Source organism: Amblyraja radiata, chromosome 7 (genome assembly GCF_010909765.2).
Source record: "Amblyraja radiata isolate CabotCenter1 chromosome 7, sAmbRad1.1.pri, whole genome shotgun sequence".
Classification (NCBI taxonomy): Eukaryota; Metazoa; Chordata; class Chondrichthyes; order Rajiformes; family Rajidae; genus Amblyraja; species Amblyraja radiata.
In genome coordinates, this window is record NC_045962.1 from 16,590,800 (window position 1) to 16,811,299 (window position 220,500).

Below are 220,500 nucleotides of genomic sequence, written 5' to 3' on the forward strand. Positions count from 1 at the left end.
ATTCATGCATTATTTCTCGAGTAATTCATCAAAATGTTCAAAAATCTCAAATAACTTGGAAATTTCGGCTGGCTTTGGCTGATGACGTGATTACGTCACAATTGCTGCACATTGTGTTCACGCGCTGCGAGTGACGTCGCCCGCTAGTTCGCAGCAGCCCGGCCACCCGCCCGGTTCCCCTCCTCCTCTCCCCTCTCCTCCTCTCCTCCTCTCCCCCCTCCTCCTCTCCCCCCTCCTCCACTCCACCCCTCATCTCCCCCTCCCTTCTCCTCCCCCTCTCCCCCTCCCCTCTCCTCCCTCCCCCTCTCTCCCTCCCCTCCCTCCTCCCCCCCTCTACCCCCCTTCTACCGCCCTCTCTCCCACTCCTCTCTCTCCCTTCCTGTCTCTCCCCATCCCCCTCCTCTCTCCCCCCTCCTCTCTCTCCCCCCTCCCCCCTCCCTCCTCTCTCCCCCTCCTGTCTTTCCCGCTCTCTCCCCCATCCTCTCTCCCCTCCTTTCTCCCCCCTCCTCTCTTTCCCCCTCTCGCCCCCTCCCCCCTTCTGCCCCCCCTCACCCCCTCCACACCCCTCCCCCTCTCCCACTCCCCCTTCCCCCTCCATGCCCTCCCTCCCCCCCCTCTCCCATCCCCATCTCACCCCCCTCCCACCCCCCTCCCCCCCTGTGTGTGGGGGGGTGGCTAGTGAGTGTATGATGCCACAGGCTGCCCCGCCCCCCCCCCACAACCGTGCGTTGAGGGGGTGGGACCCAACGGGTCCCACTCGGTATAGTAACTATTAAAACTCTGATCTTGGATGTGTGTGTGGGTGTATAATCATATCTGCTCGAAAAAATGACGCTCTAACAGTAACATTTTTACATATCCCTGTAGACATTTATCCCGTGGTCAAAAATCGCCTTATCTTAAAAATTCATGCATTATTTCTTGAGTTATTAATCAAAATGCTCAAAAATCTAAATTTGGCTGGCTTCGGCTGATGAAGTGATGACGTCACAATGTCTGCATGTTGTGTTCACGCGCTGCGAGTGACGTCGCCTGCCCGCTCGCAGCCCACTCACCCGCTTGGCTCCCCTCCTCCTCTCCCCCCCCCCCCTCTCCCCCCCTACTCCTCTCCCCTGCTCCTACTCTCCCCCCCTCTCCCCCTCCCCCTCTCTCCCCCTCATCTCTTCCCCCCTCCTCTCTCCCCCCTACTCTCTCCCCCCTCCTCTCTCCCCCTCCTCTCCCTCCTTCCTCTCCCCTCCCATCCTCTCCCCTCTTCTCCCCTTGCCTCCTCTTCCCCCCTCCTCTCCCCCCTCCTCTTCCCCCCTTCCTCTCTCCTCCCCCTCCTCTCCCCTCTTCTCCTCTCCCCCCTCCTTTCCCCTCCCCTCCCCTCCTCTTACCTCTCCTCATCTCCCCCACCTCCCCTCCCCTCCCGGCCTCTCCCCTCTCCCCCTCCTCTCCCCCCCTCCTCTCCCCCCCTCCCCCCAGTCACCATGCCAGCAGCATCCCAGGGAGCACGAGTAACCATGCCAGCAGCGCCACGAGAAGCAGCAGCAGGTCGCCCCAAGGAGCCACTCATGCGGCGTCTTAGTGAAGGCAGATTGCAGCGCTCGCACTCCGACCTCAGCTGCTGCTTCTACCGAGCCTGCTCGGGCTTGGACAGTTTCTTCGAGCACTGCGGACTCGAGTCCGCATCGAGAACCTGGCCAGGGAGAAGTTTGCCGCCGACGCCGCCTTCGAAAGCCTTGCCCTCAGGTTTTGCAGCGTGAGCTGCCCAGACTCGGAAAACGAGCCGTCCCGGCACAGCGTCAACGAGCCGCTCCAGGGAAGAACAAGCCTCTGCCCTCTCGATCATCGAGTGCAACGCCAGGGTCATTTAGTGGCTGTACGGCTGCAAGAGGGCCAAATATTCCGCCCACATTTTTGTTTTTTCACTCTGAATTTTTTTTGACTCTGGCGAAAAAAGGGTGGTGCGACCGCACCCATTGCACCCCCCCCCCCCCCTTCGGACGACCATGATGTGGGTTACCTGAAGTTGGAAAACTCAAATACTCAATAAGAAATGCTGTTCTCCTAATTTGGGTCAGCAGCAAAAGAAGGCTGATGACTGACAGGTTAGTGTGGAAGTGGGAAGGAGAGATAAAATGGCATGCAACCAGAAGCTCGACATGGCCATTGTGAAAAGTGTGCTGGTGTTCTGCAAAATGATCATGTAGTTTCACCATCTTAGAGAATGAGACCAAAACATGAGTGCTGAAAGTCGTAGGCCAGGTTGGAAGAGTTACAGGTGAACTTCTGCCTTACCTGGAAGGGCTTTTTAGGTCCCTAGTTGGTGGTGAGAGGGGAGATGAAAGGTCAGGTCTCATCTCCTTTGACTTCTGGGGAAAATGCCAAGGGGCAGGGATGTGTCGGCAGGGAGAGAGCTGTGGACCAGAAGAGAGTGGTCCTGGTTAAAAACAAAAAGTTGGGGAGGGGTGGTAGAGGGTAAGAAGTGACTAGTGATGCGGTCACTTTAAAACCAATTTCAATGACGGAGGATATATTGGATGTGGAAACTGGTTGGGTGAAAGATGAGGACAAAAGGAACTCAATTGTTCTTCTGTTGCTGGCAAGAGTGAGGAGGGTGTGAAGGAAGTAGATGTTTGGGAAATAGAGAAAATAAATTGTGAAGTTTCATTAACTATTACAGAGTAGAAGGCACATTTCTGGATGGAGGATATTTCCGAAGCAAAGACAAAGACACCAAGACAACGTGGGAACAAGAATGATTAGTTGGTGGCTTATATGTATTAAGCTTGGGGTGTAAACGTACGGGTTGAAATGATGATTTGGGTTAGTTTTAATCATCACATTTGAGGTAGTAAATTCTGAGATTATGCGTAACAGATGTTACAGATGTGCAGTAAACCCTGAGATGATTTGTAACAGATGGTAGATGTAACAGAGGTAAATGGGGAATTTGGTGGAATGAGGAATAGTTGCTGTAAGATACACAGCGGATATTTAACCACTAGTCAAGTCCATTACATAATGTAATAGACTGTGAAATTATACATCGCACAAGGACACACGAAATAGAAGCAAGAAAATGTGATCTGCCGCCTCATGCTTGCTCCCCTATTCAGTAAAATCATGTTTTATTGTTTACCTCAGCACAGCTTTCCTTCACTAACCATATTCCGTAAGTCCTTTGGTATGTGAAATCTTACTAAATTCTGTCAAGGATCTGTTAAATGATTGAGATTCCTCAGTCTACTTGTGGTGGGAATTCTCTCAGGGAAGAATTTTCTTATCATCTCAGTCCTGAATAACCAACCTCTAATTTTCGAGACCATGAACCCTAGTTTTAAACATGCCAGCCAAGTGAAGCATCAGCTCTGTTCCCAGCCCCTCAAGCTGAGTAATCATTTTGTCTATTTAATGAGATTTAGTGAGACCACACCTGGAGTATTGCGTACAGTTTTGGTCTCCTAATCTGAGGAAATACATTCTTGCCATAGAGGGAGTACAGAGAAGGTTCACCAGACTGATTCCTGGGATGGCAGGACTTTCATATGAAGAAAGACTGCATAGACTCGGCTTGTACACGCTAGAATTTAGAAGATTGAGGGGGGATCTTATAGAAACTTACAAAATTCTTAAGGGGTTGGACAGGCTAGATGCAGGAACATTATTCCCGATGTTGGGGAAGTCCAGAACAAGGGGACACAGTTTAAGGATAAGAGGGAAGTCTTTTAGGACCGAGATGAGGAAATCATTTTTCACACAGAGAGTGGTGAATCTGTGGAATTTTCTGCCACAGAAGGTAGTTGAGGCCAGTTCATTGGCTAGATTTAAGAGGGAGTTAGATTTGGCCCTCGTGGCTAAGGGGATCAGGGGGTATGGAGAGAAGGCAGGTATGGGATATTGATTTGGGTGATCAGCCATGATCATATTGAATGGCGGTGCAGGCTCGAAGGGCCGAATGGCCTACTCCTGCACCTATTTTCTATGTTTCTATGTTTCTATCACTTCTCATTCTTCTCAACTCATTCAAAAACATGTAAACACAGAATGTTAAATCTCTCTTTGTATGAGAAATTCGCTCTTTCAGGAATTGTTGATGAATCTTAACTGAACTACCTCTATTGCAAGTTAATCTTTCTTTAGGCAAGATCACCAGATCAATATAATATTCTCAGTGCACTCACCGGGGCCTCTCAAATTAAAGCAAGTCATCGCTATTTCACACTCAAATTCTCTTTCAATGAAGATTAATATATCGGTTGTCTTTCTAATTGTTTGTTAACATTCAGTAATGTTGCATTGAAGTTCACCTAGATATCTCTGAACACCACCATTTTTCAATCTCTCTCATTTAAAAAATGCTTTGTTTATATGTTTTGTCTTTCGTATTTTTCCACATTATATCCTGTGTACCATGTCCTTGTCCATTCATTTAGTCCATTCACTTAGCCCATTCATATCCCCATGAAATCTTTTATCATCCTCTTCATAGTCGACACTGCAACCTATCTTTGTATCATTAGCAACTTGGATAAATGCTACGATTCACTCATCCAAATCACTGAGCACTGTGGCATTACGGAGAATACAGATACCTTGTGCTCCAGCATTCAGGTTCAATCCTGATCTCCAGTGTTTGTGTGGAGTTTGCATGTTCTCATTGTGATTGTGTAGTTTCTTCCAAGTTCTCTGGTTATATATATATATATATATATATATATGTGTGTGTGTGTGTGTGTGTGTGTGTGTGTGTGTGTGTGTGTGTGTGTGTGTGTGTGTGTGTGTGTGTGTGTGTGTGTGTTTATTATATATATATATATATTGGGACAGAAAGAGAGAGAGATTGAATATATATTGCTATAGTGAGATTCCTATATATAACCAGATATATACACAAATATATTTATCAAATATTTAAATATATATAAATAAATACACACACATATAAATATATAAACACACACACACACACACACACACACACACACACACACACACACACACACACACACACACACACACACACACACACACACACACACACACACACACACACACACACACACATATATATATATAACCAGAGAACTTGGAAGAAACTACACAATCACAATGAGAACATGTGTGTGTATGTGTGTATATATATCTATCTATATTACTAAAAGTAAGACCTTGACCACTCCTGTTTTTCTGTTTCATGATTTATTTTTTAAACACTGCCACTTATGGCTGTGATTTTTGGCCAACTTACTCAGAGTCCCCTGTCGCTGCGCAGGACAAGAGGATATTTCCCATCGATGAAAAATAAAAGAGTTATTAATGTTTTAAAAATGTTGACATTCTCTCTGCTGCCCCTGCTGGTGGGAGGGACTATAAAACCCAGAAGTGTTGTGCCTCACTCAGTCTCTGCAAGATGGAGGAAGCGAGAGGACCATGTCTCTCTGTTCTGTGAATAACACAGAACACATGTCTACTGAATTGTGAGTGCCCTTAATGTGGTTTGAAAATGAAAATGTGGTGACTGCTTTGAAATGCTGCACTGCAAATAGCTGTTGGTGGTGGTAACTGCTTTGAAATGCTGCACTACAAATGGTTGTTGGTGGTGGTAACTGCTTTGAAATGCTGCATTGCAAATGGCTGTTGGTGGTGGTAACTTGACAACTTCCTGTTTGCACTGTTTATTGATTTTAGATAAAATGCTACCACTTACGGCTGTGATTTTTTGCCATCTTACTCAGCCCCCCCCCCCTCCGCTCATCAGGTTCAGAGGGTTCTTCCCATCCATGAAAAGTGAAACTGTTATTAGTGTTTAAAAAAATGTTGAGAATCTCTCTCCTGTCAATCACGCCATGAAGGCCACACCCATCCTCGTGGGAGGGGGAGGGATTATAAAACCCAGAAGTGTGGGCGTGGCTCAGTCTCTGCAAGATGGGGGAGGGAGAGGTCACGACTCTGAGCTGTGAATCAACTGAACACACGGAATGTCTACTGAACTGTGAGTGTGGTGTTTATGCTGTGTTTTGTGTGGGTTTTATGGTGGTTTCACCCTGCTTGAAATGGTATGAAACTACATTTGAATGTGGTGGCCTTGCACCACGCATGAAATGGTATGAAACTGCATTTGAATTTGGTGGCCTTGCACCCTGCATGAAATGGTATGAAACTGCACTTGAATTTGGTGGCCTTGCACCCTGCATGAAATGTGCTTGAAATGACATGAAACGGCACTTGAGTTTGGTGGCCTTGCACCTTGCTTGAAGTGGTAGGAAACTGCACTTGAGTTTGGTGGCCCTGCACCCTGATTGAAGTGGTATAAAACTGCACTTGAGTTTGGAGGCCTTGCACCCTGCTTGAAGAGGTAGGAAACTGCATTTGAATTTGGTGGCCTTGCACCCTGTGAGCAGCCAGCACATCAGGCTTGATTGATGGAGCTGTCACCCCAAGAATCCACATGGCCCATAATGTCCATACTAGCGCTCTGGAAACCAGTCCCTTCAGCCCACAATACCCATACTAGCGCTCCAGAAAGCCACCCCCCCCCCCCCCCCACCCCACTGGCCACCAATATTCGAATTGGCGGAGAGGTGGAATATTGCGTTGGCGGACTGGCCCTCCCGTGTGAACATGGGACCCAACGGGTCCTACTTAGTCTAGTGTATATATATATATATATGTATATATATATATGTATATATGTATATGTATATATGTATATATGTATATATATATATATATATATATATATATATATATATATATATACATATATATATATATATATACATATATATATATACATATATATATATATATACATATATATATATACATATATATATATATATACACTAGACTAAGTAGGACCCGTTGGGTCCCATGTTCACACGGGAGGGCCAGTCCGCCAACGCAATATTCCACCTCTCCGCCAATTCGAATATTGGTGTATATACATATACATATACATATGTATATATATTTACATATACACACACACACATATATATATATATATGTATATATATATATATATGTATATATATATATGTATATGTATATAAGTATATGTGTATATATATATATATATATATATATATATGTGTGTGTGTGTATATGTATATATATATATGTATATATGTCTATATGTGTGTGTTTGTGTGTGTGTATATTTATTTATTTATTTATACATATATTTGTGTATATATTTGTATATATATATGGTTATATATAGGAACTTCAATATATATTCAATCTCTCTCTCTCTTTCTGTCTCTATATAGCATAACTATAAAACTCTAATCTTGGATGTGTGTGTGTGTGTGTGTGTGTGTTTGTATGTAACCACGCGCTAACGGTAAAATGGTTATATATTCCGATAGATTTATCCCGTGGAGCCCAAAATCGCCTTATCTCAAAATTTCATGCATTATTTCTCGAGTTATTAATGTTCGAAAAACTTAATTGTTTATTCCCTGTGCTTACATAGAAACATAGAAACATAGAAAATAGGTGCAGGAGTAGGCCATTCGGCCCTTTGAGCCTGCACCGCCATTCAATATGATCATGGCTGATCATCCAACTCATTATCCTGTACCTGCCTTCTCTCCATACCCCATGATCCCTTTAGCCACAAGGGCCACATCTAACTCCCTCTTAAATATAGCCAATGAACTGGCCTTAACTACCTTCTGTGGCTGAGAATTCCAGAGATTCACCACTCTCTGTGTAAAAAATGTTTTTCGCATCTCGGTCCTAAAAGACTTCCCCCTTATCCTTAAACTGTGACCCCTTGTTCTGGACTTCCCCAACATCGAGAATAATCTTCCTGCATCTAGCCTGTTGAACCCCTTAAGAATTTTATACGTTTCTATAAGATCCCCCCCTCAATCTTCTAAATTCTAGCGAGTACACGCCGAGTATCCAGTCTTTCTTCATATGAAAGTCCTGCCATACCAGGAATCAGTCTGGTGAACCTTCTATGTACTCCCTCTATGGCAAGAAAGTCTTTCCTCAGATTAGGAGACCAAAACTGTACGCAATACTCCAGGTGTGGTCTCACCAAGACCCTGTACAACTGCAGTAGAACCTCACTGCTCTTATACTCAAATCTTTTTGCTATGAATGCTCACATACCATTCGCTTTCTTCACTGCCTGCTGCATCTGCATGCCTACTTTCAATGACTGGTGTACCATGACACCCAGGTCTCGTTGCATCTCCCCTTTTCCTAATCTGCCACCATTCACATAATAGTCTACTTTACTGTTTTTGCCACCAAAGTGGATAACTTCACATTTATCCACATTATACTGCATCTGTCATGCCTTTGCCCACACACCCAACCTATCCAAGTCACCTTGCAGCCTCCTAGCATCCTCCTCACAGCTAACACTGCCCCCCAGCTTCGTGTCATCCGCAAACTTGGAGATGTTGCATTCAATTCCCTCATCCAGATCATTAATATAAATTGTAAATAGCTGGGGTCCCAGCACTGAGCCTTGCGGTACCCCACCTTCTCTATCCACATCAATACTGAACCCCCAATACCGTGTGCTTTAAGTTTGCATACTAATCTCTTATGTGGGTCCTTGTTGAAAGCCTTCTGAAAGTCCAGTTATAACACATCCACTGGTTCTCCCTCATCCACTCTACTAGTTACAGCCTCGAAAAATTCTATAAGATTCGTCAGACATGATTTACCTTTCATAAATCCATGCTGACTTTGTCCAATGAATTCACCACTTTCCAAATGTACTGCTATCCCATCTTTAATAACTGACTCTAGCATTTTCCCCACTACCGATGTTAGACTAACTGGTCTGTAATTCCCCGTTTTCTCTCTCCCTCCCTTTTTAAAAAGTGGGGTTACATTAGCTACCCTCCAATCGTCAGGAACAACTCCAGAATCTAAAGAATTTTGAAAAATTATCACTAATGCATCCACTATTTCTGGGGCTAATTCCTTAAGTACTCTGGGATGCAACTTATCTGGCCCTGGGGATTTATCGGCCTTTAATCCATTCAATTTACCCAACACCACTTCCCGGCTAACCTGGATTTCACTCTGTTCCTCCATCTCATTTGACCCCTGGTCCCCTGATATTTCCTGCAGATTATTTATGTCTTCCTTAATGAAGACATAACCAAAGTAGTTATTCAATTGGTCTGCCATGTCCTTGTTCCCTATGATCAATTCGCCTGTTTCTGACTGCAAGGGACCTACATTTGTTTTAACTAATCTTTTTCTCTTCACATATCTATAAAAACTTTTACAGTCAGTTTTTATGTTCCCTGCCAGTTTTCTTTCATAATCTATTTTCCCTTTCCTAATTAAACCCTTTGTCCTCCTCTGCTGGACTCTGAATTTCTCCCAGTCCCCTGGTAGGCTGCATTTTCTGGCTAATTTGTATGCTTCATCTTTTGTTTTGATCCCTGATTTCCCTTGTTATCCACGGATGCACCACCATCCCTGATTTATTCTTTTGCCAAACTGGGATGAACAATTGTTGTAGTTCATCCACGCAGTCTTTAAATGCCTTTCATTGCATATCCACCGCCAACCCTTTAAGAATCAATTGCCAGTCTATCTTGGCCAATTCACGTCTCATACCCTCAAAGTTTCATACCCTTTAAGTTCAGGACCCTTGTTTCTGAATTAACAATGTCACTCTCCATCCTAATGAAGAACTCAACTATATTATGGTCACTCTTGCCCAAGGGGCCACTCACAACAAGACTGCTAACTAACCCTTCCTCATTACTCAATACCCAGTCTAGAATAGCCTGCTCTCTCGTTGGTTCCTCTACATGTTGGTTTAGAAAACTATCCCGCATACATTCCAAGAAATCCTCTTCCTCAGCACCCCTGCCAATTTGATTCACCCAATCTATATGTAGATTGAAGTCACCCATTATAACTGTTTTACCTTTGTTGCACGCATTTCTAATTTCCTGTTTGATGCCATCCCCAACTCCACTACTACTGTTAGGTGGCCTGTACACAACTCCCACTAGCGTTTTCTGCCCCTTAGTGTTTCGCAGCTCTACCCATATCGATTCCACATCCTCCAAGCTAATGTCCTTCCTTTCTATTGCATTAATCTCCTCTCTAACCAGCAACGCTACCCCCCTCCTTTTCCTTTCTGTCTATCCCTCCTGAATATTTAATATCCCAGGATGTTCAGCTCCCAGCCTTAGTCACCCTGGAGCCATGTCTCCGTGATCCCAACTATATCATAGTCATTAAAAGCTATCTGCACATTCAACTCATCCACCTTATTACGAATGCTCCTTGCATTGAGACACAAAGCCTTCAGGCTTGGTTTTACAACACTCTTACCCCTTATACGATTATGTTGAAAAGTGGCCCTTCTTGATTTTTGCCCTGGATTTGTCTGCCTGCCACTTTTACTTTTCACCTTGCCACCTATTGCTTCTACCCTCATTTTACACCCATCTGTCTCTCTGCTCATGCACCCATCCCCCTGCCACATTAGTTTAAATCCTCCCCGACAGCACTAGCAAACACTCCCCCAAGGACATTGGTTCCATTCCAGCCCAGGTGCAGACCGTCCTGTTTGTACTGGTCCCACCTCCCCAGAACTGGTTCCAATGACCTAGAAATTTGAATCCCTCCCCCTTGCACCATTTTTCAAGCCACGTATTCATCTGCAATATCCTCCTATTTCTACTCTGACTAGCCCATGGCACTGGTAGTAATCCAGAGATTATTACCTTTGAGGTCCTACTTTTAAGTTTATCTCCTAGCTCCCTAAATTCACCTTGTAGGACCTCATCCCGTTTTTACCTATATCGTTGGTGCCAATGTGCACCATGACAACTGGCTGTTCACCCTCCCCCTCCAGAATGTTCTGCAGCCGTTCAGTGACATCCCTGACCCTTGCACCAGGGAGGCAACATACCATCCTGGAGTCTTGTTTGCGGCCGCAGAAACGCCTATCTATTCCCCTTACAATTGAATTTCCTATTACTATAGCCCTTCCACTCTTTTTCCCCCCCTCATGTGCCGCAGAGCCACCCATGGTGCCATGAACTTGGGTGCTGCTGCCATCCCCTGATGAGCCATCTCCCCCAACAGTATCCAAAATGGTATATCTGTTTAGGAGGGAGATGACCGCAGGGGACTCCTGCACTACCTGCCTACGTGCTATTCACGACTTTCTCAGCATCGTGGATGCTCCAGTATGAATCCAACCGCAGCTTCAATTGTTCAATGTGGTCTGCCAGGAGCTGCAGCTGGACATACTTCCTGCAAACGTAGTCACCAGGGACACCGACCATATCCCTGATCTCCCACATGTTGCAGGATGAGCAAACCATGGGGCCGATCTCAACTGACATGGCTTACCACCAAATGAAATCACTCACACGCTATAAAAATCTTAATCCTTTAAACTGTACCTTTACTAAAAAGTACTGTACCCTTAATTCACTGTACCCTTAACTCACTGAACCCTTAACCAAAAAGCAGAAATGCAAACCTGGGGTTGCTCCCAATCAGCTGCTTCCTCTGGTCCACTTCCACCAATCAGCGGCTTCCACCAGACCGTTTCCTTGGAAGTGTGATGGAACATTGCAGATTGGGTACTCCTCCTCTTGCTCCAATGGCTCCCGGGCCTCTGTGGTCTGTGGATGAGGAAGTCGAGGATCCAATTACAGAGGGATGCGCAGAGACCCAGATCTGAGAGCTTGGTAACCAGCTTGGAGTGGATGATGGTATAAATGCCGAGCTGTAGTCAATGAATAACAGCCTGACAGGTAGGAGTTGATATGCGCCATAATCAACCTCTCAAAGCACTTCATCATCACAGACGTTAGTGCCACTGGTCGATAGTCATTGAGGCACGTCACCTTGCTCTTCTTGGGCACCGGTGTTATTGATGCCCTTTTAAAGCAGGTGGGAACCTCAAACCTCAGAAGTGAGAGGTTGAAAATGTCCGTAAAACTCCAGCCAGTTGGTCCGCACAGGTTTTTAGAACACGACTGGTTATTCCATCAGGTTCAGGAGCTTTCCAAGGATTCACCTCCCTGAAGGATCTTCTGACGTCGGCCTCTGTGACTGTGACTGAAATACCATAACGGCGAATGGGGGCTCGGAAAGGCACATCAGTATTCTCCCTATCAAAGCGTGCATAGAACGCATTGAGCTCGTCAGGGAGTGATGCTTCGCTGATATTTGAGCTGCCTCCTGATTTCGTCTTGTAGGAGGTTATGGCATTCAAGCCCTGCCACAGTTGCCGAACATCGGTCATTTATGGTCATTTATACTTCCCACTGCAATTGCTCTGGTGGCAGAAGTCTGAAATAATGCTAAGTCTTCTCCTGTTGTGAAAAATTATGTTGCATCCAGATGTCTGCAGAAGATTGGGGAGAAAACAAGTGTAGATAATCCAATATGTGTAATCAGTACATATTATCCATTTTATTTTTAACTGAACAAAACTGGGAGATTTTTTTGGTGCAAGACACGCTTAAACGAAAAATGGAATTTATGATTAGTGGAAAAAATGATTAAATCTTCCTCTCCTCTTTTCCAATGTTTTACCAATGAAAAATACTGAAAATGTGATATTTGCTCACACCTAAAGACTTCTTACCCTGCCCATTATCTTTAACTTACTTCCTAATCACTCTCTCAGGCTGAACCAGACTAATGAAAAAATGGCAGAAGCAGACTAAGCAGAAAAGCAACTTCATGATACTTGCTTCTGACATAAGATTGAGGCCCTTCTCTTTTCATCATATATGCCACCTATTCTACCTCTTCAATATTGGCCATTTCACTCGTCGCTACTCTGCTATTAACATCCAATCCAGACTTCTGTTATTTCCAACCTCATTTAGATCGGTGTCACTCATTATCTAAACTTCTCTAAGACTGAATTCATTCAACTACAAACACCAATGCACATGTTTAGACTTTTATCATGATCCCAACCATGGTGAAGAGGTCTGAAGAAGGGTCTCAACCCGAAACGTCACCCATTCCCTCTCTCCAGAGATGCTGCCTGTCCCGCTGAGTTACTCCAGCATTTTGTGTCTACCTATGATGATGTTCTGACCTCCATCAAGTCCCTTTCACCTTATATCATTGTCATAGTCATACAGCATGGAAACAGGCCCTGCAGCCCTATTAATTCATGTCAACTAAGATGCCCCAAGCTGATCCGTTTCTCTACATTTGGTCTAATTCAATTTAATCCTTTCCTATCCATTTGCCTGCCCAAGAGTTTTTTTAAATGCTGTTATAGTACCAGACTCAACTACTATCTTTGGCTGCTCATTCCACATACCCACCAACCTCTGAGTGCAAAAGTTGTCCCTCAGGCTCCTATCAAATATTTCACCTCTCTCCAGGTCCTCTGGTTCTTGATTCCCTTTCCCTTTAACTTCCCAAATTGCAATACCTCTCATTTACCTCAGCCCATATCTCAGCCCTCAGCCCATCTAATTCCTCAGCCCATTTTCCCAACTGATCAAGATCTCATTGTAAATTTTGATAACTATATTCAGTCCACTTTAGTCTCATCCGGTAGGCGGCGCGACTCTCGTCTGCAGCGGCCTCTGCAGTCCGTCTGCGTTTTTATTATTTTATGTCTATGTTTTTATGTAGTTTTTGTTATTTTTGTTGGGGTATGTGTGTGGGGGGGGGTGGGGGTGGTGTGGGGGGGTTGGGGGTAACTTTTAAATCTCTCCCTGCACGGGAGACCCGACCTTTTCTTTGTCGGGTCTCCGTTGTCGTTGGGGCTGCAACGAGGAGCGGCCTCCAACAGGAAGACCGGGGGCTCTGGTGCTGACTACTCACCTCACCGTCGCGGAGCTGGCCGAGTCCAGAGCGGGTGGAGCGGTGGTGGACGCTGCTGCGACCCGACCCCCGGAGATTCGGTGGCTGCAACTGCGGGTTTGGCGGACGGCACCGGGAGCCCGCGGGTACCTGGAGGGAGACCGCTTTTCAGGGCTCCCGCAACGGCGACTTCTCCCGCCCGAGTTGCGGGGTTGAAGAGCTCCTGGAGCGGGGCCTTACAGCACCGCCCCGCGCGGCTTGGAATGGCGGCGGGTCTCTGCGAGCGCACGCCGGGGGCTCTAACACCAAGACCCGGTGTGCGACCTTGCATCACCCGACGTGGCTTTAATGGCCACGGGACAATTCGCCATCGCCCGCCGGGGGCTTTGACTTTGACTCTGACATCGGGGGGGGGGGGGGGGTGCAGTGGAGAGAGAAGTTTTTTTGGCCTTCCATCGCAGCAATGTGATGGATGTTTATGTAAAATATGTTGTGTCTTGGGTCTATTTGTTTGTAATGTATGGCTGCAGAAACGGCATTTCGTTTGGACCTCAAGGGGTCCAAATGACAATAAATTGAATTGAATTGAATTGAAAAATCTACAAACTTACTAATCATGCCTTCTACATTCTCATCCAAATCATTGATGTAAACCACAAACAGCAATGGGCTCAACACCCACCCATGGGCACGTGCCTCCAGTATGATAAGATATCTGCCACTATCACCCTCTGCTTCCTTCCATGAAGCCAATTCTGTATCCAGTAAGTTACTTCTCCCCGGATTCCATGCGATCTAACATTCCTGAACAGCATGCCGTGTGGAATCTTAACAAAGACCTTGCTAAAGTCAATATAGACAACATCGATGGCATTGCCCTCATTAACCTTATTGGTTAAGGCATTAACATTATTGGTTAAGTTTCTTCAAAAATTTCAGTAAAATTGGTAAGACACGATCTCCCATGTACTAAACAATGCTGACTATCCCTAATCAGCCCGTCTATCTAAATGCATATAAATCTTATCCTTCAGAATCCTCCTCAGTAATTTACTACAAATGTTAGGCTTACTGGTTTATAGTTCCCAGGCTGTTCCTTACAGCCCTTCTTAAATAGAGGCACAGCATTAGCTGCCCTCCTGTCATCCTGCACTTCACCCATGTCTAATGATGATTCATATATCTCAGCCGGGGCTTCTGCTATTTCTTCTCTAGTTTCCCAGAGTGTCCTTGGATATATCTGATTAGGCATGGGAGATTTACCTACCTTAATATGCCCTAGGACGTCCAAAATCTCCTCGGCCATAATACAAACTGTCCTCAAGACATCTCCATTAACTGTCTCAAACTCCCTTTATGTGTTCTTTAACTTCCAGAGAATGTCTAGGGCCAAGCTTATAGCTGACTCCACTGTATGCAATAAAGAAAAAACCTTTCCGTTACATTTAACATTTATTTTAGGCCTCATTACTTTGAGCATTTGTTCATGCAATAAACTCCATGGTAATATGCAAACAATGTGGTCAACTTAAAATAACATTATTCCAAGCCAATGAAAAGGTCAAATCCACTGGGAAACGTCCAGGGACAGTTAGATTGCGTATCGCAGCGTGTACAGGAAGGGATGAGCCAGAGTACACATTGTTTCGCAAGCTGCAAAATTATTTTAAAAAAGCTTGCACAGTTGCTGGATTTTGAAAAATTAACTTTAAAATGTTCCTCATCAAAAATGTTCCACTTCAAACATTTTATTAAAATCATGCAACCACATTTTGTAAAACAAAAATTAGAGGACTTTCAACTAATTGAATATACATCTGCTCATTGAATTACAAAGGCCATGAAGATTTTAATTTAACATCTATCAAAAATCAACAGGCTATATAGATTTTATTACCATACTGGGTTACAAATCATTAATTACATGTATTATTACAATTACATATCAAATATTTGAAAGAGCGTCTTTTGCATTCCATTCATATTTAAAAGTGAAGATGTTTTACAGGGAATGTAAAATTCTGAGAAGGCATGACTGGGAGTTGGTGAGAAGCTGTTCCCCATGGCTGAGAATTTGTAGAGAGTGCACGTCAACTAAAAATAGGGAATAGCTGTCGAGGACTGATTTCCCCCACAAATATTTGGAACTCTATTTGTGCTTAAGGTGATGAGTTGTTGAGAATATTGAAATCTGAGGTCAGTGGATTTTTGGATTGCTAAAGGAATTAAAAGATCTGGTGGGAAAATGGACTTGAGGTCAAAGATCAGGGAGAGCAGGCTTAAGGGATCTGTTCCTATTTCTTATATTCCATGAAACATCATCCTTGAACATGTGTGTTAACGGGTCTGATTGGTATGTTGAAATTCTAGCATCCTGCATGCTGGTTCAGGGTAAGATGCTAAAATTGTACCAGTGTAGTCAACCATGTAATAGTAGTTTTATATAATTAGTAAGAAATGAATCACTTTGTTTTGAACTTCTTAATGTGCTTTCAATGAAGCAAATGAAGTAATTCACTGGAATAGAGGGAACTGGGATAAACTTGGCAATACACATTAAGATTAATGTAGAGGCCATATTCCTAAATCATATAATCGGATCAGTCACTTGAAGAAGATGAAGATGCCCATTAACTGGATACAAGAAATAATGAGAAAAGAGATATTTATGGCTACGTAGAATCTATTTCAAATGCAAAAATAAAACTTGCAGATGCAGGAATTCTGAAATAAAGGAAAACGCTGAAAATACCGAGCAGGTCAGGAAGCATCTGTGGAGAGAGAAATGATTAACAATTCAGGTCACTGGTATTTTGTCAGATTAAGAAAAGTTAGATTTGAAGCATCTCTCTGCCTGCCTCAACACTGTAGGTTCAATAGCATGAATCTTGCATGAATCAATAGCATTTGCTCTTTTGTCTGCAATCAACATGCACTATTAACCAAAAATATTTTTCCAATTCGACCTATATATCCTTTATTATCCAAACACCTATGTGATGTGAAAATGAGCCATTATAATAGGATCCTATTCCATCAGGGAGAGATATTGGAAAATAGTCAAAGTAATTTAAAAAAACTTATCCTTTGTCATTTTTCCTCAAGACCTGGTTTCTCTTTTCATCTTTGTTTTCCTCTCTTTACTTAGTTTGATATGAATTCACTCGCTCTTGTTCATGTTATGTTCCAAATCCTAACATTTATATTGCCCATTGAACAGCTCACAATTCCAGCAACTCGCCCTGTAAATGCAAAATAAATTTTCCATCTGTTATTGTTTAGAAGTACCGATATAGAAAATATGTTTTATATTGTTTTAGGCTTTAAACCACGTGCTGTATATTTTAATTTTATTCCGTGTTCCCATTGCTGTCACTGCTCATAATATTATTCTTCCACTGTTCACTTATCTTTGCTACTAGCAATTATGAAGCATCAGAATGATTTAACTAGCTTCACATACGGTACAAGTGAATGGCTGTTCTTGGGTAGGCATGACTGATTTTGAGAAATCAACAAATGTTCCTTAAAAATTGTTTTTCTTTGGTGAAGAAGATGTGTATTTGTATTTATAGAGTGGGCTACGGATGGGTTGTTTGGAAGAAGCTCCTGATGGATCCAATAGTACACGCTGTCCCAATATACTCTGATTTTTAGTTTAACTATTGGAAGGCAACTTTTTGAGCAAGACAGAGCAGGTTTATGTATGACCCTTGTCAGAACTAAATTAGGTAATATTAATTTTTTTTTAAAGACTCAAAGTGCTGCAGTAACTCAGTGGATCAGGCAGCATTTCTGGAGAACACAGATAAGTGACGTTTCAGGTTGAGACCGTAGGACTTGGTGTCAATTGTTTTGTAAACCAGCACCTGCAGTTCCTTGTTCCAATAAACTAATTTCCCCATCCAATCATCTCATTTTACAAAGGCATTAACCCCTCTCCAGACCTAATTCAAAGGACCATTCTTCCCAGTCCATTTTGCAATTTATACCTTCTATCTATCCAGTCTGCACTGGTATTCTAATCCTCTCAATTGCAGCCTGGTATTCTTCTGCCTCTGTAACCTACTTCATCTGTCACTTTATTGCCACTCACCCTATTCAAGTCAATTGTCCTCTCTCTTGCACCCCAAAAGCACTCTCTTTTTACCATGTCCCAATGCCCAACTCTGCTTTAGGTAGGTGGATGTAGGTGGCAATATAAATATCATGAAAGAGCATAGGAAAGGAGCCATTTTTTTGCTACTCACGTGCAATCCCTGAAATAACTTGCTGTCAATTAACCTTTGTGAACATCAAAACATTTTACATTATTTTTTTATAAAGAAATATTTTTTGATTGCTAATTGGTTTCTCAAATTACAGTTCTTTCCCATCTTTTACTGCTCTTTTACTGCCTGCACTCTTTCACTGTCATCCACTGATACTTTCCTGTTGGACTTTATGAACAGTTCTACAAAAGACCATTGGCATTTTTGTATGTAAATGCCTCTAAATTTGGAGTTTGAAGGCAAACATGACTTGCTGGCTGCATTTTTCCAGCTGTGTCCAGTGTTGGCCTTCTTGTAGAGTCCAGTGACAGAGCACAAGTTCAGGGCAATACCCAGCAATTATTATGCTGGGGGACCTGTCTCCGAAACAGTGACTCGATTTGTTTCAATGGCAGGTAATGATGTTGAGGTAATGGTGGCAAGGTAATGGTGGCAAGGTAAATACTTTTTCTGTTACTTGGATGTAGTTACATGTTTTCGATTTTGTTTGTAGTGGACTTATTTTTGCACTTTTCAGATTCTGTTTAATTCGCAATCATTTTTAAAATATTTGTTTGAATGTCATAACTGTTAAAAAGTATTAAACCACTATTAGAAATATTTTGATCAGATTGACAACTGGCTGAGGCAAGCTGTGTGAACTAGCAGGCCGTTAATTTAAAAAAATCTGATTTGAGGACAGGGCTTGTTCTGCCACCAGCCCCCACCCTTGTTTGACGGTATTTACATCTGGAAAGCCCTCCCCAATCGTACATTGCCTTCACAATGGGGATTGGGCAAGAACTTGGCAGCAAATTAACATTAGGGGATTTGCAAAAGTTTCCCTTAATATTACATATTATTGTCTTGGAGATGTAATCACCATTTCCTTTCCATCATTCAGTCAGCTTTCTAGAATTTCCTGGGCCACCTATTCTATCAATATTTTAAAAGAAAATGGTTTAACAATTTCTCAATGAATCTTCGAGTTGGTTTGCTTGATGGCTCTTCCTTTCTCTGCTTTATTTCGCACAATTGTGCTCTGCATTGTTTTCGTATCTAACCTTAACTCACACCCATATACTATGAGAAACAGCTCAATTCCTTATGCACACTGATCAATTGATAGGACGTCCAAACTTAGAGGATGTTATCTTTAGCTCTGTTAAATGGAATGGTTTATGACAAATTAACAGAAATAATGTTTTGCTTCATCCTTGAAAATCAGATAGATTCCTTTTAATAAAATGGGAATTAAGTGAAAAACAATTAAATTACTTTATTGGGAAAACTGTAATTTTTTGTCAATCACTGTATTGCTATTGACCATTATGGACAAAGCTGCAGTGAACATAATTAAACTTCTGAATACATTTTTTTAAAGACTGCGAAGGTTGTTCCTGACTGTGCTTTCTTATTAGAATATTCCAGAAGAGCTTTAATCCAACTGAATTAAGTTTTAAGCAGAAGCAGCAAAGTTATATTAGTACACTGATGTCCTTTGGTGATTTATGATACAGGAACATGTTTGAGTGCTTCTGCAGATGGACATTATAAAACATTTTCATTACTCACCATATGTCCTTGCAGGCATTCAAGATGGAATATTTTATTTCCAAGAGCATCTGGTTTTCATTTACATCTGGTAATTGGGAGATCTTTAGTGCGATTCTTGCTAATAAGGCACTTGATTTCATTCTTATTTACTTTATGGATTTGAACCATGAATTGGTGGCGAAAGCTGCAGGTGGTGATTTTTTTTCTGAAATAGCCCAAAATTTATGTGGGTCAGTGATTACTGTTGAGAGGTCACCATCTTTATATTTGATCTAGAAAGCAATGAAGTGCAGCCTTGAAGTTATAAAAACAGCTAATCAGAGCTCATCAGAATGTTCTGAACATTGAAGAAAAATATATGTAGATGTATGTTCAAAGTTCCCCTTTTGTTTTTTACCTATAGCATAGGAAACAAAAACATTATAGTTACCTCAATGAATACTTTACAAAAATAATGCAGGTGAATTAATTTTCAACTTCAATGAATCCTCATTCTTTTCTCACTAGGTTTAAATCTTTTTAAATCTCACGACTTTTAATTAAACATGGTGATCATTGATAGTCTTACATGATACTTTATTCAATTAGAAAATTGTTTCCAAACATTTAAATTGTCACCAACAAACCAAAAATGATGCCAACAGCACTGTTTGACTCGAGCTGGATGCCTTGATTTTTGAGATATAATTTAAAGTATTTTGTTTCTCACACAACAAAATTAGACGGTCCCTCTATGATCATATTTGGTTAATGAAATGTAGTCAGTACTTCAGTTTTGGCAAGTGATGGTCTTCTCTCCAATAATTTGATGTTCTTTTTCCATCTGGATTCTCAGAAAAATGAATTGGAATCATTTTTGAACGATCAGGGAATTTAATGCTATGTGGATCTGGCAGAATTGAAACCTGGAAGAGATCGGCCATGATCCTGTTGAGAAGTAGAGCAGGCTCAAGGGCTTAGGTAGCCGATTCATGCTCCCATTTGCTTGTGTTTTTGTGTGATGTTTATACTCTAAACCATAAATGTTTCAACAGGAAGAAATGTTGTTACTAATCTGCGCTGATTGAGGTTGGCTGATGAGGAAGTCAAAGACCCAGTTGTCTTGGAGCTTTGTGGTGAATTTGGAAGGGACGATAGTGTTGAATGCCGAGCTGAAGTTGATGAACAGCAGCCTGACATAAGTGTAGAAAGGAACTGCAGATTTTTAGTATAGAGATACAGCGTGGAAACAGGCCCTTCGGCCCACCAGATTCACACTGACCAGCAATCCCCACAGATTAACACAAGCCTACACACACTGAGGACAATTTAGGACTGAGATGAGGAAAAACTTTTTCACCCAGAGAGTTGTGAATCTGTGGAATTCTCTGCCACAGAAGGCAGTGGAGGCCAATTCACTGGATGTATTCAAGAGAGAGTTATTCATGAGAAGAAAGCAGGAACGAGGTACTGATTTTGGATGATCAGCCGTGATCATATTGAATGGCTCGAAGGGCCCAATGGCCTATTTTCTATGTTTCTATAAATAATATAATATGGTTGCCCATATTATATCATTTACAGAAATAGAAAACAGGTGCAGGAGTAGGCCATTGGGCCCTTCGAGCCAGCACCGCCATTCAATATGATCACCTGTGCCAAGAACCAAGCTACATTGAATTTGATAATAATTCATCCACTCATCCCTTGACTTGCCTAGACTCCCAAAAATAATAACATGTTGATAGGCAATGAGACATTCAGGCTGATTGAGTGCCTGCTATTTACAAAATTGTTTTAATCAACTATTGAATAGGGCATGCTTCTTGAAAGAGGAGAATAATTTTAAATGTGAAAAGTGTTTCCAATTCAGATGAGTTTATTGTCACATATCATGATCTTGGCTAAAATTCTTTCTTGGTATTTCTCAAAAGAATCAAGGGACAAGAATGTTGAACTACATTATGTACCAGCAATGGAACAATCAAATTCTTACTTGCAGGAGCAATACAGGATGTTAAATGCCATGCACATGAATAATACAACAAATAAATAAATAAACAGATTAATTAATTAATTGATTAATCACTCGACCAATCAATCAATCAATTAATTAATTAATTAATAACCACAATACTTGTGCAAAACCCCAAAGTTCTTAGTGCAACCTAAGATGGTCCATAGAAGTTCATAGTTGAGGTTACTTTTGTGTAATGTTCAAGAGCCTGATGATAGTGGGGAAGAGCTGTTCTTGAACCTGGACGTCATGGTTTTCAGGCTCTTGCCTTCCCAATGGTAGGAATTAAATGAGAGCATAGCCAAGATGACGTGGGTTCCCGATGACACTAACCTGCCTTTTTGAGGCAGAACCTCCTCCAGATCTCTTCAATAGTGGAAAGGTCAGTACTATCACTCTCTGTAATCAACTAAATTCCTGGGCATTTGTGTTACCAAACCAGGCTATGATACAACCAGTCACTATGTTCTCAACGTGTACAATATCAACAGAATATTCATTGACATGTCAAATCTCTTCAATCACCTGTGGAAGTAGAAGCAATGATTCTTTGTTCCCTTTGGTATTTAGGATAAGGAAATATAACTCTTTTTAATGAATGTTGCTTCTAATAATAGTACAGTGTACATTCAAAATTAACTACTCCCTGTGTGAAAAGGCACTACTTGGAATGTACTACTTGGAAGTACAGCTCTACCTTGACGTTTCAACACTGCAAAGTACCGCACCAGATACAATATATATGTGTATAAAATTTCTTGAATGTTTTTTTGTGTGGAATTAGCGTGTGTAACGATACTGGAAGAGGGCCATGAAGCTCTACAACATCAAAAGACTTTGCGCATTCAACAAAGACGATTCTCATTCAGTTTCCTTGTTTCACCAGAAACTATGGGAGAGGGGTCCTTGAAGCTATCCCTTTTTCATCCAATTTGCCCCAGCACTTATTTGCTTCAGGTTCCAGTTTCAGTCAAATCCTTTGATAAGCCACTTGTTTGGTTTGAGGGATTAAACAAACTCCTTTGAGAATGCTATTGTTCGAGTTTGAATTTAGTTTATTGTCACGTGTACCGAGGAGCAGTGAAAAGCTTTTCTACTGGTTCTCGTACTGCAATGTTATCCTGACCAAGATTCTCTGCATTTGTGCTGGCTGGCTTATTATTGATGGGAAAGTTTGCACTGTGAATGCATAGTTATCCAAACAAGGAAAGTGAATGCAAGTGTGTGGAGGTGAGTGTATAGAAGATGGAAAGAGAATAGAATCCCCCCCCCCCCAAAAAAATAAATTCTACATCTTTTAAAACTCATTGCCTTGGGGATATTCTGCAAATTAATGACTCAATCCCAGGTGCTGGCCCATTGCCATCATGGCATCAAAGACTTGTGTGAAGCACTCCACAACACAACTGACTGGCTGCTACAACACCAGAACAGGCATCTCGTAAGTTTGACAAAGAGGAAGTAGAAGACATTGTGGATAGAAGGGAAAAGACAAATCATGGGAGCAGGGAGGTTTTGTGGCAAATGCTTGTTTAAATGCAGCGCTGTGTTCAGCATGGAGCACACTCACAGCCATCTGCAGCAAAGTCCCCAAAGTGATCAAGGGTTAAATGTAGCACAGCATTCTCCCCACAACAGCTGTGACTGCCGTCATCAAGATCTTTGACATGTACTTATACCAATTTGTCTCTGTCAGATTGAAAATAATTATGGATGTTTTGGAAAGTACAAAGGCAATGGATTTTACCCACCTTACTGACCCAATGGTCAATTCTCACCTACACCACCACGCCCCAGCTGCAATGTCCAAAGCCAGTCATGGAGATCCAATAAGGTGGCTTCTTCTCAAAGTGGCTACACATTCACACTTGCCACTCAGGTCCAATCAAGGTTTGAATGAGTGCTGAGAATGGGCATGTGCTGGCAGCATTCCACACATGGCTTCAGCTGTTGCAGTAACATATGGAGTCCCTGCTCCCAGAGGATCATCATGACATGAGATTCCCAGGGGCCTCACAACACTTAATGCTATCACAGTTGCTCCTTCCACTCAGAAAGTACTTCCTCAACTTGAGACTATGAAGTAAACCTACCGTATTTCCCAGTGACCAAGGGGAAGAATAGATGCAATTAAATCTTAATGTTTAATTTCCCCTTTTTGTGCTGTAATGCCATAGGAGAATAGTGTGGGGGGTTTGTTTGGTGGAATAATCAGAAGTTATAACAGTGAATAGTAGACGACCCACCACATCAACGTGAGAAAAGGAAAAGTTTGATTTTTGAAATATTTTCAACACGATAACTGGCATTTAGAGGAAAGAGGGCAGGCTGGTTTAAGTGGCTTCCTATTATTTCAAGCCAATCACCTTGCCCGGATGTTGTTCATTTCCTCCTCTCTATCTTCCAATTCCCTGGTAATTTTGCTTTGTAGATGTTGTGACACTGAGATAGTGATAAGTTTGGAGACTGCGGATTGGCACCCAACAATTGCAGAATATTACTTCTTCATGCTGTATGCCTCTCAGTCTCCTGGGTAGCAATGGCATGGACAAATCTTGTTTTGCTCTTCTTGGAAAACCAGGTGTGCAGTGAATTAGCAATTTTACAACTTCCATTAGCTGCAGGGGAATTTATATGACCTAAGAAGCTTTTGAAGAATCAGGAGCCTATCAGAAGTTTGCTAATACACGGTGAACCAAATTTCATGGAAAATATTGACATTTTCCCACACAATTGCTGTCATTTTATCTCGGATGATTTCAGTGCAAGAGCAAAGTCCTAAAGTTGTTGTGAGCAGTTTGTCATTATGTTTCTCACTGCGAGTGGAGTACAGCAAGTGAGCCTGAATTTTTTGTAATTCCCTAACACTTATGGTGAGGAATCCACACAAGTATCCAAGCCAGGTTGGAACTAGTCCAGGGAGTGGTTGACCATTAATTTCATTGGTGGGAACAGCTGTGAAAGTCTGAAGTTAAATGTTAGTTAATTTAAGAGTTTTTTTTGAAGTGTTTGGATATTTCTAAGCGTTTTTGATTATTGTTTTCAAAAGCTTCATAGTCTTTAATTGGTTTTGATAGGTTTGACTTTTTTAATTGTCTGTGACATTCAGACAGTTCACTGCTTTGATTATTCCTGCTATGCCTGTGCAGTGATTAGTGGTAGCTATTTCTCTTTTCACCAATTTTTCAGGGTGGCAATGTGGGGACGTGCAATTTTGTTTCTCATGACCCACACTCATCACCAACATGTATCCCATTAATGCAAAATAATGTTCACTGATGGAAACTTTTAAGGAATGCCACATGAATGTTGTCATACTGTCTGTTACCAAAGATACATAACTCAACAAATGAAACAAAATGCAAAATGTAAATCAAATAAATCATTCATATATTAGAAACACATGCAAGTTAAGGATTTCCTTTTACATTTTTAACTTCTTTTGGTTTAGAGAATAGATAACTTTTAACAATTTGCAGCCTTGCAACTGTTTATTTACATTGATTATTTGTTACCTAACTGACTCTTTTTCATGCAAGTACATTAAAATGTGCAACCTAAGGTAGCTTAGTTGGTTTACGAAGAATTTAACGACTCCAGATCTAGCTGTGCCACCAGCCAAACTGTTCCAATAAATTTACGACACCCTATCTGCAGTAAATTCTGGCCTAGCTGGTGAAACCATATCTCAAATATTGAAGAACTAATTGGATTAAATGTTTAAGAAGGAACTGCAGATGCTGGAAAATCAAAGGTAGACAAAAATGTTGGAGAAAATGGCCATTAAATGGTTATTTTGAAAGGTTAGTAATAGGCCACTGTTTCACTCATTTGAAAATGAGACCTGAATGATATAGCTAATCGCTTAATTGAAATTGGAATTTCAAAGCATGATCTATTCCCTTTTCTACAAGTATACCATGAAGAACATACGGAGTGGTTCAGAAATTTGAATGCTCAAGAAAGCAAAAGGGTACAGAAAGTGGTGGACGTTGCCTGGTCCATCATGTGTACTGAGTGACCATGGGTACATCGAAAAGATCTAATGGATGCAAGAAGGCAGATAAAGCCATCAAAGATCCACGCAACTGTGTCCATGCTGTCTTCTCACTTCTACCATCAGGAGGAAGGTACAGGAGCATGAGAAACTTTACCTCCAGGATCAAGAAAAGGTTTTTTTCACATCATTTATCAGGTTTTTGAACCACCTTGCACAATGGTAACCACAAACCTACCTCAGTATTAAATCACTATGGTCTTTGCTCTACTATGGTTGATCCACAGCTGGACATTGAGGGACAAGAATCAAAGATAGACACAGAATGCTGGAGTAACTCAGCGGGACAGGCAGCATCCCTGGAGAGAAAGAATGGGTCGAGATCCTTCTTCAGACTGGAATCATTTGCTTTTCAGTATAAGGCAGAGTTGACCTGCGACATAAATGTTCAGCATGGGGAAACGTGCAGTTTTTGCAAAACCCCGTAAACTCTTCCTACTGTAGCAAGAGGTGCTGGATATGGAGCATCAGTTACTTTCATTACACAACAGAGAACAACAATATGCAAGTTGCTGCAGATACCTCCAACTCGAACTTGGATGGTTCTTGACACATAGCCAGTGATTGCTATTGTCATCTTCACAGCCACTAGTGATGTAGTTCTTGTCCCATTGTGTACCTGGGAGCAGATTTCACTGAGGATATCCTTTGAAGTGCATGTCTTTCATGTTATTTCCTGCTGAGGCTCGGGTAGGAAAATTACTTCCTGCCTGAGGGAATGATTTTGTCCCTACTGAAAGCCTCTTCACTTCCCTCTTTCAGCAGTTGTCAATACTCCACGTGTCTTCTGCGTGCATAGTCGAGGCATTTTGTATTTCAATAAAAAAATTACAACATGCACAAAATTTTCAATATAAGAAGAAATCATGCAGAACTTATGATTTCACTGCCTGGAGACATCAGCAGTATGAAGCAAGTATAGTAACACTTGCATTATTACTGGAACAGCTATAAAAGAAGAATTCAGAAACAAACAGGCAGAGGTGGGTAGCATTACGGAATGTCCTTCCCACTGAAGATACAAGCTCAGTTGCACAAGAATAAGCTGCAAAATGGTAGTGCTGGCATCAAATCAGCATTACATGGTGATGGAAATCATGATCTGTCTGCCGTGCATAGTTCAGGTGGTGTTCACTGACATGTAGGCATGCAAAGAAAAGTAGCAGGATATCCAACGCATATGTACATAAGACCCATGGATGCCATTGTTGAGTTCCATAGGCACTGATAAAACACCCAAAAGACAATGGACTTCATGAACAGTTCAATAAATTCCAATTATCACCAGTGATTTAAATTCCATCACTTATGAAGCAAAACCACTTCACAAAAAGCAGGGCTTTGACACAATCTTATCGCTTTAATAACAGTACTTCTTGTACTAATGATTAACCCAATTTCTTTGGCACAATATTATTTTTCATAATAGAGAAAATACATTCTGTATAGCTCACCACTGTTTCCATTAAGTGTTCTCCCAAATATTGCTGAATTTTGGAACATTTGGTGGCTTTAAGAAATACTATAATGAGAAATACACATATCTCATGCAGAGCTAGGTTCCTAAATATCCTCCATGATACTAAAGCCATAGTTCACACTGTACATAGTTCAAATTTGCTGCAAGTTGTTTCATGACATTAGGTAGGGTTTCCAATTTGAAACAGTAACACAATACTTATGCAGCTGTTATGAAGACTATTAAACAATTTGTTTTTGTTTAAACTGGATATCCGGTTACAGAAAAATACAGAAAGCATCTGGAAAAAAGAATACAAGGCTAGGTTTTCCTGAAAAAATATTCTAATATAATAGAATAGTGTATGCTGATACAAAATATTTAGCCAATACATGTCAGGATTTCATAGTTTTCTGCATGGAATCTTCTCAATGTGGAAAGTGCTTGCTATTAATATAACATGTAATAATAATTTTGATTTTGAAGTTACAAATATTAGGACATTATTGTGGCATTTTCCAACAGATGGTTTTATTACAAGGTTATTAAATATGTATGCCTAATCCCCTCAGCGTTCTTAATGAACTGTTAAAATGCATTGGGTATAATATTTTCCCACATGTTTATTTGAGCAGTGGATTGTTTTGGGAAGGGAGTTATGGTGTTGCATGCTATTGAAAGTGCTTAAAGCTAAGGTTTGCAGAAATTAAGGAAATACTATATATATAAGATGTAATAACATGTAGTGTTGTTAATAATTGACACTAGTTTTAGAATCAATGTTAAATGTTCCAAGCGTGAAATTTCAGTTCAAGGCCTGCAGCAACTCATTTGTTCTTTTTTATTTTATATTTGCAAGGTTGAACTATAATTATTTTGTCCAAAGGAGAGTTGTATGTATGTAAATAGTTCAGTTTAGTTTAGAGATACAGCAAGGAAGCAGGCCCTTTGACCCATTAAGTTCACATCGGCCATCAATCCAAGATTAACACTAGTTCTATATTATCCCACTTTCTCATCCTTTCCCTACACACTAGGAATGTGAGAGGAAACCGGAGCACCCGCAGGAAACCCACATGGTCACAGGGAGAATGCGCAAACTCCATACAGACAGCACCCAAGGTCAGGATTGAACCTGGGTAAGTGGCACTGTAAGGCAGTAGCTCTTAACAGCTGTGCTGCTGCTGCTGCTGTCCTAGTTAAACTAGTTAGAATGCACTCCTCCCACTAGTTAGAGTTTTAAATGATTAAAAGATTGGGAAGAGAGCATTTGTACTGCTTAACTATTTGAACTGAGGTTGAATCAGATTACAACGGACCCAGCAGGGTCAAATGGACCATCTGAACAGCTCGTAAGATTGGTATGATTGTGCACTGAATGTACAGCACACAAAAAAAAGAACACAATTTGAGAGTCGTTACTTTGGATTTACTCTGTGGGATTTCTAACTGGAAAATCAGTGTGAATAACGTTGAAATTGCACTGCGAAGAGCAAAGCCAACAAAAGTGTGGCACGTTTTACATTTTGCTTGATCTACAATCAATAAGCCTGCAGTTACATTGTACTACTGTTCATAGGCCAATAAGTGTAGAATATATTTCATAACTGGTGAGATTCATGTTATATTTGGGACTGGGCTTGGCAGCAAATTCTCATCCTGTTGCCAAAGGCACTCCATGCATGTGTGATTATATGCAGTAGAGAGGTCTGCTCTGAGTGGTAAATCCTGAACATTGATAATGCAGATTGAAGCAGAAGCAAAGTTACTCCAACTTTTTATGTCATATATCAGTTTAAACCAGCATCTGCAGTTCCTTCCAACACAGGGTCACATATAAGGTTTATGAAGCTTTGCTTCAGTTTATGAACTGCCACCGTTTGTAAAATGTTTTTTGAGTCTAAAATCTCCAGAGTACTTATAAAAACTACCTTAACATTTCACTGACTTTAAACGTTAATGTTAATGCCAAGCAGTCTCTCTGAAATAGCTTAAACATATAAGAATGTCCTTACAATGTTTTATGTTCAATGTGAAATTGATTTCTGTGAAATAAGATTTGAAGCAGCATTTTATGAAATCTGCAGTCAGAAAATTACATCTTCTTGTTTATTTTTTCTAATGTTTTCTAAATTTTCATACTATAAAGTTTAATTGCATGATTAAAAGAAAATTTAAAAATCAGGTTAAAAACCATTATAAGATTCAAACCTGCTAATTAATTCTACGTAACTTTCGATTATTTAAATGAAACTGCACTGTATCTCCAAGATGTAGAAAAAAGGAACAGCAGATGCTGGTTAACAAAGGAGGACATAAAGTGCTGTAGTAGCTCAGCAGGTCACGCAGCATCTCAGGAGAACCTGGATCTGAGTCTGAAGAAGGATCCTAACCAAAAACATCGTCTATCCATGTTCTCCTGAGATAGACAATAGGTGCAGGAGTAGGCCATTCGACCCTTCGAGCCAGCACCGCCATTCAATGTGATCATGGCTGATCATCCACAATCAGTACCCTGTTCTGGCTTTCCCCCCATATCCCCTGACTCTGCTATCCTTAAGAGCCCTATCTAGCTCTCTCTTGAAAGTATCCAGAGAACCGGCCTCCACTGCCCTCTAAGGCAGAGAATTCCACAGACACATTTCTCTGTGTGAAAAAGTGTTTCCTCATCTCCATTCTAAATGGCTTATCCCATATTCTTAAACTGTGGCCCCTGGTTCTGGAACATCAGGAACATGTTTCCCGTCTCTTGCGTGTCCAAACCCTTAATAATCTTATATGTTTCAATAAGATATCCTCTCATCCTTCTAAATTCCAGAGTATACAAGCCCAGCCGCTCCATTCTCTCAGCATATGACAGTCCCGCCATCCCGGGAATTAACGCTGCACTCCCTCAAGAGCAAGTATGACCTTCCTCAAACTCGGAGACCAAAACTGCACACAATATTCCAGGCGTTGTCTCACTAGGGCTCTGTACAACTGCAGAAGGACCCCTTTGCTCCTATACTCCTCTTGTTATGCAGTTCAACATGCCATTCGCTTTCTTCACTGCCTGCTGTACCTGCATCCTTACTTTAATTGACTGATGAACAAGGACCCCCAGATCCCATTGTACTTCCCCTTTTCCTAACTGGACACCACTTAGATAATAATCTGCCTTCCTGTTTTTGCTACCCAAGTGGATAACCTCACATTTATCCACATTAAACTGCATCTGCCATGCATCTGCCCACTCCCCCAACCTGTCCAAGTCACCCTGCATTCTCATAGCATCCTCCTCACAGTTGGAGTGGGGGGCTGTTTGTGGGCGGAGCGGTTGTGGGGGAGGGGGGTGAAGTGGGAGGGGAGGGGGGGGAGAATGGTGTGTGTGGGTGGGAGGTGGTTTTGGGGGGAGGGGGTGTGTGGGCGGGGTAGGTGGGGTGTGTGTGGCCGGGGTGATGGGGAGGGGAGGGGGGTGTGTTTGGGAGGGAAGGGGGTGTGTGTATGGGTGGGGGCGTGTGGGCAGGCGGAGAGGGATGTGGCGGCGGGGGGTGTATGGGTGGCAGGGGGTGTACGGGCGGGTGTGCGGGCGGGGGGCGGGGGTGTGGGGGGAGCCGCTCCCGGCTCCGGCCTCACTCAGCGGTTCCTGGCCTCACTCAGCTGCTCCCGGCCCCGCTCAGCTGCTCCCGGCCTCACTCAGTGGCTCTCGGCGAATGACAGGAGAGAAGACCAATCTGCTGACAAGAGGAGGCCAATCTGCGCATGTGCGTTTTTTTACGATTTTTAAACATTAATAACTTTTGTAATATTCTACCGATCTGAACAATCTTGTTGCACTTGCAGCACAGGGGAATTGCGAGTAAGGTGGCGAAAAATCGTAGTGCTATCGGGTACCATTTTTGCGCAAATGTAAAAACAACGCAAACCGGAAGAGCACAAGATGAGAGTTTTAGTTATGTATAGATAGATAGATTAATAATGTATATTATTATGTACGCAGTATATTTTTCATTTATCTTTAATGGATGCAACAGACATTACATTTGTCAGAGCAAGGCCAAATGCAAATTGGAGGAACAGCACCTCATATTTTGCTTGGGCATCTTACACCCCAGCGGTATCAATATTAATTTCTCTAACCAAGTAAACCTTGCATCTCCTCTCTCTCTGTCCCTCCTCCCACCCTAGTCATTGTACTATTTTCACTGACGACCTGGTGAGTTTCATTGTCTGTATAACTTATTAGCACCTAGCCCACAGCTAACAACGGACGGTTTCCTTGATCATCTTTACGTTTTTGCATATCTTTCATTCATTTGTTCTATATCTCTCTATATCACCCTCTCTATCTCTTGTTTCCCTTTCCCCTGACTCTCAGTTTGAAGAAGGGTCTTGACCCAAAATGTCACCTATTCCTTTTCCCCAGAGAATGCTGCCTGACCCGCAGAGTTACTCCAGCTTTTTGTGTCTTAGTTGAGTTATGCATAGCCTTAATCTTTAACTGTTAACATTTCTGATGTATTTTCTGATGAAAGAACTTACAAGTTGCATCTTCCATTTTCTAGAAACATTAGTTATTAACTAATCTCAGTGTTGACTTCCAGCAGTACATTGCTTGGGTAAAATTAGAAGCTTGGATCCTATCCATGGGATATTGTGAGATACCAGTGGAGAATATAGTAGTAGTTAGCAAGCTGATTTTTATTACAAAACTTTACTCTATTTCCCTGAATTAAAATACATAGCATATAGTCATATAGCATGGAAACAGGCCCTTTGGCCGAACTTGCCCACATTGCCCAACATGCGCCAATAGTTCCATCTGCCTGCATTTTGCCCATATCCCTCTGAGCTTGTCCTATCCATGTACTCATCCAAATATTTCTTAAATGTTGTGATAGTACCTGCCTCAACTACCGCCTCTAACAGCTCATCCCATATACCTACCACCCTTTGTGTAAAAAAAGTTGCCCTCAGGTTCCTATTAAATCTTTCCCCCCCTCACCTTAACCTGAGTCCTCTGGTTAATGATTCCTCGTCTCTGGGAAAAGACTGCATTCATCCATTCTATTCCTCTCACGATCTTATACTATACATCTCTATAAGAATACCCCTCATGCTCCTGCGTTCCAAGGAATAAAGTCGTATCCTGCAGAACAGTACAGCTCAACAACAGGCCCTTTGGCCCACAATGTCTTTGCCAAACATGATGCCAAGATAAACTAGTATTCAAACAAATAAACTAATTTTGAACAAACAAATTTGATACATATTGAGCCAACATATTTGACAAATATTTGAACGATCAATTAAAATTCTCTTTTCTATATTCAATAAAGTTAAGCTTATGACAGTTGACTTTTTTTAATAAGTACAAAATCACAACAAAGTTCTTGTTGTCATTCAGCAATGGTATTAATCTGATCATTTTGACAAAAGAAGTACTCCTATATTAATTATGTATGCCTTAACTTGAAAAATCACGGCTTGGCAGCTGTGCATATCATTTCTGCTACATTCTGAATAATATGCTAGTCATGATTTGCACATCTGCACAGAGCCTGATGGTTTAAATATTTTAGACACTAAACTCACTGAGCTGTTCTTGTCAATTTGAAACATTAGTTCTTACAGATGTTCAAATTGCTGCATTCTTCACTTATGACATTATCACAACAGAATCTGACCCTTCAAATGCATTTCTACAAATATTTCAGCCATGCAGCTTAGTAAAGTTTTGAACTGACCGTTGGTACAAATCACTTTGCTGGCCTCAGAATCCATTTTTATGTATCTTTCCAATACCTTTATACATGTACATAATTATGCATGAATAAATGTAATTAAATAAATATTATGCCCTCCTACAGTTTTGGAAAATGCTGGATCAGGCCAGCTGCCGGTAGGCACTGATAGACCTTGAGATTTGACTGCCACAGCCATTCAGTGCAGCAGAATGGGCTGGATCACATCCAGACCCCAGGCATTGGATCCTGAGGATTGCCCCAATGCCTTGCTCAAATGTTCTTCATGTTCAGGTGCATTCAAATTGATCTAAGTAACTAAAGACAATTCTTTCAAAATAGTTAAACTACCAGCAATTCATTAAAAGTATAAGGATAAAGGAAAATGAAGAAAACCAGAAAGCAACACCTTCCTTCACTTAATCTTTTAATCAAGATTGGCCAACCTGGTGGGATTGTTCTTCTTACACCAACCATTCCAATCCATTTGTGCTTCACCCCTGGACTTGGTGCAGACTTGAACAGTGGAACAATAGGTCAGGTGTGCTGGCAGTGCTATGGGTAGGTGTGGGATTTACACCTACTCATGTCCAAAATGTAGCTGGCTTTTCTCAACGGAATCCACCCACAAACTAGGAGGCATGATGTGGACCAGGGGTATCATTAGTATCAATTTGTATCAGAACATTTTATGGTGCTTCCTGGTTGGGTGACACGGTGATATATATTTACACTATTGGGGTTGCTATTGTTTAAAAACCTTTTCTCGGCCACCTGCTAGTCTCCCATCAAAAAATCTAACGCAATTTGAACTCAGCTTCGATCAATTAATGGAGACACAAGACACTGTAGATGCTGGAATCTTAAGCAAAATACAAAGTGCTGGACGAAATCAGATTGAAGAAGAGTCCTGACCTGTAACGTTATCTGTCTATTCTCTACACATATGCTGCCTGACCTGCTATGTTCTCCATCACTTTGTTTTGTTCTGTCTGAATTTTTGTTGTTGGATTATATATGGGTGATTAAATGTAACACTAAGAGGCAATATACAGAAGCCAATTTACATGAAGGCACTCCATCTTTGGATATGGACCTGAATTCATTCAAATACATAAAGTGTTTTGGAATCTGGTCAAAGACCAGAAGTTACAGCCAACTCGAGCCAGCTTGAGATTTAAAGATCTCAACTTTAATGTGGTCCATGTAAAAGTGCTTCATTGGATTTTAATGAGTCTGTTCGTAATCATTTTCATAGTTGCAAAGAATGAAACCATATAAATGGAATCTATTCAGTTTTCAGTGTCATGTTTACACTGACTATTACTGGTGGGGAAGGTACCTATACAATAAACCCTCATATAATGGACCGAGGGGGAGGGGATAGTGTCCGTTCTTGCCGAATGTCCGCTATAAATGAGCATGAGTAATATAGTGTCATTATGTAAGTAGTAGAAACAAAGAACTGCAGATGCTGATTAATACACAAAAGGACACAAAGTGGTCAGCAGGTCAGGCAGTATCTCTGGAGAAGAGGTGACGTTTCGTGTCGAGACCCTTCTTCAAACTCTCAGTCTAGAACTCGGTCTTGGGGGAGAGATGAGGATTGGCGGAGTCATTGGTCGCAGGCAGCTGCAGTGCAGGTTAGGGTTGGCGGTGGTGGCAGCAGGCGTGGCCTGGAAGCAGTGGGGAAGTGGTGAGGGCCAGCATGGCAGTCCAGCCTGGCAATAAAGGTCGGTAAGTCCATCCTGGAAATGGCCAGAGAGATGATGTGGGCTGGGGGCGGCTTCAGCAACCTGGCCTGGAAGCCATCGAGAAGGAAGTGTGGACCAGGGGTAGCATGGCACCCTAGCCTGGCGGTGAAGGTCGGTAGGTCTGTCCACTATAACCAAAATCTGTGATAAAGAGGTCCATAATAATGAGGGTTTACTATGACTGGCACACAGCGTCACATTGGAGCAGTGGTAGAGTTGCTGCCTTACAGCGCTGACATCACCAGACCCAAGTTCGATCCAGATTACGGGTGTTGTCTGTACAGAGATGGTACATTCTCCCTATGACATGCGCGGGTTTTCTCCGGGTGTTCCAGTTTCCTCCCACACTCCAAAAACGTACAGGCTTGTAGGTTAAATGACTAGGTAAAATTGTAAATTGTCCCTAGTGTGCGTTGGATAGTGTTAGTGCAGGGGATCGCTAGTCGATGTGGACTCCTTGGGCTGAATGGCCTGCTTCCGCGCTGTACCTCTAAACTAAACTTAACTAATAACATAAATGTGATAACATTTGAGTATTTTCAACTCATAGAAAAAAAATATTGATTTCACCACTGGTCTCAGCCCTATAACCACCACCTTGGGAAAAGGCAAAGACAAATTGAAAAAAAAATGGAGGAAATTAATCACATTACCAGCAGACTACTAGGCGGCACAGCGGTTCAGCGGCACAGCTGTTGCCTCATTACAGCAGAGACCCAGGTTTGATTTTTACTATGTTTCCTGTTTGTGAGGAGTTTGCACGTTCTCCCTGTGACTGCATGGGGTTTCTCTGGGTGCTCCAGTTTCCTCCCACATTTCTAAGACGTGCAGGTGTGTAGGTTAGTTGGCTTCTGTAAATTGCCTCTTGTGTGTAGGATGCGAAAGTGGGATAACATAGAACTAGTGTACAGGTGATGGATGGTTGGCGTGGACTTGGTGGGCCGAAGGGCCTTTTATCTACACCGTATTTCTAAAACGAACTACACTACATGGGGAAAATCATGTAAAATAATTGAAACCAGCTGTATGAAAATATTTTTATACTAATAAATGATCACCCTGTTTAACAGTAAAGTAGGTACCCATATGCACAGTGGTGGAAACTGAGGCGTTTCCGGTTATTCATCTCTAAGGCAATACTAATTGGAGGAACAGTACGATATATTTCGCTTGGGCATCTTACAACTTAGTGGTATGAATATTGTTTTCTCTAACTTCAAGTAACACTTGCCTTCCCTCTCTCTACGTCCCTCCCCATCCTAGTTCTCCGACTAGTCCTCCTGATTAAATGTTATTGATTGTATGTCTTGTTGTCATCTGACCCCTAGCTAACAATGAACCATTCTACATTTCCTTGATCGTAGTCCCCTTTGATCGGTATTTTCACCCCTTACCCTTCCATATCTCTATGTCTCCCTCACCCCTGAATCACAGTCTGAAGAAGGGTCTCAACCTGAAACGTCACCCATTCCTTCTCTCCAGAGATGCTATCTGTCCCGCTGAGTTACTCCAGTATTTTGTGACTAATTTGACACATAATATTTAGATTGTTTATAGTTTAGGAAAACTCCCTACCTTTACAGCAATATCACATATATTGTACTTGTGACACAGTGCTTACGTTTTTGCAGTATCACTAATATGCAAAACAGTTTAAGTAAGTTAATTCAATTTCTGATACACAAGACAAGCGGGACAATGTGAATTACCAGACTAATTTGTTACGGTGCATGTCCGTCGGCAAAAAATGAAAAATGAAATAGTTTTGTTATGGATGGTGATTAATAATGGAATCTAATCAAAATGGGAACGTAATCTAAAGACTTTGATTTTGATGGCTTTTGTCCGCAGTTCCACATAGAACTGATGGTATTGCTCAACATTAATACCTACCTGTACGTCCTGATCTTAGTAGCTGAGCTCTGCTAGTCTGTACTAGGTCTCCTCCATTGTCAGAGTGAGGCTAATCGTAAATTGGAGGAACAGCATCTCATATTTCGCTTGGGCAGCTTACACCCCAGTGGTATGAATATTGATTTCTCAAACTTCAAGTAACCCCAACACTCCTCTCTCTCGATCCCCCCCTCACCCAAGTCACACCAGATTCTTGTTCTCACCCAGCAAACAGCTGTTTCCTTTATCATCGTTACTTTTTTGCATGTATTTTATTCATTTGTACTATATCTCTACATCTCTTCTACTTCTTGTGTATGGCGTGCACAGCCTAAAGTTGGAGGTCAACTTGTTCTATTTGATCTTGTTTGTGTCACTGTATATCTCTTGTATCCCTTTCCCCTGACTAGTCTGAAGAAGTGTCTTGATCCAAAACGTCACCCATTCCTTCTCTCCAGAGATGCTGCCTGTCCCGCTGAGTTACTCCAGCATTTTGTGTCTATCTTTGGTTTCAACCAGCATCTGCAGCTCCTTCCTACACATTCCAGCTTCTATACTCAATATCCTGACTGATGAAAGCCAGTGTACCAAAAGCCATCATGACCATCTTATCCACCTGTAATACCACTTTCAAGGAACTATGTATCTGCACTCCTAGATCACTCTGCTCTATAAAACTCCTCAGAGCATTGCCATTTACCGTGAAGGTCCTGCCCAGTTTATACTTCCAAAAATGTAACACCTCACATTTATCTGCACATTTATCTGTAAGGGTTAGAATAAGAGTATGTAGTGGCATCTCTGAGAATGGGGTGTGAAAAAGATGATTAGTTCAAGAATGGGATAGCAGTGGGGAGAAACTGTTCATAATGGTGTCTGGATGTCTGAGCTTTTAAGCTCCTGTATCTTCTCCTTGAAGATCAGAAGGTCATGTGATAGGCCATTCGGTTCATCAAGTCTACTCTGCCATGGCTGATCCATCTCTCCCGCCTAATCCAATTCTCCTGCCTTCTCTCCATAACCTCTGACACCTGTCAGATATGAGAGAATGGCCAGGATGGCAAGCATCCTTGATGATACTTCCAGCCTTCCTGATTCAGATTCAGATTCAATCTTTATTGTCATTGTGCAGTGTACAGTACAGAGACAACGGAATGCAGTTAGCATCTCCCCAGAAGAGCGAACATAGAATATGAGCAATAAATATATTTAGGTACATACAGTCGTAGTAGTGCAATTTTTTCTGGTGGAAGGAGTGTCCCGGGGGGGGGGGGGGGGGGGGGGGGGGGGGTGACTGGCAATCACCGAGGTACAGAGTTAAGTAATGTGACAGCCGCAGGGAAGAAGCTGTTCCTGGACCTGCTGGTCCGGAAACGGAGAGACATGTAGCGCCTCCCGGATGGTAGGAGGGTAAACAGTCCATGGCTGGGGTGAGAGCAGTCCTTGACGATGCTGAGCGCCCTTCACAGACAATGCTTGCTTTGGACAGACTCAATGGAGGGGAGCGAGGAACCGGTGATGCGTTGGGCAATTTTCACCACCCTCTGCAGTGCTTTCCGGTCGGAGACAGAGCAGTTGCCATACTCTACTGTGATACAGTTGGTAAGGATGCTCTCGATGGTGCAGCGGTAGAAGTTCACCGGAATCTGAGGAGACAGATGGACCTTCTTTAGTCTCCTCAGGAAGAAGAGACGCTGGTGAGCCTTCTTGACCAGAGTTGAGGTATTGTGGGTCCAAGAGAGGTCATCGGAGATGTTGACCCCCAGAAACCTGAAGCTGGAAACACGTTCCACCTCCGTCCCGTTGATGTGGATGGGGGTGGGCGTGCCGCCCCTAGACCTTCTGAAGTCTACAATGAGCTCCTTAGTCTTCTTGGAGTTAAGGGCCAGGTTGTTGTCAGCGCACCATGCTGCTAGGAGCTGGACCTCCTCCCTATAGGCCGACTCATCGTTGTTGCTGATGAGGCCAATCACCGTTGTATCATCTGCATACTTGATGATGGTGTTAGTTCCGTGTACAGGTATGCAGTCGTAGGTGAAGAGGGAGTAGAGGAGGGGGTTCAGCACACAGCCCTGTGGAACGCCGGTGTTCAGGGTGAGGGTTGAAGAGGTGTGCTTGTCTAATCTAACAGACTGGTTAGAAAGTCCAATATCCAGTTGCAGAGGGAGGGGTCGATGCCCAGGTCACCGAGTTTGGTGATCAGTTAGAGGGTATAATGGTGTTGAATGCTGAGCTATAATCGATGAACAGCATTCTTACGTAGGTGTCTCTGTTGTCGAAGTGGGAGAGGGCGGATTGAGATGGCATCCTCCGTACTCCTGTTCTTGCGGTAGGCGAACTGATAGGGATCCAGTGTGGGAGGTAGGTAGCCTTTGAGGTGTGCCAGGACCAGCCTCTCGAAGCATTTGGTGATGATGGGAGTAAGTGCAACTGGGTGGAAGTCGTTGAGGCTCGCCGCAGTGGAATGTTTTGGCACCGGCACGATGGAGGTGGTTTTAAGGCACGTGGGGACAACTGCTTGGGCAAGTGACAGGTTGAAGATGTCAGTCCAGACATCTGTCAGCTGTGTAGCACAGGCCCTGAGGACGCGCCCGAGGATGCCGTCAGAGCCAGCAGCCTTACGTGCATTAATCCTGCTCAGTGCCAGGTACACGTCGTAGGGGGTGAGTGTGAGAGGCTGGTGATCAGCAGGGAGCACAGCCTTGATGTAATGCATTGCGAAGATGGACTGGATGGAAGGAAGTGACGAGCCTGCAATGGACTGATCTGAGTTCACCACTCTCTGCAGATTCAGGCGGTCAGGGGCAGTGCAGTTGCCATATTATGCTGAGATGCATCCCGTCAGAATACTTCCATTGCGCATTTGTAGAAGTTCGAGGCAATTGTCATGGACATGCCAAATCTTCATTGATGCCTAAGAAAGTAAATACGTCAAAGTACTTTCTATGTTCTAGATGCCACATTTTGATTCATAATCCTGTTGACCACTAATGCAATTGAATTAGCTAAAACTCTTCCAGATGTACACTGATACACTGCACCTGGTAATCTCATTTTCAACAGGCATGTGTATTCCTCAAGCACAGAATTTTCTCTCGTCGCTTGTGTTTGATTATCGCCTCTTTTTCTTTTCTTTTCCATTTTATGGTTCTGATTATTTTCATCTTTGCAAAGTGCTTTGACTTCGTGAAAAGGTTGTTAAGAGGGCTTACGAATTATTTCCTGCTGCTATGACTTACTTCATCCATTATAGCCAGAGCTTTTTCTCCTTCCCATTATGTATTCAACGAAGACTGCAAATGAAAAGTGCCAAAAATGACTATTTTTTCTTATCTGCCTGCTGCAATGATTACAAGCTAAGATGTAAAAGTTTAGACCCAAAATAATCTAGAAAATCAGTTCTTATATATCTGTGCTGGTTTTCTCTAGGTGTACTGGCTTCTTCCCACATTCCAAAGACGTGCAGGTTGTAGGTTATTTGACTTCTGCAAATTATCCACAGAACTATTGTATGAGTGATGGCTGGTCAGCGCGGACCTGGTGGGCCTGTTTCCGTGCTGTATCTCTAAACTAACATAAAAAAAAAACTAAAATTTGCAAATATGTTAACATTCAATGGCATTACCATCATCAACATGCTGGGGTCATCATGGACCAAACCTCAGCTGGACCATTCGTATCAATACCGAAGTTACAATAGCAGATTGAAGGTTGGGAATCCCATTCCTATTTCATATTGTTAGAAGGGAGACACTTGACCCAATGCATTTATGCTGGCGCTCAGTGCAATTATATCAATTCCATGCCCACACTTATTTCCCTATATTTTATTCTTTCTCACATGCCCATCAACTCACCGTAATTCTCTTTATTAACCACCTACGCAATGGGTAATATAGAGCAACTAATTTTGTTACCAGCCAGCAAGCTGGTAGGAAACCTGAATAAGGGTCCCAACCCGAAACATCACCTACCGTTTTCTCCAGGGATGCTGCCTGAGCCATTGAGTTACTCCGGGTCTTTGTCTTTTTTCATAAACCAGCATCTGAAGTCTCTTGTTTCTACCAAGCAGCAGTTCTTGGGTTGTGGGAGGAAATTGGAGCATTCAGAATGTGCAAATTCTATAATGTCAGATTTGAACCCAAGACAGCAGTACCAATCATTGCATCTCCGTGTCACCCTATGGTAAATACTTGCCTCGTGGTTAGATAGGAGGAGAGATGTCAGGTGGGTTAATCCCTCATGTTGATTGTCTAACCACCTAATGTAGAGCTAACTTGGTAAACACATATTTCAGTACTCAACCAGCTCCATCAGTACTTATAAGTTCATATGTCATAGGTGGAGAATTAGTCCATTCAGCCCATCGAGTCTAAATAGCCATTCACTAATGGTTGATCTATCTTCCCCCCCCTCCGCCCCATTCTCCTGTCTTCTCCCCATAACCTTTGACATCCTTATCAATCAAGGACTTGTGCTGTGATGGTACTCCTGATACTGGTGATGGGTATCAAAGCCTTCCTGTCCACATTATTTTCATTATGGTCCATCTGATGTTGCTGCCTATTGTTCCTGCACACCAACATTCACCTGGTCCAGGTCTTGTCGGCCTATAAGACCCACACATTGCACTCGGTGGTGACTTAGTCACAATAAGTTGTGTCTCAATGCCCATGGCTGGCTTTGAAGGAACTTCCTCAAGTCATAGTAGTGTGAATGTAACAGCTTTTAAATATCCCTGACATTTATAGACATTTTAAAAAAATGTTTAAATTGAAATAGACCATAAAAATAAGAACTACTTATGTCATTAAGCATTGTGAAGTGCTAGGTGATATTAGCACAATGTTAAATCTTTCTCTTTCTGTTCATAAAATTAATTAATTTTTTCAGCATAAATGGCAAACTACAGCATACCACACGTCTTGAACTATTTGACAGTGTTTTAGAGAAACTCAATTTCAAATCGCTACTCAGAATATGTAAGAAGTACTAGACTAAGTGGGACCTGTTGGGTCCCTGTCACACGGGAGGCCTGGTTCCCCAACGCAACCCGTTCCCCCAACACAATATTCCACCACTCACCCATTCCCCCAACGCAACCCGTTCCCCCAACGCAATATTCCACCACTCACCCGTTCCCCCAACGCAATATTCCACCACTCACCCGTTCCCCCAACGCAATATTCCACCACTTATGCCTATCCCCCTCCCATCAAATACACCCCTCCCTGTTCCCCTCTTCCTCTATTCCGCCCTCTATCCTACCTTGCCCACCACCCCGGACGCCTTCTAACCCCCTCCCTTCTAGCCCCCTGCACTCCACTACCCCTCTACCCCACTCCCTCCCTCTTTCCCCCCTCCCTCCTGCATTCCTCTCCACTACACCTCTACCCCACTCCCTTCTCTCCCCTCCCCCCCCCCCCCATCCTCCGGTGCTGTGGGCCGGGCTGCAGCACTCCCTCTCTCCATATAACACTGCGGTACGTAAGGGCCCCTCTGCGCCCACTGAGGAGCCGCTGAGGCGCTGCCCGTCCCGGGACACGCGGTGTCCCTCTCCAACGGGTAGACGGCAGGGCTCGGCGCTGCACTCTTCCCCCCTCCCCCCCCCCCTCCCCTCCTCTACCACCCCATCCTCCCCCCTTCACTCCCATTCCCTGCCCCAGCACCTACCCAGGTCGTAGAACAGCACCAGGACCTGGAACTCGGCTTGGTTCTTGTACTCGGCCTGGCCCTGGTTGTAGGCGGCTGAAGCACTTGTGGCCCTGGGCCTCGACGGAGCCGGGCTCGCAGTTCCTGGGGCAGGGTGAGGGTGGCGGGTGGCCGAGCCAGAGTTGCCCGCAGAGTAGGAAAAGGAGACTGTGCTGCAGGATGACGGCGCCCTCCGAAGTGCTGGTACACCTTGACCCAGGCCCCAGGATTGGACACGACCAGCCCTAAGCTCAGTCACAACCTGGGCTCCCGTCCAGGCCCCGACATCATCTCCAGGCTCGTCCCTGAACCCAGGCTCGTCCTTGGCTCCAGTCCAGCCCAGTCCCGTGGACCCAGTCCCTGGGCTCGGCCCGCGACACCACCCTCCCCGCCAGGTACTGCGCGGTGCCGCTGCTCCTCGGGCGTCGCTGTTGCTCCTTCACCATGGTGACCTCAAGCCAATTGACAGCGGACGCGATGGTGCCAGGAAGTGACAGGAGCGGAGACCAATCTTCGTGGCGGCGACTGACAGCAATCTGCGCATGCGCGGTTTTTACGATTTTTAAACCTCGATAACTTTTACAATATACCATCGATTGGAACGAAACTTGTTGCACTCGTAGCACAGGAGAATGGTGAGTAAGGGGGTGAAAAATCGCAGCCCTATCGCGTACTGTTTTTTGCGCAAATAGAAAACCCCGCAAACCGAAAGTGCACAAGATCAGAGTTTTAGTTATGTACTAGACTAAGTGGGACTTGTTGGATCCCATGTTCACACGGGAGGGCTGGTCCCCCAACGCAATATTCCACCTCTCCACCAATTCCAATATTGGTGGCCAGTGGGGGGGGGGCTTTCTGGAGTGCTAGTATGGGTGTTGTGGGCTGAAGGGACTGGTTTCCAGAGGGCTAGTATGGACATTGTGGGCCAAATGGATTCTTGGGGTGGCAGCTCAATCACTCAAGCCTGATGTGCTGGTAGCTCACTCACGGCTGGTGGGCTGGCAGTTGACTCACGGCTATTCCTTGAAATTCCATTTCAAGCAGGGTGCAAGGCCACCAAATTCAAGTGCAGTTTCATACCATTTCAAGCAGGGTGCAAGGCCACCAAATTCAAATGTAGTTTCATACCATTTCATGCAGGGTGCAAAGCCACCAAATTCAAATGTAGTTTCATACCATTTCATGCAGGGTGCAAGGCCACCACATTCAAATGCAGTTTCATACCATTTCAAGCTGGGTGAAACCACCATAAAACCACACCAAACACCACATAAACACCACACTCAGTAGACATTCAGTGTATTCAGTTGATTCACAGCTCAGAGTCATGACCTCTCCCTCCCCCATCTTGCAGAGACTGAGCCACACCCACACTTCTGGGTTTTTATAATCCCTCCCCCTTCCCACCGGAAGGGGGGTGGCCTTCATGGCGTGATTGACCGATTCTCAACATTTTTAAAACACTAATAACACTTTTATTTTTCATTGATGGGAAGAATCTTCTGTACCTGATGAGCGGAGGGGGACTGAGTAAGATGGCCAAAAATCACAGCCGTAAGTCGTAGCGTTTTATCTAAAATCAATATACAGTGCAAACAGGAAGTTGTCAAGTTTAGACTTTTAATCATTTGCCATTTCAAACCAACCACCATCAACCATTTGTTGTGCTTTTATTTCAAACCAACCACCACCAATCATTTGCTGTGCTTTTATTTCAAACCAACCACAACCAACCATTTGCTGTGCTTTATTTCAAACCAACCACCACCAGCCATTTGCTGTGCTTTTATTTCAAACCAACCCCCACCAACCATTTGTTGTGCTTTTTCAAACCAACCACATTTTCATTTTCAAACCACATTAAGGGCACTCAAGGTCAGTAAAAATACACTCACAGTTCAGTAGACATGTGTTCAGTGTTATTCACAGCTCAGGCTGAGAGACGTGACCTTCTCGTTTCCGCCATCTTGCAGAGACTGACAAGGACACTCAACACTTCCGGGTTTTATAGTCCCTCCGGAAGGGGAGTGGCCTTCAGGAGAGAGAATCTCAACATTTTTAAAACACTAATAAATCTTTTATTTTTCATCGATGGGAAAAATCCTCTTGTCCTGCGCAGCGGAGAGGGGCTCTGAGTAAGATGGCCAAAAATCACAGCCGTATGTGGCAGCGTTTTTTCTAAAATCAATATACAGAACAACAGGACGTGGGCAAGATCAGACTTTTAGTAATATAGATATGGAAATACAGCGTAGATATAATATATAGATAGAATAGAATAGACAGAGATAGATATATATAGAAGATAGATATAGATAGATAGGTAGATATAGAAGATAGATAGAATAGATAGAATAGACGGACAGACAGACATAAAAGACAGATAGATAGAATATAGAATAGATAAGAAAGAATACTTCCAGGGATTCCTTGTGCAAAAAATGCACAGTTGAAGCTGATTTACTGTAAAGGGTTATATTTAATCTATTCCAACCACTGCAATTCCAAATCAATAGTATTACTAGCATCACCGTTTAAAATTGCAGAGAAGGATATTATTTTTTACACCAAAAACTCTGCTGAATGTCTGACCAAGAACTGATGTTTCTAAAATGCCACCTAAACCTTCAGATTAAGATGCTGTTTCATGTTTCCTATGGATACCAAATCATTAATTGTCTGTCATATAGTCCAGAGGGCCAGATTCTGGCTTTTTTTTTGAGCAATGGATAGATAAGCAAATTTTTCATTAGGTGAGCAGGCAACTAACCAACTGATTCAAAATGCAAATTTTAATTTAGTAATTTGCTTTCTATCCCATAATCTAATTTTCAAACTCTCTGCTTTCATGGATACCTGATTTATGATCGGCTTTATGCCCCTTCCACAAAACCCCACCATTCCTTTAAATTCATTGGGATTTGCCGTGTTTATTTCCCAGACCTGAAATCTCTTTGGTTGTGTGGATAGCTTGCTGATTGTCCTGTTTCCATTGATGTGTTATAATTGATGCCCAGTTAATGTTGTGGATAAGTTTATTTTGAGCGATGGAGGGCAAGGCGTTTGCCCAGAGTAAGTACCTTACTACAGCAAATACTGGCTGAATATCATCTGTGTCAGTCAAAGTTCCACAAAGACTGAAAACTGAACGTGTGTGGAAATCCCACAGACCATTACTTAAGGGTGATGGCAGACATAAGAGTGTAGTGTTTGAGGTCAGAAAGGAAGTGTCTGGCTAAATAGGACTACCCTTTCACACACACCAAGATACATCTGTGTGTCCCTGTCACTGACATCCCTTAGAAATGTGGCAACAGCTTCAGACATGTAGCCTGCTCAGGCTGATTACTGCTGGAAATTTGTCTTCAGAACCATGCTCTAGAGTTGCTGGAAAATTCAGTTAAATCTAAATTAACTGCTAGGGTGCAGTAGCCACAAAATCAGCTGCAGTCAATAAAGGAAGCCTTGATGGGGTGAGTGAAATCTCTTCAATTGTGCTGCTGATGAAAGCAACTGCAGCAACAATTAATTGCAGAGACACCTACATAAAAGACTCTGGGAGAAAGACAAGAGTGCTTTAGTGTAGAATTGATGGCAGCAAATACTGGAGACTCTAAGCACAAAGACAGTGAAAATGTCAGGGGTAACATTCACAATTAGCATTTGTAGATAGCTATGGCTGTGACCATAATTTAAATGGGTATTTTCATAGAAGACACAGCAGGGAAACTGTGAAATTGAGGTAGGTGAATTTTCTTTTTGTACACAAGGAGACAAAATGAATGGATACCACCTGTGAACCCCAATTAGGAGATACTTGGTTTGCATTTGGTTTCTCTGTTTAGCATAACATTGGTTTCTCTGGTTTGCCTTAAATAAGAGAGATATTTTGGTTTGCCCTGGCTTAGCCAGGGAGAATTAAAAAAAAAAAAAAAGCTTTCCACCTGTTAACGAGTGCATCTAATGTTATATTCACCACTATCCTAAGTAGAAAGTAGTAGAAATGTTAACCATGCTTTGTATGTTATTCTGGACATCTTTCCTTTAGTTAGCTTAAGCCATGTATTCTTGACTTAATATGGGTCTTGATTTATCCCCTCTATGCCACTTTTCTTTAATCCAGTGAACGTATGACCTGGAATATACGATCCACGAGGTTAGGGGAAGCTGTTTCATCTGTGTCACATGAAAGAAAATACTTAAACTTACAGAGGTAAGCCTTAGAAAGGATTGCATTGGATTGATATTTGGAAGAACCAACGGAGGGGCAAGAGCTCAAATGGTTTCCTTCTGAAGAGCTTGATTCCAAACCACTGACGAGACTGATACAAAGTATTCTATGGCATCCATTCTTGAGGAATCTTCAGTAATGACCGCCTATACTATTATGATAAGAATGTTACATTTCTTTATATTTCTCAGCCTTCCTGTCAGCATTAACATGGGTGCCTAATCATCCCCTTGTGCCTTTCCACCATTGTTCAGCATGCATCTGATTGTGTTTTTACTATTCTTATCACTGCCAGAGTTTCACCACCAATGACTTCTCTTTCAGTGTCCTTGCATTTACACTTCTTTTCCTCAAGGATCCATCTTTGATTCCCTTATTTCTCATCTGCATGTTCCTCTCAGCAACTCGTACAAGAACACAGCAGCCATTGTCTCTAATTCATCAGGTTGTTTGTCTGACATCCATTACTGAAGAGCAGAATTTTTTTTCAAACAAAATATCAAAGCTTCATTGCCTAGCCACTGACTCCATCCCTTTCCCTGTCTACCAATGAATCAGACAGTTCACAAACTTATCTCCGTGCTTAATTCTGAAATGAGCTCCAGATCACCACATATCATTGAAAACATCTCTTTCCATCTCCGTTGCTTTGTGTATCTCTCCTCTTTCTATACTTATTGTGTCTCTAAATCTTTTGATAGACTATTCCAATGCCCACGTGGCTCACTTCCTTGAACTGTTTGAAAGACCTTTGACGGAGGTGCCGTTTATATAATTTGTGCTTTGGATTTCAAAAACTATAAAAGTTTGTTAAAAGTGAACAAAATATAGAGTTCTTTAAGAAAGAACTGCAGATGCTGGTAAATTCGAAGGTAGACAAAAATGCTGGCGAAACTCAGCTGGTGAGGCAGCATCTATGGAGCAAAGGAATAGGCGATGTTTTGGTCAAGACCCACCAGCTGAGTTTCTCCAAAATATCATGGAGGATATTTTTTGTTCAAACTAATTATTAACTACTGTATTCACCTAATATATACTAACAGGAACAACAGTATCCCAGAGCTACTCCAATACAATAAGCAAGAGCTCCATAACCTTCCCACCCGACACCTTCATGGATCAATGCAGTCCATGCAATCAAGGCCCTTGTATAATGTTGTTGGGGCAGGATTGTGGAATTGTGGCTCAGTGACAGTAAAGGAATTGCAACATTTTTTTAAAGTCAGGATATTGTGCAACTTGTAGAAACAAGGAACTGCAGATGCTGGTTTACAGAAAAGGACACAAAGTGCCGGAGTAACTCAACGGGTCAGGCAGTATCTCTGGAGAACATGACGATTTTAGTCGAGTCCCTTCCTCAGACAATGCATGTTCTCTAGAAATGGTGCCTGACCTGCTGAGTTACTCCAGCACTTTGTCCTTTTGTAGGGAAACTTGCTGAGTACATTTTGCAGTTGGTACATATTGCAACCACAGTGCCTCTGTAGCAATGAAAGCGAACACCTCAAGTGGTGGATCTCAATATTGAGATTCCCAACTGTCATTGAAGTGCATTCATCCTGGAAACTGGGTAGCTTCATACTCGAGGAGGGACACTTAGCTGTTTAAAAGGTACCAGGAAGTCAGAAGGTGAGTCGGCCATTGCAGAATATCCAACCTCTATCCTGCACTTGTAACAACAGTATTTACATGCCTGGAATAGTTGTGTCTATTCGATGGTAACCTTCCTGAATATTGATGAAGAATTTGCTGATGATAATGGCCCTGAACAACACGACAAAGAGTTTAGCCTTTCACTGGTTGGAAATGATTACTGCTTGGCATATTTGCTATGCAAACTACATGCCATTTATTACCTGAACATGGCCCAATTCATGCTGGAGGCTGATATGGACTGTTTTCTTACAGAAAGGGTTGTGAATTGAAATGAATGAGCAAACATTCCCTCTTCTGTCTGTAATCACAGTGAAAGCCATGATGTTACAGGAACCTTTTCACCTCCTTATTTGCTAGACAATTCACCTCAAAGATTTGTCGAGCAAATAAAACTGAAACTTCAACGTCCTTGGATTATTGAGAGTGTTGAACTCTCTATGTGACATGTCAGACCTACTTCTTTTCTCCATCTATGTTGCAGTTGGCATAGTGTACACTCTTGGAGTTGTTCATTATTCTTCCATGATCTGACCTTACCAATTCTGAGCTGAACTTTTAAAATCATGGTCCCATGTTAACAAGTGTGGCTTTTCAAAATGAGACAATCACCTGCAGATGTATCATTATCTGCTCCTTCCCCACCTCAACATGTCTGAAGTAATTACTTTTCTTTTTGTGATTGCTTCTCTGCCTGTTTTTAATTTTCTTGAGATTTACAAATCCCACCACCTATATACCCTATAAATAATCTCTCTGCTCCCTAAACTCTGACATTTCCCCATCCCTTCACATCACCGATCACAGCCGAGCCTTCAGCTGCCTGGCCCTCACTCTCTGGTTTTCTTCTCTAAAGCCCACTGCTTCATTCACTTTTTTGCTATATTTAAAATCCAATTCTTAGCACACGTCCTGTCTTCCTTCATAGCTTCTCTTTTTTAGACCTAGTACTTGGGATAATTCATTGTGATATTGTGCAGTTAGTTTCTAAAGTGCACTTGTAAAAATGATTATTGTCTGCCATAAAAAGTTAATTTGTCCTGATGTTGGCGATTCACTACTGCAAGCTGCATTTTAGTAGAATAATTACTCTTCCTCATTTGTCAAAATTATGCTTCCTCATGGATACCCAATTAAATACAATTGTGTGTGTGTGTTTTCATGATAATAAGAAGAGAAAATTAGAGATCGCTCATTTTTTTGGCAGTTCCTTCTTTTGATTTTGTCAGTTTAACACAGCAATTGTCGGATCTGTCCTTAGAGTGACACACACACACAGGGGATTAGTTATTGCTTGATTCCACTCTTGTATGTTGCAACCTACACTCAAGAGTGGGTTTGAATATATACTCCAAGCATTTTCTACAGGATATATAATCTAAATATACATTATGATTTAGCATATCAACTCTCACCACTGCACCACCCCATCCATGACGTCCTCGTAATGTTAACTAATTCATGCAAGCGACCTATTAAAGGTGGAATAACACAATCACAACTAAAATATTGGTTAGGTACACAAAATTGCTGGAGGAACTCAGCGGGTGCAGCAGCATCTATGGAGCGAAGGAAATAGGCGACGTTTCGGGCCGAAACCCTTCTTCAGACTGTAAATGATAAGAAATTACTGCTTATACACAATGTAACCTGTTCAGTATTTGTTCACACATTGAAAATGTTTATTTCCCTAATGATTTGATGTATAAAATGAAACTGCATCATTATGAAGCAGCAACTGCATCTCAGATGTGGCTTTGCCATAACCTTTCCCACAATCGGTAACAAAGCCCATTCTATATTTTAAAATCACTTTACAAAACTCTTTGTTTTCAACGATTTGTGAATACGAGGAATTTCCTTTTGAAGCATTCACAACACCTGCTCGTGTTTTCTATTAGCAGGAATGAAATACACCACCTGTTCTCTCCATCAAGAAGCTCACACGTGCCAGTGAAACAATGTTGATTTAGTATCTGCTATTCCACTGATGTAAACATGCCACAGAGGAATGAACAACAATCTGAATGGATTATAGGCCTGTCAGCACTTTATACAGGAATCACTTAGCATTTCATCACATAGTCCAGCTATCCAAATTAGATCTTCTATTTTAACGCTATTGATAAACACCACATTTTGTAATACCTGGCTGATCTTGCGTTAAAACCTCAACAGCATATAATCATCCTTGAAATGTCACCCAATATGAGTGGCTACCACTGATTAGGGTAATGTGCTACTATAAAAGAAAAAAAATATGCATCAGTCATTTCTGGAGGTTAATTTGCCAGAGTATGTTTGATATTGAATAAACTACATTGCAGTAACATTATAGGTTGCATTAATTTTCAATATTAAATCTACTGCAGTACTATTAGGTAAAATTACTCTGCGTAGTTAGTGACTTGTATGATACTTAAAACACTTCAATGATTTTTTTTCAGCTTTAACATTCAGTATAACTAGAGAAAGTGACTAAGCTATTTTGAAACTAACAGCACATGTCCTTTCACTTTCATTTTGGTTGCCATTGGACAGAACATTCATTCCCATCCTTATCCCTACTGAAGAAACGTGTCTGTATTAGTAAATCCGGATGAAGACTGAAATTCCAAATGTGTTACTTACACATTTGTACTGCTGGCAGTTGTACAGCAAATCTCAGCAATTCCATCATTTTACAGATTCCTTTTCACCCCATTGATTTTCTAGATTCTACTGATCTGTTTTTATCTACTCTCAGTATTGAGATTTATTAAAACAAGGTGCCATAAAACAAGCTTTAATTCAACAGTGAATTTGGAAGAAGTTTTTATACCTTTTAAATGTTATAAACTTGTACCTTATAAACTTTTAGAAGTTTTTGGAGTACGAAATTCACTCCAAAACGAGAAGTTGAGGTTTGGTAACTAATGGTAAGTTTAGATGCAGTTGAGGTCAAGAGGAAGTTCATGGACTAATTTTGGACAAATGTCCCATTCTTGTCCCACACTTTCTTTATGTGACATATAACTTGCATGTTAACCACATTTTATTTCCTCTACTCTTTGTTTTCCGATAGCAGCCCTAATCCGGTTGAGAATCAAGTGGTTGTAGACCTTGGCCAAGACACATGTCAGGCTGATGCCACGATAGTTGTCAGTCTTGTTCAGGCTCCCAGATTTGGGGATGGTGTTGGATTGTGACCACTGTGTTGGCTTGTCATTCGTCATTAGTGTTGTGTTGCTTTGAGAACTTGAGCATGATGTCGTCGAGCTCACAGTTTTCCAACACCTCTAGAGGGATGTTATCAGGACTTGGACACATCCCTTGCTTCAGCGAGGTCTTCACTTTTCGCAGCTCCTCGATGGTGAAGGGGCCGTCGTGAATGTGTACATCTATAAGGACAGTCTCGATCTCCTCATCTTCCTTAGTGACAATTGGAGGTGACCCAAGCAGGTTCTTGAAGAGGGTGAACCACATGCTGATTCGGTCCCCTGGAGAGTTCCCGTTGACGTGACCACCTTCCTGCCACTGATCTTGTTTACAACCCTCCATGCATCGCTATATCTCTTGCCATTGTTGGCTGCCTCTACTCCCTCTATCATTCTCGCAACCTCCTCCTCCTCCTTCAGTTCAAAGATTTGTGATTTGGTTGCCTTCAGGTCCTCCTTGAGCAGCTCCATCCTGGTCCGAGTGTAGGCCTCTTGGCATTCAACAACTACTTTCCATTCTGCAACAACTTCCGTGTGCTCAGTTGCGACTTCTCTTCGTACGCTTCACTTTGGGTAGACACTTCATTGCTTCAGAATTGGCCTCTGTGAACCGTTCGTAGCGAGCTGCAGCATTTTCCCTCGCCTCAGCTCCTCCCCTTTCCTCTTCCTCCTCCAGATCTGGAAGCAGTTCACCACCTCTACTGTGTATTGGGCCTGTAGATCTGGTCGGGAGGAAAAGCCACGTTACAATCAGTCATTGAGGTGAAAAATAACAACCTGCCAGCCGTCCTAACCTTCAACTCGATTCATCAATGCAAAATGATGAGGATTTTGAAGGCTTACAGTATCCCTCCTCCTGAGAGCCATTGAGAATATGCACTTGGGCCCCACGACCAAAGTTGTCACCCTGGATGGCAAGAGCAAAGTGTTCGAGATCCTCGTGGGGGTCTTACATGCTGGCACCCTTTCTTTTCATCATTGTCCTTGATTATGCTATGAGGCAGGTGCTCAAGGAACATGAGGACGGCTTCACAATCACCCCAAGGTGCTCAAGAAGAATCTGGCCAGTCAACTTGTCAGACCTCAACTTTGCTGATGACATCGTCCTGCTGTCAATAGTCTATTGTCTATTAGGGAAACACAGGAGCTGCTCGGCAGGGTTGAGATGGAGTGCGAGAAAGTGGGCCTCCACCTCAATGCCAAGAAGACGGAGTACATGACGTTCAACGTTGGTGACCATGAGCCTCTCAAGACCAGCGGCGGTGCATCTCTCAAGAAAGTGGAGGACTTCAAGTACCTGGCAGCGAGGATGCAGAGCTCAGAGAATTACATCAAGGTCCGGAAAGCACTCGCGTGGAAAGCACTCAATAACATGGAGGAAAATCTGGACGTCTCCGATGTCTAAGGGTCTCAAACTGAGATTCATCCATGCAACCAATATAGAGACCATATTATTGTATGGGCGTGTGGCATGGACTCTCACTCAAGCACTATCCAAGTCTCTCGATGGTACCTACGCCCGAATGCTCAGAAAAGTTCAAAATATCAGTTGGAGGGACCACATCACCAACGCCCAGCTGTATGGGGAGATTCTACCTCTGACCGAGAAGATCAGGTGGAGAAGGATGAGGCTCGCTGGTCACTGTCACCGCCACCCAGATATGTCAGCAAACAAGGTTGTGCTGTAGGAACCCACCCATGGAAGATGTGACCCTGGACGGCCAATCAGCTGAAGACGTTGATGGAAGACCCATTTGTAGAGATAAAAGAGGAGCTTGCCAGCTGCATGGAGGACAGAGATGTGCGGTGAGTCTGTCACAGTGCCCATCGGAAACCAGCACCGAGTCGCTAATGTTTTCAACAATTATTATGATTTTGTTTTCCACATTTATAACAATTTATGGATCAAGGATAGTTTTTGAGGAGTGACACATTTTATAATCTTAAAAAGTATATATAATAAATCAAAAAGTACTTTATCTCTGAGGGGACTGTTCTCCTCTAAATGATATTAATGTGAGAACTCTTTGCATTAAATGTAACAAAGGTTTTGAACTACAAAAAATATTAAACTTTAGAATACCTGCAGGATACATAGATGGCCAAAGGGAATGTACAATACAAAAATATTGGTTATACAAAAACATTTGGCTATCGCACATCCTTATGATTAATTAAGACAACTCAAATTTTGCAACAGGACAAAGCAAATGTCAGAACGTGTGGCGGATTCTATGTTGAATAAACCACCACATCAATACTTGGATTAATGAAATGTTTATTAGTAAAGATAACCCCGGGTGTAAGTGTCACATGGAGGATGGACATAATGCTGGAGTAACTCAGCAGGACATCCTACACACAGGGGAAATTTGCAGAATCCAATCAACCTCAAACTAGTGTCATGCACTTCTCTTGCTGGGATACATACTGTATGTGTGAGGCCCACCAAATATGTATTTTGTTCCATTGCTGAGACATTCTGGTACCCAGGCCCAAAGTACAGAGACCGGTCCTGTTGCTCAGAAGGGTAAGGAAAAGAAGAGGAGGGCATTAGTAATAGGGGACTCTATAGTTAGGGGGTCAGACAGACGATTCTGTGGACGCAGTCGGGAGACCCGGATGGTAGTTTCCCTCCCTGGTGCCAGGGTCTGGGATGTGTCTGAACGTGTCCAAGATATCCTGAAATGGGAGGGAGAGTAGCCTGAGGTCGTGGTACATATAGATACCAATGACATAGGTAGAAAAAGAGAAGAGGTCCTGAAAGGAGAATTTAGGGAGTTAGGAGGAGAGTTAAAGAGAAGGACCACAAAGGTAACAATCTCGGGAGTACTGCCTGTGCCACGCGACAGTGAGAGTAGGAACGGAGCGAGGTGGAGGATAAATGCGTGGCTGAAGGACTGGTACAGAGGGCAGGGATTCAAGTTTCTGGATCATTGGGACCTCTTTTGTGGAAGGTGCGACCTGTACAAAAAGGATGGGTTGCACTTGAACCCGAGGGGGACCAATATCTTGACACCTGGAAGTATGATGTTGTGGTGATCAGTGAAACATGGTTGCAGGAGGGCTGTGATTGGAAACTAAATATTCCAGGATTTCGTTGCTTCAGGTGTGATAGAATTGGAGGGGCAAGAGGTGGAGGTGTTGCATTGCTTGTCAGGGAAGATATTACAGCAGTGCTTTGGCAGGATAGATTAGAGGGCTCGTCTAGGGAGGCTATTTGGGTGGAACTGAGAAATGGGAAAGGTGTAGCAACACTTATAGGGATCTATTATAGACCGCCTAATGGGGAGCGAGAATTGGAAGAGCAAATATGTAAGGAGATCACAGATATTAGTAGTAAGCACAAGGTAGTGATTGTGGGAGATTTCAATTTTCCACACATAGACTGGGAAACACATTCTGTAAATGGACTGGATGGTTTGGAGTTTGTAAAATGTGTGCAGGATAGTTTTTTGCAGCAATACATAGAGGTACCTACTGGAGAAGGAGCAGTGCTGGACCTCCAGTGAGGAAATGAGACGGGACAGGTTGCGGAGGTATGTGTTGGGGAACACTTTGGGTCCAGTGATCACAATACTATTAGTTTCAATATAATTATGGAGAGGGTCAGAACTGGACCTAGGGTTGAGATTTTTGATTGGAGAAAGGCTAACTTTGAGGAGATGCGAAAGGATTTAAAAGCAGTGAATTGGGACATTTTGTTTGATGGGAAGGATGTGGAGGAGAAATGGAAGACATTTAAAGATGACATTTTAAGAGTACAGAATCTTTGTCCCTGTTCGGTTGAAAGGAAATAGTAAAAATTAGAAAGAGCCTTGGTTTTCAAGGGAAATTGGACACTTGGTTTGGAAAAAGAGAGAGATCTACAATAATTATAGGCAGCATGGAGTAAATTAGGTGCTTGAGGAGTATAAAGAATGTAAAAAGAATCTTAAGAAATAAATTAGAAAAGCTAAGAGAAGATATGAGGTTGCTTTGGCAAGTAAGGTGAAAGTAAATCCAAAGGGTTTCTACAGCTATATTAATAGCAAAAGGATAACGAAGGATAAAATTGGTCCATTAGAGAGTCAGAGTGGACAGCTATCTGCAGAGCCAAAAGAGATGGGGGAGATATTGAACAATTTCTTTTCTTCGGTATTCACCAAGGAGAAGGATATTAAATTATGTAAGGTAAGGGAAACGAGTAGAGTAGCTATGGAAACTATGAGATTCAAAGAAGAGGAAGTACTGACACGTTTGAAAAATATAAAAGTGGATAAGTCTCCAGGTCCTGACAGGATATTCCCTAGGACATTGAGGGAAGTTAGTGTAGAAATAGCAGGGGCTATGACAGAAATATTTCAATTGTCATTAGAAACGGGAATAGTGCCGGAGGATTGGCGTACTGCGCATGTTGTTCCATTGTTTAAAAAGGGTTCTAAGAGTAAACCTAGCAATTATAGACCTGTTAGTTTGACGTCGGTGGTAGGCAAATTAATGGAAAGGATACTTAGAGATAATATATATAAGCATCTGGATAAACAGGGTCTGATTAGGAACAGTCAACATGGATCATGTTTGTCTAATCTTCTTGAATTTTTTGAAGAGGTTACTCGGGAAATTGATGAGGGTAAAGCAGTGGATGTTGTCTATATGGACCAGTAAGGCCTTTGACAAGGTTCCTCATGGAAGGTTGGTTAAGAAGGTTCAATTGTTGGGTATTAATGGTGGAGTAGCAAGATGGATTCAACAGTGGCTGAATGGGAGATGCCAGAGAGTAATGGTGGATGGCTGTTTGTCAGGTTGGAGGCCGGTGACTAGTGGGGTGCCACAGGGATCTGTGTTGGATCCACTGTTGTTTGTCATGTACATCAATGATCTGGATGATGGTGTGGTAAATTGGATTAGTAAATATGCAGATGATACTAAGATAGGTGGTGTTGTGGATAATGAAGTAGATTTTCAAAGTCTACAGAGAGATTTAGGCCATTTGGAAGAGTGGGCTGAAAGATGGCAGATGGAGTTTAATGCTGATAAGTGTGAGGTGCTACATCTTGGCAGGACAGATAAAAATAGGACGTACATGGTAAATGGTAGTGAATTGAGGAATGCAGTTGAACAGAGGGATCTAGGAATAACTGTGCACAGTTCCCTGAAGGTGGAATCTCATGTAGATAGGGTGGTAAAGAAAGCTTTTGGTGTGCTGGCCTTTATAAATCAGAGCATTGAGTATAGAAGTTGGGATGTAATGTTAAAATTGTACAAGGCATTGGCGAGGCCAATTCTGGAGTATGGTGTACAATTTTGGTCGCCTAATTATAGGAAGGATGTCAACAAAATAGAGAGAGTACAGAGGAGATTTACTAGAATGTTGCCTGGGTTTCAGCAACTAAGTTACAGAGAAAGGTTGAACAAGTTAGGTCTTTATTCTTTGGAGCGCAGAAGGTTAAGGGGGGACTTGATAGAGGTCTTTAAAATGATGAGAGGGATAGACAGAGTTGATGTGGATAAGCTTTTCCCATTGAGAGTAGGGAAGATTCAAACGAGGACATGACTTGAGAATTAAGGGACAGAAGTTTAGGGGTAACATGAGGGGGAACTTCTTTACTCAGAGTGGTAGCTGTGTGGAATGAGCTTCCAGTGGAAGTGGTGGCGGCAGGTTCGATTTTATCATTTAAAAATAAATTGGATAGGTATATGGAACGGAATGGAGGGTTATGGTCTGAGTGCAGGCAGATGGGACTAGGGGAGAATAAGTGTTCGGCACGGACTAGAAGGGCCGAGTTGGCCTGTTTCCGTGCTGTAATTGTTATATGGTTATATGTTTATATGGGCTTGCCTTTGGGATTTCCATTTACTGTTTGCTATTAAAGTTTGCTCTTTACAATTATTTTTTTGAAAGGGCGCTGATGAAATATCTAAGCTTATCCCCAAATCTTTGGTAAACCTCTGGAGATTTAAGAATGATCTCTAGATTCAATGTGTAGGGAAGAACTGCAGATGCTGGTTTAAATCAAAGATAGACACACAATGCTGGAGTAACCTGCTGAGTTACTCCAACTGAGGGCCTCGACCCGAAATGCCACCCACTCCTTCTTTCCAGAGATGTTGCCTGGCCCGCTGAGTTACTCCAGCATTTTGTGTTTATCTTCAATCTCTAGATTAATGCAGGCTGAAATCTCTGGAGCTGAAATTACACATACTTCTGTTACAGCCTGTAATGTGAAAGGGTCAGGTTACAGACATAGTCCCATTCTTCCCTTGTTGTAACATTAAAATCATAGACATTCCCAACAACCAGATCTCTTGATCAAAATCATCAATGGTATCCTGCATGTCAATGAAACTTAGTTCCCCATTGTCAATACGCAGACCTCCATTTCCATCATTTCCATCATTTCTTCTCGGTTTCCCATTTCCAGATAGAAACATAGAAAATAGGTGCAGGATAAAGCCATTCGACCCTTCGAGCCAGCACCACCATTCAATATGATCATGGCTGATCCTCCAAAATCAGTATCCCGTTCCTGCTTTTTCCCCCCATATTCCTTGATTCCGTTAGCTCTAAGAGCTAAATCTAAGTCTTGAAAACATCTAGTGAATTGGCCTCCACTGCCTTCTGTGGCAGAGAATTCCACAGATTCACAACTCTCTGGGTGGAAAGTTTTTCCTCATCTCAGTCCTACCCCTTATTCTTATATTGTGACCCATTGGTTCTTGACTCCCCCAACATGAGGAACATTTTTCCTGCATCTAGCCTGTCCAATCCTTTGAGAATTTTATATGTTTCTATAAGATTCCCTCTCATCCTAAATTCCAGGGAATACAAGCCCAGTCGACCCATTCTTTCATCATATGTCAGTCCTGGCTTCCCGGGAATTAACCTGGTGAACCTCTTTTGGTGAATGTATTTTTATCTTTTCATGCCGTAGTATTGTGGCCAACCTCTCGTTTAATGTCTTTTTATGCCGTTCATCTCTAGCCTCGCTTGAGATTTCATCTCTGCCATCCATTCAACCCCTCCTTAATTTATCCCTTTAAAAAATGCCGCTTTGCATGGCACCTTCTGCATTTACTGGATCAATATGCTGACAATCTACATTGCATTCAGAAACTATTCAGACCCCTTCTTTTTCCACATTTTGTTAGATTAGATTAAATTGGATAGTTATATGGATGGGAAAGGAATGGAGGGTTATGGTCTGAGCACAGGTATATGGGACTAGGGGAGATGATGTGTTCGGCACGGACTAGAATGGTCGAGATGGCCTGTTTCCGTGCTGTAATTGTTGTATGGTTGTTGTATGGTTATTACAGCCTTATTTTAAAATAGATTAAATTCATTTTTTTAATCATCAATCTACACACAATACCCCAGAATGAAGAAGCAAAAACAGGTGTTTAGAATATTGTGGCGTCACATTGTGGTTAGGCCACTTACTGTGCGAACCCGCGGCATTCGGGGGCAGGGTCACGTGACTGGGTTTGGTGGGAAGGAGTCGTCACGGGGTTTAGGGGTGTGCCCTGGTTTATATAATAATGAACCCGGGGGTAACCTTTACCCCATTCGCGTGTGTGCTGTTCTCTTTACTTTGTCAATAAATATCTCTTTGTTTCACTACACACGGCTTGCTAATTCGCCCGCCATATTGGTGACCCCGACAATCCAAAACTGTCATTTTGGATTTGCATTATGGATGCAGCCAACGATCAACTATAACAGCCCGAAGTTGCCATTGATCCGGCCCAGCAGAACGCTGTCTCCCTTAAGCTGCCCGTGTTCTGGACATCGCAGCTCCAAGTGTGGTTCCAGCAGGCAGAGGCCCAGTTCCACATTCGATGCATCATGGCTAATGACACTTGGTACTATTATGTAGTTGGCACCTGGTCCGTTACCTATGCGTGCCGCCGGATTAGGACAAATACGAGGGCCTCAAAGCGCTACTCCTGCATACATTTGGGTTCAGCTGCCTTGGCTTCAGCTGGGCGGACTCGGCGATCGCAAGCCGTCGGTGCTCATGAGTGAGATGCTCGCCCTTATGGATGGTCATCAGACCTGCTTCATCTTCGAACATGCCTTCTTGGAACAGTTGCCAGACGATATCCTCCGGCCTCTTGCCGGTGAGGAATCAGACAGACCCCCTGCAGCTAGCGGAGCGTGCGGACGAGCTGTGGCAGTCCAAGCAGCAGGGCGGCGGTTCACTCGATCGAACGGGTGTTGGCGGTGCTTTGGAGAGCCCAGCAACCAGGCCTTGCGTCCACCGGGAGTTACTACCATCAGCGCTGGGGTTTCGAGGCCCGTCAGTGCTGCCCGCCCTGCTCATATCCGGGAAATGCTGGGGCCAGCCACCAGTAGTCGCTGCGGCTGTCGGCCAGAAATACACTGCCTCTATGCTTGGGATTGACATTAGGGACGATGGTTCCTCGTTGATACGAGTGCAGAGGTTAGCATTTTGCCCCCATCGAGGGTCGATACTCGTTCCGGCAAGCGGGGGCCTTCTCTGACTGCAGTAAATGGCAGCACCATACGGATGTATGGGGTTCATACAATCCTGCTCATCTTTGGCTCCTGCCCTTTTACCTGGACTTTTACAGTGGCTGCTGTCTCCCAGCCGTTGCTGGGCACAGATTTCCTCCGAGCTCAATCCCTGTCGGTGTATTAAAAAAATGGTTAACCATGAGTGGCTTTCTTTATTCTCATACCATAATATCACATTTAAGTTAGTATTCGGACCCTATGCTATGACACTCAAAATTGAGCTTGGGTTCATCCTGTTTGCACTGATTATCCTTGAGATGTTTCTACAACTTGATTCGAGTCCACCAGTGTTAAATTAAATTGATTGGACATAATTTTGAAAGGCACACACCTGTCTATATAAGGTCCCACAGTGCATATCAGAACAAAATCAAGCCATGAAGATGAAGGAATTGTCCGTAGACCTCCGAGACAGGATTGTGTCGAGACACAGATCTGGGGATGGATATAAAACAATTTCTGCAGCATTGCAGGTCCCGAAGAGCATAGTGGCCTCTGTCATTCTTAAATTGAAGAACTTTGAAACCACCAGGACTCTTCATAGAGCTGGCTGCCTGGCCAAACTGAGCAATCGGGGGAGAAAGGCCTTGGTCAGGGAGGTGACCAAGAATCCAGTGGTCACTGACAGAACTCCAGAGTTCCTCTGTGGAGATGGGAGAACCTTCTAGAAGGACAACTATATCTGCAGCACTCCACCAATCAGACATTTATGGTAGAGTGACCAGACGGGAGCCACTCCTCAGTAAAACATAGTTTGTCAGTTTTTCTACCTGCTTCCACTACCTGCAACCTCCAGCAACCACCTGCAACCTCCGGGAACCGAACGTAAACCTTGGGTGGGGCGCAAAGTCTCCAGAGGTTTCCGTTCAGGTTTCCTAAGTGGGACAGGGGCATAACCTGTTTTGTGTCAGTCTAACCCATCATCCACAATCTTAAATATCTCATGGGCTGTCTATTCTCCACAGCACTGATTGCAATTTTTCCATTCTCACCTCATTGGGTCATAAGGCATGGAAATGGGAGCCTCAGTCCCCCAAGTTCATGTTCACCATCAAGTGTCCAGTTATACAAACTCCATCTTATTCTCCCCTTCCATTTCTCAGCTTCCCACAGGTTCCATACCTAATCTGTACATCACAGGCAGCTAGGTACCTGTAACTTACCAACTCATACATTTTTGCAGTCAGAAGAACATGCAAATGCCACAAAAACAGCACCAAGGTGAGGATTGAACCTGTCTCCCTGGAGGCGGGAGGCAAGTGGTCCTCCAGCCGTCCTACTGTACCACCACGTTGCGTGCTCTCCTGAATGAAGAAATACGTGCAATCGCCAAGCACCTCTTATCTACATTCAGTCATCACAGTCCTAATCATTTGAAACTCTCCTCCTAAGTATACTATCTTATTTCAAGATCCCCAGTTTGCGACCTTCCTTAACCTTTCCTCTATTTCATTCTCAGTGCCAATCTTTAGTCATTTTTTGAATACTTCAAAGGAGAGTTTCAAATGATTAGGACTGTGATGACTGAATGTAGATAAGAGGTGCTTGGAGATTGCACGTATTTCTTCATTCAGGAGAGCTCGCAACGTGGTGGTACAGTAGGACAGCTGGAGGACCACTTGCCTCCCGCCTCCAGGGAAACGGGTTCAATCCTCACCTTGGTGCTGTTTTTGTGACATTTGTATGTTCTTCCGACTGCAAAAATGTATGAGTTGGTGAGTGGAAGTGAAATGAAAATGCAATGAGCAGTTTGGCCTGCCCTGTGCTTGAAATTGAAATGGAAATGATATGAAATGTTGTTTGGCCTGCCTAAAACCACTAATTTCGGCCCACAAGACCCCTATTAGCCGAGAAACCAGTCCTTTTTACCCAAAATGCCCGTATTATCCCAGGAGGAGCATTTTGGCCCAAAAGGCCCGTGCCAGGACAGAAAAAGTCCAGAAAAAGTGCCTTTCACTGAGATTCCACTCTATTTATATTTAAAGAGCCCCTTCGGCCCATCAGGCCTGTACTAGCCCAGGAGTCCCTTCGGCCCATCAGTAATTATTCACCCTACAAGTATTAAACCTCACCCCAATAACTTTCCTCCTTCATTGCTGTGAACTGCAGAAAAAGATGAAAAATGTCTAATTGATTCTCCTTCTCTCTCTCTCACAGTCTCTCACCTGTTTTGGGCAGAATTTCAGGCAGTTTCTGAGCTACCAGCCCACCAGGCCTAAGTGACTGAGCTGCCAGCCCACCAGGCCTGAGTGACTGAGCTGCCAGCCCAAGAATCTCCATTTGGCCCACAATGTCCATACTAGCCCTCTGGAAACCTGTCCCTTCGGCCCACAACTCCCATACTAGTGCTACAGAAAGCCCACCCCCACCCCACTGGCCACCAATATTGGAATTGGTGGAGAGGTGGAATATTGCGTTGGGGGTCCAGCCCTCTCGTGTGAACATGGGACCCAACGGGTCCCACTTACTCTAGTAATATATAAAGTTACAATTCAAGCCTTGCAGCTGAATCGTTCAACAATTTAACATTACATTTTCATGGCTAACTAGTTATTCAGGTTATTCCTATGTTTCAGTAATGTTCCAGACTCCTCCTTCACCATACCTGGGTATGTCCTGTCCCACCAGCACAACTTACCCAGTAAAATAATGAATGATCTGAGATATAGCAGGGCTGAGGTGGTCCAACAGGAGCAAGGAAACATGTAGGAAGGAACTGCAGATGCTGGTTTAAACCAAAGATGGACACACAATACTGGAGTAACTCAGCAGGACAGGCAGCAGCTCTGGAGAGAAACGTCATCCATTCCTTCTCTCCAGAGATACTGCCTGTTCCGCTGAGTTACTCCAGCATTTTGTGTCTATCCTCGGACCAAGGAAACATCTCCCTCAGCTGATGAATTAGTACTGTGTATTGAAAATTTTGAAGTACAGTGGAAAGAAGGAGATGGATTGTACTTCCTTAAGGGTTCAGTGTTTCTAACTGAGTGACTTGGTTAAGGTTAAGGACTGAATTGTCTGAATCCTGTGGAACTTGGGTGCCAGAGTGAGCTTATCGCAGATGATGAGAGAATTGATGAGTATACCTGGATTTTAGTTCATGTGTGATAGGAGAAGAATTAGGCCATTTGGCCCATCAGGTCTACTCTCCCATTCAATCATGGCTGATCTATCTTCCCCTTTTAACCTCATCCACCTGCCTTATCCCCCATAACCCCTGACACCCTTACTAATCAAGAATCTATCTACCTCTGCTGTAAAAATATCCATTGACTTGACCTCCACAGGCTTCTGTGACAGTGAATTCCACAGATTCACCACCCTCTGACTAAAGAAATTCCTCCTCATCTTCTTTCTAAGGGAATGTCCTATTATTTTGAGGTTATGACCTCTTATCCTAGACTCTTCCACTAGTGGAAACATCCTGTCCACATCCACTCTATCCAGGCCTTTCTCTATTTTATACCGCTGACATTTATAAATTGCTGATTATTTTGGATGAAGTGTTGCTTGGCACAAGGATGTGGCGGTGGAGATAAAAATTAGCAGCTGGTTATCATTCTATGAACCAAAGACTCAACCCGTCATGGTTGCATCTGCCAAAGCAATATTGTTGGGAATGAATACCCCATGTCTTATGGAAGCAAAATTCCGACGTCAGAATGGAGATGCCCTGCGTCATGTGTGGAACTAACATTATGGTGATTTAGTAATTAAAAAAATGAGCCTCCAGGAATTATTGTGGAACACCTCTGACTGGACTGAAAATCCATCATCGTTCTTATCACAAAGGATACTATCTTTGATTTCCATTAGATAATTTCTAGTAATTCACACCTCACTGAATTATACAAGTTATAGACAATAGGTGCAGGAGTAGGCCATTCGGCCCTTTGAACCAGCACCGCCATTCAATGAGATCATGGCTGATCATCCCCAATCAGTACCCCGTTCCTGCCTTCTCCCCATATCCCCTATTTTTAAGAGCCCTATCTAGCTCTCTCTTGAAAGCATCCAGAGAACCTGCCTCCACCGCCCTCTGAGGCAGATAATTCCACAGACTCACCACTCTCTGTGAGAAAAAGTGTTTCCTCGTCTCCATTCTTAATGGCTTACTCCTTATTCTTAAACTGTTGGGAAGAATCCATAACTGTACAGAACTAGGTGGCAGAAGCAGATTTAAAAAAACAAAATGCTTTTTCTTATTTTCTTTCTTCTTACTTTGAATAGCAATTTGGAAAGGCTTTTCAATGGCTATATTCCATTAAAGATGATATTTTTGCAATGATGATCTGTGACATATTGTAAATTATCATTACTAAATAAAAAATATTCTGAAGTACTACAGAATAAAAAATATTCTGATGTAAATTGATACTTTAGATTCTCAATTCTCAGTAATCTTCGCATATTTACTTCCATGATTAATCTCTGCCACATTAGAAGGATTAAAAGGTTGACTCGATGTATCTTAACATGTGTCATCGGGTTATGTTTTTTTTAAATCAAAATCTTTTTTATTTAGTTTGCAGGACATAACAAAGTGCAAAGTTGTCTATTTGTTACAGACAGAGTGTACGAAAAGAATAAATAAAAAGCAACTTATGCTAACATATAACAAGACAACACCAATAAAAGAAAAATGAGATACCAAAAATAATCCTTCCCCAGTTACTGCCAGTGAGCATATGCAAATATCAACCTGTCACACCAATAATCCACGATAAATGAATGGGTAGACTGTTAAGCTGTTAAACAGTACTTGATGATCAAGCATTTATAAAGTCAGGAATGCATTTTTAAAAAAAGGTACCTTTTTTAAATGCATCGGGTTATATTTTAACACTAACATTTATCACGGTTGATATTTCGTGGAAACATGGTATTTAAATTGTTATTTATATTTGCAGAAGGGCGTAACGGTAGAGCGACTGCTTTACAGCACTAGAGACCCGGGTTCGATCCCGACTACGGGTGCTGTTTGTACGGAGTTTATACATTCTCCCTGTGATCTGTGGGTTTTCTCCGAGATCTTTGGTTTCCTCATATATTCTAAAGACGAACAGCTTTGGAGGTTAAATGGCTTGCTATAAATGTAAAGTTGTCCCGAGTGTGTGTAGGGTAGTGTTAATGTGCGGGGATCGCTGGTCGGTGCGGACTCGGTGGGCCATTTACACTTATATCAAGCCAGTTGATAATGGCTATTGATTACGCGCTGTATTTCTCAACTAAACTAAATAATTTATTTATTTTGGAGTGAAATTCCCCTTATATAAATTTATTGGATACATCTGAAGAACATAGATAAAATGTATGAAATAAAGCATCCAGAATGAAACTAAACATCTAGATAAGTGCATCTTGTATAAGATTACTATTTCTGAATAATTTCTTCAGTTGTGAATTGCCATCAACACTTGCTGATATAGAACTATAAGTACAATAAAAACGCACCATACAAAATATACTGAATTATATTCTCGTGAAGGTTGTGACCCATGCACAGGCTGAAATAAGATATTCTATAAATCCTGATGACTTGTAAACTATCACTATGAAACTAATGGAATTAAATAAGTTCAGCATTGATGTTGATTTGTTTCCATAAGTGGTACAAGTGTTAAAATTCACAAACTGGCAAGGCTATTGATGTGTTTGCAGAAGAGTACTCAATCTTTGGATAATTCTCCAAGTCAAGAAAGGCATCTAAGTCAACAAGATGTGTAATCTGAACAAGCGTACATATATTTCAAGAGCTTGGCTATTTGTGCTGCAAGAAAGCTTTGCCAGTTACTGCACTTCTCATAATGCTCACTCTCCTAGAATGCGTTGCTATCTTACCCATTGTCGCTTTTGTGCGGAGGCTCCCATCCACTGTCAAATGTTATTATAAGGTCTGAGGACAAGTAAAGTGAGCACTGGATGCTATAGAGGTTAGATGTTCCAGTTTTACGCTTCTTAAGTGCACAGAAAAGAATGTTTAATGCTCAAGCCCCCAGCTCAGGATCCTAGCTTATTATAAGCAAACGTACTGAATTATATTGACAGATAGGCTTTGTGCATAAGAAAATCACCAAGTCAAGGATTCAGTTATAGTAAATAGTCAATGGAATCTTGTGTGTTTCTTTCTCCATAATTATTCAACTCTTCAATTCAAACAAAGTGGTGCATTTTCTACCTTTTCAGGTTGCCTGCCTGAAAACTCAATAAATGCTATTCAAAATGATTGTAATTCAGACCCAATTCAAGTTCAGCTATAAGAAACGAACGTATTTGAAAGTAAAATTAAGAAAATCATTGTACAAAACTTAATTCCATTATGGACGGAGGCACCAGTTTCTATTGATCTGTGACATGCCTTTCATTGCGCTGTGTGGACTGAACAATGGGAGATTTGGACCCTAGTTTTCATGGCAACAACAGCTTCATTCATTTTGGTTGTATAAGCAAATTGGGACAGAAAAGAAGTTCCATTATAATATTTTAAACGTTGAATTACTTTACTATTGTTACATCTTATTTCTGGGAATACTGTTAAATAGTAGCTGTGCCAGCTATATAATAATCTGTTTTTGCTAAATTGGTATAATATATTTTCACAATGAATATGGTGGCATCTTTGCTTTGGATTTTTCATTTAATATTGTGGAGCAATTCTTCAAGACAAAGAATGCCAAATGTGCATATGAATTTGTTATAACAGTATAAAGTCTGTTTAAAAACTTAGGTCAATTCAAAACTTATAATTGCATTCTGAACTTGTGGTCCTTATCCCCGGAGTATAAATACCATGATTTTAAAAAAAACACAAAATTGCTAAATACTAATTCCTTGCTTTTGAATTAGCTTGACCAATTTTTAGTACAAATTACTTGTCTAAGTTCTCGGTTAAAGAATCTCAGCCAATTACAGAGACAGTAAGACTTGAACAGGCCTGCCATTACCTGCTGTGATTATTGTTACAAGCAAATTGTAATTTAAAATCACTCAAGGATTTTCCAGTAAAGATATGCTGCAGGCCGTACATAGATTATCTTGCCGATCAGATCTCTTTAAGTTCCAATTGTAGGAATAATTGTAATCTGTTTTATTTGATTAAATATAAATGCCATGTAACTCTTTAATTCATAGTGGGACTCAGAAATATATTCCTGTGAAAAGGAATGTTGATGCTTTGTAACATCCCAAGTGATTCTACATCAGAATAGGTCAAAAGAAGGAAAAACCTAGGATGAATTTATGATCCATGGTGCTCTCCAAGATCATGTCAGCAGGATAGTGTTACAGCTGTATGTTTAATCACTAAATGTCAAAGAAAGTTTGTGGAATAAATGGTATAACATTTCCACTCCAGCCCACACCTCACAGCTGGGCCAGATGTCCTCCTGTTACTTTTCACTTGTGCTATCCTTTCTTTCTTCAGCTGTTTGGCAAACCACAGCTAATGGAATATTTAAGCATTTCTAATACAAACAACGTCAGTGCAGTAGCAAGCAGATACCTTTTACAGATACAAAATCCTAGCCAGGTGCTAAAGATGGGAGTGTATGAAAATGATGAATGAATAGGAAAAAAAATAACATAAGGAAACCTTGATTGAAACCATGGGGATTTGCAAAAATAAAAATTAATTACAGCTGAAGGGTTCAAAAGGAAGATGGATTTTCTTATTTATTGGGAATCAGTCAAATAATAGTCCCATCCAGGAAATAAGATTTTCTGCAACTTATTTTCATTAAAATTTCCAACAACAATAATAGGAAACTTCTTTTGGAATACTGGTTTGCAATACCTCATTAAAGTAACCCAGTGTGGATAGAAATATTTGTACAAAAATAGGATACAAAAAAGTTAATAGACCTAGCCAACTAAGTGATTCTGAAATAACGAGGAACATTTTGGGTCTTGGGTACCTGGGTTGACGGTTTCTCAAATAATAACATGCACACAGATAAGGTGTCGCACTGTATAAGGCAGAGGGAAATATTTAGGCATGAGCTATCAGATTAAAGGAAAATATTTAATGATTACTATTTTAATAGGTCAAACTCAAAGGAATTCAGGGTGGAAGAAAGGAAATCTGGTAAGTGCCTCTCTGATACATTAGAAACTGGGTAAGGGTCAACAATGTGCTAAAAAACACGTGAAGATAGTATGTGGCCATGAAAGAGACAATGCCTGCAGGAAGAATGAGGCAGATACGATGGCTTACTTGTAAAAAGATGTCCCAAGAGAAGTGTCATCAGCCAAAAAGGTTCCAAGCCATAGAAGGGAGTAATTAGCAGTGGTCACCAACAGGTTGTTCAAATAGATGGGCCGAAAGAAGTGCCATAATAGAAATAAAAAGGTAAAGAAGTTAAGGAGAATTCTTGAACTGTGAATAAAGGTGAATTGTCTCCTTAAAGTCCCTGGGCCAGGGCTTGGCAGTAAGGGAAGCTGCACAAGAGTTTCTATTTCCAACCTTCACTCGGGTGTATTGGAATACCTGATCTATTGAGCCTCACTGCAGCTGATGGTGGAGAATTAGCTGTATATGTATTTGGGCATGTACTGGCCTCGATGGCTGGTGGCCAATGCAGATAAGACAAATCCCACTGTCTCAATCGCATTATCCAAAATCTGACTTTACTGGAATGTATCTTGCACTAAATGTTATTCTCTGTATCCTGTGTCGGTACACTGTGGATTGCTTGATTGTAATCATGTATACTCTTTCTACTGACTGGCCAACATGCAACAAAAAGCTTTTCACTGTACCTTGGTACACGAGCCAATAAACTAAATTATTCACTAAAGAACTGCTTCTGTGGGGTTGGTGACAGCAAAGCCAACATTAATCACCTGGAAGCTGTCCCCTGAGAACTGGAAGAAACAAAGCAGCTCAAATTGCAGAGGAAGAGATACATAGACACATAGAAAATAGGTGCATGAGTAGGCCATTCAGCACTTAGCCAGCAGCACCACCATTCAATATGATCATGGCTGATCATCCGCAATCAGTACCCCGTTCCTGCCTTCTCCCCATATCCCTCGATTCCGCTAGCCCTTAGAGCTCTATCTAATGCTCTTTTGAATGCATCTGTAAATAACTAAGTTCCCCTTGTCTAGTTTCAGTCAATAAAATACTGAATCAAGCAGGAGCAAGTAAACTTTATTTTGGATAACACAACACAAATTCCCTATACAATACCTAACCACTGTGGTTTGATACTTGTATCTGCTTGGCCAAGCCTTTCTAGCCTCGTGCAAGCAGAGACACTCCAAAAGGTCACGCAGTCCCAAGCGTTCTTCCAGAAGATCGACATCGGACCTCGTGGGAGCTACCTTTTATAGGTCCCCGAACCTTGAGGGGCTGAACCACATGGGGGTGGTCTTTTTGTAAAACAAATAAACATATTGATAACAGTATATAATTGACAGTTCCCTAACCCAATAATACAATCTTGAATACATTGTATTTCAAAGAAGCTTCTAGAAGGAAGCAAACAAGAATAGACAGTGATGTGCCCTGGGATTCAAACGACCCAGACAAAGCTCAACATTTCAACCAATCAACAACTATCCAAATAAGGTTTTGCAACATTATTTACACTATGTATATCTGCTTTGCATTGATCCAATCAGTTCCATGCAATTTACACCTTATTGTAAGACTCTGCAGATGTCCCATTCTTTCCCTGCAACTCTTATCTAGGCCACAGACAAACTAGCACCATTCAGCAGCTTGTCCCAGTTCTGAACAAGCACATTTAACTTGACCAAAATGGCCTAGCAGCACACAAGCCTTTACTCAATTTTAATATCATGGCTGCTCCAATTTAGCCAGGATTAACATTCCTTCCTTTTATCATATATGATAAACCATCATTTATGATAAGTTAATAATCAGATATACAAATGTGCGACCATTACATTCTCAATCTATTAACAACAAGATGATTATGTTTCTTCCCAGAATCTTATCAAGCTTCCCGAGTTTTCGTGGGCTTAGCTTCACAATTTCTGTCTGATGAGTCTTCACCTCTCAAGTTTTCATGGACGCGAATCCCCTCCATCCATGTTGTTGATCCTTCTATCGCTTTCCATAGTTGAACCTATAACCTATAATTCCTGAAAAACTTGGGACAAAGCAAGTTACCATTCATGCACAAATGCTTTCCCATACATTCATTGTAATCCTATTCGGTCAGTCACAAGCCCTTTTCTATTTCACTATCACTGTTCTGTTCTATAATATACTCTTTACTATCCTAGGATTAACACTAATCGGCCCTCTCTGTATTCACACGATATTCTTCAATGTATATCTGATTATGGTTTCTCATATAAATGTCAGCTGGGTTCAGTCCAGATTTCCCTACAGGCATGACTCTTATTTAAAGCAAACCATGATGAATGTTTCAATTCAACCAAATTCAGTCTCAGCCTTCAATTTAATATTTTGAGTTTCAGGGTCCATCTCACCCTTCTCATACCACAGATTGTGGTCAATAACACAGTTCCATCCAATTCCTGTGGAATTCCCAGCTGTTCAAATTTAATCAATCAAGTTCCATATGTTGTCAATTTTATTATAAAGCCAAATAAGAATGCCGAATCTAGGGACAATTTCTTTCCACCTTGATAATAGAAGCCACTTTACTATCAAGGGTTAAACAAATTTAGATCCATCGGTCAAATACATCAACTCTGACACGTACCCATTCCCTTTTTCCTCCATCTAATGCAATAAGACCTCCTTCAGTACCTCTTCCTCAGTATGTTGAATAGGCTCTCAGACAATAGGGGTTCTTCCTTATAACTAGTTTCCTCTTACTACTGAGGAACTCTTTCTTAGGCATTTAATTTTGGTTTCTCGAAGGGGAGTTCTGCTATTCACATTTCCTGTTTCTTACTATTTCAATACCAACTCTCATGTTCCCTGAATATTCCTCCATGTTACTAGATCTCCCCAAGTTCCATCCTTCCCTGATGTTCTTTGAATAATCCTTCCCATCTTTGGCTGCCTGTCTGGGGATGGCAATAAAAAATACCAAGTTAATACTCAGATTTTAAATACCCCAAAGCCAGATCTCATAAGTCAGTTCCAAATCTCAAGCTTTAAAGTCCTTCCAATTCATCACCATACAATTTAGAGATCGAATTCAGAATTTTGTCAATTTATTTCCAATAACTATAATTTCGGCGCAAAGTAGGTGTCTTGCCCCCGAACCACAGAGGAGTATTCATTTTCAAATCTAAATTCAATTCTTCAAATCGGAGCTCGCCCCAATAGTCTTCAGAGGCTGTTTGTCTTTCTTTAGAAAATGTTGGATGTTGTTCTTTTCTTTTCCCTTCACTGGTGTCAAATGTATGATATGTTACATTTGGGCACTAGAGTAGGTATCTTCTTCTTCTTCCTCAATGTTAGTTTCAAAGGAGTAGGTATACTGAGGAGCAGCCTCCTCTGTTTGTTGGCCTCTCCCAGATGGTATATTAAAGAGACAGGACAGTATCATTTCTTCTTTGTTGTTGGTCTCTGTCTCTGGGGAGCTACCTGGGTGGAGATAATAACTACACATTCTACCTGAGCTGTGTCTTCAGCCTGTTCTTAAGGGTCCACATACGCTCTACCTCACTCCCCAGATAGTAGCATGTTGTAAGTAACACTGTCCTGGAGGCACAACAACTTAGTAACAAGTTAGTACAATAACTCCTTTCCCTACTCCCGTATCTCCTGCGCAATAAATGTATTTCTTCTTCCCCTAGTGCCAGTTTAGTTCCCTTCAGTTCTTGACACCAGCTACTTTGTCTCTATTCTCGTATTCCTTCCTTTTAGTAAAGTTTCTCAATCCCAATCAGCTTCTTTATAACTCTCTTCCTAGGATTTGGAAGGGGCGGTGTTGTTTCTTGTTCTGATAATTTATTATTATTTTCTTTGGGCCGTCTTAATGTCACGAGGATACCCCCAGATTTCATTTTTTTACTTTCTCCACACTATGGACTAGCTGGCAGATCATGGCTACCGGAATGGATTTGGCTGCCAAAATGCTTGGTTCCCTGCCCCCTGATCCTCTGGCCAATGTTCTCTTCCTCTATCTTCAGGGTCCCAAGTGTTCCTATAACCTCTATGAATCCACTGATTTCTCAGTCTCCGTAGCCCTCTTCTTTGACCCCTTCCTCCTCTATGTTCCCTCATAGGGCAAGCTCTGCTCCAGTGTCCCATCTCCCCGCAGATGTAGCATTGATCGGGCCTCACAGTTCTACATCCTCTCCAATTAAATTGAGGGAAAGTAGGCTCTCGAATTGGCATGTCCCTAAGGTAATCCATGCTTTAAATTCTTCCTCTTCCTTTGATGCCACTTCCATTTTCTGAATTCTTAGTACTGGTCTCTGGAGGGGTTTAGTTGGTATCGAACCAGGTTGCACTGGAGCGGGTCGTCTGTAGCCCGCGGATAGTCTGCACCTACTGCAGTATCTAATTCTAAAGGCGGAGTAGGCAGCTTCCTACTAGGGAATTGCCTGCAGGGAATTCGCTCCATTTCCATAATATCAGGGATTTGCTCTGATCTTATAATTTTAGCGATATCGGGATCAGCTATTTCATATCTCCCTACTGTCTCACCCTCAGAGTAACTGCTCTTTCTGCTAACGGAATCTCTATACTTTAGGAAGGATTCCTTTACTTCTCCAGTTGGTCTTCTAATTAATTTTGGCCCCACTTCTGAGGAACCTTCTTTCTAGCTCCCTGATCCCGCACACTATCCTCTGCTGGCGAAGCAATCATCAGAGCTAGAGAGCCCTCTCCCGATTTCCCTGCTTTGGATTTAAATTTAGTGGCTGGAGTCGAAGATACCGCTGACTCCACCTGAGCGCTCCTGTCGCAAACTGCGCAAGGTGTTTTAGAACTAAGAACATGAGAGGGCTGAGAGGAATGCTGTGACTGTTCAAAAAAAGTCTACCCATCCTTTTATATATTGGGCTTCTCTCCCTTCGAGATCCACGCTAACCGCTGCGCTTTTACTAAATTTGATGAGTTTAATTTAGTCGGCACCTCCCCTTTAAGAGCCATCGTAGTCATTTCCCCTTTAAAAGTCGGTGCTCTCTCCTGCTCCGGCTGCTGACTTTCAATGTTTCTCTCTCCCTGTTCAGGAAAGTCTAGAGAAGGACCAGTTCTCTCTTCTTCCATCCTCATCCCTAACTTTGATGCTGCCATTCTTAAAGCAGAAAGTAGAACGACTTGTGCACAAAAATGCTGGAGAAACTCAGCGGGTGCAGCAGCATCTATGGAGCGAAGGAAATAGGTAACATTTCGGGCCGAAACCCTTCTTCAGACTGACTTCTTTAGTTACCATCCTTACAGAAAAAAACATCTTCCATAATTCATCGTTCCCTTCTTCACTATCCCCATATCGCCTAATAATTGTCTCTATGTAGTTTATTGCTATTACAGACTTTAACCCCCCCCCCCCCCCCCCATCGGCCAAAGTTCGTTCCCTAAAACTTTATTTAATTTCCCCGAAAATTCCCTTAATCTTTCTGCCTTCTGTGGAATCTTTTCACAGATTATTCTCAATGGACTTCCTGAAATATTTGTTGAGTCCTTCTCTAGACTATTTCCCATCCTCCTACACAATGGACACAATACAGATAACTTTCAAGGCACTCACACCTCCTCTACACTCGCTCCTCTCTTTCAGTCTCCAAGGCCACAGAGATCGCTTTCACACAATAGCCAACGTCTAACAGATTCATACCTCTCTCACACAATCGCACATTCAATCTTATTCAACCGCTAGTCAATCGTTTTATTCAATCGCTCAGTTCGACCACTACTCAATCGCTCTTCAATCGCTTCTCTTATCAACTCGATCTCATTCCCAATCACCCATTCAATTTTCAGCCTGTAAACAAAGAATTTCAGTCACCCAAACTAAGGCTCTTAATATTTAAATCTTCTAGCAGCAATCTCTCCCACTCAGGACACTTTAAGTTCACAAAGACAAATAAACCTGAACCACGCAAGCAAAACTATAATCAAAAAGAAACTATTCCCCCAATTACAAGTAGACCAAGACACACCCCAATATAAACGACAAGCATCCACATTATGACGATGAATCACACACTCTAATAAATCCTCCTCGTGGCGTACTCGGTCAACGGAATGAACCCTTCCCCGCTGCAGCAATCGAAAGAATACGAACCCCGATCGAATCACCACGAATCGGAATCCAACAACACTAACAATCCCGATTTAAACAAATCCCATATATTCAATTCAAATGCACTTTTACCTCAATTATCTAACACCCAAAATCCTTAAGCACCCACATAGTCAATACAAGTAGCCGTTCGCAATCTTAACACACTAAATATATTTTACACGTTACAAAGTATTTATACAGTTCAGATCGGATAAAGACACTAAAAAAAGTCTATACTGGAAATTTACAATATAATTTAACACCCTAGCGCACAATTCACAAACACTTGATTTCAATTCCGCGTCGCGTTGTTGTCAACCAGTGAACCTCTTCCTTTGATACCGAAGATTTTCCCCTTCCTAGGGTACTCTTTGCTGAGGGGTACTACTACTTAAGTGACTTTTCCTCCTTCAGATACTTTCCTCCTGCTAAGACTGGACTTCTATTGGGGGACCTCTATCCCTCCACTCTAAGTTCTCAGAATTAGGGCTACCTTTCCCGTCCGGGTACTTTTCACCAAATAAACCAGGTTCCCTTCTCTCAGTTACTCTTCGCTATCAGGTGCTAATCAACAATCGATCAGAGGGTTACTATTCTCTGTTGATCAGCCACGATTCGGAATCGATCTCAAACACGCTATACAAACTTCGAAGTTCTATATACACATAATTCAAATTCTACCGTACGGGCAGAACCTCAATGTGAAATCCTTTATTTAGGTCTTTGATTCTGCAAATTTAAGTACTCTCGGTTCGGACCAATCAGTTTTGGTGCGTACCACTCAACGTACGCGGGTTCAAATTCAATTTGCTCGAACAATGAAATCTCAAATGGACTAGAGTATTCCCAGTTGGCTATACTATAGTCTAGCCACTGAGCCCGATGCCTTTACGAGAGTCCTCCTCCGTCACTTCAGGGAGGGATTCAGATATCTTCACACAGGCGTGGCCTCTAACCAACCTAGGTTTTACCTATTCAAAAGGATTTCCTTCTCACCTGCTTGGCACCAGGTATCAGCGCCTAGCCTCTTCACGCTGGCAGTCGATGGCGCGTTTCGGAATCCACCTTTCCAATCAGCGCTCCCAGCAACGACAGGTCAAATGCTTCACCACTTAGCACGATAACCAGACTTGTTTTCAATATCCCGCCAATCGGATACCAAATCTGGGTAGGGCTTTTAACCCAAATCTGAATTTATAGCTTTTGCCAACAGCTGCAGCTACCAACTACGACCAAGTTTTGGGCCTCTAATCCAGGAATGGGCCTTTAACCCAACCCCAGCAGGGCCTCTAACCCCACTCTGGGTTTATGGGCCCCTAACCCAAAGGAGTACTATCACCCCCCCTCCCCCCCCACCACCCACCCCCCGTGCTTGCTAGACTCTGTTCTACGATTTCGTTGGGACCATTTCCCAAGCCCACGAATGATCGATCTGCTCTGACTAGTGAACTGCCGAAATCAATGCGAAAACTGCACTGTGGCGCAGATTTCTGCACTCCGATCGGGAACAGCTCAACACCCTTAATCGCAAACTTGTGTTTGGGGGTCTGTTGAGATCCCGGACGAGCCCCCAATGTAAATAGCTCGATCCAGAAGATCGACTTCGGACCTCGTGGGAGCGGCCTTTTATAGGTCCCAGAACCTTGACGGGCCGAACCACATGGAGGTGGTCTCTTTATAAATCAAGTAAACATATTGATAATAACAGTATATAATTGACAGTTCCCTAACTCAATAATACAATCTTGAATACATTGTATTTGAAAGAAGCTTCTAGAAGGAAGCAAACAAGAATAAACAGTGCACCATGTGCCCTGGGATTCAAAAACCCAGACAATGCTTAACATTTCAACCAATCAACAACTATTCAAATACGGCTTTGCAACATTATTTACACTATGTATATCTGATTTGCATTGCCCCAATCAGTTCCATGCAATTTACACATTGTAAGAATCTGCAGATGTCCCATTCTTTCCCTGCAGTTCTTATCTCGGCCACAGACAAACTGGTACCATTCAGCAGCTTGTCCCAGTTCTGCAAAAACACATTTAATTTGAACTAAATGGCCTAGCAGCACACAAGCCTTTACTCAATTTTAATATCATGGCTGTGCCAATTTAGCCAGGATTAACACATTCAGTGCCTTCTGAGGCAGAGAATTCCACAAATTCACAACTATGGGTGAAAACGTTTTTCTTCATCTCAGTTCTAAATGGCCTACCCCTTATTCTTAAACTGTAGCCCCTGGTTCTAGACTCTCCCAACATCTGGAACATGTTTCCTGCCCCTAGTGTGTCCAATCCCTTAATAATTTTATGTTTCTATAAGATCTCCTCTCACCCTTCTTAATTCCAGTGAATACAAGCCCAGTAGTTCCATTCTACCATCGTATGACAGTCCCGCCATCCCAGGAATTAACCTCGTGAACCTACGCTGCACTGCTTCAATAGCAAGGATGTTCTTCCTCAAATTAGAAGACCAAAACTGCACACAATACATCAGGTTCGGTCTTACCAGGCCCTGTACAATTGCAGAATGACCTCTTTGCTCCTATACTCAAATCCTCTCGTTATAAAGGCCAACATGCCATCAGCTTTTTTCACTGCCTGCTCAACCTGCATGTTTACTTTCAGTGACTGATGTACAAGGACACCCAGGTCTCGTTGCATTTTCCATTTTCCTAATCTGGCACCATTCAGATAATAATCTGCCTTCCTGTTCTTGCCACCAAAGTGGATAACCTCACATTTATCCACATTATACTGCATCTGCCATGCATCTGCCCACTCACCCAACCTGTCCAAATCACCCTGCAACCTCATCGCATCCTCTTCACAGTTCACACTGCCACCCAGAGAGTGATGGAGGATGAGGTAGCAACATACACAGTGGATAGGCAGAGAGCAACAACAAATTGATGGAGGAAGATGAAGTCTCTTAAGGTCTCTTAAATGCCACTATCGTATCTGCCTCCACCACCACCACTGGCAGTGCGTTCCAGCTACTCACCATCTTCTGTATCAAATACTTGCCCTGTTCATTGCCTGTAAAGTTTGCCTCTCTCACCTTACAGCTATGTCCTTTAGTATTTGATTTTTCCAACCTGGGAAAAAGATTCTGACTGTCTGCCCTCCCCTGTCTACACCTCTCATAATTGTATATACTTTTATTAAGTCTCCCCTCAACCTCTGGCATTCCAGAATAAACAATCCAAATCTGTCCAACCCCTCCCTATAGTAATAGCCCCTAATCCAGTTGGGCATTCTGGTAAATCTCCTCTGTGCTCTTTTCAAAGTCTCCACATCCTTCCTATAAAGGGACGACCAAAATTGCATGCAATACTCTTTTAAGGTCCTCCTTCATAGCTGTACCATGACTTCCTGACTCTTATACTCAATGCTCTGGCCACTGAAGGCAAACATACAATACGCTTTCTTTCCCACTCGATCTTTTGTATTGCCACTTTCAGGGAGTTATGGACTTGGACTCTAATATCCCTCTGTACATGAATGTTCTTAGGGGTCATGCCATTAATTGTATATTTACCCCTTAGATTTGACCTCCCAAAGTACAACACCTCACACTTGCTCAAATAAAACTCCATCTGCCGTTTCTCTGCCCGTTTGTGCAGCTGGTCTTTATCCCGCTGTATGTTCTGATAGTATTCCTCACAATCTGCGATCCCAACAATTGTGGAGGGAACCTCATTGAAACTTACAGAATAATGAAAGGCATAGAGAGGATGTAGAAAGGATGTTTTCATTGGTGGGAGAATTAAATGGAGCTCTTTTAGAAAAGAGGTGAGGAGGAACTTCTTTAGTCAGAGGGTAGTTAATCTGTGGAACTCATTGCCACTGAGGGCAGAGATGGACAAATTCTTGTAGAACGAGGGTCAAGGGTTATGGGGAAAAGGCAGGAAAATGGGATTCGGAGGCTGAGATCAGCCATGATTGAATGGCGGAATGGACTCGTTGGGCCGAATGGCCTAATTCTACTCCTATAACTTGTGAACTTGTCGTATATAAATTTATTAACCAACCCGCTGAGTTTTATGTCTGAGGCACAAATAGCACAGGTTCCAGCACAGAATTCCACTGGTCACTGACCTCCAGCCTGAATATTGCTCTTCCTCCACAACCCTCTGTCTTCTATCAGTAAGCCAGTTCTGAATCCATATGACCAAGTCACCGTTAATCCCATACATCTTAATCTTCTGGATCAGCCTACCATTGGGGGACTTTATCAAATGCCTTAAGGGCCTGTCCCTCCAGCATGCAATAGCATGCGTCTAGCGCAACCAAACGTGGTCGCTTGAGGCGTTCGGCCTCGTGGGGCCGGTCCCAATTCGAACCACGGAGGCGTGTGGAGTTGTGCGGGGCTGGTCCCGACATCAAACTCACCAATCAGCTGGGCAGGAGGCGGGCCGACTGAATTTGGATGTCGCAAGGCGTCGGGCGGGGACGTCATCACGCAACGGCATGCCGGGTGGTGACGTCATCGCGCAATGCCACGCGCTAAGCGTACGCCGTCAAGATGCTGCGTACGATGTCAAGACGCTGCATACGGCCTTGATGCGGCTGCGTACGGCCTCAATGTGGCTGCGGGCCGACAGGCCGTTGTCGCGTGGGGTTTTCGGACAGTGCAGGATTTTCGGAGCCCCGCGCGATGTCAGGACCGGTCCCGCACAACTCTATACGCCTCCGCCGATCGAAGTGGGACCGGCCCTGCGAGGCCGTACGCCTCAAGCAACCACATTTGGTCGCGCTAGACGCATGCTATCGCATGCTGGTGGGACAGGCCCTTTACTAAAATCCATGCAGATAACATCCACCACCCTACCTTCATCGATCACCTTTGTCACCTCCTCAAAAAACGGACCTGAGACTCGCAGGCCTATAATTCTCTGGATTCTCTCTACTTAAACACAGGAACAGCTGCAGTTACTCTCTAATCCTCTGGGATCTTGCCTGTGGTTCGAGAAAATACAGCCATCTTTGTCAAGGCTCCTGCAATTTTTTCTCTTACCTCTCTCAGTAACCTCAGATAAATCCCATCAGGCCCTGGGGATTGAACCACCTGAATGCTCTTCAAGAACCCCAACACCTTCTTAATCTCAAACTTCCCTTCCATATCAGTATTACCCACACTCATCTCACTGTCCTCCATGTCTTTCGCTTTGGTGAAAACAGATGGCAAGTACGGATTTAGTATCTCAAACGCATCCCATGACTCCAAGCACAAATTAACTCCTGCACTGTTTGTTTGTTCTTTTTTTCTGAGTTTTTGTTATATTATTTATTAGGATTACTTATTCTGTTGTGCTGCAGCAAGTAAGGATTTCATTGTTCTATCTGGGACATGACAATAAAACATTCTTGACTCTTGACCATTGAGCAGACCTACCTTCTCCCTCATTACCCTCTTGTGTTTAATGTCGGTGTAAAATTTTAATCCAACACCTAAACCATTTTGAGGCCACTTTTGGCCCTTCTAAAACCTCGCTAGAGTTCTGCCCTCCTTTCTTTATATTCCTCAAAGGCCCTGTCCGATTCCATCCTCTTAAAGCTTGCATGTGCTTCCTTTTATCAATTGTAATCAATTTGCTGTGAGATACGTTAATATGGTTAGATACTGAGTTGCATTTTGCAGCATATAATATTTTTACCCCATCCAGTTATTTCCCTTATATGCTTAAAAAGCTTCTCACACATCACCAAGTAGGGTAAGGTTGCCTTTTGATGAGGGAGGACATATCAACACTGTATGAAAGGATACTTTTCAGTAGTCATCCAGTGAGGCTATGTGGGTAGAACTTAGAAACAAGAAGAGGGTGATCACTTTGATGGGAAAAATAAATAGTGCTGGAATAATTCAACGGGTCAGGCAACATCTCTGGAGGACATGGATAGGTGATGTTTCAGGTCCAGACCCTTCTTCAGACAAGTAGGGCTAGTGACTGAAGTATCAGTGGGGAAGCACTTTCAGTCCAGTAATCAGAATTCTATTAGCTTTTAAATAGTTATAGAGAAGAACAGTATTGACCCACAAACTGAGGTCCTAAATTGGGACAAAACCAATTAAGGAGGCACGGTAGGTTGGGTGAGATTGTTTGCAGATAGAAGAATATCTGGCATGTGGGCGGCTTTAAAAGTAGCATTGCCGGATTGGATGGAGGGTAAGGCTGTCAGCTTTAGCGAGCCCTGATTGATGATATATACGGAGACTGTCCAGGAAAAAGATCGGGTTTAGGCAGTCAAGATCAAGAAAATTGCTCGATGAGTACACTCAAGAGAGAAATCAGAGGACAAACTCTTGTGAGATGGATCCGACAGGCAAGGTAAAGGAAAGGTCGAGACTCTACTGGTATACTAACAGTAAAAGTGTGGCTGGTGGAGAACCAGTCCCCTTAAAGATCTGGATGACTGTGATCTGGATAGACACATGTGGAGCCACAGGAGACAGGAAGATTTTAACAGATTTTAATTAAAATTAATAATTACAATTTTTAGTTAATTTATTAATTTAATCAATAATTAATTGAAAATATTTTAATTTCTCAACTGTTTTTACTGTGGAGAAGATCGGGGAGCTCTTCTCCATCCGCTCAAGCCTTTAAATATTTTGTAAAATGGAATCCCAGAATTGTATAGACCACTTCTGGCTGGACCATTGTTTTAAAGATTCAAACTGCCTTCCATATCCTCACTCACTGCCTCTTATTTGTAAAGCCCTGGATCTTGTATACACTTTCTCAACTTGCCATGCCTGTTTCAAAGAATGATCCACATGGACACCTTGATCTCTGACATACCACTCTAAGGATTATCTCTACTTGTTCTTCCCACCATAACTCTAATTTCACTGTACCTTAATTGGTACATGTGACAATTAAATTGAATGTTGTATCTAATGGTATATAAACACTATATAATACATGTGATTAAGTTTACATTGTGGAACATTGGAATCGAGGTAGAAGACCACTTCAGTGGCCAAGATTTTGAAGGAGTTAAGAAATGGCTGAGCTAATGTGATAAAGGAGAGGATAATGGGCTGTTTCTATAAAGAAAGCACAAGGACAGGCCCTTTGGCCCACTATGTCTGCGCTGAAGGTGATGCCAAATTAAACTAGTGCTCTGTGCTCACACATGGTCTGTATCCCTCTATTCCCTATTTTGTTCACGTCTGTCTAAATGCCTCTTAAACATTGCTATCATATTTACTTTTACCACCTCCTCTGGCAGAGCATTCGTCACCTAACCTCTGTGTGTGGGGAAAAAAAAAACTTGCCATGCAAATCTCCTTTAAACTTTTCCTCTTTCACCTTAAAAATGTACACCCTTACACAATTGACATTTCCACCCTAGGGAAAAAGGCTCTTGTTTATTCTAGCTATGCCTCTTATAATTTCATTCCATTAGGTCATCCCCTCAGCCTCCAACTCTCCAGAGATAATAAACTTAGTGTTTCGATAGGATGTTGAGCATACAAAAAGCCTGCTTCAAATTGTAGATAGAAATTAAATCCAAGTGCTGTGTGTGGTTTTGAAGAAAGATTGGATGCTACTTCATAATTGTTTCGATTTAGAAATGTCAATGTGGTAATATTTGGACTTTGGTAGATTGGACCAAACCGACATACATCACTATTAGGGTGAGTCTTAAACCTGATCCATACAAAAAGTCATGAATTTGTGCTTTAGATATTTAAATGCAATGCATGGAGAACAAAAAGGTAGCAGTTTGTCGAAAGTTATTCAGAATTATAGGTTGATCCAGAAGCTTGGCATGTAGGCATGCTTGCCTTCATTGGGAAGGGTGGTGAGTACAAAAGTTGGGACATCATAATGCAACTGTACAAATTGTGAATAACATGGAAGCATTTTTTTTTTTGCTAAATTAAGTTTATTTACAGGTACAAATCATAATTAAAACATTATTCTAAGGAGATGTCAATCTAAAATGAATATACACATAAGTACCAAACCAAAACATTGTTACTTACATCTAAGGTACGCTCAAGCCTCTATGATGTTCAAGTGTCCTGGTAAGTGGACATCACGTACTCCTTCTCCAGGGACACCCGGGCACAGACAAACCTCAAAGAGGGGCAGGCAGTTGGCTGGAGTGGAGCCGTGAGCTGCTGCTGCCAAGCTCATTAATTGGCCAGCTTGGCCAGACCCTGGAGCACTGTATACAGTTTTGGTTGCGCAGTATAGGAAGAATACATTTAGAAAGGGTGCAAAAGAGATTCACCAGGATGTTAGGATGTTACCTGGGCTTGCAGGCTTGAGTTGTAGGATGAATTTGGATAGGTTTGGGCTTTTTTTCTGAATTGTAGGAAGCCGAGGGTCATGAGGAGCATGGATAAAGTGAGACTTTTTTCCAGCTTAGAGGATTCTAAAATTAAAGGGCAGAGGCCTATGGCAAAAGGAGGGAAATTTAAAAGGGTCTTCACGAGCGTTTTCTTTAACTTCAAACGACCTCCAGAGAAAGCTATAAAAATGAATTCAATTATGATTTTTAAAAGACATTTGGACAGCTATATAGATGAGTTTAGAGGGCTACTAGACCAAGTGGGCCCCGTTCCCCCAACTCAATATTGCACCACTCACCCATAGCCCCCAACTACGCAGGCGCAGCTGACAGGTTGCCGTTGTGATGCCAGAGATCCCCATTGTGACGCGAGTCACGGCAACCCTCCCCCCAACTGTGCCGCGCCATCCCTATTCCGACCCCTATCCTCCTCCATTCCCCCCCATCCACCATTAATTCCTCCCCCCATCCCTCCATCCATCCCTCTCCTTTCCCCTACCTTTCTCACTCCCTCCCTCCATAACCCCGCTCCCCTCCCTACACCCCTCCTCTCCCTCTATCTCCCTGCTCCCCCACTCCTCACCTCTCCCCCTATCCCACCACCCAACAATGAAAATCGCGACTTAAAAAAACCCCCAAAATCTCCCCCTATCCCACCCCGCCCGCCCCACAATGAAAATGGCAGGTTTTTTTTAAACTGTGTTTTTTTAATGAAACCTTGCCCCTATCCCACCCCACAATGAAAATGGCGATTTAAAAAAAAAAGAAATCTCCCACCCACACAATGAAAAATCGCAATGTATTTTTTTAAACGTTTTTTTAATGTAAATAAAATTCGGGTCCCATTGTGACGTCATTGTGAGGTGGAACAATTTTTTTTTAATTGAAGTTTTTTTTTAATGTAAATGAGATCCCATTGTGATGTAATTGTGGGGTGGAACACTGCTGACGGTCAGGGCATGTGCAAAAGAGCTTTTTTAAAGTGGTTTTTGTAAAGTTTAAAATGTCAATAACTTGTAAAATATACCATCAATCTGAACAAAATTTGTTTAATTGACATCACAGGACAATGGTGTGGTGGTGCAAAATTGTAGCGCTATCGTGTACCGTTTTTGCGCAAATATAGGTACGCACAAACCGGGCAAACAAATATAGAAACAAGATGAGAGTTTTATTAACATATATATATATAAACCAAGTGGGACCCGTTGGGCCCCTGTCACACGGGACGGCTGGTCCCCGAACACAATATTCCACCACTCACCCATAGCCCCCAACTGCGCAGGCGCGGCTGACGGATTCCCGTTGTGACGCAAGAGATTCCCATTGTGACGCGAGTCATGGCAACCCTCCCCAAGTGCGCCTCGCCATCCCTCTTCATACCCCTACCCTCCATTCCCCCTCTTCTTTCCTCTCTCCCCCTCCCCTCCCCCACTGTCTCCCTCACCTCTCCCTCCCTCTCCTTTCCCCTACCCTCAGTTACTTCCTCCATAAGCCCTCCCCTAAACTTGAAAGTCATAGCTGATTTGCCAAATAAATATTCTAGCCACAAAAGAAGTTTTATTAAAGTGAAATACTTAGGGAAGAGAAAACTACATTCAAATTATGTTCAGGATACCACTCAGAAGTATCCTGATTGGATATAGATTTTATATATTTACGCATATGATGAGCGTTTGACGGCACTGAGCCTGTACTGTTAGGAGGATGATGGGGGACATAAGGAATAGAATTAGGCCATTTGGCCCATCAAGTCTATTCCGCCATTCAATCATGGCTGATCTATCTCTCCCTCCTAACTCCATTCTCCTGCCTTCTACCCATAATCCCTGACACCTGTACTAATCAAGAATCTATCTATCTCTGCCTTAAAAATATTCACTGACTTGGCCTCCATAGCCTTCTGTGGCAAAGAATTCCACAGATTCACCACCCTCTGACTAAATAAATTTCTCCTCATCTCCTTCCTAAAAGAAAGTCCTTTAACTCTGAGGGTATGACCTTTAGTCCTAGTCTCACCCACTAGTGGAAACATCCTCTCCACATCCACTCTATCCAAGCCTTTCACTATTCTGGGTTTCAATTAGGTCCCCCCTCATTTTTCTAAACTCCAGCGAGTACGGGACCTCATTGAAACTTACAGAATAGTGAAAGGCCTGGATGGAGTGAATGTAGAGAGGATGTTTCCACTAGTGCAAGGGTCTAGAACCAGAGGCCATAGCCTCAGAATAAAAGGATGTTCCTTTGGAAAGGAAATGATTAGGAATTTTAGTCAGAGGGTGGTGAATCTGTGGAATTCTTTGCCTCAGATGACTGTGGAGGTCAAGCCAATAGATATTTTTAAGGTGGAAATTGACAGTATCTTGATTAGTAAGGGCGTCGGGGGCTGTGGGGAGAAGGCGGGAGAGTGGGATTGAGAGGGAAAAATAGATCAGCCATGTTGAATGTCGAAGTAGACTTGATGGACTGAATGGCCTCATTCTGCTCCGATAACTTATGAACACGAATATAGGGGGCACAGAAAACAAAATAGAGGTGAAACATAACCCTGATCATAGTGATAATGTTCCATTTATAATGAATAAAAGGCCTGTCTTTTCTTAATCAGTTACTGCTACTGCTGTGGTATGTCAAGAACCACAAACACTAGGTGTTGTTGAAGTAAAATGTGAGTCAAATCTTAACACAACTATCATTGCTTGCAATGAAATATTACAGATGGATCAACAATGCATTTGTAGCTGTTGTGTGAGTTCACAATTTATGTCCGGGCATGTTCCATAATGTAAGTCTAGTATCAAACAGGTGCTGGAAGTAATTAATTCAGGAATAAGAGCAAAATACAAAGTACCTTGAATCCTACGCATTAAATATCGAAATAAAAATTGCTGGAAAAGATCCATCTGTCTCTGTGGAAAGACAAACGGAGTTGATGTTTGAACTGAATGAGCATTCATCAAACATATAACAAAACCTTATTTCTCTCTGCACAGATATTGCCTGACCTACTGAGCATTTTTTCTGGTTTGGTTTCAACTGCAAAAATAAAACCATTGTAGTAGTCTAACATTAAGTGTCCAAACAAAGAAAAAAAAGAGAAAAATAAACTTAAATATAATGAGGCTATGGGCACCCCAAGCCAGTGCCGGTCTCAAGCTCGGACAAAGGAGGAGGGTTGGGCGTAGGGCTAGCACCCCTACCCCGTAAAACACCAAACCCACTACAGAAACAACAATCTTAAACTATACTGCTAACCGGCATGAGAGATGGAGCTCAACCCCTGCAAGGATGACGTGCTCGGCCCAAAGCCTCCGGGACGTTTGCGCCCCGAAAAAGAGTAACATCTTCTCTGCCAAAACTGCTAACTGCTACACAATGAGGCAACAAACCCTTTTCAATTCCATATTCATGGAAATAATCAAGGAATTGTTACAATTACATTGTATTATGCTGAGTGCAGAATATAACTCTTAGCACTGATCAAGACGATCATGTTTCTATGCAAAAAAACAATGGGACCAATGTGCCTCATCAATGTGGGGGATAAAAAGAGTCTAGCATCAGAAACACAGATGTGTGAGGAAGCTCCTAATTTAAAAAAAATCTCAAAATTTGATTGTGGAATTCCAGTATTTTTTTGTGAAACGAGAGCAATCTCAGGGGCGGAGGAGACAGTGGTGAGCTAAAATAACGTGGAATTATTTTGTTTGAGAATGTAAACAAAGTTCTCAATTATTGGTAACAATATTCAGAATTTTAATAGAAATATCTTATTTCCATGTACGTAAAACACTATACCTTCTGTCACCCTTAAGAACCCATGGTTAACTAATCTCCATTGTGGAATTTCTGCCCGTCTTGTTTACTAGATCCACCCACTTGAGAAACTAACTGGTCCATGGCACACTCATCCGTATTGCAGCTGCTGATTTTGAGAAATAGGCTACTGGAGTGTATGGGATGCTCAATTTCCCCATTAAGCAAAATAAAATGATGAGAAGAGAGAGAGGAGAATTTCTTCAACTTTTATTTTCCACCTGCAGTGAGAAAATATAAGAAACGTGTGCATCTGCTGATACTATTCACCTAATTATCTTTATGCTCTGGTTCAGACAATATTCTAGACAAAATGCTAAGGATCCAAGAGAAGGATATTCCATCAGAACTGTGTGTTGTATTTTACCAAAGACTACTGAGTGCAAAATAGAAGGCATTTTCTGAAGGAATTTACCTTTTAATAAAGTAAGTTTTATTTAGAAAACAGAATATTTAAAATTTCACACAATTGACTGAAATCAAAAACTATGAACGAAGACTACCGTACCTTACTTGCGTCCATATTAAATGGTTTTTGCTTGCATTAAACAATTGTTATTGCTGCTCCTCCATATGACATTTTCAGTTGTAACAATGAGCATTCTTTGGCCCTGCTGTACATAATGTCCAGTCATTCTGTTTCTGGAATGTTTGCTAAATGATGCAAAAATGGACGGCCATGAATACAGCTGTCAGAGTCTTTTTCCAGTTGTTGCTGCATCCTTAACAATATATCTTCTGTGTCTTCCCTTGAAAAGTGGGAAGGTAACTTTCGAGCCAGACGAACAGCTTCTCCCTTCAGGAGAAAATTAAATATATTTGAATAAGCATTGAAGCAAAATTGTAATTAATGTGCTGTGAGATTCGTTATTACGATAAATACAGAGTTGTATTTTGCAGCATATAACATTTTTACCCCATCCAGTTATTTCCCTTGTACATCTAGAAACTGTACACTCTCACATCACCCAGCAGAGTAAGAAGTGTATAAAGAGGTTTATGAATTCTACCATTCTAATAAAACCCATTAAGATAAATAGTGAGATTAATAGTTTGAGTCATGTTGCTTTAAAAGCTATGATGCTCCACAGTTGTTAAAAACATGTCTTTGTCCTTCTTTGGTCTGATGGTGCACTCAGGACAGTTATTTCTTTGCTTTATGAAAATATGTAGAACAAACGGGTTGTGTATAAATGTCACTGGACTCTGCTCTTTGCCCTTAGGTTCTGGCCCTGTAACTGGCAGGAACGAAGGGGCAAAGGACAAAGGTCAAGAGCACAAGTAGACAAACCAGGCATTCCTGAAACTGACCTCAGTTTTGAAAGCTTGAGTACCTTCATAATAGATGAGATGCACAAGAGCAGAGACAGAGAAAAAATGAAAATCTATAGATCCTCTGAAAGTTTAGAATTGTTTTCTATATGGCAAATTAATAGTAAAAATCGTAATCCATGATTTTTGTTCATGTCTACGAAAATCAAATGAATTTGTGGATTCATGGACAGTGGATTGAGGTTTTCATTAATGCAGGGAAATGTTTTAAATTAATGAACCATAATTCTGCGTTAGTATCTTAACATGCACACAGCTAAAGAGATGCTGCTATTTGCCAGGAGAGTGCACTTATTCCATAGTCAGGGTAGACACAAAATGCTGGAGTAACTCAGTGGGACAGGCAGCATCTCTGGAGAGAAGAGTCTCAACCTGAAACATCACCCATTCCTTCTCTCCAGAGATGCTGCCTGTCCCGCTGAGTTACTCCAGCATTTTGTGTCTACCTTTGATTTAAACCAGCATTTGCAGTTCTTTCCTACTTATTCCATAGTCAGTACACATTTTCTATTATGTTTGTTAACTGTGGTTGACCTTGCCTGCAATTGCCTATTTCTTTCCTTTGCTCAAATTTTTACTCCTGTCCCCATGCCTCGAATAGCATTCTGCTACATCAGCGAAGAGAACCTGGATTATGAATAACTGCATCCAAGGAACCTTACCCGCAACCTGATCCAGTTGCAACTCGACATCCTTCAACACTGCTTCCCATTTCAGCAAATGCTAACGAGGGAAAAAAGGCAGGAACTTTTCCCTTTCAGTATATTGGCTGACGGCCAACGTGCTGGTTGAGATTAACTGACTTGGCAAAGGCCAAGGATCCGATCTTCAGTTACCTTTCACACAAAGGCAAGGCTTAAACTAAATAACAGGGTGTACTAATTGCAGCTTTAGCTCTTTATCCATCCATAAATTAAAACATCTTGTGGTAAAGCTGGTTTAGGGATGAGAAAAGAGATCCAAAAGCAAAGCTGTATAGATGCTGGACGTTTCAAATTAAACTAAAGACGCTCGAAATCCTCAGCTAGTCAGTCAACGTCTTTGGCGACAAATACAGATACAGAATTATTGTTATATTGCCATTCCTCTTTTAAAGTCAGGATCGCGCCAGAGTCTCTAGCCTGCAAGGCAGAAACACTATTACGGCGCCATTGTGCTGCCTATGGCGCAGCGGTAGAGTTGCTGCCTTACAGCACAGAGACCCGGTTTCGATCTTGACTACAGGTACTGTCTGTATGCAGTTTGTACATCTATATTACTAAAACTAAGATCTTGACCACTTTCTGACTTTCTGTTTCATGATTTCTGAAAGAACGGCGCCACTTACGGCCGTCATTTTTGGCCACCTCGCTCAGAGTCCCTCTCTGCTGAGCTGGACCATAGGATTTTTCCCATCGATGAAACATAAAAGAGTTATTAATGTTTAAAAATGTTTACATTCTCTCTCCTGCCCCTGCTGGTGGGAGGGGGGAGGGACTAGAAAACCCAGAAGTGTTGTGCCTCAGTCAGTCTCTGTAAGATGGGGGATAGTGAGAGGGTCACGTCTCTCAGTCTGAGCTGTGAATAACACTGAACACATGTCCACGAAACTGTGAGTGTGGTTTTACTGACCTTGAGTGCCCTTAATGTGCTTTGAAAATGAATATATGGTTGGTTTGAAGTAAAAAGCACTGCAAATGGTTTTTTGGGGGTTTTGGGTTGAAGTAAAAAGCACTGCAAATGGTTGTTTGAGGGTTTGGGGTTGAAGTAAAGAGCACTGCAAATGGTTGTTTGGGGGTTTTGGGTTGAAGTAAAAGGCACTGCAAATGGTTGTTTGGGGGTTTGGGTTGAAGTAAAAAGCACTGCAAATGGCTGTTGGTCTAAACTTGACAACTTCCTGTTTGCACTGTATATTGATTTTAGATAAAACACGACCACTTACGGCTGTGATTTTTGGCCATCTTACTCAGTCCCCCTCCGCTCATCAGGTGCAGAGGATTCTTCCCATCAATGAAAAATAAATGTTATTAGTGTTTAAAAAATGTTGAGAATCTTTCTCCTGTCAATCACTCCATGAAGGCCACACCTTTTCCGGTGGGAGGGGGAGTGATTATAAAACCATGAAGTGTGGTTGTGGCTCAGTCTCTGCATAATGGGGGAGGGAGAGGTCACGACTCTGTCTGAGCTGTGAATCAACTGAACACACTGAATGTCTACTGAACTGTGAGTGTGGTGTCTTGTGTGGTTTTATGGTGGTTTCACCCTGCTTGAAATGGTATGAAACTGCACTTAAATTTGGTGGCCTTGGATTCAGCTTGAAGTAGTATGAAACTGCACTTGAATTTGGTGGCCTTGCACCCTGCTTGAAGTGGTATGAAACTGCACTTAAATTTGGTGGCCTTGCAAACCCTGCTTGAAGTGGTATGAAACTGCACTTGAATTCGGTGGCCTTGCACCCTGCTTGAAGTGGTAGGAAACTGAACCTGAATTTGGTGGCCTTGCACCCTGCTCAAAGTGGTAATAAACTGCACTTGAATTTGGTGGCCTTGCACCCTGCTTGAAATGGTAGGAAAATGGATTTGAATTTGGTGGCCTTGCACCCTGCTTGAAATGGAATTTCAAGGAATAGCCGTGAGACAACTGGCAGCCCACCAGCCATGAGTGAGCTGCCAGCACATCAGGCTTGAGGGACTGAGCTGCCACCCCAATAATCCATTTGGCCCACAATGTCCACACTAGCCCACTGGAGACCAGTCCCTTCAGCCCACAACGCCCATACCAGCGCTCCAGAATGCCCCCACCCACTGGCCACCAATATTGGAATTGGTGGAGAGGTGGAATATTGCCTCGAGGGACCAGCCCTCCCGTGTGAACATGGGACCCAACGGGTCCCACTTAGTCTAGTTCTCCCTGTGACTGAAGGGTTTCCTCTGGGTGCTCCGGTTTCCTCCCACATTCTAAAGACATGCATGTTTATAGGTTAATTGGCTTCTGTAAATTGTCCCTAGTGTAGGATAGAACTAGTGTTGGTCAGCATGAACTCTGTGGGCCGAAGGGCCTGTATCCACACTAAACTAAATTAAAGCTGATGATGTAGAAACAAAGAACTGCAGATGCTGGTTTATACCAAAGATGGGCAAAGTGCTAGAGCAACTCAGCGGGCCAGGCGGCATCTTTGAAGAAAAAGGATGGGCGACGTTTCTGGTCGGGACCCTTCTTCTGGCGGTCTGACGAGGTCTTCAGAACCTGAAGAAGCGTTCCAATCAAAATGTCCCCCTTCCTTTTCTTCCAGAGATGCTGCATGATCTGCTGAGTTAAATCCGATGATCACCCTATAGCACTCTTCAAAGATGCCACCTGACCTATTGAGGATTTCCAGTATCTTCTATTTATTTTAGAAAAAAAAGATGGTGAAGAAATAACAGTAAAATAGAAGAAGAAGTATTCGATCTGGAAAATGAGGCAGCTCGCACTTGTGATAATCTGGTGACTCAGTGTTTCATTTGAATTAGGCCACTTGGTCTTGTATCAGCCCTCAGGATTTGTGGAGGGGGGGGGGGGGGGGGAGGGGGGTGGTGGAGATGGGACCAGGAAAGATGTAACAGTCGGAGGAGTGAAAGGGGCCACTCTGGAGTTGGATGGTGTGATCAGAAATTATTACTTGTTGGTCCCTATAAAGTCTGCACCTGAGGCTGCGTGGAAGCTTGGTGATGGTGACTGCCACTGGCCTGGCAGCAGCTGCCTGCAACTCAGCTCAACATTAAGGTGGATGCCTCAAGCAGGTAATATAGGTCGCCAGTCTGCAGATGAAGAAAGTACGGCAACTTTTTTTTGGATGCAGCCCATGGAATGCTGTGACAGAATGGATGTAGCATAAAAATACTTTCTAAGGCCAACGCATTTATTTTTTTGTCGTGCCCAGGTTTAGAAAGGAAGCAGTATTATACTACACACACACACACACATTGGGATTTCTCTGCCAGGTATGGGGGAGTCCAGAACCAGGGGTCACAGTTTAAGAATAAGGGTTAGGCCATTTAGGACTGAGATGAGGAAAAACTTTTTCACCCAGAGAGTTGTGAATATGTGGAATTCTCTGCCACAGAAAGCAGTCGAGATCAATTCACTGGATGTTTTCAAGAGAGTTAGATATAGCTCATAGGGCTAATGGAATCAAGGGATATGGGGGGAAAAGCAGGATACTGATTCTGGATGACCAGCCATGATCATATTGAATGGCGGTGCTGGCTTGATGGGACACAAGGCCTACTCCTGCACCTATTTTCTATGTCTCTGTGAATATTCATTACAACACTGATAAAAGTAATTTTCAACAAACCAGTTCCATCACGTCCATCCTCTCTCCCCCCCTCCCCCCCCCCCCCCCCAATCACACAACATTACTTTACTTCATTTGATCTCACAAGTTCACAGTACAGAATAGAGGCCATTCTGTCCATCTGGCCAAAGATGTACCATTTAGGCTGCATGCAGTTCCCCTTTCTTTGTAGGTCTCAGTGCTGAATGCTCATTTGTCTGCCTTCTAAATGTTACAAGGGTGTTTGCCACTACTATTCTTCCATACAGCGAGTTCCAGACCCTCACCATTCATTGATGGTGAAATAAAACAATCCCTCATCTTCCCTCCTCATATATTTGTGAATCTGCATCGTATTACCTCATTGGTGACCCTCAAGACTATCTTTGATCAGACGTTACTGGCTTTTCCGTGCACTAAACATTATTCCCTTATCATGTATCTGTCTAGTGTAAATGGCTCGATTGTAATCATGTATTGCCTTTCTGCTGACTGGTTAGCACGCAACAAAAGCTTTTTGCTGTACCTCGGTACGCGTGACAATAAACTAAACTGAAACTCAGATCTTCATTTCAAACCAGTTCAGATGCGATTGCTTGAAAGCAAATATTGGCAAACATTAGAAGGGGGAAAGACACATTGTTTACGGTGGTATATCAGCGTGTTGGAGACTGTGCCAATATGCTGTACCATCATACTGTAGTCAGGCATGTGCTTGCAATTCCCACATTGCTCAATTTCACTTAGAGCTACCAACAGCACAGTAGAGGGAATGAGTTTCCTCTGAGGAAGGAGGCAAAAATAGAGCGAGGAAGACATTCCGTAGCTTATGAGCATTCCCAAGCTGTCAAGTTACATAACACCATAGCACAGAGCATATCAATGCCCCTTCCCACGATCTTGGATAAAGAGTAGCAAACATAGAATACTTAATACGAAGATGATAAATATAATTTTCACAAATATCGTACAATCCCAATTATCTACATTTTACCATCCGAAGAACAGTATAATAAAATTAATTAAAACTGCCTCCACAGCACTAGGTTTTCATTATAAGAATCTTTCCACCAGAATCACCTGCTACCTTGATGTATTACTTTTTGGGGGTATTTACCACAAGTGTCTTACCTCCAAATAATTTATAACCTTCAAAGGTCTGCATTGGTGCACATGCTGAGCATTTTTATTTAAAATTGTGTTCAGAATCTCTCGTAAATCTGATATATCATAGAAAGGTAAACACCTAGCTATTTCTCGAATTTCCAAATGATGCTCTCCAGTTGAACCACCTAATCATGAAAAATAAAGAACAGTTTTAGGTTTGGAAAGACTATGATTGTAGGCAGCATAATTAATTTTTGTATAAAGTTAAAAAAGATAGCGATTTAAAATAAAAAGTTAAATACAGTTACTAACTTCAGAAGTTTTCTTTCGGTATGGCAACAAAGTGACAAGTATAAATTATTTCTGTTTCGAAACTGAAGTGCTATAGCTATTTCAGCTTAAGTTAACTACAGCTGCAAACCTTTGGAAGGTTTATCAAAAGTTGCCTCGGGCTCTGACTTGCTCCTTGTGTTAACAATTCCCACATGGCCCGAGTGACATTTGGCAACCTCTTGGGGATGGACATACTAAGCAGATTTAAACAAGGCAGTGTGTCTTTCCCCAAGAAAGGGAATCAGTTGTCAAATATGTTTAATAACAAATTTCATCCAGGGTCAATGCCTGCATCACCCTGCACAAGGAGCAAGCCCCAGTGGAATGTGTGAGTGACGTATTGCTGAATTGCACATATATGTTAGCAGATCTTCCTGGCAGGGACACTGAAAAACCATCGTCTCAGCAAGAGGAAAATAAATCTTCACTTGGTGACCTTTCTTGGAAATAACCATTCTGTTTTAAAGAGTCTCGAGTGGAAATGTTCTCTTGTTCCATCCACTGAGAATCTACTTTCATTAGTAAGATTTATAATTCAGTCAGCAGCTCTCCTTTCAATGTTTTCTAATTTTCCTATTAGAGTCTTCTGTTTGTATTCAGAGTTTCAATTTAAAGCAAACCATTTGTTCAAAAAGTTCTAGTTTTCAATGTCAAAGATTACAATTTACTCATGGACATAAGAAAAATATAAGGGGAAACATTTTCATTAACGATTTTAATAAGAACAGTCATATTGATAATTCAGTAATAATTTAGTTCTATTATTTCCCTCACTCTTCTCTTCACTGACATAGAAACATAGAAAATAGATGCAGGACTAGGCCACTCGGCCCATTGAGCCAGCACCACCATTCAATATGGTCACGGCTGATCATCAAAAATCAGTACCCCGTTCCTGCTTTCTTCCTATATCCCTTGATTCCATTAGCCCAAAGAGCTAAATCTAACCCTCTCTTGAAAACATCCAGTGAATTGGCCTTGACTGCTTTCTGTGGCAGAGAATTCCACAGATTCACAACTCTCTGCTTGAAAAAGTTTTTCCTCATCTCAGTCCTAAATGGCCTACCCCTTATTCTTAAACTGTGGTCCCTGGTTCTGGACTCCCCCAACATCAGGAAAATGTTTCCTGCATCTAGCCTGTCCAATACCTTAAGAATTTTATATGTTTCTGTAAGATCGCCTCTCATCCTTCTAAATTCCAATGAATACAAGCCCAGTCGATCCATTCTTTCATCATATGTCAGTCCCGCCATCCCAGGAATTAACCTGGTGAACCTATGCTGCACTCCCTCAATAGCAAGACTGCCCTTCCTCAAATTAGGAGACCAAAACTGCACACAACATACTGACAACCTCCTTAAATAAAGAGAGTTGACACAGTCCACTCTGTAGACACTGCCAATGGATAGAGTTAGCAACATTCCTTGTCAATACAACAGGAGGCACAATGAAGTGTTATTTTCCATCCTCGCCTTGGGAACCATTAACTTCACAATTCAGAGTATTTCCATAGCTATGCGGCAATTTAAAAAAATCGAAATTGTTTTAAATGCCCCACTGAGATTCAACTGGTTAAACTGAATTGACAAAAAGAAGGATAAGGAAACTATAACAATAATGATCATAATTTCTGCAGAGGATGGGGATATTGTCATCATTATAGAGACTGTAATTGATACAACTCCAATAGAATCCATGGCATTATCTTTAGGTGAATTGTACCCATCACATCAGGTATCCAATGATACACTTTTTTTTTACAATATCAGTTTCAGTAACTAAAAATCACTGAGCATTTTTGCAAAAATCTTAAACAGGGTGTGTGGATTATAAATTTCTAAATTGGGGGAAAACTGCCAATCTTTCACGTTCCACGTTGGTTAATGGGAGATTAATGCAATGCAGTTCTGTCAATGGAAATGTTTGCGCTTGTGCCAAAGGCCAAAACTCAACGTTTTTCCCCCCAGGTGCACAGAATTGGTTTGATGTGCTGTCACTGGAAATCTGCTGCAAAGGTTAGACCCCTAAAATGTTTTCCATGTGAGGAAGGTGTGCCTGCAAAAAACCCTCATGCTCTTTCTTGCACTGACCAGTTACTGACACAGCAATTCTGTCAGAATAATTTATTGCTATTATTGGGCGGAACGCCTTATCTCTGACACATTTTGTATGTTTTATGGATGATTATGTAAAGTATAGATTGCTGGTGACCCCAAAACTGCATTTAGCAGCAAGGAGGTCATGACAGCGGGTGCCTTTACACCTCAAAGCTCATTTTAGACCATATGGTTTAAATATAGTTTAATAGGCTCAAGTAACCTTCCAGTTTCACCAGCTGGTGAAAAATACACAAAGGACTGGGGGTTATAGTGAAAAATAGACCGATAAAGAATCTCACCTTTGCCATCATTCAGAGGAATTGCTCATGGAATACTTAATGCATCTAAAAAGTGTAAATATAATTTACAAGTAACTCCAGAGATACCTAGGCCATTTGAGCTAGTTAACTAAACTAATGCAAAAAAAACAAGACAAGTCCTGGCATTCATCTAAACAAAACAAAGGTGTTGCTACAAAGTGCCTCTGCAAGAAGATAGTAAAGCACCTTCTAAAAGATCTTACAAAATAACCCATTTCTATTCTTTGACGCTAGGCTTTGAATCAAACACGATTGAAATTAACTGGAAGTCTGGAAATCGATTTATAGTTAGAAATCGATGTGCTATATTTAAAATTCCCAGCACATAATGAAACTGTTCATTGTAACACAATGAAGTTCTTTGGGAAAATAAAAATGGAACTTTTCTTACTTTCATGTTACTATAATAATTTGCTTGCTTTATTTGTATGAAGATATATTTTATGGAATATAACAAAGTTCATTTACAACATACCTTTGATTAGTTGTATCTTAAACCCATTAGAGACAAGTCTGGGATCTGTAAAGTGAGTTATCCCATTCATTGTAGTGTTTCCTTTTTGCAAATTATAGAGGCAATCTATATATTGGGGCCCTCCAAGTTGACTGAAACAAATCAGATAACCGGTTAGTCATGGCAATGATGAACAGTAGACTACAGCAGATAGCTCGTGTTATGATAATTCATGTGTCTTCAAACTTTCCAAATGTTTAAACATTTAAAACAATCATCACTAGCTAAGTAATTGTTAATAGATTTGACACAGGGATAAAATAGAATTCTGGAAAAGAATCAGGGATAAAATAGCATTCTTGAAAATTTAGAGCTATTATGTTTGGAACTACAATTAGGATTTGGTGCTAATTATTTATCGGTCTAATTATTTGTACCTGACACAAAAGGTACATGTTACTAGTTTTATATCAAACAGGGAAGATGTTTATACTGGATTGATTAATATATTCACACTTGTTCATAAGTTCATAGGAGCAGAATTAGGCCATTCAGTCCATCAAGTCTACTCCGCCATTCATTCGTGGCTGATCTATTTCCCCCCCCCCACACCATCCTTCTAAACTCCAGTGAGTACAGGTTCAGTGCCGTCAAACACTCATCATATGTTAACCCAATCATTCCTGGGATCATTCTCATTTTGGAAAATAATTGGCGAGAAATCATATTAAAAATATTGTTCAATGCCTTAATTTTGCCATTCATTTGAACTGAAAAAATGAATGGGAGTACACTAAATTGATAATGTTATATACATTAAATTTTCAGAGAGATGTAATATCAAAATTATTTTAGTTCAGTTTAGAGATACATCATGAAAACCATCCACGCTGATCATTGATCACAAGTTCACACTAATTCTACATTATTCCGCTTTCTCATCCATTCTCTGCACATCAGGGATTATTTTACAAAGGTCAGTTGACCTCTGGAGGGAGTTAGATGTGGCCCTTGTGGGAGGGAGTTAGATGTGGCCCTTGTGGCTAAAGGGATCAGGGGGTCAGGGGGTATGGAGAGAAGGCAGGTACAGGATACCGAGTTGGATGATCAGCCATGATCATATTGCATGGCGGTGGAGGCTCGAAGGGCCGAATGGCCTACACCTGCACCTATTTTCTATGTTTATATGTTTCTATGACCTACAACCCGGAGTACCCAGAGAAATTCCTTGGGTTACTGGGAGAACACGCAAACTCCACACAGAGAGCATCTAAGGTCAGGATTACACCAGTGTCTCTGACTCTGTGAAGTAGCTCTCTACCAGCTGCACCACTATGCCGCCTATTATACTGATGCCAATCTTTAAAAATGGTCTAACCGCCACATTTAAAGGTGTTAATACATGTTGATTATATTTCTTTTACCTGTTAGTTAGAGGCATTGGTGTCTCAAGGATTTCTGTTTGAAAAATATGATTCTCCATCAGTCTTCGAAACAGGAGAGCTTCCTCCACGCGAAAAGGGTTTAGTAACATCAATCTCCTCTTGGAGGCCACAACCCATCCATTGTGGGAAGTCAAGCAATTAATGAGATGAAGTCTTTCACCACCTGTCTCATGGTTTTTGGAAAGTTGCTCAAGTTGTTTTTTTAAAACACTCAACGAAAATGGAACATCTATTGTCTTACAAGGAAGTTCCGTACTGGTTTTGTTATGGATTTGTGACTGGAAAAGTCTATCCAATATTTGTTGGTTTGAAAGCGGTGCATTTTGTTTGTGCTTCTTAGCAACCTTAAAAGCTTGGGCCAGTTTTGGCTGTTGTTCTTTGCTTTGTGGATTTTCTTCCATGGCTTTTTTCAGCTGTACATTGTATCTGTCTAGGTCTTTAGCTGCTTTGTCCTCGTACCTAAAGAAATATTATACTATTTGAACTTGCAGATTGAAAAACATACAAAGCAAAATCAGGTTTTGTATGGCACACATTTTTGTATACTCAAAAAACAACATCAAACTCTGTTTAAGAGCAAACAAGTCTAGGTCACTGCAGCGAGTTACATCTTCCCAGTGTATTAACCAGGCAAAACTGTGCAACCCAGAAACAGGCCCTTCCGCACATAATGTCTGTGCTAACCATGATGCTAAATACCATCTGTTTGTACATTAACTGTATCCCTCCTCTCCCAGTCCACTCATGTGTCTCACTAATGCCTCTGAAACAATGCTAACATATCTGCTACTATCACCTCCCTTGGCAGCATGTTCCAGGCATTTACCACTCCCTATGTAAAAAACTGTTGCCTCTCAAATCTCTTTAAAATTTCCCCCCTCTCATCTTAAACCTAGAATTAGACATTTCCACCCTGGGAAGAACACTCTGACTATCTATCCTATCTATATCCACTACTTCCAGCACCCCTTAGCCTCTGATGCGCCAGAGAAAACAATCCAAGTGTGTCAAAATTCTCCTTGAAGTTAATACTCTCCAATCCAGGCAACCTCTCCTGCACCCTCTCCAAAATATCCACATCCTTCATATAATGTATTGACATGGTACATCAAATATGACCTGACCAATGTTTGATACAGCAGCAACATAATTTCCCAACATTTCCCTGACAGACAAAGGCAAGTTTACCATATGCCCACTTTATATAGTGAAAGGCTTGGATAGAGTGGATGTGGAGAGGATGTTTCCACTAGTGGGATAGTCTAGGACTAAACGTCAAAGCCTCAGAATTAAAGTAAGTTATTTTAAGAAGGAGATGAGAAGCAAATATGTGATGAATATATGGAATTCTTTGCTACAAAAGGATATGGAGGCCAAGTCAATGGATATTTTTAAAGCGGAGATAGATTCTTGATTAGTACAGGTGTCAGGAGTAATGGAGAGGCAGGAGAATTGGGTTTAGGAGGGCAAGATGGATCAGCCATGATTGAATGACAGAGTAGACTTGATCGGCCGAATGGCCTAATTCTGCTCCTACTACATGTGACCTTATGACCTTTACCAGACAGTGACATTCACATGAAATTGCCCTATGGAGCACTATTGTGGTCATGAACACCAATGCATGCAGATAGCCGAGGATGCAGTCCCAGCAATTTCACTGGAGGCTCAAAACCCTAAACTAAACTAAACAACTCATAGGAACCAAGTTCAGCTACCTACAAAATGCTATTTCCCATTCTTGATATTTGGATTGAATGCTTTACCCTTTTTCTTTCAAATCGATTAACACCTTGCACACTAAGATGATCATAATCAGCATAAGTTTCCATATTTATTGGTAGAACACTGTGGCTACAGAATTACTGTTTATTTGCAAAAAAATATTGTGACAATGCAACTGAAAACGGTCAGTGAGAAAGATAATTATAGTGTCATACTGCAAAGAAACAGGCCATTCTGCCCAACTCATCCATGCTGACCAAGATGCCCCATCTAAGCTCGTCCCATTTGCCTGTCTTTTGGTCCATATCCCTCGAAACCTTTCCCATTATTCAGTATATTTGTAAAAATAGATCGGAAACTATAACATACATCACCACATATCTGCATTATTTGCAGAAATTTAAAAAGTGCTAACTTTTCAGCATGCTAACACAAATCTGTTTTTTTTTAAAAGAAATTTGATTGTGTGTCTAATTTGCGTTATTAGAAAAATCTGAAATTGCCTAAAATAGGACTCTCCATTTTAAATGTGTAGAATTTAAGAACAATTTCAAAATGTGTTCTCATCCCCAGCACATATGAAAGGAACTTGCATTCATGCAATTCCTTAAAAATAACTTTTAAAAGTCCCAATGTGCATTAAAGAAGTATAATCAAAAGAATGCCTCTCCCAGTGAGCCAAGGTTCAATGCAAAATACAGCTGTCATTCATTTAACAGAAACATTTTAATACCATTTTCACAAAGCCAAGATAACAGAGTAAAATGATTCTCAACTTTATTGCAGCTATGAGATGTCTAGTGTACTATTCATATCTTCAATGATTTGCGGATGGAAGGGGAAAGAGATATTTTTCAATTTTCTATTGAAAGTACAAAATATTCATGTGATTTGAACAACTATCTACCCCATTAAACACTGTATTTTCCCTGTATGTTAAAAATGATATTTTGCTGCAATGATAGTCTTAGATTTAAATAGATTCTGCTTTCCTTCTTTCACTGGCTATTGACATTCTCCAATACCCTGAACCTGGAGCACTTGTCAGAAAATCCACAAGAACTGGCTAATGATGCCGACAGCTGGAATTCATTAACCTGACATAATTTGGCATTTATATCGTAACTTAAAAAAACATTACAACACCATTACATGGCAAATTTAATTGTAAATAATTCTCTCCTCTTAAGGAAATATATTTTATTGTGAAGTACATTTTACTGTTTCCTGTTAAGCATCAAGAGATAATCACTTTTTATTTGAACATTCAGAGTCAATTAGTTGCAGATATATAGTTAAAGATTTAAAAATATGGACTTTTTATTCAACAGTTGTAACTAATTATGATTTACCCCATTCACATATGGTACCTTTATTCTGTTCAACCTATTGAATCCAAGTGGGTTCCTAGGACAAGCAATAAATCATATTCAAGAAGTAGAGGAGAGACTGCCTCAACAATAACTATCGAGATAAAAACCATCTGCTACCTGTACAGCTGGAGGGGAAAAATCTCTTCAACAGAAACATAATCCTTTAACAGAGTTACAGCTTTGACCTGAACATTGAGTTATGTGCTGTTACCAATTAAAAACTCTGCTTCTTTCTGGATTATGCAAGTCTTTGGTGTGGTCACCTCTAGGCCTTTTACTAATTATCCTCAACCCCCATTCATTTTCCTCCACCAGAGGTGCAGCTCAAGGTACTGCAGACTCCATCTACAAACACCGTGATATGGTAACATTCGTCACAGTTCAATTGAATAATTAAGATCACACTATGCGCCTTAATCAAGGAATTATTCCATTTAAGCACCAGGTTATCCACCTTCTTCCTCAACTGAGACAAAATATGACAGAGAATTAATCTTTAATAGAGAAGAATGATATTTAAATAAATAAGGGGGGAGGATTGAAGAAAACATTTTAAGCAATGCCACTGATGGCTCAAAAGGTAATTAATAAAGCAGAAAGCTAGATAAATCAGAATGTTTCCGGTTTGATTCCCAATCCATACTGAGATTTTATGACTGTTGGTAGATCAATTTCCTTCCTGGGATAAAAGGACAAAGGACATTCATTGTCACATACACCAATTGGTGCAATGAAATTTGAGTTACCATGCAGCACACAAATAAGATAAACACAACACTATAGAATTTAACATGAAACATAAAACATCCCCCACAGCGGAATCAATGTTTCCCACTGTGAGGGAAGGCAATAAAAGTTCAGTTCTCTTCCTCTTGTTCACCCGTGGTCGGGGCCTATTTGAGGCCTTTGCAGTCGCCGCTACGGACGGCCCGATGTTTCAGGCCCTCTCGCCGGATGATGGTACTCCGGCGTCGGAAGAACACTCTCAGCGGCATGTAGTGTCCGAATCAGCCGCTTCCTACCAGTATATAAAGTTCTAAGTATCGCATCAGACTGAAGAAGGGTCTCGACCTGAAACGTCGCCTATTCCTTCGCTCCATAGATGCTGCCTCACCGCTGAATTTCTCCAGCTTTTTTTATCTCGCATCGTGTCGTATCGTCGATTCAGTTTCAACAGGTATATGTCAGCTAGTCACAGTCTCCAAGGAAAATCTATTGATGCGGCCAAATGACCTCACACCCTAAACTGGACAACAGCTAACCTTTTCTGCAATGTGTGCCAACTCACCATAAAACAAGAGTGTGTGAGGAATATATCCAGTTTACATAACAATGTGCCAAAATGCAAGATAGACTTATCTTCGGCTGACTTGACCGTTCTGCAAAATAGCTAACTGTGTACGATATTGACACAAGGTTTCTTCAGATATGCACTTTACTCCAAGGAAGTTAGAAAGCACTAAATTGCATATGCGATCCCCAGCAAGATAAATTTTAATTGAGGCAATATTTTTTAAATTGAGAAAATATTATGCCATTCACTTCAACATTGATTGACTGAATTCCCTACAATTTTATTCATTCCACTTATCTGGCCCTTAACATCTGCACCCAATTCTTGATCAAAATAATGAGTGAGAGGCAGGTGAAATACCTGTGGGCTAAATTGCTTTGCCAACATTGAGTGTGGTAAAGAGAAATTCTTGCATAAGTAGGACTTTACCTGGCAGCGATGGGACTTGCATGACCATGATAATGGAATAACAGAAGCACCAATTCAAAAACCCACAAGCACAGAAGCATCTGAAGCAAATGTAAGCCATTCAGCCCATTTCGACTCCACCACCCACTATGATCATGGCTCATCTACTCACTCAATAATGCATTCCTGTACTGACATCATATCCTTTGATTCCTTAGTAATGAAAAATCCATTGATAGAACATAGAAAATAGGTGCAGGAGTAGGCCATTCGGCCCTTCGGGCCTGCACCTCCATTCAATATGATCATGGCTGATCATCCAACTCAGTATCCTGTACCTGCCTTCTCTCCATACCCCCTGATCCCTTTAGCCACAAGGGCCACATTTAACTCCCTCTTAAATATAGCCAATGAACTGGCCTCAACTACCTTCTGTGGCAGGGAATTCCAGAGATTCACCATTCTCTGTGTGAAAAATGTTTTTCTCATCTCGGTCCTAAAATATTTCCCCTTTATCCTTAAACTGTGACCCCTTGTCCTGGACTTCCCCAACATCGGGAACAATCTTCCTGCATCTAGCCTGTCCAACCCCTTAAGAATTTTGTAAGTTTCTATAAGATCCCTGTAGATGGTTTATGCATGCAACCTATAATGTAGCTACTTCAATACCACTAACCACGCCCTGCCATATCAGTATAACTGTGATATCCTCCCCTTTTTCCTCCCCTTTGGTTCCAGTACGCCTGAAGACTAGATGCAGTCAGTGCTGGGACGTGTTTGACATGTGCTTAATTAAAGACTCAGTAAAGGTTACAGTGTGTCAGACTTGAGTCCTTTACATGGTGTCAGCAAGTTAAACGCGCGCCTCCTGTTTATCGGGTTTTATTTGTCCCTAGTCCAACTAGTGTTTAATTCCCCATTCACCATGGCGTTCTCATGTCGTAAGCCCTCTCCCCTGGTCTTTGACGCTGACATTGCGGAACGCTGGGCTACTTTCGTGATGGACTACAACCATTTCATCAACATCGTGCACCGAAATGACCCTGATGCGGTCAAAGCCTCACTCCTGCTGAACCTTGCCGGTCCCGATGCTATGAAGCGGGCTCAGGCTTTCAACTATAATCCAGCGGTCCTGGATGACAACGACCAGGCCGTCGAGCCGGCGGAATCTGCCAATGACCCGGTATGTCTCTTACGCAAGTTTGCGGAGATTTGTGACTTGCCCTCCAACCGCATATTGGAGCGGGCTAGGTTCTTTACACGGAAACAGCAGCCTGATGAGCCTGTTGAATGTTTTATCGCTGACCTGCGCTACCTTGCTCAGCGGTGCCGTTTTGAGACCATGCGTGATCAGCTCACCAGAGATATTCTAGTCACCGGCATGCTAGATCAGAAGCTACGTGCAGATCTGCTCCAAAGACCAGACCTCACCCTGACTGAGGCAATGCATGCATGCCGTATAGCTGAAGTAGTTGCCCCGCCACATGGGCAGAGGGGATCTGACAATCGAGCTATTAATCTGACTGGTGTTGCTATGCCCCGTCGCAAGCTAGTCAATGTTCGCCCTGCACCGCGGCAGACTTATGCCGCTCGGGTCCCGCTTGTCCAGAAGTGCCCCAACTGCAATTATATCCACTCCATGCAGTCGCATGCCCAGCATTTGGTAAAGCTTGTAACTTCTGCAAGAAGATGAACCATTTTTCAGCTGCCTGTCGCTCCCATGGGAACGTTCCCCCAGCTCCCAGACAAGTTTTAAACAACCTTCAGCAAGTTGATAACAAATTTGATTCCCAATCTTCTGTCGACACTGCCCTCGATTCTGAGCCCAGTATTTCCATGGGAGATGCCAGTGTTTACACTCTCCTTCATAGTCGATCTCGCCTCCCCGATCCTTCTGTGCTCATTACTGTCAACAACAAGTCCTTCACTGCTAAGCTCGACACGGGGGCGAAGGTGAATGTTATGTCAACATCCCTGTTCAAAAAGATAAGAAATAATGAGCTGTTGACTGCTGATCGCTCCATATTGCGTGCTTATGGGGGAGAGGAGCTAACACCTGTGGGGAGGGCCACCTTCCACTGTGTGCTGAAGAAAGCATCCCGTGACCTGTCGTTTTTAATTCTTGACTGTGACTGTGTGACCCTGTTGAGCAATCAGGCCTGTCAGGATCTCGGTCTGGTGTCTTTCGACCGTACGGTCCACGAAGTGCGGGTGATGCTGAATCCACTCTCCGAGTACCCAGACCTCTTCGATGATAAGCTGGGTAAGCTGCCACTTGTATACAAGATCGCTACTGACCCGTCGGTTGTGCCCGTTGTCCGTGCTCCACACAGGGTGTCGTTTGTCATGAAGGGCAAGGTCGAAGCCATGCTGAAGAACATGGTTGACATGGGAGTGCTTGCAGCCGTCAGCGATCCCACCGAGTGGGTCTCCACCATGGTTGCCACCTTGAAGAAGGGTAAGAACGAGATACGGGTGTGCATCAACCCCAAAGACCTGAATCTGGCTATAAAACGTCCCCACTACCCTATGAGGACTGTAGAAGATGTTGCTGCCCAGGCCGGTCAGGCCACGGTGTTCTCTGTCCTCGATGCCAGGAGCTCGTGCTGGCAAATACCTCTAGACAAACGCTCCTCAGACTTAACCACTTTTGGCACCCCCTTCGGAAGATTCAAGTTTTTACGAATGCCGTTCGGCATCAACTCCGCTAGCGAAGTGTTTCAGCGCTCCATGGAGCAACTGTTTGCTGGTCTGCCGTGTGCCATTATTGTGGATGACATTCTTGTTTATGGGAAAGATGCTGCTGAGCATGATCGCAACCTCCGACGGATTCTAGACCGCGCACGCCAGATCAACTTAAAACTTAACCCGTCCAAGTGCAAGTTCCGTGTAGCTGAAGTACCCTATGTTGGCCACATCTTCACGGCCCACGGGCTGAAACATGATCCGCAGAAGACCACCGCTATCTCCGAGCTTCCTGCCCCGACAGATGTTACCAGCCTGCAGCGTTTCCTGGGCATGGTCAACTATTTGGGGAAGTTTATCCCCGACCTCAGCGAGTTGAGCGCACCGCTGAGGCAGCTGACGAAAAAAAACATTGCCTGGTCCTGGTTCCCCAACACCAGCTGGCTTTCGACCTCCTCAAAACAAAGCTGATCAGCACACCGACTCTCAAGTTTTTCGATCTACAGCGTCCGATTGTGGTTACGTGTGATGCTTCCCGTTTCGGACTCGGTGCTGCCTGCCTGCAACTCTATGATGACGGCTCGCTGCAGCCCATTTCCTACGCCTCGCGTACCATGACAGACACTGAGCAGCGCTATGCACAAATCGAGAAGGAGCTTCTTGCGGTTGTATTCGCCTGCTCCAAGTTCAAGGACTTCCTTTTTGGTACCAGGTTCACCGTCGAGGCGGATCACCAACCCTTGGTGACCATCCTCAACAAGCCTATCCACATCGCTCCAGCCAGACTCCAGCGAATGATGTTACAGCTCCAGCGGTTCGACTTTCTGATCGTGTACAAGAGGGGCACCGAGATGCATGTGGCCGACGCGCTGTCCCGGGCCCCCTGGTCCTCCTGCGACAGACACCCCTACGAGCGGGTGGATCTGCAGGTACTTAATGTCAACTTTGTTCCCTCTAAGCAGCTGCAGTGCCTGGTTGAGCACACTGCCAACGACCCCGACCTGCAACAGCTCGCAGCTGTCTTCCAGCGGGGGTGGCCAAACAAACGAACCTCGCTGCCTGCGGGTGTACACCCTTTCTTTCTGGTTCGCGATGAACTGGTGCTCCGGGACGGAATCGTCATCAAGGGTCACAAGGTGGTCGTCCCTGCCTCCCTGTACGACTTGTACTACAACGCAGCCCACATGGGGCATCCAGGAGCCGATGCCACTGTCTCACATGCCCAAGAACAATACTACTGGCCCGGCATGGCCAAGTACATTAAGGCCCGAGTAGCCGCCTGTCCTGATTGTAACACTCTTGTCCCTCATCAGCAGCGCCAGCCACCTCTGCAGCAGCCAGCGCCTGCCATGCCCTGGACCTCGCTGGCTGCTGACATATTCGAATGGCGTGGCAAGCAATACCTAGTGTTGGTCGACTCCTACTCAAACTGGTTCGAAGTGGACCTTCTCCCTGCCATCACCTCTGAAATGGTCATCAGTAAGCTGCGCCGACACTTCGCCACTTTTGGGTCCCCGGTCCGCTTGCAGACTGACAACGGCCGTCAATTCACCAGTGCAGAATTCAAAGCTTTCGCTGTGAAGTGGAACTTCACTCACTATACCAGCAGCCCTGAATACCCGCAGAGCAACGGCCTGGCCGAACGTGCTGTCCGCAGTGCCAAGAATCTGCTCGACCAGTCTCGTCTCTCTAATGGTGACTTCTACCAGGGTCTACTAAACCTTCGCAACATTTCCTGGGACGCTACCATGCGATCCCCTGCCCAACGTCTGATGTCCCGCGTGCTTCGCCCACCGATGCCGATCGCCCAGCAATCCCTGGTGCCCAAGGTCCTCCAGCCTGCCGCCGTCCAGCAACGGATTGCTCACAAGCATGAGGTACAGCGCTGCTCTCACGACAAGTCCTGCCGCCCGCTCTCACCACTACTGCCTGGCCAGGTCGTCCGCATGCAGACTGCCACCGGATTCTCCCGACTCGCTACCGTGGTTGGGGTGGATGACTCCCCGAGATCTTACCTGGTGGACTTTGATGGAACTGTCTACCGCCGTAGCCGCCAGCACCTGTTGGCCATTAACGAGCCTCAGCCTCCTCCTGCGGCCCCCTATGTTCCTCCGTTGCGTTTCGAGCCTCCCACTACTAACTACCCCTCAGCTCCCTGCATGCCCCGGTCAGTCTGCTTGCCGCGTTTTCCTCCCTCTGCTCTTCCTGGGTTCTCCTTCCCTGCCCGCTCTCCGTCTCCTTCCCCTGGCTCACCCGTGCCGGTTGGGTCGCCTTCCGCACTCCCGGTTGGGTCTCCGCCGACTTTCTCCTTCCCGGCTGTTACTGCTCCTCCTCCTCTTCTATCGGGTGGGGAGGGTGAGGGTGCCATGCGCACTCGCTCGGGTTGTCAAACCTCCTGTCCGCTACGGTGATTTTGTTTAGATTTGCAAGTGTTGTATAATCACACTGCCACTGTAATAACTTCAATTTTAAATTTCTAAGGGAAAGGATGTAGATGGTTTATGCATGCAACCTATAATGTAGCTACCTCAATACCACTAACCACGCCCAGCCATATCAGTATAACTGTGATATCCTCCCCTTGTTCCTCCCCTTTGGTTCCAGTACGCCTGAAGACTAAATGCAGTCAGTGCTGGGACGTGTGTGTGACATGTGCTTAATTAAAGACTCAGTAAAGGTTACAGTGTGTCAGACTTGACTCCTTTACAATCCCCCCTCAATCTTCTAAATTCTAGCGAGTACAAGCCGAGTCTATCCAGTCTTTCTTCATATGAAAGTCCTGACATCCCAGGAATCAGTCTGGTGAACCTTATCTGTACTCCCTCTATGGCAAGAATGTCTTTCCTCAGATTTGGAGACCAAAACTGTATGCAATACTCCAGGTGTGGTCTCGCCAAGACCCTGTACAACTGCACTAGAACCTCCCTGCTCCTATACTCAAATCCTGATGAGATATTAAGAGGGATAATGTTTGCTTGTTTTCTCAGAAAACAGACTCCACTTGTATTAATCCTCGTGAATATTGGGAATTAAATTGGAACCTTCTTTGTCATAGAACATAAAACGGTACAGCAAAGCAACAGGTTCTTCAGCCCACAATGTTTGTGCCAACGACCTTATCTACCTGAACATAATCCTTATCCCTCCATTCCCTGCTTATCCATGTGCCTATTCAAAAGTATCTTAAATCCACTATCGTATCTGCCTCCACACTATCCTGATAGGGTGTTGCAGACACCCAGGACCTTCTGTTCAAATCCTGGGAAAAAGGTTCTGAATGTTACCCTATCTATGCCTCTTATAATTTTATATATTTCTATCAAGTCTCCCCTCAACCTCTGGCATTCCAAAGAAAACAATCCAAGCCCAAGCATGATTCTGGTAAAATGGAGAAACAAGTCCGAAGAAGGGACCAACCTGAAACTTCACCCAACCATGTTCTCTGTAAATGTTGTAGAGGCCATTTGGCTTTATTTTGTGTGTCATTAATTATGGCATTTGCCTTTAAATTTTAGTCTGCCCGTAATTATGTGGGTGGGATTTATTACGTAGTCGGGGGCGTGTTGGCTGCTGGGTTCTCTTGCACAGAAGCTTAGTTTCTTAGTTTAGTTTTAGAGCTCGACATGGCTAGAAGGAAAACCCTTCGACCATGTGGAGTTTTGCCAAGACATGAGGAGTTTTCTAACGTTTAAAAGCGATATGCTGGAGTTTGACAAAGATTAAAGTGTACGAGTCAGATAAGAAGGTTGGATGAATATCTTACAGTTTTTTTTCAACAATAAAGAAACTATTAATCAAATGACTGTGTTATGAAGATTTATCTTTAGAGAAGCTCTGAAGGTCTCACGGAGAGCTCACATGCGCAATACGACATTCTCCTAAACCAATGTTGTCTCTTAAGTGGCTAGAGGGAGTAATCTCTTGAACGATATAATAATCTGCCGCTATATCAAGTCAAAGTCCCATAGCAGAGGGACAGAAAGTCCCATAGCAGAGGGACAGAAAATAAGGCCAGGATCTCGGGAGAAATTTGGCCAGAAGACTGGTTACAGAAGAGGAATTGAAGACAATAGATCTCGGCCAGATACTGGCCTAGAGGTTTGTCGATAGAGGCACGACTTATTTGAAGATTGAAGACATTATCATGATATCGTGAGTAGAAATCGACTATTATACTTTGAATTTTAAAGCTATGGAAACAGGTTACCAAATTAATTGAGAAACAGAAGAAACTAATGGAATCAGAAAAGAACGCAATCAAAGTGGAACCTAATCTGAGCCAACTACTTAACCTCTGCCAGGAGATTCAAGAGAAACAAAATGCACTGATGGACTCAGAGTCATCTCTCGAAGAACGCGAAAGACACACCCAGTGGTATGCAGTAAAGGTGAAGTTATTCAATGATTCCATGGAAGATGCCAGGAGATAGTTAGCTGAAGTTTATCAGAGAGCATGTATCAAAGAAGGAGATGCGATGCAACAAGGTGCTGGAATGGAAGGAGAGATTACACCACGGGATAGTATCTCGAATGTATCTACATGAAGATCAGGACATAAATCTGGTTCTATAGCTAGTTCAGTATCAAGGCTTTCTGCTCAATTGGGAGTTGATGCTGATCTAGCCACTCTCTCAATAGAAGTGGATCCCTTGAAGAAGAAACATGAGATTGAGCAAGACGAAGAAGAGATGAGGCGACAAGAAGAACAGATGATAGAACAGATAACGCGATAAAAGGAGCAGATGAAGCGACAAAAGGAACAGCTGGAATTAGACACAAAGACGGCGGTGATCAAATTAAAGAAGGAGATATTGGAAAGTGAGGGTTCAAGATGCAGCTCTAAAGCATCGAAGACGATGAACTCTGGTTTGAGAGGAAAAACTGCTCCACGCGAGTCAGCAGTTAGATCAATTCCACAATCGAGGACCACCAGATTGCACGGCTATGAACACCCATTGGAACAGGGGAAGATGGGTATAACTTAATTTCAGCAAATGGGTGCTAGACCGAAACAAACAACACCGGAGAGGCTCGGGACAAACCAACAGCGGACTACGCTTTTCCGATATACAGGCTCGAGCAAGCCAGCTTGAGCCACAGAGGCCTGTCTATCGTCCGTTGGCGCCAAGCCAAGGTTATCAGGATGGATTATTGGCATTCGCGAATATGCAAGCTGAATTCAACCAGATCATAGCTCGATAAAATACCTCTTTCATTCTACCACCAGTAGAAATTCCTACATATGATGGAGATCCTTTGCAGCATGAGGCTTTCATAAGGGCATTAGAAGAAGTATTAGAAACAAAGGTTACGGATGAAAAGGAGCGCTTACGGTTTCTGGTGAAGTACACAAGCAGAAGTGTTAAGGTACTTGTAGAAAGTTGTCAAAATGAGCCTGACAGCTAAGGCTATAAAGTGGCAAGAAGGTTACTTAAAGAACGTTTTGGTAATGAACAGAGGATTGCTAATGCATACATGGAGAAGGCCCCTGCTTGGAAAGATATCAAGCCGAAAGATATCAAGCCAGAAGATGGGGAGGCATTGAGTGATTATGCAATATTTCTGAGAGGTTGTTGCAGCTCTATGAAGATTCTCGGCCACATGGAGGAAATGAATCCTACAAGTAATACCAGAGTCATCATTAGCAAGTTGCCCAGAAGACTGAGAGAAAAGTGGAGAGATAAAGCAGGCCGAATATTGGATAAGAAGAAGCGACTAGCCAAGATACCAGACCTGGTAGATTTCTTGGAAAGGCAAGTACGGTACATGTTAGAGCCACACCACGGGACTATTGCAGATCATAAACCAATTGCAACTAACAAAGGTTCTACCTTTACCAAAACTGAAGAAAGATCAGTACCTAAGAGAAGCAGTTTTGCTACCACTATAACACCTGTGGAAACGACAGGTGGAATGAAAGGAGATGTAACTACTATCAAGCAAATAGGATTTTGTTTGTTATGTGATGAAGTTGGTCACACTATAAGATGGTGTCGAAGACTCAAGATGAGAGAATATAAAGAAAAGGTGGATTTCGTGAAAGAGAAGGGAATCTGTTTTGGATGTTTGAAAAAAGGACACATGGTGAGAGACTGTAAGAGTCCTACAATTTGTTATAAGTGCAAGCAATATCATTCTGAAGCACTTCATACTGTAAAGAAGCCACCAGAGCAAATAGAAGAGGAGAAACCGGAACAAATAGAAGAAGAGCTACCAGAGCAAATAGAGAAGAAGGAGCCAGAGGAGAAGCCAACTACTAGTGATGCTGTCACCTTGACTCAAGTAACTGCTCATATTGGGGCCGGGGTTGAAGCCTGTATCTTCTCTATATTGCCAGTACAGAATAGCTAGATGAATGCAGTGTTGCAAACATATGCATTTTAGGATCACAGTAGTTCGACTATCTTTTGCACAGAAAACCTGACGAGAAGGCTGAACATCACAGGAGAAGAGACTAAGATTCGATTGCGTACCATGAATGAAGATAAAATGTGCATGAGTCATTACGTTGCAAATATAGAGATATCTAGTCTGGATGAAGATAATTTTATACCAATATCTGAAGTGTTTACACATGAAACCATGCCTGTTGGTCGTCAAAATATACCCAGACATGAAGACTTGAAACAATGGCCTTACCTGAAGGATGTCAAAATATCTAAAATAAATTCTGATATTGACCTACTTATCGGAACAAATGTTTTGAAGGCATTGGAACCTATACAGATTGTGAGAAGCCAAGGTGATGGACCGTATGCTATGAAAACCTGACTTGGATGGATTATCTACGGCTCCTTGAGAAGGAATAACGAAAATGGGAATCGGAAGAACTATCCTGCCATTACTGTTAATCAAATATCTACTGGTAAATTGGAAAAGCTGGTGATGAAGCATTACAATCATGACTTCAATGAAAGTACCAATAAGGAATCTGAAGAAATGTCCAGAGAAGAGTTAAAGTTCGTGGATATTATGAACTACTGAGTAAAGATTGATGGACACTATGGTGCATCGGCCGTACCTTTCAAACAAGAAAGTGTAAGTCTGCCGAATAATCGTCGCAAGGCAGAGCAACGCATCCAGAATTTGAAACGCAAGTTTGGCGAGAATACTAAATTTCATGGAGTAATAATCACTTTGAAAAATAATTTCTACATGGATGATTGCTTAAAATCCATGTCTACTGAGCAGGAAGCAATTCAAATGGTAAAACATCTGATTTCCCTCTGCAATAAGGGAGGATTCACACTTTCCAAGAGGATCAGCAACAATTGTGATGTATTGGAAAGCATTCCACCAGATGATCGAGCCAAAGAAACAAGACAGTTGGATTTGGATAAACACAATTTGCCATTGGAAAGAGCATTGGGAGTTACTAATGCTGCACAATTGAAATATGTTAATACAAAAGAAAATCCTGCGGATGAAGTTTCTGGAGAACTGACCGCGAACTGCTTCTTAAGCGATAAGAGATGGATCAATGAACTAGAGTCTCTCTGTAAGCCAGATAGAGAATGGCCAAAGCTTCAGCAGGGATTTGAAATCTCTGCTAATGATCTGGAAATTAAACCAACCCTAACGGTGAACGTTATTGCTAAAAATCCTGTTATTCTCTCAAAGGATTTTCACACTTCAATATTATTGTGTTTTCAACAAACATTTTCACACTTCAACATTCATGAGTTGATCGGACATGGAGGAAGAAGTTTCATGCTATCAAAATTTGGACTTTTATGTTTTGGACTATATACTGGGTATCATGCCTGATGTTAAGGGTTTGGTGCGCATGGTACGACTTTAAATTAAACACAATGTTTCAATAAGACCAATAATCAAGTTATGCTTGCTTCTAGAAGGGGAAGGGGAAGGTGAAGCCAGGCAGAGTCGCTGAAAAATTCTGAATGCGGATATATAGTGCATGCTATTTTTTTGCTTTTGATATACTTCATGGCTACTTTTTTGATGTTTATTAGTAATTGCCTCGTTATATACTCGAAACAATTAGGGGCCGGTGTGTAGCTGCCATTTGGCTTTATTTTGTGTGTCATTAATTATGGCATTTGCCTTTTAATTTTAGTCCGCCCGTAATTATGTGGGTGGGATTTATTACGTAGTCGGGGGCGTGTTTGCTGCTGGGTTCTCTTGCACAGAAGCTTAGTTTGTTAGTTTAGTTTTAGAGCTCAACATGGCTAGAAGGAAAACCCTTCGACCATGAGGAGTTTTGCCGAGACATGCGGCCTTTTCTAATGTTTAAAAGCGATATGCTGGAGTTTGACGAAGATTAAAGTATACGAGTCAGATAAGAAGGTTGGATGAATATCTTACTGTTTTTCTTCAACAATAAAGAAACTATTAATCAAAAGACTGTGTTATGAAGATTTATCCTTAGAGAAGCTCTGAAAGTCTCATGGAAAGCTCACATGCGTAATACGACATTCTCCTAAACCCAACACTCTGGTAAGCCTCCACATCCTTCCTGTATTGGAGCAATCAGAACTACATGCAATACTTGAAATGTGGCTTTACCAAAGTCCTATCAAGCTGCATCATAACTTCCTGATTCTTATACTCAATGCCTCGACTTATGAAGGCAAGCACACTATATGCCTTCTTTACTTCTCTATCTACTTATGTTGCCACTTTCAGGGAGTTATGGGCCTAAGATCCCATTGTACATGAATGCTGTTAAGAGTCTTGCCATTAACTGTATATCTTCCCCTAACATACCTTATGGTTTAGCAACACAGTTACCCATGGAGCCACAAGGGGGGCTAGATTTTGGAGGTTTACTGCCTAGTGCTGCATTTTAGCATTCTTAAATCTTATGTGACTTTCTGCTTCCATTTCAATCGACTAGAAAGCAGTACATCACCACCTATTATTAGTGGTGGACAATAAATGCAAGCCTTGCCCGAGAAAACTTTGTGAAAGATATCAGAGCTACACAAAAATGCTGGAGAAACTCGGTGGGTGCAGCAGCATCTATGGAGCGAAGGAGATAGGCCACAAAAATGCTGGAGAAACTCAGCGGGTGCAGCAGCAGCTATGAAGCTGTGAAAGATGTGAACTTGTGAAAGATATCAATGCTTTGAAAATAATTACTTGGCTTCATAAATTACCCTGCAACAAAATTTGGTATTATGAAAGGAATAACATCTCCTGTTAAAGGTGCTGTGTCTCAAATGAATAACATTTTATAAATTTAAATTCAGAATTTGCTCAATAGTACTGTGACGTTTATAATCACTTCATTATAAAGAAACATGGTTGCAGGGGAAAAGTAAATGCAAGACTGAAAGAATGTGTTGCAAATGTAAGACTAAAACAATTTGTTGCTATATAATAGGTATTTGAAGCAGAAGTTTGATAAAAGAATATTTTGGAATTTCTCCAGTCCCTGTACAATGGACACGATAGAACAGATAGAAGCATGGTAGACAGTGTAACACTGGAATAAATGAGGCACCCATTGCATTGTAAGTAAACAATGGATTGAGTATCAAACCAACAATCTCCAAATCGGACTTATTCCTGGAAAGTAACTAATATTGGCAAAGTTGCATTTTTCTGCAGGGACCCCAAATATAATTGTATCTGAAATACTTCTTCCAATGTTACTGCAAAATGGGCTAAATACATGTCCCTCTTCCTGAGCAAATTGAACAGCAAACACTTCCTGAAAATACTGGAGAACATTTTCTACTGATTCTATAAATGATTTTATACTGATTCTATGAACAAATATTTAAAGTTTTTAGTGCTCGAAAAAACTCCCATTTTATTGCGAATCTATTTTCAGAACATCTATGTAATCATAAAATCAATTGACATATATGCAGTGGATTAAACACTGTGATTGCAATTAGGATTAATAAAATGAGCCAGGATTCTACCAGATTGCAGAGCAGGGATGAGAGACTGAATGGCATGCTCCTGCTTCTATTTGAATGATGTGTTTGATGGCACTGGGCCTCAACTCGCTGGAGTTTAGAAGGATGAGGGGTCACCTCATTGAAACTTACCGAATAGTGAAAGGCCTGGATAGAGCAGTTGTGGAGAGGATGTTTCCACTATTGGGAGAGTCTAGGACCTGAGGTCATAGACTCAGAATTAAAGGATGTTCCTTTAGGAAGGAGATGAGAAGTTCTTTAGTCAGAAGGTGGTGAATTTTGTGGAATTCATTGCCACAAAATGGATGTTAATGGATATTTTTAAGGTAGAGATAGGTAGATTCTTGATTTGTACAGGTGTCAGGGGTTATGGAAAGGCAGGAGAATGGGGTTAAGAGGGAAACATTGATCAGTTATGCTTGAATGACAGTGGATTTGATGGGCCAAATGGCCTAATCCTGCTCCAGTCACTTATTAACTTATTTCTTATGTTCCTCATTTTCTGACTCCAGATAGTTCAGTCAGACTAACATTTAGACTCGTGTCATCATTCTGATCTTCCTTTTATCAGTAAGGAATAGCCTCATTTATATTTTGTCATGCTAACATGTGCAATGCTTAGCAAGAATGAAAGTGATGGAAGGGTTCACCATTCCGGTACGTGGACATTCAAGTTTCCTAGCTCCCTCCCTAATGAGTTGTTACAGCCTACTCATCAAACTCCTGGTACAGCTGTCTTTAACCTGTTGGGACTGAGTCCCAGTGATGTCTTCCGTTTTGCAGAGGAGGACAGCATAAGGCTGGCAGATACAGAAGAGCGAGACATGGGAAAAGATAAAAAGGCAAAATAAATTAGCAAGAATAGAAAACGATTGAATGGGGAAGGTGAATACAAGTGACAGAGAAATGAAGAGGATGAAAATGTCATGGATTAAATATGCAACAGAGGAGCTAAACAAATTGAGTGCTGAATACAGTATTTGCTTTGATTTAAAAGCAAATTAATCAAGCAGAACCTTGTCGCTGATTGTATCACATAAATCCTGCCCTCCACGCCAAACACGCAGTATTTACAGCAGACAATTGGGATAATCAGCCCAATAAGTCGTTGCTACTTTTTGTGCACCACAAGAGCCTGCTCCTCTTATAACAATAGAATCATCTTGATGGTACACCCAACTAAAAACTATGATAGATGTAACCGATAAAGGGCCTCCTTTAAAGCATTGTTTATTTTATATTACAGCAGATAGCTTTTAGCCAAATTCCAGGAAATAAATTTTGATTGTCAGTTGTTCAGTAAATTGTAAACGAGATTACTTCTCACACTTCCCTTCCCCCAATTTCTGTTTTGTGAAAAGCACCAAGTAATGTGTCATGGTAAAATAACTTCACGGGTCAGAAGCCCACTGAGGATGAAGAACAATCAGTGCATGACATCAGGAATAGCAGCATAATGGATATCTAACCGAAGGGTACCAGAAATTTATTTGCATGATCTAATGTGACAGGGATTATAAATTTTGGAAAATACATGGTGAGAAAATAACATGTCATAAACTAATAACCAAAAACATCTGTAACGTATGCACGTTTGCAAAATTAGTCACATTTAGGTGCTTTAAATAAAATGTAATTCTACATCGTTACAAAGTGCGTCCACAAAACAAATAGCCGAAGCCATCTTGTGGGAAGCTGCGGTATCGCAGACTTTTTGGAGTTCACAATTCACGCAGATAGGCTTTCTTTGAGCTAGAAAAAGCAGTAATGGTCATAAACGTGTAAATGGTTGCAATGCTGGCAGAGTTCACCAGTGTTCAAAAGGGAACTGCAGATGCTGGAATATCGAAGGTACACAAAATTGCTGGGGAAACTCAGCGGGTGCAGCAGCATCTATGGAGCGAAGGAAATAGGCGACGTTTCGGGCCGAAACCCTTCTTCAGACTGAGTTCACCAGTGGCGGGTCCAAATTTGTCACAACACTTTGGAGGGCATAACTCAGCCAAAGAGGGAAGATTTTTTTCCTGTGCATGGATCACTTTCCTTTGCATTGGAATTCCCCGCGGTCCTTACGAATACCATCAATCAGCAAAATTGGAAACTATTTTGTACTGTACCATGCAGAGATGAAACGTAGCCCAATACATCCTAAAGGTTAGCGCCAGACATCCCAGACATGCCCTCATTTTGAGTTTAGAAGGTTGAGGGGGGACCTCATTGAAACTTACAGAATCATGAAAGGCATAGAGTGGATGTGGAAAGGATATTTCCACTGGTGGGAAAGTCATAGCATCACAATTAAAGGGTGCTCTTTTAGAAAGGAGGTGAGGATGAACTTCTTTAGTCAGAAGGTAGTTAATCTGTGGAACTCATTGCCATAGTGGGCTGTGGGGGCCAAGTCAGCGGATATTTTTAAGGCAGAAATAGCAAATTCTTGATTAGAACAGGTGTGAAGAATTATGGGGAGAAGGCAGGAAAATTAGATTAGGAGGCAGAGATCAGCCATGATTGAATAGTGGAGTAGACTCGATGGGCTGAATGTGCTAATTCTACTCCTATAATGTGAATGTGACATGTAGAACATTAATTGTATATCTCTAAACCTCTCCCTTGCAGCATTCGAGTTGCCCTGGCATCCGGGGTTTAAATCCAGGTGACGTTTTGGGCATCAAGTGCTACAGATGATAAACTGGATGAACATGAGAAATGCAGCCTCTCCTCTTCAAGTAGACGTATGCTTCGACTGGTTGATATTGACGGACTCAGATTCCTCACTGAGATATAGACCCATGTTCCAGGCCTGTACAGAGTGGAAGTGGAAAGGATGTTTCCACGAGTGGGAGAGTCTATGAACAGAGGCCATAGAAAGGACTTGAGAAAGAATACCTTTAGTCAAAGTATAAGAAATTGTGGAATTTATTGCCACAGATGGTTGTGGAGACCAAGTCAACAGATATTTTTAAGGCGGAGATCGACAGACTCTTGGTTAATACAGGTGTCTGTGGTTATGGGGAGAAGACATGAGAATGGAGTTAAGAGGGAAAGGTAGATCATCCACGATTGAATGGCGGGGTAGACTTGATGGGCCGAATGCCCTAATTCCATTCCTATCACTTATGAACTCATGATTGTGGGGGTGAATTCACAGGCACTGTGCCTCATGCCTTAACTGGGCATTCTCTCGTTTTGGAAACACAAGTGGCAGAGTTGTTTGCTGTGCAAATGTTTCTTTTCAGTCCAGACTGGGACTCAGCGATCTGCTACTTCCCAAATCTAAGCGCAGTTTCCCTGGACGCCTGGTTTGATTCCCTCCATTCCACTTTCTGCTCTGCCACAGATCACATCTTTTGTCACTCTGACCAAGGTAGTTCCCCTCATGTGGAAACAAGGAAATGTTGATACTGGTTTGCAAAACAAGAAACAAAGTGCTGAAGTAACTAAGCGGGTTAGGCAGCATCCCTGGAGAACATGGACAGGTGACTTTCGGGTCGGGACCCTTCTTCAGACTGATTGTAGGGCAGAGGGGGTAACTTACTGAGTTACTCCAGCATTTTGTGTCCTTTTTAAAAAAAAGTTTCCTTCATATTGTCCTTGACCTTTCTGTAGTCTTGGACATACTTGACCGCCTCACCTTCTCCACCAGTTCCCTCCCCACTGTCCTCCATCTATGTGAGAATGAACTTGCTCAGAAATTATCATTAGCCTTTTCCCCTGGTGTCCCGCCAAGGCTATGTCAGGAATATGGCAATGCAACATGTGAGGACTATGATGTTACTTCCATCACAGAGCAAGTTGAATGTAGGCAGTTCAGACAACTGAACATTTGGGGTATAGAACTTTAAAGGCATGACGGAAGTGGCATGGGAATGTGGATAGATGCAGAAGAAGCAGCAGCATTGCAATACTGATTAAGAAATCCATTATAGGTTACACTCGCTTGACCTATGGACGCCCGTACGTACAAATGAGCGGCGACAACTGGGGGCCGAGCAGAGCTGGGAGTGCTGAGCAGACTCACTGGCTCACTTGCTCAAATTCCTCCTCATCTCCTTTCTAAAGGCTGGAGAGATTGTCTGATTAAAGAAAATCCCAAAGCAGTTTTATGTATAGTCAGGACAAGTGGCCAACCAGGGAAAGAGTAGGATCAAAACAACAATGAGTGTATGGAACCAATCGACATAGGTGATGTTTTAAATTAACAAATCTCATCTATATTCTCTCGGGAGAAGGACTTTGTTGTTGGAGAATTCAGAAAGAGGGACTGAAATTCTAGAACATGTCATCCTTAAAAGGGGGCTGCTATTGGAGGTTTTAGTGGGTTTAAAGGCAGATATACCTTTAGGGCCTGATGGGATGTAACCCAGGTTGCTATGGAATACAAAGGAAGAAATTGTTGGAGTCCTGATGTGTCTTGGTAATTCAGGTGCTTGACTAGATGTTTGTTACATGTTGAAAGAGTACACGTCCCCACCGCCTTCTCAGGCAGTACCTTCCAGATTCCAAATACTTCTGGGTGAAAAATGTATTTTGTATTTCTATGCACATCTCAATCCTCTGATGGCCTGGTCCAATTAGTGTAGATATAGCCGAGCAGGAGAGCAGAACACCCAGGTTTTGAAGAAGTGTCCCGATCTGAAGCATCACCTACCTATATTCTCCAGGGGTTTTCCTGACCTGCTGAGTGAAGGGCCTGTCCCACTTAGGCGACTTTTCAGGCGAGTGCAGGAGACTCTGCGCTCACCACATGGTCACCACATGTTCGTTGATGGTCTCAGGTGAGTCTCCTTCATGGTCGCGAGGAGTTCCCGCATTCTGGGAACTAGTCGCGGCCTCAAATTTTCTGCAACCAAAAATTGGTCACCATGGAGAAAATCCTGTAGTCATAGGTGCAGTTGTAGTGGGGTCGCCATGTAGTTATGGGTAGTCGAGATAGTTGTAGGTAGTTAATCGCCTTTGCTGACTGGTCATTTTCGTTGGCTCATTGGGGAAATAAAACGCAAGCAGGAGTTTTCAGAACCAAGGATAACTGACCGGTAATGTTAAATGTCCGCCGAACTTCACAGCTGTGTATCTCTGGCTTATTTAAAGTTGTCTCCACTCCTTCTCCCCCCTTTTAAAGGACTTACCGCACACTGTGCTAGCCGTCTTAATTACACCACCAACCTTCCTGTTCATCGCGGTGTGTGTCTGTATCACCTTAGCTTTGTACTGTGTGAATTTCAGACAGCGCTCCCCCGCTTGCCCTGGCCCTTGCCTTTGCGATGTGTGTGCGCGTGTGTGTTCCACTCTGACAGTCGCCGTTCCAGTTCCCGGTTTTTCAAGCGACTGTCCGCTGAAAAATCTCCTAAGTGGGACAGGCCCATGACGCCAGCACTTAGTGTTTTTTATAAACCAGCATCTGCAGTAACTTGCATCTACAGTGCAGATCGACACATTATGCAAGGACTGAGAATTAAATTTGGAACCCCTCCTAGTCCTTATAGTTCAGTCACACATTTGTACATTGAATGACAATAGACAATAGGTGCAGGAGCAGGCCATTTGGCCCATCGAGCCAGCACCGCCATTCAATGTGATCATGGCTGATCATCCCCAATCAGTACCCCGTTCCTGCCTTCTCCCCATATCCCTTGACTCCGCTATTTTTAAGAGCCCTATCTAGCTCTCTCTTGAAAGCATCCAGAGAACCTGCCTCCACCGCCCTCTGAGGCAGAGAATTCCACAGACTCACCATTCTCTGTGAGAAAAAGTGTTTCCTCGTCTCCGTTCTAAATGGCTTACTCCTTATTCTTAAACTGTGGCCCCTGGTTCTGGACTCCCGCAACATCGGGAACATGTTTCTGGCCTCTAGTGTGTCCAAGCCCTTAACAATCTATGTTATCTGAATTATTATCTTAATATCTGAATGACAAGGGTGGTTAGATTTCGGAGTTAAAACTCAAGAAAATAGAATCTGGAGTAGGCCACAAGGTGACTCGAAACTGCGACATTTAATACCACCATGTCGGATCTGTGCATTTTTAGTTCCTCCTCTGAAGATCACCATAATCTGCAATCCCCCTAATCTTTCTCATGTTTATCTACGTCCACTTCAGATGTTTCCATTGGGTCGCCACAATGTTCTGAGGCAGAGACTGCAAAATCTTGGCATTTTATATACAATTTACAGCTTCCATTTCATTCACTATATTTTATCTGATAGAGCTATCCACCCTAATCCCACGTTCCAGCTGTGCTGCTGCAGGTAAGAATTTCATTGTTCTGTTTAGGGACATATGACAATAAAACACTCTTGACAGTCTTGGCTCACAGCTTTGTGGCTTGCACTATTTCAAATTAATGCTCAAATATTACGCTTCTCAACGATCATTCCATAAACTAGGGCATTGTCCAATTCACCTCTACCCCATTGCAGACATTGGACTTTATCTATGGAACTGGTGCACTACAATGTTGTGAACTATATTGTGCACTATATCTTTGCCATTGCTCTACCTATTGTGCTCGAGTTTGGTTTCAGTTTTATAGATACAGCATGGAAACAGGCCCTTTGGCCCACACAGTCGGTGCTGACCTTCGATCACCTGTACATTAGTTCTATGTCCTACATACTGGGAGCAATTTACAAAAGCCAATTAACCTGCAAACCTGTTAGTCTTTGGGATGTGGGAGGAAACCGGAGCACTTGGAGAAAACCCACGCGGTCACAGGGAGAAGATACAAACTGAACACAGACAGCACCTGAGGTCAGGATTGAACTCGTGTCTCTGACGCTGTGAGGCAGCAGCTCTACCGCTGCACCACTGTGCTGCTCGTAGAGTTAGAGTATTAGCTGATTTGATTGGATAACAAAGCTATTCACTGTACCTCAGTGCACATGGCAATAATAAATCTAAACTCCTTATTAAATGTAAATTGCTGCCGCCCTTTTATGTACTGGATCCCAAACCGTCACTAGACATGGGGGGAAAAATGTACTTGGGTCTTTTCCTTATGTCGCTAATAGCAAATATATTGGAAATGCAGTTCATTTTAGTTTGATATAAAATTAAAAAGGCGATCCTGTCGAAAAAATAGTTTGCCACCACTTACTAATGTACAATCATGGACAGAGAGCAAATGTGAGCTTTGTCAGGGACATCCGTGTCCCATGAACAAATAAATAAAAAAGCTTTAAAATTAATCTGTTTCGTGAATCACATTCAACAAAATCTGGTTTCATAAAAAGCATACGGAATAAAACTCCTGACTCCCAAAAGGACAACAGGTCATTCATTTAGAATTAAATTTTGCTCAAATGTCCTGGAAAACCTATAATCACTTCATTATATAGAAATAAGCTTGACGGGAAAAAGTAAATGGAAAATGTAAGACGTACACTAAAACAATTAATTGCAGAAGTCTGGAGAAGATGTGCGTAATATATTAAACAATACAGCCTGCATGGCATCTCTAACATGCCAAATTAATTTTCCGCTTTATCTTTCAAATATTAATGGGATTTACTCTCTGCGCCCAATGAGTCACAGAGAATGGAAACAATTGGGTTATGAGGTCAAAAGGTTTAATCCGGAAACTTACTTTTTTTTCTCATCCTCATTCAGATTTTTCCACATCTCTTCAAGTTTCATGCTAACATCTTGCAGATTAGCTCTTGGATTCTCTGCTAATAGTTTGGGTCGAGTTTCTTGCGTGAATAGGGCAGAAGCTGACAGAGACTTTTTGACAGTGCGATTGCTGATCAAGTCGTACAATGTGATCTGCCCAATTTTATGCTGCACCACATTAGAAGGATTTGTACTCTGACTGCTGCTTGGGTTATTATCGGTGGGATTGTGCTGGTTTGTTTCATTACAAGTTATCTGCTCTTGATCATCTTTGTCTTGGGGTACTAAAAGCTTCACGGGTGCAAATGTCTGCTCAGTAGAATCTTTCATCACACCCTTACTCCAGTCATCAGCAGTTAGTTCATTGGGATCCTTTGCAGCCAAGATCTGTTCATTTAATGGCGCAGGTACTAAGGATGAATAACTAGCAATTTCACTTTTGCCATTTGGTTGGCCCTTTGAAAGAATGTAGTCGTCAACTAATGCAAATGTCACGTCAACATCCGGCACAAAAGTTGATTGCATGTTCTCAGAAGACAGAGGTTTCTCTCTGGACGTGGTCTCAACTATATTTCCATCAACACTCACCATTTTATCAACTGTGGCATTTGAAATATTGTTTGCAAAAGTGATGTTTTCAGGGCAAGTATTCACGGCGTCAGCAACCAGAGAACTTTCTGTTGTTGTTAAGGTACCATAGTTCTTTGTTTTGTTACTGCCAGCGAGTCCAGTTTGTGATAAACATTCAGGGGATGGGTCCTCAGGTTTAGGAAGTTGTCCATAAACTGAAATCAACACCTTCTCAATCATAGACAAGATGGTTTCCTGGTAGGTGAACAAACATAATGAGACTTTGTAGAGAGCAGCATTGAGGATAAATATAGATCTCATGAATATAGATTAGATTTTCAGTAGTCCCAAAAATTAGAACAAAAGCAACAACAGGTTCAAAAGTGCGGCACGGTGGCGTAGTGGTAGAGCCACTGCTTTACAGCGCCAGTGACTTGGGTTTGATCTCAATTATGGGTGCTGGTTGTACGGAGTTTGTATGTTCTCCCCGTGACCTGCGTGGGTTTTCCCGAGATCTTTGGTTTCCTCTCACACTCCAAAAACGTACAGGTGTGTAGATTAATTGGCTTGGTATGAATGTGAATTGTCCCTAGTGTGTGTAGGAAGGTGTTAGTGTGCAGGAATCGCTAGTTGGTGCGGACTCGGCGGGCCGAAGAGCCTGTTTCAGTGCTGTATCTCTAAACTACTCTAAACTAAAATGCAGAGAGATCTAGTTGGCCTGGATCGTAATTCACAAAATCCTTTGCAAGTAGGAAAGGTTACTAAATGCATTCATACAAAAGTAGGGTGGTTTTGCTTCAGCTGTATAGGCTATTGGTGTGATCATAACTAGAGTAGTGTGTGCATTATTAGGCTTCACATTTAAGGCAGAATGTTTATGCTTTGGAAGCGGTTCAATGAAATGTTACTGAACCAATGTCTGGGAAGCGTGGGCTGCCTTAGGAGGAGAGATTGGACAGGTCTGCATCTACTGGAGTTTAGAAGATTAAAAGTCGACTAGATTGAAACATATTGCATCCTGAATGGATGCTTCCTCTTGTGGCAGAACCTGGAACTATGGGCTCATTAGACATTTAAGAAAGAGATGAGGTGGAATTTTATTTTGGGAATTATTGATCTTTGGAAGTAACTACCACAATATGTGGTTAATGCAAAGTCACTGAATATTTTTAAGACAGGGGTGAATAGATCCCTGATAAGCAATAGTGTGAAAGGTGGATGGGAAGAAGGTATTGAGGACCAAATGGATCAGCCATCTTCTTGCAAGTTGAGGGCTTGAGGGGTCGGAAAGCTTACTCTTGCTCATAACTTTAAATGTTGGAAGATGGTTATATCCTTTCCAAATGTGAGTGGTTTCAGTTCAAAACTTATTCTCTGCAGCAAGTAAACCCGTCGGTCTTCCCACCAGTCACTTCCCAACCAAATTGTCTGGGCCAATGGGAAACCACACACTGCTTGGATATGGTTTCCATGGCCAGCCAGAGGTCTGTTGAGGGAGTGTTCTTGCTATTGAGGGAGTGCAGCGTAGTTTCACAAGGTTAATTCCCGGGATGGCGGGACTGTCACATGCTGAGAGAATGGAACGGCTGGGCTTGTATACTCTGGAATTTAGAAGGCTGAGAGGGGATCTTATTGAAACATATAAGATTATTAAGGGTTTGGACACTCTGGAGGCAGGAACCATGTTCCTGATGTTGGGGGAGTCCGGAACCAGGGGCTACAGTTTAAGAATAAGGGGGTAAGCCATTTAGAACAGAGACGAGGAAACACTTTTTCATACAAAGAGTTGTGAGTGTAGAATTCTCTGCCTCAGAGGGCGGTTCTCTGGATACTTTCAAGATAGGGCTCTAAAAAGTTGGTGGAGTAAGGGGATGTGGGGGAAGGCAGGAACGGGGTACTGATGGTGGATGATCAGCTATAATCACATTGAATGGCGGTGCTGGCTCGAAGGGCTGAATGGCCTACTCCCGCACCTATTGTCTATTGACTACATTGCTGAATTAGAGGTTGCATCACCCTCCGTCCTACAAGGCAATGGAAGAACCTAATTATTTCAGAAGGAAAGAAACCTCTGTTGCTCAGCAACATCAAGTTGTTTGACAGACTTGTTCTTCCTCAGATTTGAGATGGACGTAGAGAGAGTGACCTCCAGGTGTAATCATTTGTGAGTCCTGGATACAGTCCAAAAAGTCCCTCAAATCCTTCACAGGTGAATCAAAGCTAAGTTTAGCTCTTCCATTATCTCTTTTCTTCTCTCTCTAGAACACATGCAAATTTCTCATCAGCAGCCACACTCATGCTCAATAACTCTAAGTGGTGTATAATAACCATAGTTTAAGGCTAGGCACAAGGTTTTTGAGGAGTGATGGTGGTGGAAATGAGAAGCTAAACTTGTGGTTCAAACTGAGCTGCAGCAAATGTGTGGTCCTTCTACTGGGTCTCTGGCACTATCTTATTAATAATCAGAAAACACATAGCCTACTTTATTGGGTTGTTACACATAGGTACATACCTTCTGTACAATTTCCTTACAGGATCCCAATGTCCCATTTCTGCAAGTTGCAGAAAGGTCAGCATAGGATAATGAACAGAGCACAGGTCCACAGAGATAGCAAGGGATGTTGGTGACCACCTGAAAGTTGTGATTATTCTCAAATGCACGCACAATGCATGAAGAGCAGGCCAACCAGTAGGCCAATAACATGGGGTTTGGCAGTGACACAGCAGCTAGTGGAGGTGGATGGTGTCAGATGCACTCTTCCCCATTTCTCAGTATCATGCCGACTAGACAAGGTCAGTGAGTTGTAATAGTGATGTGGGCAATAGGGTCATGTTCTTGGGAAGAGCATAGTTCTAAAGAGCAATAAGTCAACTGGCAAAATGACTCTGACCCTTGACTGACACTCGGTGTTAATCAGTAATGTACAAATATCCTTCCCATTCCTACACAGACCTTTCTGTCCTCGGTCTCCTCCATTGTCAGAGTGAGGCTAAACGCAAATTGGAGGAACAGCATCTCATATTTCGCTTGGGCAGCTTACAGCCCAGTGGTATGAATATTGATTTCTCTCACTTCAGGTAGCCCTGGTATCCCTCTCTCTCCATCCCTCCCCCACCCATCACACTCGCTTCTCGTTTTCACCCCACAAACAGCTAACAATGGCCAGTTTCCTTTATCATCGCTACTTTTTTGCATATCTTTCATTCATTGTTCTTTATCTTTCTACATCATCGTTTATATCTCTCGTTTCCCTTACATCTAACCAGTCTGAAGAAGGGTCTCAACCCGAAACGTCACCCATTCCTTCTCTCCAGAGATGCTGCCTGTCCCGCTGAGTTACTTCAGCTTTTTGTGTCTATCTTATAATTAGAATTGCATGCCTGATTCATGTGCTCCCTGCATCTACAAGACAAATTTGAATCAGATCCAGTCTGTAGCAGTCAGGTGAAACCATATGATGTCAACAAATTTTACTATTGTCAACATTGTACTCACCTAGAATTGTAATGCTGTGCAAATTACTACATTGTGTATTCTATTATTATAGGTTATGGATTGACATTGTTGAAAACTTGAACATGCCAATTGTGTTGCACTTCAATCATTATTTCAGCTATTTGTAACAGTCCAATGAGACATTTTTAAGTTGTCTTACCTTGTTACGAAACATTATTTGAGTTTTATCAGGCGTTAAATTGACATCTACCACAGAGGCTGGAACCAAGATATTTAAGGAGAAAATTGGATAACGTGCATGCGATGAATCCTTCAGGCATTTGGCGCTGTAATACTGTCGGACTAACTGCAAAATTAAAGCAAACAGATAGTTTAAAATAAATCTTTGCTGGACAACCTGTGCAATAATAAAGTTGGACCAGAGTGCTAAAAACTTTATCTTTATTTTTTCAACATTTAATATTTAGCAAAACAAGTTTACAAAACCTTGGCCTTTCACTAAAATGCTCCAACAAGTGGAACAAAGACCAGATGTTAAAATTAGTCTAATGTTGTCATCCTTGTGCAAATGATGTTGGGTCAAGTCCTTTCCATGCAAAATTACTTAATCCCTCAATGTAATGTAATGGCAGTGGCAAAAGGTGGCAACACTTGTGTACTGCCGAGGTGAGCTCGGCTACACGATTTTACCAGGTTGTCTCAAAACAAAGCATTTCACTGCACTTAGGCACATGTGACAATAAAGTATCATGGAATTATGTGAATTTCAGAATGTTGGATTCTCAGTTTTAAGATCCAGTCTGCATCTCAAACAAACACTAAATAAACATCATATAATCTGTTTATTGAACCGTTACTGCACCTAAAAGATGAAGACAAATTAATTCACTGTAAAAGTAAAGGAGGTGAATGATGAAACGTTTAGGAATTGGTTTGGCATTTGTGCCCGGAATGTCACCCTGCAGCTTTAAATAATTAGACATATCTTTTGAAATAAAAAGGATCAAATAATAGATATGTGATTTACATACAACTAAATATTGACCAACCTATCACTGTCTAGGTAGAAAATGAAAGATTACATTAAAATATCAGTGCAACTCTGATAAACCCCCCCTATCTAATCAATTTACCCTCACATCTGTGTTTGATTATAGCATTTCATGGGTATTTTAATCTTTTACAGCAATAAGATACCAAAAAAACTGATTAGATTTTACTGGAACTACATAATATCTACAATATCTGTTGCAAAAATAATAAGCAACTTCAACTTTACTGAGTTAATGTTTTCTAAATCACAAACATTTGGGATTAGTCTTCAGGATAAATACAGAAACTGCAGCCGATTAATTTCAAACTTGGGACAGTTCAACTTCCAACAAAATCTAAAACACCATCTGTAACATGTCCCGTCTTGATGTATTTTTATGCATAATTAAATCATAAAGTTTTGGTTTAAGATTCTGAAAAAAAAAATGCTGGTAACATCCACATGGTTACTGCTGAAGTGAAGTTTGCATGTGAAATACAATTCCACTAAGAATAGCAAGAAGATTCAATCTACACTTTAGCTCCATAAGTCGACATGCAAATAATAAAAATGACCATGATCTGATGCCAAGATTTGCTTTATACATTGCTGATAATGCTGTAGCACAAACTATACAATATTATTGAACTGCATTATATTAAGATAATAAATATTCTTCAAGTGCATTTATTACATACTAAAACAATGAGGTAAAGCAAAGTTGTTCATCTACCTTTAAGATTTCCTTGTGCTGGACAGGTCTGGAGTTTACAGAGATAAAACTTCTCTCAGGGCTGGTGAGGCTCGTTGAAGAGGGATTAGAACCCGGCTTGGGAAGAAAACCACTGAGGAACATCTATGAGTAGAAGAAACCGCACACATATTTAATAAATGCACTGTTATCACAACATAATGCTTTAAAGCAGAAACTCATTTTATAATAACTGTCCACCAAGAGCTATCTGAATCCCATGTCCTACAATAGAGACTTCCCCTTCATTTGGGGAAAGCAAACAAAAACACATCCAAGAGGGACCAATTATCTAAGGTAGACAATGGAGAGAAGGAATGGGTGACATTGAGCCTTCTTCAGTCTGATGTCAGGGGAGTGGGTGGTACATAGATAAGGAAGTGTATAGATAAGGAAGTGCAAGTTGCAAAAACAGGACCAAGTTAATGGAGGTCAAGGAAAATGTAGAATAGATCATTGGAAGGTAACAACAAAGCAAACAGAGATAAAATGTAGACGGAGACAGTAGGACGAGTTGGAGAACTGGGAAGGGGGAGAGGATGGAGAGAGAAGGAAAGCAAGGGCTACTTGAAGTTAGAGAAGTCAATGTTCATACCGCTGGGGTGCACCAATTGTCTAATTCCCTCTGAGGAATATAGCCTGCCTAGCAAGTTCAGAATGGCAAGGTGGAAAAGCTGCATCTTCTATATATGTAAAAAATGTGCATAATGCCAAAAAAGGAACAAAGTCAAAATATTGCATTAACCTAATATCCTGACACGCATGTGCCTTATGTATTTGCAAACAGTTACGTGTCATTTTACAGAATTATGAGCTAGATAATGACTGCGTTTTTATATGTATCAGCAGTACAATTTTAAATTCCCATAAAGATACCACTGATCAATATCGACCACAACATTTTCTCTTATATTGTTTTGCTCACGATAGCATTATTTGAGAATTTTCCAAATTGAGCAAATCAGTATCTGTCTACATTGGTCGTAATTGCCACATTTTTCTACCATATGCTTGAATGCTGGAATGTATGCAAGGCAAAGGGTAAAGGCAAAAAAAATATTTACTGAGTAAACACGAAGGTCAGAATGAAAACATCTGTCAGAAGTGATAAATTAGATTTTATGAACCAATGGCTTACATTGTGGCCGATACATTCATCGTGAAGGATTTTTTTTAAATAACAGCTGGACTGTCATTTTTTTTGGCCTGCACAAAAGATTTTGTTCAAATTGACCTTCCCCTCTGCTCTTCATCTTCCCCTCTGAGAACTACCCTGCCTTTACACATTGTTTTTACAACTGAAAGGTAAACAATGTGTCACTTAAATTTTGTTTAACAGGTTGCTGTAACCATGACATTCCCATTAAATTTAAATACAGCAAATTAGATTGTTATTAAAGTTGCTCTATATTTAATTTAATAAATTACAAGCTAAAGCTAGTGGCTAACATTAATGTCCAACTCTGGGCAAAAATAAATTGGCGAGCCTAAATAACCGCTGCACACGGTACAAACTAGCTTGGACACCTGGGTAAGTGAATCCTTTTTCGAGGCCAGAGAGAGCAAGTGGCAATTTATAGAATTGGTTTGAGTTGCTGGACTGGCCAAGTACAGATCAAGCATAAACAAATCACAAAGCAATACTAGCTAATAGGTATTAACATTGAAATCTGTTTCCCAACAAATTCAATTGAATATATAAAATCACACATAAAACAATTGTCAAGATAGTCTTTAAAAAGTTTGAAACATATGATTTTTTTATTTAGTTATAAGAAGCAAGAGTATGAGAATATTAGCAAAACAACCAGGTTGATGGTGAATGCAAAGTGTTTTAGGTGGCTACCCTGCTGACAGCTGTGAATATTAACACCTATATCTACTTCTCTCCAATCATCTCTCATGCCCACTACAAGCTCATCTTGCCAATGAGGATAGACACAAAATGCTGGGGTAACTCAGTGGGTCACGCAGCATCTCTGGACAAAAGGAACAGGTGACGTTTCAGGTCGAGACCCTTCTTCAGACTGAGTCAGCGGGGACAGGCCATCTATTACCACTGAGGTGCTGACTATTGAGTTTTCTTTCCTAGCACCCAGACAAGTTGCTAGTGCAAATGGTTCTGCCCCTCTCTTTTCAAATCTGCTGTCATCAACCAACAAGTGGTTACTTACCTACCACACCCCCTCTCCCCATCAAATGGTCTTGCTGCAGCAAGACCATCAACCTTCATCCCTCACTTGATATATTGTAGTATTTGTGTTCCACTGATCATGACTGTGTGGCAGCAGATACCCAGCAATATCTGAGCCGCTGCATAGCGACATCCTGGATTTCAATTCTACTTTATTGTCACGTGTACCTAGTACAATGAAATGCTATGTTTTGCATACAACCCAGTAAAATCATACAGCAGACCTCGCCTAGCGGTATACAAGAGTCACCACATGTCTGGTGCCGACAAAGTAACAAAAATTCTGCGACCATTCCTGTCTTCTGCCTGCCTGCCTGAATGGATGGATGTTGCTTGATGAGATTTAAATGAGGACACACGAGACTGCAGATGCTGGAATCTTGAGCTAAAACCAAAATGCTGGAGGAACTCAGCGGGTCGTGCTGCCCAACCCGTCAAATTCCTCCAGCATTTTGAGATTTGCACAAGTCCAATTGTTAACATCAGCCTCTCATCTTGCTACAGCAGGTAGGAAAGAGAGAGAGAGTGTGTGTGTGTGTGTGTGTGTGTGTGTGTGTGTGTGTGTGTGTGTGTGTGTGTGTGTGTGTGTGTGTGTGTGTGTGTGTGTGTGTGTGTGTGTGTGTGTGTGTGTGTGTGTGTGTGTGTGTGTGTGTGTGTTTTAATGACTGTTGGCAGATCAATTTCCCTCCTGGGATAAATAAAGTTCTATCGTATCGTATGTCTTCAGCACAGAAACCTACTGCCAGACAATTGCAGGCCTTTAATTATTATTTTAATATATTTTTGAAAAGTCACACAATATTACCCCAAAAAAGCTGTTTTTGGTATGCATCTAATTGCCGATGGATGGGTATTTATTTGTCATGCGCACATTTTGTAGCAATTTCAGTGCAGTTGGCATAACCATTTTTCCTATTACCCTATATTAATTGTGCAATCCTTGTTATTTTGTTTACCTTATTCTTTTACAGGATCTGGATATCAACATCATTGCCAACATTTATTCCCCATCCATAACTGCCCCTGAATGGAGCCGAGTCTAGTCATGCATAGGCTATCAGGTAAAAGAGGCAGATTTCTCTCTCACTCTCTCTCTCTCTGAAAATTTGTGAATAGAATGGATTTTTTTTTTAAACCACAGTCTGGTAGTTTCATGGTTACTGTTACTGAGCTTTAACTTGAGATTTATGTCATTATTATCGTAGGACTTAAACATCTCTGGACCAATGGCATAGAATTCTGTGCACAACTACTGGACTACTGTACCATATGTTAGACGAGTATTCTGCTACCATGTAACACTCCATGTTTTCAAATCGCCTTTAAAGAACCACACAAATTCTTGATTTAAAAAAAAAACAACTGCTAGAAAGAAATTTACTGAGAATGTTCTCTCCACTTTTAAAGCAAAGAAAAATGCCAGCAGTGTTGAGTTTTGCTGAAAGAATCCTAGGGGACAAATTGTATAAATTGACAGTACTGCAGGTTAGAGAGCAGTGTCAAAGGTTTCCCAGTAGGGGTAGGACTTCTTTTAAAAAACAAAATTCCAACTTAAAACTATTGGAGGCCAAGTTTTCATATTTATGCTGACTCAATCAATGAAGAGAATCCGAAACAACGTCTGAATCAATTGTTGAAGATTGACCAAATCAGCATTATAACGATGACAATGATTGTATTGATTTAAATTATATTTATACCAAGAAAATGCTTCTAACAATATCAATTGGAATGAAATCGGGCTTTATACTCAACGGATAATTGCATATTTAAGTGGAATGTAGTGCAAATAAATTCATGGATTACCTAACCACTTAGAAATAGGAAATAGAAATGATTTTTCCACAATTCATTATCTTACAAAACCCTTATTAAAAAAAAACATGCCATTAGTAATTGAAAATTAATTAGCTTACACTTGTCACTGTTAATTATTTTTGGAAATAATTGCCAAATTATAAAATAAATGACAGGCTTCAGTGTTTCCATAGTTATTTTTGCAATTAGTGAAGGTCCCATGTTATAGTCAGAACACATTTGTCAGTTCCTAATAACTTATTTTCTAAGCTGCTAAGGAACAGTTGGACTGCTGTGTAGGGATATGCACTTTGGCAGCTTAAGAGCAGAATTTCTGGTGGGTGAGGGGGTTGAAGTTGAAGGCTTGTGAACAATGTTGTTCTTTGAGAAAAGCCATCATGAACAGCCACCACACAACCTCACCAAATAGAAGCAGGTTCCAGCTTTGACCAGCAGCGATCAACCACTGATTGCTCCTGGCACATAAGCCTGCTAGCAGATCTTTAATTCTGGGCAACTTAGTCATTGGGAGTTCAAGCATCATAGCATCTGGGACATATGTGAACAGCCCAAGCAACAGCACATATTTCCAATCAGTCTGACTGAAGAAAGCTTACTGAAGCACACAGTCTCAAGCACAATATCTGTGGAATTCTCTGTCACAGAAGGCAGCAGATGCCAATTCATTGAATGTTTTCAAGAGAGAGTTAGATTTAGCTCTTAGGGCTAAAGAAATCAAGGGGTATGGTGAAAAAGCAGAAACGGGGTACTTATTTTAGATGATCAGCCATGATCATATTAAATCACGGTGCTGGCTCGAAGAGCCAAATGGCCTACTCCTGCACCTATTTTTCTCTGTTCCCATAAGTTAGAATATTTATTTCAATGTCAAAATTGTGTGCAGAAAGTGAAATACAGGTCCACCAAAGATCTTCTGGCAACTGGTCTGCCTCCCCTCTCTGTGATCTGGACAAAATGTCCCCCACCCCCGACCCCGACCCCGGAAGTCCCCCCCGAAAATGTAGCGCCTATGTCGGGTGAGGTGTCTGATCTCTACCTCATCGGAGCTTCTACGCCGATAGTCGGGTCAAATTTGCCCCCTGCGACCGGGCTCTGGAACTCCGGTCTGGCCAAAGCTGGCAGATCTGTTCCCATAACCAACTACCGCGGCCGATCGAATTTGCCGCCCGCGGTCAGAGCCCTGGAACTCCGGCCCAGCCAGCAGACCCATCCCCATAGCCGACTTCAACGGTTGACTTGGTAGGCCGTTACCTCGACCCCTTCAAGGCAAAACAGATCATTCTGAAAGGTTCTGGAACCAATGGTGTGGGAAAAATGGTGGTGGACCTGCAGGGGGAAGGAAATCTGGGACCAATATGTCTGGCTAGAGAATTGGTTAAAGGAAAAGTAACTAAAATTAACAGGTTATTTTCAAGATGGCTGCCTGTTCTCCAAGAACTGCCATTGCAATAGGTCTTGGGCATAATTTACAGAAATAATTTAAAAAAAATGTAATGCATCCCAGCTTGCTGATGGTACCAAGTTAGGATGAGAAGTGAGCCGTTAAGTGGGCATGACAGTAGCAGATGGAGTGCAATGTGGCAAAAATGTGAGGATGTGCATTTCTGTCAGAAGAATTAGAAGAGTGGGATTTTTAAACAGTGGGAATTTTGGAGCTCTGAGGAACACCAAGATCGCACATGCAGTTACAGCAAACAATCAGGAAGACAAATATGGATAGATGGTGGGAATACAAAAGTAAGCCAGTGTTGGGTTTTGATGAACTTAAACTGAGAAAATGATAAAAGAAGAATGAGAAGCATTGAGGAAGTAGGTGCTGAGAAACGGTTCCCTCTGGACAGAAAACCCAAATAAATGGGTATAGTGTCAGGATCAGGGATGGACTATGTAGGAAAGTGAGAAGAAATATCTTTATGCAGAGAGCTGTGAATCTTTGAGACTTTATCTCAGAAGACTGCGGATGTTCAATTATTAAGTGCATTTTTGTAAAGGATTGACAAATTTATGGACAACAATGGAATCAAGAGATGTGTAGACAAGGCAAGGATGCCCACTTGAGACACATGATCAGCTATGATCCTATTGAATAACAGAGCACCCCAGAGCCTCCAGTTCTCATGCTAGAATGATGAGATAAAAGACAACACAAGCTATTTTATTTCATGTTTACAAAATTTATAATCTGAAGGAATAAGACTCCATAGGATGTAAAATTGAAATTTCAGTGCCAAAGAAGCCCAATTTTCCAGCATATTTAATGTATATCTTGTTGTCTCATGGGTGGGTACTGGTACTCTCTGCATACACCACTGTATTTGAATGGTAGATCATTTTGGGCAAATATCCTACCTAGCAAAACATGAAGTTCAGGGAGATATGAAGAGCAGTTTCCTCTTTTCCCCTAACCCCAGGAAAAACCCTGTAGCATTTAATTAAATGGAAGCTCACAACATTGTAATAGGGTTGTGAAATCTTGGTCATAAGGTCATATGGTATAGAAACATAGAAAATAGGTGCAGGAGTAGGCCATTCGGCCCTTCGAGCCTGCACTGCCATTCAATATGATCATGGCTGATCATCCAACTCCTGTACCTGCCTTCTCTCCATACCCCCTGATACCTTTAGCCACAAGGGCCACATCTAACTCCCTCTTAAATATAGCCAATGAACTGGCCTCAACTACCTTCTGTGGCAGAGAATTCCAGAGATTCACCACTCTCTTGGTGAAAAATTTCTCATCTCGGTCCTAAAAGATTTCTCCCTTATCCTTAAACTGTGACCCCTTGTTCTGGACTTCCCCAACATCGGGAACAATCTTCCTGCATCTAGCCTGTCCAACCACATATGAATTTTGTACGTTTCTATAAGATCCCCCCTCAATCTTCTAAATTCTAGCGAGTACAATACAATACAATACAATACAATTTATTGTCATTTGAGCCTCAGTGAGGCTCAAACGAAATTCTGTTTCCACAGCCATACAAACAAAGACAATTCCTAGACATAGACACAATTTAATTCACACAAACATCCATCACAGTGGACCCACTGTGATGGAAGGCAAAGCCTTTTCTCTCCCCTGTTCTCCATGTCTCTCCCGATGTCCAAGCCCCAGGCGGGCGATGATAAGTCCCACGGCCATTTTAGGCCGTGCCGGGCGATTTATGGCCCCGTTCCCGGTCTAAAAGTCACAAAGTTGGAGCCCCCGGCGGGCGCTGGAATGTCCCACGGCCATGAAGCCGCGCCGGGCGATGTACGTCCCCGCTCCAGGTCGTTCCAACCCCGCGACACGGGCTGGAGAAGTCGCGTTGCGGGAGCTCCGGGAAGCGGTCTCTCTCTCCCCCCGGACCCGCGAGCTCCCGATGTCCCAGTCCACCGGACCTGCGGCTGCGTTGCTGGAGCCTCCGAGCCCCAGGAGTCGAGTCGCAGCAGCGAGTCACCACCGCTCCCCACGTTCCGAGGCCGGCCAGCCCCACGATGGTGAGTAGTCCGCAGCTCCGCAGCTCCGCAGTCTCCCGATTCCCCGGGTCGTTCAGGTTGGAGGCCGCTCCACGGTGCTAGGCCCCAAAGACAACGGAGACCCGACAGGGAAAAGGTCGGGTCTCCCGGACAGGGAAGAGATTTTAAACGGTTTCCCCCTCCCCCCCCCTGCCCCCCACATATCTATTAATATATAAAACTCTCGCCCAAAATTCCGAAACGGAACTCCGTCCGGCTGTCACATTTCTTCCATTGATTCCCTGCAACTCCGAAACTGGACGCAGAATCGCCGACGTCTTTTCCATTTCGGTAGAGATTTCACTTTTCTTTCTACGTATCCGCTCCTCATTACATTCCGTCGTGTTTAGGTACACGTTTTTAATCAAATCCTTCCCCCCCCCCCCCCAATATTTCAAAACTGAACTGGCTTCACACCCACAGAACCTTCTCCAGCCCCAGCCCCTGCTGAACGTTCCATCGTGTGATGTCACAATGCCCAATCTTCACATATGTCCAATCGGAATGGATCCATTTACATATGCCTATGCAGGAGCCCAAGCCAATGGTGAACGTTCCATCGTGTGATGTCACAATGCCCAGTGCTCATAGACATCGTTGCCATAGTGACAGTACAGAGAGTCAGATGTGGGCCGAGGAGCCTTCAAGACAACATGAGATGTTCCCATATTGTGTGAAAATATTTACGTCATTCACCCCTGAACCTCGATAAGAACACCACCTGCACATCTTAATTAAATTAGAGAAAAACGGAAAAGAGGTCGGGCATTTACACTTTTAAGGCTCTGTGTGTGTCGAAGCTTCGTGTGTGTGATGCCGCACCGCAAACCCCCCCACCACCCCCCCCACCCGTTGCCGAGACGGACCCGACTTCGACGACTTCAAGATACGATATTTTAAGACGGCAGGGACCCGACTTCGACGACCAAATCTCCCCTGGGGGCTACAGGTAGGGAACGGTCTTTATGCACTTTTCCAACTCTGTGTGTGGGGGTGGTTAGTGTGTGTGAGGCCCCCCCCCCCATTGGGGGCTATTGGGGGCCGCAGGACCGCCCACGTCTTTTCCACTTCGTCAGAGATTTCGCTTTTCTTTCTAAGTATGCGCTCCTCATTACATTCCGTCGTGTTTAAGTACATGTTTTTAATCAAATCCTTCCCCCCCCCCCCCCCAATATTTCAAAACTAAACTGACTTCTCACTCATAGATTCAGCTTCAGCCCCTGCTGAACGTTCCATCGTGTGATGTCACAATGCCCAATGCTCAAAGTCATCGTTGCCATAGAGAGAGTACAGAGAAGGTTCACCAGGCTGATTCCTGGAAATGTCAGAACTTTCATATGAAGAAAGACTGGATAGACTCGCCTTGTACTCGCTAGATTTTAGAAGATTGAGGGGGTATCTTATAGAAACGTTTAAAATGCAGGATGATTGTTCCGGATGTTGGTGAAGACCAGAACAAGGGGTCAAAGTTTAAGGATAAGGGGTAAAGCAGAATCGCCGACATCTTTTCCATTTCGGTAGATATTTCACTTTTCTTTCAAAGTATCCGCTCCTTATTACATTTTGTAGTGTTTACGTATACGTTTTTAATCAAATCCTTCCCCCCCCCCCCAATATTTCAAAACTAAACTGGCTTCACACCCACAGAAGCTTCACCAGCCCCAGCCCCTGCTGAACGTTCCAACGTGTGATGTCACAATTCCCAATGCTCACATACGCAAAAGTGTAATGCCTTCTCCCCCCCCCCCCCCAGTTTTTCAAATACAAACTGGCTTCTCCCCCATACAGGCAGCCATTTCGGTAGACATTTCACTTTCCCTTCCAGCTATCCACTCCTCATTACATTTCGTTATGTTTTTGTCCATTTTTTTCATTAAAACCTTCTCCACCCCCCCCCCCCCCCTCCCCCTCACTCATTTTGTCGCCTCCTGCTGGCCAGCGACCATAACGGCTGCTGGCGCCCGCAGCACAACTTCAAGCGACGCCATTTAAAAACGGCCTTTCGGTGACGGCTCTACTTCGAGGACCACGTCTCCCGTGGGGGCTACGGGTAGGCAACGGCAGTGTTGGGGCATTACACTTTTAAGGCTCTGTGTGTGGGGATGCTTTGTGTGTGTGATGCCGCCCCGCCACACCCCCCCCCCCCCAGCGTTGCCGAGACGGACCCGACTTCGACGACTTCAAGATACGCTATTTTAAGACGGCCGGAACCCGACTTCGACGACCACGTCTCCCCTGGGGGCTACAGGTAGGGAACGGTCTTTATACACTTTTCAAACTCTGTGTGTGGGGGTGGTTAGTGTGTGTGATGCCGCCCCCCACCCCCCCCCCAGTGGGGGCTACGGGTAGGGAACGGCTGCGTTGGGGGATCAGACCCAACGGGTTTGCCATTGGTCGTTGTGTTTAAGTACACGTTTTTAATCAAATCCTAACCCACAACCCCCCAAATATTTCAAAAATAAACTGGCTTCTCACCCATAGAAGCAGCACCAGCCCCAGCCCCTGGTGAACGTTCCATCGTGTGATGTCACAATGCCCAATGCTCAAATACATCGTTGCCATAGAGGGAGTACAGAGAAGGTTCACCAGGCTGATTCCTGGGATGTCAGGACTTTCATATGACGAAAGACTGGATAGACTCGGCTTGTACATGCTAGAATTTAGAAGATTGAGGGGGTATCTTATAGAAACTTACAAAATTCTTAAGGGGTTGGACAGGCTAGATGCAGGAAGATTGATCCAGATGTTGGGGAAGTCCAGAACAAGGGGTCACAGTTTAAGGATAAGGGGTAAATCTTTTAGGACCAAGATGAGAAAAACATTTTTCACACAGAGAGTGGTGAATCTCTGGAATTCACTGGCACAGAAGGTAGTTGAGGCCTGTTCATTGGCTGTATTTAAGAGGGAGTTAGATGTGGTCCTTGTGGCTAAAGGGATCAGGGGGTATGGAGAGAAGGCAGGTACAGGATACTGAGTTGGATGATCAGCCACGATCATATTGAATGGTGGTGCAGGCTCGAAGGGCCGAATGGCCTACTCCTGCACTTAATTTCAATGGTTCTATGTTTCCCTCTCCGCACCCCTCTCCCACCCATCCCTCTCTCCCCCACCCCCTTCCCTCTCTACGCCACCCCCTTCCTCCTACCCCTCTGTCCCTCTTCCATCACTCCCCCTACCCCTCCCCACCTCCCTCCCCACTCTTTCCCCTCTCTCCCCCACCCCTCTCCCCCTCCCTCCCTCCTTCCCTACCTCCCCATCCTCCCCCTCCACCACATCTCTCTCCCCATCCCCCTCTCTCACCCCCTACCCCGCTCTCCTTTCCCTCCCAAATCTGTCCCATTTCGTCCACCTCCTCTCCCCTCCCTCCCCTCTTCACATCCCCCCTCCCTCCCCCCACCTGTGTGTTTGGGGGTTGGTTAATATGAGTTTGATGCCGCAGCCCCCCCTCCCCCCCCCCCCTGCAAAACGCCGTTGGGGAAACAGACCCAACGGGTCTGCACTTGGTCTAGTACACATTTAAAACTAGTATTAAAAAAAAAACACCAACACTACATTTAACTAGATTAAAAAAAAAAAAAAAAAAAATTTTTAAAGACAGACAGGCTGTAGGGGCCGCTGCAACGGGTGAGTCGCGCCACCAACCTACACGCCGAGTCTATCCAGTCTTTCTTCATATGAAAGTCCTGACATCCCAGGAATCAGTCTGGTGAACCTTCTCTGTACTCCCTCTGTGGCAAGAATGTCTTTCCTCAGATTAGGAGACCAAAACTGTACGCAATACTCCAGGTGTGTCTCACCAAGACCCTGTACAACCGCAGTAGAACCTCCCTGCTCCTATACTCAAATCCTTTTGCTATGAATGCTAACATACCATTCGCTTTCTTCACTGCCTGCTGCACCTGCATGCCTACTTTCAATGACTGGTGTACCATGACACCCAGGTCTCGTTGTATCTCCCCTTTTCCTAATCGGCCACCATTCAGATAATAGTCTACTTCCCTGTTTTTACCACCAAAGTGAATAACCTCACATTTATCCACATTATACTGCATCTGCCATGCATTTGCCCACTCACCCAACCTATCCAAGTCACCTTGCAGCCTCCTAGCATCCTCCTCACAGCTAACACTGCCCCCCAGCTTTGTGTCATCCGCAAACGTGGAGATGTTGCATTCAATTCCCTAGTCCAAATCATTAATATATATTGTAAATAGCTGGGGTCCCAGCACTAAGCCTTGCGGTACCCCCCTAGTCACTGCCTGCCATTCAGAAAAGGACCCGTTTACTCCTACTCTTTGTTTCCTGTCTGCCAGCCAGTTCTCTATCCACATCAATACTGAACCCCCAATGCCGTGTGCTTTAAGTTTGTATACTAATCTCTTATGTGGGACCTTGTCGAAAGCTTTCTGAAAGTCCAGATATAGCACATCCACTGGTTCTCCCTCATCCACTCTACTAGTTACATCCTCGAAAAATTATATAAGATTCGTCAGACATGATTTACCTTTCATAGATCCATGCTGACTTTGTCCAATGATTTCACCACTTTCCAAATGTGCTGCTATCCCATCTTTAATAACTGACTCTAGCAGTTTCCCCACTACCGATGTTAGACTAACTGGTCTGTAATTCCCCGTTTTCTCTCTCCCTCCCTTTTTAAAAAGTGGGGTTACATTAGCTACCCTCCAATCCTCAGGAACAACTCCAGAATCTAAAGAGTTTTGAAAAATTATCACTAATGCATCCACTATTTCTGGGACTACTTCCTTAAGTACTCTGGGATGCAGCCTATCTGGCCCTGGGGATTTATCGGCCTTTAATCCATTCAATTTACCTATCAGCACTTCCCGGCTAACCTGGATTCACTCAGTTCCTCCATCTCGTTCGACCCGCGGTCCCCTGCTATTTCCGGCAGGTTATTTATGTCTTCCTTAGTGAAGACAGAACCAAAGTAGTTATTCGATTGGTCTGCCATGTCCTCGTTCCCCATGATCAATTCACCTGCTTCTGACTGCAAGGGGCCTACATTTGTTTTAACTAATCTTTTTCTCTTCACATATCTATAAAAACTTTTGCAGCCAGTTTTTATGTCAGTTTTCTTTCATAATCAATTTTCCCTTTCCTAATTGTCCTTTGTCCTCCTTAGCTGGACTCTGAATTTCTCCCAGTCCTCTGGTAGGCTTCATCTTTTGTTTTGATACTATCCCTGATTTCCCTTGTTATCCACAGATGCACTACCTTCCCTGATTTATTCTTTTGCCAAACTGGGATGAACAATTGTTGTAGTTCATCCATGCAGTCTTTAAATGCCTTCCATTGCATATCCACCGTCAACCCTTTAAGAATCAATTGCCAGTCTATCTTGGTCAATTCACATCTCATACCCTCAAAGTTACCTTTCTTTAAGTTCAGAACCCTTGTTTCTGAATTAATTATGTCACTCTCCATCCTAATGAAGAACTCAACCATATTAAGTCACTCTTGCCCAAGGGGCCACGCACAACAAGACTGCTAACTAACCCTTCCTCATTACCCAGTCTAGAATAGCCTGTTCTCTCGTTGGTTCCTCTACATGTTGGGTTAGAGTATAGGAGTTGAATTAGGCCATTTGGCCCATCAAGTCAACTCTGCCATTCAATCATGGCTGATCTATCTCTCCTAACCCCATTCTCCTGCCTTCTCCCATAACCTCCAACACCTGTACTAATCAAGAATCTATCTATGGTAGACAAATGTGCTGGAGAAACTCAGCGGGTGCAGTAGCATCTATGGAGCGAAGGAAATAGGCAATGTTTCGGGCCGAAACCGTTCTTCAGAAGAAGCCTATTTCCTTCGCTCCATAGATGCTGCTGCACCCGCTGAGTTTCTCCAGCACTTTTGTCTATCTTCGATTTTCAAGCATCTGCAGTTCCTTCTTAACCAAGAATCTCTCTCTCTCTGCCTTAAAACTATCAATTGACTTGGCCTCCACAGCCTGTGGCAAACAGAAGCCCGTCAGCTGCTATTTCTGATTAGTACAGGAAAATGGTTCCTATTTTCCGTTCTTATGCTGGCAAGATACTCAATATTTTCATTTAATTCAGGGACATACATTTGAAGGTTTTTGCATTAAAAGCAAGATGGTAACAGAAGAGTAATTGAATGCTTGAGAAATGTGATTTGGTTTCGCAATTTATGTTTGGATCTCTACTTTGCTTGCGAGTAGCAATATTTCAACATGGACATAAAAAGGGATAAATATCAAAATCTGTTAGACATCAAATTAATGGCATGAAAAACTGGCAGAAAGCAGTAGGAAAATACAGGCACATGATAACTAGCAAATGGAATTAATAAATGTGGAATAACTGGGAAAAGAATGAACAAATATGTAATTTGAAGACAAAATCTAGCTGTTATAGCCACAAATCTCCATAGACTGGAAATGGAAAAAAACATTTTACAAGTCAAATATGTGTGTGTTGATTGATTGATATAAATGAAGAGATATGGATATAAATAAGGAAGTACCGATAATTCTATTAGATTAGATTTTATATTAGATTAGAGAACTAATCTAACGATAATTTATCTGAATGAGTGAAAGTATATTGGATCCATACAAAATGACAAATAGATTTAGTAATAAATCAAGGGTGAAGGGATAGTTATAAAGAGAGGCTTCAAAAACTAAGATTTTATTCATTAAATAAATGAATTAGTTACTTACAATATATATTAACGATTTAGACAAAATAATTAAATGTAACATCTCCAAGTTTGCGGATGACACAAAGCAGGGTGGCAGTGTGAGCTGCGATGAGGATGCTATGAGACTGCAGGGTGACTTGGATAGGTTGGGTGAGTGGGCAGATGCATGGCAGATACAGTATAATGAGGATAAATGTGAGGTTATCCACTTTGGTGGCAAGAACAAGAAGGCAGATTATTATCTGAATGGTGTCAGATTAGGAAAAGGGGAGGTCCAACGAGACTTGTGTGTACTCATACATCAGTCACTGAAAGTAAGTATGCAGCTACAGCAGGCAGTGAAGAAAGCAAATGGCATGTTGGCCTTCATAGCGAGAGGATTTGAGCATATGAGCAAGGAGGTCCTACTGCAGTTGTGCAGGGCCCTGATGAGACCGCACATGGAATATTGTCAGCAGTTTTGGTCTCCTAATTTGAGGAAGTGCAACATAGGTTCACCAGGTTAATTCCCGGGATGGCAGGACTGACATATGATAAAGAATGGATCGATTGGGCTTATATTCACTGGAATTTAGAATGAGAGAGGATCTTATACAAACATATAAAATTCTTAAGGGATTGGACAGGCTAGATGCAGGAAAATTTTTCCCGATGTTGGGGGAGTCCAGAAAAGGGGTCACAGTTTAAGAATAAGGGGTAGGCCATTTATGACTGAGATGAGGAAAAACATTTTCACCCAGAGTTGTGAATTCTCTGCCACAGTAGGCAGTGGAGGCCAATTCACTGGATGAATTTAAAAGAGAGTTAGATAGAGCTCTAGAGGCTAGCGGAATCAAGGGATATGGGGAGAAGGCAGGCACGGGTTACTGATTGTGGATGATCAGACATGATCACAATGAATGGCGGTGCTGGCTCGAAGGGCCAAATGGCCTGCTCCTGCACCTATTTTCTATGCTTATGTTTTCGATGAATGGCGGTGCTGGCTCGAGAGGCCAAATGACCTTCTCCTGCACCTATTTTCTATGTTTATATGTTTCTATGTTAAGACTTCTTGGTGGTGGAAACAGGTAGAAGGGGGAAGAAAAGTGTTGGAGGAACTGGACAGATTTGTGGAAGGAATGGACAGATGATGTTTCATTAGTTGATAAGCTTTAGAAACAGAATTAGGCCATCCAGCCCATCAGGTCTACTCTGCCATTCAATCATGGCTGATCTATCTTTCCCTCTCACACATTTTTCCTGCCTTCTCCCCATAACCTTTGACATCCTTATTAATCTGTCAATCTGTTAAAATATCCATTGACTTGGCCACCACAGCAGTCTGTGGAAATGAATACCACAGATTCACCACTCTCTGACTCAATGAAATTCTTCCTCAGCACCTTTCTAAAGGCACGGCCTTTTATTCTGAGGCTCTGGCCTCTAGTCTTAGACTCCCATTATATGATAAGCGTTTGACAGCACTGGGCCTGTACTCGCTGGAGTTTAGAAGGTTGAGGGGGGACCTCATTGAAACTTACAGAATAATGAAAGGCATAGATATGGTGGATGTGGAAAGGATGTTTCCACTGGTGGGAGAGTCTAGGATCAGAGGTCATAGCCTCAGAATTAAAGGGCACTTTTTTTGAAAGGAGGTGAGGAGGAACTTCTTTAGTCAGAGGGTAGTTAATCTGTGGAACTCATTGCCACAGAGGGCTGTGGAGGCCAAGTCAGTGGATATTTTTACAGTCAAGATAGACAAATTCTTGATTAGAACGGGTGTCACGGGTTATGGGGATAAGGCAGTAAAATGGGATTAGCAGACAGAGATCAGCCATGATTGAATGGCGGAGTAGACTCGATGAGCCGAATGGCCTAATTCTACTCCTATGAGCTCTCCTGCTAGTGGAAACCTCTAAACATCCACCATATCAAGGCATTTCACTATTTGGTATGTTTCAATGAGGTTATCCTCATCCTTCTAAACTCCAGAAGTACAGGCCAAGTGCCGTCAAACGCGCATCCTAAGTTAACCCAATCATCCACAGAAGCATTCTCGTAAATCTCCTCTGGACCCTCTCCACTGCCAACACATCCCTCCTCAGATATGGTGCCCAAAAATGCTCACAATACTCCAAAAGGAGTCTGACCAGTGCCTTATAAAGCCTCAGCATTACATCCCTGTTTTTATATTCTAGTCCTATCGAAATAAATGCTAACATTGCATTTGCATTCCTTAAACTACTGATTCAACTTGCAAATTAATCTTTTGGGAACCCTGCACCAGCACTCTCTAGTCCGTTTGCACCTCCGATTTCTGAATCCTCTCCCCATTTAGAAAACAGTCTGTCTATATTCCTACTCCCATATTGCCAATTCCTATATGATTGCATACATGATTGCATACTATGCTATATTCCATCTGACACTTCATTTCCCACTCTCCCAACCTGTTTAAGTCTTTTTGCCAAGTCCCTGCTTAATCTACACTGCCTACCCTCCGCCTATTTTTGTATCATCCACAAACATGGCCACAGAGCCTTCAATTCTCACATCAAAATCATTGATATACAATGTGAATAGCGGCCCCAACACTGACCACTATGTAAAACGTCACTTGTCACTGGCAGCCAAACTGAAAAAGCCCCCTTTATTCCCACTCCATGACTTCTGACATTCAACCACCCTTCTGACCATGCTTGTATCTTCCATGGGCATATACCATGGCAAAACCATGGCCTCTCATCTTCTGTAGCAGTCTCACGTGCTGCACCTTATCAAAGGCCTTATGAAAATCCAGGTAAACAACATCCACCCACTCTGCTTTGACTATCCTGCTGTTTACTTCCTCAAAGAATTCCAACAGATTCATCAGGCAAGATCTGCCCTTCAGTTTCAGGTCAACACCCTTCTTGGAATGATGGAATAGTGGGGAGAAAAGTGGAAAAGAGATGCGGTGGGGCAAAGACCGGCAAGTGATAGGTGAATACAGGTGAGAGGGGATGATTGGGAGATGGGTGAAGTGACAACAGCTGGAGATGAAAATAAGACACAAGGGTGTCAGATAAGGAAATAAGTGGAGTGAAATGTAAAGCAAAGGGAAAGGACATGGGTGGAAGGGGACAGATGAGTGGGAAAAGAGGGAAGATAAAAGGGAAATATGGGACATTGGGGTGGGAGTTGAGTGAACGGAGCAGGAGAAAGGAGCAGGGTGACTAGATGATGTGATAAATGTGTGCAAACCAGGATGGGGAGGTGCAGGGGATAGAAAGGGGTTGTGGGTGTATTCTTTGAAATTAGAGAATTCAATGTTCATATCACTGGGTTGAAGTATACCCAAGTGCAACATAACCTGTTGTTCCTCCAGTTTTCATCTGCCCTCACACTAGCAATGGAGGAGGCCAAGGACAATAAGTTTAATTGACCAAAAAAAAAAAATTCAAGCCACTGAACAAGTAAAAGAAATGAAAGAATGAGATAAACTTTTATAACAGTTTTTTAGTTTAGGTTTTAGTTTAGAGATACAGCGTGGAAACAGGACCCACCGAGTCCGTGCCGACCAACAATCACCCGCTCTACACACGAGAGGGAATTTTACAGAAGCCAATTAACCTACAAACCGGCATGTCTTTGGAATGTGGAAGGAAACTGGAACACCCAGAGAAAACCATGCGGTCTTGGGGAGAACGTGCAAACACTGTTTCGACAGCACCGGTAGTCCGGATAAAACCTAGGTCTCTGGTGCTGTAAAGCGGCAACTCTACTGCTGAGCCACTGTGCCAAGCTACTTGCCTATGGAATTTATCATCATACATGACTATCAAATCCAAGTTAAGCATGATATTCTTCCAAGGGCTGATGGGCAAAATAATTGAAGAGTTTGAAGAAAGAACAGAGAAATGAGATTTAAACAAATTAACAAACCCTCCTGACTTGGAAAGATATTTTCGGCCCTTCGTCACTGATGGATCCAAATCCTACAACTCCTTATCCAATAGCACCAGGATTCAAGTGTTGGCTCATTCCCAAGGGGTGGTTAAAATGAGTAATAAATGCTGACCTTGCTGGTGATGCCCTGCTGAAAACCGAATTTCCTCTGTATTCAAATTAATGCAGTACCGAGGAAAGTAATAATTATTTTTGTGCTTTTATTCCTTTAAGGCTTTCTTTTGCTGTTTATCCTCCCTTGGGTGGTATAATCAGTGTGAATACCATTTGGTAACCTCCACCATCTGCCCTGACCTCTCACTTCTACCCTTACCCTTAACCCAAACCCAATAAACCCTTCTCCCCACCATTTCTTGTTTCAAATTGATTCAACTTGATTGTCATTGCACAAATACGAGTACAGGTACAACGAAATGCAGTTTAGCATCTGGTCAGAGTGCAAGATAATAGAAATAAAAATACTGGTTAGACAATATGTGCAATGTGGATGAATTAAACTGGTACATAGGCAAATAAATGTATACAGATGGGAGAGTATAAAAGATAGCTAGCGTCGGGACTGTGAGTTCAGCAGTGTAATGGTGTTATTGAAAAAGCTGTTCCTCAGCCTGCTTGTGCGAGACCTGAGGCTCCTGTACCTATTCAAAAGAAGCATAAAATATATTTTATGAAGAAGGGTTTCAGCCCGAAACGTTGCCTATCTCCTTCGCTCCATAGATGCTGCTGCACCCGCTGAGTTTCTCCAGCATTTTTGTGTACCATAAAATATATTAATTTTGTTCACAGTATTGTCAAGTCAATGGACAATGAATGAGTTCCACAATCTCAAATATACTGGTAGATTCAAGATCAAGCTATTACAATGAAATAGCATTGGTATTTTAATGTAGGGATAAGGTAGGCAAAGGTAGGTATGAAATGGGAATGCCTACATATAATGCATAACAGCTGCTAGCACAGATGATAGATAACCTTTGGACCCTAACCTGAATCTATTTTTAAAAGTACCAATGTTCAATATTGACTCTCTACACGACTAGTTTTACTTTCTATAGCTGTTAGGTTTGTTTAATTTTTTGCATACATACTGGAAATATATTAACAGAATGATTTGTTGATTCCACACTTAACAATAATTTGTTCAGTAATTCTGAGAATGTGTCTTAAATTGTGTTCTGATGGGGATTGCAAGATCCTAATGTTATTTCTTAAGTTCGTGATAAATATAAGTATATTATATTTCCCCAAATTAAAAAAAACTTAAATAGTTTCAGGTTCTTGGATGTTCAAAGATGTAAGGGGCAAACGAGCAAAGTACTAACATTTTAATATGTTTTAAAATTTGCAGTAAATATTTTCCGTTTTTCTTAAATAAAATCAAAATGTTTAAAGAAATGTTATCTTACTTATTCACTAACATTTTCAAATAATTAATATAATAAGCAAAGTGTGAAGTTGTTGATAAGGAAAACTAATTGCATCAAATTGCTGAGCATTGATTTTTCCACCCCCCACTATAATCACTGTAACCTTATACTAACCTCAGGTTCCTGCTCACGATGTTGGATAGGTACCATGCTGACCATCACAGCAGTTCCCAGAACTGTTAACAGGGCCATTTTGTGACCCGACACCTTGGCTTTTTGCCATACAACTGCCTGAAATATAATGGCAGAGAGTCAAATTCTATCACTAAATTTAGGTCTGTTTAGGTCAAGTCGTATGCAGTTTCATATAATTGAGGACTCCACAAAGGCCTTCTGTACTCAACAGAAGTGTTCATTTCACCATACAGAACAAATATTACCACCTTTACACGCCCAGGTAGTTTAACTCAACAATGTCGATGACCGTGGTTGAGAAGAACTTCTGCGCAATCCTGAAGGTAAGACTTCAGCAGCAGCAGCAGCACCCTCTGTACTTGCTGACCTACACTCGATCCCAATTCTGCAAAGCCTCAATTTTAAAACTGTTTTCAAATTCTCTCATGGTTTCACCCCTCCCTCACCTTCCAGCCCTACCACCATCTGAGATTCCCATATTCTTGAGGTAAATTGATCCATAGCCACTGGCTTTGGCTCAATTGTCTGGGCCATAGTCTCTGGAGTTCCCCCCCAAAATCACTCTACCACTCACTCCTTCGTCACTCTTCCCAACTAATCTCTTTGCTTAAGTTTTTGATCGTTTGTCCAAATATCAACTTATGCAGAACTAGCCAATATTTTATTTACTAAGGCTCTCATTTAGCAGCTTGGAATATTTTACTGTGCAAAATGTTCTATATGTAATCCAGTAAAAGTGCAATAAATGGCTGTCCTGATGGTTTGTCACCTGGCCCCTAGTTCCCACATTGTCCTTCCATTCACTGGGTTCCTGGGTGTCACACTGCCCTTCCATTCACAGGAGCCCCCACTGCACATTTCTTCGAGGGGCACCAATTCCCACATTGCTCTTCCACTAATTGCAGCCCCTGTTCGCAACTGCCCTTCCACTCACTGCACCTACTCACTGAGGCCCTGGATTCTACACCATCCCTCCACTCACTGGGGTCCTCGTTCTCACACTGCGCTCACTGAGAACTGTTCCCACTGCGCATCTGCTAGAGTTTGCACATCGTCCTTCCACTAATTGCAGTCCTGGTTCCCCAATTGTCCTTCCATTCACTGGGACCCTAGTTCGCACGATGCCCATAGAAACAGACAAATATGTGCAGGAGTAGGCCATTTGGCCCTTCGAGCCGGCACCGCCATTCAATATGATCATGGCTGATCATCCAAAATCAGTACCCCGTTCCTGCTTTGTCCCCATATCCGTTAGCTCTAAGAGCCATATCTAACTCATCTTCTAGTGGAACTAATTTCCACATAGCCCTTCCACTCAGTGGGGCTTTGTTCCTGCACTCTAACTTATATGGTTCGGTTTTTCATAGTCCCTTCGAACCTATAGGGTTGATTTGAAACCTTCTTAGTCAATGTAAAATCGTAAAAATAATCTGGATTGAAATGTAGACAAAAGTGCTGGAGAAACTCAGCGGGTGCAGCAGCATCTATGGAGCGAAGGAAATAGGCAACGTTTCGAGCCGAAACCCTTCTTCAGACTCATTCATTCAGTCTGAAGAAGGGTTTCGGCTCGAAACGTTGCCAGTTTCCTTCGCTCCATAGATGCTGCTGCACCCGCTGAGTTTCGCCAGCACTTTTGTCTACCTTCGATTTTCCAGCATCTGCAGTTCCTTCTTAAACACTGGATTCAAATGTGTTGGATTATTAATTCATTGACATCTGATAGTCAGTAAATCTGCTAGTGCCGTTTTAGTAAATTCTGGATATTAGTAATATTAAGTTATTGCACCACATGACCAAGAGAACTGGGAGACAATGGTAAAGATATTACTCTTCATTCAGCATATATTTAAACTGGTCTTGCATATATCGTTTCTTATCCAATATAATGCAGGCATTTGATATATTTATTGAATCATTAGACTTTAGGAAATAAAAATAGCACAACTATAAACACAACTCAAATAATTTGAACATATGTTAAAGTGGATCATTGGTTTCTTCAGATTTTGAAGTTAAAACATTTCTTGCTTTACTACTGATTACAACAATAAGCAAGTAACGGCATCATGACAAAGTGAAATTCCTGTTCTAAAAGGAATAATGTCATTCATACAGTGGGATTTTCAAGCCACTCAGGATCACGTGATATTCATTCCGTGAACGAGTCTCTACTGAGGAAAACATAACCGGAAAGCACAAGTAAATAGCTCTGTTACATGCATGACATGAAACTATGTTCTAGTGTCCAATACATCAGCGTTAGGTTACCAGCGCAATGTGGAATCGGAATTACAGTGTAAACTGCTAATTCCATGGACTTTTGCAAAGTGTTATGTTGTCCTTTTCATTCCTTTCACCCGTCTAAAATGTTTGCAAATCTATAAATATAGCTGAACCATCTGATTGTGCCAATTACAGTACATTTACTCAAAAATAAACTCTGGAACAACATAGTACATGGTAGAACCACTTAACCCTGGAATGCACCAAAATAAATATGTAGGCATGCTGAAATGCTGTTTCACTGTACAACCTGTTCCTAGTGTAAAGTGGGCTACTCAATTGAACCTTCCAATCTCATTGCTGGCTTTTACTTGACTTGGACATTTCAGACTCTGCAGAATTCAGAATAAAAGACTGTGCACATACACAAAGCACAGCAAAGGGAATCATTTTGTTCAAAGATTAATCAGTGGAACTTAATGGATTTAGTTTGACAACCATCCAAATATTAATGCGCAACTTTGAAACCTGATCATCAAAACACATGACATAAAATCTGCCTGGAGTTACTGAATGACAGCTTTGGTATAAAATAAGGAATTGTAATTAAAGTTATTTATAAGAATATTCTCCCTTTAATCTCTTATGATCATTCCACAAAAAATGTTAGTGTTAAAACACTTGGCAATTTCCTAGGGTGAAGGGCAAATCTTATTATCAATGTTTCAGAGAAACATTAGTAGCTTATCTTAGTCAGCATTTACCACCGTTGACATTTGTGCAGCGTCAAAACAGATTGAATGATTTATTCCCCATCAAGATCAAGATCAATTTATTTCTAATGCCAGTAACTGGCATCAGCAATGTATAAAAAGCAAAATTTAAGGTTATCAGATTAATTTGGCCGATTAATTTTGTTTTGTGAAAAACTGTTTCCTATCAAAAAAAGTAGTGGAAAAACATATCTCAAAAGGCTACTGTTGATGGAGATTTTAAGAATGGCATTGGCAATTGTTCTTTCTTCATAGGCCTGTGGCTCTCGAATGTTCCATTTTGGAATATGCATCCAATTTATAAGGAGAGATGAGAGTGTCTACTTTTAGCAACATTGCTATTAAATATACCTTCACTTTGCTTTCTCAGTACCACTAACAGAACCGTATAACTTACTAGTGACCTCCCCATGTGACTTGAATAGAAAACAACACATGCTCTTGGAATGCTTGAGTAGGCACTAAATTGGCTTTGGCTTCTGGAAGCAGATTGCTCTGGCATTCTATCAAATTAATCAAACAATCCAAGCAAGATTGTGCAATACTGTGGAGAAAACAAACGAACAAGGCATATCCTACAATTAATTACAAATTTGCAAAAATTAGCTGCAAAAAATATTTGCTATATTTTCTTTAATTATATAGGGTTACACAGCATTTACGGCACAGAAACATGCAATTTAGTCTATATGATGTAGCTTTTGGTTTATACACTATACAACCTCGACATACTGCAGTTTCACCTATCTTTTGCCAGCATATCCTTGTACTCCTTTCTCTCTCATGTGGTTATCTAATAATCCCTTAACTACCTTTGTGTGTGCATCTACCGTACACATCCTTTGGGCAAAGCCTACCCACCAATCCCTTGAAAAAGGCAACATTCCCAGGCAAGTAGATTTGACATGCTGTTTATTTACTGCATTTCGAAGTATGAATATTATCAGAGATTTAGGACATTCTGCACAAATGCTAACAAGCCTGTTCAAATTTTGGTATTCAGTGATGTCAATGTACAACACCATAAAAAAATATACTATCGCAACATTTAAACAGGTACATGGATAATATAGGTTTAGAAGGATATCGGCCAAATGCAGGCAGGTGGGACTAGTGTAGATGGGGTCTGCATTCATGCTGTTTGACTATGACTCTAAGATGCTAATAATACTGCATATCAGGTAGTGTCTGTGGAGAGAGAAACTGAGTTAATGTTTCTTGGCAATGATGTTTCATCAGTTCCTTTTGTGGGTGCTTTTGCATTTTGTGTTTATTTTAGATTTCCATTATTTCTGATACTTTGCTTTTGTTGTGCACATCTAGTTTTGCATGGATGAAAATAAACTCTACCAAAGAAAAACCTTTATTCTGGTCTAAATGCCAGATATTTCATTACTTAGATAATGAATTAAATGGAAACTATTTGTTCTTGATATTTCCAGCAAGTTTCTTGGAAGGAACAATTTTCCGATTCAAAAATGTGATCGCACTGAAGTATTGCTGCCACCTACAGCATTTCAGTGAAATTTCACAGAAAAATGTGAAACACAAATATAATGGTTCTTGCTTAAATAAATTCAGCTTTTGGAATTTGGCGACACAATCCAAAGATATGTTTGAGCAATTTTGAGACCTCTAAACTAAAAATGTAACACTGAAAACACTACCTTTCTTGTCTCTATCCCATCTGTAAGTCTATAGTCTGTTCTACTAGAGGACTGGAAATCCCCTCAAAATTAAAATGTCAGGAAAAACAAAGGCATCAACTTCTCCCTGCATCAGAAATTCCGCTTGAAGCCACTAATTTGCATCTCTCTCGGTCTGAGAACCACACCTTCAACATTACTCTCCTCACACTTGTCTCAGAGCGAGTTTCTCTCACCTCTTCGACCTGCCATCACCAAAACTGCCCCAAAACACAGAGTGCTGGAGGAACTCAGCAGACCTGGCAGCATCTGGGGAGGAAATGGACAGGCGAGGATCCTTCCTCAGACTAAACTGACCATTATTGTCTGCAATCCAGACTCTAATCTTGCGTCAGCTCATTGTCCACTGAGACCCTCATCCATGCTTTTTTTGAATGAAGAAACATCTAAATGTGATAATTCTAATGCACTCCATTGCAACTGTTCTGCAGCTGAGGATGTTGTACAAAGGGGAACTATTGCTTTTGTTGCAATCTTGTACTGATTATCAAAGTTAGACAGTATATTTGGTCCTTTACTAGTCTCCCTCCAGGATTGGGTTCTGAATTCATTCCTCACAATAAGGATAAAGATTGCTCTAGATTTCTCAGCCTTGGAAATTACCCTCCTGTAATGAACATATGACGTTTTAAACCTCCATCAAATTAACTGTGTTTCTATCGCTAACAAGATGCATTTCCATTTTTCAATTTTTTATTCAAATTGAATTGCATTCATGTGTAGGAGGGAACTGCAGATGCTGGTTTACATCGAAGATAAACAGAAAATTTTCCTGAGTAACTCAGCTGGACAGGCAGCATCTCTGGAGGGAAGGAATGGGTGATATTTCGGGTCGAGACCCTTCTTCAGTCTGAAGAACTTCAGCATCTTGTGCCTAAACTGCATTAATAGCAGCAGCGGTCAGATCTGGGGCTGAGTCTAATGCACAGCGGAGTAGGGTAAAGACAAATAGGGCTATAGTGATAGAAGACTCATTAGTTACGGGGACAGACAGGAGATTCTGTGGCTTCAAACAGGATTCCAGGATAGTGTGTTGACTCCCTGGTGCCAGGGTCCTGGAAATCTCAGAGTGGCTGCAGAACCTTGTCAAGGGGGTAGGAGGAGCAGCTAAAAGTTGTGCACATTACCACAAATGACATGGATAGGAAAAGGGATGAGGTCCAGCAGAGTGAATAAAGGGAGTTAGACAAAACGGTAAAAAGCAGGACCTCAAAGGTAGCGATCTCTGGATTATTCCTGGTGCCACGTACCACTGAGGGTAGGGATAGGAATATAGGACTGGTGATTGTGTGGCTAACGAGTTAGTGCAGGAGGCAGAGGTACAGATTATTGAACCATTGAAGTCTCTTCTGGGAAAGAGGTGACCTGTGCAGGAGTGGCGGTCTGCACCTGAACTGGAAGGGACCAATATCCTGACAGGCAGGTTTGCTAGTGCTACTCGGAAGGATTTAAACTAGAGTGACAGGGAAACAGGACCCATTGAAGTAGTGAGAGAGGTGGGAAGCTGGAAGTTGGTACAAAAGTCAATGATAACAAGTTCAGTAGCCAGGATGGGCAGGAGAACAGCAGCGAGGGGGCAATAATGGTTGAATTAAATTATATTTATTTCAATGAGAGAGACCTGATGGGTAAGGCGGATAAACTCAGGACAGGTATGTGCGACTGGGACGTTGTAGCCATTACAGAAACCTAGTTTGTGAGGGACAGGACTGGCATCTTAATGTTCCAGGGTACAGATGCAACAGGCAAAAATGATGGTGGGGGGGGGGGGGGGGTTGGGATGCTAAAAGAAGAGGAGAGGTTCCTTCGTTGATTAAGGAGAACATCACAGCATTAGTCAAATATGACATTATTGAAGTATCGTCCAGTCAGGCTAAATGGCTGGAGTTGTGAAATAAAAAGGGGGTGACCACCTTCAAGGATATGTACAATAGGTTCCCAAATAATCAACGGGAAGTAGATGAACAAATATGTCGGTAGACTTCAGCCAGCTGCAAGACCATTTGTATTTTGTTTGTGGGGCTGCCATATTGCCAAAGGCTTAGATGGGTGGAATTTGTCAAGTGTGCACAGGAGAGTTTCCTCAGGCAATATGTAGAGGCCGAGACAAGGGAAAGGGCAAAGCTTAACCCCCTCATAGGGCAGTGGGCAAGCCTATTAGGACCACAGTTCTATTAGCTTTAAAATAGTATGTGGTAAAGACAGGGCTGGTCCACATGTTCAAGTTCTAAATTGGGACAAGGCCAACTTTGAAAGTATTAATAATAATAATAATGGATGGGATTTATATAGCGCCTTTCTAATACTCAAGGCGCTTTACATCGCATTATTCATTCATTCCTCAGTCATACTCGGTGGTGGTGAGCTACTTCTGTAGCCACAGCTGCCCTGGGGCAGACTGACGGAAGCGTGGCTGCCAATCTGCGCCTACGGCCCCTCCGACCACCACCAATCACTCACACACATTCACACACATTCACACACAGGCAAAGGTGGGTGAAGTGCCTTGCCCAAGGACACAACGAGTAGGCAGTAGCTTGCAAAAATTGGCTGGAATAGGTTGGATTACGTTGGAATTGGTGCAGAGAAGATTTATGAGGAAGTTGCCAGGACTTGAGGGACCGATCTATAGGGATAAAGTGGGCAGGGTAGGACTTTATTCCATGGTGTGCAGGTGGCTGAGGGAGGATCTTACAAAAGTGTCTAAAATAATGAAGGGAATAGATAGGGTGGATGCATATAATAGAATTAGGCTGCCCTTTTCCCCCCCAAGGTACGGGAAACCAGAACAAGAGGGCATAGGTTTAAGGTAAGATGGGAAAAATTTAATAGGAACCTGAGGGGCAAACTTTTCACACAGGAACGGGCTTCTAGAAGAATTATTTGAAACAGGCATAATAATGACACTTACTGTAGAAGACATTTGGACAGGTACATGGATAGGACAGGTACAGATGGATATGGGCCAAATGCAGGCAAATGGGACTAGTTTAGGTGGGCCTTCTTGGTCATTATGGACAAGTTAATCCAATGGGACTATTTCAATGCTGTATGACTATTATTCTACCAGCTGTCCAATCTACCTTTGCAAGTTCACGTATAATAATGCCTCTAAAATTGGCCTCGCCCACATTTAGGACCTTGACTTTTGTGCCAGTAAGATCCTTCTTCATGACTACATTAAAACTAATAGAATTATGGTCACTTTCCTTGAGCTCTTACTCTTCTCCAAACTGCAAATTCATTCATGCTTGCTCCTTTCGCAATCCACAATGCATTATAAGCAAGATTTATTGCACTCTGGTTGACTTCTTTCAGATCATGGAGTTCCTATTTTCTCTACCCCATTCCATTCACAATTTTCAAACCTTCAATAACATTTAAATTGGTGCCTCTGGATATGACTTGTTTTTTGTTTATTCTTTTCATTTCTGTGTTGTCGCTGCCCTTTACCAGTTTCATGTTGATGCAGGCCCACAGTAAAATTACTGCCCAGGGTGACACAAGCATGACCAAACATGATGGGAATACCACAGGACGCAGATCAATCGCTCTGCAGTAGGATATTTTCTTGACATAGCGATATATATATATATATATATATATCCCTCAAAATCAAATCACTCAACACATTTTCATGCAATAAGATCAGACTTTTACAGTAAAACAAAAATATCACTAGTTTGGGACATTTGCATTGCTGGTCAATCCCTGCATAAGTGCATCTTCAGAAGGCGGTGTGTATATGGAATGAGTCGCCAGAGAGGTGCAGGAAATTACAGTGTTTAAAAGACAAGATCCTTGGTATAAAGATCACCAACAATTTGTTCTGGTCCGATCATTTTGATGCCACGGCCAAGAAAGCACATCAACATCTCTTTTTCCTCGGAAGATTGAGGAAATTTGGCAAGTCTCCAATGGCTCTTACCAACATCTACAGAAGATTGAGGAAATTCGGCATGTCTCCGATGGCTCTTACCAACATCTACAGAAGCACCGCTTAGGATGCATACAACGTGGTTAGGCCGCTGTTCTGTTCAAGACCACAAGAAATTACAGAGTTGTGGATGTAGTCCAGTCCATCACACAGGCCAGAGCAAGCCCCCCAAATGGCTTCATGCTGCCTCGGATAAGAAGTCAACATAGTGAACGTCCACACACATCCTGGTCATTCCCCATTACTCTACTGCAAGAGATACAAAAGCTGGACCACCAGATGCAGGAACTATTTCTTACCCACACAAGCTAAAGATGTATTCCCCATCTCCAAATTTAACCTGTTATAACACTTTACACTTTTTTTAATCTGCACTTTCCCTGTGGCTGTAAGACTATATTCTGCACGCTATTTCCTTTCTCTTTTCTTCACTACCTGCTTCTGCACATATGTATAAACCTGCACATATGTATAAACCTACACATATATGGTTTGATAGTATGATTTGCCTGAATAACTTGCAAAATGTTTTTCACTGTATCTCAGTACACATGACAATAATAAACCAATATCAATACATTTGGGCAGGTACAGGGATAGGTAAAACACTATCCAAAAGACGAGCAAGACAAATTTAAGAAAATGCCATGCTTCTGTTGCATTGCTTTGCTAGCAACATAAATAATAATCGGCATTTTTAACAATCTGTTGGCCACAAAGTTCCTTAAAAATTAGTTGTCAAAAACAGATTTACTGCCTCAAGAAATTATCTGCATGGAATGTCAACAAACCATAGAGTGATTTATGAATGGAAATTTAGCATAAACTTGGTGAAAAGCTCTTTAAATATCTGCTGACGATATTCTTGCTCAGGGCAGTGCAAACCATTCTTTCTTGACAACATTATAGTTAATTGCACAGTGATTCTAGGTGGGGGGTTTTCTTCCCTGCTGAAAGAGAAGTGCCTTGACAATCATTAAAACACAAGCCATGCTTCCATCAGGCTCCAATTAGTGACATGCTGATTCTCCAGAAGTAAATTACTAAATACTCATGACTGGATGGTCAAACGTCTGAAATACACATGCAAGAGGAGAGGTAAAATTCCTTCTATCACAAACTCCTTTCAAGATGACAGCTGATCTTTCTTCTTGATTCCATTTCTTGACCTGTACCCATATCTCATGATTTTCTTAGTGTTTTCTTTGTTTCAGTTGTGTTTGAAACAAGCACAGAAGAGAGTGGGTATGGAAGGATGATCAGCTTTGTCAAGCTTACTGCATCCATTCATGCACAACCACTGAGTCCAGAAATACCAAAACCCAATCAGGTCATTTCACAAGAGAGGAAGAAACAGTTCACAGGGAACGGTCACCATTTTAGCAAGAACTCTCTGAAACTCCTGATTGAAGAAGGTGGAGTGTTATGCTCGTGTGCAAGTTGGAAAATGGCAAGAGTCACAGGAATGCAAGCAAGGGTCATTGGAATGGGACCACCAGTGACACGGCCACCACCTGTCATCCCCTCTACCCCTTTCACTGCCTCAAATGATCTTGAAGAGAAACAATGCTTTCCAACACAGTGGATTAACAGAATTTAGCAATTCTGAAATTAAGAGACCAGCAGATTGGTTTATAACTCATGCAGTGATTTGGTTTCATGAGGATCCAACCGACTCTGTCCAAGTCAACCTCAATAGTTGCAATGGGAGACATTCTGCCAGCAAACTTGTATCCAATTCAATTGTCAGACATGGACCAGTATCATGTAGGCATGAGATCACAGTACAAACCAATGCAAGTAGTAACAAATGTAACAGTTTAACAGTGGGCGGCACAGTGACGCATCTGGTGGAGCTGCTTCCTCACAGTGCTAAGACCCGGGTTCGATCCTGACCTTGGGTGCTGTCTGTGTGGAGTTTGCATGTTTTTACTGTGGCCATGTGCGTTTCCACTGCGAGCTCGGGTTTTCTCTCACATCCCAAAGATGTGCAGGTTTGTAGGTTAATTGGATTCTGTAAATTGCCCCTAGTGTGCAAGAAGTAGATAAGAAAGTGGGATAACATAGAACTAATGTGAACAGGAGATCAGTGGTCGGAGTGGGCTGGGTAGACCGAAGGACCGTTTCTGTGTTGTATCTGTGTTGTAAATCGAACTAAACCCAATGAAATAAAGTATTTGCTGAGACTCAACATCACGAACACTGGGAAAACCTGACTTTTAAACTGGATCGATTTTCGATAGTGAACTGTTTCTCTGAAAACGTGAAGACTACCCATAAGCTGGGCCAATCTAACAGGGCTTTTAGCGCCAAAAACCCAACAACACAAGATAAAGTCAGTGTGATTCTAAATGTTTCCACCCAAGTCCATGGCCTGGGCATGTGCCCATGAGAACATTGAACAGAGCACTGCGAAGGCTGAAGAGAGATGACTGTGCCTTAGATGACTGTGCCGAGAACCACAAGCCATCATTCATCTCTGAATGAAGTGATATACAAAATCAGGTTGGATTGCTGGGCTCTCTCCCAAACAAATTGCACTTAGAAAGCACTGTTAACCAGCTAAGAACCAAACTGAGCAAATTGAACGGAAAAAGGCACACAAGTTCTGAAATAACTCAGCAGGTCAGGCAGCATTACTGGAGAACATGGATAGATGACATTTCTGGTCGGGACCCTTCTTTAGAGCTTCTTCAGTCTGATGAAAGGGAACGACCAGCAGCTGCAGTTCCTTGTTTCTAAATTAAACAGAAACCCTGCCTCCTCCCCAAACATAGCAAACACTATGATGCTCAATATGTAGAAGATAGCCTTGAAAGCTCCGAAATGTGAAAAGGCAGCTGACCCCTTAAATATATAGCGAATTATATACATAAAGTCAAGTGTGTAACAGACTTTTGTTTGGTATGATAGTAACATAGATAGCCAGCTTGTGGAATCAAACCAACACAGTAGCAATGTTTAAATAACAAAGATTTAAAACCCCCATCACTATCCTTATTCAGCTCAACTAACAAACTATGATCAAATGACAATGGGAAGAATTATCACAAATAAGGGAAGGCAGATCTAGTTTTTATAATACATGTTATGGGTATTGCTAGATTCCAATTCAATACATCGAAGATTGCTGAGAGTATGTGTAAAATTACATGCAAGTAAAATTAGACAGAGGTTCGGCAGCTGTGGCAGAGCTTGCACGCCATCACTTCCTACAAGGCAATCCAAGTAGTAAGTAGTTTAAGAGACAGCGATACATCACTCCCGGACAAGCACAGCGCTTTTTATGCTCGCTTTTAAAGGGAGAATATCGATGTACCTCCTGGGGTACATCGAGAAGGGGGGGGGAGAAGGGGGGGGAGAGAAGGGGGGGGGGGAGAGAAGGGGGGGAGGGGGGGGAGAGAAGGGGGGGAGGAAGAGAAGGGGGGGGAGAAGGGGGATGGGATAGGGGGGGGAGAGTAACAGAAGAGGGGGAGAGAAGGGGGGACGAGAAGGGGGTGACGAGTAAGGTGGGGGTGAGAGAGGGTGGTGGAGGAGGGAGTAAAGAGGAGAAGGTGGGAGGGAGAAGGGGGGGAAGAGAATGGGGGGGGGAGGGGAGACGGGGGGGGAGAGAAGGGGGGGAGAGAGAAGGGGGGGGGAGAGAGGGGGGGTGAGAGAAGGGGGGGAGAGAAGGGGGAGAGAGAAGGGGGGAGAGAGGGGGGGAGAGAAGGGGGGGAGAAGGGGGGAGAGAGGGGGGGGAGAGAAGGGGGGGGGAGAGAAGGGGGGGAGAGAAGGGGGGGGAGAGAAGGGGGGGGGGGAGAGAAGGGGGGGGGGGAGAGAAGGGGGGGGAGAGAAGGGGGGGAGAAGGGGGGGGAGAGAAGGGGGGGGCGGAGAAGGGGGGGAGAAGGGGGACCGGGGAGAAGAGAAGGGGGGGGGAGAGAAGGGGGGGGGAGAAGGGGGGGGGGAGGAGAAGGGGAGGGGGGAGAGAAGGGGGGGGGAGAGAGGGAGAAGGGGGGGGAGGAGGAAGGGGGAGGGGGAGAGAGAAGGGGGGGGAGAGAAGGGGGGAGGGGGAGAGAAGGGGGGGAGAGAAGGGGGGGGGGAGAGAAGGGGGGGAGAGAGAAAGAGAAGGGGGGGAGAGACGGGGGGGGGAGAGAAGGGGGGGGAGAGAGGAGAGAAGGGGGGGGAGAGAAGGGGGGGGAGAGAGGGGGGGAGAGAGGGGGGGGAGAGAAGGGGGGGGGAGAGGAAGGGGGGGGGAGAGAAGGGGGGGGAGAGAAGGGGGGGGGAGAGAAGGGGGGGGGAGGGAGAGAAGGGGGGGGGAGAGAAGGGGGGGGAGAGAAGGGGGGGAGAGAAGGGGGGGGGAGAAGAGAAGGGGGGGGAGAGAAGAGAAGGGGGGGGAGAGAGAAGGGGGGGGCGAGAGGAAGGGGGGGGAGAGAAGGGGGGGGGAGAGAAGGGGGGGGGAGAAGGGGGGGGGAGAGAGAGAAGGGGGGGGAGAGAAGGGGGGGGGGAGAAGGGGGGGAGCGAAGGGGGGGAGAGAAGGGGGGGAGAGAAGGGGGGGAGAGAAGGGGTGGAGAGAAGGGGGGGGAGAGAGAAGGGGGGGGGGAGAAGGGGGGGGGGGGGAGAAGGGGGGGGAGAGAAGGGGGGGAGAGAAGGGGGGGAGAGAGGGGGGGGAGAGAGGGGGGGGAGAGAGGGGGGGGAGAGAGAAGGGGGGGGAGAGAAGGGGGGGGAGAGAAGGGGGGGGGAGAGAAGGGGGGGGAGAGAAGGGGGGGAGTAGAGAAGGGGGGGAGAGAAGGGGGGGAGAGAAGGGGGAGGGAGAGAAGGGGGGGGAGAGAAGGGGGGAGAGAAGGGGGGGAGAGAAGGGGGGAGAGAAGGGGGGGGAGAGAAGGGGGGGGAGAGAAGGGGGGGGAGAGAAGGGGGGGAGAGAAGGGGGGGGAGAGAAGGGGGGGGGAGAAGGGGGGGAGAGAGAGAGGGGGGGGGAGAGAGAGAAGGGGGGGGAGAGAGAGAATGGGGGGGGGGGGGAAGAGAGAAGGGGGGGGAGAGGAGTGGAGCCACTTTTAGGAAGTATAATAAAGTTTAGTGGGCATTTTACCTACCGGTCCTATCTTTTAGAGCCAAAAACCCAACAACTTGGTCCTGAAAACTCCAATGATCCAATCAAAATGCCCGGTCAGCGAAGGAGATTGCCTATGGCTGCCATCGACTGCCTGTAACTAAATAGCAACCCCACTCCACTGCACAACAAGTAAAAAATAACAATGCCGACCAAATTTTACTCGCGGAAAATTTTTCAGCATGCTGAAAATGTTTCTGCCACCCAGCTGAAGCCACGAGTATTCGGCAACTTCGAGTATGAGAGTTCCAGCGACCTCATAGGTCCTCCTAGGACCACGTGTCGACCATGCTGCGAGTTTGAAGGTCGAAGACACTCTTCTAAACTCGCAGATTAGGTCGCCCAAGTGGGACAGCCCCTTAAGGGTACTGACAAAGTTATAAAGTATACACACGAGGTCCCCTTTGTTCTCCCCCTCTGTTCCAACAATTTTAATAATGTAAAATATTTTTTCTTACCTTATTGTGTGTGAAAGTAATCCTAACATCTGGCTTTATTATGCCATATGCCATTAGGAGGTCATAAACTTTTTTCAGCTCGTCTTTGCATCTTTTGGTAGTGGAGTAAAACTGTTTTCTCACAGGTATGTTCTTAAAAAGTTTGATCACAAGTACAGTTGTTCCTGTGGGTGTGATGTAAACTGAGTTTAGCGACAGATTACAAATTGCAGATTAGTTAATTGTTATCGACACGACAGTGCAATAAAAATCCTGTTTCACATGAACCTCAGAGCACAATATAAATAATGATAAACAGAACAATAGATGCAACATGTGCAAAACATCAGAAAGGTGAAAGAATGTGGTGCTAAATTTGAGGATTGCAAATGAATATTAATTTACAATAATGGAATGGCCAATGAGGTAAAGTTAAGAGTAAGAGTACATGGTAGGAATGTGGCGTGAAAGAGGTAATTATTCAGCAATCAGATTGCTGTAGGGAAGAAAATGTTCTTAAGTTTAAGTTCATTATTGTCCTGTGTACAGAGGTACCTTGAAATGTTTTTTTTTGCATGCTATCCAAACAAATCAGACAATATTAAACATAACAACAATCAAGTCAAACTCGTGCAATAGGTAGAACAAAGGGGAAGATACCGAATACAGAATGTAGTTCTCAGTATTGTAGTGCACTAGTTTGCACTTCCAAGCTTTCAAGCACCTCTCCCTTTACCCTGAAGGTCGATGAAAGAAAAGTGGATGTCCAGTGTGGCAGACATCCTTGGCAATGCTTCCAGCCTTCCTGATGCAACACTCTGTGAAGATGGATTGAATGGGAGGACATGACAAGCCAATGATGGACTGGGCTGCATTCACCACTCTCTTGTGGACATGCCGTATCTTCTCAAACACAAAAGAAAGAAAATCCACTGATGGGATTCCTTGATCACATCAGTGTGAAGGGACCAGGCTATGTTGCTGGTGATATGGATGCCTCAGAATATTAAGTTGTTAACCCCATCACTTTCTGAAGTCAAACAACCAACTTTTTTATCTTTGGGGCTGATGTTTGGGGCTAGTTCTAACACTATACCACTAGGTTATTGATCTCTTCCCTGTACGTCATCTCATTGTTGTAGAACCAGCCCAGTGTTGAGGGTCAGCATGGAGGTATTGTTATGGACAATTCTAACTGACAGAAGTCCAGAAAGCAGTTGCAGATGGAGGCCCCAAGTCCCAGGTCCAGAAGTTTAGAGAAACATAGAAACATAGAAATTAAGTGCAGGAGTAGGCCATTCGGCCCTTCGAGCCTGCACCGCCATTCAATATAATCATGGCTGATCATCCAACTCAGTATCCTGTACCTGCCTTCTCTCCATACCCCTGATCCCTTTAGCCACAAGGGCCACATCTAACTCCCTCTTAAATATAGCCAATGAACTGGCCTCAACTACCTTCTGTGGCAGAGAGTTCCAGAGACTCACCACTCTCTGTGTGAAAAATGTTTCCTTTATCCTTAAACTGTGACCCCTTGTCCTGGACTTCCCCAACATCGGGAACAATCTTCCTGCATCTAGCGTGTCCAACCCCCTAAGAATTTTGTAAGTTTCTATAAGATCCCCCCTCAATCTTCTAAATTCTAGCGAGTACAAGCCGAGTCTATCCAGTCTTTCTTCATATGAAAGTCCTGACATCCTAGGAAACAGTCTGGTGAACCTTCTCTGTACTCCCTCTAAGGCAAGAATGTCTTTCCTCAGATTTGGAGACCAAAACTGTACACAATACTCCAGGTGTGGTCTCACCAATACCCTGTACAACTGCAGTAGAACCTCCCTGCTCCTATACTCAAATCCTTTTGCTATGAATGCTAACATACCATTCGATTTTTTCACTGCCTGCTGCACCTGCATGCCTACTTTCAATAACTGGTGTACCATGACACCCAGGTCTTGTTGCATCTCCCCTTTCCCTAATCGGCCACCATTTAGATAATAGTCTACTTTCCCGTTTTTGTCACCAAAGTGGATAACCTCACATTTATCCACATTATACTGCATCTGCCATGCATTTGCCCACTCACCCAGCCTATCCAAGTCACCTTGCAGCCTCCTAGCATCCTCCTCACAGCTAACACTGCCCCCCAGCTTTGTGTCATCCACTGAAAAATACAGAACTATACAGAAAAATGTATAGAGTAGAACTCTAATCACACAGCATTTCCCAGTATCTCAAATCCTAATCACATATATTCTGACGGAATATAAATTGTACATAACGAAGACAAAAGAAACTAACTGAATGTTATGTTTAAATTATAGTCAAATCTATACTATCCATACACATTTGAAAATACATTCTGCCCAAGAATCCATGCTGTTTGCGTACATTTAATGTTTATATCCTATAGACAGGCTTAAAGGATAGGAACTACAGCTTTAAAATAAAACTATTGAATGAGTGGATCTCCCATGGATCAGGGACAAAGGCATTGATGCTTGGTGTATCTGTGATCCTGCTACAAGAACTTGAACGATTGTCTACTAGACCATCGGGATTTTAGAGGCTCCATCTAGTGTCAGAAGTGGGGAATTGCAACATGACCATTGCAGAACTTCACCAGTTCTAGGTTTCAAAATCTACAAGAGTGAACACTTTCAATTCAAAGAGTAATTAGCTCATTAACTTCTTTACAACTAGCCCATTAATCTCTTGTGCATAAAATTGTTGACTCACCTTAGAATATGCACCTTTATGTTTATGTCAGTATTGGATTAATACTTGCATTATGGGTCAGAAAGTTGTTATATTCCAGCCATGATCACATTATTTAGGCAGTGGAAAAGTGCTGCATTGTCAGACGAGACAGCATACAAAGCTGGTCTCTCAAGAGGGTGCAAAAAAAATCACGTGGCAACATTTAGAATAAGATCACCAGAGCTCTTCTCTGGTGGAAGTAATTATTTGTAACAGATTTGTAACAGATTCTCTGGACATAATCTTATTCTAATTTAGTGGTACCTCACAGGGTGCAAATTGATCAAATGTTTACATCATAAATGTACTTAATTAAAAGTGCTTTGGAATGCTTTGAGGCAATGATGATTACAATATAAATGCAAGTTATCTCTTTTTTTAAATGACAATTTAGAAGAATTATAGAAATGAAACCGTGACTTTGCATGAGATTTATAAATTAGTGCACAATAATATTTTTGAGATTTCTTAAATCCAATGGTGAAAATAACTTTCTCTGCACTCAAATTATAAATTTGATTTTTTTTTTTCAAAGTTGCTTCAAGGTATTTCAGTCTGTCATTGTTACTTTTTTAAAGTTAATTAATTACTCCTCTCCCCACTTTAATTCTTGTCACAATGTTTAAAGATCCATTGTCCAGACCTCAACCCTTTAGTACCTCACCACCAGCACAGACGCATATATCCTCAACATAGATAAGACTTAGAATACCTTGTCCTATGTGAGAAGGCTTCTGTGAAATGATACGTCCCGCATTGTCCAGGGTATACTGAGTACTCACTTCATCAGCACCGGTCTTGGTGGTGACAATAACCTGTGGAAAAATGGATGGGAATAGTGTTTTATGCAGTGAAACATTTACAGGTATACAGATGACAATCCCAAATGCAAAAATTTGCCCTTAAGAATGAGATTCCTAGGTTAATGTTGGGGAGGTGCGATGAAATCAATCTCAGGACAGGGTTGACAGCCCATTTCTTTCTACTGGGTTGAGAAACAGAAATGAGCCCGCAGTCTCATCATGATCACTGAAGTAACTTGGATATTGTATGAGATAGAGTGCCACTTGCTGTGTGCCACCATCTCACGGTGCTCATCCATCACTCATTGTCCAATTTCATTAAAGAATGTTTTCCAAATAAAATGTAAGACTAATGTAGAACAATCTCCAGCATGTGCCTTTTATCCACAGCTTGAGTGGATACATCTGGGAATGTTCTCCATCTGACGGCAATATCTGTATACACTGCAAACAGGAAACCAAGATAGATATCCCAAATACTGTTGTGTAGGTAAGAACTGCAGATGCTCGTTTAAATCGAAGGTAGACACAAAATACTGGAATAACTCAGCGGGACAGGCAGTATCTCTGGAGAGAAGGGGTGATGTTTCAGGTTGACCCTTCTTTAGGGGCGAGGAAAACTAGAGGTATGAAAAGTTTCAGAATAAATCAGAGTCGACACCGATGACCAAGGAACAGTCTGAAGAAGGGTCTCCACCCGAAACGTCACCCATTCCTTCTCTCCAGAGATGCTGCCTGTCCCGCTGAGTTACTCCAGCATTTTGTGTCTACTATTAATCTCACTATTAATCTCTTCACTGTGTTGGCTAATCTCTGATTATTTTTAAACCATGCAGAGCTTTAAAAACATTGCTGTAAATTGCTTTGAGCTTTCAGATTACACTAATTGCTCCCTGGTAGCACCGAACATGCAAAAAACCTTCAACCATTTGAACTACTTGCAGAGGCTTCCTTCCACGTTCCAATCGGGTGCTAGTTTCACAGTGTAAGCAGCGGTTCATCTGGTGGGATTCTTGCAGAGTCAGAGGGTTGAAGGTATAGATTCCATTCATAATCCAGCGCATCATTGCTGGGGCAGAGAAGGGGGAGGGGAAAGACTGCAACTTGTCAAACCAAAACCCCGTCTGCATGCTCAGCCTGAGCATAAAAGATCCCTAGGTATGACTTCGATGAGAACTTACAAATTTATCTCTAGTGCCTCTGGCAAGATTCATCCTTACACTAACATTTGTAGGTTAATTGCCTTCAGTAAAATTGTAAATTGTTGCTAGAGTATAGGACAGTGTTAGTGCATGGAATGATTGTTGGTCGGCATGGATTCGGGGGGCCGAAGGGCCTGTTTCCGTGCTGTATCTCTAAAATCTAACTTCACCAACCGATTATCTGGTAAAAACCAGACTGCTGTTTGCAGCAGCTCACTGCAGACACACTGACTGTCACGATTTTGCAGAAGTGAGTACACCCTTGTCTGTAAAGCACATTGGGATAATCTGAGCCCTTGCAAGGCACTGTCTAAATGCAACTTATGTTTAAATGCAACTAATCATGTATTGTCTCTCCGCTGACTGGTTAGCACACAACAAAAGCTCTTCACTGTACCTTGGTACACATGACAATGAAACTAAACTCAAATGTGGATCCACATCAACTGCCTTTTCAAGAAAGTGAATTCAGGTGAAAGTTAGCCACATCTGTAAAAACTATGGTTATCCACAAACAAAACTCTAATTATGGATTTGAACATTCTGTTTAGAGTAGACATTTTTAAGTTATTCAGGAAAATATCAAATTATCGTGAAACACGACATGATTCAGAATTGGTATTAAAATCCAAAGAATTTGAGATACAATTGTTTCTCTCTTTTTCGTAAAATCGCCAAGATTCATCTAATCAAAGCAGATTAACATCGAAATGGGAAAAGTGATCTGATCAGTTTAGTGCATAGCATTCATCTTGTGATAATATTAACCTTTATTTTGGTTCAAGTTCTTGGTTTGTTGCTGCTATTTAAAAACAATGTTTTTAATCAAAACCCTCTTTTCTGGTAGCAATAACCGTTTGAGCTGCCAAAGTAACGTGGCTGAGGTCAGGAAGTAACTGTCCTGAGACGTGGCTGCTGTACCACAAGCTAGAACAGAGTACAGAGAATGAGAGATGATCCCACTGAGGCATAATGGATTGCATGAGTAGATGCCAAGGAGCTGCTTCCTCATCCTCTATGCCTTATGGTTGCACACTACATCTAAAGGCAATCTTGATTCCCTACCTACCCTCCCAACCAGAATGCAGTCCTTCACATAATGGAAATAGTCTCTTAGATTGCTGCTATTCCACTTGTCACCAACGTGATTTCAGCACATGTACAGTGCATACTGCTTGGCAAAGTTAACGAGCCCAGTTACACCAAAGTACTACTTGAGGTCAACTCTCAAGCTAGGTTTGTTTTCTGCAGAGCAGAGGAGGTTGAAAGGGAGGATTATAAAGAACTAGACTAAGTGGGACCCGTTGGGTCCCAACACAATATTCCACCTCTCCAATTCCAATATTGGTGGCCAGTGGGGGGGGGGGGGAGATTTCTGGAGCGCTAGTATGGGTGTTGTGGGCCAAAGGGACTGGTTTCCGGAGGGCTAGTATGGACATTGTGGGCCGAATGGATTCTTGGGCTGGCAGCTCAGTCACTCAGGCCTGGTAGCTCGGAAACTGCCAGAAATTCTGCCATAAAAAAACAGGTGAGAGACTCTGTGAGAGAGAAGGGGGAAGAGGGTGGAGAATCAATTTTAGAAATGTTTCATCTTTTTCTGCAGATATCAGCAATGAAGGAGGAAAGTCTATCCTGGCCTGGGTCTCACATGGGAGCCAATGAAGGGAGGGAGAACAATACTGGGGTGAGGTTTAATACTTGCAGGGGGAATACTTACTAATGGGCCAAAGGGAGTCCTCCTGGGCTAGTACAGGGGCTTTAAAAAAAATCTCAGTGAAAGGCAATTTTTCCGTACTTTTCCTGGCCTGGCAAGGGCCTTTTGGGCCAAAATGCTTCCCCTGGGCTAATACGGGCATTTGGGGCAAAAGGGACTGGCTTCTCGGCTCATAGGGACATTGTGGGCTGAAATTAGTGGTTTCAGGCAGGCCAAACAACTCATCTCATTTCTTGAATTGAATTTTTTTTTAATTGAATGCCTTTATTGTCATTCAGACCTTACGGTCTGAACGAAATTTCGTGCCTGCAGTCATACATACATCATACAATAATAACAACAATAAACACAAATTAACACCACCACAGTGAGTCCTCCAAGCACCTCACTGTGGTGGAGGCAAAAATCTTAGGGCTGCAGTCTCTTCCCTCCTCTTCTCCCTCTGCGCTGAGGCGATTCCCCACCGGGCGATGGTACAAACAGTCCCGCGGCTCACCGAACCCCGCAACGGGCCGGCTCAAACACCGCGGCCCGGGATGGTCGAAGCTGCCGCCCTCCAGTCCAACGTACGCAGCCGCTGGCCCGCGGCTCAACCCCGGACCCAGGTCACCGCCGCCAGAACGCCGTCCCAGCCACCGGAGCACCGTTCCAGCCCCGAGCCGGATCGCCCTCACATGAGTGCTGTTCCTCCCTCGGACTGGGCCACTACGACGGGAGTGCCGTTCCTCCCTCGGGCTGGGCCACTCCGACGGGAGTGCCGTTCCTCCCTCGGGCTGGGCCACTCCGACGGGAGTGCCGTTCCTCCCTCGGGCTGGGCCACTCCGACGGGAGTGCCGTTCCTCCCTCGGGCTGGGCCACTCCGACGGGAGTGCCGTTCCTCCCTCGGGCTGGGCCACTCCGACGGGAGTGCCGTTCCTCCCTCGGGCTGGGCCACTCCGACGGGAGTGCCGTTCCTCCCTCGGGCTGGGCCACTCCAACGGGAGTGCCGTTCCTCCCTCGGGCTGGGCCACTCCGACGGGAGTGCCACAGCCCCTCACGGGAGAGTCTCGGCCCCTCGCCAGGCCGTCCTCACGGGAGCGCAGTTCCAGCCCCGAGCTGGGCCGCCCTCACGGGAGCGAGCCCAGGGCGAGTCCTGACAGGCTGCCTCTGGAGTCCCGAGGTCGCCAGCTCCGCCATTAGGCCTCAGCGCAGACGGAGGCAGAGAGGGGGGATACGACGAAAAAGTCGTATTCCCCCCAAGGGAGAGACAGCAAGCCCCGTTTCAACCCCCCACCCCCCCCCCCCCCCCCACATAAACACAACCTAAAAACCAAAAACGCAACTAGACAAAACGAAAAAAAACAACACAAAAAAGTAAAGACAAACGGACTGCAGGCAAGCCGCAGCCGTTCCCAGCGCCGCCACTTCCGGTATGCACTTGCAGTTTCAAGCACAGGGCCGGCCAAACAGCTCATTGCATTTTCATTTCGTTTCCATTGCCATTGCAGTTTCAAGCATAGGGCAGGCCAAACAACTCATTTCATGTTCATTAAGGGCTAACAAATCATTTATTGCAAGTACATTGCAGACTCACAGTTCAGTTGATTCACAGCTTAGAATGAGAGTCGTGGCCTCTCCCTCGCAATCTTGCAGAGTGACTGAGTCATGCTCAGGCATCTGGGGTTTTAATAGTCCTGCCCCCCCCCCCGGAAGGAGCGTTACCTTCATCGCGGTGATTGACAGGTGAGAGGATATCAGGGTTTTTTTAATTTTATTTTTTATTTTTATAAACACTCATAACATTTTTATTTTTCATCGACGGGAAAAATCTTCGGGGCCTGCTCAGCAGAGGAGGACTGCGAGTAAGATGGCCAAAAATCATAGCGATATATGGTAGCGTTTTTTTCTAAAATCAATATACAGCGCAGACAGGAAGTGGTCAAGATGAAACTTTTAATTATATAGATATAGACATGGTTGACTGCAGGAATCTGTTCCTCATTCGTGGTGATTAAAACCCGAGATATTCGATGTAGGATAAGAGGAAAGAGATTTAGTGAGGATCTGAGGGTTTTTTTCCCCCAATCAGAGAGCAGTGAGCACATGCATTTCGTGAGAGTGGTGGGAGAGAGTCGCCAACAGCATTTAAGACATTTCTAGACGAGCATTTGAATCATTTAGACACCTTTTCCCATTAACACAATTGTTTTTGTAATTCGATTTTCTATAATACGAAGTTTCTTAGGACACATCTATCACATTGTAGTAGAACTCATTATATTGACAACCAAACTTTGAAATTACAGCCAGACTAATGTGAATGTGGTGACCTTGATAACGTTTGATAGCAGTCTCTTACCTCAGACACAGCACAGATAGAAGCCAAAGCTTCTCCACGAAATCCGTATGTTTCCAAAGCTTCCAAGTCCTCATGATGAGTGATCTTAGACGTGTAATGCTCCAGTCCCATCACAGGGGTATCAGCAGCTTTGATCCCATCACCATTATCTCTCACTTCAATCCTGTCAAACCCACTGTTTTCCTATTGTATGAACAACATTTATAAACTTCATAAATGTAAAACTGTTTATCTAGAATGGATGCTGGGTCACAATCAAACAAGCTTTTGCTGAAAAGTACCCAATGAGAAAACATTTCATTAGATCAACAGTAGAGATGTTTTAATAGCAAATAAACACATAATGCAGCAGGACAAATCAGATGTATGTATCACATTTCACATATCCAAAGCCTCATCTCTCATATCCACCATGGGCGGCACGGTGGCGCAGCGGTACTGTTGCTGCCTTGCAGCGCTCGAGACCCAGGTTCGATCCCAACTATGGGTGCTGTCTGTACGGAGTTAGAAACAGAAATTAGGTGCACGGGTGGGCCATTCTGCCCTTCGAGCAAGCACCGCCATTCAATATGATCATGGCTGATCATCCAAAATCACTACCCCGTTCCGGCTTTTTCCCCCATATCCCTCGATTCCCTTAGCCCTTAAAGCTAAATCTAACTCACTGCAATTTATGTTGACAACGAGTTAACTGGAATAAAAAACAAGTGCTGGAGTAACTCAGCAGTTCAGGCAGCGTCTCTGAAGAACATGGATAAGTGTTGTTTCCCAACCTGAAACATCACCTATCCATGTTGTCCAGAAATGCTGCCTGAGCCACTGAGTTACACCAGTACTTTGTTTTTTATTCCAGTTAACTTGTTTAAAAATAAAATGGCATAGGCATCCTCCTTGGTTCTACAAGAAGACCTTGGAAAAAGTAAACCACTTCCCATATTGTGGTAGCCCTCTTTCAATGAAGGTAAACATTGACAACAAAATTCACCTTCACGGCTCTGCTGCCTCGGTGTAAAGTTGCAGCAAATGCAGTTCACTCATGTTAGTTCCACGGTATCTCAATTATAAAATCAGCACCCTCAATTCCAGATCCTTCCATACACTCACATCCTTCCTACTGCTGCTATTTCCTCCAACTCTGTGGCTGTCCAACATATTGCATTCCTCCAATTCTGGTCCCTTGTGCATCATATGTCAGCTTTAACATGAGGGGGAACTTCTTTACTCAGAGAGTGGTAGCTGTGTGGAATGAGCTTCCAGTGGAAGTGGTGGAGGCAGGTACGATTTTATCATTTAAAAATAAATTGGATAGGTATATGGACGGGGAAGGAATGGAGGGGTATGGTCTGAGTGCAGGTAGATGGGACTAGGTGAGAGTAAGTGTTCGGCACGGACTAGAAGGGCCGAGATGGCCTGTTTCTATGCTGTAATTGTTATATGGTTATTGGCAGTCGTGCCTTTAGTTTCCAAAAATTGAGCTCATAAAATACTTCTGAATATCTCTCTACAACACTTTCCTCCTGTTCGATTCTACTTAAAAATCTATGTTTTAAATTAGGCCTTTGAGCAGTGTCGCCCTATGTGGTTTTGTGGTACTTTTACCAATACTACTTTAATAGCCTCCTAAGATGGCTGCCGTGGCGGACAGAGAAGAGGAACTGTGCCGGTTAGCAGCTGAGGGTTCATCGCCCGCATCCTCAGAGGCTGAAGGGCCTCAATCCGAAACATCACCCATTCCTTCTCTCCAGAGATGCTGCCTATCCCGCTGAGTTACTCCAGCATTTTGAGTCTACCCTCAGAGGCACGATGGGTGCAGAGGTCAGCTGCAGGAGGCGCCCCGGTAAAGCAGTGACCATGGGAGGTGAGGGACATTGAGTTCACCGGTCGACGTGTCCGGGTCGACATGTAGGTGGAGTGGGCCACCAGAGGCCCTACAGCAGCCTGGGGGTCGATTTAGTCAGACGACTCTCCACGAGGTCTTTTGTATGTGGATCGGATGCTACATGTAGTGGCACGGAGTAACGGTGGAGGACATTGGCATCATTGCTTTGCTAGGCCGACCAGGCAACTCCAACCCAGTGCAGTCACCGGGGGCAACGCGCCTTTAAGGCCAAGTTAGGACTCTACATTTTTAAGAACTTTAAATGTTGATGGATGCAAGATGGTGTCGGAAACAAGCTGACTCTTGTGTATGGCCCAGTGTAATCCACTAATCTTACTCCCTTATACACGAGTACATTTGTGCTTATGTATAATAAGATTTTTACTGAATTGTATGCAAAAAAGGAATTTCACTGTACCTAGGTGCAAGTAACAATAGAGTGCCAGTGAACCAATGAGTCTTGAGATGTTTTGTTGCATTAAAGATCTTACATAAATACAAATTATTTACTTCTCAGCTACTAGTGATGAGAAGTCAAACAGCAATGTTGTATTACTTACCAATTTGATCTCAATACTCGTGGCATTTGCATCCAAGGAATTTTCCACAAGTTCCTTCACGACATTAACAACAGAGGATATTGACTGAGAGCTTGAAAGAAGTCTAACAGTGCCAGGTGGTAGCTGTTGCATGATCGCTTCCCGAGTGAACGTATGTCTGCAACAAGATGCATCAGTTATATAAGAATACAAGGCCTTGTTCTAAATACAACCAGGAAATAAACAGAAACATAATAAAAAGAGAAAACGTTGGAAGCACTTAGCAAGTTAAGTCCCGTTTCTTTCAGTTCTGATCGGCATTTCACAGCTTTTGCAAATCCCTTTGCCTTTTCTCTCTCCCAGGGCCCTTATTAATGTATCATGCACATAGCTTCTTTAATAGATTATCATCATGGAAGTTCTGATCTCACCTTCCTTTGTCATCCCTCCTTCAATCTCTCTACAACTTAAAACTATCGCTATCCTAGTCCTGATTGAGTATTGGTTCTGAACCATTAACTATTGCTCTTTCCACAGATGCTGCCTGACCAGCTGAGTGTTTAAGGCTTCATCCGCTTTTATTTCTGGAACTTTTTCCCCATTTAGCAGCTGAGCTTTGGTCAAAGGAATATGTCAAAATTGAGGTTGCTATTTTGTTAGACAAGGGTATTAAGGCTTAGAGAATCTATCTGGTAGATAGGGTTTAGACAACTAGACTCATGATCTAATTGAATGTGAGTACTATTTTGAGGGGCTGAATGGCCTGCTCTCATCCCCATATTCTTGTACGTTTCTCCAGTAAATATTAGCAAAGTTATGGATTGGTTCAATGCAAGTTGTTCTAATTAAAATTAAGTTTTTCCAAATCTTATCCTTTTCAAGTGCAACAACTATAACTTCCATTTAGATACCTCCTATACAAATAGCAAAAAATGCACCTAAAGAACTTCAGAGGAATGAAAATATGAGTGTTGCACAAGGAAGTAATATAATACTTGGCTTGGATAAAGAGCATCTTAAATACAGAATCTACGGTAGACAGCAGGAGAGAACACTAGATGTTTGGGCCTGACAGCTGAATATGGGGGAAGTAATGTTTACTTTAGAGATACAACATGGAAACTGGCTCTTTGTCCCACCGACTGGCGTTCACCCGTGCACTGGTTCTATCCTACACACTTGGGACAACTTACCGAAGACACACCTGCACGTCTTTGGAATGTGGGAGGAAATAAGATTGCTCGGAGAAAACCCACGCGATTACGGGGAAGAACATACAGACGCCAAACAACTAACATCCATAGTCAGTATCGAGGCTCACCACTGTTCCGTCCTTTTTTACTGAATTGCATGCGAAACAAAGAACTTCACTGTATCTAGGTACACATGACAATGAAGTGCCATTGAACCTTTGAGGAGTGCATTTACATAATAGGTGCAGGTTATAGAGAAAATTAATGACACTGCATCTGGATTGGATCAACAATTGTTCAGGAATGTAGATAGTTTGTTATTTTAAATCAGAATTAATTTCTCAATTTTAAGCATTTCATGACCCATAAATGTCTTCCAAAATATGCAGCACTATAAACAGGTCAAGTACAACAGAAACATGGGAATCTAGGGGTTGTTTCTTGGCGTCTGTCGTCTAAAACAAACCACAATTGTGATACCAACTAGTTATAAACTGTGAAGGCATCACCTGTGGTGTCAGACAAGCTGACTTCAATATGTTTCTGGAATTGATGGAAAAGTATCTGACAAGTAGATCTTTCATCAAGACAGAGCTTTCTTTAAAAAAAAAAAATGCAACTTTATAGACTTCTCATTGACAATGAACGGATTTACAATAGGAACTCACAACAAATTTGGTGCAAAAACAGACACAAAATGCTGACGTAACTCAGCAGGTGGCCGCATCTGATGTTATTTTCCTAATTTGAGATTTGTAATAGGAAAAAAAAATCACACGTGGTTAAAGTGCACATTGTCAGATTTTAATAAAGGACAGCTGGGTTATACATAGTCACCCATTTCAGGGCACCCTAATGTTTGGGACACATGGCGTTTATAATTACTCAGGTGTGTTTAATTGCCTCCTTCGTGCAGGTATAAGAGAGCTCTCAGCACCAAGTCTTTCCTCCAGTCTTTCCATCACCTTTGGAAACTTTTATTGCCGTTTATCAACATGAGGACCAAAGTTGTGCCAATGAAAGTCAAAGAAGCCATTATGAGACAGAGAAACAAGAATAAAACTGTTAAGAGACATCAGGCTTACCAAAATCACCAGTTTGGAACATCATTAAGAAGAAAGAGAGCACTGATGAGCTTACTAAGCGCAAAGGGACTGGCTGGCCAAGGAAGACTTCCACAGCTGATCACAGAATTCTCTCTACAATAAAGAAACATCCCCAACCACCTGTCCGATAGATCAGAAATACTCTTCAGGAGTCAGGTGTGGATTCGTCAATGACCATTGTCCGCAGAAGACTTCATGAACAGAAATACAGAGGCTACACTGCAAGATGCAAACCACTGGTTAGCCGCAAAAATAGGATGGCCGGGTTACAGTTTGCCAAGAAGTGCTTAAAAGAGCAACCACAGTTCTGGAAAAAGGTCTTGTGGACAAATGAGATGAAGATTAACTTATATCAGAATGATGGCAAGAGCAATGGAGGAGAGAAGGAACTGCCCAAGAGCCAAAGTATACCACCTCATCTGTGAAACACGGTGGTGGGGGTGTTATTGCTTGGGCATGTATGGCTGCTGGAGGTACTGGCTCAGTTATCTTCATTGATGATACAACTGCTGATGGTAGTAGTATAAGTGGACTTCCTCATCCACAGACCACAGTATGTCCGTATTGGTGGAAATGTGTCATCCTCGATAACAATTAATTATTGAGATTTGTAATAGGAAAAAAAGTGCACATTGTCAGATTTTAATAAAGGACAGCTGAGTTATACATAGTCACCCATTTCAGGGCACCAAAATGAATAGTTTTATTTCGATCTTACATTAAAAAGAACAAAACTTTACAATCTGTGTGAATATGAACCAACACTGTATCCATTTCACACAACGTTCACATAATCAATGACCGAAAAAGGAATAGGCTGAAGCCACAAAGGTTATTTTTGCCTATCCTATACAATCCATAAGATAACCCAGAATATCAGCATTACAAAGGAAAGAAAAAATAAATAAAATGTACTCTAAATTGTAATCCTTACTTATTTTACATTTTAATAATTTTACATTATAATCCTTAATTATTTTACATTTTAAGGCTTTTTTGAAACTCAACAGACAGCTACAAAATTTCAACTCATCACTAAGCCCGTTCCATAATTTGACTCCCAAAACTGAGACACATCTATATTTTACATTGGTTCTCACTTTACATGTTTCAAAAATACACAACCCTCTTAAATTATAATGTCCTTCTCTTAATTTTTTTTTTTTTAAATACTAACAGGAAGGCTTTTATTCCTAACTCGGAAAAGTATTTCTAATGTCTTTACATACACAATATCCAAAAAATTTAAGGTACCGGACTTTATGAATAATGGATTTGTAGTTTCACGGTAAGAAGCTTTATGGATTATTCTAACAGCTCTTTTCTGGAGTTTAATTATAGGATCTATATTTGTTTTATATACATTTCCCCAAACTTCAACACAATATGACATATATGGCATTATAAGCGAGCAATACAATATATTCTTATTCAACAGATCCTTTGTTTTGTAAATAATAGCAATGGATTTAGATAATTTCCATTTGATGTATTCTATATGGCTTCCAACAAAGTTTATGATCTATAATCACTCCCAGGAATTTTGGTTGATATACTCTTTCAATTTCAACTCCATTTAAATTCAATTTTATTTCACAATTAACCCTGTCACCACCAAACACCATACATTTTGTTTTATTTTCATTTAGGGATAATTTATTAATATCAAACCATTTTTTAGCACTATCAATTCTCTTTCTGCAGTTTTCAATAGTTCTTTTGTATCATTCCCTGAACAAAATACATTTGTATCATCCGCAAATGTAACAAACTTCAACGTATTGGATACTTTACAAATATCATTTAAATAAAGTATAAATAACTTAGGTCCCAGTTCCGAACCTTGTGGAACACCACAGGTTACTCTTCTAAGCTGTGATTCAGTATTATTAATTTTTACATACTGAAACCTATTACTTAAATAACTTCCCAACCAATTTTGTGTGACACCTCTTATACCATAACGTTCCAATTTCTGCAAAAGTAAGGAATGATCAATTGTATCAAATGCTTTACGTAAATCAATAAATACACCCACAGTGTGTAGTTTCTTATCTAATGCTGTTGCTATATTTTCTACAAAATCCATCACCGCTAAAGATGTCGATCGATTACTCCTAAACCCATATTGATGATCAATCAATAACTCATATTTCTCAATGAAGTCATCAAGTCTATTCACAAATAGCTTTTCAAGTATTTTAGAAAATTGAGGTAGCAATCAGCACGGGAGCACCACAAAGCTGTGTGCTCAGCCCCCTGCTGTACTCACTCTATACTCATGACTGCGTAACCGGACATAGTGCGAATTCCATCATCAAGTTCGCCGACGACACCACTGTTGTGGGATAAATCACTTATGATGACGAGTCAGAGTATAGAAGTGAGATCGACCGATTGAACAAATGGTGCCAGCACAACAACCTGGCTCTCAACACCAGCAAAACCAAGGAACTGATTGTGGACTTTGGAAGGGGTAGGATAGGGACCCACAATCCCATTCATATCAATGGGACGATGGTGGAAAGGGTCAAGAACTTTAAATTCCTGGACGTGCATATTTCCGAAGATCTTTCCTGGCCCCAGCACACTGATGCGATTATAAAGAAAGCACATCAGCGTATCTACTTCCTGAGAAAATTACAGAGTCGGTATGTCAAGGAGGACTCTCTCAAACTTCTACAGGTGCACAGTGGAGAGTATACTGACTGATTGCATCATGGCTTGGTTCGGAACTTGAACATCCAGGAGCGGAAAAGAATGCAGAAAGTTGTGACCACTGCCCAGTCCATCATCAACTCTGACCTCCCCACCATCGAAAGGATCTATCGCAGTCGCTGCCTCAAAAAGGCTGCCAACATCATCAAAGACCCACACCATCCTGGTCACACACTCATCTCTCCGTTGTCATCAGGTAGAAGGTACAGGAGCTTGAAATCTGGTACATCCAGGTTCAGGAACAGCTTTTTCCCCACAGCCATCAGGCTATTAAACACGACATCAAACAAACTCTGAACTATAACAGCCTATTGCACTTTATCTGTTTATTTATGTGTATATATATGGTCTATAGCAGTGGTTCTCAACCTTTTTTCAGTGATGTACCCCCTGTGAAATATTTTTTCAGCCAAGTACCCCCTAACCAGTGCAAAGCATTTTTGGTTGGAAAAAAAAAGACTTAAAACAGAGCACTGTGCCAAGGATTTTTGCATGGATGCTACTTTTTAAATATATGTAGGCCTATATTTTAAAATCTCACGTACCACCTGGAGTGCCTTCACGTACCCCCAGGGGTACGCGTACCCCCATTTGAGAACCACTGGTCTATAGTATATAGACACACTGATCTGTTCTGTATTATGCCTACAATATTCTGTTGTGCTGCAGCAAGCAAGAATTTCATTGTCCTATCTGGGACACATGACAATAAACTCTCTTGACTTGATTTGACTAATGAATTCTGATGTGTATAGACACATCCTATCTGCTCAAGTTCAAACAAATGCCTCAAAACTCATTGGCCGGCGGTTCATTCTACAGCATGACAATGATCCCAAACATACTGCTAAAGCAACAATGGAAGTTTTCAAAGCTAAAAAATGGTAAATTCTTGAGTGGCCAAGTCAATCACCCGATCTGAACCCAATTGAGCATGCCTTTTATATGCTGAAGAGAAAACTGAAGGGGACTAGCCCCCAAAACAAGCATAAGCTAAAGATGGCTGCAATACAGGCCTGGCAGAGCATCACCAGAGAAGACACCCAGCAACTGGTGATGTCCATGAATCGCAGACTTCAAGCAGTCATTGCATGCAAATTATATGCAACAAAATACTAAACATGACTACTTTCATTTACATGACATTGCTGTGTCCAAAACATTATGGTGCCCTGGAATGGGGGGACTATGTATAAACACTGCTGTAATTTCTACATGGTGAAACCAAAAAGTGTAAAAATGGCCTTTATTAAAAACTGACAATGTGCACTTTAACAATATGTGATTTTTTTTCTATTACAAATCTCAAATTGTGGAGTACAGAGGCAAATAAATAAATGATGGGCCTTTGTCCCAAACATTATGGAGGGAACTGTAAATAGAAGCAGGAAAAGGACCTGGCTTCTCCCCAGCCTGATTGTTCAATATAATTGTGAGTGATCTACTCCAGGTCTCAGCTCCTCCTCTGTATCAATTCCACATAGTCCTCAATCCCTCTGTAAAATGTATGCAGGTAGTTCTGCTCTAATGCGATAGTTGCATTCCTAAGAAACCTCGTGTTATGGAAAATAACGTTTATAAAGACAATGGTCTTCTTCTTGCGTATGGCGTGCACAGCCTAAAGTTGTAGGACAACTTGTTCTATCTGATCTTATTTGTTTGTGCACGCCGGGTTGATTGTATTCGTCAAAACAGGGCGGACCACGTGAAGGTTGCAATCTCCCCCAAGACAATGGTGACAGTGGACGAAAGCGGGCGAGGGGCTGGAGAGTTCAAAGTTATTTTTTCTGCAGGATTTTCAAAAATAACAGTCTTTTCAATACCAGTTCATTTTTGTTACTGCAAGCTAAAAATAATAAAGTGTGTATGTTACTTTAGTTAACAGAGTATGATTGCACAAATGTCAATAGAAGTGACTGTCAATTTCATTCATCACCCATGGTTAAACTAGCAACTATTTTCATAAGAAACAATAGAAGGTAGACAAAAATTGCTGGAGAAATTCAGCGGGTGAGGCAGCTTCTATGGAGCGATGGAATAGGTGACGTTTCGGGTAGAGACCCTTCTTCAGACTGATGTGGGGGTGGGGGGGGGGGAAAGAAAGGAAGAGGCGGAGACAGCAAGCTGTGGGAGAGCTGGGAAGGAGAGGGATGGAGGGAGAAAGCAAGGACTACCTGAAATTGGAGAAGCCAATGTTCATACAGCTGGGGTGTAAACTACCCAAACGAAATATGAGGTGTTGCTCCTCTAATTTACGCTGGGACTCACTCTGGCCATGGAGACGGCCCAGGACAGAAAGATCAGATTCAGAATGAGAGAGGGAGTTGAAGTGCTGAGCCACCGGGAGATCAGGTTGGTTAATGCAAACTGTGCGGAAATGTTGGGCGAAGCGATCGCCAAGCCTACGCTTGGTCTCACCGATGTAGAGCAGTTGACACCTAGAACAGCAGATGCAATAGATGAGGTTGGAGGAGGTGCAGGTGAACCTCTGCCTCACCTGGAAAGACTGCTTAGGTCCTTGGATGGAGTCAAGGGGAGAGGTAAAGCGACAGGTGTAGCATTTCCTTCGGTTGCAAGGGAAAGTACCAGGGGAGGGGGTGGTTTGGGTGGGAAGGGACGAATTGACCAAGGAGTTACGGAGGGAGCGGTTAAAAGCGGGAGATACCATTAAGAAACAATGGTATCAGATTACTGCATGGTGGTTACATGGAAACAGTTTTTACCACCATACTGTTGAATTTCAAGACAGCTTTTTTCATTTTGTCAATTTCCAAATAATGTTTAAGTGATTCTCTAGTTTCTGATCAAAATCACATTATAACCAATTCAACCTGCATAATGTAAATAGTGTTCCCTAATTCATCACTCACTATATTTAATCATTATATCTAATTCATGTTACTGAAACACGTGTTCATTGCAGAATTTCCAGGATACCTGTTCCTTGAGTTCCTTCAGTGATCTAGCCTCCACAATCCTCCAGGGCAAAGAATTTCTGAAATTCAACACCTTTTTGAGAATAAATTCCTATATTCTCCAGCTTCCTGTCCCATTATACTCCACCACTGGCAACATCTCAACATCTACCTTGTTATGCCTCCTTGGGTATATTTCAATAAGATCATCCCTCACGTTAAATTCCACAGAATACTAATTAATTTTCGTTAACTGCTCCCGACAGGACAAACCTCACATCCCAGCAATTAGCCAGAGGAATCTTTTCAGGATTGTCTCCATATTCTTTCTTATTACTACATGCGTTGCAGTTAGTTCCCTGCAAATGATCAGGTTAAATTGTAATGGAGATAATGTAAGAGTGTGGTGTAGCACAGTTCCTCCTGAAATCTAAGACAACTATACAGGAAATATTGTATACGGTCATGCAAAGAGCAGGCAGATATTTCCTTTACCAGAGTTCATGTTTAGTTCCTGTTTTGAGATTCTGGCGCAAAAAAGTAATTAGCATAACGCATGCAGTAGATATGAAAATACAGATATTAACAGCTTTTGGAGATGAAAAGAGGCTGGGAAGAAATATTACGTAAACATTTATTAAAAGCTACTTTTATATAGGCAATTGCTAAAGACTTTGCATAAACTGATCAGCCTAAAGGCATTGGTTTTGTACAGCAAATTGGCAAGTTAAATTGATATTGTTGCATGAAAAGATTCATGGAGGAAATCAGAAAAACATGTGTAGCCTGCAACTTAAAGAACAATTTAAGAAGTTGTGGGGGGGGGGGAAACAAAAGTGCTGGGGAAACTCAGCGGAAATTGTGGTGCAAGATCTGGGCTGAAGAGCTTTCCAGCACCGACATAAACTGAAGAGTGTTCCTGGATTGCAATCATTTGCAAAAGAAAACCTACAAAAATAGTCGTTGGTGTTCTTCGGGTTAATTACACGATATTCTAAGCATTTCCACGTTTCAGCCAATTAAATAATACGCTCCAATCCCTCCCCTTGTATAATCACCGACAATGATTTTGCATTGAACACAAAATAAAAATATCATGATTCTCTGCAGCATAGAGTCATAGAGTGATACAGTGTGAAAACAGGCCCTTCGGCCCAACTCGCCCACACAAGCCAAACAATGTCCCAGCTACCCTGGTCCCACTTGCCTGCCTGCGCTTGGTCCATAACCCTCTAAACCTGTCCAATCCATGTATCTGACCATCTGTTTCTTAAACGATGGGATAGTCCCAGCCTCAACTACCTCCTCTAGCTTGTGAAAAAGTTACCCCTCGGATTCCTATTAAATCGTTTCTCCTTCACCTTGCACCTCTGTCCTCTGATCCTCGATTCCCCTACTCTAGGTATACCTGATATAACTCTTTAACCCACCCCACACAAAAACCAAGTGCTTCCAATAAATAATTTGCAACTTTTCACATTACGTTCAAATTGCGGGGATGTCCGTGCTTCCAGCGATCAATGTGCCAAGTGCCCCTCCTTGTTACCGGGTCTCTCGGTGGATGGGACACACTTTTGCACCGCAGCCGACGGCCACTCTCCGCGCTGCCCACCCCCCGTCCGGTGGATGGAACGTGGGCCCGGCCTGCTCGTGGACATCCCGCCCCCCTAGCCGCGTCACGCGGCTCCAAGTTGCGTCACAATGCTTCCGTTCCAAAGGGGTTGAGTACTGAGGTTCGATCGAACGGTGATACAGGTGCGTGTTGCGAGTTGATCAGTGTCCCGGGCTGGGTAAGACCATTGCCCGCTGCAGCTGCAGCAGCAACATAGGCTCTTTGCACGAAGCAACCTGCAAAAGCTGCCCTTTCTCTGGATGCGCTGGCTCCATGGCATAGTGCAGAGAACATAACGCTGCCTATTTTCCTTTGTGGCCTAGTGCAACAAGGAATCCTCTCCCTTTTTAAAGCTGGGTTATGGTTATTGTATGTTTTAACGTTCTTGGTGGCTTTCAGCCTGATGGAAGGTCTCGGCCGGAAACGTCACCCATTCCTTCTCTCCAGAGCTGCTGTCTGTCCCGCTGAGTTACTCCAGCTTTTTGTGTCTATCTTCGGTTTAAACCAGCATCTGCAGCTCCTTCCTACATATTTCAGCATGCGTTGTTTTGTTGGGTGGATGTGTGGTCTGCGAAACGGAGCACGGTGTTAGTTCACTTCCCTGTAGATGTTATTGACGTTCGTGATTAGAATGGCTATGGTGAAATGCATTGTTGTTGCTGTAAAACAAAGCGATTCTCTGAATGTGTGTCTTGTCGGGTCAGCTGTACACCGTGTCCAAGTGTTAGGAGTAAAATAGTTTTATCAGTTTAGATAAAACTGCAGGTGCGATCAGTAAAACGAATCTTCAGCAGCTGTCCAATGTTATAGCTGCTATTCCATTTGGTAAGATCCATTTAAACTTGCATCTTTTGCTCTGGCACTTTGTACATTAAATAATACTTTGAGGATTTTAAAATGGACCACAGTTTGAAAATAAATCTTGGAATTACAGGGTCTGCAAATGTGTTTGAAAGTAACACTCTGGTGTCCAGGTTGACTAGTGTGTTTATAATGTTTGACATGTTAGTGAGTCATCATTAATTGGAGATATGTGTAACTGAAGTAAATAAGTTAAAACATAACAAAAGTTTCAACCTAACTTTAGGAGGCAGTGGTGTTTGAAAAGCAGTCCAGATTATGTTCTTTAGTGTAGTGTTAAAATACCTTAAATGTTATGCTTTTAAAAAAAATAGTTGAATAACAATTGAAAAGGTAAGGGTTGGTTAGATATATTTGGGATATACATTGGGAGATGTCACTTGAAAGTAATATCTGCAGTTGCTGGAATTCTGAAGTGAAAGCATTTATAATTTGGGAGTGTGGGAGAAACCCAAGAAGGGTTTCGGCCCGAAACGTCGCCTATTTCCTTCGCTCCATAGATGCTGCTGCACCCGCTGAGTTTCCCCAGCAATTTTGTGTACCTATAATTTGGGAGTATTGTGTACAGTTCTGGTTGCACCATTACAGGAAGAATTTGGAGGCTTTGAAGAGAATGCTGAAGGTGCTGTCTGGATTACGTGTATTACATATGAGAGGTTGGACAAACTTGGATTGTTTCTCTTAAAATGTCAGAGAGACAGAGTTAGACAGCTTCCTGATTAGTACAGGTGTCAGGGGTTATGGGTAGAAGGCAAGAGAAAGGGGTTATGATGGTAAGATAGATCAGGCATGTTGGTTGGCAGAGTAGACTTTATGGGCCGAATGGCCTAATTCTGTTCCCATCTCTTATGAATTTATGTCAGAGATTGAGGGGAGACCTGCTAGAAGTATATTTAAATTTAAGAGAGACATAGATAAGATAGTTAGAATTTCTTTTTCCCCAGGAGGCATAACTTTAAAGTGAAAGGGGCAAGTTTAAGATAGATGTGCAGAGCAAGATTTAACAGAGTGGTGGGTGCCTGGAATGCACTGCCAGGGGTGGTAGTGGAAGCAGATACAATAGTGACATTTTAAAGGCTTTTATATAGGCAGATGGATATTCAAAGAATGGGGGGAGATGGATCACGTGCAGGCAGAGGAAATTAATTTAACGGCGTTATGTTCAGCATGGACGTTGTTCCTGTGCTCAACTGTTTTATGATGAACCGACATCCACCTGAAATGTTAACTTTGTCTAAACAGATGCTGCCTGATCTGAATTATTGCCAGCATTTTCTGTTTCTATTGAAGATGTAATAGAGAGGAACCTGTATTTATTGAGTGACTTTCACAACCTAATGCATTCTAAAACATATTCTGGGTGATCTTGAAGTGTTGACTGTATTGCAATGTACAAAATACCAGCAGATAATCTCTAAGCAGCAATGAAATAATGACCAGCTTTTAGGAGGTGATATTGTTTGAGAGAGATGGGCCAAGAGATTGGGGAGAATTTCTTGTGCTGTGCAATTATTTACATCCAACTGACAGACTAGACAAGACGTTGCTGAGGTAGAATCAACAAGCTCATCAGGAGAGCTGTCACCATCCTGAGAGTGGAGTTGGATTCATTGGAGGTGGTCTTGGAGGAGAGGATGCTCCTCAAACCGCGGTGCGACTAGGACAATACTGCTCACCCCCTCCATGACACACTGTTCAACCTTCCGAGCACCTTCAGAAACAGATTGGTTCCACCAAGATGCAGCACAGACCGCCACAGGAGATCCTTCTTCCCTGTGGCTATCAAACTGTACAACTCCTCCCCCTTCTATCGTGGGGTAGACTGACTGACTCCCTTCTCTCCCCCCACCACCCCCCCCCACCGCAATCTTTGCACATCCCCAATCCCGGACTTTTCACTAATCACTAATTTCATGTTTCTTGTATTTTATGACTGTTGGCAGACCAATTTCCCTCGTGGGATAAATAGAGTTCTATCATATTAACCTCTTAGCTGAGAGACAGCATCCCTGACCATGTAATAATACACCTTGAGCACAGCTCCGCATATTGCTGGATTAATGACTCATGATTTTGAGGCTGGTCGTGACCTGCATCTTACTAAAGTGTTATGTCAGAATAATGAATGATATTATCATGTTTTTTCAAATATGCAAAATAGAATGGAACTAGACTAATGCACATAATAAAAGAGCGTGTTAGGATAGTGTGAACACAGATGATGGGAGATTTTGGAGCATAAACTGCTGATTGGAATAAGGATAGTTTCAGTTCTGGGAAAGGAGCAAAGTAGTTGCTTTGCAGGCAATTAAAAATAATACAGGTACAACAATAAACTTGAATGGGAGGCATTGGGCCAAGATGTAGCCAGGTTCATGACGTATTTAAGGTGAGGAAGAAAATTAAGTCTATCTGAACCATAGAAGATGGGGAGAATACAAAGTGAATTTCCCTAAAGCATTAATGTTGTAGCTGAGATGAAGGGCATTGAAATTAGTATAAATTGTAAAAGATAAATCTGCATGTGGAAATATGAAATAATTAAGGCACATGACATCGGGCAAAGGCCTTTCTAAGTGCATGAATTAAAGTGTTTTTTTTTTTTCCAAGGCATTAATTCCATACTGGAGCTGTCTTGAATAAGTGCAGGAAAGCTTTCTTTTCGAATACAAAACTTCAGCTATATAAGCCTCTTGGGCCCCCATCGTAGGCTGTTGAGGAAAGTCATGGGCACAATATGCCAATACATTATGATATTGGAAAGTTACCTGTGATTCAAGAAACCAGATGAAGCTAGCAGTTAGAAAGCAGATAGTGCAATAATTATGTGGTTGAACGATTTGGTCTTTTGTAATTGCAGTTCCAATTTATTGTACATTGGGATAATTTGAGTTCATTGAGAACTGTGATTGTGGGGGTTTGCTCAATTCTGGATCAACATTCATTTATTGTCCTAGATTTTGTACCTATAATGATGGCAAGAAAATTACAGATAAACTGAAGATAAACACAAAAAGCTGGAGTAACTCAGCGGGACAGGCAGCATCTCTGGAGAGAAGGAATTGGTGATGTTTCGGGTCGAGACTGATAACCTGAGTACTTGAGTTATGAAACCTGATTTGCGCCTCTGCAATAGATATCAATTTTTTGGATTAGATTGCATTACTTATTGACATGATTCTGTTATTCTGCCTTGACTTCAAGAAAGTAGCAGTGCATTTGGTCCTTTCTCGTGCAAAGATGAACGTTGGGGTTGCACACAGTGAAGTGAATCCCAACACAAGGGTAATGAACAGCCGTGGTATCTGGTTGACCTACGCGCTTGGTGTTGGAATGCTTCATATCGTGCTCTTGAGCATCCCCTTCTTCACCGTTCCTGTTGTGTGGACATTAACCAATGTCATCCACAACTTGGTGAGTAACTGATGATGGTTTTCATTAACTTTTAATATGATGAATCCTAAGCTTCTAGCTATTCGTTTTACATTTGAAGTAGGGCGCGTTTTAAGATTAGATTTTAAAATGTAGGTGGTGTATTCAATCTCATCCAATTTATCCACCCAAATATTGACCATGCCAATTACTTGGTCTGCATTCGCTCTATTTATTCTGTTGCTTTTGATGTAATTGCATTACTAGTTTAGAAATTATTGATGTGGAAATGTGTAGGTTAAAGAAGCTTATTTTCTAGAATATTTATTGAGGTTTCGCATTCTGACATGATGGCTTCAAAACTTGTATTTGCACAAACTTTATCATGAAATACTTCAGTATTTTCAAATAGGAATTGAGGATTGCTATTGGGTTTTTAAAAAAAAATCAAGCCATTTTAATAAACACAATTACTTAATCCAGTGTCAGAACATTATGGTCCTTAATGGTTATAATGCCATTGCAATGGACAGGAAGGAACTGCATTTCACCAAAACTCGGCACAGATGTAATAAACTGCTATACAAATGTAGACTGTATCTCTCTCCTCTTCTTGATCAAGTGCTAAACATGCAAATGGTATGTGTTGGAGAATGCAATTCATTTCTGTGAACCTTGTACCCATTGAATAAGTTATGTTGGCGAATAGACTGCCTGTCATTTTGGGCATCCAATGCATGTGTAATGGCAAATTTCCGACTCTTCCAGTGTCCAACTTTCCTTTGCCATTATTACACAGGTAAGTAGGAGTGATCTTACGCAAACCAACTGGAACAGATTTTCCGTTATTGGTTCTTTATTGATGTAGTTGTACAAACAAAGAGATAAACGTACCAGGTTTTCCTTATTCTGCGTACAAGTTGTAGCTAGCTGTTCTCCACGGTCTGGTGAGAACTGTATGCTCTCTCTGCCTGTGCCTGGTCTGCCCCTCCCTGTCCACTATGCGTATATGTGGATGTATATGTATATATAGGGTCCAAAATAATACTGCAAGATGTATCTAGACAAAATATTATAATATGCCAACAGTAGCTAGCCTAAATATAAATGGCTCCTACAGCATGTATTGAACGCATTTGTACTGTATTTGCTGTTACAGCTTGCAATAGTGTGAGCTGACAGTATTCGATAATGTCTGATCGTGAACCCACACTTACAAAAACTAGGCTAAGTCTGATCAAATAGACTGATGTTAGGAGGAGTGCAAATATCAAGAGTTTTAAACTTGTGGCCCGATATTTGCCTTGTTTTGATTAGTCTATAAAGTAATTCTTCAAGATGTCACACATAAAATTGTGAAATTATTACTGAAGACCATTTGGCTCATTGAGTCTGGTTGCCCCATTTTCCCCATTGCCCTGTCATTGTAAGAAGAGTCAATTTAAATTCTAAGATGTTTATTGTGGTCCCTGGGAGAATTACTAACCTGCACTGAATCACAAATTATTGTTTCTGTTCTTTTGTTTGAGGTTGTAACTTTGTAATACAGATATTACTAATATAATTGACCTTTTACTTATTACAGGGAATGTACGTGTTCTTGCATGCAGTCAAGGGGACACCCTTTGAAACGCCTGATCAAGGGAAAGCTAGACTTCTGACACATTGGGAACAACTGGATTATGGAGTACAGTTTACATCTTCCAGAAAATTCCTCACCATATCGCCAATTATTCTGTAAGAACCTATTTCTTCTTGAAACCTGACTACTGTTTTGGGGGCTTTGGTCCACTTTAAACCATTCCAGTCTTCCTGATAACTGAGTTTGAGGGTCTCGACCCAAAATGTCACCCATTCCATCTCTCCAGAGATGCTGCCTATCCTGCTGAGTAACTCCAGCATTTTGTGTCTAACTGAGTTTGAATACTACTTAGTATGAATGCCAATGTGCATCTTCACTGTTACTTGGATTTTTTGTTTAAATGGCAAATTGATGCAGGATCAATTATTGTGATTATGACTTCAATTCTGAATGCAATGAAATATAAACTTGACATTCTTAAACCAACCTTGTACTTGCTCATCGATTGAAGTAATTCCATTATGCTGCCAGGCATATTATTTGAATTGGCAGTTGAAAAGTGAACCAGTCAGTATTATACATACTAAATATTATGTTTATTAGCATATACCCTCGGGAAAATTAAGTGATGCAAAGGTCATGGGTTGCTGTTCTTATAGTAATATCATTTATTCCTTTCTTAAGAGAATGGTACAAAATACCATTTGAGGCCTGTTATCTGCATTGCCTTTGTGACCTGGAAAGGTTTGAGTGTGAGAACTTAAAGTAATTCCTGTAATGTTGGTAGGGAGGGTGTGATGCAGTAAAGTCAGATGTTCAGGTAAGGCTGGGGAGAAGTTGGGCAAAGTGCAGTGGGGATGATATGTGTAGGATGTGACCAGCATATAGATTCGAATGGGGACCCAGCTTGGCGATCATGGGAATTTGGATCATAGGAAAGGTCGCCAGAACTTGGTGTCTGACAGCAAATGAGCATTTTCTTTGGGCATGAAAAGTGTGGCGGCTGAAGGATTGATGGGCAGCAGGAAAATTATAGATTTGTTGAATGGGCACCTGATGAAATTGAGATTTGAATGATTCGGTGTTGGAGAAAAGGAGTTGCAGGGGTAAAAAAAAATTGTACATTGCCTGTGATACAAAGAGGACAAATGCCACAGAGACTCGGGATGTAGGTCAAACTGGATTGCAGCAAGATTGCATCAGCAGTCTGCTGCTTTGCTGCGTTGTCACATAGAAAATAGGTGCAGGAGTAGGCCATTCGGCCCTTCGAGCCTGCACCGCCATTCAATATGATCATAGCTGATCATCCAACTCAGTATCCCGTACCTGCCTTCTCTCCATACCCTCCGATCCCCCTAGCCACAAGGGCCACATCTAACTCCCTCTTAAATATAGCCAATGAACTGGCCTCGACTACCCTCTGTGGCAGAGAGTTCCAGAGATTCACCACTCTCTGTGTGAAAAAAGTTCCTCTCATCTCGGTTTTAAAGGATTTCCCCCTTATCCTTAAGCTGTGACCCCTTGTCCTGGACTCCCCCAACATCGGGAGCAATCTTCCTGCATCTAGCCTGTCCAACCCCTTAAGAATTTTATAAGTTTCTATAAGATCCCCTCTCAATCTCCTAAATTCTAGAGAGTATAAACCAAGTCTATCCAGTCTTTCTTCATAAGACAGTCCTGACATCCCAGGAATCAGTCTGGTGAACCTTCTCTGCACTCCCTCTATGGCAATAATGTCCTTCCTCAGATTTGGAGACCAAAACTGTACGCAATACTCCAGGTGTGGTCTCACCAAGACCCTGTACAACTGCAGTAGAACCTCCCTGCTCCTATACTCAAATCCTTTTGCTATGAAAGCTAACATACCATTCGCTTTCTTCACTGCCTGCTGCACCTGCATGCCTACTTTCAATGACTGGTGTACCATGACACCCAGGTCTCGCTGCATCTCCCCTTTTCCTAGTCGGCCACCATTTAGATAATAGTCTGCTTTCCTGTTTTTGCCACCAAAATGGATAACCTCACATTTATCCACATTATACTGCATCTGCCAAACATTTGCCCACTCACCCAGCCTATCCAAGTCACCTTGCAGTCTCCTAGCATCCTCCTCACAGCTAACACTGCCCCCCAGCTTAGTGTCATCCGCAAACTTGGAGATATTGCCTTCAATTCCCTCATCCAGATCATTAATATATATTGTAAATAGCTGGGGTCCCAGCACTGAGCCTTGCGGTACCCCACTAGTCACTGCCTGCCATTGTGAAAAGGACCCGTTTACTCCTACTCTTTGCTTCCTGTTTGCCAGCCAGTTCTCTATCCACATCAATACTGAACCCCCAATGCCGTGTGCTTTAAGTTTGTATACTAATCTCTTATGTGGGACCTTGTCGAAAGCCTTCTGGAAGTCCAGATACACCACATCCACTGGTTCTCCCCTATCCACGCTACTAGTTACATCCTCGAAAAATTCTATAAGATTCGTCAGACATGATTTACCTTTTGTAAATCCATGCTGACTTTGTCCAATGATTTCACCACTTTCCAAATGTGCTGCTATCCCATCTTTAATAACTGACTCTAGCAGTTTCCCCACTACCGATGTTAGACTAACTGGTCTGTAATTCCCCGTTTTCTCTCTCCCTCCCTTCTTAAAAAGTGGGGTTACGTTTGCTACTCGCCAATCCTCAGGAACTACTCCAGAATCTCAAGAGTTTTGAAAGATTATTACTAATGCATCCACTATTTCTGGAGCTACTTCCTTAAGTACTCTGGGATGCAGCCTATCTGGCCCTGGGGATTTATCGGCCTTTAATCCATTCAATTTACCCAACACCACTTCCCGGCTAACCTGGATTTCACTCAATTCCTCCAACTCCTTTGACCCGCGGTCCCCTGCTATTTCCGGCAGATTATTTATGTCTTCCTTAGTGAAGACGGAAGCAAAGTAGTTATTCAATTGGTCCGCCATATCCTTGTTCCCCATGATCAACTCGCCTGTTTCTGACTGCAAGGGACCTACATTTGTTTTAACTAATCTCTTTCTTTTCACATATCTATAAAAACTTTTGCAGTCAGTTTTTATGTTCCCTGCCAGTTTTCTTTCATAATCTATTTTTCCTTTCCTAATTAAGCCCTTTGTCCTCCTCTGCTGGTCTCTGAATTTCTCCCAGTCCTCCGGTATGCTGCTTTTTCTGGCTAATTTGTACGCATCATCCTTCGCTTTGATACCATCCCTGATTTCCCTTGTTATCCACGGATGTACTACCTTCCCTGATTTATTCTTTTGCCAAACTGGGATGAACAATTTTTGTAGTTCATCCATGCAGTCTTTAAATGTCTTCCATTGCATATCCACCGTCAACCCTTTTAGAATTAATTGCCATTCAATCTTGGCCAATTCACGCCTCATACCCTCAAAGTTACCTTTCTTTAAGTTCAGAACCATTGTTTCTGAATTAACAATGTCACTCTCCATCCTTATGAAGAACTCAACCATATTATGGTCACTCTTGCCCAAGGGGGCACGTACAACAAGACTGCTAACTAACCCTTCCTCATTACTCAATACCCAGTCTAAAATAGCCTGCTCTCTCGTTGGTTCCTCTACATGTTGATTTAGATAACTATCCCGCATACATTCCAAGAAATCCTCTTCCTCAGCACCCCTGCCAATTTGATTCACCCAATCTATATGTAGATTGAAGTCACCCTTTATAACGGTTTTGCCTTTGTCGCACGCATTTCTAATTTCCTGTTTGATACTATCTCCAACTTCACTACTACTGTTAGGTGGCCTGTACACAACACCCACCAGCGTTTTCTGCCCCTTAGTGTTTCGCAGCTCTACCCATATCGATTCCACATCCTCCAAACTAATGTCCTTCCTTTCCATTGCGTTAATCTCCTCTCTAACCAGCAACGCTACCCCACCTCCTTTTCCTTTCTCTCTATCCCTCCTGAATATTGAATATCCCTGGATGTTCAGCTCCCAGCCTTGGTCACCCTGGAGCCATGTCTCCGTGATCCCAACTATATCATAGTCATTAATAGCTATCTGCACATTCAACTCATCCACCTTATTACGAATGCTCCTTGCATTGAGACACAAAGCCTTCAGGCTTGTTTTTACAACACTCTTACCCCTTATACAATTATGTTGAAAAGTGGCCCTTTTTGATTTTTGCCCTGGTTTTGTCTGCCAATTGGCTTGAGTTTACATTGACTTCATTATGAAGGAAGTTCAAATGCTTTTACTGAAGGACATTGAAAGATCTTGCAGCATGTTACACACTCGCTGACTGCAGCTGTTGGATATGTTGATGGTACCAGAACATTATAAATATTCCATTTTTTTGTGTAAATCCATGCATCCTGTAGCTGATGCAACAGAGGGAAATACTCATGTGATAACTTTTGCAAACCTATTTAAAAGTGATTTAAATGCATAATCCAGTCAGCAGTATTTAAGTTGTATAACGAAAATGTTTGGTGCTGATTTTGTGTTTAATGTTCATTTTTGCTATCTTTTCTTTTGTAGGTACTTTCTGGCCAGTTTTTACACAAAGTATGATCCAACACACTTTATTGTCAATACTGTATCTCTTTTAACAGTGTTGATTCCCAAGCTACCTCAGCTACATGGAGTTCGAATCCTTGGAATCAACAAGTACTGAATTGGAAGTCGTCACTCATGTTCTGACTAGCTTGTTACATTTACTGGGAAGACTGAAAACTGGTAATCTATATTGTTAACTGTTGCTAGGATGTACGGAGCATTCTATATTTCTTCATGCCATTTTCATTGTTTGTATCCATTTCAAAATATGACTTGTATCTTGGTTTTGTAATAGGATAGACAACAAATGAAACTTGGTAATTGGAACTGGTATACCTAATCCTGCAAAAGCTTCCCAGGGGGAAATAAAATCTGGGCAGGCCCAGCTCTGAAATGGGAAGAAACTTTATACTTGTCAGTTTTACAAAGCTGACCAAGTATATTGGAGGAAAGTTGCATGAAGGTATTGCTACCTTGGACACTTGGAGTGCAAAGCTTATTTACTGAGGTACAGAAGAATGGGGCACTGCCATGTATAAAATGAGAGGCAGTTTTTGAATTTTATTATTTGTCATGTTTTGGTTTAAAAGCATACTATTTCTTTAAAGATTAAGCAAATAATGGTACAGAACTTTGAATTATAAATGGCAAATTAATTGAGATAATGTGTGAGGTAATGTGGATGCATCTTTTGTCAACTAGGTCTAGTTGGTGAACACTTTTATATAGCATGTTATTTCCATGTAAGTTGCCAGAGTACAGTTGATTAAAAGCAAATGTTGTATTCCAGTGTGCTATGGATGCCAGAATTACAAAATAGTATTTTGGGATAAACCTACTGTCGTTTGAAGTATTTGTGATTATTTTGGTTAATGACATTTTTAAGAGGTGGTTTGATACCAAAGGTTTCTCAGCTCTTCTGTACCACTAATCTATTTAAATTGAATGTTGGTAATGAAATTAAAATGCCAGTGTTCATATACTTGGAACTGCCGTGGCAATTTCTCAATCACTTGCATGCTTTCAGGAGAATTGTATAGAGCAGGAGCTAATTCCCTACGTGCAAAGAGGATATTGGACCCGCCACCCTAGCTGCTATTGCACAATTCTTAGCAGTCGGCTCAATACTGACACTTTACTTTGGGAATAGGTTGTATGCTCACCTTCTCAGCCATGTCGTTTCCCTTCCATCGTCATGACTCTCGCAGCTAAATGAAGGAATTGCATAAGTAATGCAAATTATTGGCTGAAACCTTGTGTTTGTTGACGTCATGATCACCCAGCAGGTTTATGGAGATTATCAGCAGTACAAATGTCAATTGAGGTTGGTTTACCATTCTCGATTGCAGCTTGTGCTTACAAAAAAAAGTACATTGTCCAAGATCACAAATCCAGTCTGTTTCCCTGAACTCGTGGTTTGTGAAACTGCTTAAAGAATTTAAATGCTTGAGAAAATTGCTCTTACTGTTGGTAAGTATTTCCAGAATGTAAACCATCTGTATGTTCTATGCAATTTTGTCTTTGGTGGGGAATATTGATTCTTAATCAATAAAAGCAGTTTGGAGCTTGCAGTATTGTGGCCCATACTTTTCTTAAATTAAAAAAAACCTGTCCTTGACTTTTAGAAACTTAATGTTTGTATTTTGAATGGTTGCCTCCTTTTCAACTTTGAAGAAGCAGCAACAACTCAATGTAATATGAAGTGTATATTTTGCTGTAATCCACATTCATTCCATAAATTTATTTTTGAATTTGGTGTATGTGTTTTTTTCCAACTCATTCTCAAAGCATTAGGTTTATTGTAAAAGTCAAACTGCCGTTAAGTGAGATACTGTGGACTGTTATAGGGGAAATAGTGAACATAGCACTTCACCAACACAGATCTTGAACATTAGAAAAGCCAATCTTATGAAGCTACATATTTTGGTAACAAAGCAGCTGGCGTGAATACCAGTTAAACTGAAATTATAAATGGCTGTTGATTTATAGTGTCAGAGTTGAGAAAGGGAATGAATAGTGTTGAAAATGTGATGGTCATCTAACAAACTCTCTGCAATAGTTAAGCCTAAAGCTGCAGAAAAATCATATTAGTTTCTTGATTGAATAAATCAAGAATTAAGTTTTTGTTACTGCTGCTCACGGCACCCTGGAGGTTGAGATGCAGCCTACAATGTTGTGGTCTTAAACAGGATAACCCAAGGAACTAGCTGAAGGATCCATGAATAATTACTACCTGCAATGCAGTATAATAAACAATCAACGAGGAAAACTTATAGCATCAAATCCGTGGAAGCAAATGGACAAATTTGCTTCCACGGATTCCCCCCCCCCCCCCCCCCCGTCTCAGTGCACACGGGCCTAGCATTTCACTATGTAGGACCTACCTCTATTTGGTCACCCAAAGTACATCACTTCTTACTTACCAGCATTAAAATTTGCCTTTGATTAATATCAGCCAGTCAGCGGAAAGACTATACATGATTACAATCAAGCTGTCCACAGTATACAGACACAAAATAAAAGGAATAATGTTTAATGCAAGGTAAAGTCAAATTCAAAATAGTCCAAGGGTCTACAATGGGGTAAATGGTAAGTCAGGATTACTCTCTGGTTGCCTGATAATAGCTGGGAAGAAACTGTCCCTAAATTTGGAGATGTGCATTTCCACAAATCTACCTGATGGGAGAGGGAATATCTGGGGTGAGAATCTTCTTTGATTATGCTGCTGGCTTTGCCAATGTAGTGTGAAGTATAAATTGAGTCCATTTTCCCTGGTGGCATCAAAGCCATCCACCCAGTAACTGATGCTGTCCTGGATGTCTACCCTTGATCTATAACTTTAGGCTGTGCTCGCCATGCGCAAGAAGTAGCCAAACAATAGAGGTCCCAGCACAGTTCCCTGTGATATTCCACTGATCATAGATGTCCAGCCAGAATAAAACCATTCCACCACAAACATTAATTTATGAGTAAGCTAGTTCTATGAGTAAGCTAATTCTCATCCTAACGACCAAATCACCGTGGATAGCGTGCATCTTAATCTTCTGGATCAGCCCACCATCAGGAACTTTATCAAATGCCTTACAAAAATCTATATTGACACCATTGCCCTACCAAAAAAATCATCTTTGTCAGCTTTATCAGTTCCTCAAAAACTCAAGTTCGTGAGACATGATCTGCCACATACAAAGCTATGAGGACCATGTAGACTCTGTCAAACTGCACTGCCTTCAGCTTGTGTGCCAGGGGCACCGCAGTAGAGTTGTGCTTTACAACGCCAGAGACCCGGGTTCGATCCGGACTATGGGAGCTGTCTGAACGGAGTTTGTATGATCGCCCTGTTCACAAGTGCTCTGGTTTCCTCCCACACTCCAAAGGCGTAGGTTAATTGGCTTTGGTAAAGATTGTAAATTGTCCCTAATGTGTAGGCTAGTGCTAGTTTACGGGGATCACTGGTCGGCATGGACTTGGTGGGCCAAAGAGCCTGTTTCTACGCTGCATCTCTAAAATAAACACGAAATAATGCATCAATTTCTTGCCTTTGGTCATTTAAGTGTTTTTTCCCCTGCAGTGCCTTTTGACAGCCAACTTCCTGTTACCCCACTTTTTATTTCTGGATTCTACAACCCCCATATTTCCCTTTCCATGGACAATTTCCTTCTTTATCACCTTCTGATCTCAGGCTTTAGTTTCAAAAGCTCTTCAACGCTCCTTCCCTTGGACTCTTCATTTTCTGCATTCAGTCTTCACTGCCCTATAATGCACGCAACATGTTACTATGCAAAGGCTTAACAATTAGAGGCCATCATTGTAAACATCTTTAAATTAATTCCTAACCTCAGGCAAATGCAACACATAAAATGGTGTTGCCTGCCCAGATCTGCTACTAACATATCACTCTAATAGCATTGCTTTTGTTTCATCATGAGGCCGAGATGTGGTTTGTACATTAATTAATTCCGTCGCACCACATCAAAAAGAGATTGATGTTTAATAAGTAACAACATTTTAAGTTATAACAGTCTTACAAAATAAAATACTATAAAAATATTTCATCCAGTTATTTAAGTAAATCGGATGGGGCTCATGTTGTCGACCTCCCCGTGGTGAGCCCTGTAAACTGACCTCAGTCAGGCAAACGACAACAAACAGAGAAAGCAGCAGCGCCGCAGCTTGGCGCCAACCCGGAGCATGCGCCCTCATTAGGGCGGGCACCTACGGATGTCAAACCAGATGGCATCACCCTGCTGCAGACTTCTGCTGCCTCCAATGCAAGAAGTAAATCTGATAACATTATGAAAGAAACTGACATTCCTTTTCAACCAGTCCTTTAAAAACAATGTAATGATGATTAAGATCTTTTCTTGTATGTATTTTATATTTAGTCCCCAATGCACCATCTGGAGAGGAAGTTGCATAAAAAACTCTGTGTATTCTGGAATGTACCAGTGCCATCGCACACATCACACAGGGTTCTCTGGTGACATACAAGTCATACCCAGTGCATATATAAGGCAATGCATTTGCCACAGTTCCTTGTGGAATATGGTCATCCAACAGAAGCAAAGGTTTAGCAGTACTGATTGTATCATCACCTAGAAAAGGTTCTGCCGAGGCAAAATGACAGTTAGAATGCATGTCATGATTAAAAGCACCACCACCTTGCCCATGAGCAACCTGATCAATACACACCATAACTGCATGAAGCAAAGGATTTGGTCCGTTTCTGCAGTCATGCCCTACAGCTATTATCGTGTCAGATGCTGGATTAACCACCACGGCACCGACTGGTTCCATCCCCAGTTCCTTTCCCGCTTTTGCAGCTTCAATGGCTTTCTCCATGAAAGTTTGCATCTTTGCTTTCTCTTCACTGTTAAACAGTTGGCCGCGGAGGGCGTCGGTCATTTGCTTGTTTTCATGGAACGATGTAGGCCAGTGCTGGCAAGCGACTTCAAATTGTGGTCTAGTCAGTGGTTGGTGTGCTGGTATCTTGACCTGGAAAGGTTCTCCAAGACCAATGACATCAACATTTATTTCAGGAAAGAGATCAGCAAGAGACACATCTCCATTTAGTGCACCTGCGCCATTCAAGTCACCATGTAGACAAATAATGATTTCTAAAGGATGACCACTTTTCTTGTCCCTGCATGGTCGTACTCTCTTGATATGTGGAAGGTTGCTCAGTGGATAGATGTCAGACAGGCGTTTAACAAGAGCAGATGTTTGCTTTTTATTGATAATGGGGGCTGCATATGCATCCAGAAGTTTGACTTCACAAGAATTCTCGTCTGAAAGTACAGGTACCAACTCCCAAGTGTAAGTGCCGAATGCGTCAGTTTTTCTCCTTTTGCACTGCGGTTCCATAACTTCGTCCTCAGAATTGGATGAAACAATTAGCATCGGTTCAAAGTTCAAAGACTCTTGTGCTGACGAGGGTGTTTTTGACCTGAAACATCAATGGTTTCTCTGGCCACGGAATCCGAGATTTCTCATCATTTTCAGTTTCAAAAGCAGCCACCGCCTTTCCAATAGTTTGGACTTCCTTCAACTGATCATTTATGGGAACTGGTGGCAGCACCATGCAAGCCTTTGACCAGTAGACGTCCAGTTACACTGTGCACTGTGGGGCAAAGATCCCCGCTCCACTATAGGCTCTTTGCTGTGGGGCTCATGCATTGCATGGGAGCTGTATCCACGCTGGCAGTCGCTAGGCGGGGGCGCCGAACGGTAACCAAGGGAACCCCGGGCAAAGATCGATCTGACGTCACAAGGAGACCTCCTCTGATCGCAAATTGATACAAAAAACGCTGGAGTAACTCAGCAGGACAGGCGATATCTCTAGAGAGAAGGCATGGGTGAGACCCTTCTTCAGACCTTCTATAACCACTCCTATCCCCGCTTCACCCGCCACCACTTCCGGCGTTCCGTCGCTAAAACTGCGCCACCACCACCCACCAGCTGTGCTTCACTGTTTGCATTCCCCCCCACCCATGAGTTCAGGCATCTTCCGCACACAGGACCAAAGATCATCTTTGCACAGGACAGTCGCTTGTTACTTTTTGAATTTAGACATTGTGCCTAGGCTGATGTAAAATTCTTCGTCGATCAAGTCCAATCTCCTGTTTATGAGTAAGAAACTGCAGATGCTGGTTCAGATAGACACAAAACGCTGGAGTAACTCAGCGAGTCAGGCAGCATCTCTGGAGGAATTTAATAGTCTGACGAAGGGTTCGACCCGAAATGACACCTATTCCTTTTCTCCAGAGATGCTGCCTGATCCAGCATTTTGTGTCTATCTTTGTTTATGAAATTTTGCCTATACTCTTCATTGGTACTACTTATGATGTGATCAGATGCGTACATAAACTTTGTAAAAGGTACAACACAATATTATATTAAAATACATTATATTTTGATATTTATTTGAGGGATTATAATCCACACACGCATTTTTGTTTTCGGATCAAAGTATTTGCTCGACAGAATTGTAATTTAGCGTGCCATTGTAAAAGACATCGGTGTCGACTCTGATTTATTCTGAAACTTTTCATATCTCTAGTTTCCCTCTCCCCTAAAGAACCTGAAACATCACCTTCTCTCCAGAGATGCTGCCTGTCCCGCTGAGTTACACCAGCATTTTGTGTCTGTTTTCAGAGTAAACCAGCATCTGCAGTTCCCTCCTACAAATTAAGATGTATGTTTTTTTTAATTGCCAAATATAAGTGTATGAGAGTATGTGAGAATGATATTGTGTCTCCCACCACTATTGTGTGAACTGACAGGGAAGAAAAAGCATGTGATCAGAATGGAATGGACAATATATTTCCTTCCATTAAAGATAATAATGAACAAGCTTTTTGGCAACAGTGCGTTAGCTTTTCGGTCAATTTTACAAAGACTAGGATAATTATTTGCAATGTTTTATAAACTGATGTCAAAATATTCAGCTATCAAAGTGGAATCTACTTGATTGTTAAACCAGTACCATAATCACTCTACTATAGTACCCTTAATATGTTTGCATTTGCTGATATGAATGCATATAGAGGTATATGTTTCATGCTCTATTTAGAAAAAAAATCTGTAATGAATGTAGTGTATTTAATGGAGTTAATATGCTACAGTGTTTTCACAGACCATCAAATACCAGTTCTGGTTTTACAGTGTATTTTTAGAAGATGAAGTAATCTCATATAAGTCTTTGTCTTTCTGCTCCTTCTCGTTTCTCTGTACTGAATACAATTTCTCTACACTCTCCGTTTAACGCTACCAACTGACACGCGGTTAAAAGAAAACAATAGACAATAGGTGCAGGAGTAGGCCATTCGGCCCTTCGAGCCAGCACCGCCATTCAATGTGATCATGGCTGATCATCCCCAATCAGTATCCCGTTCCTGCCTCCTCCCCATATCCCCTGATTCCGCTATTTTTAAGAGCCCTATCTAGCTCCCTCTTGAAAGCACCCAGACAGCAAACAGATGAACATATTTTTACAAATCTGACAACTCGAAATTATGGACAGTAATTCAACTGGAAGGGGGAATGTTTCAAGCGACGGAATTATAGTTGCACTCCTCCAGAGTGGGGAACAGCCAGTGGTGACACAGAACCAATGTCCTACCCTTGTTGAAGACAAGCGTGGGGCGATGTTCGGAGTGTTTTCCTGCGGGGGTTATTAAACTGCTGGGTATTTGGGGTGAACTTTAAACGGTGCAGCCGAGGTGGGAGCTGCCGCTGCAAAGTCGTGCCTCCGGGGATTGTTGTCCCGCCGCCGCTCTCCGTGTAGCATGGTTCGGGAACCGAACGTTGCGCGGGTCGGCGTTGCCATGGCGATGCATTGTCTGGGGACCCGGGCCCTGAGCTGGGCGGCTGCCCGCGCTCCCCGGCTGGTGCTGGGCATCGAGACCAGCTGCGATGACACCGCCGCCGCGGTGGTGTGCGAGGCAGGGACAGTCTTAGGAGAGGCCCTGCACTCTCAGAAAGAAACTCACCTCAAGTAGGTATCCTAATGCTTGCACCATGAACTATAGTTGCAACTATTGTCTAGGGTTGCATTAAGAACTTCGCACTTATTTTGCACTCGTATGGGTTGTTTATTCATTTTGTTTGTCTTATATATCATCTACGTGTATTGTGTTACAGGCCTGTTATGCTGCTGCAAGTAAAAAAATAATCACTCCATGGTAGGTACATTTGGCAATTAAACAGTCTTGACTCCCTTGACAGTTATGAAATCCACGGGTTTCTATTTGCAAAGTAAGAAATGGCCTTGAGGTGCAATGTAATGCATTTGTTTCGCATCTAATAATATTTGTTGATTTTAGTGTAATTGCCTGGAAATTCAAGCTTTCTTTAGCTGCACTTAATAGAGAATGCTGGAAACATTAAGCAGGTCGAGCAGCATCTATGGAGAGATGCTTGACCTGAAAGTTTCCATCGTTTTCTGCTTCTGTGTCTGATTTTAGCATTTGTAATTTTTTGCTTAGAACTAAATACCTTTGATGCTAAATTATTTAAAAACAAACATAGCACTATTCTGAAAAATAATTCCCGGTAGCAAATAACAATTTCAACAAACTATTGAAGGAATTCAGTGGGTCAGGCAGCATCTGTAGAGGGAAATATACAGACAACGTTTAGGGTAGACAGTGGAATGCGAAGAAAGGACCCAGCTATCACTGATGCTGCCTATTGTGCTTAGTTCTTCCAGCAGTTAGGTTTTTATTTTGTTCAGAATTCGGGCATCTGCACTTTTGTGTCTGAAAATAGCAATTTCACTTGCACTTCTGTTGCTTGAAATTTTGTGATAAATCACTGTTTAGTTTGTTCAAAATAATTATTCTAAAGTGCAAATTAGTATCATGTTCTGATTGCTTTAAGGTTAACAGACTATATATATTTAAATACACATATCTGTATGTTAATAAACTTTAGAACACAGTTTGGGACCAAATGCATGTAAATATGAAAATATGCTTTCATTGTCAAAAGGAAACAACTTTTTTTTTTCAACTGATACTGTTTGAATCCTTGATTTCTTAATGTTTCATCAGCAGAAGCTGTATGCAACGTTTGAATTTAAATATTCTGATGCTAATTCTCCATTTATAAATAATAACTAATGTCCACATCTTGTGAGTAGTCAGAGATTCAAAAATAGTCTTTGACGTTGTGCTTTAACTGTAAAACCTTGGTACGCGTGACAATAAACTAAACTAAAAAAGGGAGAATGGCATATTTTGGATATTTGATCAACTGATAAACCATAAATTATTTCTAAGATAGACACAAACTGCTGGAGCAACACAGTGCGACAGGCAATGTCCCTGGATAGAAGGACAGGCAACGTCTCTGGATAGAAGGAATAGGTGATGTTTTTGTTATCCTTGTATTGTTTTGTTTCAGGGCAGGTGGAATAATTCCACCAGTGGCGCAGAGACTACATAGAGAGCACCTGGACAGAGTGGTGCAGGAAGCTATGGACAATAGTGGAGTACCCCTTAATGAAGTGACGGCAATAGCGACAACTATAAAGCCAGGACTTGCACTAAGTCTACAAGTGGGCCTAGAGTACAGTTTAAAACTAATAGAACAATGTAAGAAACCCTTCATTCCTGTTCACCATATGGAGGCCCATGCGCTGACCATTCGAATGCTGCAGTCGGTAGAATTCCCCTTCCTGGTCCTATTGATTTCCGGTGGTCACAGTCTGCTTGCTGTCGCTCGTGGAGTCGATGACTTTCTTCTTCTTGGACAGACGTTGGATGAAGCCCCAGGAGACACACTGGACAAGGTATATACTGAGGGAAATGGTTAAATCAGTAAGGAAAAATAAGTAATATTTTTACAGTAATCTGAGGGTCTTTAGAATTATCAGTTATTCTTGCAAGATGGCGACTCTGCATACTGATCCCATAGGAGGATTAACTTTTCAAAAGAGAGTTAGATTTCGCTCTTAGTGCTAGAGGAATAATATTGAACCTTTGTGTACATTTACAACGAGAATAATTGTTGGATGATTGAAACCAAGAATATGGGGATTAGGCAGGAAATTGGAGTTGGGGGCGAGGGCAGATCAGCTGTGATTTTATTAACTAGTAAAGCAGGGCTTAACATTAGCAGTTTGAGGTGGAGCAAGCCACTGATCAAATGACTTGTTTTCTAATGTAAACACACGTGCTTTCTGTCTTCTAACCTTCTCTTCCTCCAGCATGGCATGTGCAGTCGGACCCGCTGAGTTAGTCCACCACTTTAGGTCTTTTTGGCATATGTTCTTCTTATCAAGTTCACATCACAAGATTAGAAATTGTTCAGCCAGAGCTGAACACACTTCTCGGCAACTGCGTACAATGTGTCTTGCGCTTCATATGTTAGAATGTGCTATTGAAAACGTTTTTTTTTTTCTGTGGGTTACTGAAATCCTAAAATAAATTGCAAAGAAGTGGAAGCTATATTGCTTTGTGTCTTGCAAAATCTAAGATACATAAAACAGTACAACAATGAACAAGTCCTACTGCCCACAATGTCTGTACTGAACATGGCGCCAAGATAAACTAATCTCATCTGCCTGCACATGATCCATCATCTCATCTTCCCCATACAAATTTTCCCCAATAACCTTAAAGCTAGGCCCTCTAGTCTTTGATATTTACTCCCTGGGAGAATGGTTCTGACTGTCTACCTTATCTATGTATTTCATAATTCAACATGCTCTTGTCAGGTTTCTTTCTATCTCCCCCCCCCCCCCCCCCCCCCCCCCCCTCCCTCCGATACTCCAGACATAATGATCTAAGTTTGTCCAACCTCTCCTTATAGGTAATACCCACTAATCCACATAGCATCCTTGTAAATCTCTTCTGCACTCTCTCCAAATCTTCTCATCCAGCCTGTGGAGAACAACACTGCACACAATACTTCAAATGCAGTTTAACCAATGTGTTATGAAACTGCAACGTGACTTCCTGAGTCTAATAATGTCTCGACCGATGAAGGCAAATGTACCGTACGTTTTCTTTACCACTCTATCTACTTGTATTGCTTCATTCAAGGAGCTGTGGACACCCGAGATCCCTCTGTACATCAATGCTGTTACGGGTCTTGCCATTAACTGCATACTTTCCACTTATTTACGACCTCCCCCATGATGCAACACCTCACACTTGCTCAGATTAAACTTCATCTGCCATTTCTCCACCCATATCCGTAACTGATCTAAATCTCACTGTATTTTTTGACAGCCCTCCTCACCGTTCATAACTCCACCAATATTGGTGTCATCTGCAAACTTACTAATCAACTACGCTGTATTTAAGTCCAAGTCGAGATTTTGGGCTAAATTGTATAAGCATTTTTTGTGGGAAGTTCAGTTGTTGTTGACTTATCCGTCGATGAGTTGATGTGCACCTGAGGACAGACAAAAATAGTGAGGAAATTTGGCTGGAGTGAACTTTTATGTTGACTTGCAACCAAATTTCCTCGATCATGCAATTTCTGGTATTAGATCGATTAGTTGTTGATCACTAATATAAGTTTTTAAGTGACATTATTATTTTATCTTTTTATTGGTATCGATAAATATTTTAACGTTTTCAACCATTTTTAAATGGTCAGCATGGACCCGGTGGGCCGAAGGGCCTGTTTCCAAGTTTCTAAATTAAACTAAACTAAATAAAATGTTTCTAGTTATCTGAGATGTTTGGAAACAATGCAAAGGTTTTTTGAACATAATGTGGAAGAGCACTTTTCCTGATGACCCTAGAAATTCAGCATGGAACCAGGCCCTTCGGCCACAGAGTCCGCTCCGACCAGCGATCACCCCATACACTAGCACTATCTTGCACACTATGGATAATTTACAGAAGCCAATTTACCTACAAACCTGTACGTCTTTCGAGTGTAGGAGAATACCCACGTGGCACAGGGAGAGCGTACAAACTCTGTACAGACAACACCTTTAGTCAGGATCGATCCCAGGCTTCTGGGGCTGTAAAGCAGCAACTCTACAACTGAGTCACTGTACCGCCCCCATTATAGCCATTTAAACTTATGACACTCTTTCTTTACAGATTGCAAGAAGACTATCGCTGAAGAATCACCCAGCATGCTGTACAATGAGTGGGGGTGAAGCTATTGAATATTTGGCCAGAACGGGGAATCGATTGCATGTTGAGATAAGAGAACCTATGAGCCACCATATAGACTGTGATTTCTCCTTTTCTGGTCTTCGCAATCAGGTCAATCTAATAATTGCCAAAAAGGAAAAGGAAGAAGGTTAATTTGTCTTTTACCTGTTTTCTTCATGTGGTTCAATTCTGATTCACTCTTGCTCGCTCCTGTATATTGTAAGTCAGATGTATTTCTCAAGCAGGTATCCAGGATGGCCAGTTGCTGTCGTGTGTGAATGACATTGCTGCTGCTGTGCAGCATACAGTGGCAGTTCACTTAGCAAAGCGAACACATCGAGCCATTCTCTTCTGCAAGAAGGAAGATTTTTTGCCCCAATCAAACCCAGCCTTGGTTAGTATCTCATTATGCAGCCATGCTCCACTTAAACATAGCATTTGTTGGCCAAGGGTTCATGAAATGGTCAGATGTGGTGCTTAATTGGAAAAGTGAAGAGAGTATGGTGCTTTTAAAAAGGATATGAAAAGTGTCAATGAAATTTACAAAAATTAGAGTGCACACGGAAAGTCCATAGCCCCAGTAATCTGTGGAAATGGTTTTGTTCCACATGAACATAGAAAAGTACGAGACAGGATCAGGTCCTACAGCCCACAATGTCAGTGCCGAACATGTTGTCAAGATATACTAATTCTTCTTCTTCCGTATGGCGTGCCCAGCCTAAAGTTGTAAGACAACTTATTCTGTTTGATCTTCTGTTTGTGCACACCAGGTTGATTGCATTTATTGAAACAGGGTGGACCACGTGAAGGTTGCAATCACCCACCCGTAAACTCATTAATCTGCCTGCACCTGATCCATAGCGCTCCATTCTCTGCATATCAATGTGCCCATTGAAAAGCCTCTTAAATGTAACTATCACATCTGCCTCTACCACCACCCCTGGCAGCACTTTCCATGCACCCACCACCCCCTGTGTATGAAAATAACTTGCCCACACATCTCCTTTACACTTCGCCTGTTTCACTTTCAAGCTATGTCCTCTAGTTTTTGACATTTCCCCGCAGGGAAAAAGGGTTTCCATTATCTACCCTTCCCATGCCTCTCATACTTGTAAAAACTTCTATCAGGTGTCCCCTCAGCTTCAGGCTGCTGTCTACACTTTTCTATCCACCTCATCTCAGACGCAGCATATCAGCTGATTCTCATGTTGAGTTACCACATCGTTGAGTTATCAGTCTCTACGGTGACACTGCTGGAAAAGGTTGATAACCCCAAGCACTTCCACACGGGGAGGGACTGGTAGGTGGGGAATCAGCTGGCTAACAGCATAACTGTTAGCATCTGTTCCAGGCATACACTGGCCCAATCCCCGAACTCTACCTCCACTACATGAATGACTACATTGGTGCTACCTCCTGCACCCATGGAGAACTCACTGATTTTATCAACTTCACTAATTTCCATCCTGCACTCAAATTCACTTGGACCATCTCCCTACCGTTTCTAAATCTCACCGCCTCCATCACAGGAAACAGACTATTGGCCGACATCTACTACAAGCCTACTGACTCCCAAAGCTATCTTGACCTTCAACTCATCAGCCGTCGCATACAGCAAATAATCCTCCAACATTTTCGCCACCTCCAACGGGATCCCACTACTGACCACATCTTCCCATTTCCACCCCTTTCTGCTTTCCGCAGAAACCGTTCCCTCAGAAACTCCCTGGTCAACTCGTCCCTTCCCACCCAAACCACTCCCTCCCCAGGTACTTTTCCCTGCAACCGCAGGAGATGCAACAACTGGCCCTTTACCTCCCCCCTCGACTCCATCCAAGGACCCAAACAGTCTTTCCAGGTGAGGCAAAGGTTCACTTGCACCACATCTACTGTATCTGCTGTTCCAGGTGTCAACTTCTCTACATCGGCGGGACCAAGCGCAGGCTCGGCGATCGTTTCACTGAACACCTCCACTCAGTCTGTCTTAACCCACCTGATCTCCCGGTGGCTCAGCACTTTAACTCCGCCTCCCATTCCCAAACTGACCTTTCTGTTCTGGGCCTACATTGTCAGAGTGAGGCCCAGCGCAAATTGGAGGAACAACACCTCATATTTCGCTTGGGTAGTTTACACCCCAGCGGTATGAACATTGACTTCTCCAATTTCAGGTAGTCCTTGCTTTCCCTCTCTCCATCCCCTCCCCCTTCCTAGTTCTCCCACTAGTCATACTGTCTCCGACTACATTCTATCTTTGTCCCGCCCCCTCCCCGACATCAGCCTGAAGAAGGGTCTCGACCTGAAACGTCGCCCATTCCTTCTCTCCAGAGATGCTGCCTCACCCGCTGAGTTACTCCAGCATTTTGTGTCTTCTATTAGCAACTAGTTTGACCCCAGCATTGAAATGGCATCTTCTTGTCTCCTTTGCCTTCTCAAAGTTGATGACCAATTGCACTTGAAGATCTAATCAAATACAAACATAGCCTTTCTTTAGCACAAAATTACCTACATAGGGAGGCTAAATGATTTCACACACAAAAAAAATATTTACATGTATATGAAAGTGTTGATTTCTCACATGTTTTATATTCCTTAATTTGTAGAGCATTTCGAAGCACATCATCTGTGCATCCTCCTGAGCGAGGAAATTAAGGGTTATTCATGAAGAAAGATTACACTTTCAGTTACTGTTAACATCTTGTTTTTTGATTTGTGTGGTCTATTCACATGTATTCCTTGCTTCATCTCAGGTGGTTTCAGGTGGAGTGGCCAGCAATGAATACATCATAAAAGTCTTGCAGATAGTAACTGAAGCAAATGGGTTGTCACTGAACTGTCCTCCTCCTAAGCTCTGCACAGACAACGGCATAATGATTGCATGGTGAGAGAAATATAAACTGTTATTCTTAATTTGAAGTTTTATTGCTTGGCTCTTTTGTGGAAAACTTTTTTTTTTAAGTGCAAACCTTGAATTTCCCAGATTTGATGCTTGGTCATCAAGTGTTTCGTTTCCAGCAATCCAGATGTGGAGGAAGTTAATCTGGATAAGTTTGACCTTTTCTGCTGGACCCCGGACCAATTTTCAAACCATTGATCCAAAACTTTTCTTTGTCACTAACTCCTTCACTAGATCAAAGCACAACAGCAATAATTTCTAGAACCATATAAGAAGGTGTTGCAGGTCCATTCACTACTTATCAGAGGAACAGGACACTGAATACCAAAATTAAAATTGGGCATTTAGTTTTGTTTTTGAAAGCAATGAGACTATTTAAGAGGCTGAATATGTAGCTGCTGCATAAGAGAGTCATAAACAGAAGAAATGCAGCATGGAAACAAGCCCTTTGGTTCACCAAATCCAAACTGACTGACCATCAACCACTGATTAACACAAATCATAAAATAATCGAATCCAACTTTATTCTATCCATGTTGTCCAACGCTTAAAATGTGGATTGCAAGCATGTTGGACACCGCGCATCTTGAGGAAATGCGATTCCTCCTAATGGATAAATCAGACCAATTCATAACGAGTTGGTCTCCATTTGTCGTCTTTTTGGAATCATATGGTGCAACACAATTGTAAAAGCTAACTGTTTCAGGACTGGACGAGGGATGGTCAAGATTATAAACAATTATCTCCTTTTTTTTTTCTTCTTTGTTTTATTCTCTTTTTTCTATTTTCTTTTCCTCGACTTTCTTCACTTTGGTGCCATATGATTGTACTTACTTCTAATTAAATAAAATATATTTTTTTAAATGGTGTCAACAATATCTCCAAATTCTACCACGCACCTAGACTCAAGGGACAACTTGACAAATACCAATTAACCCACCACTCTGCATGTTTTTGGGATGGGGGGGTGGTGAAGGAAGCAGCTGGAGGGAACACACAGGGTCACAGGGGGATCGTGCACACTCCACACAGATAGCACCCAAGGTCAGGATTAAAGCCAGGTCTCTGGTGCTTTGAGGCAGAGCTCTACAATCTCCACCACTGCTGCCCGCCCTTAAACACAATTGATTATTTGTTCACTCATTGTTTAAACCTCAAGGTGTAAGATAATTACTTCAGCCCTTGAATTCTCCATGCAAACAGAAGTAAGGTGCCAGTGTACAACTCATAAATGTCTGTTTTTTAAAACTTTATTGGCAGCCAGTAATGGCAGATTTTCAACTTGGCACAAAGTAGTGCAGAAGAGACTTACCATTGTCAAAAATGTAACACATTTGGTTTAATCTTATGAAACATTTGTAGGATAATTGGCCTCAAATTGCCCCAAATATGTTGGGAATAGATGAGAAAGTGGGATAACAGAACTGATGTGAACAGGTTGGTATGATGGTAGGTGTGGGCTGAAGGGCTTGTTGTCATGCTGTATCTCTAAACTGAACTAAAGAGGAAGGCCGAAGGTACACAAAATTGCTGGGGAAACTCAGCGGGTGCAGCAGCATCTATGGAGCGAAGGAAATAGGCGACGTTTCGGGCCGAAACCCTTCTTCAGACTGTGCCAATTGGCACAACTTCGTCCATCCATTCTGAAACACCCTTCTGCGCGCTCACTGCAGAATTCAACTGTAGCTTCAAATGATGCCAAAATTTACTCCTTCACCTGCTCCCCATACCCTTTGTTTCACCCTAATGCCCTTACCAAATGTGGAGAATAGTTCCTTAGATTAGTTATAATGTGGCTACTAATTGAATTGCAAATTGTGTTCTCTTATCATGCTCTCATGTTTTGATGTGAATTTATGCCTGAAGGGCCTGTTCCACTGTACGAGGTAATTCAAGAGTTCTCCCGAGTTTCCCCTGATTCGAACTCGAAGAATTACGGTAATGGTCACTCGTAGGTACTCGGGGCTTTCATGAAAAAACTTCACGAGCTTACCGCGTTTCCCGAGTACCTGCCGTTAGCGTTACGAGCCGCTAAGAGACGTCCCGTGCTCCGATGTACCCGCTACGTACATTCTACGTACTTACCACGAGTTTGATTTTTTTTTAAACTCGGGAGAGCTCTTGGGTAAACTCGTATAGTGGGACAGGCCCTTGAGCCTTTTACTGATAAAAATACTTCAAGATCATTTGTGAGTAAGGTGGTCCAAAAATTGTAGCGCTATCGTGTACCGTTTTGGCGTAGTTCCGGGATCACATACACACACATACATAGAAACAAACAAGATGAGAGTTTTAGTAATATATAGATTGGGGGTGTGGGCAAGATGTTTCTTTATAATATTCTAATAATCAGTCTCAGCAGTGCCTCCCAGTTTGAGTGCCTTTCTTGCACCGTGTACTTGGCACTGAGTACAAGATTCATTATGTAATGTTACGAGATGATAGTTTAAATATGATGTCCTTTGGCATCTCCTCTACAACATTGCCTGCATGATCACTTTTAACTTCATGCCTTCATCAATTTTATTCCATGTCATTCATTTTGTATAATGGACAATAATAAATGCAAAAAAGGTTGGATAAAACCTTTTACTTTTTTTGTATTTTTAATTGGACATATTGTGCCTCTATTTTTAATTTAATATTCTTATATGCAGTTCACATCCTGATTTTAAAACAGATTCTGATAATGTTTTTCTTTTGTGAAGCGACGTACAGTTGTTAAAATGACACATGCCCATTGTTTCTGATTTCTAGGAATGGTATAGAGAGACTTCGAGCAGGAATCGGCATTCTACATAATCCAAAAGCAATTCGCTATGAGCCAAAGTAGGTAACAAATATTACATTTTTGATAAAAATCAGAGTTCTGAGTTAGATGTAGATTTTTCAATTGTAGTTATGCTGTTTAAGAATTATATACAAACCTATGGAAACATATGACTGAATATTAAGATACACGAAGGCCATTTTAAAATGAGCAGATATAGATGTAATTAAAATAAGAATGCATTGTTGTTGATCAATCTCTGTCACTTGTTTTGCAGAGCCCCTCTTGGAATTAACTTATCAGAACAAGTAAGGAGAGCAGCACTGAAAGTTCCTTATCTAAAACTGAAGATATGACTACCAGTGCTTTGCTGGGTGGTCGCCCATTTTAAGAATCGCCAAACTGAAAATCTCCAGCGAGAATGATTTTTAAATTAAATACATGTATATTGGATTCTTCTACATTTATAAACAATATTAAACCATGTATATTTGAAATATTAAACATCAAATTAGTTATTGACCGAGAGTGTATTTTTGTTGCAAAGTTACCAAAATTTAGTCTAGATTCGCAAAATTTCTCAGATGTTGCTTGCTGTAAGCACAGTGCCCTGATAATTCAATGCTGGGGAAGGCACATGAAACCAGTGTTACGTAGAAGGCCAGGTTTTGAAGAAGAAGTTACAAATTGTTACAAATTGTTATTGAAGTTCATGGCAATGTGTAGTTGAAAACGCCATGCTTGGTTCAAGAAACTCTTCTGATGGGTTTGCCATCCTGGATTGCAGGTTAATTGCAGATTCCATTGTTGGGGCATGGGAAGTGGGGATTGTGGAGGTCAGTAGGGAACCTTCTTCACAGTGGAGAGAGGCCTAGGTTCCGTTTTCATGGTTAGATATCAGTGAGCGTTGAAAGGCTGGTGGTCTGCAGATTAGAGTGTTTTGGTGTACAATTTGGAGAAATTATAGTGCTTGGCTACACAAGAGTGAGGATGTAAGAAGAGGATTGGGAAAATGTGGACTGATCAGAAATGGGTCGGTAATTGAAGACCTAAGTGATAACTGGACAGGGAATTAAGTTCTTAACTTAAAAGGGAGACGTTAAAAATAACATTTATTTGGTTCCTTGTTGCTGGTTGATGACATTTCATCAGAATATTTTTGATATTTTCTGTTTTTATTTCAGATTTCCAGCTTTTTTAGTTTAAATTTAACTTCAGAGCATAATTAGTGACGGTCTGGGTAGTCTGAGACTGTCCTATTACCAATCAACCAAAAAGGGAAAACAGCAAAACAAACATTTACCACGCTCTCTGAGGAGCTCTGAAAAGGCAGCTTCCATTAGCAAATTTGGAGATAAACTAGAGATAATTCTTAGTAGTACAAACTACTCTTATTTTGTAAGTATTTGCTTACTTGATATAATGCTGGAAAATGAAGTATTGGAAGGAACTATTAGCAACTATTAGCAAACTGTAGCATGATAGGTACCATCCAAGCTAACTCTGCACAAAGAACCACACAAAGTGAATAGTGAAAGGCCTGGTTAGATTGAATGTGGAGAGGATGTTTACATTAGTCAGGGCTGCCAACTCTCACGCTTTGAGCGTGAGACTCACGCCCTCAAGCAAACTCTCACGCCCTCACGCTCATCTGACATTTCTCACGCTCAGTGGTGAGAAATTTTGTGATCAATGAAAATTTCAAAACTCGGATAAACTGCATGGTCCGCGGGTGTTGGAGAGCCCGGGCTGCAGGAGGGATGGAAGCAGAACCAGCGGCGGGAACAAGAAAGAGAGGGGGAAGAGAGAGAGAGGGGAAGAGAGGGGGGAGAAAAAGGGGGGAGAGAGAGAGGGAAGGGGAAAGTGAGGGGTGAGGCGGGAGAGAGGAGGGGGAGGGGGGAGAGAGAGCGGTTGAGAGGAGAGATCGGAAGAGGGGGAGAGGGATGAGAGTGAGGTGGGAGGGATAGAGAGAGGGGAGAGAAAGAGGTGGAGAGGGAGAGGGGGATTGAGAGGCAGGGCTGACAACTCCCATGCATTGAGCGTGAGAATCACGCATTTCACCAAATTCTCATGCTGATCACAAATTTCTCTCGCTCTGTTGTGAGAAATTCTGTGATCAACAAAAATTTCAAAACTCATATCAACTGCATGGGCCGCGCGGGTATTGGAAGCAGAAGCAGCGGCGGGGACAGAAGCGGACGGGGAGCGGGGCTGGCGAGTGTTTGCCGGGCTGGCGAGTCGCTCACTGCAGCTCCGGCCATGGAGCAGCCTCAGTGCAAGGGTCCCGGCCGTCGGAGGCGTCGAAGCGTTGCACCGCTGCCATGAGTGTCCCTGTGCCAAATTCGCCAAGGTGACCAGCATGGATCAGGCTGCGGCTCAGTGCTAAGGTACACAAAAATGCTGGAGAAACTCAGCGGGTGCAGCAGCATCTATGGAGCGAAGGAAATAGGCGACGTTTCGGGCCGAAACCCTTCTTCAGACTGATAGGGGGTGGGGGGGGGAGAAGGGGTTCAGTGCATCCTGGAGGACAACCAGTGGCTGCTGGAAGTAAGTACCAAGCACTGAGTAGATACGGTGGAAGATAGTGGACTTCAAATTAGGGTGGTTGGAGAAAGCATCCTGCTTGCCTGCTAGATTTTCACTTACTGTAACTGCAGGAAAAATGTTCCCGATGTTGGGGGCGTTCAGAACCATGGGTCACAGTTTAAGAATAAAGGGGGGGCCAGTTAGGACTGAGATGAGAACAAACTTTCTTCACGCAGAGAGTTGTGAATCTGTGGAATTCTCTGCCACAGAAGGCAGTGCAGGCTAATTCACTGGATGTTTTCAAGAGAGAGTTACATTTAGTTCTTTGGGCTAACGACATCAAGGGATATGGGGAAAAAACAGGAAAGAGGTACTGATTTTAGATGAATAGCCATGATCATATTGAATGGCAGTGCTGGCTCGAAGGGCCGATGGCCTATTCCTATATGGTGACGACAGATGGCACAATGGGCTAAGTGTTCGTCTGGCGACCGGAAGGTAGCTGGTTCGAATCCCGCTTGGAGTGCATACTGTCGTTGTGTCCTTGGGCAAGACACTTCACCCACCTTTGCCTGTGTGTGAATGTGTGTGAGTGATTGGTGGTGGTCGGAGGGGCCGTAGGCGCAGAATGGCAGCCACGCTTCTGTCAGTCTGCCCCAGGGCAGCTGTGGCTACAGAAGTAGCTTACCACCACCGAGTGTGACTGAGGAGTGAATGAATAATGCGATGTAAAGCGCCTTGAGTATTAGAAAGGCGCTATATAAATCTCATCCATTATTATTATTATTATTCCTGCACCCATTTTCTATGTTTCTATATGACAATAAAACTCGATCACTTGATTTTGAAGCATTCATGCATGCTGGAGGTATAATGTAGTCATAGAGAGATACAGTGTGAAAACAGGCCCTTCGGTGCAACTTGCCCACACCCGCCAACATGTCCCTGCTACGCCACCTGCTTTTGGTCCATACCTCCAAACCTGTCCTATCCATGTATCAGTCTAACTTTTTCTTAAATTTTGGGATGATCCCTGCCTCAACTACCTCATCTGGCAGCTTGTTCCATACACCCATCACCCTTTGTGTGGATAAAGTTACCCCTTAAAAAGTTACCTCTTAAAAATACATTGAAATTATACTTCTACAGTGCACTAAAACATGATTTTAATACATCAAATTTCAAAACGTTCCTACCCTGGGAGGGGGGACACCCTTCTTCCATACCCTCTCCCCACTCGGTTGCTCCACTCCCTTACTGGGTACCCCCAAGGCCAGTGATCAGTGATCACACAGCCTCCCCCCTTTCAAAAACGCTCCAATCCAATTTAAAGCATATATATTGCATTCAAGTGTAAGTTAAAAGACTCGCTACAGTATGCACCATATTGCACAATTTCAAGCTGAAAAATGCAAATGTTCCGTACCAATGGGAGAGGGACACTCTCCAACCCCCCCCAGTCGCTATGCTCCCTCGGGCTTGGTCTTTCGCAATTTCTCACTCCCAACTTTCACCCAATGTTGGCAGCCCTGCATTAGTGGCAGTGTCTAAGACCAGAGGCCACAGCATAGGACGGCATAATAGTAGAGTTGCTGCCTTACAGCGCCAGAGACCCAAGTTTGATCCTGACTACGGGTGTTTGTCTCTATGGAGTTTGTACGTTCTCCCCCTGATGTGCCTGGGTTTTCTCCAAGATCTTTGGTTTCCTTCCACACTCCCAAAGACATACTGGTTTGTAAGTTAATTGGCTTGGACCTCCGGTGGCGCTATGGTGGCTTAGGGCACGCGCCATTCACCTCCGCACCGTTAAAACGCCGAAAAGCTACTGAGAATCCAAACCGGACAGATTTAAAAATACTCACCGGGAGACGTTCAGCAGTCACTTAAGTGATGTCATCAGAACGCGACCCCGGTACTTTTAAAATGCCCGGTAGACGCTCGCCAAAACCACGGAGGAAACATTAACTAGAAGTTATTGAAGGCCCCGAAAAAGCCTCAACCTCGATTAAGGCACACCCCCCAAGAGGAAGCAGCAAGGCAACCTCCGGGTTTGGAGGACATCCGTTCACTAGCGTCAGGAACTTTCGGCTGTGAAGGTAGAAATTTCAGCTGCAAAGGCAGAAATCTGTGGCAAGATTGACAAGATTGATGCCCGTATGGAGAAGGTGAATTCCGACCTGAAAAGGGGAAATCCACAGGTTTGAAACCGACATCAGCCGTAAGTTGGAACCTATTCTTGCTACGTCAAAAAAACACAGCGAGGCTATTCGGGAATTGGAAACTACTGCGGCTTCAAATGTCGAGACAACACACAGGCTGACGGCTGAGGTGGAACGTATCTCCGGGTTACTAGCTAAAGTAACAGAAAAATGTCATGATTTGGAAGGGCGCTCTAAACATCAGAACCTAAGGATTATTGGAGTGAAAGAAGGCAAAGAACATGGTCAAAATCTTCGAGATTTTATGGCTCAACTACTTCAAGATGTACTCTCTTTGGATGAAAAACCTTGACTTGACCGGGCTCACATAGCTCTGAGAACCCGGTCAGATAGCACAGCTCCACCAAGACATTTGATCCTGAGGGTACATCACTGCCATGTTCTAGAGGACATTCTGCAGAATGTTGCCAACATCAGAAACCTAACTTTTCAAGGTGAAAACATACGAATCTTCAGAGACTTTGTTGCCGAAGTCGGTAAGAAAAGAGCACTCTTCTCCAAGTCAAGAGCTATTCTGAGGCACATACCAGACCTCCGATTTGGCCTATTATATCCTGCCAAATTGCGAGTTACTTATAAAGGGATTGAATCCTATTTTACCGATCCTGATAAAGCATTCAAGTTTGCCCAGGACACTGCGGAATCCGTCAAGGGATAAGTAATTGCTCTACTGAGTTTATACCATGATGATAATCAAGAGGTTTATACTGTGTTTATAATGAATATGTTGTTATAAATCTACTGATGGTTAATATGTCAAAACAGAGAACTTTAGAGATAGAGAGACAGAGAGAGAGGGGGGGAGGGGTAGAGAGAGAGGGAGGGGGAGTGAGAGAGAATGAATGTGGTAGAAAGTTTGAGAAAGTTTTGGGAGAGAGGAAAGGGAAGAGGGAGAGAGGGAGGGATGGAAAAAGGGAGAGAGAGAACAATTGTGTGAGACAGGTTGGGAAAGTTGGAACATTTTGAGAAAGTTTTGGAAAGTTGGAAAGTTTAGAGAATGTTTTAGAAAGTTTTGGGGAGCTTGAGAGAGGGAGAGGGAGAGAGAGAGAGGGAGAAAATGAGTGTGTGAAACGGCGTATGTAATCAATAAGTTGGACAAATCAATGGACAAATCCATTTTTCCCATTTTTTGTTAAACTCGTCTTCTTTCACTCTTAGAGAATATGTCATTTTCTCCATGACAAATATTTCCTGTACTATGTCAAACCATTGTCTAAGTCTGGGTGTGTCCGCTGCAAGCCAGTTTCTTGTAATGGCCTTTTTGCCAGCTGTGAGTAGGATTTTAACCAAGTAATGATCTTCCTTCAGCACCACTGTATTTATGTTACCCAGGTATAAAATGGAACACTTCTTGGAGACTATATATCCTAATACCGCCTTTAATTCTGAATTCACTCTGTCCCAAAATGGTTCTATTTTTGGGCAACTCCAGAAGATATCTGCATGATTTGCGTCTGTTAGGCCACATTGCCTCCAGCATGTTTGCTGCCTTAGAATTTGCTTGTTTTTTATGTTAGGCATAATAAAGAAACGAATCAAATTTTTTCAATTAAATTCTCTCCATTATTGCGAATTAGTGGATGTCTGAAGTGTTACACACACATGATGCCATTCTTCTTCTGAGATTGTGATGTTCAATTCCTTTTCCCACGTAAATTTTACATAAAATGTAGTTTTAGCTTGACATTCCATTAAACTATGATAAAGTTTAGAAATAATCCTTAATGTTTTTTGATGATACGCATTAACTATCATTTCTATCACTGGATTATTTTCTTCTAGTGCCTTCCTTTTTACTTTTTTATTGTAATAATCTCTCAGTTGGAGGTATCTAAACAAGTCTTGGTTCCGAAGTGCAAATCTATCCTTCAAATCTTGAAAACTTCTTAGGTCTCCATTTTCAGTAGAAGTACAAAATGCAGTCATTCCTTTCTTCATCCACTTTTAGATGTTGAGTCATACATCCCTGGTTTAATTTCATTATCTAAAACTATCCATCTTAAAACTTTTTGTCATTTATTCAGTTTAAGTTGTCTGCTAAGAGTGAACCAGGTTTCTAAAGTAAATATCGTTATTGGATCGATTGTACTCCTGATATATCCAGGAAGCGCTTTTTCTCCCAAGAGTGTTTGGATGTGGAAGTCAGGGATATATGTCTCAATCTCTTTCCACCTAGCTATATAGCTGTCCTCACACCAATTAATTAGTGGTCGAAGTTGGGCTGCATAGATATATATCCTAAAATTTGGAAGTGCCATTCCACCTTTGTCCTTTGGCAACTGGAGTGTAGTGTATCGAATTCTGACCTTCTTTCCTCCCCAAATAAATCTAGATATTAATTTATCCCATTCCGTGAATTGTTTTAATGGTATCTCTATTGGCAGAGATTGAAACAAGTACAATAGTCTTGGCAAAATATTCATTTTCACCACATTTATTTTACTACTAAAATCCATTGGGTAGGTGGACCATCTGGTTGATGTGATTATAATTGGCTCCATACAACATTGATATATTTTTTGTTATATGTACCCCTAGGTATTTGATTGATTTTGAATCCCATTTAATATTATACTTTTGTTTGATTTCTTCTGGAGGAGCACAATTAAACAGGAGGGTTTGAGTTTTTTAAATATTCACTTTATATCCTGCATAAACATTACATTTCTCTATGCTCCCCATCATCCTTGGAAATGAGGCATTTACTTCCGTGAGATACATTACGTCATCTGCAAAAAGGCCATTTTATGTTCTCTGTCTCTTATAGTTACTCCCCTCAGTTCCCCATCTTGACGAATTGCTTGAGCCAATGGTTCAAGATATATAGCAAACAGGGTAGGGCTAAGACAACATCCCTGTCTCGTTCCTCTTCCTAACATCCTACCAATTGTCTTCTCTATTTCCTCCAGTGATATTTCTGCTGTGATAATTTTATTTTGTATCTCTCCAATACAGAGCAGATCTATTATACTTAAAAAAGTCCTCATTGATTCCCCATCTACTGTAGAGGTTTGTGTTTATAATTCTTTATAATATTCCTGGAAGATATATTCTATTTCTTTTAGATCACTCTTCAAATTCTGTGTACAGGGGGTCCTTAATTTTGTGTATGGTGTTGTCAGCCTGTTGTTTGCGTAGCCTCCGGGCAAGTATTTTAGTGGATTTGGGGCCTAGCTCATAATGTGCCTGTTTTACAAATCTTGCTTTTTTTCTCCACCTCTTGACACAATATTCCATCCATTTGTCCCCTCAAATCTTCTATTTGGTTATAAGTTCTCTGGTCCTTATTATTTTTGTACTTCTGTTCTAAATCCTTCAGGTCTGATATCAACTTATTATATGTTTTCATTCAGGCCTTTTTAATATGTGATGCCCTAGCTATTAATCTACCTCGTATTACAGCCTTCAATGAGTCCCATAGTATGCATGGGTCCACCTCCCCATTGTCATTCTCCTCTAGATAAGTTTTGATTTCCAATTTAATATCATTAACAGTTGTTTTATCATTCAGTATTCCAACATTTAATCGCCACACTGTGTTTTTCCTCCTACTGTCCATTTGAATTGTTAAGTATATGGCATTATGGTCTGATACATCTACCACACCAATTCTGCAATCCGTTACCCTATAACAGTCTTCTTTCTGCATTAAGAAAGTCTATTCTGGAGTAAACTGAGTGCGGTATTGAGTAATGTGTATAGTCTCTTTCACTGTCATCAAGAAAACCAAATTCTTCACAGGTAGTGTTTAGTAGTTTTGTTAACTGGTTCTTATTCTTCTTTTTACTTGTCGTATCAAGCCTATGATTCAGTACAACATTCAGATCCCCCCCACATATACAAATTCCTTTTGCTTCCTGTGTAGGGAAGGGTAGTGGGATATATCTCCGCTTTTATTTCACTTCTTCGGTAGTTCAGGGGTTTTTCTTCTTTCTTTTTCGTAGCTTTTTTGAAATTCTTTCTTTTCTTTTTCCTTTCTTCTTCCTTTCCCTTCTTTCTTTTTTTCTTTTTTCCGATTCAAAAATAGACTAGGATGATAAGCACTGATATGTTCACTTTTTCAACATTTTTCTAATAGGTAATGTCTCTTATCCAGAATTGATAAGGTGACCAAATGAAGTGCTTTAAGAATGTAGAAGCATGGTGAGAAGGGGTGACCAAAATAAGTGCTGGGAAAAAACCCCATAATCACTATAAAATAAATTCAACTGAAAATTCAGGAGAAGCTTATTTATCCAAAAAGTATGTAATTCCCTATCATAAACAATGGCTGGCTTTAATGCTTTCAAGAGGATGTTATATGATAGAGCAAGCAATTAGGAGAAGTATAACACAGGAATGGTACCAGGTGAACTAAATAATGCATTTCTACGCTATACATTGTGATTTTCACTGTAATGTGGTGTACAAAATTTGACATAGAATAATGTCAAGTTAAAATCCTACACATGCCAAAATGATCATTCCAAATGCATTTGTTCCATGTTTAATTCTTAAAATATTATCGCTTGTTTTCAATCCTTTTTAATTTCGTTGATACTGATGTGCCATTTCATACCTTGACTTTGGCTATGAAGGAAGTTAATATTTCCATTTCAAATGCGATGATAAAATGACTGCTGGGGGTAAAAGAAACTGAAGGTGCTTGGATTCTCTCAAATGTTAAATATTTGACAGTCATGTGGCACACTTGGAGAAACTGAATT

General features: G+C 42.3%; 4 protein-coding genes and 1 long non-coding RNA gene across 7 annotated transcripts; 2 read left to right on the plus strand and 3 right to left on the minus strand.

The window, feature by feature from the left end:
- Positions 1-16,348: 16,348 nt before the first annotated feature.
- Positions 16,349-23,458, minus strand: LOC116975069. The gene is made up of 3 exons (XR_004412526.1): positions 23,337-23,458; positions 19,608-19,794; positions 16,349-16,553 (listed from the first exon to the last, which is right to left on the minus strand). It is a non-coding gene; the product is annotated as an uncharacterized LOC116975069 (long non-coding RNA).
- Positions 23,459-86,494: 63,036 nt separating this feature from the next.
- pms1 (PMS1 homolog 1, mismatch repair system component) lies at positions 86,495-182,956 on the minus strand. Of its 2 annotated transcripts, XM_033023771.1 has the most exons (13): positions 182,763-182,956; positions 173,369-173,525; positions 170,930-171,112; positions 165,585-165,687; positions 162,137-162,300; positions 147,933-148,049; positions 128,247-128,369; positions 126,680-126,826; positions 122,428-123,278; positions 97,451-97,930; positions 96,048-96,178; positions 92,845-93,005; positions 86,495-86,880 (listed from the first exon to the last, which is right to left on the minus strand). In XM_033023771.1, the coding sequence occupies exons 2-13, from the start codon at positions 173,498-173,500 to the stop codon at positions 86,716-86,718; spliced, it is 2,757 nt and encodes a 918-aa protein (XP_032879662.1). In that variant the 5' UTR covers positions 173,501-173,525; positions 182,763-182,956; the 3' UTR covers positions 86,495-86,715. The 2 variants fall into 2 exon arrangements, with proteins under 2 accessions (XP_032879662.1, XP_032879663.1); XM_033023772.1 differs by lacking the exon at positions 147,933-148,049 and having other exon boundaries at positions 182,763-182,914.
- A 14-nt stretch (positions 182,957-182,970) lies between these two features.
- On the plus strand, positions 182,971-195,020 carry ormdl1 (ORMDL sphingolipid biosynthesis regulator 1). The gene is made up of 4 exons (XM_033023773.1): positions 182,971-183,034; positions 186,957-187,166; positions 188,710-188,861; positions 193,247-195,020. The coding sequence occupies exons 2-4, from the start codon at positions 186,993-186,995 to the stop codon at positions 193,380-193,382; spliced, it is 462 nt and encodes a 153-aa protein (XP_032879664.1). The 5' UTR covers positions 182,971-183,034; positions 186,957-186,992; the 3' UTR covers positions 193,383-195,020.
- A 2,215-nt stretch (positions 195,021-197,235) lies between these two features.
- On the minus strand, positions 197,236-199,191 carry adat3 (adenosine deaminase tRNA specific 3). The gene has a single exon (XM_033023774.1). It carries the CDS (start codon positions 198,662-198,664, stop codon positions 197,558-197,560), a length of 1,107 nt encoding a protein of 368 aa, XP_032879665.1. The 5' UTR covers positions 198,665-199,191; the 3' UTR covers positions 197,236-197,557.
- A 1,616-nt stretch (positions 199,192-200,807) lies between these two features.
- Positions 200,808-211,571, plus strand: osgepl1 (O-sialoglycoprotein endopeptidase like 1). Of its 2 annotated transcripts, none has more exons than XM_033023776.1 (7): positions 200,808-201,260; positions 202,670-203,057; positions 205,330-205,534; positions 205,632-205,780; positions 208,134-208,264; positions 211,037-211,108; positions 211,327-211,571. In XM_033023776.1, exons 1-7 carry the CDS (start codon positions 201,052-201,054, stop codon positions 211,403-211,405), a joined length of 1,233 nt encoding a protein of 410 aa, XP_032879667.1. In that variant the 5' UTR covers positions 200,808-201,051; the 3' UTR covers positions 211,406-211,571. The 2 variants fall into 2 exon arrangements, with proteins under 2 accessions (XP_032879667.1, XP_032879666.1); XM_033023775.1 differs by having other exon boundaries at positions 200,809-201,260; positions 205,629-205,780.
- The last annotated feature ends 8,929 nt before the right edge of the window (positions 211,572-220,500 follow it).

What these genes read in the sequence shown, in the direction of transcription:
- adat3 (XM_033023774.1), bottom strand. Translation starts at nt 198,664, where the DNA reads ATGCTAATTGTTTCATCCAATTCTGAGGACGAAGTTATGGAACCGCAG.
- ormdl1 (XM_033023773.1), top strand. Translation starts at nt 186,993, where the DNA reads ATGAACGTTGGGGTTGCACACAGTGAAGTGAATCCCAACACAAGGGTA. An exon ending in CCAATGTCATCCACAACTTG is followed by an intron (nt 187,167 to 188,709) that starts GTGAGTAACTGA and finishes TACTTATTACAG; the next exon opens with GGAATGTACGTGTTCTTGCA. An exon ending in ACCATATCGCCAATTATTCT is followed by an intron (nt 188,862 to 193,246) that starts GTAAGAACCTAT and finishes TTTCTTTTGTAG; the next exon opens with GTACTTTCTGGCCAGTTTTT.
- osgepl1 (XM_033023775.1), top strand. Translation starts at nt 201,052, where the DNA reads ATGGTTCGGGAACCGAACGTTGCGCGGGTCGGCGTTGCCATGGCGATG. An exon ending in CAGGAGACACACTGGACAAG is followed by an intron (nt 203,058 to 205,329) that starts GTATATACTGAG and finishes CTTTCTTTACAG; the next exon opens with ATTGCAAGAAGACTATCGCT. An exon ending in GCAATTCGCTATGAGCCAAA is followed by an intron (nt 211,109 to 211,326) that starts GTAGGTAACAAA and finishes CTTGTTTTGCAG; the next exon opens with AGCCCCTCTTGGAATTAACT.
- pms1 (XM_033023771.1), bottom strand. Translation starts at nt 173,500, where the DNA reads ATGCAACAGCTACCACCTGGCACTGTTAGACTTCTTTCAAGCTCTCAG. An exon ending in AAATAATGTTTCGTAACAAG is followed by an intron (nt 123,279 to 126,679) that starts GTAAGACAACTT and finishes TTCACCTACCAG; the next exon opens with GAAACCATCTTGTCTATGAT. An exon ending in AATGAGGATGAGAAAAAAAA is followed by an intron (nt 97,931 to 122,427) that starts GTAAGTTTCCGG and finishes ATATTTCTTTAG; the next exon opens with GTACGAGGACAAAGCAGCTA.